Genomic DNA, 288,358 nt, shown 5'->3' with positions numbered 1-288,358 from the left:
AGCGGCAGGGGTGGGGAGTGCTCGGACACAGAGCGTGAAAGTGCAGACCTATGCAGTGGGCAACAGGCTCTCTAGCTAGGAAGATGGACTTGTCTCCCGAAATTATGCAACTAGATTGTTAAGCAGCATTCAATCAAGTGATAAGAAACTTGGACTCATTTACCTGCAGCGTTGTGTTTATGATACTCAATTAGCTCAGGAATGGAGTCAAATAAATGTTTTTCAGCTAGGTAGTACTGCTTTTGTGATGTCATCGTTTCTTTAATATGGTAGTGTCTTATTCCAGATAACCCTTCTCTAAAAATAACAATAAGAATAATTTGGTTTTTCATTTACTCTAGACATAATTATGTTACGTATTTTGCTAATAAAGTATTTTACTAAAACATTTACAAGTGTTTTTCAATCAGTAGAGTAACTGAGGCACAAACTTTGCCCTGAAACTGTTAACTGAAGTGAGCTGCTAAAGAACAATTACAGTCTTTGCCTCTTTTGTTCACAACGATTGTGAAAATGCAGCTACAGTAGAAGTAGGCAGGTAGCTTTAAGCACAAGCACTCACACGTGTGAGACCAACCCTACAAGCTAGTAAAGTTATTTAGTCTACCCCAGGCTTGTAATACCAGCATTTTAAAAATTCAAATTGAGAGAGAAGGAAGAATAAAAAGCAACATTAAAGAAAACAAACAAATACATTTCTGGTGAACTTTACAGCTATATATATATATTCCTGATGATAGTTAATAATAATAATAATAATAATAATAATAATAATAATAATAATAATTTATTATTTATACCCCGCCCATCTGGCTGAGCTTCCCCAGCCACTCTGGGCGGCTCCCAATCAAGTGTTAAAAACAGTACAGCGTTACATATTAAAAACTTCCCTGAACAGGGCTGCCTTAAGATGTCTTCTGAATGTCAGGTAGTTATTTATCTCTTTGACATCTGATGGGAGGGCGTTCCACAGCAACTTACATAAAGTGTATCCTTGGTATGTGCAAAGGCAATGCACAGGATCCATTCTGAGGCTTAAGTGAACAAGGAGAGTTCCTCATGAAAATGGAGGCGAGGGGCTGAGGGGCTGCCTCACAGTTTCATGGGAATTTGAGGTCAGCAAACGCCAGCCTTTACAGATGTGGATGAGACTTTGGACTGAAGTCGAGAGAAGCTCTGACTTTAATGTGGGTGGTCATATAGCCCATCAGAAATTAATTTAGAGACTGTTTCCACCTTCTTAATTATTCTAAACTTCCTTTACCAAAGAAGAGGCCAGTTCCAACTAGCTAGGATAATAAAACCAATCCTAGGACATCATTTGATCTAATTTAGTTGACGCAATGACCTGTTTAGATAATTGAGTGGAGGCACACGTTTCAGCTTGCTTCTACAGAAAAGGTTTGATGATAAAATATGTGTGATTTGTCTTAAATGAGGAAGCCAGATGTTTACATACATACAAGCAAGAAATTGTCAAGGGGGGGTATAATCTGTGGATTGAGCAACTTACCCTCCAAATTTTGCATAAAGGGATACTGTATATAAACCTGGTTGGCTAGAGTCCCTCACCATGAAACCACCTTCTTTATCCTAAAATCCAATAAAAAAATGAAAACTTCATTCATCAAGCTTTTCCTATTTGAATGATTTATGATTCACCCAAGCATATGAAATTATGTTGGTTTAAGTTTTTAATGTTGTACTTAGAAACATTATAAAGCAAATGCTCACTTCGTTTCTTAGGAGTTGTTCAGCTTTGCTTCTGTTTAGATTTCGACAGTACCATCTAAAGAGAAAGGGGAGAAAATCAAAAGCTGTAATATGTTAGGCTGCTGACTTTGGATGTGACATCTGTAGTATGGCCATGTTTATACTAAAGCATAACAGGGAATAGATCCACTTCAGACATCCTGCTGATCCCTTAACCATGCTTAAGAATTTGGGAATAGGTTATAAGCTCCTTCGCCCATGCCATTATTCTCTCTTCTGTGTTTATTCCCTATAAATGCATACAGAAACACACACAACACATTTCAACACTGCTTTTAATATCTTAATCATGGTAAATAAAATAGCGGCGTTATGTCTGTAACAAGTCACAAGGAGTTCTGAATTAGTTTTATTTCCTTGTGATGTGTACTCATATATGCATATATCAATTTTTGTTAATGTAAAATGTGAAGTGGCCCTTAGCTACTCTACAATGTTGATTTTCTGTGAATAAAGAGGGTAGGTATCAGTAGGTGTTTTACAGAACAACAGCTTTTATGAAGTTTTGGAACCGGTCAGGAGTGCTTTTTTAAATGTTAGCTTACTCTCAAACTGGTGAAAGAAGAATACTGTAGATGTGGGTGCCAGAGCTCACTTGATTCAGCTAATTATTTTTATGCAGTTGCCAAAATACATACAGAAGAATTTGCTCCCGGGTACTACATTTAAGTATTTACTTACTCATATTGATCTAGACTGTTGGACTTCTTTCCTGTTACATAGTTGCTTGGAATATATCCTTTGCTTCTAGAAGTGACCAAAAGAAACCCATGCTTAGAAAACACATATTATAACAATGTCAGGGTAATAAACTTGCATTTATTTATAAATTCCACAGTCATCTATCTAGCCCACACAGGGTTCTCAAAGCAATGCACAGGATAATAAAGAATGAATATATATATATGTGTGTGTATGTGTGTGTGTGTGTGTGTGTGCTTGCTTTCAATTTACGTATTAGTGCTACTAACATTTTTCTTAACCAGTGCTCAATCTCATTATAAATCAAGAAATTAATGCAAACTCTTATTCCCAGCATCTTTTAAAATATATTCTTTATAGAATGTTGAAGGTGCATCAATCAAATTCTGGATCCATCTATTTAATCTTCATGATAAACACAGAAGGCAGCATGCTGAGTGGAGTACTTATTGCACATATTGCACTTTTGCTGAAGGAACTGGTACATGCTCAAGGTCTGGTTGCTAACACAAAAAGCCCTAAATAACTCGGGACCAAGTCATCTGAAAGACCACCTGTCCCTTTATAGATACTTAAATCATCTGGGGAAATTCTACTTGTGGTACCACACCCTGCTGAATGTGATAGGATAGTGACCTGAAAGCAGGTATTTTCTGCTGTTACCCCTATACTATGGAATGCCCTTCCCTCTGCCTGTTAAGTTGCTTCAGATGTATTGGAAATACATCTCTTTTTCTCCAGGATTTCCCTGACCCATACGATCAGACTCGACTCTGTTTTATATGTCTGAATTCCTGCTTTTCTACTACTGTTCACTGTTTTATGCTGTATTTTTATTTTAGCGGTATTATTTCTATGTTTTATATCACTTAGGAGATTTTTAAATATTAAGCAGTAGATAAATGGAAACTATGGACACATACGCCCTTCCCTCAGGAGACATTTTTAGTCATATCTGGAGACGCCGTCCCCTGACATTTGTGCCATAAAGGTAAAGGGACCCCTGACCATTAGGTCCAGTCGTGATCGACTCTGGGGTTGTGGCACTCATCTCGCTTTACTGGCTGAGGGAAGGGAGCTGGCGTACAGCTTCCGGGTCATGTGGCCAGGATGACCAATGCGCTTCTGGCGAACCAGAGCAGCGCACGGAAACACTGTTTACCTTCCCGCTGGAGCGGTACCTATTTATCTACTTGCACTTTGACGTGCCTTCGAACTGCTAGGTTGGCAGGAGCAGGGACCGTGCAATGGGAGCTCACCCCGTTGCGGGGATTCGAACCGCCAACCTTCTGATCGGCAAGTCCTAGGCTCTGTGGTTTAACCCACAGCGCCACCCGCGTCCCTATTTGTGCCATAGTTGTTTATTAAAAAATTATAGTTTGTTTGTTTGTTTTAAAAAGTTTCTGTGCTTCCAGAAGCTTCAGGCCAATGCCTTACTAAGATATACAATCTCTAAGTATCATTCTAGAGAGAAGGCAAAGTGGTGAGAACAGCAGTTATAGATCATTATCACTTTATCAGGCATTGAAGGGAAACTACAGGAAGAAGAGCAGAAGATCTTCCCTCTCTCTTGCATGTGTATTGCAAGCAAGGAGTGGGGTGAAGGAAGCTGTTTTCTGCATCATGTGATAGAAATCTTCTTTGTGCCAGCGCATCAGCAAACATGAATCCATTCTTAGGTGGTGGCTGCCTTCAGGCAAGTTCCTGAAATGCATGCATGCAAATGTGTACACAGACATGCTGGCACACAACCTTTGGAGGGGTGCTGGCTCTTGAGCGAAAAAAAGGTTGGACACCCATTCACCAACAATTAAAATGTTAGTAATGGCAATCTTAATGCAGTTACATCTATTGGAATCATTGTACCATCCATTTCTGGCAGTATTAAAAAGCTGAAATAATGGTCACATTCCTTTGTTGTTGTTTAGTCATGTCCGACTCTTCATGGCCCCATGGACCAGAGCATGTCAGGCACTCCTGTCTTCCACTGCCTCCAGCAGTTTGGTCAAACTCATGCTGGTAGCTTCGAGAACACTGTCCAACCATCTCGTCCTCTGTCATCCCCTTCTCCTTGTGCCCTCCATCTTTCCCAACATCAGGGTCTTTTCCAGGGAGTCTTCTCTTCTCATGAGGTGGCCAAAGTATTGGAGCCTCTGCTTCAGGATCTGTCCTTCCAGTGAGCACCCAGGGCTGATTTTCTTAAGAATGGATAGGTTTGATCTTCTTGCAGTCCATGGGACTCTCAAGAGTCTCCTCCAGCACCATAATTCAAAAGCATCAATTCTTCGGTGATCAGCCTTTTTTATGGTCCAGCTCTCACTTCCATACATCACTACTGGGAAAACCATAGCTTTAACTATACGGACCTTTGTTGGCAAGGTGATGTCTCTGCTTTTTAAGATTCCTTACCCATATTTATCTCTTGCTTTCCACCAGTGAATGTCATTTTTTTCAAGAATGGTATATTCTTGACCTCTTTCCAGTCTCAAGTCATGAGGTTCCGTGGGCTGAAAGTCATACATGGCTACTACTATTTCTTCCTCTTCCTCCTCTTCTTCCTGGGGAACAGGGGGTGGGGGCCTTCTCTGAAAATGAAACAAGGTATTAGAACTATTTTCACTTAAAGATTCTAATCGTTATATTTAATTAAGGTTATTGTTATAGGTTGGGGGTGGGGGAGACTAAATTCCTGGGTTTAATAAATGTCAGACTTTAATTGGAACTGGTATGCTAAAACAAGATGTCAGACCCTTCTGTCTTAAGACAGATCAGTGGGTCTTGTGTGAGACCAACTTCAAAGCCCTTGGAATTAGCATAAATAAAAACTAATTAAGTCAGGCGGACATCTTAAATGGAGACACCTCTTGATCCTAGAAAATTAACATGAGTTAAGTGTTAATTAAGTCACAACCAATTTACTTGGGAGGAAACCTCATGGGGGGAGCGAGCCATTAAGAAAACAGAAGGTTAGCACAACTGTGTTACAAAAGACCTGGGCTTAAGGTTAGCAAGTTTAGAACAGGTAGGATGTGGGGGGGAGGGGGGGAGGCAAGCTGCAGGGTGTGGGTCTTTGGTTGCTAAGAATTGGCTTGGGAGTTTTGGCAGAAGAGACAGAAACCTGTTTGCACAGATCTAGCATAAGCATATGCCTTTGAATACTAGAATTTCTATGGAAATACAGCATACTCATCTCAGTAGAATATTTAAGCATAGCATATGGTACAGCACATGACAGTCGGGGTATAATGATATGTTGCCTCAGCAGTTACATGTTTCCAAACATGTGTTTGCTGAGTCCATTGGGAGTTGGAGCTTTTACTCATACCCCCCGTTGGATTTGGATTACCAATTATAGGATTACCTATATTACAACCTGAAATATATAGTTCCAATTATAATAGTACAGAACTGAATGTACGTTAAAAGCATAAGACAACCCCTGCTGAATCAGACCAAAGACCCATAAAATCAGTGAACAGCCAGGTGCCAATAGGAAGCTCAAGCAGTACCTGAGCACAACGACACTTTTTTACTTGTGATCCACAGCAACTCAGAGATAAACCACCTCTGATACTACTGGTAATACAGCCATCAGACTAGCAACCATTAACTCTTATCAGCTATAGCTGCTTAGTGCTCTGAATTCTCTCCTTACCTTACTTTTATCCGGCATTGATGGAGGCAAAGTCTTCATACCTAAAACAAACCATAGAAATCACAGAGTCTGAATTTAGAGGTATCTGTTAAAGGCTTAAGTATGTAAGATCAAGATTTTTGAAAGTTCAGAATGGTTGCACTTCCCCTAATCATATCATGTTGTAGATTGATTAACCATTAGAAATGGTTATGGATTAACCAACACAGATGGACGCGAGCCACAGGATTTCACACACACTCCCCCCCCCCTTTCTGATGTGCAAATTTTCCACACTGGGTCTAACCCATTAAGTTAATTTGGCATCAATATTAACCATCACTGTGGTTCAAAGCAGAATCTGAAAATGTGTATGGTGACACTGTATGGTGTGGTGTGCTGACCATGCTGTCAGAAGAATTGTAGAATCATAGAGTTGGAAGGGACCCCAAGGTCCCTGAGACCCCTGGGTATAGGATGGTATATAAATTCAAACAACAACAACCACCACAGGCAGAAGCATTTAAACAGGAATAGGAACCTTCATGGAGGTGGCAGCAATCACCCTGGTTATAGTATGAGTCTAAGTAGGTCCATAAATAGTACACAACAGGGATGACCTTAAGGTAGATTGGGATCTGCTGACATATCTCTGGGTGATTTGCACAAGACTGGCAAGACTGGCAATTATTAAACACAAGGGTTGCCAAAGCTGCATCCTTATGCATGGCCACGAAGTCTACGAACCTTCCTGCTCACAACTGCTTTCATCAGAGGTACTGTGTACAACGCCATGGACCCGGCCCAAGTAGCATGCATGTGACATTATGCGCACGCACTCCGCACGCATCATCGGGAGGAGGCTGAGTGCAGAGCCCAGTGAAGCGCAGTTTCAGTGGTGGCGGGGGCTCCTCCTCTCTCGTGTTCAGGAGAAGCCAGCCACTGAAGCCATTCTGCTCTTGGCTCTGCGCTCAGCCTCTTCTGTCCCTTCAACAGATATGAGGGAAGTAGTAGTAGTAGTAGTAGTAGTAGTAGTAGTAGTAGAAGAGGAGGCGGAGGAGGAGTTTGGATTTGATATCCCGCTTTATCACTACCCTAAGGAGTCTCAAAGCGGCTAACAATCTCCTTTTCCCTTCCTCCCCCACAACAAACACTCTGTGAGGTGAGTGAGGCTGAGACTTCAGAGAAGTGTGACTGGCCCAAGGTCACCCAGCAGCTGCATGTAGAGCAGCAGGAAATCGAACCCGGTTCACCAGATTACGAGCCCACCACTCTTAACCACTACACCACATGCTATGGGGCGAATACACCTCAGCCTCATAGAGTTGGTCTTTTGGCTTTCATTATAAGCTGGCAAGGATCATTACCATCTACCTGCCTCCAAAAGTACATCGAGGGGCACACTTCCCATTTCCTCTTTCATTTTTTGAAAGTTCATATTGGAACCAGAGCAGCTGAACATAAAGAGAAATAACTGAGAGGAGAGGAAGGGGAGCAATCTGGGAGGCTGTGAGGAGGGAAACCGAAGAGATGGGATAAATTAAAAAAATTAAAAAATTGTCCAGTAGCACCTTAGAGACCAACTAAGTTTGTTCTGGGTATAAGCTTTCGTGTGCATGCACACTTCTTCAGATACACACAGGTGGGGTTCGATTCCAACACAACAGCAGCAACTAAAAAGCTTCCCCACTACCACATTAAATTGCTGAAGAAGAATGCTTGGCCTGGTGAGCTTGGTTCTGATATGGATCAAAAAGTCTTGGGCTGAAAATGTGCTCAGAGCTTTTGACTCTTAATTCTTAGTGTATGTCTACCTACCTGAGCCACTAGTTTGCAACCTAGCTCCAGTTGGTGTACTTTAGGGTTCCGGGATATGAGGGTGTGGATTGTGCAAGCCTGAAGTCTGGCTACCCTGGTACAATGAATACAAGCACTTACCATTTTCAAAGAGGTTATATTTTTCACATCCAGGCGCTAATTTTTCTGTTTGTCTGCAGCACTGGTAGATTCCATCTGTCCAGAATTTAGGGTGGTACTTAACCATTATATTATTGTTGTTTTTTATTTCTACAAAAAAGTAAAATGCCAACATTTCAGGCCAAAATGCCAATTTTTGTTAGAAATTTAATCTTCTAGCTTCAGCACTGTTAATATTTTAGCCTAAGGGAACCATCCTTATTGACACATCTCCACTCTTCAGAGATTAAGTACCCCTGAACGTGAAAAACGCCACCGAAATATAAAACATCTATGCAAACAGGCATTATTCAGACATTGTTAAAAGTCAAATGATCTACCATATCATTAACGACCAAATCATCTATGGTAAAATAAAGTTTTGGGCTTTGCTCAGAGTACTTCCTTATTTTGGGATACATTTGTGTGGGATACAGTTCTATTTATTTTTTTGGCTTTGTTGATCTCATAATCCAAAACATAGTAGATAAAGTGGGGATTCTGCACAGTCAAAGACCTTAAATTATCCCTCAACCTCTACTTGAAATTTATACTGAATTTACATCAATTTAACTATCACGGCTTCTCCCAATGGATTCTGGGAATTACAATTTAGTGAGGCACTGAGAGTCCTCCATTAGAGATTCCTACTTCCTTACAGGCCCACATACAGGCCCTTCCAGGCCTATTCTTAGGATGGAATTAGATGTTACTCAGCACCATAGCACTGGGAGTCCTATTTTGGCCCCATAAATAAACATGGGGCAAGGACTGCTAGGGGAACTACAAGTGAAAAAAATCAATGGGTAGAGGTGCTTAATCCCTTGTCCACTGATTCTCTCCTGCAAATACCTTTCAGCTTTAAAAAGAATTCACTGGGACAGTTTTCAAGATCATAAGAAGACCATAAGACGCCTGCAGGGAAAATGTTTGCCCTTGAAGAAGGCACTTGCTGGTAGACGCAGGAAGGATTAAGCAGCTTGTTATCTCCTGCATGTACCATGCTCCAACATTAGCATTAACCAGAAGGGAAGTGTTTAAGGAAGATGCATTTGATGGTATCTAGATCTATTCTTAGGGTTCCCAAGAAGAGGGAAATAAAAGTTGAAGATGTTGAAATATTATTTCTTATGAAGACATGACTTGTACAAGTAGTTATGATCCCCTTCTCACTGTTCTACCCCACATAGTTTTCAACTGACTTCTCCTCCCTCTCACCAAGAAATATATCACTAGACGCAAATTGCTATTTTCTGTTTTTAAATAATGGTGGCTGGGGATGCATCAGTATGCACATGTGAGAAAGTTCTTTGTTAGCCTTTTCGATCAGGGTTCTTTCCTTCTCTCCACTCATATGCAAATGTTATAAACAGCTGCAGTTACCTTCTTTCAAGTTCCTTACCCACTGATCTCTACTGTATGCAGTGGGAGCAAAAATATAAAGTGTGCTGTTTTCATACACAACCTGGAAAGGACGAAGAAGAGAAAAGTTAAGATAAGAGTGGCAATATTGGCTGTGCTATATTGACTACTATACAGCTCATATCTCCTCAATAAGTGCAAAATTGGTGCTTGGGATCCGTAACAGACTGGACCAGTAAACTAACGCTCAATTCTGTCAAGATGAAGGTACTGTTTCTGATTGTCTCGTTCATCTGCCAAGATAGGTGGTGTTCATCCAAGTTGATGGCCATCACTACATCTTCTGGGAGACAATTCCATAGTTAAACAAAGTGTTGTGTGAAGTACTTCTTTGTGTCTGTCCTGAATCTTCCAATACACAGCTTCAATGAGTGACCCAAACTTCTCTCAACCTTCTCCTTGCTCACTTTCCCCCTTGAACTAAAAAAAACAGGAAATGTTGTGTTTTCCCCCATAGGGGAGTAGTCCCATTTCCTTGATCATTTGGTTTTCCTTTTCTGAACCTTTCCCAGCTCTGCATATCCTTACTGAGGCAAGGTGTACACAGTATTCAAATTTGTGGTTGGACCATAGATATGTATGATGCTATTGTGACACTGATATACCGTATTTTTCGCTCCATAAGACACACTTTTCCCCTCCTAAAAAGTAAGGGGAAATGTGTGTGCGTCTTATGGAGCGAATGCAGGCTGCGCAGCTATCGCTGAAGCCAGGAGAGCAAGAGGGATCAGTGCGCACCCTCTTGCTCTCCTGGAGCTGTAGTCCAAACATCTGGACTAGACTCAATAAGTTTGTTTTGTAGTTATTTATGAAGTTGACTGTGTTTTCAACCCTAGAAACTTACCTGAAATGGGTATTTATTTTGACAGGGAATAACTAAAGCATCATTCTTCACGATTTCCACACACTTGATTTTGGAAATGTCAACTGATCCTTTTCGGTACTTTTTCTGCAACATGTCAAACAAATATGTAATGAGGTCACATTTTTTAAATGCATGAGATTACAGTACAAATTTCAGAGATATTGCAAAATTCAATTTTATGGACTATGCCAGAAGAGGGCACAGCACAATTCTTGTTCAAGTGAAACTTAACAACACATTGCTCAATGGCTTTGACATTCCTGAAGGTGGAGCACAAATGCATCATAATTACTGATAGCTGTCAACGACTGCAGAAGACAGAAGACACAGTAAAAACCCCTCATAGGGTTAAATTTCTTACTCAGCTTATTGAAGTCATTTCTTTGTGCAATTTTCATTACTAGGAATGTTCTTGCAAGTGACTCCCATAAATGAATTTATAATGATTCATTCTTCAGAGACTGACACAAGTATGTCAAGAAGATTTCTGCATGCCAATGTCTGATCCACAACTAGCCATGTGTCTTAAACTTTCATAAGTCAATATTTTAAGCAACAATATTATTTGCTGTCTAATCATATTAACTAAGTTTAAGTTAAGATTGTTGCTATTGTGCAAGCAGGATTCAATCACATGCCAGAAAATTAAGGTTGCATAACTTAAGTGGGCATGGCAAATTTGCCCAACAAATATTTTCCCAAAAAAATATAATTGTTTGCAGTAAGGAAAGTGAGGGGGAAATATAGCCCAAAGTGTGGAATAACAATAGTTTGGTTCAGTGTCATAGAACTTCCTCACAAATTATTTAGTTTGAACGGTTTGACTGTTTTTGTTTCTTTCTGAAAAATTCAATTAAGAAACCATTAATAAAAAACTAGACCGAATCTTCAGTAAATAGCGGACATAGTATAACTATGGAACAAATTTTGTACAAGTACAGGATGACTGTTCCTTTTGCAGGTCTTCTGGAAGTGGTCCAGTTATGAAGATGGAAAGCATCCCTCAAAACATGTGTAAATTTATATGGTCATAAAGGACCAAAACCAAAGGAAAGGGAAAATAAAAGCTGTTGGTGCACATGTTAACACCCAATTCACAACGAGGAATGGAGCAGTACACAAAATCTTTCCACACAATAGTTGGTGGCAATAAATATGCACCTTTTTTTCCATTTACTATATACACTTTACATGGCTTTAATGCGTTGCTCCCAGATATTTCATTTCACCCTTTTAAAAATCCAATGCACATCTAGCAAGAATTTTAAAGAGATAAACGGCTGTAAATAAAGTCCTCCTGCAAGCAATGCTCTGAAATCTTGTGAACCATTTAAAGTCTGTTGTACAACTCCTACTCTATGTGGGAATAGCTGTTTATCTGTCGGCTGGTGGAGAGTGAGGGTTGTAGCCTGGTGCAGCTGTGGTTGGGGGAAAATTCTGGCTTCAGCATGGCCAGAGAAGGGCAGAACCTCCTCCTCTGCCAGCTGTGCTGGCTGCTGGGGTTCCTCCGTGGTTGCGGCCAATTACAGGCAAGCTTTGGGGCACGATTTAGACAATGGACCAGAAGGGAAACTTCTTCCCTCTGGTTGACTTCCTGGCTATAACAGCCAGCCACACCCAGCCCTCAGCCTCAGTCAATGACGCATTGCATTACTTTGCAATACAATTCCTGTGTGGGAATGTACACCCAGCAAACATTTGTTTGAAGCGACAAAACTTTATCCCTGCAGAAAGGCTGTTCTCTTCCCACTCTGCTACACTACAGCATTGTCATTGAAAAGTCTCTTTGAAAATATTGGTAAACTGCGTTTGTCGCATGCTCAATCAAGAAAATCCAAATAAAACTGTTTAGGAGCAACGCAGGCCGAGAAGCAAAAAGTGTGAACTCAGTGTTCTCGCTTCACTGCTCAGAATCAGGAAGTATGTCAGGATGCATGAATCTAGATAAAGCTAAAAATATGCATGAGGAACACAGCCTACAGTTCTTAAAAATAAATGAATAAAGCACCTCAAGTTGCGCACATATCAGCATCAGCAAACTTTATGGAAAATGTCAAGGAGCAACTCTGCATGTTAGGATTATTTTATATTGTTTTACTACAGGTTTTTCCCCCCTGACAAGTAGTTTTGGGTCCAGTCAATCTCACTCCAATGAAAATAATGTGCTTTCTTCCCTTACATGAGTACATATATGGCTATGCCATATCTTTCAACACTAGGAGAGGGGACCTGTGACCCTTTTGAGATATCGCTGGGCTCCAACAGCCATTAGCCAATTAGCCATTAGCCAACCAGCATGGCCAGCTGTCAGGGAAGATGGGAACTGTAGCCCAGCAAATTCTGGTGCGCTATAGATTTCCCAATCTCTGCTTTAAAACACACACGTGGCGGTGGAGTGGGGAAGAGAAAGCTTGCTATTGTTAATGGATGCTTTTATATGGGACAGCAGTATCTTGGGTAAACTTTATGTTGATTTGTCTGCTGAGAAGCCTGTATAGTCTGCTGATGACTCTGGGATGCGATCCAAGGCACATTCAAGAAGCACACCCTAGGAGAAGCCTAACGCATACCTGGACAGCTACATATTGAAGAGTGGTGGATGAAAAAATATTTCAGGCAAGCTGATCTCACGAAGAATCAACGATTTTATCCTGCTGATGAACTCCAAAGGAGTCCCAAGATATTTTACTGGGATGATTATATTAACAAACAGAAACAGAGTAAAATATGTACAGCGTATGTGCTGCCACTCATGTCAAGCCACACACAATGTTCTCAAGAAAGCAAAGAAGATTAATTCCTCACCATGTAGTATTTCCAATATGGCATCCGATATACAATAAGTTACATGAAATTATTTGAGATGGAGGAGGAATACACCCTATTCAATTTCCAAAGCAGATTCACCTGATTCAGTTCAGGTGAATTATAACCCACACAAGATCAATGGACCACTTCAGAATCAGCAAACAGACTGGCAGAAACTTTTCTTAGTTTTATTACAGATGCTGGGTGACCAACCATTGTTAAACTGACAGCTTGTTAATAATCACAGTGGGTTGGTTGATGCTTCCTTTGTGGGGGTTACCAAATGAAGGTTTTAAATGACTGGCAATGCACCTTCAACGTGTGTATGCAGGGGCTGAAGGTGGAGAAAATCATTTTATTTTAATTTGAGTAGATACAGAAGGCTCAGTTCAGACAAGGCTCCCTGCTATCTGAAAGAGTTGTGAGCTCTCTGTTCACACGATCTACACTCACCAATCCTTATTAGCACACAAGAGGAAGGGATTGAAAGAATATGTTTCTGATTTTGAACTAACTACAGATTCTGTGCCACTAAACTGTGGCTTATTTAAATAGCAGTTTATTTCAATACTGGTTTGAGAACCACGAAGGCTAAAGCTTAGTTTCACTAGGAACTGTGGTGAGTTTAAAACCAGAAACTTCTAGTTTCTTTCTCTAGTGCATTAAAACGGAGGATTGGGAAGGAAAAGAGCATGAACTCAAGCTTCACCACAGTGGCCAGAAGGCAAGCGTGAAGGCAAGCCAAAGGAAACCCAATTCAGAATGCCTATTTTAAAATGGCTTTTAGCTCAGGTTTCAGAGTACTCACTGGGGAGGAAAGTCCTATTAATTAGTTCCTTCTTGCCACCCTGTGGCAAAAATTAACTCAGGTGTCTCGGTGGTGAACGAGCACATACACCCTCTAGCATTAGAAATTATTCTTAGGCACTGATGGGCTAAGCAACAACTGCCTCTTGTATCCAGACCTTTTCTTATAAAAATGGTTCTGATCTTCTATCAGGTGTCCCATTTGGTATGGATATTGTGGATTGCAACACCTATATGTTGTTGGTATAAGAATTTTGGTTGCTGTGGTTTAGAGAACCCAACCCACTACCCGTGTTTCCTACTTATAATCATTTCCGCATGCGCTGTTCCTGGCGATCCTGGGATCTCTTAACTGATTGTTTAAGGCCGGCCTGATTGAGCTTTGCTTCCTCTTGTTAACCCCGCTGGACCTCCAGTTATTTCCAGGCCCTGGGATCGCTGGAGGACTGGTGGCTCCTCCTGGCAAACTGCCTGGCGTGCGCAGGATCACCAGTCCTTCCTCGCTCCCAGAATCCGGGCAACCAAATGTCCCTTCATGCGTCGCCATCTGTTGTAAACAAAATCTGCCCTTCTTCCCTTATGGGGTATCCAAAAGCCCATATAGAGTCCTTACGTGGGTTCCCTATTGGTAGGAGAAAATAACAGAGGCCAACCAGAGAATATTGAGAAGCAAAGCAGCTAGTAAGCCTGATCTTTATTGATCTGTTGCAACAGGGTGCTCCCCTCACATGCAGGAAAGGAGGAGGACCTAGAACAACGGTGTGCCTCCCTTATATAGACATTTTAAATTCCCCGCCCTGGAGTTCAAGACCACCCCTCCATACATCATACATATATCACAGAAGGGGTGTAACCCAAGACCACCCCCCGCAAACATCATACCTACATCATGGAAAAGGCGGTCTACAACAGAAATTTTAGTGTTGTTGTTTTTCCTGTCTAGCAGGTTTTCTGATAATGCCTTATCTGATTGCCTCTCCTGGTAGTCCCCCCATTCCTCTGAAATGGTGATCACCCACTTCCTGAGATAATGGGAAAGTTCCCTCACCCCCTCCCTCCTTGCAGAGAAAACATTTGGTCAGTTTGGGAGTCAAAATGGTTTCAGGGAGTCAAAATAGTTTCAGGAAGATGTTCCTGTGCTGCTCCAGACATTGGTACATTTATGAACATTTATTTTTTTTATATATATATATATATATATATATATATATATATATATATATATATGACCTTAAAATTCTTGTAACAATGTGCCTGGGTGCTGCTTCCTGGTTAAGTGACTCTAACAGTTAGTGCTAGGGTGAGGTTGCTAGCTTTGTTGTTTTCCATTCTATACAATATAGTGGTACCTTGTTTCTTGAACTTAATCCATTCCAGGAGTCCGTTCGACTCCCAAAACCATTCAAAAACCAAGGCGTGGCTTCCAATTGGCTGCAAGAGCTTCCTGCACTCAAGCAGAAGCCGTGTCGGATGTTCGGCTTCCAAAAAACATTTGCAAACTGCAACACTTCCAGGTTTGTGGCATTTGGGAGACGATTTGTTTGACAACTAAGCCGTTTGAGAACCAAGGTACGGCTGTACTTAAATTCTCAACTGTATTTTTACACTATTAGCCTTATTCTTAATCGCCTTCTTATTGGTACTATGTGGGTGTACTATATATCTACTGTTATTATAAAGACACAATTAAGTACTAGTGATCTGTCACCTGAATGAAAACTAAAGCCCTGGACCAGGCATAGGCTACAACTCCCATCATCCCTGACCACTGGTCCTGTTAGCTAGGGATGATGGGAGTTGTAGTCCCCAAACACCTGGGGGACCGAGTTTGCCTATGTCTGCCCTAGACCTCACTGTCTGGGAACAGGAATGTCTAACGATATTATTAGCCTCTCAGCTTTACTGAAGCATTACTGAACTTGGAGGAAAGTGGACAGATACAATGCACAGTACGGTTATTTCAAGGCTTTGCACTGTTTTGAAAACACAAGAAGATGACAGTGAGAACAGAGCAGCCACTTTTGCCAGCACTAGAGATACAAACCCATTATATATCTGCCTTACTTAATTATGTTGCTGTGTTTACAACGGATTTGTGTCACCAGTACTATGAAAACATCAGCTTGGCTAAGCCACTGAATCCTACCTTTGACCCAATTTCATCATTCTTTGATGCAACATGAATCATATATATATTTATATATAACATTTCCCTAATTTCCCCCCCTCCATAACTCAAAAACTATAAGGCATAGGAATTTTTAAAATCACATTAGTGACTTTGAGATGTGAGATAATCCAGCACAGCAAATTTAATCAAAATCTGAGATCTAGTAGTTAATCGTAAAAAAATAATAATGTGGTGATCTGTCATGGAACAACCCCACTGAAGAAGATAATGGTGGTTACCCAGACCTCGCTGCTGGTTGTGAAGGAGCCCCCATAACAGCTCAAGATTCAGGGCCCCCATAATGCGGGTCCCAACACTGACTGCTAGGCCAAAATTTACAAAAGCAGCTTTCTATTCATCTCTGGGAAGCCTGTGGTTTTGGTTACTAAGAAACATGGGAGCTCCCTGAAAAAGATCCACCATGATTTTGTTGCTAATTTAAAACAGAAAAGGAGAATCTGTGACCCTCCAAAAGCTGCGACTCTCCAGCTCTCATTGTGGGAGTTAAAGAGTCCAGCAACATCTGCATTCTTTTCCAAGCTATGCACTGGATTTCTAGTTTTGCATCAGCATTTGTTTTCAATGAATGAAGAATCTGAGAAAACAAAGGGTGTCTGAGCATTGTGCAAAGTGCCTTTCCTCGTTACTGGGTAACTAGAACCAACCCACACACCCAGTGCAATGGAGACCTTTCAAAGCCTTCTCCCCATCTGCTTTTGTTGTTGTTGTTGTTTACCAAGGTAATTATCATAGAATCTTCACTGTTCCTTTCCTAGACCAAGCAGTTCCCTTTCTAGACCAAAGGAGGACCATGAGAAAGATAAGTGCACAGATTACTATTTGCAAAACAAAAGCAGGTTTGTGGCAGTAAAATATCGGACAGCTGGCTCAACCTGCACTGAACATGCTGACATTTTTTAAGTGACTACGTATACACACTCTGCATTCAGACATTGAGATAAGCCAGATTTTCTGGCTGATTGTGGCTTAACAGGAATGAGCAACATGCTGCCACAGGCTGCCCTGTTCCAGCTTCAATTCTCCCCTGGTGGAAACAGGCTAAACAAACCAGGAAGCCTTGGCTTACCATGACATCTAAAGCAGAGATTGTGGTTCATTGCTCCCTAACAAGCCAAAATCAGAAAGCCAGCAACAAACCACAGCTGGCTTCGTGTTGGCCAGTGACCATGGATTGTTAGGAAGTCACGAACCACAATCACTGGTTCAGATCAAGGTTTGTTTGTCCCACTTACACCAGCGGAGTGTGAAAAGGGAGTGTTTGGGCAGCATGTCCTAGCATGCTGCTTGTTCTTGGTACACCATGATAGGCCAGGAAGTCTGGCTTACTGTTGCCTACAAATGCAGAACTGCATGAGGGCCTGTTTCAAATCAGAAGCTCTACATCTGCTGTGCTGATTGCCGGGGAGTTATTTCTACCGGAGAAGGTGTGATAGGAATTTTATGGTCTTAGATATATGGCAACGTTCATAACCACACGTACATAGATCAGCACAGGAAAGCCAACCTGGAACCATTTTGATTCCTAAACTGAGTAAATGTTTCTCTGCATGGTCAAAATGGAAAAGCCTCCCCATTGTCTCTTCCTTCACAAATCCTGTCTTAATCTGTGTTTGAATAAGGGTGTGAGCCTTATCATTACAAAAGACTGCCCAGGCTCCCCAAGAAATCCAATCAAGTAACCTGCCAGACAGGAAATAAACAAAGCGACAGGAGAAAACAACATGCAAATGTTCTGTTTTAGACCGCCTTATCTGAGGGGTGGTCTTAGGTTACACCCCTTCTGTGATGAATGCATAATGTTTCTGGGGGTGGTCTTGATCTAGAGGAGGGGAATTTCAAAAGTCTTTATAAGCCCTTGCACAGCATTTTTGGGGGGTCCTCTTCCTCTCCTGCGTGTGAGGGGAGTACCCTGTTGCAACAGATCAATAAAGATCAAGCTTACTAGCTGCTTTGCTTCTCAAATATTCTCTGGTTGGCCTCTGTTATTTTCTCCTACCAATAGGGAACCTATGTAAGGACTCTATATGGGCTCTTGGATACCCCATAAGGGAAAAGGGCATATTTTTATTTACTACAGATGGCAACCACGCACGAAGGGACTTTTGGTTACCCGGATTCTGGAGGCGAGGAAGGACTGGTTATCCAGCGCGCACCAGGCAGTTTGCCAGGAGGAATAACCAGTCCTCCATCGATCCCAGGGTCTGGAAATAACTGGAGGTTCAGCGGGGTTAACCAGGGGAAGCAACGCTTGATCAGGCCGGCCTTAAACAACCAGTCAAGAGATCGTGGGATCACCAGGAACAGCGCATGCGGAAGTGAGTATTAAGTAGGAAACACGGGTAGTGGGTTGGGTTCTCTAAACCACAGCAACCAAAATTCTTTAATTCTTCCTTTTCCCTTCAAATCTAAAATTTCTACTTTTTTCCTCATCTAAAAATTGCCTTCTCTTCCTTTCTGTCCCCTCGATCTCAACACCAGCCCTAGCCCTTCGGAGTATGCCCAGGCAAAAGTTTTGTGTGACTTCTTTCATTTCCCTTCTACAGTCTATATGCCGACCTATTCCTTCGGAGTTTTGCCCAGAAAAAGGTCGTGCTTTTTCTTCTGTACTGAAACTATAACTCCCAGGTGCAGCCGCACCTCTGCCATGGCGATCTTTGTTAGAGATGACCTGTGAGCAGAGAAAGCAAGGGCACCTGATTCCTTTCCTTCTTTGTCATTTCTGAGTCCCAATCTGGCACTGCGCTACGCAAGCGTCCAGTAGGGAACTCTCAGGTTAGATTGTAAGAGGCAGGAGGTTGCTGTGGGCTCCCCGGCTGAGTAATGACCATAGGGGGGGTTTGAGATCGCTGACCGCACTGTTAGCTTAGTAGCCAGGAAAGGCCAACAGCTGTACCAGCCTAGTAAGTCAGGCCAGACGAACGGCGGTGTGTCACAGTACTAATTCTCGGAGTTGTCCAAATTGAGTCTACTGTGGGGTTATTTATTGTGTTTCCTGAAAAGTGGGGATAAAACCCCGACTGCAGTATAAAAGTAAAAGCTAGCGCTATTAAAATTCTTAAAATGGGTGCACCTCAATCAAAGAAATGAACCCGCAGACTCCTGATGGGAAAGAAGCCCAGTTGGCGCTTATTTCCAGCCTGGACTCTGACAGTCCCCTTCAATTTGTGTTTAAGAAATGTTTTTCCTGTGTTTAAATTGTACTTAGGTAACATCCAGCAGCTGCTTATCTTAAATGTGCCATCTAAAATAAAAATGCAAGCTTGCTCCAAAATTTTAAATCTAAGAAAGCCATGTTGGGCCTTATCAATCTTAAACAAGACAAAAATGAGAATGAAGTGTGCAAATGTTTGTTATTTGAGAGAGGCTCAAAAGAGTCTTCCTCCTTGTATGTACTTCATTAAGCATATGCCTATGAAAGTATGGTCTTCCTTCTAAGAAAAATATCTGAGTCCAGTTTTAACTTTGATTTGGTTGGACAGAAGAGATTGTAAGGCTCCTGATATCAGTCTCTATAAGACTTCCTGGCCTCTTTTCTTAGAAAATGCCCCCCCTTGTTTCATTCTGTCTCTTTCAGGGTTTTTTCCTTCTTACTTCTGTGCCAGGTAAATTTACTCCCGAGTAAGCTTCCTTTAAAGGAAACTGCAAAGGGGGGGGGCATAGATTAGGCTTATTATTCCTCTGCAAGTTCAGGAAAAATTGTTCACTTTTGTATTCCTTTTAAATCAAATCTATGGCTGTTTTAACTATGCTTAATAAAAGATCCTCTCCCTATCTTAGAAAAAAAAAACTGTTCACTTAATCTTCCTTTAAAGATAATTTCTCTAGTTACTTGCATTCTTTAATCTAAGGAAGCAAACTCAAACTATCTCAAGATCTGCTAAAAGGGTTCTGTGTAAAGTTGGGTACTTTTATTTTCCTCTTCCTTAGTACATGATAGGAGCATGGCTTGTGGTCTCCTCCCCAGTTGTGTCTGTGTACATAAGTATGTGTGTGTGTCTCGGGTAGTACAAATCTTGCTATGAACACTGTATTTTAGGGTTGGACTAGATGACCCCAGGGTCCCTTTCAGCTCTCTCAATTTGTGGCTGTGTGGAGGGCCATGTGTCTGCAAGCATGTGATGAGTTGAAATTCAGCCCAACTTTGCTCTTTGTTTTTGTTTTTTTAAAAGGTGAGAGGTAAAAGCCCTGATGTTTTGAAGCAGAACTGGTGATATCAGGCATTTGAGTGATTACAGTGTTTATCATTTTGTCTATTATTTACAAAAATCAAACTTGAAAGTCTATTCAAAGTTTAAGCACATAAAAATTCATATAGTCAAGTAGAATGAGCCTTGACCATCTATCCTGTAAATAAAGGGCAGAAAAATTTGTCTGCAAATGGTAAGGCTGAAATGACTGAGAATGTTAAAAATCCTATAAATTCTGACTCTCTGGCCATTTTTTCCCATATATAAGGGCGTGGCATTGTTCCGCGAATGACCAGATAAAATGACCGATAATATGACCAATAATGATAGCCCTTTCCTGTAAATAAAGGAAGCACTCCCTTGCTTGGGCTGCAGGAAACATGATCCCTTAGAAAACTTCTAGCTTTGGTAAATGCTTGAATTGCGGAGTTTCTTGTTTTGTTTTAAATCTAACCCTATTTTTTTTTAATCTACTCCTTACCCTTCATTTCCTTTATTCAAATGGTAATTTAGCCAAAAGATTCAACATTTTCAATAGTATAAAAGGTTTGCTGAGACATGGACTCTGCACATGCACAGAGGCTAGATCAGCTTACAAAGAGAGAGAGAGAAAGGAGGGGGGAGAGAGGAGGTTTGGAGAGCTTGGGCTGCAGGGAGAAACCTATCCAAATTTCCTTATGTAAAACTTGGAACCATTGAGGGAAATCACCCTTAATGTGTCTTTTGCTCCAAAGGCTACTGAACCATCAAAAGTCAAGAGGTTGCCAAGTTTCAAGTCTTAACATGCCAAATTCTTTTCACAGGTAAATATCAAAGCACTCCCACTGACTTTTCACATGAAATAATTTTCCCTTTTAACAGGATATGTGAACCCCACTAACAAAGTGTTTGTCCCTTCTTTTCTCCCACAGCAACTTTCTTTCTGTTCTGTGAAACAAGTCTGAAACCTTGCTGTATTAGTGACTTCCATCTCTTTGTGGCTTTGACACTTTAAGTTACAAATAATCTGTTTTCATTTATTAAATCAGTTTTTCCATGATGTCTATGAAATTAATCGAAGCACAACCAAACATTGTTTGTGGAATGGTATTTGTTTACCTTTTTGCCTGAGTATTATTATTTTTGGTTCCTCATAGGTCATTGTGTGTGTGTGTGTGTGTGTGTTTTACTTTGGGGACATGTCCATCACATATTGAAAGTCATTTTAAGCCCTTTTCCATTGTTTTCCCATTTTTTCAGTCCAGTAGTAATCTGTGTGGTTTTGATAATATCTTTGTATTATTTAATAATAATTCTTTTCTAAATCTGATGTCTTTGTGTCAAGTCTGTTTTCATCTGACTGGTAATCTAATTTTTTGCTTTCTTTTTTATTTTTTAACCTTTGTTGTATTTTTTACAGTTCTCTTTCTATACATGTGGAGTAATTTTTTATTTAATAATATGAAAAAAACAACAAAAACTAAGTGAAGGAAAGCAAACAAACTTAGCAGATAATAACAGTAATTATATGAAAATGTGATAATAATATTAAAATGAGTAAAATGCTTAACTTGCTAAGATAACTCAAGGAGATTGGGGGGGGGGCTTTTGCCCCTTCCTTTTCTAACTCTGTCTTTTAAGTCCCTAAAAAACCCTGCCCCCTTACAGGATGTCACTTCTACAGATGTGTTACTACAGACCTATGATGAAAAAGCTTCGCCACCACCTGCAGCAACAACAGACACCAAAGTTTTCAAAGTGCCCACAGCTATCTCTTTCAAAGGATATAGACTGACAGAGGAGTGGGGCTGACAAAGGGGGGAGGAGTTGAATTGCAAGGACATTTTATCACTTTTGAACCTTAAGACTGTGCTCCAGGATTGAGAAGATCACAACTGTCTCAAGATATGCAACTGATATTTAATTAGGTTTTTTTTTGTATTATGTGTTATTACGTAGGAATGTTGAAATGTGTCTGACAGTGTGTTATTTCCACAAAGGGGGGGGGGCTATTTTTGTGTGTAATTGTTTTTAAGTTTAATGTCTTATTCCTTACACCCCAGTGGAGGATTCTCATACATTTTATGCGTTCTAATAGACCAGGCTATTGTGTAGTCCAATGTTTAGATTGTCCCACCTGGCACTATGCCAACCTTCCCTACCCATTTTAAAAATGTGCTAAAACTCGCTTTACCAAGGAGAAGCTTCTAAGATACATGAAGGTGGATATGCTTTGGTTTAGCAGGAATGATCCCTTATAGAGTTAAATTGACTTATTTGGACAAGTGCCCTTTTTAAGAATGGTTTTCTTTTAACAGTTTGTTTTGATAAGTTGAGAACCATGAGCACATATAAATTATAATTGGACTCAGTTTGAATTGGGCAAGTGTATCCAGGCTGCAATTAGCTTTTTGGTCCTTTAAGTGCAAGTGAGCAACTTCCCATGAGTGCAAGACCACAGCCTATAATAAAATCCCACAGAAAGGCCAAGGCAAAGACATCTCTCTCATGAGATGTCCAAACCTGTGCCAGCTATGGTGAATGCCAGGCGACATGGTTAAATGAAAGCCCCGAGGGGATTCAACAGGATGTGTTGCTGTAGCACTATGCCGGTGTGAGACCACAGAAGAGCTAGCTTGACACCTGAGAAACACACAAAAATGGCGAAGGACAAAACACCAACTGCATTTTTCAGTCAGTAGTGGACCTTCCTGCTAAATGTAAAGCATAGCCACTATTGAGAAAATGTTTCTCCCAAGAGCTAGAATGCCACAAGTAATTTAGTAACAAAATGCAACATATGTTATTTTTAGATGATATATTTATACAAAGGCATCCATTTACAACATACGATGTTATTATTTGTGGGGCAAAAATTTTTAAGAAAAATTCTAGCCCCAAAGGGGGGATAATGTGATAGGAATTTTATGGTCTTAGATATATGGCAACGTTCATAACCACACGTACATAGATCAGCACAGGAAAGCCAACCTGGAACCATTTTGATTCCTAAACTGAGTAAATGTTTCTCTGCATGGTCAAAATGGAAAAGCCTCCCCATTGTCTCTTCCTTCACAAATCCTGTCTTAATCTGTGTTTGAATAAGGGTGTGAGCCTTATCATTACAAAAGACTGCCCAGGCTCCCCAAGAAATCCAATCAAGTAACCTGCCAGACAGGAAATAAACAAAGCGACAGGAGAAAACAACATGCAAATGTTCTGTTTTAGACCGCCTTATCTGAGGGGTGGTCTTAGGTTACACCCCTTCTGTGATGAATGCATAATGTTTCTGGGGGTGGTCTTGATCTAGAGGAGGGGAATTTCAAAAGTCTTTATAAGCCCTTGCACAGCATTTTTGGGGGGTCCTCTTCCTCTCCTGCGTGTGAGGGGAGTACCCTGTTGCAACAGATCAATAAAGATCAAGCTTACTAGCTGCTTTGCTTCTCAAATATTCTCTGGTTGGCCTCTGTTATTTTCTCCTACCAATAGGGAACCTATGTAAGGACTCTATATGGGCTCTTGGATACCCCATAAGGGAAAAGGGCATATTTTTATTTACTACAAAGGGAGAAAGTGCTTGATTTCATGCTGGAACTGCTTTTAAAGAAAACTACAATGACTGCCACTTTGGATAGAAAAGAAGGATCCAAATATTTTGATTAAAACGCATATGGCTTTGAGACTACTGCACTGGGACAGCATCTGTCAAATACCAGCATTTCCATGAGCTACACTAAAGGTAAAGGGACCCCTGACCATTAGGTCCAGTCGTGGCCGACTCTGGGGTTGCGGCACTCATCTCGCTTTATTGGCCGAGGGAGCCAGCGTACAGCTTCCGGGTCATGTGGCCAGCATGACTAAGCCACTTCTGATGAACCAGAGCAGCACACAGAAACACCATTTACCTTCCCGCTGGTACCTATTTATCTACTTGCACTTTGACGTGCTTTCGAATTGTTAGGTTGGCAGGAGCAGGGACCGAGCAACAGGAGCTCACCCAGTCGCGGGGATTTGAACCGCCAACCTTCTGATCAGCAAGTCCTAGGCTCTGTGGTTTAACCCACAGCGCCACCTGCGTCCCTAAATCCTCTGAAAAGCAGGACCTATGAAATGCTTTAGCCAACAGAATCCTATACATGTTTCATCCTTACATACAGGAAAGCAGGCATAGGAGTGAACCCTCAATACCTCAAATCAGCATTTCCTTTTCAAAATCTGCAAAATCATTTTCGAGCCTCTGGTTTAAATGGCTCTCACATTGTAACAATACCCAGAGTCCATCTGCACCAGCACAGCTCTGCTTGGTTGACATAACAATTCTTTTTCTTCACAATTTAAAAATGGATTTGTTGTCTTACTTCTCCAGAAAACATGTCTCCTTGCTCCTCAGCCTCCCAATACAGAACTACTGACATCTGGAAGATACCGTTCACATTTAACTTAAGATGCTCTCCCCACCCCATGAAAAATTAAATCCCTTGTGAATTTTTAGCTTTAGTTTCTTGGTCTTGGGTTGCATCCATCCAACCAGGCACTGCTCAGCACAAGCTCTTACATCAATGCCCTTGTGAAGTTTCAGTACTAAGTAATAATTTTCCATTTTGAAACACATTCTGCATACAATAATGTAACTGCACAAATGAAGAATATATTGTGTAGGTATTCCAGTTGTCCCTGCTTTTTCTGTCGTACTTTATAGTCTCAGTAGTTCCCCAGTTTCTTCCTTAGTTTGTACTTGAAAATACTGCCAGTGCCAACCAATCAGGGATTACCAGTGCCAATGTCCACATACCATACACAACTGGAGAGGGGTCAATGAGCTCACAGTGTCAGGGATGCTCACAGTATACCCCCTGCACTCACATGGTGACATCAAAACACTCCCAGTTCATCAGCCCCACTAGTATAGCCACCAATAGGTTCTGGGGTACTTCGGTATTCACACTGAGGATGTCTTGACTGGGCTGGCTTAGGGCTTCATGGCCTCCATGACAGCCATGGGGCTGTCTCAAGTGGTCATTGGGCCAATGGGAAAAAAGCATCCCCTCAATTTATTCCATGCCTCATGTGAAGGGCAGCAGTCCTGGATATTAGGTGGAAGGGTTCAAATTACCCCGCTGTCATGGTCAGACCACTATCTGGTGAAGTTCAGGCTTGCGATTCCAGTCCCCCTGCCCTTGCTAGGGTGGGGAACCCGTTAAGGTGATCTGCCCCAGAAATTTATGGGATCCAAAGGACTCTTGAATGCTGTGGAATAATAATAAGCTTTCAAAAAGCACAGCTAAGCACAAGTGATCTCACTTCTTGACTGCTCTCATGTGCTCTCTATGGGGCTGGCTACTGCCAGGCCCCAGGCATCCCTACTGGAAGTGTTATGAATCCCTTTACACCCATCACAACCACTGTTTTTGGAGCATAGCACAAGAGGGGGAGAAAGGAGAAAGGTACCCAGCAGCTCCATGGGCAGGATTCGCATGCCTGTAAAGAGCATAAAAAACCTCCTGGGACAAGGGTTCAAGCAGGGAGGGGAAGAACGGGGAATGGCCCATTTGCCACTATTCTTTCCATAGCAACGCAGACCACGCAACCCACAATTTAAACGTTAATAAGGGTTTGTAAGGCTCTGTGGGTTTTGAGTCAGGACATGCTTTTCTCCAGTACCTTACCACGTCTGCTGAAGGAGTTGCGGGCTGTACTGTACTACCCAGTGATGCGTTTAAAGTCCCACAATCTGCGAGTGCTGTTGAAGTTGGCTATAAAAAGCCTCCCCTTAACCTTCTGTGTGGGACGCAGGTGGTGCTGTGGGTTAAACCACAGAGCCTAGGACTTGCCGATCAGAAGGTCGGCGGTTCGAATCCCCATGACGGGGTGAGCTCCTGTTGCTCAGTCCCTGCTCCTGCCAACCTAGCAGTTCAAAAGCACGTCAAAAGTGCAAGTAGATAAATAGGTATCACTCCTGCGGGAAGGTAAATGGCATTTCCGTGCGCTGCTCTGGTTCGCCAGAAGCAGCTTAGTCATGCTGGCCACATGACCTGGAAGCTGTACGCCAGCTCCCTCGGCCAATAAAGCAAGTTGAGCGCCAGAACCCCAGAGTCGGCCACAACTGGACCTAATGGTCAGGGGTCCCTTTACCTTTACCTAACCTTCTGTGCCCTGATGGAAGGCAGAAGTGAATAAGCCCAGACCAGGGAGCCCATGCCATCAGTTCCTAAAAGGACCACCAGTCCTCCTGAAGGAACGATCCTATAATTTGTAACATTTGCTTCTTTGTTTTTATTATTTAAACTACCTTGGCTGCTTACTGCTCTTTCTTCATACTCTGCCTCTTGGGCCTTAGACTACACTGCTTTTTTTTACCCTCGTCTAGCTTGCTTCTTCCTGACCTTAGGATTCCAACCGTGTTACCCATTTGGGATGTTGACTCACAACGAACCCTGGCAGGATTTACAGTAAGTGCGTCACCAACTGACCTGTACCACTTCACTTTGGCGCAGTCCTGTAATGCGGTCATGTGAGATACGTTCTACGTCACATACAAAATGATTTCACAACACATAAATGTTACAGCCCCCTTTTTAAAAAAATGATTATAAGAAAATGATATTCAACTCCAGCTAGTTCTTTCCCCCCATAAAACAATGCCGTGAATCAACATGCCTCTTCCCTATTCTACCCCTCTGCCCGCTACAATTTTGATGCTCAGTCCTTTGTTCAGGTCAGCTGATTTTGCAACAAGCAAAGCATTTTCCAGCTTTGTCAGTGCAATCTAACTCATCTCACACAGAGACATACCTCAGCTTCCTTGTACTTTGGCAAGGAGCTGATTGGCACCTCCAAAACCAAGAGAGACTATGGACCAGAAACTTTAAACATTTGCTTTTTGTCACCTTTTGTGCCAGTAACTTCCTCCATGGTCATTGGGGTCAGATCTAGTCTGCTCCTCCTCCCCTTCTCCTCCATCAGTCCATCTGCCTGCCTTCCTGCTTTCCTCCCTCCACTCGCTGCTTTTCCTTCTGCCTCCTCCCTTCCTTTTTCCTCCTGCAACTCTCCATCTTTTTTCCCTCAATGGACTGCTACTCTGCTGTGCAGCCTCCCTGGGTGCTCCACTCACATTTCGACCAAATGGAGAGGGGGCCCTGCAGGGTTGCTGTGACAGCCCACACCAATGACTGGATTCCTCCACAAAGGTGCCCAGAGGAGCCTGTGCACCTTGCCTGGCCACCCAGAGCCATGGAGTAGCAGCCCAGGGAGTGGGCGGAAGTGTGGGCAGTAGGAGTTCTAGCCACTCCAAGCCAGAGTGTAGAGGTGCGCTTTTTTTGTGCCCGCACTGGGCATGCATCCTTGGCAAGCGGCAACCTGGCTAACCCCTAGGTATGCCCGTGCACACAGAAGGTAAACTACTAAGATAAAGGTTATGATCCTTTCATCCGGTACCAACTGGATGAACTCCGTATGACAAGTAGCAAAGTTCAGCATCATAAATATTAAATCAGCAGAGCAAACATGCAATCACCACCTCCAATACACAAATTGGCAAAAAATGAGCAATTTAAACCCGGTTTCCTACCTCTGCACGACCTTCATAATACGCTAACATGGATTTTGTGAGCACAAATAGCCTTTCTTTGTAATTTAAAGGCGATGTCCTTTTCTTTTGTTGTGATCTTTTAATCAGAATCTCTTCCAGGATAGTGTTCATATTCATTTCAGCCACTTGATCAATCTTTCCCCAGCCATTGAAGATGCAATCCTGTTAAAAAGAATTTGAAAGCAAAGAATTATGTTGGTGTCATATTTTTCTGTAACATAGTTTGCCTTATATTTACTGCCATGCATCTATCAGTTCATTATGCAAAATGCAGTGAAATTGCTCTTCTGACACAGTAACCCAGAAATCTAGAAAAGTTAAACATTAGGCAGAAAGGTCAACTTTTACCTTAGCAGAGGTCTGCAATGGCATGTTACCTCTTACTGGAGGCCTATACTCAGTGGGTATGAAGAACAGCACATTTCAGCTGCTTTAGTGTTGAAGATGAGGTTAATATTGTAGAAAATATAACATGAGAGCACAGACTTAATGTGCTCTACAGTCATACCTCGGGTTACAGACGCTTCAGGTTGCACGTTTTCGGGTTACGGACGCACCGAAACCCGGAAGTACCGGAACGGGTTACTTCCAGGTTTCGGCAATCATGCTTTGCGCATGTGCAGAAGCGCCGAATTGCAACCCGCGGGTGCGCAGACGCGGCACTGCGGGTTGCGAACCTGCCTCCCGCACGGATCACATTCGCAACCCGAGTGTCCACTGTATATTAAATGTGTTTTCAGGCAGAATGGAATATTGTTTCCCTGCCCCCTACCTCTGCCCCCAAATGAATAACTGCTAGCTTCCTGCTGGAGGTCACGACAGGAAAGGGATCGCACAAAACTGTCTTATTTGTTGGGATTCATTTGTGTGTGTGTGTGTGTGTGTGTGTGTGTGAGAGAGAGAGAGAGAGAGAGAGAGAGAGAGAGAGAGGAGAATTTGAAAGTCATATTGTTCATCTCTAATCTGGATACAGTCCACTCTATTACCTCAGCATTCCAGCATCTCATTCTGCAGCATATGTAGAGCCAGCCAGCATTAGCTTCCTTTAAAAGAGAAACTGACAGAAGATAGATGGTGGTGTATGTCTGAGTGTCTCGCCCTTGTATGCAGCCCACACACAAGTCTGCTTGATGATTTCAGGGTTTTTTTAATGTTTTCAGAAACTACTTTCTTTAAAATAAGACATGCTGTTACACAGTTCCCTAGTTTTATGGTTTAAATAAATTTTATATATTTATATAGTTATATATATTTATATAGTTACACAGTTCCCTAGTTTTATGGTTTAAATAAATTTTATATATTTATATAGTTTTAATTCTATCAACTTTTGGGTGCGAGATATGTGCTACAGGCTAGAAGTGCCTATACTATATTCCATTACATCTATGATACATTTATAATATTTTGCTAAACAATATGGTCTGCAATATTTGCCTCCTCAGGTAGAATTGCCTAGAGCTGTAGAACATAGGGAAAAATAGTTAAACAAGGCGAGGAACTGATCATCATCTTCCTTAAAAGAACAGCTTAAATGAAAGTGTCATCCCCCCCCCCACATGCACACAGTTAAAACAAAAATCTCAGGTTCATCTACATGTAATAAAAGGTGTAGGATTCACCTAAGTTTTAATCAGAGTATACACATTGGGGGTAAATGGACCTAACTTAAGTCATGTTTGTTAATTTCAATGGATCTACTCTGAGGAAAATTTAGTTGGAACACCACCCAAACGAAACAAAAAATTCTTTTCCAAATATAGCATTTGCCTATGGAACTTATTTCCACATGACTGTAAGATGGCTGATTATTCATAACCTTAAAAGGTTATGATTATACTTGGATGGCTTTATCAGCAATGGTTTGCCATGACGATCAAACCCACAATATATCCAGAAGCAGTACTCTTCTAACCACCATACTTCACACTTTGATGATAGGAAATGGACATCAATCTCATGACCTATGTATGAAACCACCTGAGCATCCTGTCTGGCAACTGTTAAAGTGCAAAATACTGAGGTAATGGGTAAGTAATTCATCTTTGCATTCAAATTCTTATATCAAATCAGTGCCACAACTTCCATTGCAACTTTTGATGTCAAAAGAGCTGAACATTTACAACATTTTTACTTCTTAGATTGTCCAGTGCAGCCAAACTTACCTGCATAGACAGAGTCCAGTCTTAATATTTCTGCTTTTAGTGTAGCTCCCTGCTGAAAAGCTCTCCTCACACAGCAGCAGTACATTTTAATAACATCCTATAGAAACTGAGATGTGAATGGCTCATCTCATTTGCAATAGCTGTGGGAGTTTCAGAGTGTGACCCGCCCCGAATTTCCTTAATTCCCAGCTCCACCAGCCCTTGCTTGGCCAGTCTGACTAGATGAGATACTAAGGACTTACAACCACAACTAAAGACGTCAGAGAGAGTTTCAGATCTTCAGCTTCTCTGGCTGTTGGAATATTTATGCCTCTTAACTTTCATTTTGTTTGTAAAAGCAACATAGTATGAACACATATCTGGTGCAAGTTCCATAGGTGAAAATGTAATAGTGAAGCATCAGTTATACACATAAATACATTTGGGTGTGCCAATGTGTGTATCAAAATACAACAGAAAGAAAACTGAAAGGTGGTATGCATGCAGCCCAAGATATTCTGAATACAGTCATACCTTGGTTTTCAAAGAGCCTAGTTCTCGAACGTTTTGGCTCCCAAACGATCAAACCCCGGAAGTGGGTTTTCGAAAGTTATTTTGGAAGCTGAACATCCATCCGGGCTTCCGCGGCTTCCAATTGGCTGTAGGAGCTTCCTGCAGCCAATCAGAAGCCGTGCTTTGGTTTTCGAACGTTTTGGAAGTTGAACAGACTTCTGGAACAGATTCCGTTCGACTTCCAAGGTACGACCGTATTGAATATCCTCATAATGGTTCATCTGGGCTTAGTGAGGTGTGCACTTCATACTTAAAAGTAATCATCAGGCTACTTGAACACTTGGAAAAACAACAGCAGTCACCTTGCATCGAGAAAGGGCCAGCAAGTAACACAGATCTTGCCAAATGTAAATAAGTTGGATTTACTAGTGATTTATATAGGGTTGTGTCTTTGAACTTTTTGGACAGCTTTCTTAATAAATTCACTATAAATCAGCTGTACGTCGGATTTGCACCAGACCACTTTTATTTTACTTCATATGACAAGGACTATCAAAGGGGGGTGCCTTGATACTGGTCAGCCATAATCCCTTGAGCGAGAGGGCACGTACTCTGCAGCCCTTCCCAGTTGGCATGGCAACCTAGATAGTCATCTTGATGGGCTCAGACAGAAGACTATCAAGAACACAACGAGTGGATTCAACACGGACTATGACAAAAGAACAGTGATCGGATTCCCCCTCAGGGGGCAGGAAACTGCGCCTACCCTTTTGTCTTCTGAAAATGACTCATGGGGAGGGGGAGAAGGGGCACCGGCCAGGTGTCATGATACTCAGGTTACCTGTGCAACCCCTCCCCTGACCCCTCCTGCTTTTAATGTAGTCATGATGTAGTTATGATGTATTTCTAGGGGTGTAACTTAGGGGATTAGAAGCTAATAAAAGTTGGGGTCTTCTTTTGTTCGGGGCTTCCATTTTGCTTCACCTTGTGGGCGGTGGGAGTCCTGTCGCGACAGTATTCAATAAAGACCAAGCCTACAGGCTGCTGATTTGCTCCAAGTTGCTCTGGTTGATGTCTTTACTTTTATCTACTATTTTAGTTTTACTTTTATCCAAGGGAGCCCTTGGATTTTCCGGTAACAGTTTAGGTAAGCAGTTTAGGGCAGCGTGACTGGTTTCACCACACTGGGTGCTGAGCTTAGAGGGCGCTGCAGGGTGCTGCGACTATGTCATAATGAACTGAGCAGAACGGAAAGCGAGAGGTGGGGAGAACTGAATTTTGGCCTCTCACGGGGCGCCGCTAAAATTTCAAAGACCAAAGTCCACCCCTACTGTATCCAATGAAATCATTCCTTCTGTGCAAGGGCTTCTTTCTTTCTTTCTTTCTTTCTTTCTTTCTTTCTTTCTTGTCTTTCTTTTTCTTTCCCTCCCCAAAAAATCTGCTCTGGAAGGTAGAGGAAAACCCCAGAACAGATCTGGAGGCATGTGGAAGAGGGGTGAGAGGGAGGGGAAGTTCTGTCGCAGAAGTCCATGTGCGAACAGAGTGACTTCAATGGATACAACCCACAGTCTCTCAAAATGAGATAATACTACTGCGCTCCCTCCTACCCCTTCCTTTCATTAACCTTATAGTAATATAAAAGTAAGTTATGCGTACATGAACCTAAACATTCTCATCTGTACATCTAAAAGCCTCAAAAATAATCTTAGGACACTCATTTTCCACACAGGAAATTTTAACACTGGGCTGCTGAATAATCTGAGCTGCACAGGATGAGTCAATGGCAAAATCAGTTCAGGTCCTTAAAACACGGTCTTTTTGCCTCTTACTTTCAGCAATCTATGAACTGCGGCGAAAGAAATGATAGAAAAATCAAACAGACTTGCTTGTGAACACGGAAGAAGAACTTTACAATTCATGTACCAATTAATACACAGAAATCAGCCCAGCTCAGCATCAAATTCAGTGTCTTTCCGCAGCTACAACCACTATCAAACAAACAGGCAAAGGCACCTTTGCTCACTTGCAATCAGGTTTAATCTTGAAGTCGCAAACAGAGGACTCCGGACCAGATCTGACCCATGGAAAGACATTAGATAGCAAAATCTCAGTCACCAATATAAAGTAGCAGAACTCCACCACCTTTGCGCCCTTTTCAAAGCGGGACTTCAGGAAAAAATTGCTGCTGATCACAGGTTTAATTAGACTGACTTGAAGGATGCAGCCATCACAAGTTAGAAATGATTAGGCTTATTGTAAAGTTGAGGAAGGGATGTTGATAGCTGGAATAGCTCAGTCGGTAGAGCATGAGACACTTAATCTCAGCGTTGTGGATTCAAGTGCAACTTGGGCAAAAAGTTCCAGCATTGTAGGAGGTTAGATTGGATGACCCCGTGGTTTCTTCCCAACTCTACAATTCTGTGATTCTATGAAGATGTCTGTAATCACGGTTCAAGCATATATTTAATTCTTAACGTAAATCTCGTATATCTGTAGGGATAAGAACACAGACAACTATAGAAATATATTCAGTGGTACCTACGCTTCAGGTTACATACTCCGCTAACCCAGAAATAGTGCTTCAGGTTAAGAACTTTGCTTCAGGATAAGAACAGAAATCGGGCTCCAGCGGCACGGCGGCAGCAGGAGGCCCCATTAGCTAAAGTGGTGCTTCAGGTTAAGAACAGTTTCAGGTTAAGAACGGACCTCCGGAACGAATTAAGTACTTAACCCGAGGTACCACTGTAAACGGTACACTGTTATAAGATTAGTCCTACAGAAAACAATGTTTCTCTTTCTCCTTAAGAAGATGTTAAATACAAAATGACTCTTTGTGGTGTCCGAAACGGGGGGGGGGGGGATGCCTAAAATCAATACATCCCCTTCCAAGAGGTTCGTTTATACTGCAAACAAACCAGCTGAAGGAAGCCAAAACAGATGAAGTAGCTAGTACAAAGCAGTGGGTCTGCCATTTCGAAATCTTGCTTGCTCTTCGGCAAGAATAGCTTCCTCAGTTATCCAATCAAGTAGGTCACTGTAAAGATACTTTGCATATAATTTGCTAATTACAGGTAGAAAGCTAATTGGTCTATATAACTAGCCCTTTTTGACTACCGCTGTGGCCCAAACATCAGGAAATAACTCGGATGAATAAATAAATGAGAGTATTACTGCCAGCAGGGAGGCCCACCAGTCGATGTTAGATTTCAACCATTCTGGGGGCAAATAGTCTAAGCCTGGCGCTTTATTATTTTTAAACTGTGAAATAAGGTTATTGACCTCAGTTAGAAGAAGAAGAAGAAGAAGAGTTTGGATTTGATATCCCGCCTTTCACTCCCTTTAAGGAGTCTCAAAGCGGCTAACATTCTCCTTTCCCTTCCTCCCCCACAACAAACACTCTGTGAGGTGAGTGGGGCTGAGAGACTTCAGAGAAGTGTGACTGGCCCAAGGTCACCCAGCAGCTGCATGTGGAGGAGCGGAGACGCGAACCCGGTTCCCCAGATTACGAGACTACCGCTCTTAACCACTACACCACACTGGCTCTCAGTTAGAGATACTGGAGGCCAGTCTGGTAAGTTTTCCAAAGATTCTGCTATTTGGTTGACCTCATTATCCTGCCCAATGATAGAGTGACATTTTGACACTTTGGCACCCTATCTGCAAAATTTAACAATTCCAAAATGCAGACGCACTTTCACTTTCGCAAGATTGAATGTACTGCCTTCGGCTGTACTTGAGGGCCGATTTAAAAAAATTCCACTGGAAAAACGGCTATGTTCATGTGGAGGTGGCAGTATTGAGTCAGTGCCACATGTGTTTCTGGCTTGCACTCTTTACAAAGATTTGAGGAGTGAGGTTATTACCCCTCTATTATTGTCCATGCCGGGCGCTCAGCCATTGCTACTGTGTTCTTTCTTTTAGCAGATCATGATGACCAGGTGACAGCAAAAACTGCAAGGTTTTTAGTGGGGGCGATTAGAATAAGATCCATTATTTGATTATTGATGTACACCTCCAAAATGCATTTTGTATAGTTAAGTTTTCACCTCTGTCTTCAGTACATTTCATTTTATTGCTACGGCTAGTGGCTGATGCAAAACAAAGTTTCTTCTGAATGAAGTAGCTTAAAATTACCGTATTTTTTGCTTCATAAGACGCACCTGACCATAAGACGCACATAGTTTTTAGAAGAGGAAAACAAGAAAAAAAAATCTGAACGAAACAGTGGATGTATGATTTTTGTGGTTCATGCTGTGGCCACAGCCATGATATGTGATTTGACAGTGAGTTTGGGGTAGCCCAATGCAAAAATCCTGAGGATCCATGTGCGTTTACCTCCCCCCTCCCAGGCAGCCTCCTTTATCTCTAGAGTCCCTTATCCCTCCCTATCGCTTGCCGATCAGCTGCTCAGCAGTTTTGTTTCAACACCCCCTTCCCTCTTTCTAAAAAAAAAAGGCATGATCTGCTTTTCGCCCCTGGGCAATTCGGCTCCAGGGACCACACATTTGATCCATAAGACGCACAGACATTTCCCCTTACTTTTTAGGAGGAAAAAGGTGCGTCTTATGGAGCAAAAAATACGGTAGTTTAATATTACTGCTGTGTTCTCTGCATAGAAGCAAAACTCTGCACTAGTGTGTCAAATTTAGCAACAAAAGCTGGATGTTGCCATAGCTCAGTGGTAGAGCATCTGCTTTGCATGCAGAAGGTCCTCAATCTTCAGCATCTCTAGGTGGAACTTAGAATATTTCCTGCCTGAAATCTGTGTAGTCGGTGTGTTCAGTACTGAGCAAGATGGTCCATTGGTTTACTCTGTTATAAGGAAGCTTCCCATGTTCCTATAGCCAGCATGAATCATGCAAATCTGGCACCGAGGAATGACTTCCCTTGTTTTGCATAATGCCTTCTACAATTTATTTACTGATCTTCATAATTTTTGCTGCTTCTGCTAACTGATGAGAAAGAAAGACAAGAATCTATGCATGGCACTAATCCCCACCACCCCCATGCCTTAGGGACGGAAACACTGCCAAGCTGAGCAAATTCCTGAACTATACTGAGAATGGGTAAGGAAAAAATGGTGGGTTTTGGTTACAGAAATGGCCATCGGCATAGAATCTGCTATGTTCAGTGGTCTTTGGACAAACCAAGGTGTTCAAATATTGTGCAACGTGTACAGAAATCAACTTTTCACTGCATATAAAAGGTAAGTATAAATCATAGTTATGACTGCTGATTTCTGGGGCATTGGAAAACAACTTTTGATGGAAGTTACACAGATACTAACGTTGGTATATGCTAAATATATATGGGCTCAATATCTATTTCCCTCCAATTCCTGATATACTTCTAATGTGACCTTTAGTGCTGAATACATTTCCACCAGTGTTTTGTACTCTCCTCCTGCTGCCGAAAAAGGTCATTTAAATATATTTCTAGCAAAGACTGTCATATGAAGTGGAAACAGGGGAAAAAATGTACTAAAAGGAAAAATGTGAACGCATTACGGGACACTAAAAAGAAGAAGTCAGATCAGAACACATTCATCTGCTTTTAACAAAAGGAAATAAGACTTTGAAGCTCTCCTTTGTCTTGCAGATGCTATTCTGTTTTAAAGAATGACGAAATGATAAATAAGCATCTTCAAGTATGTTTCTAATTTCTTAACTTCAAGCTCCATCCTAAAATGGATTATTTTGCCTACAAGATGAATAATGGGCTTGATGAGTCTATGTCTTTACACAGGAATATGCAATACCTGTATGCATGGATGTTCACATTTAAACACGAAATATTTATGGTTGAATTATGCTGGTTTACTGTAACTGAGCTGGGAGTCAGTAACTCAGTTCACACATTATGCAAAGCCAAGCCACGGCTTAGCACACAAACATGCAAGTGTGCTGATTCCCAGAGAGGTGAGCTCCTCCCTGGCCTTACTGCTGCTTTCTACCTGGGGCTTAGTAGCATGTCATCTGAACATGAGGTCATTGTTCCTCTCGCTACAGACAAACCACAAGCTGTAAACCAAGGACAAACTCAAGTTCAGGTGACTCCTACTAAGCAAAATCATAGCTTAGACGTCAGTAGCATGGCATCAGCAGGACCAGAGAAAGACAGCAAATGTGATCTGCCTTCCAGGAGCCTGCATGCTTGCATGTTCACACAATAAATGTAAGACATAACAGTCTATAATATAACATTTACTGTTGTCTTGCAAAGCCCCATGCCTAGCACTTTGCAAGATCCATTAATCAGCTTATTGCCTATGCTTTGCAGGCTGTGCCTTTGTGTGCACCGTTTGATTCCATACTGTGTAGAAGGAAATGGATTACCTGACACCATTGTGATGTCAAGTGACTGCCCCTGCCAGTCTATAAAACTTGCCAAAAGGCAGCTTGGCTTGGGGGGGGGGTGTTTAACAAACTGGCCAGCTGTCTGGATCTAGTTCCCCACCCCTGATTTTAACCCTCTGTTTTCCTTCACCTTTAGCAAATCCCCCCTCAATTACATTTCTCTGTTTCCACAATGTTCCCAAATGACTAGCTCAAAGTCTCAGGCAAATGTAGTTGAGCCAGACAAAACGCTACACACAATAGAAAGGCTGAACTTGAGTCTTATTTCACAACAGTTACACAGAAGGCTATAACCAGGCTCTGGTATTTATACTGGGCCTAGCAAATAGAGGTCTTTAACTGCTTGCCTATGTTAATTTTTCTTGAACTTTATGAAATAAATAAATATATATCAGAAGCTGATGTTGGCCATCCCTATTTTAAGGCTGCCTGCATGTTAACAATTCTGCAGAAGCAACAACAGCATATGAATATTGTGGAATTGGTTGCAAAATCTGACTTCCTAAGGATCTTGCATCTCTTTTTTAGAAAGAGCAAATGTTGCAAAACAGATGTTTGAAAGCATGTCTAAAGACTAAAGGTGTGGTTACAGTTTTCCTCATGGCTCTTTGTCCTTTACCATCAAAACTGATTATGCAAAAGGTAAGTAATTACACACAGCTTGTTTAATTTGCATAACTTATATATGTTAACTTATATATGCTGAGGCTCCAATACTTTGGCCAGCTCCTGAGAAGAGAAGACTCCCTGGAAAAGACCCTGATGTTGGGAAAGATGGAGGGCACAAGGAGAAGGGGACGACAGAGGACGAGATGGTTGGATAGTGTTCTCGAAGCTACCAGCATGAGTTTGACTAAACTGCGGGAGGCAGTGGAAGACAGAAGTGCCTGGCGTGTTCTGGTCCATGGGGTCACAAAGAGTCGGACACGACTAAACAACAAACAATTATTACCAATTATTACCAATTATTCCTGAACACACACAGTCCCATACTCTCCAACTTTTCTCAGATGAAAATAGGAATGTTCTATTCTACATCAGGAAGCTTCTCCTGCGTTTGATCTCCCACACACACATGTCATATACACATATACATCTGTTACCCTGAGCCAATTACAACCTCTCAGCCTAACCGACATCGCAGGAATGTTGTAAAGAAAAAAATATGTGAGGGAAGGCATCGGGTACAACACCTTCAACAGATAAATGGGATGAAATAAAATTTTAGCTGTAATCAGCCTTGAGTCGGGGAAAAGGCAGGAAATACTGCTGCTGCTGCTACTACTACTACTAATAATAATACAGTCAAACCTCGGTTTTCAAACGTCTTGGCTGCCAAACGTTTCGGAAGCCAGGTGCCAAAAACCCGGAAATGAATGCTTCTGTTTCTGAACGCGCCTTGGAAGTTGAACAGCTTCCGAGGCGCGTTTCTCAATTTTCCCCATTGAACTTGCTGACAGCCCTTTGATCCTCGGTTTCTGAACGTTTTGGAAGTCGAACAGACTTCCGGAACAGATTATGTTCAAAAACCAAGGTTCCACTGTAATAGAAACTGAGAATGATAAGGAACATACCAGAGAGTAAATCCAATTGAACTCAGTGGAACGCACCTCTGAGTAAAAAATGCTTAGTGTAAAACTGCAGTCTTTACCCAGTTACCTGGGAGTAAACACTATTGAATACAATGGGATTTACATCTGAGTAGACATGTAAAGGCTTGCAGTGTAAGGCTCAATTTACAATATAAACACTCCACATATTTCCTTTTAAAAAATGCTGGCTGCTGAAGCATTGCAATTAAAGGATTTAAAGTGGATTTGTTATATTTTCCTTTAAAAATAAAAAAGGCTTTGTATGCCAGCTTCATTTAGTGCAGGTATTTTATTTTCAGGATAAACAGGACTACCGTTTTTGCACCTACACACAGCAAAGGCTTCTGTTTCCAAAAAGGGCTGGTGTGTGTGTGTGTGTGTGTGTGTGTGTGTGTGTGTGATCTCTCCACCACTTTTAATTGTATTCCTGAGATTTGGGGGAAAGGAAATGAAAACCAGGACATTCCAGGATCAGATCAGAAACCAGGATGGCTTCTGTAATTCCAGAACTGTCCCTGGAAAATGGGGACACTTGGCGGGTATGCAGCCCTGGATAGCTCTCCTCAGACGCTGAGGTTCTGGGTCCCAGTTTTCCATTCCGTCAGGATATGATATAGGAAAATACAAAAAGAACTCTCTCACATTCCATGCATGTTGACATGGAAATAAGTCCCTCTATGTTCATTGAAGCTGTTCCTTAAGTTCCATGGGCTTCAAGCAAGTATCTGCTTACCTTTCCAAATTGGGGCTTAGGGCAGATTTGGAACTTGACTGAGTAACTGCAACACAAATTTCTTGTGTTGTTAAAAGAAGTTACATTCTAGTCTCACTGCGACTCAGAAGGTGGCATTTGACATTTCACACACTGATTAGAATCCTATTGCAGGGTGAGGCAATGCCATATCATAAAATCTGCTTAACATTTCCCCCATATATGGCATTTGCAAGCACCAGGTTCCTCCATGCCAACCTCTAATCGTATCAAAATCTGAGATAAATTCCTGACAGCAGCTCACGCTACCTACCAATAAACAGTTATTTATGCTAAATCTTCCACAACCAGCTGAGACCAGAAGAAGAAGGGGAAAGGAAAAGACTAGAGTCTTCTGTGAAAACTGCATCATCAATTCCTCTGGTTGAAATTAATCAGGAGATCTTAATCTGAGTTCTTCTTCAGAGAATGCTGTCTACCACAGTATGTAGGTGCTGGATAAGATTAAGGCAGCCATTTTACAAGATCTTTTGACTTGTTTTCATAATTGTCTCCCCAAACGAGCTTCTGTAGAGTGGTACATTATTCCTAGGTGACTGAAATTGTGGTATTTTTTGCTTGCTGGAGGCAGCTGTGCCAAGCACGTGCAACTATATATTGCTTGAAAATAAACTTAATGGAGCAACCACCCACGCAAAGTCTTGTCACACTTTATGGAACACTAAATTTGTCTGCAAATAGAGGAAGTGTCCAGAGCAAATGCAGAATATAGTATATGGGCATGCAGTTTCAAGAGATATTGGGTATTTCTAGAATAAAGAAAAGGGGGGAAATTCATAAAGTTTGCATGTAGGTCCCGTAACCCAAATCTGGCCAACTTACTTTGGATCTAACCATTAGCTATAAAATTTACTAATGCAATATATTCAAAACAAAACAAATAATAATGATAGTAAATGTGCATGCACACCAAAGCTCATACCAATAACTAACTTCGTTGGTCTCTAAGGTGCTACTGGAAGAATTTATTTATTTATTTATTATTTTGTTTTGTTTCAAGTACGGCAGACCAACACGGCTACCTACCTGTAACTAGAAATATATTCAAAACACTGTCAGAAAGTAAAACAGTTTCCATTGTTACATGCTTCAGCCATTATATGTCCCTGATTTCAGTGACATTATGTTGGAAAATATAGGAATTCATTTTACCAAAAGTCAGATACATGTAGGATCAAAGCAGACATGACAGTGACAAACCCCTTGTTCTTTTCATCCGTGTATCTCTCCTACTCGCAAATAAAGCAGTGCCTATGTTTTATTTTTAACAGTAAAAGTAGCCTGTAGGAGAAAGTCATTAAACCTTCCCCCGCTCCTGCATTTTACATCTCCTCAGTTAGTCCATTGCTCCAGCCACAGTTCTGAATTCTTAGCTCACTTGTATCAGAGCCAAGGAAGAGAGAAACATGATTGGCGAAATGGACTGAGAGGCGTATTAAGTAATTTGCGCACACATGAGAGCTCAGTGTCCCTGCCCTCGTTTAACTGTTTTAAGTATGTCATTAGGTTACATACAGACCATACACACGCTGTAAGAATCCTGAGAACTGTTGTTTAAGGGTGCTGGGAACTGTAGCTCTGGGGGATAAATTACAGTTTCAGGATTATTTGGGGGGGACAGATTTACTTTAAACTTACGGTGTGTATCCAGACTTGAGCCCTCGCCCCACTTTATAAATAGACACACAAATGATGGCCCCAGCATGTCTAGTTTGGCCATGATGATCTGGCCAAGCTTTTGTTATTGAAAGAGAGAAAAGAACATAAAATGCTATTAGGAATGCACAGTAATTGTACGGGCCAGATTTAAAAAATCGCTATTGTAATACCACTGCTGCCTCACCCACCTTTTTGCCTGCCCTTTTTCTCTTCCATTGGTCTCTGATCCAGCACGTCATGGCAGCTGCACAAATGGAGGGGCGATTCTGTGCCCACTGCAGAAAACTATATGGAATAGGATGGCTCTCTCTCTAGCAGGAAATCAGTCTCATGAAATTATTCTTCTTCAGCTCACTCCATAAAGTGACCAAGAGACGAAGCACACGGACAAAGAGGATCAAGCCTCAAGGGAACCGAGACTGAGATGAAAGACAACCAGGAAAAAACAGGGAGTAAGAAAAAAATAACCCACAGAGGAGGAGGGGGGAAACCACCAGCATACCCTGTGACTATGAGAAAGAGGAAGTAACAAGCAGTAGAGGGAGGAAGCCCTTCTCAAGACGGACACCGGTGGTTTAGCTATCTGAGCGCCCATATGAAAACTGCCTGTGATGGCTCAGCATCTAACTATTTGCTAATCTCTTAAATAGGAACATCTAAAATGTTGTATTTAGATTGTTACAAACTGCAGCATTTTAACCTCCATATGCTGAAGTGAAATTTCGGAAGTCTAAATCCGCAACATGCAAAATATACGCCAATTTAAAATTATTGTGCGGCGTTCCCCTCCCCACCCCCCAATTCATATGTCTTTATTTTGTTCATGATTAACACACACAAAACCTATCTGCGGAGAAACTGGCCAAGAACAAAAGGTTTATAGCATGCCATCTCCACTATAATATGCTAAGGGGTTTCTCTGAGATGGTTGTAAGAAGTGATTGGCTGAGATGTTCTAATGCTACAGGAGAGTAGCGTAAGCAGTCAGATCTCCAGTTGCCATTGACTGTTCAGATCCTATAGAAGGTGATGCAAATCAAAGGGCCTAGAGAGAAAAAAGCTGGAATAGCTCATGGTCTAAGAGATCATAGAAAGGAATGCGGGGTTCTTCTGGACTTAGCATTGTCCCTAAATGCCCAGGCGTCAGCTGTGACCAAGGGAGCCTTTGCTTAACTGCAATGTATCAAGTATGCTTATTTCTGAGGACTGCAAATCTGGCTAGGTGGCTAACACACCCTTGTAATAGCACATCTGGACTGCTGTTGTGTACTCTCCATAGAGTTGCCTCTGAAGAGTGTCCAGATAGTGATATTGGTTCCAAATGCAGAGTCTGGGTTGTTAATCAGGAACACACCTATTAATGTTATTGGTTTTTAAAATAAGATTAAGGAGTGTGTGACTTCCTTACTGAAACAACTGCTCAAGTTCCAATTTGTTTCCAGGTTCATATCAGAAATGGTGATGATCTTTAAAGTCCTTCATGGCTTGGAATCGGGATATTTGAATGGGATATTTCTTAAGGAAATCAGCTCTGAGTGCTCCCTGGAAGGACAGATCGTGAAGCTGAGGCTCCAATACTTTGGCCACCTCCTGAGAAGAGAAGACTCCCTGGAAAAGACCCTGATGTTGGGAAAGATGGAGAGCACAAGGAGAAGGGGACGACAGAGGACGAGATGGTTGGACAGTGTTCTCGAAGCTACCAGCATGAGTTTGACCAAACTGCGGGAGGCAGTGGAAGACAGGAGTGCCTGGAGTGCTCTGGTCCATGGGGTCATGAAGAGTCGAACATGACTAAACGACTAAACAAGAAGAATTTCTCCCATTTGAGCCTGCTAAGTTCTTCTCCACAGACCCATGTGTGTATTCTTAGTTGAGACCAACAGCGCCAATTTAGGGAGGTGCAGGTGATTCCCATACACAGGGCACTGAGCTGAGGGGGCACAAAACAACAACAACAACATATATTTCTACGGATACATATTGAAAAGATCTGTTTAAAAATGCAAAATAGAAATATTGTGAAAGTAAGAAATATTGGGGGGCAAATTTTTTCTTTGAAAATTCCCTCTCACATCTTGCCAGGCTAGCTTCATTAGCTGCAAACACCGAAAGTTAGGATCCCTTCCATTAGTGAAGCTCATCTTGCTCCCTCTTTAACGGTTGCTAAAAGCTACCTGTTTAGGATGCCCATGAATGGTTCTCATTTCCTGTACTGCATCGCTGTTGTTTTAAACTTGCTCCATAATGAAAACAGTGAGAATTGTTTCTATTGCCTAATTCTTTCAGTGGCTGAATTGTATCTTTGTGTATTATGCTGTTCTAGTGCATTGATTTTAGCTTACTGTTACGTTAGCTTACCTCGAACTTTTTAAAGGAAGGGAAGCATATAATTTTAATGAATCAGTAGATAGGTGCCAGGGTGGTGGTGGTGGAAACAGGAACAAAGAGATGGAAGAAGGGATGGTCCAGAGAGATGCAAATAATAGAAAATCAAAGAGATGAGTTGAAGGAGAAAGAATGAGAAAGACAGTAGTCAGAAAGGGAAGGAACGTAGAAACAAACCAGTCAACAAACTACATATGGATTGTAAATTAATAACTAGCCAAATCTTTCATTCCAAGCTTAGAGTATAGTTGGGTATGTTGTTTACGTTTTGTGCTAATATTCAACATAGCCAGCTTGGATTCCTTTTTCTTTTTGATAGGCAAGACAATAATACATGAACAAATGATAGCAGCATATTAATCATGCACAAGTCCAAGCATGGTGCTCCTTTGAAAGCTCAAAAACTAAGAAAAACACAAAATTAAAACCCCAGAATAAGGTGCCTGCTTAAAACATTTTTGTTTAGCCAAACCATATACGTAAATGATGATGCATTTTAATTTCTTTTACTGTTTGTTTTAATTATTTTTTAAAAAATTAGTTGTTTTTATTGGCAATTTTAATATTTCTTGTAAATGCTTAGTTAGGGGTGTTACTACAATCAAGCAGTACAGTCGTACCTCGGAAGTAAATGGAATCCATTTCAGAAGTCCGTTCGACTTCCAAAACATTCGGAAACCAAGACATGGCTTCCAATTGGCTGCAGGAAGCTCCTGGAGCCAATCAGAAGCAACGGAAGCCCCGTCAGACATTCGGGTTCCAAAGAACGTTCGCAAACCAGAACACTCACTTCTGGGTTTGCGGCGTTTGGGAGCCAAAATGTTCGCCTCGCAAGGCGTTTGACTTCTGAAGTATGACTGTATATGAATTTTGTTAACTAAATATTAGCATTTCAACCTTTCTGGTTACGGCATATGCTTCAGACACTACAGAATCATAAGAATATCCACAAAATACCTACATACCTATGTGCCTTTCCAGATGTGTGTGCGTGTGTACACACACACACACACACACAAACACACACACACCTGTTTAAGGCCACTGTGCAGCATTTGGGCTAAATTTGATCTGCACCACCAGCAAGAGCCTTACCCTCACACAGTTAGCAGTATTATGCAGAAAAATCACTCACTACCCAATCTGTGTGGCAGGTTACTAAATGATGGAAGAATGAATACACAAAACAGGAAAAAGGTAAGGAAAGGGTTGTAGAGCCCTGCAGGGAAAGGGGATTATCTTGCTGGCATTTTTGGAAGAGGATCAGGAATAAAACTGCCAGTATTTTAATATCTTTATATGAATCTTTGGTATGGCCACATTTGGAATACTGCATACATTTCTAGTAGTGGAACCACAAAAGGTACAGAAAAGGGCAACCAAAATGAGGAAGAACTAGTCACCCTTGGAACTTTTAGCAGGGGAGGTAAAAAAAGTAGTTATATGCTAAGAAGTTTATAATATCATGCACAGCTTGAAGAAACTGACTAGAGAGAAATATTTAATACCAAAAACTCTGGATATTTAATTAAATTCATTGCGCAGGTGATTCAAGACAGACTGGTGGAAGCATTTCTTCACACAGGGTATGGAACTGGCTGCCACAAGTTTAGCAGTCATTAAAGATGGAGTTGAGAAACCCATGGAGGATAAATTATCAATCACTCTTAGACATGATGGCTATATCCAACCTCCAGTTGCTGGGATGGGAGAAAAACAGGGGGAGGCTTGGCCTTCGTGTTCCGTTTGCAGGCTTCCCAGAGGCCACTGGGGGAAACAAGATGTTGGACTAGACAGATCATTGGTCTGACCCAGCAGACTCTTCTTACACTCATGTGTTTTGGAGGTATTAAAGGACTACAACAACACTCTCCGACACTCCAGAAGTGTGGCAGGGCAGCAACAGGCTTTAAAAGTTTCCCTCCCCTCCTTTCGTAGAATACAAAATGACATTTTGAAAATATTTAAAGTGTCTGGGCTTGGCAACATGGGGATGAGTTGCAGCATGGCTCACTAATGATGTTCCTGCTCAGCTTTGGACCACCACCTGCAGTAGCTGCCTACCCACCCTCCATATGCAATACTCAAGTGAAAGGTTGGCTTCTTATTTTGAAACGACCATGATGACAATGGGACTATAAATCTGCTTTTGTGGTGGAGGGAGGGTGCAAGCAGTGGGCAGTGCTGGATTGAGACTCAGGAACAGTGGCCTCTAGTGGGATATGTCTTGGGCAGGCCCTGCTGGCCCACATTTTAGCACCTGAAGCCAAGGATAAGATATCACCCACCCACCCCTTCACATACAGAAGCAAACTACAGTGGCAGCCAAATCCTACTTCGACACTGGTCACTACATACTTGGCTGGTAGAATGCAGATTTTCTTCTATGGCATTAGATTCAACAATGATAGTCGTACCTTGGATCCCGAATGCCTTGCGAGTTGAATGTTTTGGCTTTCGAACATCACAAAGCTGGGAGTGTTCTGGTTTGCAAATGTTATTTGGAACCCGAATGTCCGACGGGGCTACCGCAGATTCTGATTGGCTGCAGGAGCTTCCTGCAGCCAATTGGAAGCCACGCCTTGGTTTCTGAACATTTTGGAAGTTTTTGGAAGTCAAACAGATTTCTGGAACGGATTTCATTTGACTTCCAAGGTACCACTGTAGCAGCATACACTATGCCTTTAATTTTGAAATTGTTTTGTTTGGAAGCTAGATTTACATGATTTACCACCAAAAAATGGACAAGGGGCCTTTTTGCGCATGAGGCTTAAATCAGCACTTTCTTAATTCCATCTGTAGTCATGTGAAACTAAAACCTAAATTTGGCTCAGCAAATAGAGGCCTCTGGGCCAAAGATGATCCTGCAGATGTACTTTTTGGTCCTGAAACTAACAATCCAGAGGCCAAAGAGATGTGAAAGCAGTAGTATCTGTGCTATTAAAACTTGCTGGCAGGCCAGTTTGGAAAGAAAGGTGCTGCTCAGAACAGCAGCTTATACAAATTAAATCACTTTAAAACCATACAATATGTAAACAACATAATCACAGTTACAGAAGCAGCAGTTAAAACATTTCAGATCAATATATCACAGCCAGCTAGGTCTACTGAGTCTACTGCTTATAAAACTATCTCATTAAAATAAAGCCTAAAAATACATGTGTGGTCTAAACCACTGAGCCTTGGCCTTGCCGATCAGAAGGTAGGCGGTTCGAATCCCTGCAACGGGGTGAGCTCCCGTTGTTTGGTCCCCGCTCCTGCCAACCTAGCAGTTCGAAAGCACGTCAAGTGCAAGTAGATAAATAGGTACTGCTCCGGCGGGAAGGTAAACGCCGTTTCCGTGTGCTGCTCTGGCTCGCCAGAAGCGGCTTAGTCATGCTGGCCACATGACCCGGAAACTGTCTGCGGACAAACGCCGGCTCCCTCGGCCAGTAAAGCGAGATGAGTGCGTAACCCCAGAGTCGTCTGCGACTGGACCTAATGGTCAGGGGTAACTTTACCTTTACATTTAAACACTACCAAAGAGGAAGCTCAGCGCTTTTTCCTGGGGGGTGGGGGACGCAGCAGTATGCATACCCCTAAACATTTTGTGAATCTTTGTACTTTTGTCCATTTACTGTCTTTATTTTTCCCAATTTGAACTATAAAATGGTAATTTTCTTGAGTTAAAATGAGAGTACCCTTAAACATTTTTTAGAAAAGAAGCACTGAGAAAATGATTATATATCTCAGGGGAGAGAGCTCTATAGTGGTGAGGCCAGCACAGAAAAAGTACTGTCACTTAATCTGCCCCTGCCTGAGTTTCCTTCCCAGAGTAAAAGTCTCTGAAGAGTAAGGACTCAGACGCGGGTGGTGCTGTTGGTTAAACTACAGAGCCTAAGACTTGCTGATCAGAAGGTCGGCGGTTCGAATCCCCCCAACGGGGTGAGCTCCTGTTGCTCCGTCCCAGCTCCTGCCCACCTAGCAGTTCGAAAACGCGTCAAAGTGCAAGTAGATAAATAGGTACCGCTCCGGCGGGAAGGTAAACGGCGTTTCTGTGTGCTGCTCTGGTTCGCCAGAAGCGGCTTAGTCATGCTGGCCACATGACCCAGAAGCTGTACGCCTGCTCCCACTGCCAATAAAGTGAGATGAGCGCCACAACCCCAGAGTCGGTCACGACTGGACCTAATGGTCAGGGGTCCCTTTACCTTTACCTTTAAGGACTCAGAGAAGAGTCTGAGAACAATCATAGATTTTGAAGGTACAATCAAAGGCAACAGCATTGCTAACGGGTGGACTGAAGTTGCAGTAGGGGACAAGTGGAACCATCCATTGGATGCCAACCATGAAAGGTTTTATAGCTAAGCAGCAGCAACTTGAACTGAATCATAGCGCCAGTTAGTGCTGATAAAGCAAGAGTGACTGTATACGACTGTGCTGTTCCCTATATGTAAGGAGCTGTGTGGCAACATTTTGCACTAGCTAAAACCTCTGAGTTGTTTTCAAGAATGGCCCCATACAGAGTGCATTGCTTGGAAGTTAAGAAAGCATAGATTAGTATTGCAAGTTCCTCTCTACTCAAGAAAGGTCAAGGCATTGCAACAAACAGAGCAGAAAGAAAGCATTTTAGCTACTCTGGCAACCAACTTACCAAAGAGCAGGGTTGGAACAAAAGCAAAAACAACTCCCAGACTTTCAACCTTTTCTGTTAGGGAGATTTAGAATCCCATCAATCACAGGGAGACCTATTTCCTGTACAACTCCCTCTATTTCTTCAAGAAAAACAAACATGGGCAATTTTATGGTTTATTTTTTCACTCCAAGATGAATTCCAGTGTTGAAGAATGCCCCAAATAAGCCTGCATATATCATGTATAAGCACTTTTTTTATCCCAATATGGTAATTCTTAAAAAGAAATTTAAAAACGGATGTGGGGAGCTTTATGGAACATTTTTCTACCTCAACCCAAATTCAATTTAATCATAGAATTTTAGAATTGTAGAGTTGGGAGGGACTCTGAGGGTTATCCAGTCCAACCCCCTGTAATGCAGGAATCTCAACTGCATCATACGTGACAATGTGTCTGAGAAGCCATAAATGATGTGTCATAAGAAAGGTATTTTATATGTTTCTCTGGGTCAACTTTTGCTTGGGACCTCTTTTATGCCAACAAGTTAACAACTGCTAGGGCAACAAAGGATCCCATGTGAAAGATTCATTTGATTTTCCTGAGTTCTTCCTGCCACCCACAGTGCTGTAAATGGTAAGTGGCAGAAATTGGATAAATTTGGGGACATTGTTTACCACTGTGCAGGTGACACTATTATAAAAGAACTACAGAGTAGTAATAATAATAATAATAATAATTGTTGTTATTATTATTATTAATTTATACCCCGCCCATCTGGCTGGACTTCCCCAGCCACTCTGGGAGGCTTCCAACAAAGTATTAAAATACAGTAATGCATCAAACATTTAAAGCTTCCCTAAACAGGGCTGCCTTCAGATGTCTTCTAAAAGTCTGGTAGTTGTTGTTCTCTTTGACATCTGGTGGGAGGGCGTTCCATAGGGAAGGTGCCACTACCGAGAAGGCCCTCTGCCTGGTTCCCTGTAACTTGGGCTTCTTGCAGTGAGGGAACTGCCACAAGGCCCTCGGAGCTGGACCTCAGTGTCCGGGTAGAACGATGGGGGTGGAGATGCTCCTTCAGGTATACTGGACCGAGGCCGTTTAGGGCTTTAAAGGTCAGCACCGACACTTTGAATTGTGCTCGGAAACGTACTGGGAACCAATGTAGGTCTTTTCAAGACCGGTGTTATGTGGTCTCGGCGGCCGCTCCCAGTCACCAGTCTAGTTGCCGCATTCTGGATTCATTGTAGTTTCCGGGTCACCTTCAAAGGTAGCCCCACATAGAGCGCATTGCAGTAGTCCAAGCGAGAGATAACTAGAGCATGCACCACTCTGGCGAGGCAGTCCGCAGGCAGATAGGGTCGCGGCCTGCATACCAGATGGAGCTGGTAAACAGCTGCCCTGGACACAGAATTGACCTGCACCTCCATGGACAGCTGCAAGTCCAAAATGACTCCCAGGCTGCACACCTAGTCCTTCAGGGGCATAGTTACCCCATTTAGGACCAGTGAGTCCTCTACACCCACCCGCCTCCTGTCACCACAAAACAGTACTTCTGTCTTGTCAGGATTCAACCTCAATATGTTAGCCGCCAGTAGAGTGATCTACTGTGTAAATTCTAAAACAAAAAGTATACATGAGATTGTTTTTAACACCGTTTTCAGTGGTTAGGGCTAGCTTTAAAAAAGTTTGTTATTTTCCTTTTCCTTGTAGATCATAAATGATTGACAAAGAAATGTGTGGGCTGGTATGGCAAGAAAGATTAAGCCAGTTTCTTAGATGAAACTGGTCAAAGACTGCTTTAGCAACTTATTAGTGACATATAAACCCATTAGTAGCTAAATTGTCAGAGCATTTTTACAGCAACCAATAGAGGCAATTTGCACACGAGAAGGGAGTACTGTGAAGATAACTGAAACTGTGTTTGACACTGTCAGGTCAGCACTTACTACTACTAAAAGCCAAACTGCCTTTTAAAGCTAACTTGTCTCATCAGCAGTGGAAACTGCTGTGGTAAAAGTTGTAGTTGTATTTGCAGTTTTCCTGTGCATGCATATTGCTTCTTTAAATTGCAGCCTTTAATATTTTATTGGAACACATCGTCACAACTTTTCCGGAGAAGTCAAAATGGCCTTTTCAGCACCTCCTCCTGCAGCAGCTGCTGCCACTTTAATATGGCAGAAAGTGAAAGGATGGGCCACAATATGCCATGTGGCAAAAAACCAGTTTGGGATGGAAGGATAACACTGGCACTGTATTCTCCCAACTTGTGATTCCTATAAACTGGCATGCAGAAGTATAATGCCTCCAACAGTGCAAAGAAAGCTGCCTAATACTGAATCAGGTCATTTAGACATCTCATGGAAACATAATACAGTGGTACCTCGGGTTAAGAACTTAATTCGTTGTGGAGGTCTGTTCTTAACCTGAAACTGTTCTTAACCTGAAGCTCCCCTTTAGCTAATGGGGCCTCCTGCTGCCGCGCCGCCGGAGCACGATTTCTGTTCTTATCCTGAAGCAAAGTTCTTAACCTGAGGTAATATTTCTGGGTTAGCAGAGTCTGTAACCTGAAGCATATGTAACCCGAGGTACCACTGTATAGCTGTTGTGGCTAGTCACCACTGATAGGCTTATCCTCCACGAAGTTGTATAATCCTTTTCTAAAGCTAATCAAGTTGGTGGGAGTGAATTTTACAGTTTTAACTTCGCGCTGTACTTTCATTTGCTTGTTTTGAATCTTCTAACATTCAGCTTGATTGAGTAGTCCTGTGTTCCAGCATTATGAAAGAAGGGGGAAATCTCTCTCTTCACTTTCTCCCAGCATTCGAAACTCCCATTGTTCTAGGCCCGTTTTGTGACAGGGAATTTCATTAATGCGAGCAGTTTCTGAGCTCTGGGAGCAGTACTGCACCTAAGATTTCAGATTAAAACTGCCACTGCTAGAAAAAAAGGAGCTTTTTCTGCCTCCCCACTTTCAGCCACTGTCTGAGGACTGAAGAAGGGACCCTCATAAGAATATTAGGGGGTGGGCAGGGGAAGTATGGCTTTGTTTTTGCAGTTTTCAGATGAGGACTAAACCACGTGAAAAATGAATATAAGATTTTAGATGCAGTTCATTCATTTTCAGCTTTGTACTGTATTCTGGTTATTAAAAAAGCGTGCCTAGACATTCCGTTGCGACGCCCATAACCTGGGTTTTAGGTGCCATTTAGCTCCTAGTTTTCATATCTCAGTTTCTAACACTGCTTTCTCCGTACCATGTATAATGTTAGTCTTGAACTCTCATATGAAAACCCCTCCCAGAATATTGTGGCAGCAAAGTATTAGCTTCCCTAGTCGAGCTGGAAAGCCAAGGACAGACATGTCAGGAAGCTATAGAAGACCTAAACACACACACACAAAGTCCCAAAATGTGGTTGCATCAGGTTTGTAAAGAGCCACTTGCAGTGCTTTCTTTTTTTAAAAGGTATTGGTACTCACCATTAAGTTGTTATAGTTAAGTGCCACTCTTTTAACAATGGGGGGGGGGAAAGGTGCTGGTACTGCAAACCCTTGAGTACTCCCAGAAAAACACAACGCACTAGCCCAAAAAAAATTCAATGGTTGCCTTGCTTAAAACTCCAAAAATGCCAGGAAAGAATTTGCAACCCGGGGCTGAAACGGCAATGCTAACTCACATCACCCCTGACCATTCACCATACTGGATGGGAATGGTGGGACTTGGGAGTCCAGCGAACATTTGGAGGTCCCATTCCTGACATTGTCTCCCCACCCCCTTTTATCTTCACAACAATTCTGTGAGACAGGTTTGGGCCAAGAGCTTGCGAATGACCCATTGAGCTTCCTAGCCAGCTAGGGAACAGAACCTTGGTCTCCCCAGCCCTTTCTCAAACATCCTTGCCACTCCTGCACCCTGCTGCCCTTCCACACAGCCCAGCCTTCGAACGAACCCCAGGCCGGATATTAAATGCCACCGAGTTTTTGCATCGCAGCCACGGGGATAATAAACGCGAACGGAGGAGCAGAACGTCCTACTATCCCCAAGGTTGCGCCCGCAGTTACTTCACCATCCAGCTGTCGATTCGCAAGCCGAGTCAGGCACGTAACTTGTGAATTCAATCTCTCTCAGGCGAAGAGGGAGGATCTTGAGCGACACAGATAGTGAGGATGAAAATAGGGGATATGACTGATCTCCTTAGAATTTTCCTTCCTCTGATCAGCAGAGCTTCCCTCTAGCCCAGGGTTTCCCCGAACTTTGGTCTCCCGCTGCTTTTTTTGGACTACAACTCCCATCATCCCTAGCTAGCATGACCAAGGGTTAGGGATCATGGGAATTGTAGTCGTGTTCCCTTCTCTCTCCCCCCCCCCCAAAAAAATCTGGAGACCCAAATTTAGGAAACACTGTTCTGCTGGTACTTATTTAACACACAAACACACACTTTAAAAAAAGGAGGACCTGAGGTAACAGGTGAAGACTCCCGACTTACAGAGCCGCTGCCCGACGCCGGTCCGAGGCGACAACCCGAAGCCGAACGGTCTCCTCGCCGACTTGCAGCGCTAAGAAGTAGGTAGTTGTGAAAGGGGAGGAGCCGAGCGCCGTCGAGCTGCTCTTACCCGAAGATGGCTCCGGCCGGCGCCCGCGACGGGGAGCCGAAAGTGCGGCTCCTGAGAGAGGTGGAAGGCGGGCGTGGGCGAGGGAGCTCCGCCGTGTCCGTCCCCCTCAGCTCACCGAAGCGGGCAGCCGCTTCCCTCCCTTCCCCTCGCCCTCTCCCTTGCACACGCCGTCCGAGCAGTTGGAGGAGGAGGAGGAGGAGGAGTAAGAAGAGGAGGTTTCTTGAAGCGTAGGAAAAAGGAAGCGGCGGCGGCGGCGGCGGCGGCTACGAGGTCTTCGCTCGCCGCGCTTGCAGGTTGCCGAAAGCGAGCGCTTGGGTTTCCCGCCGGCGCAGTCATGGCGCCTCCTGGAGGTGCTCCGCGCAAAGAGCGTTTCGCGCGCGCAGATGGTGCGGGTCATAGGAGCCGACCCCTAGGGGCCCGAGGTCCTTTCGTGCTCCCCCAATAAAATATTTGAGGGGACTAGAACCCCCCCAAAGTTGATGGGCATTGCCATTTAAATTTTGTGTGTGTGTAGCGTGTCATGTGATCGATTATGTGGGGCAGGGATTGCCTACCCCCCCCACCCCATGTTTTTCAAGTTGGCACCTCTGGTGTGGGTGTAGGGTAAGATGTGGAGGAAAGCTGCTTCAAATTGTGTGGTCTTGGGCCTGAAAAGATGGAAGAGGAAGAGGATGCAACTCACACAAGCTGGCCTATCCGAACCATCAGTTGGCCCACTCTCTGGAACAGTCCAAACTCATAACCCTTTCCATTAGATTTTCACCTCCTCAAGCAACGGCCGCCTATTTATAGTTCATCCTTGATCCTAGGATTGTGATTCAATAGTCCCCAAATGTGCTAGTCGGTACCACTTAAGCTATGACGTAATTTTGCTCACATCAGAGCAGACTTTTGTGCTTTCATGGTTGTGGCGGCATGTTCCTTTGAGGATAAGCATTAATATATGGCATTTCTCACCCTATACTGTATAGATCGCTCACTATAATTGAAAAGTGGGCACAATTAACATGGACCATTGAGGTGTCAAAATAGGCCCTAGGAGAGGGCAGGGTGGAAGCTCATACAGCTTTGGGAACCCTTTCCTGGGTAACCTGAATACTGACAAAGTGGGCAAACGGCCAATTTAGGAGGTCCAAGAATGCAGATTGTAAAAGCACTGGGCTGGACCCCAAAACCAAAACAAGGAACCCACTGAGTCTTCTTGACACCTTTGAACTGAACCCACCAAACCAGGGACTGCAGCTGGTGAGTCAGATTCAGTTGAGGGGCTGGTTTTCCCATGCTTCAGAGAAACCCATCACCAGCCTGAAGCTGATTAGACTACACATATAAGTACTTTGTCTGCATAGATTTCCTGCTGCCATGGTTGTGAACCAATGCATGAATATACGGTAAGTACAAAGATTATACATTTTTTAACTTACTTCCCAAGTTGTTGCCTGTTTCTTAAGAAAGCAGAGCCAGCTTACTTCATAGCTGGACTTGCTCAAAACAAGGCTTTAATGCCTAATTTCTATGCTTCCCAGCATAACCGCTGCTCAGGAATGATGGGAGCTGCAGTCTAGCAACATATGCAGAGCCATAGAGATGCGGTCTGTAGGTTTTTTGTTGCATTCTATCAAGTAAATATGCTCCTGCCTTTCAGTGTTCTGAGCAATGAATTGAAAGGCATTGGAATTTTGGTATTCACTCTTACATAAGTGGAAATTATGAGTATAATTTAACCCTGCTGCTAGCACACGCACACAAAACTTGCAGGGAAGGAGAGAGAGAGCTTTTAAATGGGAAAATATTTCTATACTTGGCACCCCATAAAAGCTTTAATAAGCTAACATGAACTTTATTGAGAAATGTATGGATGGCTCTTGCGTCTTCATGCTACAATGTTATGAGAAATAAAGAAGTCTGTAAAGAACAGTCCTGTCCTTGTGTTTTTAAACACAGGCATGTGTTTGGTAGCAGATATCTGTAGCATGACAAGAAATGGATCATTCCATTAACAGTTCACTCATTAACAATAGTAGGAACCTAACCCAGAGGAAACACCTAATTCCTGCCAGCCAACCCACATTGTTTCTGCTGGGAAATCTTGTAAGGAAAATATGGCAACATTCTTCACTAAAAATAAAAGCAAGCTCTGCCTTTGATTCTTCCACCAAGGGTTTGGCTTTCTTGATCATTTTGGCACAGCATTTTAAGATGTGTACAATCACAGGAATACAATGCTTTTGTTTCCATCATGTTGTACAACAACAGAACATGTTCATAAATCCTAGTAAACAGAATGTTATATTCTCTTTCCCACATCAGCTGTATTCCATCATTTCAGAGCCAAGAAGTAAATTTAGGTGTGTTGAGGTCAGTATTTAGCCACATTCTTTATAATTTCACAAAAGATTCAGTCTGTGCTGCATTCTGTGATCCTTTCTGTGCTATTCTTCTAGATGGGGAACTGCGTATGAAGGCTTGGATTTCATTAAAGAGGTGCAAGCTGCCAGGCGCTCAGAATGAGGGACCACAAAGACAGTGGTAGTCTTATGATATATCGCTTTTTTACGCATATATACAGCCTGAGTCTGTGGAGGGGCTCACAGCATTAACAGCCCAGAAGGTCTTGCTTCTCCCATAGCTACAGCCTTGGATTCAAGCATGTCTTTCCTTCTTAGGCTTCTCCCTGCAGCCTGCTTCTAGCCCAGTGCGCACGCTCTCTCTCTCTCTCTCTCTCTCTCACACACACACACGTGCGCACACACATACACGCAGAGGTTCTGACTTTTATTCTTCTAACTATGGATGGGAGTCCCATCCATTTGCCCTCTGGAACAGAGCAGCTTTATTTCTTATACTAAGAACCCATACTTAGGACCATCATGGTACTTGTGTGGCTACTTGAACAATTTAATATTTTTTATTATTAATAATAATAATAATAATTAGATCTTCCCCTCTCCAAACTATATTAAAAAATTAACCTAACATTTTCTTCTTCTCAGACACTCTTCAACGCTTTCATTATCAGTGATTTCATTTAAAATATTTATACCTTGCTATTCAACAAAGCCAATCAAGGCTGCTTTTAATATAATTAAAATGATTATATGACTTAATAAAACCATCAAATAAGAACCAAAGAAACATAACAGTAGTTAAAATCATTAAGACTAAAAAGAGTAATCCAATTAAAGAGACTGGCTAATCCAGTTAAACAGCCATTAAATATCTAGCCTACTAAAAATGAGTTCATCCAGAGCCTAAAAGGTACTACTAACTTCAGCTTTGTTCCTCCAGATGTTGAAGTACAACTGCTGTCAGCTCCAGCCAGTATGGCCAATGGGCCAGGGATGACGGGAGGGCTAAAAGTTCCCTACACCTGCCTTAGAACAAGGGCCAAGCATGAGATGGGGGTCTGGAGAAGCAAGAATTATGGTCCAGGCTGCAACTCCTTTACTATCAGTGGTGGGAAATTGAGGATTGCTTATAGCTCAGAACCAACATTTTACTGGAAACAAAGTGGAAGCCAATGACATTACTAAAGAATTGGTGAGATACAATCATTTCTTCCTTCTTCAGATTCTCAGCCTAGAACCAGATGAACTTTCCTAACACTCTTTTAAAGGCATGCCCACATAAAGCACTTTACAGTACCCAAATCTGTATGGAATCACATGTGCATATCACATCTATTAGGGTGAAAGTACACATTCAGCAAGGTGTCTATAATAATTTCATAAGCTTAAAAAAAAACTTAGCAGAAGCTAGCCCACATTATTTGAACTCAGCCATCAGAAGGACACAACCATCTCCAGTGGCCTTCATTCTACAGCAACCAAACCTGCTGTCACTCTCGGAAATCTCTCACCACTCAAAGATTGGGGGAATTTAACAATAATCTAGACATGGTTCAACAGTATGTCACAAGACTGCCAAAGGAAAACTGGAAGTGATGCTACTATGCCACTATATCCTTGTCAAATACTTCTCTCCATCCTGGGAGCTTAAATTCATGAATAAATTTAGGAAACTTTGTGATACTTTCAGAGTTAGTTAACACACACAAATGGTTTCATATTGAGGATTATTTTTTTCTGTGTAGAGTTTCAAGTATGCATAACTATGTATAATCTGACCTCTAGTGACAGAAGTGTAGTACTTGCCAGGACAACAGGCTCGATAGTCATTTACAGTGGTAACTTGGTTGTTGAACGGCTTAGCTCCCGAACAAATCGGCTCCCGAACGCAGCAAACCCGGAAGTGACTGTTCCGATTTCCTAATATTTTTGGGAAGGTGAACATCTGACGCAGCTTCTGTAGCTACCGATTGAGTGCAGGAAGCTCCTGCAGGCAATTGGAAGCTGCGCCTTGGTTTTTGAACAGTTCTGGAAGTCAAACGGACTCCCTGAACGGATTAAGTTTGACAACCAAGGTACCACTGTATATTGATATGTGCATCCCAATCTCAGAACAGTGAGAGACTCCAGGGGTTCCTGCGTTTACCCCATGTTTGGTTTCCTTGGAATGAAGTTCAGTGGAGACTGTGCTACCTTTAGGATATATGTCTTTCTTTATACATATATATGACCTGAGCATAGGATGAAGGGATTCACAGCAATCACACTCCAGCTGATCTTGCTTCCCCCTTAAGTTTCCAGGGAAGCCCAAACTCAGCTTTGGGTACAGCACAGAGCAGACACACCTCTCTGTCTCCAGCTTCCAGCTGCAGCCCAACCTCACACACATAACACTGGCTAATATTCTTCTACCTTTCAAGTTGAGGTAGTTTCCTACTAGTTGAGCAGGGGTTACTCCCATTTGACTCTATGGCAACAGGACAGCCTCTTTCTAATGTTAATGGAAATACTTAACTGGCTGGCTAAGGTTATTCTATTGCCTTAACAAAGGAAACTGGTTTGACTGGTGTCCTCTTATAGAGCTTACCATCCCCTCTACAGGATCATATATCTGGAAGGAACCCTTGAGTGTCATCCAGACTGACCCCCCAAACCTATAAAACGATTGTGTCACATTTAAGAGCTACAGGTAACATAAAGGGTTAAAGGAAGCAGTTGACAAACTCAAAAACATTGCATGCACATCACAGATCCTTTGTCTCTGTAAGCAAAGAGGTTCCTGTTTAGGACTGTGTTACAAAATTATAATTAAAATTATGCTGGATCCTGTTTATATATGACATTTTTCTATAAATACATAGATTTCATCCCGTAATACATGAGATAAAATTCCACTTTCAGACATTGGTCTAGATTTTAGAAGGTTGCAGGAAAGCATCAGAAACATATAATACATCACCAACTGACAACTAAACCGGTTCATGATCTTTTGCCTCATATAAAGCTCACATTAACTTTAGCTCTCATTAGCTTTTCAGAGAACAAAATAAAAACACTTGCATGATAAATAGGGGAAACCTCCTTAGAAAAACTTTTTGCCATCTGTAATGTCAAACAGACCTGCTTAACATTACCATTCATCTTATCTGACATGAAATACTATAATTGAGGAAAAAGTGATCTGTATATAATTATGTGTCTCCAATAATTGAATTTCTACTTTTTATCCCCAGATGTCTCAAAAGGTCTTGTAATGTAAGTTTTGTCTGGTCAAATGTTCAATGCCAGATGGTTGTGAATATCCCTCTCATTCTCCTTGGGTAATTATTTAAAAATCATGATCTATCTTGATCTTCATTAGTCATGAAGCAAGACACTAATGGGGCCAGTGAGGTAAGAGGAAAGAGGAAGCCCTAAAGTGTACTCTCTTAAAAATAAACCATTAATTCTTCTATCATTTAGAGATAAAGAAAACATCTAGTTTATGTTGAAGAGATGCCTGCTTGCCTGCATTGATAACATTTCATTTAAGGTTTAGGGTTGTCATCTGTTTACAAGGCAAAGCAATGATAATTCTGCTATATATCATGTCAATGGGGTAAAGAAAGTAGAAAACCAAGGGACTTCTTGGGATTGCTGTATAATCACAGGGATATTGTCACATTTTAATTATTTTAAATGGACATTTGAAGTTCAAAAACAGGTCCGTGGTCTTTATAGCCCCTCTTTACAGACCGATTCCCCCTTTAAAATTGATAGTATAACTATCGGTAACTTATACTATATACACACATATATAGGTTACTGAGATTGATATTTAAAACTCCAAAATCCAGGGCTCCCCGCTCCCCAACATAGACACACTCTCACACAGAGTATTGTGTTTATTTTTTAAGCTTAGAACAAAAGTGTGTAACAATTTTGATGTCTTCTATAGCAACAATATTTTCAAAGTCTATAATACATTCATTCCAACTCACCCTTTTAATCTGAAAAATAAATGGCTCTGCTGTAATGGTGGTATGTGACAGCAAGAGAATGGGAGCAGGTCCTAGTGTGGCAATTAAGCCCCTGAAGATCATTTCATATGCTGCTACAGCTAAATTAATATTACCAAACTATACAATTTTTGTAATCAAACTAGAAAATGGCTTGTGTTCGAGTAACATAAGGATTTACTGTACCGTATTACTAATTCCGAGTAAATGACATTATGAACACTTGCCACTAGATGGTGCTTGATTACTATGGTTGTCACATTTTCTACACAAAAATATGAGTACAAATGCAAATGTATAATTTAGCATCCTCAGGTATTTCTAGAGGTTGTAAGGAAAAGCTGCACAACAATATAGGTTGTTTAGTACTGTATACAGTGGTACCTTGGGTTACAGACGCTTCAGGTTATAGACGCTTCAGATTACCCAGAAATAGTACCTTGGGTTAAGAACTTTGCTTCAGGATGAGAACAGAAATTGTGCACCATCGGCGCGGCGGCAGCAGGAGGCCCCATTAGCTAAAGTGGTACTTCAGGTTAAGAACAGTTTCAGGTTAAGAACGGACCTCCGGAACGAATTAAGTTCTTAACCCGAGGTACCACTGTACATTCTATGAAGTTATATATTAAAAATGCAACACCTTTATAAATTAGAATCCATGTGTGCTTATGACGTGTTAGGTAAAAAGGTAAAGGACCCCTGGATGGTTAAGCCCAGTCAAAGGTGACTATGGGGTTGCAGCGCTCATCTCGCTTCAGGCCAAGCGAGCAGGCATTTGTCCACAGACAGCTTTCCGGGTCATGTGGCCAGCATGACTAAACCACTTCTGGCGCAACGGAACACCGTGATGGAAACCAGAGCACATGGAAACGCTGTTTACCTTCCCGCCACAGTGGTACCTATTTATCTACTTGCACTGGTGTGCTTTCGAACTGCTAGGTTGGCAGGAGCTGGGACAGAGCAACGGAAGCTCACCCTGTCGTGGGGATTTGAACTGTCGACCTTCTGATTGGCAAGCCCAAGAGGCTCAATGGTTTAGACCACAGCACCACCCGCGTCCAAATGATACCTTATGATGTATTAGCAATGTATCTGCACAGAAATGTCTCAATCTTCCCTCAAAGCCTAGACTGTAATGCTGTAGCTGGATCACCTGGCTGCTGCAAGACGGTAAGAAGGGGGAGGAGGAGGAAAGACATGGCACACTGCTGTAAAGAGGGCAGATTACTACATCATATGCAAGGATGTACTTTTGGAATCTGAGTGGAAATGGCTGGATCCTGGGGGCTACAGTGCTGTAAGGTAGGTGGTACCATTGTCGTTTACAGCAAGGGAAGATATTTTCATGGCCAAATTTGCAACAAGGTTCAAGGGTCCTGCCTTGCATATATTCAACATTAATTTATTTGTTTTAAAAAACCCATCAGCCCATACATAGTAATGGAATTTGTTGTATTTAGTTGGCAAACGGTGTAATAAATATAGCAAAGTAATCCACCCAGGGCAATAACCTGTGCTGTTGTTTCTATTGAAGGGTAGAAAAAAAATATCTTAAATAAGTTAAACATAAATTCAAGCAAAGGGCCTTGGGCATGCACATTTAAGATTGCATCTGATGTTAGTCATACTTAGGGTTGACCCACTTAAATTACTAGTCACTTGTATTAATTTCAATGGGTCTACCGCTCTATGAACAACTTTGAATACAACTCTTACATTCGGCCCATATAACTGTTTTATTAATAGTCATCTAGTATATAGAACCAGTGAAGTGGCCACAAAAATGAATGCTCCTGATAATCATATGGGATCTGAAACACTGTGTGTTTCCCTGTACTAGAGATGGCCCTGTGAAAAGACTGCACAACCTTGAGTTGAAAGAGGAGCCTAATGAAAGGCTAACAGAATTAACCACAATTCTTAAGAAGCACACCAGAGATATATTGAATTTGAATTATTTTTAGCCATTTATTATTACATAGAAAGTATTCACACAATTTTCAATGTGGATAATTTTTTGTTAATGCAGGAATTTATGGATAAATGCCTTTTTTACAGTGTGATCCTGAAATGAGTTCATTTCCAGGTATATGCACGTGCGTTTATTTAGATATACAGTATTTTAATTACAGAAAAATGCAGTAAAACTGGTCTTTTCTTAATGAAGTTGCCAACATCCACAAAGGTGGAGCAAAATATTCTCACAGCACTGGAGGCCTGGGAAGGGTGGAATCTTAGATCATAAAGTTGCCTCATAAGGGTGGGGTTCTAGTGCTTAGCAAATGAAATTATATAAACGAAGCTATAAATCTTTTTTAACAGCTCAGCTGTGGATTTAGTGCCAACAATTCTGATCACTTGTATTCAATGTCTGGATAAGATACAAAGATTTACTGGAAAATAAAACCCCAAGGTGGTTGTCACCAATGGAAGCGAAGGCTCAGAAAAAGCTCAATATGGAGGTCAAATGGCCGAAATATTGGGAAATATTGGAACAAGAAGGAGACAAACTGAAATTACAGAGTTTTGAGAAATTAAAAGGTAAAGTGTGAGACTGGCTTCATTATTGTCAAATAAGAGAGGCCTATAATTTGGACAAAAAAATTGGCTTCCAGGTGGAAAAATCAAAATTGGAAACAGAACTGTTAGATCCCAAAACTAAGATACTTTCAAGAATGTATAACTTGCTGTTAAAATGGAATACGCAGGATGAAACGGTTAAATCTGCTATGATCAAATGGGCACAAGATATTGGTTATAACATTATGTTTGCTGACTGGGAACAGTTGTGGACCACAGGTATGAAATTTACGGCATGTAATGCCTTAGAGAATATTATGAAAATGATGTACAGGTGGTACATGACACCAGTCAAGCTTGCAAAAATTTATCATTTGCCCGATAATAAATGTTGGAAATGTAAAGAAAATGAAGGTACATTCTTTCACCTTTGGTGGACGTGCCCAAAGATTAAGGCTTTCTGGGAGATGATCTATAATGAAATGAAAAAGGTATTTAAATATACCTTCCTGAAGAAACCAGAGGCCTTTCTCCTGGGCATAGTCGGCCAACTGGTGCCAAAGAAGGATAGAACTTTCTTTACGTATGCAACAACAGCAGCAAGAATACTTATTGCAAAGTATTGGAAGACACAAGAGCTACCCACCCTGGAAGAGTGGCAGATGAAGGTGACGGATTATATGGAATTGGTGGAAATGACTGGCAGAATCCGAGACCTGGGAGAAGAGTTGGTGGAAGAAGACTGGAAGAAATTTAAAGACTATCTTCAGAAATACTGTAAAATTAATGAATGTTAAAATGATGTTGGATTGAAAATAAGTGGCATTAGCAACAAAGTTAATAAGAATATGCAAAAATGAATTGATAATGGATGAAAATATAGAGTTATAATATGTTAAGATATAGAGTTAAGATAAACGAAAGAGGGTAAGAATTTGCTGATTTGATTATTTAAATGGGAATACAAAAAGGGGAGGTGTGAGGAGGCCAAGGAAATAAGCTAATGAGTTCAAAGTTACAAAAAACGGATTTGTTTTTAATTCTTTTTTAGCTATTTGTTTTTTGTATTTTGTATTTTTATTCCTTTTTTTCTTTTTCATGTATTTTTTTATGTTCTCTTTTTTGTATCTTTTTCTTTTTATATGACCTTTTTTCATTTTGTAAACTTATGTTTTTGTAAAGCTTCAATAAATATCTTTTAAAAAAACAACAATTCTGATCACTTGTAATTCGACTATACAACCAAGTTAATACTGCTATCGTAAGAACATATTTTAAAATTCTCTTCCTTTCTTTTTAAATTTTGCTGTCTTCAATGTATTTTTTTTTAAATAAAGAAAGCCACAATAATTACCCATGATGCTGCTGAACAATTAATTTTGGAAAGAAATACAAATCAATCCTTTCTATTCACAATACAGGTCTATAAAGCACTTTTATTGTTAGCCGTTTAAAGACCATCAGCTAAGATGCAAATTAAGTCCAATTAATCACCATGTCCTGAAAATTTAGCCATATTGAGATTCATCACCACATCCCAACTTAACATTTTCTCTCTCTCCAAAATTCCATACTGCCTTCAATGTAAATATTATCAGGGTGACTTAGATGGTACAAACAATAAATATAATACATAAACAAAGCAGCACAATTAAGAAGACCCTATCACCAGTCAACACCCATATTATACCTGGTGCTAGGAGACACTGCAGGAGAGCATCAGATTATGATCGCAGTGCCCAACAGGCCTATGTAGAAAAAGGTTTTCCTTCAAGCATCCTGGTTAACAACCCATACAGGCTTTGAATTGTGCAAGGAAATGAAGCCATGGTCAGTTGATAATCAATTATATTTAAGACAACTATATCAATGTTCCCACCTACTGATCCTGTTCAAAAACCTTGCAGCTGTATTTTAAACTAGCTGAAATATTTGAAGAGTTTTCAAAAGCAGTTCCATGTACAAAACATTGCAGCAATATAACCAGGAGGTTATCAGAACATGTATAACTGTTGTTGGGTTATCTCTATGGAGGAAAGGCCACGCTGGTGTGTCAGTCTTTACTGAAGGAAGAAATTCAACTATTGACACCATTTGCACTTCTAAAAATTAAGCAGGACCAAGGAGAACCTCCAGACTGTAAATCTGATCCAGAACATGTTGAACTCCACTTCCCTGGTCAGACTAACCACCTAACAACAGTACCTCAGTCTTGTTGGGATTGAGCTTCTGTTCATTGGTCCTCCATCCTAACTATTACCATTTACAGGGACCTGTTCAGCACTTCCACTGAACAATGATACAAAAGCTAATCAGTCAGTTTTGACAACACTTCAGTCCAAATGCCTGGGTAACCTTCCCCATCAGCTTCATGCAGTGACTGTCAATTTAATTGCTCTTGTTTTCTTCAAGTGGGGAGGGGGATTTGAAATGGCAGGCACTTCCTTCACCAGTGAAGGGGCTTTTCAGTGAAGGGGCTTTTCACTGTCTACCTGAAAGTAAAGAGGGATGGACTGTGGTAGCACCCTCCACAGTCAAAGAACTACAACACAAAAGACCCTGTCCTGCATTCTTATCAGTCTGGCATCTTAGAACCTCAGACAAAGATAATATAGGCAGGTTAACATAGGAGGCGGCAGTCTTTCAGATATCCTGGCCCCAAGCCTTTTAGTGATTTATATATATATGAGCAACACTCGTGAGTTGAGCCTAGCCCAGAAACACATTTGAAGCTAGTACAATTGAATAAGCTCAGTGTTATACTGTCTGTAAATTGCACACCAAACAGCAATTTGGCTGCAGCATTTTGCACAAGTTGCACTTTCCTAATATGTACACATCAAAGACAACCCTATGTAGAACATGCTGCAGCAATCTAAATGAGGAATGACTAGTGTGGGCTGTGGATCCTCCCTGGATTCAAATGTAAAATGTGGTGTCCAAGATAAGGCAGATAGAGGTGATTTTATCCTTCAAATGCTTAGCAGACCTATTTGTATGCCCCCATCTCCCCTCGTGGACAAAGCTCTAAAACTCCTGAAACATTTGGAAGTGGCCCACTGTGCAATGGATACACTATGTCCAACACAGTGTTGCTGCCACTGTGTCCCCACTGTGGAAGGATGTGTGGATCCAGAATAGGCCTCCACAGTCACTTACGGACTCACTGTTAAAACCGTATTTATGGAAGACAATCTTAGCTACGAGTGATCACCAAAGAAGAAAGAAGTTGCTGCCACTCACCAACACAGAATAAGCTCAATAATGAACTCTTACTTATGTATGACTGTACTTGTATCAAGGTTTCTGACACTTGTGCTTCCAGCATCCCTTCCTTCTTCATAGCTCCAAGCTCATTGGTAATCCAAGCAGCCAACTGAGCTTTGGACAGCAAAAGATGATTTGGAATGCTTCAACAGCCTGAGTCAGCTCTGTAGAATAGATTACAACTATTGATTAAGGAATGTCCAGCTACCAGGAACTAAGAGCTTCTGAACAAGAACATACATATTTAGACTGAGATCAGTGTATCAGTCATGCTCCATCACCAGCGCATGAGAAAAAAGAGTCAGCAAGAACAGAAACGGTTTAGAACCTGAATTATACTGCATATTTACAAAAGGTTTGTACACTCATGGTTAAACATTCAAGCTGAACAACCCTGCAAAGTTTACATAACTTTTAAAAACATGGGAATAGAACAAGCACCACATCCAGTGAGCACCCAAGCATTTCCTTCTTAAAAACAGAGTTGTGTTTTTTGAAAGGATACTTATTGAAATTCCAGAGGAGACTATTTATCCTCCCCTCCCCCGCTTCCTTGTCTGCAGTGTATGTATTACAAAATAATAATAAAAAAAAGTATATTGAAATAGCACTAATTTTTAAAGGTCTGAATGTCAATTTATCAGTTAATTCACCACTGAAGGTACTTACCGGTATGTACCAAATTCTGTAACTCATAAAAGACTTTAAGGGTTTAGCTAAACACTTGAATGCATAAAAGAGCATGTTTAGACATGTTGATAACTTGTGTCTGGAGAGTTGGGAGGCAACAGTTTCCTATTTGGGAAGCTAAACAAACTTTTGATATAGTCCTCTTACATGGCTGTATGACCTCAAGATATATGTAGGTGCAGTTTGTTTGAAAGTGCACTCATGTAAAAATGGTAGCATTGTGTCATCAGAGAAAGATTAAGAGAATTTGTAGCCTAGCTTTCATCCCGATAGCCAACTTTTTCATGCAGGATATATGTTGTGATATGGGAGTAATTTCAAACAACTGGTCCAGCTCACACACATGAATCCTGAGGTGGTCCAATAAGGTGTGATAGCTGTGTCAAATCAGCAGAGGTAGAACTGGGGCTTTTAAACTACTGTTAATTTCCTATTTTAAAAAATTACTCTGCAGCTATACTATTGTAGCCAAAATCTATGCTAATATGTGGCTGTTATTTTTGTTTATTTAAAAAGCTAGTTATACACACCCCATTGCTATCTGTCTGAAGGGAGGTTAAAATGATGAAACAATAAATTGTGGTCAATTATAGCCACATTATATTGACAATTTTGGAAATTATACGGGGGTTAGGAACATGACCAAAGTTAGAAAAATCAATTTCTTTCTATTCAAGTCAGATGGATAATGTGCACAGTCAACCAAATGATACAGCTAGTGTGCACATTGTCCTGTTCTTCTTGGCTATTTTGAAATATGGAAACATGATCCAAGAGAAGTAATTCAATTTAGCTGGATAAAGATGGACAGTTCTAACTTAACATGTCTGTCATTCACTAATTATTTGTATCATGTGCACAGTCTCCACACTATACTTTGCCAGGGGTGTATACAACTGAGGAACTCTTTCTCTATAACATTTCATCCATTTCCTTTCTTCTAGGACATATCACAGAAAAGTAGACTGTACGTATATAATTGAATAAAATTACCGCCAATGATCATTCACAGCATTTACAATCTTTTTCACATTTATTCACACTAGAGCTCAATGCAGTAGACTATATGTCATGTTAAAGAGTATGGAGAGAGATCCATATCTGCCTTGGACATCCAGTCCTAAACAAAGTAGGATTTCCCAAATACAAACCCATCAATTTATGCCCTGTATCAGCCTGATCTAGAACATTTGCAGAAGAGGAACATTCTTCTTGTAGACTCCAGCCAGCCAGAATAGGAACCTTACAGCACTGTTCAGGACTCTGGGGAGCGGGGTTTCAGAAGGGGAGAGAGAGGAAGAAAGGACATCCATTTCTCCCCAATGTGCTATTCTGGAGTAGGAAATAGCTCGTTTCTTTATTCTCCCTACTGGACCATTATTCTAATCTATAGTGTAGGAAGAGGTTTTTTTAACTCAGGGAAATCATTCCTCCCCCATTCCCCCTCCTGAAATACTTACTAGAACTTGTAAGGGGCTTCAGCAGACCAATTCTTCTTCCTTACTTCCCACTTCAACTGACACTCTTAGTCTTAACAGTTCAAGTCTCAACTGCTCTCATCCATAAACTTAAGCTGATTGGAGTCTATCTGCCTTACTTACTTTGTGAAACTTCCCTGTGGAAAATAATGGAGAAATCCAGAATTTTTGCATGACTGTGATTTGGCAGAGGGATGTCTACCTTACTCCAACAAAAGGTAGCAGCAAACACAGAATTCCATTATTTGGCATTTGGTGTGATACTGGTAATTCTATCTCCAAACAATGGTCTGAGTTACTCAAGAAAGTTTTATATCTCCAGGCTCAACTGTCAGCAGTGTATCATAAATTCAGGAAGTTCACAGTCCTTTTTGGCTTATTTCTTTTAATTTACTTGAATACTTGTGTGCCTAGGAGTTCCCTAATGATACAGAAATCACTACCTTGGTTTGGGATAATCCTGTTTTGCATCTGAATTGATAAGGCATTGAGGCTGCTATCCTGTATCGGTTTACCTATGGAAAAGGACCCATTACCTTCGAGGGTGCACACTTCTGAGTAGACAAGTACAGGAATGCATCATCAATCACACAATTTCACTACAGTCAAACCTCAGTTGTCGAACGTAATCCGTTCCAGAAGACCATTCAACTTCCGAAACATTCGACAACCAAAAACTGAAAGCGGAAACTCAAAACAGAAGCTGCGTGACATGTTCGGCTTCTGAACATCATTCAAAAACCGGAGCAGTTACTTCCGGGTTTTTGGCGTTGGGGGAAAACGTTTGAAAATGGGGCTGTTCCAGAAGTGAGGTTTGACTGTATTAGGAGAAAGCAGTACTGTTGAAAACAGAAGGCTGGATTATCTTCATATTAAGAGTTCCATCCTTTGTCAGTGCTCAAAAAGAACAAAACCCTGTACAGTATTGTCAAGAGGACTTGCTTCTAATGTGCTTGTAGGACTGATTGCAGCCTTAATTGGTGGGGCTTTCTCAGGGGTTAGTCTGTAAAAAGAGAAGTAAAAAACAAGGAAAAGCCCATTTCCTACACGCCTGCCCTGTGGAATGCCCTCCCATAAGATGTCAAGGAAATAAACAACTATCTGACTTTTAGAAGACATCTGAAGGCAGCCCTGTTTCGGGAAGCTTTTAATATTCGATGAATTATTGTATTTTAATATTTTGCTGGAAGCCACCCAGTGGCTGGGGAAACCCAGCCAGATAGGCAGGGTATAAATAATAAAATTATTATTATTATTATTATTATTATTATTATTATTATTACTACTACTACTACTACTACCACACCCTACGAGCTCTAAACCTTTAATTCCGCATTTTCTAGAGCAGCGTCGGGTTATGGGTGGTGCAAGCGATTCCCCTACCCAGGGTGCCAAGCCAAGAGGGTGCAAACAAACAAACATTTTTTAAAAACAAACACCCCAATATTTATATTGGTACCTACTCCAAGTTGGGGACGGCACCCCATTTTGTCCCCTGTGTGTGTGCCATATTACCAAAATCCGCCCCTGACTAGAGCTGGAATGGGCTGGCCTTGTGGTAAGAGGGAAGAAACTCGGCACATGCTCTGAGACAACCTTATCGCCAAAAATAGGACGAGGTGCCGAGAACGCCTAGGAGTTATTTCTAAGTAAATGTGGGAAGGCGCGGGAAGGCACCTTCATGACATTTAAAGTCCGAGGGCGCTTTCCCAGCCGGTAGGGGGAAGGCTACGGCTGCCATTAACGGCTCCTGAAGCGGCATCAGCAGCTGGCGGTGTGACTCGAGGACTTTGTACGAGTATGAAATCATCGCCCGCCACTATTGTCCAAGCGCCGCCCTGCGCGCCTCCCTCACGGCTCAGCCCCTCACGGCTCGGCCCGGTCTTCGCGCCTCAAGCCCAGCCAGGCCGCCCGCCGGCCCGAAGCTCGGGGCTGTGGAAGGGAAAGCTCCTCTCCCCCCCCCCCGCCAACACACGGAGAGAACGGAGAAGGAAGGGCGGACATGGCGACGGCCGCCGTCCTCAGGGAGGCCGCGGCCGGATATGCGTGTACGCCTCCCTCCGCTGTGGGCCGCCACCGGCGCAGCTGACTCGGCCCGGCCCAGCCCAGCCTGCCGAGCAGGAGCCGAGAGAGGCGAGGCTGCGCTTCCCCGCCCGGCCATGTAGAGGGGGCCCGCCTCGCTTAGGCTAGCTCAGGAGACAGCCGGCCGCCTCAGCGTGAGGGGAAAGAAGGAAGGGGGGGGGGAAGCTTCGCCTGACAGAGGGAGGGACGAGAAGGCGGCGGCGGCGGCAGTAGGAGCCGCGCTGCCTTGTGAGGCGAGAGGGTCGCGGGGGTTGGGTGGAGCCGCGGGGCGCCATGGAGGACATTAACTCCAACGTGAACGCCGACGCCGAAGTGCGGAAGCTGCAGGAGCTGGTGAAGAAGCTGGAGAAGCAGAACGAGCAGCTCCGCATTCGCAGCGCCGCCGGGGCTCCGGGAGGCAGCCCCAAACGGCTGCTGGGCAACAACCGCGGCGGCGGAGGGTCGGGAGCCTGCACGCCGCCTCTGGCCTCCGCGGCTACCGGCGCCCCGCAGTCGCCTTCGCCGCCCTCGCCCGCCGCCAACGCCAGGAGCAGCCCTCTGCTGCTGGGGCTCGAGAGCCGCTGCCTCGGCCCCAACAAGGCCGGGCCCAGGCGGCCTCCGCCGAGCGAGGAAGGAGCCGCAGGAAGCGGCTCGGAGGTGTCGGGGGGAGCCGGGGAGAACGCCAGCCTCCTGGACGAAGTGGAGCCGCTGAAGCCCGACGAGCTGGAGCGGCTGGCCGGCTGCGGGGAAGACGAGACCGGCTGGTGAGGAGGAGTGGGACGCGGGGCTGGGTTCAAATGCGGTGCCTCCTCCAGCTTGCACGCAGTTGGGCCGCGAAGGCTCCCTGTTTGGCGCTTGGGAGGGTTAGGATCGCACGCTGCCTCTCAGATCGGCGACCCCCAAGATCGAAGGCCTTGCCTTGCGGGGTCTCCCGGAGGAGAGCCAGGCTTCCCGGTGCTGGCGCAGCCCAAGGGGCCCGAGAGAAGCGGCTTCCCTACGGGGCTCTTGCCGTGGTTTCTTGCACCTGGGAGGCTCCGCACAAATCTGGGAGTTGCAGACCTTAACCTTCTCTTGGAGGAGAGCCTTGTTTTGGTTCCTTTCTAGGGAAGGGAAGGGAAATCTACCCAATACTCCCGAGGGGTGGAGAATCCCTTTGTCCTTTCTCCAGCAAGCGGCGGCTTCAGGGTACTTTTGTTATAGCAACCCAGAACCACAGCGGCAAGGGACACCCATTCAGATTTTTTTGTTGGGCGGTGCACTGGGGATCTTCAGATTTCTAAATGATGAGATCCCCACTTGAGCGTTTAGCTTCTGCTTCTGTAGTCACAATTCACAAATTCACAAGTCCATAAATTCTCACTCTTATTTCTACACGTTCCAGGGAAAGGTGGTTAAATCCTTTATTCATGGGCATGCTGGAATTACCCTACGTGTTCTAGGTAACTAGGGATGTGTTACGTATTCCAGGATCGTAGTAAGGTTTAGTGCTTTGGGCCCCTAAGCTATCTCACTTTAAAAGTTACAGGCATTTGTGCCCTTTCTGAATTGGCGTTCTCATTCTTCTTGAGCGAAGATGCTCGACATTTCATTTTAGTGAAAAGAATGCTTGAAGCGAACTCAGAATATGCCTGCAAAGGATACGGAAGATAGACCAAGAAGACAGATCAATATTCTTTAAGACTTTTTGAATCCTTTACACACACACACACACACGTACACATGTGTATATATTTTAGTGATTCCCAAAATGGTGGCTTAGAACTGATAGGTATATGAATGAAATCTCATGGGCAGGCTACCAAAGCAAACTTGTTGTTGTTGTTTAGTCGTTTAGTCGTGTCCGACTCTTTGTGACCCCATGGACCAGAGCACGCCAGGCACTTCTGTCTTCCACTGCCTCCCGCAGTTTGATCAAACTCATGCTGGTAGCTTCAAGAACACCATCCAACCATCTCATCCTCTGTCGTCCCCTTCTCCTTGTGCCCTCCATCTTTCCCAACATCAGGGTCTTTTCCAGGGAGTCTTCTCTTCTCATGAGGTGGCCAAAGTATTGGAGCCTCTGCTTCAGGATCTGTCCTTCCAGTGAGCACCCAGGGCTGATTTCCTTAAGAATGGATACGTTTGATCTTCTTGCAGTCCATGGGACTCTCAAGAGTCTCCTCCAGCACCATAATTCAAAAGCATCAATTCTTCAGCGATCAGCCTTCTTTATGGTCCAGCTCTCACTTCCATACATTACCAAAGCAAACTACCTGACTACAAACTACTATGTGACTATCAGAGATCTATGTGCACATAAAATCATGCCTTTTCCCTTTAAAGGAGATGTATGGGATAACTTCCTCCTTTCTTGCCCACTGCTTGTGTATATATCAAGCTAAGTTTGTACAGGTCCCCCTCATAATGTGTGGATATACATGCATTTTGCAGTTGTGTACAAAGTTCTTTTATAAGCACCGATCCTTATGTGTGATGCAGTGCAAGAGGGAGTTGCTTCTTCTTAAACAGAGAAGTATTTTTTAAAACAAAGCTTCAACTTCTGGGGCATCACTTCTATGAAAAGTTTTTTGGAGCTAGGCTGCATTATAAAGGAGAACCTTCAGGATTGTGTAGTATATTACAAAAACAGTTGGTTTATGTTACGTTTATAAATTACCTTGAAACACATGTAAAATGTGATTCATAAATTGTGTTGTTTTAATTACTTATCAATTTAGTCATAGCTAAGAGTGGCTTAAAATAGAAATCCAACTAGTTCATTGATTCTTGGGTTCTTTCCAAGCCCCTCCTATTGCAACCTGGCTCATGTAATACTAAGCTTAACCATGGCTTAGCATGAACAAGCAAATGTGTAGATTCCTGGAGACAAGGCCGTGGGCTCTTTGCTCCTCTGCTTGTCCTGCTACTGCCACACTGCTGCAAGCAAAGTTGTGGTTTGACTTATTATTTTGGTCCAAACCCAGACTTGTTTATCTTGATGCAGTCAAACTATGACATGCAGTGAAAGTTTGTTCTTTGCTTTTCCACTAGTATTTTATCTGAGTGAGACAAACCATGAGCCTAAGTTCAGACATAATACTTACTGCCAAACCATGGCTTAGCTCACAGCAGCAGCAAGACCTGTGAAGAAGTGAAGTGACCATGATCTTCTCTCTCAGAACGTACATGTTTGTGCTAAGTGATGGTTTGAATTAGCATGGCATGTGAATTGTTCTTGTGTGTCTTTATCCAGCCAGGAGACAGTGTAAATCTCCTTCTCCCCTTCCCTCAGCCACTGACGGACAATGAGGTTGCTTGTTTTTGAGGTACACTGAAATAACCAGACCTCCTTCTGCTCCTGCTGTATCTTCCTCTTGACCCACATGGCTGTTTCCCTGCCCCTTTTTCCCTTGAACTACCTTACCTGATCAAGAGGGAGACTAACCAGGTGTTATTTATGTCCATTTTATGATCTTCAATACACTTGAAGTTCTTATTCTCATTTTCTTGAAAATTTCTAGATAATGGTGAATATAGTGACAAAGTAGGAAGTACAGGCAATGTCCATTTTGCGCGTGTTCAAATAATGCGCAGGCGCATCGCCACAAACCCAGAAGTGGCAGGAAAAGTGGGTGGGGTGGGGCGGGGGTCTACATACTCCACAGTCACATGTGTTGACCCAGAATGCAACTCCAGTACAAATCGGAGATTGCCTGTAATTCAGATATCTCTCATCTCAGCAGTTTGGTACTGCTGCTGCCGGTGCTTCCATGATTGCTATGCAGAGTTGTAGGTGTCAATTACTCTGATAAGCGTGCCTGACAGTGGTGAGTTTCCGAACACAAAGATGAGTCCGTAGTCCAGTGGGAGAAAAGGTCCTTGATTCCTGACCTCTCCAGGTAGAGCTGGGAGTGTCCCCAGCCTGAAACCTTCATGAACTGCTGCCATTCAGTGTAGAGTACTGGGCTAGATTGACTGATGGTCTGATTTGGTATAAGGCAACCTTCTTTATTTTTCAACACCAGGAAGTCTTCCTCAGTCATAATAGGCAACAAGTATCCTTGGAAGTATATATTGTACCTGAAATTAGTTCCACCTTTCTTTCTGTGTTGCTTAGACCAAAGCACAATTTTGGTAAGCAGCATTTATCAGTTTTAATTAATTTAGTCATGTGGACTGCCTGAATGCAAATTGCATTTTTTTGGGTATCTTTACCTCATTTCAAACTAATTAAACCACATCACACGTGTGTGTGTGTGTGTGTGTGTGTGTGTGTGTATAAGTAGCTTTTCAGGCATACAACTCTGCTGTCCTCTTAAAATATTGCATTCATTTTAAATGGGTACAACCTTCTAATTAGACTGACATGCTTATAGTTGAGGTATCAGAGCAACTGTGCTGGCTCAGTTAACAGCAAAGATGAATCACTAGACTAATTTAGTGATTGTGAAGCAGTTTGTGGGTGAGCTTGTTCTAACTTTATTTTCTAACAAACTCACTATGTGTTTTGAATGCTCATTGTGAAATGAGCCACTCCAGTGCAAGGCAGATATTTCTCTGACATTTTGACATCTAAGATTGTCTTGTTCCAATGTGCCTTTGACAAGCTTAACTGAAAAGTGTTGGCTCCTCATTTTATGATGTGGCTCTGTTCCATCATTCCTTGTTTTATTTAGGTTATTTAACTTGTTTTATTCTTACATATTAAACTATGTTTGTTAACTGTTTTGGGGTCCCACATTGGCAGAAAAGGTAGCACTGTATATAAATGTAATAAATAAATAAGGCCTGGGAGAGTACAAATGTTTTCACCTGGCATTGAAAAGGTAACATAGGCCAAAGTTAAGTCTCTCTGGTAAGAGAATTCCAAAAGTGGGATGCTACAACCGAAAAAGCCCTAGCACTGATATTTCTCATACAGAACCGCAAATCCTTGTGGTTGCAGCTGGGGGTGCTTTCACATAGCAGTTTTCTATGGACTGTGTACTCATTGAACATGCATGTTTCTTGCAGTGCCACAGAATAGTGTCTTCATCAAAGTATCATCCCGTGCTTTCCAATTTAATTCGGATTTATTGTTTCAGGAGGTTTATTTCACTTATTGCCTTTTCCGGGTAAACAGTAAAGTCAGGTTAAATAGGAAAATATGGGATGGCATTTGGTTGAGGTCTATCATCTGTGACACTGCACAAAACCACATGCATTAGCAGCACCAAGTCCATAACCAATTGCCATGTGGGATTTTAACCTAGGTTGGTCTTAGATAAAATTTCTATCCCATGAATGCAATAGTGACTCAGTCTAACACTGTCATGCAGATTTCTCTCAAAGCATGACCTAAGCCTTGATATCATCACACTAGTAGAAACACCCAAGTAATTGTATTCAAAAGCAAATACTGTCCTTAACTTCTTTGTTTTGATTTTAGTCATCATAAAAAGCAAAACTGAAATATTGGCCTTGCTGTACCACAATGAGCTCGAGGTGATGTAAATGGTTCTCCGCCTCCCCATTTCATCCTCACATTAGCCTGTGTTTTCGTTGGTGTTGTCTTTTGGGAACTGTTCTGGAAACTTTCTGCTGAAGGAGCAGTAGAGAAATCCCTTAAATATGCCACATAAACATGGGCTCATCCAGGTTTACTTCCTAGTGACTTAAGTTCCGCATAAGCCAGAAATATTATCCATGTTTCAAAATGGCTGTAACATTCCAGATATTAATACAGCATAATGTTACTAAGGAATGCATGGAAACTTATTACATAAAGAGCAAATGACAGGCAATGTCAACACTGATCCTTCATTGGCAGTGAGGGGTAGTTTGGAAATTTAATTGGTCCATACCATTCGGTAACTTGCAAGTTTTATTTATTTTTACAAGCTGCTATTTAGTTGTATGGCCATGCTGATTCAAAAATACCTTGCAGCAGCACTAGTGTCTGTATCTTTAAAGACATTTTATAAAGTATGCATCTTTCTGCCATTAATGTAGTCCTCCTTCCCCTTTTGCCTGACATAAATGCTCTGGAAATGTTGTTTACCCTTTCTTTAACTCCAGGGTGTTTTCACTCATGATGCAACTAGAAGACATTTGCACCAGCTTGTCAGGTATCACCATCAAACTATATTATCATCATGGTAAAAGTATATTGAAAGAAATATTAGCTAGCCAAGAAACTGGAGCATTAAAACCCTGTTTAAAGTCTTGAATGTTAATTTTGGGAGGACCCAGGTAGAGATTGTAATATATGTACCTTTAAAAAGAAAAAAGCAGATGACATTTTTATCGACTAACTACAGTTTAGTGGAAGTGAGTGACTTCCCATTCTGTTGTGGTCTTTAAATAGCTATAGAAACCCTCAGAGGTTATTTGTAGCCGGAAAAAGTTGTGGACAAGGACAGCTTGCTCATCTATTTCCCCACTACAGTGGTGCCTCGCAAGACAAAAAGAATCCGTTCTGCGAGTCTCTTCGTCTAGCGGTTTTTTCGTCTTGCGAAGCAAGCCCATTGACGGATTAGCGCTATTAGCGGCTTTTAGCGCTTAGCGGATAAGCGGCTTAGCGGCTTAGAAAAGGGGGGGGAGGGGGAAAAACCCGCAGGAACTCGCAAGACATTTTCGTCTTGCAAAGCAAGCCCATAGGAAATTCGTTTTGCGAAGCACCTCCAAAACGGAAAACTCTTTCGTCTAGCGAGTTTTCCGTCTTGCGAGGCATTCGTCTTGCGGGGCACCACTGTAACTGCTTTTCCACAGAGGTTTGCTACTCCCAAGATGTTTCCCGGTTGTTGGTTTCAGCCCAATGTTTATTTTACAAACATGGGGCTGGAACTTAGGTAGTAAATTTCAGGATGAAAGTTACTGGCAAGTGAAAGGTTAAGCACTTATTTGTCTCCCACAGCTTCTTCAAGGACGAAATATCCATCAGGCTAATGTTACACACCTGTGACGTAACACTTAGACCTGGTTCATAGATCACATTAAACCATGGCTTACCATTACATCTGAACACAGCTCAGTGCTTTAACTATGGTTTGTTAGTGAAAATAAGCCAAGGTTTGTTGGCTTACTGACCTTAACTGTGGTTTGGTGTTGCATGTGAGCATGGGGACCATCTTAAGAGTGGTTAATTTCATTACCCTGCCCAAATTTCTCACCAAGCAACAGAGATGCTTGGTAAGAATGCTGGAAAACAAAGAAGTCCTCCTCTCTTCTTGCTGCTGCCTTTCCTAAATCTGATGTAGTGAGGCAGCAGCCAAAATAGATTTTTTGGGGTCAGGCATATTATTGCATGCCACCCAAATCTCTGAGCAGTGCGAGATTTCAAGGTTTCCAGGCACTTACCTAGGGTTCATGTTTCCTTTGGAATGAGGCACAGCGGAGACTGTGGAGTCTTTATGATAAATGGTTTACTTGCACATCTATACAATCTGACCCTATGATGGAAGGGTTCATAGTATTAACACCCTAAAAGGCTCTTGCTTATCTCATAGCCACAGCCTTAGATTTCAACAAAAATCAAGCATCTCCCAGCTGCCCAGCTTGTAGCCTCCCGGCTTCTAGCTCACATAACAACATTCAGCTCTGGCCTTTTTCTTTCTAACTACCAGCCAGTTGAGGGAGGGGTGGGCACATATTTTGTATCTGGCACAGAGCCTTTTCCTTTGTTACCTTAGTGGCCCATACTTGGAGGGCCATTACTTCAGCAGGAAGTTAGCATGGCTATTCCAGGAATTGAATCCATGCTGAATTAGAAGGTTGCTCAAGCATACAGCCTACCCCCCCTCCCCAAATTCATAACATTCTTAACATTTGAATTTTTTCATTTATGCTGCAAAGGATGTAATTAGATTAAACAAAGCCTCATTCTATGGTTTATCTTTCTGTGCCAGTATTTGGAGCCCACAGTATATTGAGAAGGTCTATTTAATGTTGGAATTTAGCTCCTAATATGAACCTGTCACTTTTATAATTGGTATTAATCACCAGTATATTCTTCGAAGTTAGCTCAGATATGTGTGTGTCTGACCCTCTGCCTAACTTGTTAAATGTTTGAGGGTTCATTGCTGGGAAGTTCCGGCTTTTACTTAATGAGATTTTATGTGGCTTTTTCTGTTTAAGCTGCTTTCATATAAATGTTCCAGATTAAAAGTTTGAAGCTGTAAGAGGCCCAAATATAGTTTCTGCGCTCCATTTTTAGCATGTTATGAATACTTGATGCATGCAGTGCTTAGTGTTGTAGCTATTGCTTGGTTTATTGGGGTTTTTTTGACTAGTTAAAATCATATATTTCACAGATGTAAATATTTGGGTTTACAACATGTTGGCCTGTTTCTAGACTTGCACATGTGGAAATCCTATCTGTGCAGTATAGCTTTTCTCACCACCTTCTCCCTCTTCCACCCCTTAAATCCCTCTCCTGAGCAGGGAGGTGGGGACATTTGGGAATTGCATGTGATGTGGCATAAGGGGAGCTCCATTAACACATTCCGCCTCCACTCATTTTAGCCATTTCCTCCCTTCCTGCTGTACCATCTCAAACCACCTCCCATGCCATTCCTGATAATTTCCTAACCCTCAGGAGAGACTGGGGGGGGGGGGCGTGATAGAGGCAGAAGCAGGAGGCAGGGAAGCCCTGTGATGTGAACAGATTCCTTCTTGTGTTTGGAATCCACATTTTCTTCATTCAGATTTGACCTCATTCATACACACACACACACACACACACACACACACGAACTTGAAGCTGAAGATCAAATCTGCTTGTTCTCATCCATACCAATGGGTGTTCCCTTCTGCCTTTATCCCTGCATTCCAGATTGTTGCTTCAAATACGTAAATCTGACAAAAAACGGCTGTGTGTTCATGAATTAGCAGAGCAGTTTACACACCTTTTTTTAAAAAAAAAATTGTGCCCACCTAGGAATTGCACAGTAGCACACACATGGGAATTTCCAATTCCATACAAATTTGATTATGTCATCAGTTTACCTTTTGTTCAGTTCTAAAACAGCAAGTATTTCCCTTTCCAAAACAGTAAAATGGTTGTGGGAGAAATCCATACAGTGAAATCAAGGGGAGAGGGAATGAAGCAGGGAGATCTGGAGAAATAATGATTTTCCTGTATTGCACAGATCTGATTGTTGTTGGTTTTAAAAAACCAAAATCACAACAAAGATGGTGCTCCCAGGAAATAGCCCGCCCCACTGGTGGGACAGAACTGACATTAAGGAGATAAGGTATATAAAAAAAGAAAAGGTAAAGGACCCCTGGATGGTTAAGTGCAGTAAAGGTGACTATGGAGTGCGGCACTTATCTTGCTTTTCAGGCCAAGGGAGCTGGTGTTTGTCCACAGACAGCTTTCCGGGTCATGTGGCCAGCAGGACTAAACCGCTACTGGCCCACAGAACACAGTGACAGAAGCCAGAGCACACGGAAACACCATTTACCTTCCTGCCACTACGGTACCTATTATCTACTTGCACTGGTCTGCTTTTGAACTGCTAGGTTGGCAGAAGCAACAGGAGCTCACCTTGTCACACGGATTCGAACCACCAACCTTCCAGTCAGCAAGCCTAAGAGACTCAGTGGTTTAGACCACAGTGCCACCTGCTTTTTTTTAAGGCAGCTAGAGGTGCCGAAATATACAGAAAGTACTCCTTAAATGCAGATTCTTCTGATCGATTTGAATCTTTTTAGAAGCAAAAGCCATAGGCTTTTCCTTGTTATGTATCTATTGAAAGTCACCTACAATCAGAAATGCATAAGTACTTCATTGGCCATCCATATCTGGACATTGTGTTGGAATGGGAATTTTCCTTATTTTATATTGTCATTTGAGGCCATGGTTTCAAGAGAGCAGGGATAACCTACCACAATCTGATACACATTTTCTTGCTTACATTCCTATTGTCATTCAGTAGTGTATCTGCTGTTGGTTATTCACCTGTTGACTTGTTTTGAGGAAAGCACAGTACTTGACCTGTGTTCCCTTCTTAAAGGAAGAAAAATCATGCAAGTTCCAAGATTTTAATTTACGTATTTTCATTTAATATTGTGGTGTTTCTGTCTTCATTAGGTTGTATGCTTCGCCAAAGAAGAAAGTGACTCCATTGCATAAATGTATTAGCCCACTGGTTTGGTGCAGACAGATATTGGATTATCCAACTCCAGATATTGAATGTGCTAAAAAATCATTGATCCATAGGCTTGAACAGACAATGTCAGGTGAGTTTGTGAATAAGCGTTATACTAATAAAATATACAAAATAATATCAGAACTTGATTTTTTAAAATAGTTATGTTCCTGTGAGAGTTAGTTTTAAATTCAGTTGACTTCAGGGGGAATATATACTTGAAGTACTTGTAGTAATGTAAAATTTCTGGAAATTTTTCCAGGTTAAAAAAACAAAAACAGTTATAGTTTATTTAGAAAAAAATTACAAATGGAGTCTTTTTTTAAAGTTTTTGTTACAAATGGAGCTGTAGCGTGCTGAAGCATAAGGAACCTAGCATCTCTGTGGTTTTGCCAGTTTATGAGGAGCAGGTAAAAAACAATAAAACCAAAACGACCAACATTATAGTTAAAAATATAATATTTGCTCTGAAAAATCTCTAAGCTGTCACTATTGGTTTGTTACTTCATATTTGCCAACATATTTACCATGGACTTCTAAAACCAAAGGTTTGCCCAGATTAAAAGGAGCTTCTATACTTTCATATGTCAGTTTATTTCTTTATCTGGTGTTTCCAAACATAGACCAGTTTATTTCACATGCTGCAGAAGATGAATCTGGAGTACGTAAAAAAGCAAGAGGGGTTGGGGCTGTGTTGTGCAAAACCCTTGCCACCACGTTGCAGGAGGGAGATGCTTGCCAGAATCCCAGATTGCATTCATTTGCCAAATATGTGAAGATGTTCTATACTCTGCAGCACGCATTTTTCGCTCTATAAGACGCACCTGAACATAAGACGCACCTAGTTTTTAGAGGGGGAATGCAAGGGGGAAAATATTCTTTAAAGGGAGCGCTGAGCAGAGCCTGTATGCATCCCAGGCTCTGCTCAGCGCTCCCTTTCACGAGCCGCTTGGAGCGTGTGTGTGGCGCTTGCAGGCTTTTCCCCGAGGAGGGAGAAGGGCAGCCCGTCATTCATGGGCTGCCCTTCTCCCTCCTTGGGGAAAAGCCCCCAAGAGCCACACACACGCTCCACTCAGCTCTTTAAAGGGAGCGCAGCTCTTGGGGGCTTTTGCAGGAGGTGGGGGAAGGGACAGAGCCGCACGCTCTGTTCCTTCCCCCATCTCCCGTAAGAGCCGCGTGCTAAACCAGAACCCAGGACAGCAAGTGGGATCGCTGCGCAGTAATCCCTCTTGCTGTCCTGGCTTATGGGATAGCCGTGCGCAGCCTCTCCCGGGCAGCAGGATGAAGGCTCCCCCAAGAGTCACGCTCCCTTTAAAGGGTGCGCGGAACGTGTGCGCAGCTCTTGGGGGCTTTTCCCCGAGGAGGGAGAAGGGCTGCCCTTCTCCCTCCTTGGGGAAAAGCTCCCAAGAGCTGCACACACGCTCCACGCGGCTCTTTAATGGGAGCGCTGAGCAGTGCCTCCCGTCTGCATTCTCTCCATAAGACGCACACACATTTCCCCTTACTTTTTAGGACGGGAAAAGTGCGTCTTATAGAGCGAAATTATGGTACATTTCTAATATCAAGCTTCTTGATTTTCATTATGAAAATGGTTGAAACCTCATTGGCCCAGGACCCTTAATTCTTTCCCCTCCCTTACTGTCACAACTGTTCAAACTGAAGTAGCTCAGTACTTGTTACTTTTTATTTATTCCTTTTTCCTTTGATCTTCCTCCACTGAGCTCAAAATGGTTTGTGGTTCTCTTAATACTACATGAGATTAAGGCTTACAGCCTTATGACATTTAAAGTAAACAATTAGCACTGGAACACTGTTTTCCGCCCTCTCTTTTATACAGCTCTCAAGAGACACAGCCTTTATAGTAATCCGTTCAGCACTGTCAATTATGCAAACTCCTATAGTCCAAATGCTGGCAGTCCCTACAGCAGTAGCTTCAACTCTCCTTCCTCCACACCAGTGAAACCTCCTTTAGTAAAACAGCTCATACTTCCTGGCAACTCAGGTAAGGGTCTCAAAAATAATGATCAGATTGTAAAACAACTGTGTAATTCCTGTTTTGCTTTATTCTTGCAATAGTCCTGTGAAATATATAAGGCTACCTTAGACCACAACAAGTGGTCCCTTCCATATGGCCAGAAAGACAGCTTGGGCAACATTTATTTAAAGTTTCCTTTAAAGTCATATTTTTGTGTTCCGTGCCATTGCTATTTCTGAACAGCTATGGTCAGTTTCAAAACATGCCACCTTCAACCCATGAGCTATGAAGATCACTTGTTTAAACTAAACTGTAGTTGGTGATAAACCATGGTCCTGAGTTTGGATGCACTAATAAGGCAACTTTACAGAAAAGTGAAAGTAATTTTTGTATAAGCTGCTGTCTGGCCACATGAGAGGAGAGGGAAGGAGGGAATGCTTGAATTCAATGTTCTCTCTGGCTTGTTCCACTTCATGCAAATTGTGTGCGAGATATGTGGATGTGAGTACTATGATTCTAAGGTGAGCCATGAACTTCCTACAAACCTGAGCATGTCCACACCCAACATTCCAGAGACAGTACAAATGTGTTCTAGATGGGTCACACTATTTCTTTTATTTGGGCAAGGGGTGGGGTATTTGATTCTTACAAATTCATTCTTCTTTAAACCCCTGGAAGCATAATTTTGAATGATCATTTTTGTGACTGGATGCCCAGATCCAAGTTAGGGGCAAGTACTCTTTGGTAAAAGAACTTTGGCAGAGATTTAAAATCACAAAATATGCAGCATAGTAAAGCTGTATATCATTCTCTTAAAAGTTCCTTCCAAAGTTGCCGCTTCTTTAGCACAGGAAAAGACCACACGTTTGGTAAGTTTAAAACTGCTTAATTACAATCTCTCCAGAGGTCAGATTATGTGCTTTTCCATACAGCTTTCAGAAACACAGGCAGCAAAACTTGGCTTCGTTAAAGTGGTGAAAGTTTCTAAGTTATTGGTTCAGGAATACAAGAAAGGCTTGTTAGAGCCATGTGGTCTTGAGTTTGGAGCAACCAGCTCACACCTCTTTAAAGGCTGTACTTCTCAGGTAGACTGAAGGTGAACAATAGGTTTGGTTACCTTCCCCCCAACCTAGTTAAGGCTGGCAGGACAGCTTACTTTGTGGTTATCCCATGGTTTACTTAATATCAAGGAATGGAGTGTAAATTAATGGAACCTGAATACACTTTCAGAATGGTGAATTGAGTTGAATTGAAGCCTGAATTGATTACATAAATTAATGACACTGTAAAAACATTTCAGTGTTTCATCCAACTTAATTCTGTTTCTTCAGTGACAGCTCAGTGAAGTCTTCTTCATCTGCACTAAGCAAGGTTAATGCCATTTGACTCATTGTAAATTGATCTGCACCTAAACAAAGGAAAAGCGAATTTGTGGGTCAGCTAGCTTAAGTTGCTTTTTCTAGCACAATCCCCACCACCAATTAAATTACTGAGACAAGTAATATAGTACAAAACAGTTTTAGATTTTTTTCTATTTTTTCCTTTTCTTATAGGTCATTACAAAAATTCAGCAGATAGAAATCCTCCGTTGAGCCCACAATCCTCTATAGATAGTGAATTAAGTGCTTCAGAAATGGATGAAGATTCAATTGGTTCAAATTACAAACTAAATGACTTAACAGATGTGCAAATTTTAGCACGGATGCAAGAGGAAAGTAAGTATATTTGTGGGTCATTTCAGTCACCAATCTTGACTTAGATTTTTGGAGAACTAATTCTTGCTCTTCATTTCATATGAAATGTATATGTATCATAATCCATAAAGTTATTATCTGAGCTGTCCTAATGTCTACCTATTTCAGAGACTGAGCAGAGGAAAGTGAGGGATCTTGGAAACAAATAGGCCAAGAAAATATTTTTTGGGGTGTGTGGAAACAACATCATCCAGTGTGAATGGCCACTTAGACCAAGAGCTCCAACCCTGACTGCCACATACATAGGTTTCAATCCCAAAAATCTGGATCCCTGCTTTCTTTGATTTATCACTGTCAGACCTGTGATGGGCTTTCCACTGATGCAAGAATGGTTCCTAACTGCATTTTTTAAAGCAAGGAATCTCTGAAGGTGGGGCAGATCCTTTGAAAGAGACATCTATCATGGCAGGAAAGGTAGAATACCCAAAGGGGCAGGTGGAGTTGAATCTGCCAGTGTATAACCGGGAGCCTTAAAGTGCACTCCTGATTGTGCATTTGTATTGACAGCAAATCTCCTTTGCTAATAAGCTGATAGGTGCTGATTTCAAACACACTGAGATTTGCTGTATTCCCTGAGAACTCTGTAGCACACCTGATCCCAGCAGAAAGCAGAGCTTGAAGTCAGCACTTTTCCACAGATATGCACGGACTTCAAGTTCCACTTTTTTGCTGAGATCAGCTGGCTTTGGAGTCCACAGCCAGCCAATCACAGCAGAAAAGCAGAGCTTGAAGTAAGAGCTAATTGTCGGAAACATCTTGGTTTTAATTTTTCTTTCTGGCACAGCTTGTCATGCTACAAAGGAAAGATGGGTCACTCGATGGTATAGTAACAGTGTTAAAATGGCCTACCAAGGGTGGAAGAATGCAGGATTGGCCCACTGGCCAGATCCAATTTCCTACTCCTCCCTTCAGCAGTCTGAATTATTCTTGACTGATCCACCTGTCTTCCAGCCACTGACATGCATGCCCTGGTCACATCCAAATTGGACTATTGTAACACATATTACATAGGGCTTCTTGTGCAAATATTTAGGAAATATTAGGTCATGCAAAATATGGTGGCCAGATTAATTTCTGAATCTGATTTATCTTATCATATCACTCCAATTTTGTTTCAACTGCACTGGTTTCCAGTTCATTTTTGGACAAAATCCAGTTTCAGTTGTCCCTCTCTTTTAAATCATGTGAGCTAAGAAGGCCTTTTTATTTTACTGAGTTTTTAATTTGGGTTAAACTACTTACTCCTGGTTTTATCCTGAATTGTTTTACATTACTCTTAGTGTCAGTAATGAAAACTGATGTTAGTTATTTGAAAAGTTTTGTTTTGTTGTTTGACCTGTCCTTGTGGTATTTTTAATTTTTTTTTGTAAGCAGCTTTTGGTTTCTTTTATGGAGAAAAGCAGGAAATAAAATTTTAAAATAAATAATTTCCAAGTTAGATGCCCACCTTCCTTTGAGGAAGAGAAGCTCTTTGTTTATACAGTGGTACTTCGGGTTAAGAACTTAATTCGTTCCGGAGGTCTGTTCTTAACCTGAAACTATTCCTAACCTGAAGCACCACTTTAGCTAATGGGGCCTCCCGCTGCTGCCGCGCCACCGGAGCACGATTTCTGTTCTCATCCTGAAGCAAAGTTCTTAACCTGAAGCACTATTTCTGGGTTAGCGGAGTGTGTAACCTGAAGTGTATGTAACCTGAAGCGTATGTAACCCGAGGTACCACTGTACTAACTTAGAGTGACTTTAGAATCAAATGGGATCGGACAAGCAAATAGAACTTGAGTTCAGACAATGTCCTTACTGTTGTTAGGTCTCCGGCAAGAATATGCAGCTACTGCTTCTCGGCGTAGTTCCGGCTCGTCGTGCAGTTCTATGAGGCGAGGTACATTTAGCGACCAGGAACTTGATGCGCAGAGCTTAGAAGATGAAGAAGACAGCTGCCATCATGCGGTGCACCCAGCTGTTAACCGGTTCTCTCCATCACCACGCAATTCACCGCGGCCTTCACCAAAGCAGTCTCCACGGAATTCTCCTCGCTCTCGATCACCTGCCAGAGGGATGGAGTACAGCAGAGTGTCACCTCAGCCTATGATTACTCGTTTGCAGCAGCCTCGTCTTTCACTTCAAGGCCATCCCACAGATTTACAGACTAGCAATGTCAAAAACGAAGGTAAAGGGCTTGGTCTCAAATTTTGTGTGTTGAGCGCCCTAGGAAGTTGCGCGGTAGGTAGTATTTAAAACCAACTAAATGGTGTGGCGTTTCTGCTGAATCTGCTGAGAATCATGCAAGAACATGTAGAATAAGCATCTTGACCATTCTTTTCATTAGGGCGACTAGAAATCAATAAGCTTAGAAAGTAATTGAGCTAATTGAGTTTCGGGTAGATATAGATTATTGTCATTCTGTGGCTGCTTAGTTTTCAAATTTCTCTAGTGCTGAGCAGTTTATCAGAAAGGCAGAATATCTAGAAGAAGAGTGACACAAAACCAATGCAAATATAAAATATTTACTACACATAAAACAGCAAAATAAGCATGGTTTATGTGATAAAAGACAAAACCAAGCAACAGAATGACAGATAAATAGAAAGTTTGGGTTGGAATGCTTTAGCAAAAAAACACACACACAAATGCTTCCCTAAAATGCTGTTTTCAAACTAGATGACAAAATGAGACCTAGCTGGGCTTACCTGTGGAAGGAATACTACAGGATTGATGTCAGATCTGAAAAGGGCCTGCCCCTTGCATTCAGTCATTAGCCTGGTCCACACTCGACATGAAACTACCTTTTAAAATAAACCTTGGTTTAATGCACCAGAAGTACTTGCTTCTCTCCTGCTTTTGACAGTGCCATGCATGGAAGGAAACAAGCTTGAAACAAGACATTTTGGCTTGTTGTGACATGCAAAGCTGGACTCGTATTTTTTCTTCTGTAAACAAAACCACAAAAGGAAGCTAAGGTTTGTTCTTGGCTTACTGTTTATGGTTTATGTGGACAAAACAAATCACAAGCCCAGGTTCATGTCAAGACAATCCAAATCCGGGCTTGTTTTCTCCCCTTCCGCTGCACAGTGAGGAGTAGGAGAGGAGCAAGGTGCTTAAGTACATTAAAGGTAAAGGGACCCCTGACCATTAGATCCAGTTGTGGCCGACTCTGGGGTTGCGGCGCTCATCTCGCTTTATTGGCCAAGAGAGCCGGCGTACAGCTTCCGGGTCATGTGGCCAGCATGACTAAGCCGCTTCTGGCGAACCAGAGCAGCGCACGGAAACACCGTTTACCTTCCCGCTGGAGCGGTACCTATTTATCTACTTGCACTTTGACGTGCTTTCGAACTGCTAGGTTGGCAGGAGCAGGGACCGAGCAACGGGAGCTCACACCGTCGTGGGGATTCGAACCGCCGACCTTCTGATCGGCAAGTCCTAGGCTCTGGTTTAACCCACAGCGCCACCCACGTCCCTTTTAAGTACATTAAACCGTAGTTAATACTAAACTACAGTTTAGTATTAGAACATACGAAAGAAAAGTATACATTTTCAAGCAGGTATGGTGAACCATTGTCTGCCTAGAGGCTGTAATCTCTTCTAGGCCACATGACTGTGGGTGGGGATAGAAGCCAAAGTGGGTAGAGTAATAAATACTATTTTTACCTTTATACAATAGGCTTGTTTACACATACTTCCCTCTCTGGACTCCATCCAGATAAGCAGAATTCATTATTAGAGTTCAAGGATAGCTTCTAGCAAGGCACAAACATTCAAGGAGGATGCAAAACAGGGCCAGTGAAGGGTTTGGCTCTCCTGAGAGTGTCCTGGCCCTGAGGTTCCCCATCCGTGAATTAAAGCAACAAGTTCAACGTACACTTGGCTTTTGGCTGATCTAACGTGTGGGAAACATTGCATGAGGATTTAAATAAGGCAGCTTAATTTGATTCTTAAAAATCTGTTTCTAACATCTGGGAATGTAGAAGTTAAACTTGTGGGAGGAACATGAGCATTCTAGTATGGTCGGTTTTACAAAATACAATAATAAGATTCTTTTAAAAAAAACACATTCCTGACATTTTTCTAGTAACAAAGTTTCTCAAGTCATTTTCTCCAAAGGACACAATAGAATAAATATTGGTTAGATAGAGCTGTCTGTGTATGTTCCCCAAACCATAAGTTCATTACAGAAGAAAAAGGTCACCAAGATGTTTGTTGTGTCAGCATTTCCATTTTAAAGGATGTTACCATTTTGAATGGAGTTTGACGAGGTATGTAGAACGGCACTTGCTTGATGATCACTCAGCTTGGCTTCTCACTTATTATGGAGAGCTCTACCCTGAGCCTGTGCTAGGAGATCCCACAAACAATATTTGGCAGTGTTATTTTTCTGTTGTTGTTGGATGTTCCTGTTCCTCAGCTTTTCAATTGCTTTCGATATCTCGAGGCATGCCTTCAGATATCGTGCATTGCAAACTCTGCTTTGTGGAAGGGGAGGGGTAAGACCAGTTCACTATATAGCAAGTTTGCCTGTAAATGGATCCATTAACTCAGCTCTTTAAAGCTTCCATGTTCCTGTTCACTCCCTTCAGTTCCTTGTTTTTAAAGCTTTGAGTTCTGTACATCCTCTGCATCACAATTCTTGCTAATGCTGCCGTAGCTGAATTGCATGTTCTTTAGGACCTATGTTCAGGGCACAGCTTTAGAAATTGAGGCCTGGTGAAGAAATGTGGGGTATTTTGTCTTGTCCTCCCAGTCCCTTTACCCATGCCCATTAGTTATCGGTCATTTGTTTTTTCTTTAAATAATCAAAATAATCCTGTGGCTATGTACAGATGGTACCTTTCCCCCAAAGCTTGAAGGTTATAAAATATAGAAACGTTATTGCTCACAATACACACGTTCTCTCCCTGTGGTATCTGTCTAAACAGGTTTTGCCACTATCTCCTGCACATGCTCTAAGCCCAGAATGGGACAGCTTTATAAAATGTAACAGAAGTCCTCTTGCAGAAGTCCAGTAGAAAAGAATTTACAATTCTCAGAGGGGAGGGATGTGCTTTGACACGGGCACCTTGCTAACCTTTTCCTTGCACATGCTTTTAAAAATCGAACCTGGAAAAGCTATCCATTTAGGAGAAAATACTGGTTAAAGTCTCCAGCTTCTGGAGAAGGTTTCTTTTCCACTTTCTGCACTGAGATTCTGCTTCATCCTTTTGCAATCCGCTCTTTGCAATCATTATCAAATGTGCTGCCTGCTATTGACTGTTCAGGGTGGGTAGAATAGGGAGCCAGAAAGAAAACTGAGATGGACTCTAGAAAGGTGAGTAGCAGCACTGGTGCTGAGGCCCAAGATCAGGTTGTGATGTGTTGAACGGGGAGGGGAGGCAGATAATTGTATTCCTGTTCTGCAGAGTTCATCAAAGCATGTGGTCAGTGCCATGTTTGCTTGTTGCACCTTGTGACTCTTGACACTCCTGATATAGCAAAAGTAATAGTGTGGCTGGAAAAACAAAGCTTTCCCTCATTTCTTTTCACGTTCTCCTAGCATATCCCATGCTTTCTTGCATGCGCATATACCCATGCACCATGCTGCTGGTTGAAAGAATCAGACAATTCTGAAATCTGGTTCAGACAATCGTCTGTTGCCTTCTCCCAAGTCTGACTAGACAGTGCGTTTCCTCGGTACAAATGAAAATGCATGTTGCTGCTACATTTTTTACTTTGGTTCAAGAAATGCCTAATGTCCTCAATGCTGAGTTAAGGGCCCTCGTCTGCTTTCTACAGTAGTGGACTTGGGAGCTAGGGAAAAGCTGACTGCTGCTACAGTTGTCTGTCCATAGAGATGTCAGAGTGTCCATGGTGATGCTGCCCCACATTTCTCTGATAGTGCGCTGCTGCTGTAAAAGGCCATAGCTTGTGTGGCAAGGGATCCTGTCCAGTTCTTTCCTACACTGTAACAGTACAACTGCATGTGGTGGGAGTCCATCTGCAGGGGTGGAATTTATTTTTATATATGTTAGGCAAATAAATGCAGCTTCTGAAATCTATTTCTGGTATAATTTTTGGACAGGATGAACCAAGCTTCTTTGAACAGTCCTGCTAAACTTTTCTTTCCCGCTTACTTGCATTATTTTTCTTGCTTTTGAACTTTTCCATTTGTTTCTCCTATATTGCCCTCAAAAGCAGGGACACACCAACAACCAACAAGAAATTTTGCTATCTGTCTTAAAGAGATCCCACAAAGTAGATGGGAAATGGGTGTGCCACACATGAAAACTTGTGGAATCAAATGTATTTGAATGATGTAAATCGTAAGGAGACAGACATGCCTCCAAAGCAGCCAAGGGTGCTTGACTTCTTTATTCCCAAGTCTGTTAAATTTAAGAGGTCATTCAAGGAAGTTGTTGAATGTTATGTCTGCCCACAGTCTTACGTCTAATTCCATGGCTTTATTTTACTCAGTTGGCCAGTAACGGTTGACTTTTTCAATGTTCTAATGACCAATTCAGCACATGGCCAGAGACTATTCTACATATTCAAGTTTGCACTTCAATTTACTTTCCAAGAATTTTCAGACATAGGGATATAGTTGTGCACTGTTCACTTTAATGTAAAACAACCACAACAACAATTAGAAGAATCTGCCTTTTGGAGAAAGCAAAAGTTAACATAAACCAATATTTTAAAAATCCTTCCAGTAGCACTGTAGAGACCAACTAAGTTAGTTATTGGTATGCGCTTTCGTGTGCATGCACACTTCTTTCCAATAACTAACTTAGTTGGTCTCTAAGGTACTACTGGAAGGAATTTTTTTTTTTGTTTCGACTACGGCAGACCAACACGGCTACCTACCTGTAACTATAAACCAATATGCGCTGTTGTTTTGAAAGCATGTTTCCTTTTAGGAAAAAGTCAGAAAAGAATATAACTATGCTTGTTGAAACTGGTCCTTTCAAATGTGAATCTTACCTAAATGTTAACAGTAAATATCTTGAAGGATCAAAATGCAGGTTGATTAGATACCAACCATAAAGTTGATTAGCACGAGCAAAGACTTATGTCTATGTTAACTTGAAACTAAAATAATGTTAATTTATTGAATTCTTCATGTCTAAACTCTGATTTCATTTGAGGACAGTAGAACCCCTCTCATAATTTTAATTTGGTGCTTAAATAATAGTTTTATGCCATCGTGAAGGTGAATATTAGTGATATCTCTGCATGGTGGGACTTGTAAAACCTGAAATTTTCCAGTGAAGTCCCATTTAGCTGATAAAGCAAGAAGCATTGTATTTTTAAATATTGTAAGCCACTTTGTGGAAGATTTCTTAAAAAAACAGAGTATAAATCAAATAGATAGATAGATAGATAGATAGATAGATAGATAGATAAAATGTTTGTTTACTTTCCCAAAACAACAGTGACATATGTAAAAAGATATTCTTTGTCAGACATATTTATTTCCCTGTCTCTCCTTTCATAGGTCATATTCTCATGACATAACTGTCATGAGCAAATGATGGTAGAGAGAAGATGAAAGGGCAGGCCCTGACCTATCTACAGGGAGTCTGTATGCATACTACTGTATGTGTTTTGGGCTTTCTTGGTACACATTTGCTCACCATGGTTATGTTGAGATATTAGAATGGAGTAGACCAGCAGTTTTCTTACTTCTATACCTTAAATCCTAACCCCTCCTACCAGACAGCAAAAGTTAAGTAAGTTTTGCTCTGGATGAAAAAAATAGACAAATTGTACTTGCTTTCTCCATCTCTTTCTCTTTCTACATTTTTAAAATCTAGTAATTTTATATCTTACTAGATTTAAAATTTCTTAGATATAATTTTGATAATGTAACATTAGGCAGATACCATTTCTTTTATGCAGATTTGTAGCAAACTTTGCCCCCTCTTGTCCTTCGGGTTTCAGGTTGCCATGATATTTCAGTCTCCTGCATCAGATGGTATGTTGTGGTGTTCTTGTTATCTTTCCTTAATACAGAGAAACTAAGGCGTAGTCTTCCAAACCTGTCCAGGACATCTAACATCCAAGTTGAGTCTGTGAAAAACAGTAGAAGTGACTCAAACTTTCAAGTGCCAAATGGAGGAATATCTCGTATTCAACCTCAACCCTCAGCCAGTAAGTATCTTTACAGTGACGCTGTAAACACAGCTTCTGAGAGTCGACTGAAAACAATTAGCAGCGTGTTTACAGTTTCATGGTAAAGGGATTAGACATTTCATGCAGATAATGCAAGCTTGGTCAGATCTGATGTATGTTGGGCAAACGAACATTTCAGAGTACAGTACTTAAGTATGTGTACATTGCCATCCCACGTTACTTCTCAATATTGATGGTTTCCTTAATATCTGCTGTCCTGAATAGGAAGCCTTTTCTGCAACGGTCTATCTTGAACATCCCATAAGCTTGGTCTCTCTGGTGCAGTGGGTCAGTGGGTCTGGCTGTTACCAGAAAATTGGTGGTTCAAGCCCACCCAGGGGCGGCTGTGTTCAGAATTCCTGCATTGCTGGGAGTTGAAAACTAGATGACCCTCAGGACGCCTTCTAACTCTTATGATTCTATGATTTGCTAATCAAGTGTAACTTGCATTTTTTATATTTAGCTTGCATTCATTATCATGTAACATCCCTAAGCAAGGAATTATAAAGTCTTCTGAATTGCCCCTAGCTGTGTTGAAATTTGCAGCTACACGCTTTTGATTCCCGTAGGGTGATAGTAAAAAGTGTACTAATGGTCCCCATTCCCATCTTTTGCCATTCTGCCTTGGTACAAATTTCAGCGAGTATCAAGCAGTTGAAGTGAATATGAAATGAGAGTCAGGATTTCTGTTACCTCCAACAGATGAATGACTGAAAATTAAGACATCAAACTCGAAAGTGCCTGCCAGCCTGAAAGATGGATTATAAATTTTAAAAGAAAGAAGTTGCATTTTCATATTGTTATTTTCACTTTTCAGTATTCATAACGGAATTACTTGGATCAGCTGCATACATAAACATTTTCAGAGGCATACACTTTTATAGCCATAAGCTTGTCTCCTGAATTGTTTTGAAACAATAATTTTATGTAGAAAATATAAAAATATTCACCAGAGGAAAATGTCCTTTTGAACAAAGTTGGCACTCCTTTCTGCAAATGATAAATTGTAATAGAACTACGGGATCAAAGAGTAATAAGGTCTTGTATGAACAGGTTCTTTTATTAATAGAAGTTGAGGAGTAAGTGTTTACACATCCACGTTGCCAAAGAATCAGCCTCTCCCTTAATGGAACTTGTCTGAAAGGTGTGCCTGTATAAATGGAGAGCTGATTTTTCAATTCCTGATCATAATTTCCTTGTTTGTAAGGAAGGATATGAATCTGGTCCCTATCGTGCAAAAATAATGTAGGCAGTGCTTTCCTCTTTTGGGACTGAAATTTGCATTCTCCTTCCCTTTTGAAAAACTAACAAATGCTTTCTTGGAAGCCTATAGCCAAATTACACACAAATACATGGTTTAACATTATGTGTACCTTTGTTTAACTGCAGTCAGCAACCACTCAGTTGGCCTAGTCAGTATTTGGCCTATGGTTGGTAGAGAGAGGGAGCTTAATCACCCTCCCTAGTCCTCATGAAAAATCCCCCTAAAAACTTTTATTTTAATCACAAGGGAAATTTCTCTAAGTGTTAATGGGAGCTTCTCTGTTTTTTTTAAAAAAACAGCATGTCGCTTATTGTTTTTGTGTTGATAAGGGATGGGGTACCTGTTAGTTGACCTTGTGGCTGTTATTTATAGGAGTTGGAGTCCAACATCTGTAGGGACACAGGTTCAAATCCCTGTGTGTATATAATTTTGCATATGGAGATTCAACTCTTTGGGGTTTTCCTGTATTTACTGGTTTTTATTTGTTTATTTTTGCAAAATACTACTGTACACTTGCAGTGGTCTTCTCACTCTTTCCTCAGGTTGTTGCACTGCATGAGATTAACTTGGGAGGGTTGCTTTGATTTCTGCCTTTTCTTGCTTCTAGTTCACTCCCTAATTTATACTTTCACAAGCTGCAATACCTAACATATGGGTGGTGGTAATGAAAAGTATGTCGGCAGTGTATCAGTGTAGTTTAACCTTGTATAAACATAAATATATTTCATTAACATACCTGTAGAAGTCTTGATGAAAATGATTTCAAACCTTTGCAAATGTAAGTTGGAATTTTGGATTTGTTTGGCTTCATTTTCCGTCCTGTTCAAGGCTTGTTCTAGCTCATGAAAAAATGATCACCTTAACAATCTATAGCTCTCGTACAAGTTAGTAACCTCCTTATGGTTCCATTTTCTTAAGTGTGGTTTATTCTGAAACCTTGTTTTAAACTATTAAGCAGCACAGAAGGCAAATTTTGCAGTCTTCCACCAAACTGAAATTGTAGAATGAAAAAGGTGGTAATTTAGCTATTGACTGATATAGTGGAATCAATGTGAGCAACTTTCTCAACAAATGTATTACTGAAGACATAAGTCATGCACAAGAAATGCTACCATAGCAGCATCACATTCATCTGTAAGTTCTTAGACTCAAAACGTTAAATTTCTGATTTATTAATTACAATGCACAACTCGCTACTAAAATCACCCTGCTTTCCAAAGGATTGGAAAGTTGCCGGTGTAAAACAAAATGTTTATATTGGGGTCAGTAGTATTTAACTTGTTCCAAACTTATTTGGACATTTTGCATATTACGCCAAGCTATTTCAAATGGTAAACGCTTAAGCAGATTCTGTGGAACTCTACAACTGAATTAGTTAGCAGTACAGTGGCAGGTGTTTGATCGTGCGCAAAGTGGCTTTTAATTATAACTTGACGTATACATCGAATTGATTCCAACTACCTGGGAAACAGATTGTGAAGTTAAAACAGAAAGCTCAAGGAGGTGTGGCAAATTCAAGGTTAGGAATCTCTAAAGGGTTGGAAATAAAATAGCTGTACAAGTTGGTAGTGCACCAGTATTTGAAACACTGTGTCTTATTCTGGTCACTGGTCATTCAGTCTCCAGAAGGATATCTTTATTCTAGAAATGCCACAGAAAACGTATGGCAAAGATGATTGGGGGCTGGAACAAGTATGGAGCAGCATGTGTGTGAAAAGAGAAATTATATCGAACACTAGAACTGGGATCATCCAATTAAACTCCCAGTAGGTTTAGAATATACAGAGGAAGCATATATTAATGCAGTCTGTGGAATGAATGGTCACAAGATGTCTCTTTCTAAACCAAGACATACCTTTTTTGTGAGATTCCTAAATGCTTCTCTCTCCATCACTGAAGGCAGATACTAGGTGGCCTTTTTCTGGCATTGTTTAACAAGGCAGTTCTTGCCATGAGTAAATACTTGATTTGAAACTGTATTTTGATGTTACTTGTCAGAGAAAGTGTTGGTTGGGTAACATACCCGTGGCTTTTTATACAGCATTAAAGCAAACAGTATATCCTACATGTCTTATCTATCCGCTATAGAAGGTTGTGGGCTGGACTATATTTGAAGGACTAATATTTATATTTAAATAGTTTTTTCGGTCCATAAGATTATTATTTTTTTAAGTAAGCCACACTTTTTAATGGCATTATTGTTGTTATTTATTAGATTTATATATGTGACTTAATTGTGGAATCATAAATACAACCCCCCTTGGCTCTGTAAGGGGAGTTCAGGAGAAAACAGTGGGGGGGGGGGAGGAGAGGAGAGATTGTTCCATTGGGGGAGCAGAAATGCTTACGCTGGTGGAACATTTGCAACAGTGCAACATTCAATTCCTCCCCACAGAATTGACTTCTGAAGAGCCATGCTTAAGTTTGTACCGTCAGATAAAGTGGGCACATCCATTTATCCAAAGCAAAAAGAACGCATTTCTCCTTGCTGAAGGGAAGGGAGATGGGGAATCAAGGATAAATAAGTGCTGCTTGGTGTGTATTAACAATTCAATGTAGCAGTAGTAGAACACCATTTCCTTGGTTACACTTTTATCTAGGTACGGTAATTCTCATTCTAGGTCTCAATGCCATGTTGCTCAGCATAGAGAAGTGCGGAGCAGGTTCTTGTGAAGCCTGCTTTTGACTTGATCTGCGTTTAAGGAGAAGGCTACAGGATCTAAATTATTCTGCAGTACCTCAATTCTTGCATGATTTCCCCCCTTTGTCTTCATCTATCTGAGTTCCGTTATTTCCCAAGTTGAGTTAAAACAAAACTCAATGCACAAGTAAACTGCTGAGAACCTGGCTTTAGTGAGGATCCTTAAAATCCAATTGATTTTAAGGGCATATCTCATTTTGTTTTAACCTGGATTAGCAATTGCCAAGTGCAACACTGATCCTATGAGATATTTCACACACGAGAAAGATGGCGAAGGCTTGGCTGAGCTCCATGTTTCTTTCCTTCAAGTCACTTAAGTTTCTTTAATGTATATGTGACTCAGAAATATATATCTTTATTTTGACTTAAGTTAGAACTGTGTCTGAGGATGACAGTTGCAGAGGACCACCATATTGTGTTGAATTCTCAGCCATACTTGAATGCTTTTCAAGCACTGATTTGCCTGTATGGTCCTCTCTATCTATGGCAGGCATTAGCTTACAAGAGACCTCTTAGATACAGCAGCTGGCTTTAGATGACATTTTGTTGTTTGAGCTTGTTCCTGACTCTTCTTTATAGGTCAGAATTACAGTTTTTGAAGCAGAAATACTAGCTTCAATAAGCGATCAGTCTTGTGCGAATTCCTGTGTATAAATATGCATATATATGTACATACGTGTTATGACACATTTTCTTCAACTTCAGAAGAAAGAAGCTATGTTCCTGAATTGACTATTTGGAGCTGAAATTTTGTGTCTTTTGTTGAGTTAAATGTGACCGTTGTGTTCTGAATTTAACCTTGCACTGATTTGGCTGTGGCATGTCTGGCTGGTGGTTTGTTTTCACTTCTGGGCGTGTGGATTATTTTTGCCTCTTTGGGCTTTGGCCTGCAAGAAACTCTTTGCCTGCTAAAACGCTTAACACAGTTTGTACCATGAAGCATCTGACATTTACCTTTGCAATCCTTAATGTGGTGAGCATCACTTCTGTAAAGCAAAGCAAAGCACTCCTCCTCCACTACTACTACTACTGGAGCCGTAACAGCTTTTGAAAACTGTTATGCTTTTTTTGCTTCCTGATTTTTCCTAGGTAGATAAGGTCCTAAAATCTTAAGTGAACTTTGAATTCATTATCTTCTCTCTTTAGACAGATATGACATGTCTTTGTTTCAACAGCTCTGCAAAGGCAGAAAAAAATGCCCCGTGTTGCCTTCAAAACCAAACAGCTACTTCCTACTCCAGCTACCAAAGGAGGTAAATTAGCTTACAGCCATTTAATGAAATCCAGTTAAATTCAGAAAATTGTTCCCTTGTGCTTAGACTTATGCAGTTGAAATAATGCAACTGGAGTCTAACAGCAAGTGCTTTTATTGGTGAATGTAATGGCATAAATGCTCCTTTATAGAACATTTCAGCATTGACTATTGGCTACCTGTTGACTGTTGTGATCTTCCTTCATATGCTTCTTATGAAAATAAATGCTAAGTTTTAGCAAGCTTTGATCTTAAAACTTATTATCAGCACTGCTTTAGGATTGCTTAAATACCTTAACTGATAAAATAATCAGTTGTGTTAGAATTTATCCTATGTTCTGCTTTAGAAGCATAAGAGTAGGTTATATTAAGTTGGGGCAAACTCATGTTTTCTAGGTTTAGAGATGGTGCCTATACCTTTGTTTTGGGCAATAGCACTGCCCGCTGTCTTGGAGTTCTCAAAAGACTGGGTATGATTTTAAAGAACTCATTGATTACTCTTACCTCTTAATGGTTTTACAATTCAAGAAAAGTTAGTGCTAAGCTAAATTCTAAAGAGAACAGCTATTTAATTCAACTTGCCTTCTTCTTTATTTTAAAGTAGCAGGCATATTTAGAACAGTTCTAAGGTTGCCTAACACTCTCCAGATAGACCTTTAATTATTGGGTCCTTAGTTGTCATTTTTATTCAGTCTTCTTTGTAGCCTGTTTGGGATAGCTGAACCAAATTCTTCAAGCCTGGAAAACTTGGATACTTTTCAGAAATTAACAACTGCTCCTGGTTGAAGGTGGAGCTGTTGGTTTAGACTTAGGCAGATTATCTATCCCATTGTGTTGCCCTTAACTTCAATATTCTCTGTATAAAATCAGCACATCATTTAAAACATCTGCTTAATACTTTGGTTCATAATACATAATTTCAAAATATAGCTTGCATTTGTCATTGCTAAATGAGATATTTTAAAGAACATTTTTTCTAAGTATTTTGAAGCAGAAACATTTGCCAAGTGCAGTGCATTTGCAGAACACACATGTAGCATTTTCAAAGAATTCTGCCTTACGTCTATTATTCATGTCATTTTGGTTTGGCTCCCTATTAAAAGTTTATAATCTTAGCCAAATTATCTTTGGAGAGGCTTCTTCATGTTCATATTGCTATGACTAGGTGTGTAGAAAGTTTTTGTGGGTACAGTGTAAAGCTAGTCAGTTCAGAATTTATGTGATTTGGTACAATAGTTTTTTGAAAGAATGATTTCTTTAGACGCAAGGTCTTGAAGCCCATTATCTCAGTTCTTTTTGTTCTTGGACCATAGCATTGTTCTAATTATTTATTGATATTTTGTGATACACTCAATAGCAGTCCAGACTATTTGATCATTCACAAAGCACATTTTGTCTCAGAATTTTATTTTGGACTTTAGGGTTTTCTGTGTCCTTACTCCTGAAACACCAGTCCTTTTTCTGCTTAGAATGGTTAATGGATGGATAACCTAAATGTCTTCTTCCACCTAAGTTCAACAATATGCTACTTCTCTGGCCCTATAAAATACCTCTAACAATCTCTTGCATTTGTTTTAGAATACTGTAAATTCCTTTTTAAAGCAGGAAATGACAAGTTTAGGTTGTGTGGCATACTTCACTGCAGTTATTTACAAGAAGCTATAATTCTCCTTTCCTTCTTATATCAGGATGTTGCTTGCTGATCAATACTCTGGGTGGGTCGGTCGGTAGACACAGATAGATTATACCTATAGGGCTAAGATTACGCAAGGTATTTATTCTCAACACACGTGTTGTTGTTTGTTACCACATATTCCTCCATTATTATTATTTTTGCAATGCTTGCCTTAAGTGAAGGGCCATTATTATGTCATATACGGGAGACCATTCAGTTTTGCCTTGAGATCATTAATATTGAAAAGTATCAGTGTGGATAGTCTCTCTAGAAGTGTGGATGTTCATAGATGTTTTGTAAGCAAAAGGCTTCTGTGTAATGGAATTAACTAGGCAGTCTATTAATAATTACATAAAGCTGGTCATAGTTTGGAGCTCAAACAAAGAAATTCTTTTTCAGCCACATGCTCCCTCTTGTAAAGGACCTTTTGTTACAGCAAAATTCACAGCTGTGTGCAGTAAGTGGGCAGAGTGGGGTGTTGGAAACTGAAATTTTGTATAAAGTGAGCTTGGATGGTCTTTCTTATAATTTGAATAGAAAGGACTAGGGAATCTAGTTTTTGTTTTATTTTAAAGGGTATGTGAGACTATAAGAATCTCCAAAAAAATTCATCTTCAGTTTTATTCATAAAGCTCATGTTATAAACATTGTTCAGTTGTTCCAAAAACCTTTTTCTGTAGCACACTGAAACTGCATCCATTATTTCATTACAGGTTCAATGCCTTTTAAATCCTGCAATTACATTTGAGGTTTCTTGTACTTTTTTACTTTTCTTATTTAGGAGTTTTTGTAGTTACTGGTCTCTTCTGAAACAGCTCACTTGCTTTTGGCTTTTTGCTGCCTGGGGTGTTTGTTCATTGTCTGATCATTGGCATGTCTTGTTCCATAATGCCACTGTGGAATGTTCCCCCAGAAACACGCCAATAAGGATTCTCTATACACCTTTATCTTTTCTCAAGATGCTGTATGTGTAATTTGAGGGTCATGGGAGTTTTCAGAGCTTTAAGAGCAATTCAGACTTGGTTCTGATGTGCACAGTTATGTGAATTTAGATTCCAATAACTTCTAGTGTGAGTTTGTATTTTTATTTATTTATAAACCCTGCCTTCATCATATTGATTCCAGCATGTAATTCACCTCCGTGAAACAAAAGGTCTAGCCACACTGTCTATGAACTATAGTTATATTTCCTAGATTTCTTAAAGGAATAGCATCTTATATTGTCTGTGATTAAAACCTTCTCCATTGGGGTGCTTTTAACACTCAGACATTGCCTCATATTTATGGTATACTCCCTAATAAATGTATTTTCACAGTGTACAGAACAAATTCAGTAGTAATGGGCATTTCTCATACTAAATGCATGTTTTTTAAAAAATCTGCAGTGCATTACAAACTTGGCTAGGTTTGCTACATCATCTTATGAATAATTTGAATGAGAATGACTGTATGCATAATACATATCTACCCCCAAAGAAAGTGTTGAAAATGGTCAGACCAAAATAGGTACAAAACTACTTCTCTGTCTGTTAGCACAACTGATGATAGGTGTCCATTTTTATACTGCCACACATCAAATGTCAATCTCCTTCAGTAGAACATTGTGAGTGTGTATACACAAACTCTGACCTTATAAAAAGATGTCTAAAACATCAATACCTCTGTGTTGTGTTGTGTGAATCTGTAGTACATTGCAGGTGCTGAAACAGTTTCTGCCTATTTTTTAAGCTGCATTTTGTTGTTTCTTTGTCATGGAAAATGACATTCTTGTTTTGCTGATTTTCCAGTTCCTTCTCCCAGTAAATTCCGGTCCCCAGCAGCACCATCTCCTCTGGCTCTGAGACAGCCGGTAAAAGCGTTTAGTAACCATGGACCTAGCTCTGCTGTTCCAGAAGCTGTCCAGCTTTCACATAGCAGCTCTTCACCAGGGCCTTTAGCAGCTCCCAATTCAGTCTCTCCAAGCCCAGCCAGCAGCATCAACAGTGCTACGCTTACAAGACCCGCAGGGACAACAGGGATGAGGAGTGGTTTGCCAAGACCTAGTGCCCCCTCCGCTGGGGGCATACCAGTGCCTCGTAGCAAACTTGCACAGCCTGTTCGCAGGTGAGTCTTGCTTTCATTTTAAGGTTTCATACTGCAGAAGCAGTCTTCCATACAAGTGCTTGCATGTCTCGAACTCCAATAGTGTATCATTTGTGCTGTGCGCTAATAGCAATCCCAGTTCTCATAGTGCTGTTTTTATGTAGTCAGAAAGGCACCACTGACCCACAGGATAGAGGTATTTGCAGAGTATTGGGGGGTGGGAGGACAGGACCTAAAGATTGAGCATGAACGTTCTCAGTGGTCACAGAATGCTGACTGAAGTGGGGTGGACTGTGGAAAACCAGGGAAAGGCATCTTTCAGGTAAGCTGGTTGCAAGCCATTTAGAGCTTTAAAGGTCAAAACCGTCACTTTGAATTGCACTCACAATCTAAGAGAATTGGCAGCCAATATGGGTGATACAAAAGGGGAAGAATATGAGCATTAGATTTCACTCCCATAAGAAGCCCAGTTGCAGCCTTCTGAACTTGTTGAACTTTCCAAACTGTTTTCAAAGGCAGCCCTACCTCAAGATAAGAGATGACTTAAGGAAGGGATCACTGTAGCAACATCAGGTGGTTTCAGAAAGGCACGCAGCTCAGCTGGTGCACCCATCTTAATTGTATAAAAGAAGGCTAAGGCCCTAAAATCCAGATATAAAACTGGGTTGAAGACCACCCCACCTGCAAACTGAATCCTGCCTTTTCCATGGCAGTTCAGCCACTTTAAATGCTGGATGAACATCCAAACGGAAGCCTTTTGCTTTTGATCAGAAAACCCTCTGTTTTGCGTAGTAGTAGTAGTAGTTGTTTATTAATTGAATTTATATACTGCCCTATACCCGGAGTCACATAAAAAGATCACAGTATATAAATTAAAATAAAAGCAATAACCCACTAAAACCTCCCCCCAAAAGGGCTACATTTTTAAAAGGTATGGGATGTTGATCAGGTCAACCAAAGCCCTGGTTAAAAAGGAACATTTTTGCTTGGTGCTTTAAGGTGTATAAATGGAGGCGCCAGGCAAACTTCCCTAGAGAGAGCATTCCACAGACAGAGAGCTATTGCAGTTCCCATTTGCTAGCCCTCACTGAGTTCAGTATTAACACCAAGCATTTACTTTTTCTCTCTCAGTTGAATATAAGTGGCTTTTGAGCTAAAGAGGTTGCTGTTGCCACAATTAACTTCAACACAGAGGTACAGCCAAGCTTATGCTTTGTTATTTTCACTGGGCACAGCTCACCAGAAGCCACTCCATTGGAACTCTCGTGTTTTAATGCAGTTCTTGTTCATTTCAAGATAGCTTGCACAGCACAAAAGCCCCAGTAGAATGTGCTGTTTGTGGGCGAGTCAGTTTGGATTGATTTTGGTACTAGGTTAAATTTAAGAGAAAACAATTGGAGCAGTCTTTTCTGAAACCTGACCTACCTGAACAAAGTGAAATGAAAAAAAGATCAGGCAGTATTTATGATAATTGCCTTCCTGGATCAGGCTAAGGTCTTATCTAGTCCAGCATCTGTTCCCAATAGCAGCCAGCCAGATGTATCTGAAATGCTAAAACTAGTTTAAATGTTAATGTTGTCTGTTAGTTACTCTAAGCGTATATTGTTAAAAGTTGGGGATAACTTCTTAAAATGAACAATAGTTGGTGCTAATACCTTCAGTGAACTGTAATTTTAAAGAAGCAGTTGCACTTGTATATTATGGTCTAAGACTTTCTTGGGAATGTATTTTTGTGTTTCAGAACATTGCCAGCTCCCAAAACCTATAGCAATGTGAAAGATGAGAGCTGGAAGGACGGCTGCTACTGAAGTGCAAAGCAACGTTGTTCAGTAGGTACTCCTTCCCCAGGCTAAATGACAGATCAATATGCAGACTGATCAGATAAGACTTTGGGGGTTTGCAAATCCCCAGACCTCTGTCCTTAATTAGCACAAGCTGGCAGAGATTATAAAACAGCACTTTAATGACATTAACATCAGATACTTGGTGATCACTCAAATCACTTTTACATGAATCACTTTTCACCTCCGGAGCTTTCTCTCCTCTGCTACCTAAAAATTGTTATAAATGCTCTCATGGATACAGTGGTCAACATCTGGGCAAACACCTAACACAATGCCAAAGAAACATCTATCCTGAAAAACAGCATGTAAAATCGTAAAAATAAAATTAAAAATAAAATCTAAAACATCCATATGTGACTTGATTTGATTTAAGGAAAATAATTTTCTGGAGCTGTAGTATGTAAACATTAACATATTAATCAAAGGGGGGGAAATGGCTTGCCAAGTGCTACTGTGGTAGTGAAATCCTTTTAAACAATTGTGGAAGATTTGAATGGAGAAATTGCTGAGTCACAGCAGAACCATTTTATCTGGAGTCTCATTTGGGAGTGGTAGGGAAGCCATGTCATTGTTTTTATCTTTTTGAACAATCCGGATGCAGCAGACCTCATATATCTGGGTTGGATAGGTTGCATCTTTTTATGTTGATTTCTTGACCCAAACTGGTTTTGTGTTGTCTCATTTGGATTGCCAAAAGGGCTTAGTATCAACTGTACAATCTTTCTAAACTTCGCAGTTCCTGGCTCAGGAAGATGGCCTTTGCTATCGCAAACGACATTTTGAAAAACACAGCTCACACTATTTTGAGAAGTCCTTTTTCAGATGAAATTTCCTTGAAAAGGGAGAAATTGTCCATTAAAATCACACCTCAGTGCTTACAGCCTGGAACTCAACTGAACATGCGTAGAGTTAACATAAAGAAAAGATGACTATGCACTTATGCCCTAGAGATACTAAGGAAATGAGTTGTACTGTTGATACCAAATGATTATATTCATGTGGGTAATGTTTCATGGTATGAGGGAGTTTTCTTTATCTTTTTTTAAAGAAAAAAAATGATTAGCTTCCTAAACTGATTCGTGTTTAATTGTAAATACTTCTTCCGAAGTTATTGCCCATGTTAGTATTTTAACTATGTACTTTGCCTTACACCTGTATTTTACATTGTTGGTAAGAGTTTAAAAAACGAAAAAGAAAAAAAACAACCCAGCCATATATGTTTACAAGATATTTAGTTCCTCTAGTGGCTGTCAGACTAACCAATACTTATCACTATTTTTACTTGTTTGCAGGGTTCCCTGCTCAGTTAAAATACAAAACAAAACCCTGCTGCTATTGACACCCTATTTCCCTCCCTTCACACACATACATACCTTTAAAAAAACGTTTTTGTTTTCTGCTGCATTGAATGACTGAAGATGTGAAAACAGCAAGTTGGGAGCATGTCCGTTGTAAATGTCTCTATGGATGGGGCAGTCTCTCAGTATGACATCCACTATGAGTCTGCAGCACTCATGAAGTTCTTGTTAAAACAAGGCAGCCAGGATACTTTTTATGTAATGACTGAAGAATCCAACAGGCTCTGTTGGAATGTGTGGTAGGTTGCCTTTTAACCTCATTAATGCCTGCCTCATAATATGTGTGTTTTGAATCTTGCAGCAAATGGTAATTCATCCTAGAATTTCACAGTCCTCGGATTTTTAGTTTTCTTAGTTTAGTGGATTAAAAGCCATGCAACTTTTACTTGAATTGGATAAGTGAACAAGACAGACTAGGACCAGATCTCTGATCCAGCAGTTTCATAATCCGCGGCCAGTCTTTATTGGTTAAACAAGAGGCCCTTCATTTTGCCATGTTTAAGTCACGGGATTCTTACTGCAGGAATTTTTAGGATGCGGATTTCTAAAGACACATTATGGGAAGAAACAGGTCCAAGTACCCAAAAAGACTGGGCATTCTTTCTGATTCTCGGTTTAAACAGGTCTTCTAAGTAGATTTCTTCACAATTCTTTCCAATGCTACTTTTTGTATACGGTGGAATGATACGCACTGCAAATCATAAGCACAGTCTGGGAAGTGGAATTCATTTTAATTAAAAAATACTTCCCCTGATCTTGACATCCAGATAAAAGTCTGCCTGGACGAAATCTACTGATCTGGTGTGTCTTCCGAAATCAAAGTAGCCAATAACCTGTGGGAAACCTGAGGCAGGATTAACAGTGTTGGACTGTTAATCCAACACATGTGGTGTTGAGCAAAAAAAAAGGCGAGGTACCAAAATATTTTAGGTAAAACTTATCGGGCTTCATTTTTCAAACTTGGCTCTAATGAAGTAGATGTTGCAATCTTCAGAAGTGAGGAAATTCTAATTTGTGCTTTTATTGGGAAAATGTTTATTTTATGTTGTTCAGAAATTCAGATGTTACCTTTTTAACCAAGGTGCATCGCCTTATTTTATAAACCACTTTTTAAAAATCAAACTCAGCTGTTCAACCATTTTGAAGGTGTATTAAGTTCTGGAAACATCCTGCTGCTACATCATAATAAAAATCCAGCAAATACAAATTCCTGAAAGAAGAAAACTGCCAGTTTACTAGGGGAGATTTTGTGCATTACCAGTTTATTTGATTACCAGGACATCCTAGGGCTTTATGTGTTTAGAGGTTTGGGTATATTGAAGAAGTGTGGAAACATGAATTTGATAAACTAGTGCCTATGATTTTCTTAATTTATGTTTGATAATAGTAGTAAGGGTTTTATGAATGTGGATTATTTTTAGTGCCAACAGCTCAGAATTGTTGTATGTATGTAGGCAGAAAAGAAAGGAATTCTGCTTCCAAAGTTATTTAATTTTTTTCTCAGTGTTTGAATGTTTTTGTAAGTGTTAATAAAAAAGTAAAAAAAAAAATGGAAAAAATATAAATATTCTTACCACAGCATTCTTTGACTCTTTTTAAAAAATAAAATAAAATCTGTATATACAATTCAGCATTTGAAGTTAATTTAATTACTCTGGTCATCTTCATTCTTTAGAGATGTACTTACTATTGGACATCTGTGATTTAGGGCTAAGCAGCAAAACAGGAGTAAAAACTTACAGGCACACAGGGTTGTGCTTGTTCATTTTGCTGGTTGGACCAAATAGCTTTGTAGGAGGGATTTCCAATGGGTAGGTTAAACTCCCCCTCCCTACTTGCCACTTTGGTCTTCCCCTAACTGTGTTTTATAAAAGAAAAGCATTGCAAATTCACATCAAAGAACTTTTATATGTTGTATCTGATTTAATTGGGGGGAAAGTTGCTGCTTTGCCTTTTGTGTATGTATGTGTATATATATATATATATATATATATATATATATATATATGCATGTGTGTGTGTGTGTGTGTGTGTTTCTGTATAGGTGTGTGGGTAGGAGAAGCAATTCTACATGGCAATGGTTCTTTTAACAAGAGAACACACATAGCTTTAGAACGACATCTACTGGCAATGTTTATCTTCCTTTCTGTGTAAAGAAAAAAAGGCCCACACATGGTTGCATGTCAGAATTAAGCAGGCAGATTCACATCTGCTTCTCTTATTCACCTAAACAGCTGCATTTGCCTTTGCCTATACAGAGCTTCTTTCAATTCAAATATTTTTCCTCAACTGGTTAATTAGTTGATTGTCACTTAGAAGTGTCTGTGTGAAATAGCCACTATGTGTCTGTGAAAATGAGATTGTGTCCAACTGAAACAGATGATAATATTTGTAATGGTGCATTTTAAGTGATGTTAATTAGAACTCAAAGGCATTTCTGGTTAAATTACCAGCATTCAGTTGATTTGTTAACAGTCAAACATTTCAGTGTTTCCACATAGCTGGCCCAGAGGATTGCTTAGAAAAGGCAGCTCCTCATTATTTGGAAAACTTGAGTGAAGGGAAATGTACAATCAGTAGTAACACTGCCGGCACTATACTTAGTTTCAGAAGATGGAAGAAGCAACAATGAAAAATTCACATTTTCTTTTTTTTTTATAAGATATTTATTAGAGTTTTACAAAAACAAAGGTTCACAGAATAAAAGAAAAACCAAGAAAAATAAAAAATTCAAAAATACATAAAGAAGAAAACAGAGAAAAATACAAAAAACAAATCCATTTTTTGATATTTTTAAGCTCATTTGCTTGTTTCCTTGACCTCCTCACACCTCCCCTTTTTGCATTCCCATTTACATAATCAATTCAGCAAATCCTTACCCTCTTTCATTTATCTTAACTCTATATCATAACATATTATAACTCTATATTTTCATCCATTTATCAATTCATTTTTGCATATTCTTATTAACTTTTGTTGCTGAATACCACTTATTGCCAATCCGAACATAATTTTAACATTCATTAATTTTACAATATTTCTGAAGATAGTCTTTAAATTTCTTCCAGTCTTCCTCCACCACCTCTTCTCCCAAGTCTCGGATTCTGCCAGTCATTTCCGCCAATTCCATATAGTCCATCATCTTCATCTGCCACTCTTCCAGGGTGGGTAGATCTTGTGTCTTCCAATACTTCGCAATAAGTATTCTTGCTGCTGTTGTTGCATACATAAAGAGAGTTCTGTCCTTCTTTAGCACCAATTGGCCGACAATGCCCAGAAGGAAGGCCTCTGGTTTCTTCAGGAAGGTATATTTAAATACCTTTTTCATTTCATTATAGATCATTTCCCAGAAAGCCTTAATTCTTGGGCACGTCCACCAAAGGTGAAAGAATGTACCTTCAGTTTCTTTACATTTCCAACATTTATTATCGGGCAAATGATATATTTTTGCAAGCTTGACTGGGGTCATGTACCACCTGTATATCATTTTCATAATATTCTCTCTTAAGGCATTACATGCCGTAAATTTCATACCTGTGGTCCACAACTGTTCCCAGTCAGCAAACATGATGTTATGACCGATATCCTGTGCCCATTTAATCATTGCAGATTTAACTGTGGCAGAGAGATATTTCTAGATTTGTCTGGCAGGGCAAGAAGCCCAGAATAAAGTTTAAAATATTAACTGACGCAAAGGAAAGAGGTGGATTTGCCCTGCCAGACCTCAAACTGTACTATGAATCAGCAGCTTTCTGCTGGTTGAAAGACTGGCTACTTCTTGAGAACACAGACATTTTGGATTTAGAAGGTTTCAATAATGTTTTTGGGTGGCATGCATATTTGTGGTATGACAAGGTTAAAGCACATAAGGCATTCAAAAACCATATTGTCAGGAAAGCATTGTTCAATGTCTGGATAAGATACAAAGACTTATTGGAAAACAAAACCCCAAGGTGGTTGTCACCAATGGAAGCGAAGGCTCAGAAAAAGCTCAATATGGAGGCCAAATGGCCGAAATATTGGGAAATATTGGAACAAGAAGGAGACAAATTGAAATTGCAGAGTTTTGAGAAATTAAAAGATAAAGTGCGAGATTGGCTTCATTATTACCAAATAAGAGAGGCCTATAATTTGGACAAAAAAATTGGCTTTCAGGTGGAAAAATCAAAATTGGAAACAGAACTGTTAGATCCCAAAACTAAGATACTTTCAAGAATGTATAACTTGCTGTTAAAATGGAATACGCAGGAAAAATTCACATTTTCTGCCAACAGTATGTTTGCAGCCAGAATATAAATATTGTGTTCCTTTTGTAGGCCTCATATTAAGCAATACATTTACAGGAGAAGGAACCTTCAGTGAGAATGAACAATTTCAGCCGATAACAATTGTTTGTATTTTATCTGAGTTCCATACCTCACAACCAGGCTAAAATCTTAATAGTGGGAAAAGAACCTTTATCAAATAGATTTAACGAATGTACTCTGCACTGAGTGCTGGAGAAAGAACCATGCTGTTTTGGGAATATACTACCATATGTGGTGGGGTTGCCCAAAGGTTCAGGTTTTTTTGGGATAACTTGTGGATGAAATGTAGCAAATTGGTTAACAAACAAAACTATACTATACAAAAATGTTAATCTTTTTATTGGTAGCAGCAAGACAAGTAATAGTAAAGCACTGGATTTAAGAAAAAAAGAATTGTAGAACTATGTCTGGAATAATTCACCAGTGAAGAAACTAACCAAATGTTAAGATGTCTCGAATAAGAAGATGATTTTGTGGACCTGTCTGTTTTCAGTGGGTGAAAAGATCGAAATTCTTCCCTCCATATATAGCACAATCTATTGGGGTGAAGGTAAGAACATTGTAGCCATCTCTCTCAAATCCTAATGTGCAATGTACCACATGGTACTGATTTAAGGGTTATAGGGAATTGTTTAAAATGTGAGCCTTTCACAGCCGCTGTTATACAGCACCATGTAAGCTATTGCCTGAAATGGGGCCTCGTAGCCCTTCCCTGCTTCAGAAGATGAAACTGCAGATGAAACTGCTGTGCTTCAGGTACAAGAAGTTCCAGGGTAAGTTAACCACCCTTTGCCATCTCTTCGGTAGTGCCTTTTCCTCCCCTGTACCTGTCCACAAATGTATATGCAGCTAAACCTAGCCACTCTATAATAGCCTTGCCTTTAACTCTGAGATATGGTTTCCAACAACAGCTGTATTTCCCAGTTCACAAAATACAGATCCCTTGGGAATCTCGTCTGATGTTGGTCAATAAGTGACCATACTGCCTTCTAAAAATGCCATTATCTTATTTTCTCAGCACTTTTGTCTGGTATTTAGTCACCAGAAGCATGTGTGTGTTCTGTGCCCCTTTGGAGCTACTGTAAGCTCATGCTTGTCAATAAAGAATAAAACTACCAGCCATTTGTACTCCTTGGGCTGAGTGTGCTCAAGACAACAGGGAATTTAACATCCCATTTGTTTTCATTGGGGGAAGACACCTTATAATTCTGGCCTGCGTGGAGCTGTGTGCATCCAGGGATGCTTGCAAGTTCTTCAGTCAACAAAATAAGAAAAACGATGAACGTCAGCCGGCCAAAGTCATCTTGGGCTGACTTTAGATAAAATGAGAGGCCTAGAGAGCAAAAATGTAAAACAAGTGTTGCACACATACCCAGAGTTTGTCTAGAAGCTCAAGGGCTTGGGCAATATGAGCTCAAATTGATGCTTAGATGTAAAGGCACTAGAAGTAGTTGTGTCACTGCGCCTCAGTTTGCTGTTGCTTAAAAGGTGGTTGGGATGATAAGCAAGCTGGAACATAGGCCACTTTGGGGCATTAAAGTGCTATAGAAATGGTGAATCGAAACGCCACGGAGAAAAGTTACGCATCTGTATAATACGGTATTAGTGGCCATGTGTTCCATTGGCAGTGACACATTGGCTATGATACATAGAAATGCAAACAAGTGGCATGGATTTTGAAAAAAATAAAAACCTGAAACTAACTAAGGTAGCCTTGGACAGTTAATGAAAGAATGGAATGGGGAAGGGGGTTGAGATTACACTCGCACATTAATCTGTCTTTTTTTAAAGGAGTTGTGTAGTTTCTGTACCCAGCAAAGATGTATGGGTCAGTTCACATTCAAACCATCAACTTGTGACCTATTTCTAGAGTTGCTGAGCAGACAACTCTGACCCCTTCTAAACATTTTCCCTGATACAATATCTTTTCGGGGCTTATATTAATTGCAGCTGAACAATTAAGGCAAGATGTCATGCATATTTACCAGGCAGTGAGACCCACTGAACACAAAGTAAATGCGTACAACAGCAGATGGTATGCTTGCTATATAAACCAATAATTGGCTTTGATTTTAGCACATGCTGTGAAATATTGCGCCGTATGCTTCAAGATTCACAACATTTTAGAAGTATTGTAGCATGGGGATATAATGCAGCTTTTTGTTTTGCCATCGTAACCAGTTCTGTAGTAATAGTTCAACAGTTTGGTGCAGAACCAAAGGAGTTAATAGTAATTCCGGTGCATCTGAATGCACTGGAAAGCTCTTAGTGACATCAGCACTGTTACACATCCCAGCAAGCCTAACGTCCCTTGAGACTATTGTTATAATTTATTACTAGAAAGACAGGAGCAATTAAGGACAGAGTGCTGTATTTCTAAAGGAACAAAGGAATGGGAAAGGTTAGTCATAGCTCTCAGCAGTGAGGTCAAGAGGGAGCAGTCTGCAATGCACTGATGCACTGAGTCAACATGTCAGGTAGTACATTGAATCCAGTGGCCATATGGCGGCTTTCCTTTTCAGGTGGAAAGGAGGACAGGCTCTTCCTTTCCCTTTGGCATTTGTGCAGAAATCTCTCATCTGAATGTCCTTTGTGTGCAGTACTGTTTTACCTTCATGCACAGAGTATTGAGATGTTTTTGCCACGCTGGTGCAGGAGACAAGAAACCCAGAAGAATGTAAAGGGAAATCTTTTGTGGGACCTTCTCTGTTTGGTGGCGCTGTGGGTTAAACCACAGAGCCTAGGACTTGCCGATCAGAAGGTCGGCGGTTCGAATACCCATGACGGGGTGAGCTCCCATTGCTCGGTCCCAGCTCCTGCCAACCTAGCAATTCGAAAGCACGAAGTGCAAGTAGATAAATAGGTACCACTCCAGCGGGAAGGTAAACGGCATTTCCGTGTGCTGCTGTGGCTCGCCAGAAGCAGCTTAGTCAAGCTGTACACCGGCTCCCTCGGCCAATAAAGCAAGATGAGTGCCACAACCCCAGAGTCGGCCACGACTGGACCTAATGGTCAGGGGTCCCTTTACCTTTAAGTGGCCCAGACCAACTAGGCTCAGTGATTGTAGCTGATGACATAATCCAGGGGTGGGAAAACCTGCATCCCTCCAGATGTTGTTGGATTCCAACTCCCTTCATCCCTGATCATTTGCTAGAGCAGCTGATGAGAGATTCCAGCAACATCTGGGTGGCCATAGGTTCCTTACCTCACCCCTAGATTTTAATCTGTTAGAACTATTTGGCATGGTGGCTCCTGTTAGAAGATGGATCGATGTGTCATCTTGAGCCAATAATGAGGCTATAGGTTTTGATGGCACCTGAGTGACATTTTATCATAATTAAGAGTGCAGTGATGGATTAAAGGTTTTCTCCAGAGCTCCATAACGTTTTGATCACAACTTCCCATTCCGTTCATTCTTAACACAGATTTGAATTAGAACAAGGGTCATCAAGCTGTCTTCATAAATTCAAAGGGGGTGAGGGACAGCATTCTCTGGAGCTAACCTTTTATTTTTATATAGCAGTATCACAGGTTGCTTGCTGGCTCCTAGTCAAATCCAGATTTTTCACCTATTCTCCAAAATGCCTAGGCCTCCTTAGAGAAGTGGAGTTTTTTTTTGGGGGGGGGAGAAAGAAGCCACCCTTATCTGCAAATAAATCTCATATAACATCTGCTCTCACAAACTCAGGTTTCAGTAGAGTTTAAGAGCATCTCACGCTCCTCACTAGCTCCTGGCTTTTAATCTAATTCATACAGACATTAGTATAGAACCCTGCTTCACAACAACATTTTTGTACACGAAGATATCTTTGCAGAGGAGAATAAAAGTTGAATGTAATGTTGAACTGTGCAATTATTTTTGCAACATAAATATATCAATTAGTATGGTTGACTCCTAATTTTCCTGGGTACAGATTATTTTCCTTTGGAAAAACTAATCTCTGAAGTCATTTTTAATATAGAAGCAAATAAATATTTATCCCCAAATGCAAGCTTTACAGTAAGGAATAAGCAAGCAATTAAAAATAACTCAGATGAAATATTACTCGTCCCTCCCAGGCCTACAGCCATATAATTCTATTCTGAACATATGAGCACAGAGATTCTGATGTTCATTTTATGGTATATTTGGCTTGTATACTCTCATTCCGTCTGTTTCCCCATTAGGTACGTGTGCTTTGGGAAAGGCCACAACAGAGGGAGCTATTGCTTTCCTTTTGTAATCTCTAGATTTCTGGTTGAGTTACAGAGACTTCTTTGTTTCAGTTTTTCAGATGTTGGGCACTGTCTTGTGCATCAAGTGTTCATGTTGTATCTCCCCTCCCCATGTTTTAAACTTTGCCACTTACTTTTACTTCAACAGCAGTGTCAGAATTATTTCCGTCCTAGAGGTGCATTATTAATCTCACATGAGGCAGGAACACACTACGAAACCTGTTAAAGCACCACGTTATCTTTACATCCTCTTTAGTTATACCTAAACTGGTGTTGTTTTTAGGTGAACTGAACGGATACCACCCCATTTACATATCCCATTGTCTTCCCCTTGCTGCTCCTAAGGCGCCTGCTGATGATCTCTTGACCAAATGTCTCAAGATTCCTGAAGCTGAATGTTCTGCCATGGACTAACAGCAATGTTAGTGATAATCACGTTTTCACCCAGGCATCAGCTTAAAAGAATCATACCATCTTTAAATTTGGGATTTGGCAAAGAAATAGGACGGTCTTCTTAGGGTTTTATTAATAATATTATTAACATGCACCTCTGAGAACAGAGGCTGCCAGTTTTTATCACTGGGCTCTGTTGCATGTTCTTAACAGATGGTAATTAACCTGAACATGCAGACTAAACACAGGCTAGTTTTACTTTTCCCAGCAGAATTGTAAAAAGTAGCCTGACAGATTAGAACAGGCAGGAAACTGACTGTTCTCTAAAATGGCATTAAATTTAAATGTCCCTTAAATGCCCCCTTGAAAGCAGCAGTGCCTGTTAGTTCCTTCTCTTACAACTGCATTGGGGTGTGTATATATATATTTAATAATATTCTACACAAATTAATGATTGCCCACATGTTTATAAGCATGCTGCACGCAGCCAGCATCACCTTAACATTTAGAACAGTGCTTTGTGCACAAATTCCATGTTGCCCAGCCAGTAATATCATGCATGCAATGCTTTGAGAGCAGCAATGCGAGTTTATTTTAAAGGTGAACCAACGTATATCCTGGACCTTTGGCAAGTTGAGAGAAGGCTGTATTGAACCTTACAGGAGAGGAAGTGAGAAGTAATAGAGGGCTGAGCAGTGAGAATCCATCAAGGGGAATTCTGCAAAAATTCACAGGAAGGAAAAATGGCAAGTGCCAAGAAAGGGTTACTTGGGGACAAAGAAGCTTGCCTTGATAAAGTGGTCCGATACTGATCTGTGCGTCAGTATGACTTGTCCCTCTACAGTCTTTCTGTTTTTGACGTTTTGTTCCTAGCATTTCAATGTCCCCAGTCTCAACAGGACTTTTGGATGGCAAAACAACAATGGGCAAGGAACATGTGCTTTGAACTAAACACATCTCCTTAATTAAAAAGACACGCTGCGCGCTGTTCTTCGGTGCTACATCCTGTGCATCCTCGCTATTCATCAAATCATGCCCCTCTTCCTTGACTTGATAAGCCTCTCCTTCAGACCTCCTGATTCATCAGTGGCTTTGCTGGCTCAAGGCTTTCCTTTGAGCCAAGAGTCATCAAAGCTCAGCTCCAGAGCCTGTTTCCAGTGCCAGACTTCTTCCACGAAGGACATACTCGGTAGTAATAAAAAGAGTTACTTGGAGCATGTACAGAGCATATTTCATGCCCAGTGGCTAGAAGGAATTAGCACACATGTAGTATCTTAAGGAAAAGGATATTATGCTTTGTCCTTGAGCCATTTATTATACTGTGTGCATGGGGATGTGTGTGTATATAAATATTAAAATTTCCCTCTCAAAAAGAAAGGATATAATCCTAAAGTACAGATATTTCTGCAAATATCAAGTTACATTACAATACCTAATAACTTGAACCATGATTATATTATAAATTAAGCATATTCTTCACATTTTCTGCATGGTCTTCTCCCAGCTTACCCAGACAGCAGTGTCATTGCTACAGGGGGGCTAGCCAAGTTTTTTGCACCAGGGGGAGCCTCCAGAGGGGTGCCACTGAGGCTCCCAGCCTCTGTGTGTATGTACACAAATGTGCGTGAGGGAGTGCCAAAATGGGTCTTTGACCCAGGTGAAATAAAGCCTAGTTTTGCCCCTGCATACACATATAAGACCCAGTCTAGTTGCCATTGTTATTTGTTTCAAAATATATTAATCCTGTATTTTACATTGCTGGGACCTTCTGGTGAAGGGCAGGTAATAAGACTATTCCTTATCCATGGATGGCTGAAAGGCTCTGTGCTCATCAGACTGTACACAGCCTTTTTGCTTTAAAACACAAGTCCTACCCACTCTCCATAACTGTGAGCATTACACCACATCTCGTTTGGAAATGACTTTTCCTTTATCATTGTGGACCCTTTACAAGGTAAAAGGTGACATATATTGCCCTTTCGTGGGCCTGACAAAAGTCCTGTGCCCAAGAACAGTATCGGGCAGGTGGCCATGGATGTAAATGGGAAGAAATGACAAACAGTTTTTAGAACACTGAGTCCTCCTGAGTCACTGTGTTCTCATTTGCTGATTAATAGTAGGATTTAAATATATATATATATATATATATATATATATATATATATATATATATCAGGAAACCCTTAAATACGTGACAGCCATTCTTAGTGGCTGCATATGGGTGACGAGCCAACGGCACATTAGGGACTGCGAGTGATGAATGAGAATAGGGTCCTTCCTCTGCTCTTAAAAAGGGAGGCAGGAGAGGATATTGGGCATTGTGCTCTAAGTGTCAAGCTACCACACTGCTGTTGGTTAGCTGTGCGTATGGACATCTTCTGAATGTTTGTCCACAATCGGAGGCAGTTTCAAGGTGGCACGACCAGCCTGTTGGCACTGCGTCCCATGCTGCCGGGGGTGCCAAAACAATGCTGCAGAATGGAGCGTGAGAGGCGGGCGACGGATTTTAGCGTTGCACAGTGCACCACTGAAATTTGAGATCCCATAAAAGATGTTGGAGGAAATGATTAATAAAAGGACCCACAGAGGGGAGGATGGAAGTCCAGGAGATTCCTTGGGATCTTGTTTTTATTATTTATGTTTGAGTGAGAGCTGGACCATAAAGAAGGCTGACCGCTGAAGAATTGATGCTTTTGAATTATGGTGCTGGAGGAGACACTTGAGAGTCCCATGGACTGCAACAAGATCAAACCTATCCATTCTTAAGGAAATCAGCCCTGAGTGCTCACTGGAAGGACAGATCGTGAAGCTGAGGCTCCAATACTTTGGCCACCTCATGAGAAGAGAAGACTCCCTGGAAAAGACCCTGATGTTGGGAAAGATGGAGGGCACAAGGAGAAGGGGACAACAGAGGACGAGATGGTTGGATGGTGTTCTCAAAGCTACAAACATGAGTTTGACCAAACTGCGGGAGGCAGTGGAAGACAGGAGTGCCTGGCGTGCTCTGGTCCATGGGGTCACGAAGAGTCAGACGCGACTAAACAACTAAACAACAACACATCTCTGTAAAACTTTAAGTTGAAAAAGCAAATATTTTTTTTTAAAAGAAATTTGAGAGTAGAACGTCTGTCACTGCTGCAATCTCCCTTTCCACCATTTTTAGTTAAGGCCCAATATAGATGTTGCACACCAGACATGGTCAACACCCTCCCTGTTAAAAAGGAAGAGGGATTTAAGAGGTTGCAGCCCTCAGAAAATTGGTGCTGGAGAAAGAGTCAAATGCCCCAATAAGCTTCTTGAAGCTGTGAGGGCAACAGCTTGAGGGGATGTGTGTGCTCTGAACCCAGTTCCCTCTCCAACTTTAGGGCTTTCCTATTCAACTCAGCAACTAAATAAATTTCAAGGGCAGGGCTTGAGTGTCCAAAGCTCAGGGTATGAAGGGACCTTACGCTAGTCTATCCCCTGAGCTCTCAACTCAGAACAAGTGTCTGTGATTGTTTTGGGCAAAAGGGTGAGGTAGAATCAATTTCCCACATAGGTTTCAGCCCCTGAAGCCATCATGTGTGGTGAAGTGCAAGCTGGACAGCCAACCTGCAACCTCTCTTCATCCCAAGCCAGTTAGCACTTCCTTACTGGCGTTAAGGACAGCTACCACTGCAGCCTTCAGTTCGGCTTGTCACCAGAACTGGCTGCCTTTGTTTGTTTGGTTTATTTGTAGACTGCCCTTCATCTGAAAATCACAGGTTGGTTCACAGCATAAAAATACGAAATGAGAACACAAAATGCATAACCAATAACAAACCAATAACACCCCCCCCAAAAAACCCCCATCTTTAAAACACCATAGCTTGTTCAATCAGCCAAAGGCCTGGTTATACAGAAACATTTTGGTGCCTAAAGACATGTAATGAAGGGGCCAGGCAAGACTCCCGGGGGAGAGCATGGATCAAAGTTTTCACAGAGACTGGCACAGCCCCTCTACTTGATTCTGGATACTTCTTAGCTGAAGCAGAATGCCTGCAGTGGCTGTTCCCACAGCCGGTTTCATGGAACCAGGAAATAGGAGCAGAGGAAGGAAGGAGGGTGCTGGGGGGGGGGGAGTGGCAGGGCTAAATAACCAATCTAGCCAATGTATTGCTTATAGTGGATGGAGAATTAAACTTAGGTATGGGAGACCTTGGATATGGGAGTCCTACCTTCCTCCTGAACTCTCTTGTTTTGAAAAGTCACCATCTCTCAGCTTCAGGTCCCCTAACTATAGAAGGTAAATTGTTGTAGCCAACCTCAGCAGGTGCAATGAAGATCGGACAGCTCTTTGCACATTGCAAAAGGCTGTTCCATACTCTGTTGACTTTCCTTGACCAATGTAGTTGCTTTCAATCCCAGCTTCAGCCCCCGACATCTATCTCATCATCAGCCTAATTTAGTTTACATCCATTGCCATATCTTTGCCTTGCTTGGTCTTCTAAATTGTCAACCTGCAGCTAATAAATCAGTCATTTTACATTACTTCTTTCCCTGAGAGACTTTTTATTTCTTTTCCCTTGCAGAAACCTCGTTTTTTCCCAGTTAATACCACAACTCCAGCTGGCTCATTAAACTTTTCCTACTTCACTCTGTGGCACAGTTCTAGCCTCAACCTGTCTCTTTTAAAACCTGCAGTTCCACTCAGCTTATATTCCCTAGAGCTGGACAGACTACATAGCATCCACCAAATCTTACACAAACTGAGGAAAGTTTGCTGTCTAACCCTCTGACAGTACCATATCTCCTTGCCAGTGACACCCTGGTCACTTTCTCTCCAGGCCCTCAAAAAGTATTATGCCCACTTTCTAGGCTATATGTAACTCCTGCAATTGGCTGCTCAGAGCCAGTGTTTTTTCCTCCTGGCTATGCATATTTACTGTCTCTCCCTCTTACCCCTTTTTCATACTCCTTTTAAATTATTCTCTTTGGGAAGAGAGAGAGAGAAAGAAAGAGGGATGAGATCTCATTCACAAGGTGGACCCTCAAATTTCAACACAAGGCAGAGTTTGGTAGCAGTGATAGTAGTAAAGACCTCCTAACTGTCACCACCATATCTGCTCAAAGTCATCCAGCATACCATTATTTTAATAGTTAGAGAGCTAATTCAACCCAGGGTGTTGCCAGAGAACCCTTGCAAGCTTATTGTGCTGTGTTTGCTGACAACGATTGCTCACTTCCAATCTGACGTATATTGCTTTTTGTCACATAGTCTAGGGTAGAGTGTTAAAGCTATGGTTGAATTATGGTGCTGGAGGAGACTCTTGAGAGTCCCATGGACTGCAAGAAGATCAAACCTATCCATTCTTAAGGAAATCAGCCCTGAGTGCTCACTGGAAGGAAAGATCCTAAAGCTGAGGCTCCAATACTTTGGCCACCTCATGAGAAGAGAAGGCTCCCTGGAAGAGACCCTGATGTTGGGAAAGATGGAGGGCACAAGGAGAAGGGGACGACAGAGGACGAGATGGTTGGACAATGTTCTCGAAGCTACCAGCATGAGTTTGACCAAACTGCGGGAGGCAGTGGAAGACAGGAGTGCCTGGCGTGCTCTGGTCCATGGGGTCACGAAGAGTCGGACATGACTAAACGACTAAACAGCAACAACAACTGGGGTAGAGTGGTCCAGGACATTGTCTTACCAACTGATCAGCTTCAGTTATATTGTTACCTGTCAATGTACAGAGTGCTTTCCTTAGGGAGATGTTCCCTATCCCCTGATGGCTCAACCCTTAGCCTGCTTGGCTTATAAGATCTAACAGGGCAAGATTGCCTTGTTCTTTTCATTTCGATTTGCTTCTTTCAGTGGGGGCCATGTTTAATCTATACTGAAAGAACCAGTGCTGCAGTGACTTGGAGAGAGATTGCACAGACAGCAGCACAACCAATTTGTTTCAGCCAGTTCTGCTTTCTAAGAACAGCTGATTTACCAGAACTGAAGAGATTAACCAGAACTAAAAATGCCAATAAAACAGCATTGCAGAATAGTGGCTGGCTTTGGACCAGATTTGGCTCACAGGCTGCCTGCTGCACAACACTGCCTGTTTGATTAGCATACCCTTTTTGTGATAGTTTACTACACTGGTTAAGAACTGAATACTCAGGGTGGTATAGTGATGATTGAATCACTATGTCTCTTTGTCCTTTAGGGTGTATCAATTTCCCAAACGTTCTCTTATTATACTTGCAAATGTGCTCTCACAGATGAGTTGCTTCCGCCTGCCTTCAACATAACATTTACCCTACAAAACCCAACTGCAAATAATAAAAGGTAGGTTAGAAACTGGAGTGAAAGGAGCAATTTTATTTACTCTGTGCAAAGCTGTCCTCGCTAAAATTGAGCGTAAAAGTTCCTCTATAGCTAATTCTGCAGAATATGGCTGTGCAAATATCTCTAACACCAGCCCACATTTCAGAAGTTACATTCGTAGATAAAAAAGACTGTACACTTATCTTGCCCTCAGGGAAAACTGAAGGAACTGAACATGTTTAGCCTGAAGAAACAAAGATTAAGTGGAGGGAGGAGGGCAGGAGATGGGTCAATATCTAAAAGATTATCAGAAAGAAATAGTAGAGGAGAGGGCTAATAACAGTAGGTTTAAATTACGGGAGGGAGGCTTAGAAAAGACAGGTTCAATTGGTGTCTATAAAACAAGGATAGCTATGTGCATCACCAAATAGAAATATTTTTTGTCTGCTAATGTTTCTTCCACACTAGATATATTGTGTGGAACACTTGCAACTTTCATTCCTGTAGTGATTCGGTTTTGGAAATATCATCCAGTTTCCCCAGCAAATCTCACAGCAATACAGTGGTACCTCAGGTTACATACGCTTCAGGTTACATATTCTTCAGGTTACAGACTCTGCTAACCCAGAAAAAGTACCTCGGGTTAAGAACTTTGCTTCAGGATAAGAACAGAAATCATGCTTCGGCAGCGCGGCAGCAGCATGAGGCCCCATTAGCTAAAGTGGTGCTTCAGGTTAAGAACAGTTTCAGGTTAAGAACGGACCTCCAGAACGAATTACTTAACCTGAGGTACCACTGTACATTGCTGGCTTGAAAAAGCAATCTTCTCCTTTCTCATCCAGCAGCCCAGCAAACATGATAATTATTTATTGCCGTTGACATAACAGAAGATCACTGCTTGACAGGCACCGATTGGATCATGCCTGTATCACAAAGAGCAACATCCGCCCACATCATTTTGTGCTTAATTTGCTCCCCCCCCCCCCGCTTCTTTCCTGGGCATGCTGTCATATTCCTTATATTCTCAGGCCCATTGATTCGTCTAGTCCCAGTATGTCTACACACCAGGGGTCAGCAAACCTTTTCAGCAGGGGGGTGGTCCACTGTCCCTCAGACCTTGTGGGGGGTAGGACTATATTTTGGAAAAAGAAAAAAATGAATGAATTCCTATGCCCCACAAATAACCCAGAGATGCATTTTAAATAAAAGCACACATTCTACTCATGTAAAAACACCAGGCAGGCCCCACAAATAACCCAGAGATGCATTTAAATGAAAGGACACATTCTACTCATGTAAAAACACGCTGATTCCCAGACCGACCGCGGGCTAGATTTAGAAGGCGATTGGGCTGGATTCGGCTCCCAGGCCTTAGTTTGCCTACCTATGGTCTACACTAACTGCAGTAGCTGTCCAGGATTTCAGGAAGAAGGCTTTCCCAGCTTTACTCAGTCAGGCCAGGAGTTGGGACTGTTTGTTTGCAACAGCACACAAGGATGACTGAAGGATGACTGATGCAAACATAGGAAATTGCCTTATGCCAGTCATTGTCCGTGTCGCCCCATCTTGCCTACTTTAACCACCAGCAGATCTCCAGGATCTCAAGCAGCAATGGGTCTCTCCCAAGACTTACTGCCTAACCCTGTTGGCTGAAGACAACAGTGTCTGACTCCAAGACTGTCTGCATGCCAAGCATATGCTATTATACCACCAAGCTATTGCCACCCGCTCCTTTTTCCAGCCCACGTGCAGGAGGAAGCCTTCATCCATGTCTGTGTTGTGAGCTCTTAATATGCTTTACGCTTAAGGCTGTGGTGCCATGCATTTCTTTAAAGAGACAATAGAACTATTTCTTGTAATGGATGGGGGCAGGGAGAGCATGGATTTGGAAGAAAATATACATATATATATATAGAGAGAGAGAGAGAGAGAGAGAGAGAGAGAGAGAGAGACTCCCTGGAAAAGACCCTGATGTTGGGAAAGATGGAGGGCACAAGGAGAAGGGGACGACAGAGGACGAGATGGTTGGACAGTGTTCTCGAAGCTGCCAGCATGAGTTTGACCAAACTGCGGGAGGCAGTGGAAGACAGGAGTGCCTGGCATGCTCTGGTCCATGGGGTCACAAAGAGTCGGACACGACTAAACAACTATATATATATATATAGATAGATAGATAGATAAAGATATATATAGATATATATATATATATATATGTCTGTGTGTGTGTGTGTGTGTGTGTGTATATATATATATATATATATATATATATATATATATATATATATAAAAATAGCATGTAGGTAGCATCACTGGCATTCATGCATTTTATTCCTGTGCTCAGGTGGCATTCAGCCTTAAAGGATAATTTTAAGAAAGGCTCAGAAAATGGCAGCGCGTGAGTGTGTACAATTGGTCCCTGTTTTTATGCGCCCAATCTGCCAGGCGCTAAGTGCTCTTGCAGAGCCACTAATGGGGCTTGCACACTCGCGGAGCCTCATTTCTCACGGCCGTCGTGACACTGTCGGATGGAATTATTGATTCCCCCACCCCTTGTATAAAAATACTATAGCTGAAGGATGGAGAACAGGCACTCTCCCTGTCACAGAGAGGAGGACCCTTGAATCGATTAGGCTGCAATACTAGCTGTTCACCTGCGAGTAAGCCCTAACAAATTTGACAGGACTTCTGAGTAGCCAGGGTTAGGACTTGTGCTGTTAATAGTTGGAATCGCTGTCAAAATTTGCCAAAAAAAGGTGAAATATCCCAAGCAAATTTGGATGGTCCTGCTTGGCCAAGATGCCAAAAAAAGTGAAACACCCAAAGAAAATTTGGATAGTCCTGCTCTGCCAAGATGCCTGAATAATTTTTTTTTGGGGGGGGGAGGCAGAAAGAGTCTCACTCTGCTCACTTTCCAGGGGAGAGGGATGAAATATCTTCTGAATTTCGCCTGCATTTGTAACCAGGAGGTGCAAAGAATTTGAAGGTTTTTCAGGGTAGTGGCACTAAGTTTTCTTCTCAAGCGGGAATTTTTCACGAGGGCTTCGGCCACCCTTGGCCATCAGCCATGGATTTCTGTGTGTGTGTGTGTTTTAATTTTGAAAACGAAATAGAACAAAAACAAAAACCGCAGTTTGGGAACGAGATTGGGAAGAAGGCGCCTGTCCTTTGTAGAGAAGGAGCGCAAGGTACTCACTGACACGTGATGCGATGCAAGAAATCCATCCGCCGCCGCCGGCGGGAAAGAGCCAATAAAGCGGTGAGTTTGGCGCGCGAGAGCTTCCCAAGGATGCGGCCGCCGGCGAGGCAAGGTCCCGAAGGAGCAGTGGAGGGCGCCTGTTGCAGTGACTGACAGACGCACAGACAGCCTCCTCAGCTGCTTCCCCCTCTCATTCGTCCACCCGTCTGTCTGTCTGTCCCCAACTGACCGGGGCTCCTCAGGCGCGCCTCACTTCTCGCCTCACTTGAAGCTCAGCGTCCGAGGGAGACGCACGCCTGGAGAGCGCGCCTGGGGCCATGGACAGCTCCTGGGAAGAGCGCGGGAACCTCACGGTCCCCTCAGGGAGCGAGAGCCCCGTCCCCAGCCCGGCGGCGTCGTGGGCGCCCACGGCCGGCTTGGCGCCCCGGGAAGACAGCGGCTCTGCGTCTTTCTGGAACACCCCTTTGAACCAGGCTCTGAGCGTCTTCGTGGCGCTGGCTCTCTTCGTGGCCATGCTGGGCTTGGGCTGCACGGTGGAGCTGAGCCAGCTGGGCGCGCAGCTGAGGCGGCCCCTGGGCTTGCTGCTGGCGCTGCTGTGCCAGTTCGGGCTCATGCCCTTCGTGGCTTTCCTGATGGCGCTCGTCTTCGCCCTCGACGAGGTGGCAGCCGTCACCGTCCTGCTGTGCGGGTGCTGCCCCGGGGGGAACCTCTCCAACATCATGTCGCTCCTGGTCAACGGGGACATGAACCTCAGGTACCCGAAGGGGAAGGGGAGGGAGGGCGAAGCTGGAGGCTGGGTGGGGGTCCGCTGGGCAAGAAGAACCAAACAGGCTAGTAACAATACTACTGCTAATACTACTACTACTACTAATAATAATAAATTTTTATTTATACCCCGCCCTCCGCAAGACCGGGCTCAGGGCGGCTAACAACCAATAATAAAACCAAGTTGATTAAAATACAATAATAATAATAATAATAATAATAATAATAATAATAATGCTACTAATAAGAATGCTGCTGCTGCTACTACAAATACATACATACATAAATCTTATTTATACCCCACCCATCTCTGGGGCAGCGAACGCCCCCTCTAGGGAAAAGGGTGGCAGCGAGACTGCGTGCATTTCTCCTGCAGGAGGAAGCGGGGAGGAGAGAGATTGTGGGTGCTTCTGTCTGAAATCGGTTATTTTCGCTTTAACGCACTGTCTAAAGTTGCATTGTTTCCTGGCAGAGCTCCAACTCCATTCACATTGGGACGGCAAGCAGACATTCAACAGGTGTAGCGCCCTCCTATCTCTCCCCCCCCCCCCCCACGATGAAAGCCAAATCCACCCGTAGAATATCTTATCCGTCACAGCACCTGCTCAAGGCACGGAGGTCCTGCAAGGAAAAGGAACAGAGAGATGAAATGTAAAACTCCCGAGCAAACGTCAGATGAGTTGTTATGTATGCCCTGTTCCCAGAGGGTGGGGCAAAGAGGCAAGTGCCACTGAGCAAGGGCAGAGCGCCTGGAGATATCTGCCTTTCCTAATGGAAGTTTCGCCCGTCGCTGCATCTCCAGCCTGAGAAAGGATGCACCTGTTGAATGTCTGCCTGTTACACACCAGTGAAAGGTGCAGGGGCTCTGCTAGGAATCACCCACAAACCTGTGCATTTGGGCTTGGGGAAGAACTTTCCCTGCAGTCTTTAATCCCCACCAGATGTTTCTATTAATTAAGAATTAATTGGGGGGGAGAGGCAAGACAGGGCTATGGGGTACAGCCAGACAATGTGGGCAGCCTTCTCCTTTTGCACAGTACATCTTTTTGTAAGCCGCTAAGCTCTTGCTTCTCTCCCTGCTTTCCGAGACCCTCTAGTTTCACTTGCAAGCCAGCACAAAGAGGAGAGAGAGCTGTGCTGCCAGTGTGCGCTGTGAACCTTGATAGCCAGACACGCCCTGCAGGCAGCAGTGCTGGAAAACAGTGTTTGGGGGGTGTGTGGGGAGGAAGTTTTTAACGATGGGGAGGGAGGGGAGAAAAGTGTGGACTGTGGGGAAGAGAGATAATGTGTTTAAGTAAAGCCTGCACTGGACAGATGAGAGACAGCAGCACATCATGTCATGGCGAGAACAGTGCATTGTAACGAATTGGGAAGGGTGCCTTTCTCTTTCAAAACTACCGGCTTCTGCTTCTACAACACAGAGTGTAAAAGGCAGAAATCACCCGTATAAAATTAGCAGCCGAGCAGGAGGTTCCCACTGACAGTGTGAGGTTGGAAAGACTAAAGGGAAGAGGCTTCTGCAATAAAATGTGCCGTCTGAGCAGCCCGTGGAAAGTGAATGGGGCGGTGGAAGGAACTTCAGTACATCACGTATTTTTCCCTCTGGGAACTCTGTTTTCTCTCGTCTCTGGCAGTATAATCATGACCACATCATCTACGTTGCTTGCTCTGGTCTTGATGCCTCTTTGCCTGTGGATCTACAGCCGAGCCTGGATCAACACCCCGTTAGTGCGCCTGTTGCCCCTGGGCGCCGTCACCATGACCTTATGCAGCACTCTGCTCCCCATCGGCATTGGGGTCTTCATCCGATACAGATTCACCAGGGTGGCGGACATCCTGCTGAAGGTAAGCCAGGCCCCAGATACCCATCTATACAGGGGATACAGGGAGTAGCCTTAATACAGGCAAGGACTAAATCTAGCTAGAACCAAGAGCAGTGGTGTAATTAGAGTGTCAAACTATAGGGTCATGGAGACCTGGGTTCAAATCCCCAATTAGCCACAAAGCTCACTGGGTGATTGCCTCTCAGCCTACTCTTTCTCACAAGGATGTTGTGATAAAAAAAAATTAGGAATATACCACTTTCAGCTCCTTGGAGCTAAAGTGGTATACAGTGGTATCTCGGGTTAAGAACTTAATTCATTCCGGAGGTCCGTTCTTAACCTGAAACTGTTCTTAACCTGAGACACCACTTTAGCTAGTGGGGCCTCCTGCTGCCGCCGCACCACCAGAGCATGATTTCTGTTCTCATCCTGAAGCAAAGTTCTTAACCTGAGGTACTATTTCTGGGTTAGCAGAGTCTGTAACCCGGGGTACCACTGTATATGAATGTAAGAATGAAATTTTAACAAAGAAATTAAAGTGTTACTCCAGTGAGACAGTGGGAGAGCATATATGTCCTGAAGGCAGAGGATGCCTTTGCATTATTTGCCGAGTGCCATGTTTGCTTTCCAAGTGAAGAACTGCTCTAGCAGGGCTGCTGGTATCTGAAGTCCTGCAAAGTCATCAAAGAAGGCAACCCTAAGCTAGAGGGACCAACAGTGTAAACTGCAACCAATGATCCTCCGTCCAGTATTGCAAGATGAAATCCTGCCTTGAGAGCAATTTTTTGTTTTGTTTTGTTACAGAATTTACACAGAAGGAATTCACACACAGTAGTCCTCCTACGACATTGCCATATGCATAGTAGTAAACAATATTTCTAAATTTCAGCCGCTTGCAGTTTTATTTCTGGGGGCGGAAAAGTGGCTTGTGACACAAAATGTGTGTTGTTGTTGTTTTGCCATTGTGGTGCTCCCCCCCCCCAGTATAAAAAGGGTGGGGTAAAATAAATGCCCCATAGGATTTTCCAACAACACACATGGTTTTATCAGGGGGCATTTTACCACACCAAGATACACTAGAATTTGATTTGGAGTAGCAAAAGGTACCGCTTCAGTAAAAATAAATAAATAAATTGGTAGCAGATGAGGGCCACACTAGTAATTTGCAATTTATCCTGAATATTTTATTTATTTTTAATTATTTAAGAATCACATACAACCATTGCTCTCTAGGCAATTTAACAACAGATTAAAATATAGAATAACATACATCATAAAAACAGTAGAGTATTAAACGTGACTAGATAAAATTGGCCTTCTAGAAATGTTTGCTTAAATAAAAATGTTCTTATGGCACATAGGAGTCACACAATGCCATCATCTGCCTCGCCTTCACTGAATGTTCCATATTGCAGGGGTTACTGAGCTGGGTACAAAGATATTTGATTTCTGAGGCACAAGGTACCTCTGAAAGCTCAGCTCCTTATGATATCAGTGATCTAGTTGGCCAACTGAGAGTAAAGAACTCTGATCCCAAGTTGTTTAGGCCTTTGTACACTAGTACCAAAACCTTGAACATGGCCTGGTAGCATACAGGCAGGGAGTGCAGTTCCTGGAGCACGGGTGTTATATACTGTCAGAAAGCTACCAGGCCTGAACCAAGACTGAGATGTGCTCAGATGATCAGTTTTCTCCAGCAATTCCTGCAACTGATCCACCATGACCATCCATTTTTGTTTTAAAAATGCTTTTGCGTTAATTACATAGATTGCTTGTGCACCTCTGCATAATTAGAATGGGGAGGTGGTGAGAGCACCCTTAATTCTTCTATACTGGGGTAAGTTTTTTTTAGTATTTCTCGCCCTAAAGCATGTGGTATATGAGGTTGTTAAGAGTGCCCATTAATTCTCTAGCTAGAGAAGGCTTTCATTTGGCCCACTTATGTTGCAATCTTGCTGTTGTTTATTGTTATGGCATTTCACTGAACTCTACTGTATATTTTGTTTTAGTATATCATTCATTGCTTCGGGGGGCCAAAAAACCCCAAAACCAGTATATAAATAAATTGGAATAAATAAGAAATTGAAACAGAACAAGCAGTTCTACTGTTAATCCTGCTAGTTCTGTCTGTGATCACCAAATATACACCATTTATTTATATAACAGCACCAATACACATTCATATGCTTTGGCAAATGAAGCAGTCTTATGTGTCTGTTTTAACAGATTCCGTGCTTTCCTTGATGCTTGAAATATATTTTAAATAACCTGTATGCTTACTGATATAGTAATATGTAATTAAGAGCAGCGGTCCTCCAAAATCCTACTCTATCTAATCCAATGCTTTCTTTGCTAGGTTTCATTGTGGTCCCTCCTGGTATCCCTGGTGATCCTTTTCATTCTAACCGGTACCATGTTGGGACCTGATCTGCTGGCTACTATCCCTGCTACTGTCTACGTAGTAGCTGTGCTGATGCCCTTGGCTGGCTATGGCTGTGGTTATGGCATAGCAACCTTATTTCACTTGCCACCTCACTGCAAGAGGACAGTGTCACTGGAGACCGGCTGCCAAAACGTACAGCTCTGCACCGCTATACTCAAACTGACCTTCCCTCCAGAGCTTATTGGGAGTATGTACATGTTCCCCTTGCTCTACGCTCTCTTCCAGGCTGCAGAAGCTGGTCTGTTTGTATTGGTCTATAAGGTGTACGGCAAGGATTCCTACAAACAAGAGCCTCTAGTAGGGGAAGAAGAAGAAGATACAAACATTTCCTACAAAAAACTGAAGGAAGAGGAAATGCCAGATACTTCCTATGGCACTGTGACTGCCGAGGGCCATGCCTCAGTGCTCATGGAACCGATGCAGACTGCCCTCTAGAGGAAGGGAGGACCTGAACTGGAAATCCTGTTGTGGGATAATGGAGCAAACTGTTCAGTCAAAGGAGGAGGCAGGGAGATGATGGCACAAAACAGTTGCTGTAATCTTGATTCCCTCAGCATATATGGTTTGTAAAAATGCCAATATTTTTGTCCATGAATAGCAAGTCACCTGTGACCACCTCCTCAGCTACCACAAAGAATCAATATGAGCCATCACAATAAAGTATACTGAAATGCAAGCAAGCAGGAAGGCTGCATGCTGAAGAGAGGGGTTTTATAAGGTAATTTTAAAGACTAGTATGAGAGGGAGGGAAGAGAAGAACAGGGGAATTAATGCTGATAGTATTTGTTCTTGTGTAACTGAATGTCACCAACATTTGCTGTTTAAAAGCTTTGTATCTGTTTTACATTATTCAGCTTCTGTGTATGTGGAAAGGTTGAACTCATGTTGTATATTTACCACTGATTAAATTTCTTCTGAAGATACCAAGCCATTAAGAGGACTTATGAGACACTGTCTGCTTCATCTTGTTGATATCAAAGCTGTCACTCTTTTCACAGACATAAGAGCAACAAGATCTCCCTCCCACTAAGCGGTAGTCAAGAGAAACTCTCTTCCGAATGAGTGGGGGCCTTTTTAAAAACCGAATGCTCCTTGGCATTATTAACTCTTCAGGGTAGATACCTGGGAGCAAAAATCTGCAATCTGTTTTAACAAAGGAGCTGGACCTGTGATGCAGATCTATTGTAACCATTATCTAAGATGCCAAGTAAGGGTATTTCTTAACCCTTTAACCAGAGAAGCCAGGAACTGAATTCTGTTCTGTTTGCATGCAAAGCATACATCACTGAATACAATATGTGCCCTCCTATTTCTGTAGGTCATGTGGACTTGCTTGGGAATCAAAGCTAAGATTTCATTGGTTCACCAAGGTTGTAATCCCAAACATATTTACCGGAAAGTAAGTTCTACTGAATTTAGTGGGATTTACTCAATTAACTATGTTTAGTATTAGACTAAATGGGAACGTACTATGTGTATATTGTAAAATATTACTAAAGTCTGAAATGCCATAGCATTAAAGTTTGTGGGACCACTTCAGAGGTAACCAAGGTAAAATAAATCGCGTGTGGAATGTGGCCTAGCGGTGAGATTAATAAATAATATACAGTACTTGGTATACATATAGCACAATCCAGTACATGCCCATTCAGAAATAAACCCATTGAGTTTCAGTCAGTTTACTCCCAGATAAGTGAGTGCAGGATTGCAGTCCTGAATGGTTTGAACAGCACTGATTTCGAAGTAACTTTTCCTCGTTTACAGGCGGACCTTTAGTACATTTACTGAGAAGTAAATTCTGCTGAGTTCAGTGGTTCTTACTTCCATGTAAACCGGCCTAAGATTACAGCCTAATTAAGTTTACTGTCCCCTTTCAATGCATATTTGTCGACCATATGGGAATTTTAACGCAGGGCGCTTAACCATTTCTGCTACTTTCTATTACTATTTGTATATGACATCAGAAAACCGGTTAACAGCCGAGTCCTCTGCATGCTTACTCGGGAGAAAACCCTACAGCGTTCGGCGGTGTTCATTCCGCAGTGAGGCTGCACTCCTGGCAAGAACGCGCCGCTAAATCTAGGGGCCTTTTGTTGCAGAGTAAACCACCTGCTGCTGCAACAACAGAGCGGGCCGCGCGCGTGCATGCATGCATGCTTCCTCCAAGGAAAGCCCCCGACGTTAATTGGCGCTTGCTCCGAAGTAAGCGCTCATAGGCTTGCAAAGCTCGCTCCACGGGACCCGCACAGCTGTGCCTAGTGACTCTCATTTGGGTCTCCCGGGAGAGGAGGCTCGCTTTGAGGCGGCCCGCCCAGCGGGCTATTTAAGCCTCGTCCGCGATGAGCGCAGCCCGGGGCAATGGCCGCTTTGGTGGACGACGCCATGGAGAGCTACTCGTCGTACCCTTCCTACAACCCTTACTCCTACCGCTACCCGAGAGGCAAAGGCGGGCAGGGTCCGTGGAGGCAGCGGGGCGGCTACTTCTCCGGTTATGGCGAGACGGCGGCGGTGGCGGCCGCGGCGGCCGAGTACTTCGACAACTACCAGCGGGCGCAGCTGAAAGCCATCCTGTCCCAGGTGAACCCCAACCTGACTCCCCGCCTGCGCAAGGCCAACACCAAGGAGGTGGGCGTGCAAGTCAACCCGCGCCAGGACGCCTCGGTGCAGTGCTCGCTCGGGCCGCGGCCGCTCTTCTTGCGCCGCCGCGCCGTCGAGCAGGAGCAAGGCAGCCCCGTCAGCGGCGGCTGCCGCTCCGTGCGCTTCCCCAGGACCATCGCCGTCTACTCGCCCGTGGCTCCGCGGCGCCTCACCACCTTCCTGGAGGAAGCCGAGCCGCCCGACGGCCCCGCCGCCGCCTCGACGCCGCCGCCGCCGCAGAAAGCCGACGAGGCGCGCGCGGGCGGGGAGAAGGCTGAGGGCCCTGCCGACCTGCAGGAGGAGCAGCGGCCGCCGCGCCCCAAGGCCGAGAGGAAGGAGGGCTCGGGCCCAGCACCCGAGGGCGGCCTGGAACAGCCGGAGAAGCCTCGGGAGGACGGCGAGGGGGCGCCGCCCCAGCCAGAGGAGAAGCGGGGAGACGAGGCTGCGGAGAAGCCTTCGGAGGGGCCTCGAGAGGAAAGCAAGGCCCGCGTGCGCTTCCAGGTGGGTCTCCCTCAGCTTCCCGCCTATTTCTTGCTTCTTCAGGAGACTCGCTCTTCCTTATCTCCCTTGTGCGCAAGCGGAGGGTTGGGTTTTCTTTTTAATAATAATAATACTAAGGATGCTAATGTTTAAGTTAAATTTTATAAGAACTGTGATTTGGAAAACCGTTAAAAAGACATGCAATTAAATTCAACTAAGGGGAAGCGAGGAAGTCACTTAACAATGTTAATAAGTGTAATTTTTAATAAGTCTATGAGTTATGTTTGTTTGTCTTATGCGTTTGTTTATAATGATGTGAAAACAATTTTTTTGAATAATAATAATATAAAATAAAATTAAAATATTTTTTTTAGGAATTATACCCGCCCATCTGGTTGGGTTTCCCCAGCCACTCTGGGCGGCTCCCAGCAGAACACTAAAAACACCATAAAACATCAAACATAGTAACTTCCCTGAACAGGGTTTCCTGATTTTCTTTTTTTGCTGCGCTTCAGTGAAAGTCTCAGGGTGGCAGTCAAGAATATGGTGAAAACACGTTTATTATTTGTTTTATTTATTGAATTTTTATACCGCCCTATAACCGCAGGCCTATATGCAGAACAATGAAACAAAGCAGGAAGGCAAACATAACTGGACATAAAAATTCAGCTGAGTGGATGAAACTTAACCAGCCCCTTCTGCCCTATGCTGTCTGGGGCTCCTGTGGGAGTCCTTATTTGTAGGGTGGTAGTTAGTCTGCTTAGGCCAGGCTTGGCCAAATTGTGTAGTGGGAACAAGCCTTACTTGCCTGAATGAAGAGTAGAGCTATCCTTCCACTCTTGTAAGTGAAAACTTGAGTTTTAGAGAGCCTAAGGGCCCAACAGGTAGTGCATTTTTGTACCTAACTCTTCTTGGACATGTTTGCTTAAAACCAGAAGCAGCCTCTTGAGGACTTTAAAGTTTGGGCAAAAGTTTGCATTGTAGAAGCCAACGCCAAGGGGCCTTTCTCCTCCCCCCCCCAATAAAATAAAATATTTGAGGGTGTCAGTCCCTCCCCAAGTCCCTCCCCCAGGTTGATGGGCATTGCCATTCAAATGGTGTCATGTGATTGATTATATGGGTTGGGGTTTATCTGCCCTCTCAATATTTTATTCAAGTTGCCCCCCCCCCCCGTGTGGCAGGATGGCTTAACCATTTCCCTCTTCCATGCTGGGAGTTGTTGTGAGAGGCGGAGAGTTACCTGCAGGTGCCTTCAGGTTAAAAAAAAATGCACAAGGCTGTGTGCTATGCATCAATTTTAGTCTTGTAAGACTTGTGCAAGTTTGGCACCTGCACTGTCCATTTTGGCATGAGGCTGAATGATTGTGATGTGCTTCGTTGGGCAAAGGCAAGCTGTCCTAGGCTCTTCATGCAGGCATAACGAGAATCCTTGGATAATTCAAGTATCTGATTCAGAAGAGCAGAGGAATTACCTGCCTATGGCAAAGGGAGCAAAGTTGAATATTGGCGTAGAGTAGACCCAGTGGTGTTGGTTTTGTACTTTGTGGGTTGTTGGCTTGGGCCAGTGGTGGGGAACCTGTGACTCTCCAGATGTTGCTGAGCACAGGTAATACTGGCTGCGACTGGTGGGAGTTGGAGATCAAAACATCTGGGGGGGCCACATGGTACCCACCCCTGACTTTTCACAGTTGCTCATGTGCAAGAAGGAGCACAGAAATGCAGTTAATTGAAAGAATCCCTTCATAGTTCTTTGTGGCTGGGCTCTGAGCCTCATGCATTATTGTGTATGGAGAAACTAGACTAGCCGGGAGACACAGGCTTGTGGGGTTGGTGGGGAGACCCAAAAGTTCCATTTAATACACTCTCCCTGCTTCTGCATACCAAGCTGCATCCCCACTAGTCCTCTGGTGTGGATTGGCCCACCACATCCTGAGAACATATGGATGGAATGGAGAACAGAAATGACTGGTTTGTTTTCCCCTTTGCAGAAACTTGTTTCAAGCTGTGACACCCTGTCTTCCTGTGGTGAGCAATCAAAGTGCCTCGCAGTAGTTTATCAAGACAATACCAAAAAGCCTAAAATGCAGCCTGTGCAATCAAAATGGCAGAAGACACCTGTACCCAAAAGCAGTGTCCAAGAAGCTCACTGAACGCAAGTCTTTGCTTGTGTTCCAGTGGGTGGAAATGGAGCCAAATATCTCTGGAAGGCTATGCCAGTTTCTGGGCGCTGTAGGAATAAAAATGGGGGTGGGAGGGCCTGCCTGCTTGCTAGCTATTTCTTAGGGTGGGGAAGTTGGAGCAGGCCTTAGGCAGTTTTATGTGAAAGAAGCTGGTCTTTAAGATACTCTATAAACAAATGAAGCAACAAATAAATTGGTTTCCAACTTAAATTGTATAAAATTGGAGTAATGTGACTTGATCTACTGCCTCTAGTCAGAATCCTGGTAGCTGTAGTTTGAACAACCTGAAGATGATTTCAGAAGCTCCAGACAGGCCCATTAGAAGTGTATTACAGTAATTAACCTAGAGGTGATTAGGGTATGGAAGACAGAGGCCAGGTCTGGCTCAATTAATGAGTAGGAAGTTCAGTTCATGGAACTACCTACATTGCCTATGGGGCACTGACACTCTCCACCTCCTAGTGAAATAATAGTGTTGCTTTTTTCAAGAGAAGAAAACCTTGCAGGGAGAAGATTGGCCAGTTCTTACCCTCAATATAGAAGGTATTGAAGAGAGACGAAACTCTCTGGACTTAGATTGAAAGTGTTGCTTAAGTTGGAGGTTAGTTGGTTACTGTTCTTCAAGGCAGTGTTAAGAAACTCATAAGGTAGGTGCCAAATGGCTCCTTAAACCAGGGTTAGTCACCAAACCGAAATGTCTAGTTGCCATTTTTGGGCCAGAAAGCTGAAAAATTGTATTTTTCAATACAACTTTTTGGTTCCTGAAATTCATTCCGATTGTGCAGATAAAATACAATGCAGTGGATAGAATTCTAGAGGATGGGTTATGAAAAGTCATGATCCAGTGATCCCCAGGCATGCACCTACGGATGGTGGAGACATGATACGCCCTCCTGGCACCTGGGCATCTTCACTTGGTCACAAGTGGCCGATAGCTGGGTTCAAAATGCACCTGGTGAGTTTTGAATGCTGCCTCAAGCAATTAGAATAAGATCCATTATTTGATTATTGATGTAAACCTCCAGAATGTATTTTGTATAGCTAAGTTTCAGCCTCTGTCTTCAACACATTGTGTTTTGTTTTATTGCTGTGGCTAGTGGTTGGTGCAAATAAAGATTATTCTGATTCTTCAAGCTTGTGAGGGAAGCTGCTGCCAGTTGCTCTTAAGGCGCACAAGGTCAGGGCTTGCAACAGGCTGCTCAGCTTGAGATGTCAGTTCCCTTACTGTTTGGTTTATGCTCTCTAGTTCCTAGAGCAGAAGTATGGCTATTACCACTGCAAGGACTGCAACATCCGCTGGGAGAGTGCCTATGTATGGTGTGTGCAGGGCACAAACAAGGTGAGTATTGTCACTAGAGCAGTAGAGGGTGGTGGTCTTGTCTTTTGGTAAGGAGTTACCTTCATGCTTTTCTCCTTCTCCCCATCCACCCTCAGGTTTATTTTAGGCAGTTCTGCCGAACTTGCCAGAAATCCTACAATCCCTACCGTGTGGAGGATATCATCTGCCAAGTAAGCAACTCTTAGGAGGCCATTGAAGGCAAAATACTTTCCAAACATACTGTTTTCAGGCATTGGATATCTCTCTGTCTCTGTCTCTTCTGTCTGCTTGTATTTGGATAGCCATACTGCAGTATAGAATGCTTGTGCCCCTGTGGAAAACAGGTGTGCTTATATAGAATCAAGATGCAGCATCCTGCTCAGTTGGCCCTTGCCTATCCCCTATCAGATTTTGAGATGTGCACTTAGTCATGAAGAGCATGAAAACCCTCTAAACCCACTAGAACAGCATTTATAGTTTGATGTGTACATTCTGCACACCACATGCACATTCTGTACTTGAGTATGTAGATTTAATTGCAGTTACAGATAGGTAGCCGTGTTGGTCTGCCATAGTCAAAACAAAAAATTTTTTTTCCTTCCAGTAGCACCTTAAAGACCAACTAAGTTAGTTCTTGGTATGAGCTTTCGTGTGCATGCACACTTCTTCAGAAAGCTCATACCAAGAACTAACTTAGTTGGTCTTTAAGGTGCTACTGGAAGGAGAAAAAAAAATTTGTTTAGATTTAATTGGTTCTCTTTCCTGTGCAAGATCAGTTCTCACTAGTGGTGATACCTGAATTTAATGATAATTTAATTACCTTTTAACTTTGATTGCACCAGGATGGCTAATAGGAAGGATAAGTAGATTGGAAGGATGGGGGAAATTAATTGTTCATTGAAAATGCTCTTAATCTGTTGTACAGTGTTGGTGATCTTATAGTGGTTTTGAGTGAACTCAAATCAGTTTCTTGGTTCGGAGGTCATGTGAAACACTGGCTTAAGAAACCAGGATATTTTAATTGAAGCTGGGTGGGTGATTGAGATGGAGGTGCTTGTTCCAGAACTACTATTAAACCATGGTATATTTGGCTGATGATGTAAAGTCCAAACTAGGCCATGGCATATATATTTAGTTAATACGGCCCCATGATTGGTTCATCTTTGGATACTTTGTGGAGTAGTTTAGGTTTAATGGAGGCATGTTCTACATGTGGTGGTAGAATGAACTGTTGCTTCAGATAAATGAAGGACTTTGGAATGCTCCCCGTGTAATTGTTACAAATATAGTCCAGCCCTTTGCTTGCTCTCAATTTGCTTGCAATCGGAAATGGAGTTTTAATTATTATTATTTTTATGTGAGAAATTTAAATATCTGATCCCCAGCTGTGCATTCTGCTACATATGTAGACATATGTAGGGTTAAAGTTCAAGATGCATCATTTCCCCAATGGGCAGTCTTAAGAGCCTACTGGATCAGGCCCACCTAGTCTAGCATCATGTTCTTCCAGAGGCCAGCCCAGTTGCCTTGTGCAAAGCCTGAACTCTTCCCACTTGTAGTTCCTGACAGCAGCTGATATCCAGAGATGTACAGCCTCCAACAGTGGAGGTAGAGGTAAGACATATAACCATGGTGGTTACTATCAGCTGACAGCCTTACCTCCATGAATTTGTCTCATCTTCTTAATGGCATTCACCACTTCTTAGGGAGTCTTATACAGTACTTGGAATTGATCTTCCTTGTTCTACCTAGAGGGAAACTGTGCTTCTGTAGTCGGGGTGTGTGTGATGGAGATGCAACAATAATAGTAGCGTTAATAGTTTGCTTTAGTCAGTTGTTGTTGCTGCATCCTATTATGCATGAGTCTTCCAGTCACTGAAGAGGCCCCCAAACAGAAAGCAGTGCTTAGGTTGGAGTTTAAAAAAGTCATGGAACCTCTGAACCTTATACCTATGCAGGCTCCTAAAGCATATTTTATCTGCGGAACTTGTACATGGATGCTTGTAGTAGTTTCAGATACTGTGCCTCTTTCTGTCCCATTTCAGAGTTGCAAGCAGACACGGTGCGTCTGTCCTGTGAAATTGCGCCATGTAGATCCCAAGAGACCCCATCGTCAGGATCTCTGTGGAAGGTGCAAAGGCAAACGTCTCTCTTGTGATAGCACATTTAGTTTTAAATATATTATTTGAGCAGGATAGTAGCAAAAGAATCCTTAATATAGATTTGCAATGACGCAGATATTTTGTTTGGAAATAGCAGGCTGCAGCAGTGGAAAGCCTGCCAATGAAGCTGTAGTAAAGCAATTGTGAATCCTAATGCAACCTAATGCCCACTTCGTTTTTTGTAATTGTATTAAGGGGGAGGGACTCTGCCTGGCATACTGTGACTCAGCTAGATTTTTTTTGGAGAGAAGAAGACTTGAAAAGCAAGTTCAGCAAAAAAAGAGGGGGGTGTTGCTGGTGATGGGAGAGCCTTATTTAAACCCTCCTTCCCATCTGTGTGGAGGAATGTGTACCAGTCTTCTTCCTTGTTACCCTCTTGCTATGAAATGCTTCTGTGTAGAACCTAATGCACACTTAAGTGGCCCCAAACTGGGAAATGTAATTGTACGTATGAGTTTCACATTGACAATTGCTCTATACAGGGCAGGTAAAGTTATGGGAAATAGTTAAAATTTATGGAGAATCAAATATATAACTGATATGAAAAGGGGTGGAATAGCAGTGAATTGTTTAATGCTAGAAGTAGGAGGCAGTGATGTATAGTCCTTTAGATTTCTTCAACTGAGATGTACTTGAATGGTGCTGGGTAAAAACTAGACAATTGTTCTGGATCTAAGTTGTATGCATAACTGAATATTGATAGGTACAGTGGGTACAGTATTTGGTACAACGGGAGAACTATTTCTGACCAATGCCAGTTTAAGTTTGTAGGTGAGTGGCAGGATATGTCTAATGGCTGGCCATCATCCAAAATTGAGAGATTAAGATTCACTGTCTTGAGCCAAATATTACCTACAACTTTCATGATGATGAGGCGCTATCTGAGTGAATGTATAAATAAAGGGATTGTGATGCTTCATCACGGCTTGTAACTATTTCATTTCTCTCTGTGGGTGTTTTCATTCAAAGCGTTATTATTGTGAGTGACGTTTTCCTTTGACCCTTGCCTTTAACGCCCCCCCCCGCCCCCGAAATGGAACTAAAAACAGGGCTTTTCTCCTTCCTAAAGCCCAACAACTTTGACTTGAACCCCCCCCCCAAAAAAAAAACAGGGGTAGATCATTTGCAGATTTTAATTCTGAAAGCAGATCAGTCTCTCGGGAGTTGGCATTAGATGAATGGACCTGCAGTGATCCCTGGGCTTCCATGCACCACTCCTGTTAGGAAGTGAAGCTTAAAGCTTCAATTTCCCATTGTTTCCCATTACATCTGAATACAGGAGGATGTTGGTGGTTGCAAAGGGAAGCTTTAAACTTTCTCTTCTAGTACAATGGTACCTCGGGTTACATATGCTTCAGGTTACAGACTCCGCTAACCCAGAAATAGTACCTCGGGTTAAGAACTTTGCTTCAGGATGAGAACAGAAATGGTGCTCCAGCGGTGCAGCGGCAGCAGGAGGCCCCATTAGCCAAAGGGTGCTTCAGGTTAAGAACAGTTTCAGGTTAAGAACGGACCTCCGGAACGAATTAAGTACGTAACCCGAGGTACCACTGTACTTGGACAGCATATGAGCCTAAGGCTCACTGTTGCACATTCTCAAATGGGAACCATGCTTTGCTGTTATAACTGTTACATACTATACTATGTCAGTATAGTTGATATAGTATAACTATTTTTTATGGAGGGATAGGGATTTATTGTTTGGTTAAAGCAATTTAAGCTTATCAGAGGCAGCTGAAACTATCACTGGCCACATTACTAGAACTACATGATCTGTGCTGCAGTCATTTTAAATACTAATATGTAGTGTTGTTTATACTTCCAAATTGCTGTGTATTGCTAAATACCTGCTTTCTAGTATCAACTTTAAGTGCTAAGGTTCTGAAGTTTCAAATGGCTTGTTTGATACACTTTACCCAGGGCTTGCTTCTGGATAGAAGCTAGTATGATTGCAAGAAAATAGGTTGTAGTGTTAACTGGGCACACTCCACCTCCTCTTTAATACCTCCCATCAAGCCTGGTCAGCAACGGGAGTGGGGATGTGGGATATTGAATTCACAAAGGGATGGGAGATTTCTCAATAGTCAAGGCCTTGTCCTACTGCTAATGATCCCTTCAGCCACTCAAGCACCTTTCCCTATTCTGTGTAGTAGCATCGCCTTAGGCCCAATCCAATGAAAAGCATCTCTGAAGTCCCAGTGATTTCAGTGGGAGAAACTTATAAATGAAAATAATAAGTTTATTGTTATCTCACTGATTGTTCCAAGTACTTGCATGCAGATCCACCTTATACATCTTACTCACCTTGCCTGCGTTTGAACTAGCACTCCAGGCTCCCAAGGTTATGGAGATCCTTTAACTGGAGGTGCCAGAGATTGAATTTGGACTGCAATGGATTTATCTAATATATTCTACCAATGAGCTATGGATCTCCCACCCCCAAATTAGTTCAGAATTGAGCTAAACTCATTTTTGTGCTATCAGTAACATATACAAATAACTCAGGAGAACCACCACATCATGCAGAGTTTTGCAGCAGCTCCCCCTCTACTTTTATTTATTATCTACACTTACACCTAGCAAGTCATGCAGTGCAATTACAGCACTGCATACAACATGTATGTTTGGTCAGAGGATGTGTATTGTATCTTTGTCACTTATAGCTTGTCTATTTTTAAGCATGCTAAGGTTGTCTTAGAATAAAGCATAAAAGTGATATTCCTATTTAAATGTTTGCACACATACCCCACAATCCTTTTCAGAAAATACACAAGGTAGCAGATATGAGATTTTATTTTACCAACCCTCCCCAAAGCAAAAAGAAACACAAAAAGGCCAATAGAAGATGTAAAAAGTATAATACACCACTAAAAACTACACACACCCCTTTTAAAAGTGTATTAAATGATTAGGAACATAATCTACAGTACCACAGAGCCTTCAAAATAATTAAATTATATCAGGGTAAAAAAATAATAGTGATTATGAATGTGCGGATTTTGAAAAGTAACAGAACTTGTGTCAGCAGTCCAATGGTATGCACAGTGCCTTAATTTAATGTATTTCAGCATAATTACATGTCTACTCCATTTCCCCAGTGGAAAAAAGGCCATGCTAAGATTTCATGTCTACATTCTACACCCTGACATTTCAGAGCCCAATTTTTTTGCTTTAACATCAATCACAGTGGGTAGGAGAGATGCATAAATACAGGGCATTTGTTCCTTCAGGAATCATGAGACATTCATACTTTTTTGCTTCTAAAAAAGTTTTGGTTCCAAGAGAATCCAGTTTATTTTGTGCTACAAGATTTTAACAAGGAATTCTAAAGTATATTGTAGGTTTTGGTAGTCAGTGGTCTCTCCCTTCTACAGTCCCAAATTCCTAAGCGTTATCATGAAAATACAAGCAAGTTTACACCTTTTCTTGAACTCTAGAATACACAGATGTGGATCATGTATTCCATTAACAGCCACTATTCTCCCCCCCCTCCCCCCAGCTTTATACACTATTCTCATGTAACAGTGCATTGCACAATTGTACAAGAAAAATACTGGATTTTACACTATACAATTTCTAGAGTATGTACAGAATAAAATAAGTTAACTTTTCTAATGAGTTGCTGAGGAGCAACATATATCTTTTAATATACAGTTTAAAGTCTCTGCAGGCAGCTACTTTTTGGTTAGTCGTTATCAATATTTGTAATAAGCGCTGATCAGAGAACTGAGCAGCATTCCAAACGAGTTAGATATATTATTTCTTTTTGAAAACTGGATAATTCCAGTTTAAAATATTATTAAATGCCATAACATTTACAGACTAAGGAGTTAAATCTAATAAAATATTTTTTTCTTCCAAAAATAATCTTGCAGTGCTTTTTTAGGCATGCTCAGACCATATCAAACATCCATACCTTCAAAATGCAATTGTCAGATATCCATTCATTCCTACTTTCACACATAATTCACCATTATAGACGAAGGTAGAGTAAATACAACATTGATAAATCAATGGAGTCTGCAGTCTTTCCAGCTCCAGTATGACAGCACATTCCTCATGACATTGCCAAGTGTATTAATTTGGCATCACCTGATGATTTATTTGCTGCTTGAAAGCGAAGAAGCCTCGCAGGTCTTCAGCCAAAATAACCAGCCTTGATTTTTAGCCTCATTTACCTGCTTTTAATTGTCTCAGTATCAAGAGGCCATTATTGCAACAAGTCTTACATTTCTGTTTTTGAAGATAATAATGCATTTGTAGGCATTGTTTTTAGCCCTTTTCTTCTAATGCAGTTTGTATATAGTTATTTTCAAAAAGTGTTCATACTGTCCATACACAGCTACTGTTTAAGAAAAAGTTAAGGTGATGGCTATGAGGTTTCAAAAACCTTCATTTCTGAATAACATAGCTTGCTCCCAGTACTTCACTGGTCATCACAGGTATGGTTTCTGTCACAAACAGCAAGTTTCAACAGATATGAAAAGGTGCTTGATAATATTGAGAGCATTTCAGTTCTTCTCTGTGGGACAGTAGTTTTTAAAATCCAGTGCTCAAACTTCCCATTGCTGTATGTTTTGCCAGAAGCTGATAAGACTGCACCATGCGCAGTGACTCCCGGATCTCTAAATTTAGTTCCATTAGTTTTGAGCTGGCTTCTGACATATCTTGTTTTGAGCCAACTACTGCAAAACTGCCAGTCTGGCCCAGGGTCTGATGACGGAAATATATCTGCAACAATGTTTGTACTGGATCATCTTCAGAACTGCCAAATATGTCATTGGGCCAAATACATCTGGAAAAACAGAAAAGATGCATTTAATGTCTTTGTCTTATAAAGAAGTTTATCATATTTCCATTTTTTAATAATGTAGGCTTGCTTCAAAATTCTAGGTTAAAAACTATTATACCTTACAGTTATGAGAGAACTTAACTCCATGTTTGGAGTTACCTTACAATTGTATTGATAAAATAAGAAATATACTGATGTAAGTAGGCCATTGCATAAAGGTCCCTCTCAATTTTATCCTTTTCAAATGAGAGTATTAGCAAATTGTACCTGAAAGCTTTGACCTGTACTATAGCAGACATAAACTCTTTATTCCTCAAAGTTTCAATGAGAGAATGAATGGCAGTCTCAGTGTTGGCTTGGGAAGCTTCTGGAATTTCCATTTCTTCAATACCACTGTCAGAAGCAGACTCTGCTTCTTTCAGAAAGGCTTCTAGCTGTGCAAGCTCCTCTGACATGTTTATTACCTAAAACAAAAGAAGATAAACTTAGGTTTTTGTACTAAAAGCAATTTAAGCAATGGGGACAGAGGGTTATTTTTTAAAAATATGTAATCAGGGCATATTTCAGGTTAAATGCTTGCTCACAGAAGTACCTCAAGCACTTTATTCTGCCTTGATCAGACCACACCTGGAGTACTGTGTCCATTTCTGGGCACCAAAATTTAAGAAGGATATTGACAAGCTGTAACGTATATAGAGGATAGTGACCAAGATGGTCAAGGGTCTGGAAACCAAGCCTTAAGAGGAATGGTTGAGCATGTTTGGCCTGGATAAGAGGAGACTGGCAGCCATCTATCTAAAAGGCTGTCGCACGGAGGATGGAGCAAGCCTGTTTTCTCCTGCTCTGGAGCGTAGGACCCAAACCACTGGCTTCAAGTTACAAGAAAGAAGATTCTGACTAAGTGTCAGTAGGAGCTATTTGACAGTGGAATGGAGTTTTTAAAACAGAGGTTGGATGGCCATCTGTAATGGATGCTTTCATTGAGATTCCTGCATTGCATGGGGCTGGACTGGATGACCCTCGGGATCCCTTCCAACTCTTAGAATATAATCTTGGCGATTTTGGTATATGTGTATCAGAAACTTTGACATCAATCCAACTGCAACTGGGTGATGGTTGAAATTATAAAGTGAAAATTGGTTATGTACCATTAAATATGCATTAGAAGACAGAGTACAGAATGCTCATAATGGATACTGATGTCCTTTACAAATGTGAGTAACCTTGTAAGTCAGATTGTTTTATCCTCTTAAAACAAAATTGACAATCTCAAGCAGTTCACTTTTAACAAACACTATTAAAAACGTTGTGGTATTTTCTTTACCTCTGCCTCTTTTTTAACTACATCCACTTGGCTGATAAGTTTACAATATGCTTGGAAGAGAAGCAACAACTGGAAATGCAACTTATATAGCCTCCGGCACAACTCCAACTCCTGTAAATGAAAAAAACCAAGGTTATTATCTTAAATTCAGTATATTAATCAACTATATAATAATCAGACAATAAACACACTGCTTGTCTAGTGAATAATTTGCAATATAAAAAATAGTTATTTGCACAAGCTAATGCAGTAAGAAGCTGATGAAAGCTGTAGATGTATAATTAAAAAGTGGTATTGCCCTTATAACTTTAGCTTTTAAGAAGGGCAATTGTATTTACAACAAAGAAAACAGAAAGGGATTCTCATGACATTTCAGAAATGCCATGCTCTAGCAGGGAAGAAATTGCTTCTATTTCTACTGGTGATGTCAGTTTTAATTCTGGGCCACATATCAAAATATGGTATTTATGTTCAAGCACATTGTTTCTTCCCACAGTTAATACATTTATTAAAATATACACTCTTTCCAGTTCTACAGTAGCATGACAACTGTAAAAGCAATAAATTCCTGAACAAAATTGCAATATTACTTCTCTGCATATTTTCACATGTATGTATCACAGGGGAGATGGGTGTTAAGATTGTTTTACACCAAAGCAGCAAAGCAAATGGTAATGGAATCACTTGCTACTAATCTACCATCTAAAAGGGGCTGGCATTTTAAGAGTTAGAACTATATAGGTAAGTGAAGCAAACACTATTTCTGTAATCTAAATGAGACACAGCTATATCACAAATGGACAAGAGACAAAAATGAAACCAGTTTCTTTACTGGCATGGTTAAATATTTGATAAATCAAGAGCCATCACTTACTGCTAGAATTTCCAAATGCTAAGCAAGAACGTGAGCAGGTCACAAAAATACAAAAAGGAAAAAAGATCATGAATTAGTATAGAAGATCATTTTAAATAGGGTCTCAGATGTCCCATATAAACTAAAAGAAGAATAACGTTCAAAGAAAGCTTCACTGTGTGTAAAAAGTCTAGGCAGAATTCAAAGATAACTGAATTTGTAGATGTACTACTTGTCTTGCTTTCATGCAATATGACAAAATTATATAGCGTAAAGTAGAGGGTATTTGTAAAATTCTCACATTTACCGTATTTTTTGCTCTACAGGACGCACCCGACCATAGGACGCACCTTGTTTTAGAGGGGGAGAACAAGGGGGAAAAAACTCCCCCTCTCTGCGCAGCGCCCCTTCAGCGAAGCAGCAGGAGAAACAGAGCCCCTTCCATTTCTCCTCCCGCTTAGCTGAAGGGGCACCTACCCTTCAATGAAAGGAACCCGAAGCCTCTGGATCTCGGAGGGAGCGCTCCCACTGCGCTTCGGAGGCTTCGCATTGCTATCGCTGAAGCCAAGGAGCCTACATTCGCTCCATAAAACGCACACACATTTCCTCTTAATTTTTGGAGGGGAAAATGCGCGTCTTATAGAGCGAAAATACGGTAATTGGAAAGGAAAGAGCTGCATGCATATATTCATTAAAAAGATAAAAAAAAAGAAACCTCATGCATTTTAAGGCATATCAACACAGCCAAATGATTTCCTATATTAGCAGACTACAGAGTTTATGTGCAGATAGACTGGGACCCAAAATGGAGGGAGAGGGAAAGGCAGGATAGGTTTTCTACGAGATAGCAAGTATTCATCCTTGCAGAAAGAAATACTGGGGAGGGATCCCCCCCTTTCCCCTGAAACACACACATACAAAAAACAACAACTGGGGCTAAGGGCAATGTATATATCCTGCTCTCAAGTGGCCAGGGCTGAGAGGAAGCAAGAAAACCTGCTTGGAGCTCTAACAGGAAGGAGGGGGGGAAGGTTTGGCTTGGAGGATGTGCACCATAGAGCAAGCGTTCTCTTGGCCAAAAAGTTTCACTTCCAAAGGATCTTTTAATACAGAATAATGGAATCCCATGGTGTATGTGGAGAATTGACCTTAGAGGATGAACGGTCCCTAGAGACCAATTGTCCCCCTTCATCCACGAAATATTTTCTTGTAGATAAATATAGTTAAAGGTAAAGGGACCCCTGACCATTAGGTCCAGTCGTGGCCGACTCTGGGGTTGCGGTGCTCATCTCGCTTTATTGGCCGAGGGAGCTGGCGTACAGCTTCCGGGTCATGTGGCCTGCATGACTAAGCCAGTTCTGGCGAACCAGAGCAGCGCACGGAAACGCCGTTTACCTTCCCGCCGGGGCGGTACCTATTTATCTAATTGCACTTTGACGTGTTTTCGAACTGCTAGGTTGGCAGGAGCAGGGACCAAGCAACGGGAGCTCACCCCATCACGGGGATTCAAACCACCGACCTTCTGATTCGCAAGTCCTAGGCTCTGTGGTTTAACCCACAGCGCCACCCGCATTCCCGTAGATAAATATAGCTTGCTTCTATTAAAACTCAAGTACTGGGCCCTACTTTTGTTGTAGGTTTGTCCCACAGCCAGCTCTACTCCTTAAGCCTCTCCAAACAACTGTATTCAACATTACGATCTTTGGCACTGCAACTGTGTTTCAGTGTTAGCACAGCTGTGGAAAGAGCCCCATTTACCTAGCAACACCTCACCCATTTCCCCACTCTTTCTCCAACTGGTGGTCTTGCATTGCAAGGAACCGTGACCTCACACCAACAGAGCAGGCAAACCCTGCTAACCCAGCAAAGGAGGCGATAACAGGGCCAGAGGAATGGGCAAGGTGTTCCCCCCCCTTGCAAAAGATGCAGAGGATCAGACTCTGTTTCCCAATACATTTTTTTTGCAACAAGTGTTTTTCAATAAAAGTTGGGGAGGGTGATGAAGCAAAACCTTCCAGAGTACAGGCTCTTTAGAAACTTCCGTACATTAACCTTTGGTCCGACCCCACAAATGTTAGAGGATAAGCACAGAAGACAATACTGTCACAAGCAGTTTCATCACCCTGATGCAATTATGTTCTATGCACCACCGGTATTCCACTTTCATCGTCAGCTTAAGTTATATTTATTTATCCTGGCTTTGGGGGCTTTCTAATGCCAGGTGCTGGGCCATTTGTTTCTCATTTTGCTACTGCTCTGTGATTATGTATTATTTGGGTTTTAATGTATGTAGCTATTTTTATATTGTATTGATTTATCTCAGGTTTTATTTGCAGTGGAAACCACTTTGTGATTTTCTTCTTTTTAGCAAATAGTCAACAAATACAATTAAATAATAAATACATTCATTAATAAGGGGAGAAGAAGGGGAAAAAACCAGAAGGTATGAAGTTAAAGTAAAAAATTGAGAAGTCTGCTGAAAACAGAGCTCCGAGTAGCTCTACAAAAACCCTGCTTCTAGCTACATTTTTTTGGCCCAAGCACAAGGGAAGCCCCATATAGAGTGCCTTACAATAATTAAATCTTGCCTAGTGCCTGAACTATGGTGGTAATGCTCTCCCAGTCCAGGAACGGCTGATGCTATCATGCCAACTGCAGCTGGTAAAAGGCGCTTCTAGGCACTTGGGCCTCCAGTGATAAGGCTGGATCCAGAAGTACCTCCAGGCTGTGTAGCTGCTCCTTCAGAAGGAGAGCAGCCCTGTCCATGGCAGGCAGTCAACCAATTTCTTAAGACGTGGAAACAGCTCACTCACAGTGCAACCATCTTGCCAGGATTCAACCTCAGCTTATTTCCCCTCATTCATCCCACCATTGCATCCAAGCACTGCATATCCTTTCTCGAGTCAAATATTAGAGAAATATCACCAAGTGTCATCTACCTACTGATGGCATCTCGCCCCCAAACTACTCCCAGCTGATTCATATTGATATTAAATACCACTGGCAGCACCCCACAGTGTAACCATCAGGGTTCTAAAGAGCACTATCCACGTAATACCATGACAGTTGCAGGCCTTTACTTGAAATATTGTACTTATTGTTGCATACTTGGTAATATTGTGCTGTGTGGTATTAAGTATTAAAAAGCCTTAGCAAAGATGTTCCTGTAGTGCCTTCTTTCATGCACCTATTAGTTCCAAGTACTACAGCTGTATTGTTCTGGAAAGCCCTTTGCAAATACAACAGGCAAGATTTTCATCACTCCAGTAATTGTTTTAAATGTACCCTTCTAGACGGGTCATAGGTATGTGCCCAGGACTAATTAGATTAGATCCAGCACGGCTTCTGGTCCAGACAGTAATTTATCTGATGAGCAGAGATGCAGCATACCAATTCTCTCGCTTGCACCAGCAGCTGCATAAAAGGCAGACGTGTTTTGGTACGCAGATGCTATCTGTCCTGCTTATCTGCTCAGTGTTATTAAGCCCAGACCCAGAGCCTGGCTCCTCACTTCAATAAGATGGAGAATCCATTATTCTCAGGCCAATGCTTCATAAAATTCCTCAGATAGTTGTGATAACTGAAATGAAAACCTTTACAAGTAATCTTTAATCAGTCTGCGAATATGACTGCTACTGTGGCATACACAAGGTGTTCATATTAATGAATGGCATAAAATGGACCCAGTGACCAGGGCCCGACACCTACCTGAGCATCTGTAGTGGTTCCATGAATACCATCATCTGTACCAAATGTCCTCTTGCAATCTTTCAGCCACTACAAAATAAAACACAAGCATGATTACAAAAAAACAACCACCCAGTGATGCTTGTAAGAGCCTGAAGAACAGAGAGATTGTATTTTGTGTGGACCACAAAATTATCATAAATACAGCCTGCTGATATAATGGACATTGGACATCTTGTCAGATAACATCCTTATTCTTTCATATTTGAGATATTTATCAATGGGGGTGAAGGAAAGGTTCATTTTTAGCCGAGTAGCAGACAGGACTTTGCAGAAACCAACTTTTGCCAACCCACTCTTGCAAACACCTTTTGACTCTCATCTCCCTGTCTCTCCCCCCATCAGGTACATCTCTGGGTACAGGGGGGCTGCGTAGGGGAAAGGAATTTGCAAAAGAATGCCCACCCCTTCTTCCTCCAGTGGGAGTGTTGACAATGAGCCAATGTAATATTGGTTTCTTACTGATCTCTGAAGTATAAAGTGAAAGCTATAAAAGAGAAGAAAGTATCTGCCATACACAATCCAAAAGAGCCTAATGGCAAGTAAGTGAGCTTGAAGCTGACCTCAAGAGGCAGACAGGATTCTCTGACATAGCTGACTCCTAGAGGCATATTAGATTTAGATACCTCCTGCTCCACACCTGAACATTAGGTTGAGTTGGAGAGCTTGCACAGGGCGTCTTGGCTGAATCTCAGCCTGCCCAAGTAAAAGTGATAGAAATACGAGGGGACAAGCAGTAGTGCCAGCTGCAGTTAAACTACTTCCTCCACTTTAATATACCAGAACGCAATACTGCCTTTTCACACCAGTGGGTATCTCATGGTTGCAATCCAAGACACTCTGTTTGCCCAAGCTGAAATGCCCATGGAGCTGCTCAGTGAAGAGGCTTTGCCATGGTCTTTAATGCTGGAAGCAGCTGTGTGTGTCCTCTCACAGATCCGCCCAACACAATGGAAGTGCTCCCATACATGGCAGTTCCATGTATACATCTATTTTCCTACCTGTTTAAGGAGCCTCTGTACTGGGTTAACAGTTCAGCTGTAGTGAAGACAGTATTTCAGGTAACTAACACTTTCCTAGCAATACTTTCATTCTAGCACAACTAGATTTGGGACATTGTTATTTTCTGTGCATTGCTATTAACTGACAGTATCCAAGTCATCTGTGTATTGTTTATGCACAAAGAGTCCGGTGGCTGGTAACTTCAGAATGACCTCTGTCATCCTGGTGTACCAGAAGCTCTCAACATGAGGTTCCTGTAGTGATGGTGTCAAAAGATTGCCCGCGGATCTATTCCTGTATTCTGCCTGCTTTTCAGTGAAGAAATGGTGAGTGATTAGGGCAGGGCAAAGGTTTGAGTGGGTCGCAGGAGTATTTTTGAAGCAACAGAAAGCCTTCAGGTTTGAATTAATTTCAATGTTTCACCCAGAAAAACAACCTCCGTTCTTAATGCAAAGCCTATGTCCTCCCAACACTATCATTTACAAGAATTCTCCATTGTATCAGAATCATCTAACATTCTGAAAATATTTCAAAGCTCAAGGTTGTTTGCCTTTAACACTTTTACTTTTTAAAAGTCTAATGATACTATTGGTACTTGCCATGAAGGGTTCTCTTGCATGTATGTAACATGTCATCAGGTAGGAGTAATGCTCCACCTAGTGGTTTAAGGTGGAAATTGCTGCTCCAGTTGCAAAAACCTGAGACCTTACCATGATGACCTCTGCCAGTTTTTATTGTGATAAGCCAAGACAGTAAGTGCCAAAAACAGAACAGTGGCACGACAAAAAAAACCCCAACATGTGGCACTCCCTTTCCAGGAAACACGAAGTAACACAGAAAATGGGCCACCAATCACATGGAGAAAGGCAGCCTAGAAAAATGGTGAGGCCCTTATGTCATGCTACATGCATGTAGAGGAACCATTCAAGGGTAAGTACCAGTAGTATCTTTTCCACGTATGTCATGACATCAGGTGGGACATACCCAATTTGACCTGTATAGGGTGGCAAACAATTGAGAGAATGAGGTGCTCCCTATTGGTCCAGGAGGACATGGCTCCCAAAGGCTGCCTCTGCAAAAGCAGACATTTTGCCTTATAGGGTTTAGTAAAGGTATTGAGACTAACCCAGGGAGCATTCAAAGAAAACGCTGTCCAAACAGATGCTGCTCTAGTCAAATGGGTCATAATTTTGGTTGGAGGAGTCAAATGCAAACAATTATATACCAAAGTAATACATGCTTTCAACCATTGTTAAAATGGCTGTCCGGGAACTGCCATCGGCTCAGGAGCGAGAGGGGAAAAGGCGGATGGATTACAGAGAGCCCCCAAAGATCGTGGGAAGCAGCACTTCCTCAGCGGAGGAAGGAAGCCACGCCTCTAGTGGGGAGGAGATGCAGGGCTCAGAGGATGCAAAGCAGTGCCAGGACACCTTGCCTGAGCAAAACGGGGAGGAGGGAGGTCCCCCGTTACCCAAGCCTTCCTTGCGCAGTAAGCTTTCATGCAGAGAGGGGAGGCGCAGACTGGGGGTCAAGAAACTGCTCTGCTGGGGAAGATTTAAGGACCGCCCACTCTCAGATTCTGCCAGTGAATGAGCAAGACATGGAATAGAGGCGCTCTGCATTCTAAACGTTTTTACCACCAATAAGAAAGCTTTAGAACAGACTATTGAGGCGTATTGCCTGATTGCTCTCGAGCAACCACCCGATACCTCTAACAATGGCAGAGGATACCTCCTTGCCCAGAAAGACAGGGGGAAATGAAATGAAAAAGGACTGAGACTGACGGAAAGGCTTGGTACAAGCAATGAAGACCTTCAGAGACAACTCAAGGAAGAGGAGCAGAGGTAGGCTGGGCAGAAGGAGATGAAGGCTTAGCTAGATCTGCCAGAAAAGCTTCCTTCGACAGGTGAAGAACCCGGAGATCAACCTGTAAGGCATTCACAGGAGCAGTTGCGTGGTAGAAACAGCCAGAGACTGCTGATACCCTGCAGTGTGGCTACACAGGAAGAGTCCTGAAACCCGGAGAACTCCTATGGGGAAGCATCCCTAGTAAAAAGCTGACCAAGGTTTGCCTGGCTTCACAAAGATTATCAGCCACTTTATGCTGCCTGTGCACCAAACACTGAGTGGGCTCAGAGCCCTTACCACTGCTGGAGCCGCCAATCTCCAGTTCAACCAAGGGCTCTGTCCAGGCATGAAATGACAAGGAGCCAGCAGTTAGCACAAAAGAGGTGGATGTAACGGAGGAAGCAGCCATTCCTCTCTGGGGATCTGACACAGGGCCATAGCAGAGGCCTGCGTCTTGGCAGGTAGACAGCAAAGGGTAATACAGTAACGGCAGATCTCTGTTTGTATTTGCCCATAGGTGTGCGGTATCTTGCCCGGAGCAAATGGGAGCACCTGAAGATGAGACTTTTTTTTTTACAGTTTTAAATAATCAAGGAAGGGAACAAAGAGAAAAGGTGAGAGAGAAAACATGGTGGCTGGTGGCAGGAGAGGCTCCGAGGGAACAGTGCAGCAAAAAACAAAGGGCAAAAAACCACAGAGCCAGATAGAGGAGGCGGATAAAGGTTTCCAACATTCACAGGCACGAAAGGCACAAAATTAACAGGCCTGAGCTGATGACAAGGGGAGGGAGCTGAAGCCAACAACAGAGCAAGGTGAGGCAGAAATTGGAAGTGGATGGGGTTGTCATGGTAACACTTCAGTTTTTTGCAATTAGAGCAACGATTTCTGCCTTCAACACCTAGGGAGAGCAGTACTCCCACCTGATATCAGGATGTAAAATGTAATATTCAATATTAAAAAAATGTATGGATTGACAATAATAGAAAAGACAAGATATAGATATACATCTCTTTGTATGGATAGAGTCATTCCTGGTTTACAGTGATAACCTACAGTATTTTAAAATGTCCCCAAGGATGTATGTGAGAGCTCCAGAGACATTAACGGTGAAATCAAATATTTTAATGTTGTATGTTGGGCACACCCTACTAACCCCCCCTTAACATGGAGCATCCCCTCCCCCAAAAGTAAGAACTGAGCATGCTCAGTGGGTGTGGAAAGCTTACTGAGTGTTGGAAGGAGGAAAAGAAAAAGCAGAGGGAACGAGAATGTAATGGAGTGGCTCAAACCCTGAAAAAAAGCACTTCACCCTGCAATTTTTTGTTGTTGCGCTCCATCTATTAGAGCAGAGGTGGGTAACCTTTTTGGCCTAGTGGGGAAGGGAGATAGCGATAGCTAATATGAATCTAGTGTGGGGCAGCTGGGTGTGGCTTGAGAAAACTGCAGTTTTCAGCTTTTTCCTCTTTCAACACAACGCAACAAGCCAGGCACCACAATACATTTACCTGCTCTGCTGCCTCTCTTTTAGCATTGTACGTATCCAGGTGTTCTTGAAGCTCGAGCACACTGAATTTCAAGGTTTCCAATAAGCCATAGGACATCAGCTGTGATATAAAAATAGCCTTAATTATTAATACGTATTCCACTTACGAATCACTTCCCATAAAGTATCCCAAAGCAATTTCAATAGTAAAAACCATTGTTTTTACATATGAAGTTGTTTTTAATTTCAGATCCAATACAGTTTCAGACTGGGATAAATATCTTCACTTAAAAAGCAGGTTGGAAAAAAGAATGGTATTCAATATGCACTGAAAACACAACAGATACGGCATCTGCCTGAAGCGTAATGGGACGCAGTTCCAAAGGACAGGTGCTGCTACAGATGTTACAGGAATAGAACACATACACACTTATAATTTTGGTACTAAATATCTTCATAATCAGAGATCCACTGAATTTGAGACTTGACTTTCAACCTTTTAACTCTCAAACATTATTCAGATAGATGACAAAGTTCTGGATATTTGAAAGGAAAAATGTACTTGAAGCAACCACAGAGAATTTAGGAAGCCAAGTCACCTTCAGCCAGTTTATGCACTGAAGCTAACATTATAATATTTTTAAGGGGAGTGATTCTTTGCACATCTCAAAACACAGAACATTCTGTACCTTAGTAGCAAAGCTCACTAGACATAGGCTCAGCATGTGTTAATAAACGTAAGATATTACCGTCTCTGCATCCACAAAAACTGTTGGGCATTCAGAACACATCATCATAACGTCCAGTGAACTTTTGAATTTTGTTCCAATTCGCTGTAGATTCTCCCCAAGAAAACTGATGGATTCATGTGTTATAGCCCCAAACTTCCTTTGAATGTTCTAGACATGGGAATATTAGAAAGACAGAGAAATATTTTCACTTCCTTTTCTTCAGCGTGGCAGGCAACATTGCTAAATGGGAGTTCACATGTAAGCCTAAATTTCCCTTTTTCCTGTGCTTGGGGGTGGGATTGTGCAGTCTTAACAGATGGGACAGGGCAAATCAGTTTATCCTAGGGTAGAGCTATCACCATATTACACTGAGAATATCTTCTGAAGCACTCTTCTAATGCTGCATTAAAAGGGGAATGGTTGTTTGAGTGTACAGTGCACCCTTGGGTTACGTAACTTTCGGGTTGTGAACGGGGCAAAACCAGGAGTGGGTTTGCCGCTTCACGCATGTGCAGAAGCGCTCTGTAGTGCCGTATGTGTGCGCAGAAACGGCCCTCCGGTTACGGATTTTTCGGGATACGGCCGGGCCTCCGGAATGGATCCTGTTTGTAACTGGAGGTACCCCTGTAGTGCCAATAATGCCAAGGTTGCAGGTTCGATCCCCGTATGGGACACCTGCATATTCCTAAATTGCAGGGGGATGGACTGGATGATCCTCAGGTTCCCTTCCAGCTCTACAGTTCTATGATTCTATGGTCAACATGGTAATAGTTCTAGGACTAGGTAGTGATAGCCAACTCTTATACATGGAGATGTGCAGGAACAATACCACAGTCACCTGATAATACATGATGTGGAAAGTCTCACCCCTAGAGACGGCTATCCCTCTGATGGTGGCTAAGGGAAACAAGTAGCTTTCTAACAGAGAAATCGTAAATGGTGACAATTTAACATCCCTGCCCCTCTTCCCCAAAATCAGATACACACCAACACAAATGTTTTAGTACTAGATGTTTCAAAATAAAAATTGAAAACAAAGAGTGATTGCGGATAGTTACCTGAAACAACCTAGAGAACACATGAAATGTATAGACAGCAGAAGATCCATCAGTGTCCGAGAGCATCTGATTAACGTGGCAGCGCCAAGCTTCCTCTTCATCATCGTATGCCTGTGGCTGAAAAGCTGCCAATATGGCAGAAAGAAATGGGGAAGGTGGTGGAGATGTCTGGACTTCTGGAAAACCATCCTGTTCTTCATCTTGACTGTAAATAAAGCAAAAGCAAGCGTGCTAAGTAAATGCTGTTTCAGATCTTTTGACTTCTTGCCCTTAGCATTGTGCAAGGCATTCTAAAACGGGCCTGTAGATCAGTTTGAAATGATGTCAGAAGCAGGGCCAAAAACAAAGAGCAAGTTGCTGTTTTGCTAACTTAACTATCTAAAGTTTCAAACATACAACAGATTCTACAAAGCAGAATTTTAGAATAATGTTTTTCAACTTAACAAGGATTCACGGAAACTGAATAAATTCTTCCAAGCCGTAGGCTAGTCTCCCCCCACCTAGTGACATCTGGGGAGGAAGCACTTTATTACTTATTTTAGGACTTTATCTAAAAGCAGTTTAGGAAAGAATTACGATGCCATTGTCATGTCATGAGCCCAGTTCTCATGTCATGTACAACCCTAGTTAAAAACAAACAATGGGTAATGTGAATGCCCAGTGTGCTGGCGCATGTTATTAAAAAGTCTCCCACTCCAGCTGCTGCCACGAAACAAGCCACAGTTTGCTTGCCATGAGATCCAAACCTGGGCTTGTGGTTGGTTTCTCTAAACAGCCACAAGAAGTTTGGCTTACCACTTGTGATTTGTTTGGGGAAGCAAACCATGAACCCAGGGTTTGTGCATCATGAGAAGCCATATTCTGGCTTTTTTCCTGGTGGTGGTGCAGCAGCAGTAGGAGTGGGGAAGGTGTGGATAATGTGTGAACTTTTCAGCAGCACGGACCAGCAGTAAAACAACCCCAAAGCATCACAGAAATTAGAGGCTTGGAATGCCACTGGCAGCATAAAGGTAAAGGGACCCCTGACTGTCTCCAGTCATGGATGACTCTGGGGTTGCGGCGCTCATATCGCTTTATTGGCCGAGGGAGCCGGTGTACAGCTTCCAGGTCATGTGGCCAGCATGACTAAGCCACTTCTGGTGAACCAGAGCAGCGCATGGAAACGCCGTTTACCTTCCCGCTGGAACGGTACCTATTTATCTACTTGCACTACTGCAAATAAACTGGCCTCTAAGGCAATAGTGAATGAGTCAATAGTGATATTACTTCAAATCAGTTTTACCTAGACAAACCAGAGAAGTCAGCTTCTTCTTCTTCACATCTTTCATCTAACTCTTTCAAGGCCAGGGTAACATCATCTTCACAGATCGATTCAGTATAACTATCAGCAGTGGGGTGCTCTGGAATTTCAGGAGTTTCTTCTAGTTCCAGGGGTTCTTGACAGATCAAGGACTCTTGCTGCTCTTGCAATGCAAATGACCCAGTATCTTCACTAGCTGTACTAACTTGTTCATCCTTTATTGGTGAACTGCCATCCTGCAAAGCAAGCAGCAGAGTCTTATAACTCACACAGAAGTAAAATGGGTTCATCAAATACTGCTAAGGAGCAGTGTCTCAAAATCCCAAAATGTTAAATTGCATTATTTTTTGACATAGAAAGAATATTCTAAAACTCAGCAAAGTGTATCAGTCAACAAAATTAACAAAAGTAGGCAATGCAAACCTTCCCCACCGTATTCTAAGGTAACTAATTATATTTAATGTATCAAAACACTGCTCACAAAAAACATATTCACAATATCTTTGTTGCTTAGTAAGCAGAGGAAAACCATCTTCTGCTGTCAACAGCAAGCTTCTCTTGTTAGAAGACTTCAACTTTCCGTATATAAACTGAATTGTGAAACTAGACAGCTACATGCAAAAAAGAGTAAAATCCGGAGGATAGGACTTTGTTCCTTTTAGCATCATTCAACAGAAATTACATCCGCAGCTTCTAACAGATGTGCCTTACTGATTGTACCGAGGCTACAAAGAAGAAACTGGCAGGATAAGGGGTGCATGAATGCTTCTCTCACAGTATGCACAATGGAATGCAACCATGCTTTAGTCCAAGCAACAAGATACAAGCTCACTTAACCAAAGACACCAAATATTTTGACAACAACTGTCATTATTTTCTGTTCTCCAAGAATAATGACATCTACTGTCTTCAAACAGCCTATATTTTTAAAAGGTAAGTGCAATTTCCTCAAACAAACCATTATGTTTACCCTGTATCAAAACAGGATTCTTCACACTCATGACAATGGAAATGGCTCCAGTGAAGCAGGATCCTAAAGTGAGATTGTTCCTTGCAAGTGGAGCTATCTGGAGAGATCCATTAGGATCAGCTGCGCTCGACAATTTGGCCCTGGGAACTCCCCAGTGCAGTCAAGGCAGCTCTTCTGAAGTAGGATGCATGGAAACTGTTTGCTAAAACACAGCTTTCTTCCTCTGCAAAGCAGCTTGTTGCTGCGAGTGTGCCGTCAAAGAGGCATTGCTCCACTAGTGCAAAGCGGTTTGCATTGAAATGGCTTGCTAAAATGGGAGGGAGCTCTTGTTTGCACAAGCCGTTTCAATGCAAACCACTCTGTGCTAATGGGGGAACCCCCTTTGAAACTGCACACCTTCAAAGAAGGCCACTGCAACTGCCCATCAGCCGAACTTTGACAGGTGTCATCATCTGATGCCATTATGACGCCAGGTGATTGACTGGTGGGTGGCCACATCCATCTGTCAAAACTGGCCTGTGGAAGGTGGGGAACTTAGGCCTCAATACAGTGGCTGGATCCAGTTCCCCACCTCTACCTTAAGAGGCCATGAGCAGCAGTTGATTGCTTAGTTTTCTCTCCAGAGCTGTTCCCCCCACCCTCAGTTTGACTCCCTGGCACCATATTTGTATAAATTAACCATCCCAAAATACAGATGTTCCTTCACACTGGCCAGATTGGATGTGATGCCCTCTGCCGTACTTGAGGGCAGATACCGAAGGATTCCAACTGAGAAGCGACTCTGCCCCTGTGGAGATGGTAAGCTGGAAACAGTGGCTCATGTTCTCCTGTCTTGCCCCCTTTATAAAGACCTGAGGAATGAGATCATCACCCCACTCCTACTTACCATCCCAGGCCACCCATCTGAGGTCACATTGTTCTTCCTGTTGTCAGATCAGAATGATCAGACAACAGCAAAGGTTGCTAGGTTTATCGAGGGTGCAATGAGATTAAGGGCCACTATTTGAACGATGGTCTTGGTCATTTGATGTTCCTTTTTATCCATTGTTATTGTTTTTTAATTGTATATATTGCTTGTTTTATGTTGCTACGGCCGTTGGCTAATGCAAATAAAGTTTATCTATCTATCTATCATCTATCTATCTATCCAGAGCTGTCTTATGATGGCTCTGAGTGGCTCAGGAAAAGAGGAAAAACAATATGGCATTAACTATTCTTGTACACATTAGTTTAACTATTAACTATTAGTTTTTCCAGTAAGAACTACAGATCAGAGATGGACTGCTTCATCTTTGAAGTTATTGCATATTTAAAAAAAATGTTTGCAATGGCAAACACAAACTTAAAATACTCACTGATTTCTTATCAGCTACCAGCTGGGAATCTGGCTTACTCCATATAGCATTTCCATTAAGAGAAAAAAATGCCACTAACATATAGATCTCCTGTTCAAATGGACTAGCTGAATCAACTAGTTGCTAACACAGCTGGCCTGAGGTTCAAATTTCAATTAAAGCACCCAATCACAAAGACAAAGCAAAAATGGGGGGAGGAGGAAGGGGGGGAGGGAAGACCACAGGAAGATAATTGCTGCATCCAGAAAACCATCTTGCTTATTCAATTATTGTTCTGCACCACAAAATATCCATTATTAGCCCCCAAACCTATTTTTAATCTTTGGTGAGCATCTTTAGTTCATGAAGGAAATGATTGGTTTCCAGAAAACATTCTCGTTCCCTTATGCCACCACAACCGGTTCAATTAAACAATCAATTACAGAAGAAAATGCTTTCGGAAAGGAAGCAAAGAGATACTATACAGTGCTAGAAAGAGCCCAAATCAGCCATGCACCAGCAGCCCACATTATTCCCCACCTCAGGCAGCTGGTTGCTAGCATTATCTAGAGGGGAAACCTCCAAACTTGGGGTCTCAGATCTGATCTGAAGCACTTCTTCCGTTCCAACACTGCTAGTGGAATCTTGAGACTGTAGCAGCGACCCAGAATTATCTAGTGCTGTGTCATCAGCAGCTGAGTCACTGTTTACCTAAGGAGACAAAAATAAAACAAGGATCAGCAGAAAAAAACAAGTAAACACAAACACCTCCAGCTAATTACAAAGCAAAATACAGGCAAAATTTTGCACTACTTACGAATTCAGTTACCACCTTGTGTATATCTACCACGTTGGAAACACGTATTGAGGATTGGAAACTTTAGTCTTAAAGCAAAAGGCACATTTCCATTGATAAAGCACAATGGAAATGCGCTTTCCATTTTTATTTATTTTTTAAAAATCTTATATCCAAAAAGGAACTCAAGATGGCTGAAAAGCAGAAACATCATACAATATTTAAAACATTTCTCTCAGAAATCAGGAGGACCAAAATTTTAATAAGGAGTAGGGGAAATTTATGATTTATCTTAAAAATCATTGCAAACAATTAAAATCATTAGTAGGACTGGAATAACACTTGTAGTTTAAGGTTGAATTTTGGATATAATGGAGATGGAAAAGATTTGGATTATTATAAAAGATGCAGGAGGAAATTGATTAACAATAGGACCCACAAAGGGAAGGAAGGAGGTCCAGGGGATTCTCTGGAATCTTGTTTTTATGTTGTATCTTGGATACGGATTATAAAATATTAATCTGAAAAACCAACTAAATAATTATTTTTTAAAATTTCTCTCTCATACACCCCATTACAGTAGAACCTCGGCTTACGTTACCCTCAGGTAACGTAAATGTTGGGTTATGAAAGCGGCAAACCTGGAAGTATATTTCCGGGTTTCGCTGCTCGCACATGCGCAGAAGTGCTCTACATGCTGAGCACATGTGCAGAAGCGGCACCCCCAGTTGCGGAAACCTCAGGATCCAACCGGAACTCCAGAATGGATCCCGTCCACAACCGGAGATACCACTGTACTAAAAAACAGAGTAATAAAACTTCAATATTACCATTGCAACTGAACAACAATTAGTGGGACCACTAGTGAGAATTGGGCAGGTATTAAAATGAGCAGGAACCACAGAATATTTAACCAAAAGTCTTTTACAAGAGCCATGTTGTTGTAGCCTGAAATATCTCAGTTGGCAAGGGGTGAGCAAGTTATGCCAGAGCAGCATTCGGTGGATCATTCCCGTTAGCGGTCAGGCAACTAGGAGGAGGAGAGCCAGAGGCTGCATACCAACTTATCCAGTCACTGGGGTCAGCTGATCAAGCCGTCCTGGACGTGCCACAGCCTGCATCTGGTGGAAACCAGGGTCTTTTTGGTGCCCTCTTTATGGAATCGTCTCTCTGAATTGAGGCAGGTGCCAAAGCCAGAAGCCGCTTGATCCAAGCGGCAGCGCTTGCTTCCCAATAGCAAACTACATCTAGCTTTTAATATAGACTGGTTTCAATTTGCCTTGGGTTGGTTGCTCCTGTTTTGTACATCTGTGTTAATTGTTGTGCGTTCTTGTTAACTCTGTATAGCAGTACCTTGGTTGTCAAACGGCTTGGCTCCCAAACAAATCGGCTCCCAAACAACGCAAACCCGGAAGTGAGTGTTCCAGCTCACAAAGGTTTTTTGGAAGCCGAAAGTTCGACGTGGCTTCCAATTTGAGTGCAGGAAGCTCCTGCAGCCAATCGGAAGCCACAGCCAAGTTAGCCACTGTAATGCTAACTTGAGATTTTTATAGAAGGCAGTACAGAAATGTTTTAAATAAATATATACTGCTGTACTTAAAACACCACACTTCTCCACGCCTTCTGCAGAAGAGAGACCAAGTCAAAACTCTGAATAATTTACACACTTGATAGTACCATTCGAAGGTTAAAACAAGGAGAAACCCGATTATTATCTGAGGATAAATGTTTTACCATCTGTGATCGTGACAATATCTGACTTGCTGTCAGGGCTTCTTCCTCTGAAGATTCATCAGTATCTTCCTGATTGGTCAAGTTCAAGCTCGGGGTACTACCAGAATACTGATATTCTTGGAGTGATGGTGTGTCTCCCTTGTCAATACTATCCAGGGAACGCCTGCGGACTCCCCAATTGAAGTTGTCCATACTTTCACCCTGTAATAAAGGTAATGTTTATTCTAAAGCTCTCAGAATACACATAATACTGAAATGAACACAGCAAAACAAAGCCACACAAATACTGAATTAATTGGGAGCAGAGTTTCAATCAGCCCTTCAAGTTAATTGGATATATAAATTCAATTAATGTTGTTTGTATTCAAAGTGTTTTAATACATGGCAAAAACAATTTCCTTAATGTTCCCTTGCAGATACCTTGTGTCTGGATGGCAATAGCTCAGTGTATTATTTTCTGTAGCCATATATCCTTAGCAATACAAGGTATCTGACTACCAAGCACAGACAGACAAATACATCACAGATGACAAGAGATGAAACAAGCCACTGCACCAGGCTGCAACTTACCTGCAGCTCCTGGTTCGCAAAAAGAAAAACACACATAATTAGAACGAGGACAAACACTTAAAGATACTTTATAATGGGGGCATTTTCTATACTGTATGCTTGCCAACAGTAGAAGACTGATTCAAGCTCTGGAAAAGCTTTTGCCAAAAACCCCTAACATTTCATTTTCTCCACATTGCAGTAAAATCAGCTAAAAAAAAGACAAAACACTTAAAACAAGATGGCTATGGTACATTTTCTCGGTGTAACATATATTAAAACAAATTTAGCGAATTGTTTGAGGGTAACACAGATGAGATTTTAAATTGACTTTATCTACATTTACAGGACAAACTGTAGAATGCATAAATTTTACTCACAGTGCAGGAAAGCATAAATGTTTTTAGACAGTGTTATGATTATTCATGTCCTCAAAACATGAATGTTTTCTTCAATCCTGAAGTAAAGAACTTTTTAATTCCTTGCTAGGAATGGGAATGTGTTTTAATAGCAGCTTGCTTATGGGCCTCTTTGAATGCTACCCCTATGTCAAAGGTGGCTAACCTTTGACTCTTCAAAGGTTGCTGGATTACAAACCATCACCCCTGGCCCCTGGGTCATGCTGACTGAGGCTGCTGGGAGATGGGAGTCCAACAACATCTGGAGGGACACAAGTTCCCCTAGCCCAGCTAAGAAATGTACCGAATTTTTCCGTGTATAAGATGCCCCCATGTATAAGACGACCCCTATTTTTTGAGCCCAAAATTAAGAAATAAATATTTTAAACACCAAACAGAACAACTTTGATATTTTATTAAATATTGAAAACACCGGTATATTTAGCACCGTATAGTTAAACATCAAACTGTGAGGCAAGCTGTGTAATGGCGGCAGTGGAGTTCAGTGTAACTCCACTGTAGCTGCAGCTCCAGCTCTCCCGCCTGTGTGTTGCACTTTTGTCTCAGTATTTACGGTATGTACCGTATTTACTCCACGAGCGCCGGCAGATGCGAACGCTGATCGAGGAGCTGCGACTGCCAGAGCTGGCTGAGTGAGTGTGCTTGGGGAATGGGGGGCGGGTCTGGGTAGCCAGGGGACGGCTGAGGGAACCAGGTGGAAGGAACAGTGTCCGGAGTGGGGGCTGATGGGGGGGAGTACCAGACCAGGGTTTGTCATGAGGCTGGGGGGAAAGAATATAGATGGCGGCATGTATTTATTTATATATTAAATTGCAACATTCCGTGTATAAGACGGCCCCCAATTTTAAAAATATCTGTCTTATACACAGAAAAATACGGTATTTCATAAAAGCTGTGGTCCACCAGCAATACACTGTCCTGTCCTGTAGCATTATTATTATAAATATTTATGTATTAAGGTGTCTGAGCCCCCACCCTTTCCATTACTGTGAGGCTCCTGATGTTTGGAGGTCCTAGAAATGAGACTAGTCAACCTATTGTTAAATTCACTGTTAACAAACAAAACAGGTCAACTGCTCAATCGCGGATGGTCCAGCTGGAAAGCCTTCATGTTTGCTCCTCAATGTTTCTGACGCACAAGTTGTACCCTTCCCCCAGTTTGAGAACCCCTAGCTCTATTAATGAGATAAGTCCTCTTACACTCAACTGCCATGACGTGTCTAAGCCAACTGAACTTGGAGGTACTTATATAACAGATAATGCAAATATATTCCATAGCAAAAGAGTGTAAAAATAAATATATCCAATTTTTCTTTCTCCCTCTCCTACCCTTTATGTGTGCGTGTGTATATATCTGCAACACCTTCCACTTGCATGTGGCTTGTTTAAAAGTGAGAAAAATAAGCGAAATTTTCCTTTAAGAGTCAATATTAACAATGCTAGTGAGAATTTCATCTCATATTAAGGCTTTGGGACACTTATGTGAAGGCGATTTCCCATGTTCTCTCTGATCTTGGGACCCTTCAAATTCACTAGAATTTTGATGAATGCATGAGTGTGAGCTCCTTCACTGCCTTCAGTATCGCTATGGCTTTATGCCTGCAACATCTTCACAGATGTGGAACTACCTGTAAGCAGGTAAACCTATTTCCATGAGAATTCTAAATAAAAACTGGAGTGTTTATGAAGTTCTGAATTGTGAAGGGACTCCATAACTTCTTTGGCTAAAAATGTAATTGAAGAGGGTTCATACACATCTACTTGAAGCAAAGCTCTGGGTCCTGCAGCATCCTTATGTTACAATTTTAGAATAAAAATTGCTTACAGGCTATACCTGTAATTTAAACCTTCATTGTGAGGATCAGCCATTTACCAGGGCTGTATGTATTCCATGATCATACTATAAAATGCAGAAATAGCTAATGAACACCAGATAATAGCAACCTCATCTCTATTAGGAGCAGAATTATACAAATAAAGAAATATATACACTTTTGCTTTTTTTTAAATATAGAGACATGATTCTGCCTTCCTTGAAAAAAAGAACTACTGGTTATTCTAATTGCTGAATATACACAACTCTGCCCTTAATCTTCCATAATGTGCATTATTATTTGAAACTAGCTCATGTCAAAAATATTATGTATAGCAAGTCCAATTATAGAAAAAGATATTCTGCTGTCTCTTTTTTTCTGCCTGTACTTTTGAAACCTTTAGAAAAAAATGTGGCTTACAGTATAGCATTGCATTGGTCCCTAAATATGATTTCCATGCACTGCAATGTTATCTTGCATACTGGAACAGTTAGGTTTTACTACTTCAAAACAGAAAAAATGCAGATAAAGATGACAAATGCACCATGAAACCAGATACAGTGTGAATGGCTAAAGGTCAAAGCAATTCCAACATAAACCTTTTGCCAAGATAGTATTACAGCATACCATGAGAATAGCATTTCATTTAAAATGTTCAATGGGATAATATTTGCTCAGGTGTTGATGGTACTAAAGGCTATACTTCATGCTCTGTGTAGTTACACTGGGCAATGTGGTCTGTAGTTTTAGGACTGTCACTAACTACCAAATATTGACATTATGTTTCCCAATGCAATATCCGCTATGGAATCGACAACCCCTCAAAATATTCCTACAATAAAGCCTATTGATAGTCCCATACCAGCAGAACTGATCCAAGATAAATACCAGTTCATTTTCCTTCCAGACAAATTTAAAGTGTGCAGATACTGCGAAAATAACTTTTCTTGGTATGTCAAAGAGCACGGAATCTTGGACAACCTGCTCTTCCAAGAAAGATATCTCAATTTTGCTAAACTATGGCATTTGCTAGATTTATCAAAGGCTTTGATTAAATACAGTACATCAAAATGGAACGAATAAGGTCCCCAAACCTTTCTTTGCTTGAAGGATAGCCTTGTGGAAAAGTCTCAAAGTGGAACTACTGCTGTATGAACTTACCTCTGCATCTTCCAGTTCAACATCTAGAAAGTCAAAGTCTTTAAAAACTCCAAACTGCTGTTCACTGGTATTATCTTCTACAGCCACTTCCTCTTCCTGAATTACTTCTTCGGTTGCTGAAATAAGACTAGTTTGTTGGTCCCCAACTTCCAAGTCTTCATTAGAAGAAAAGACAACCTAGAAGGACATCCATAATATAATGTAACAGAATACAGACAAGGAGTTTTCTTTCTTAATGATGCACCGCTGAAAAATTAGGAGTGAGTCAAGGCAACTTGAAATCACATTAGCCGCTATAATATGTCAAACCTCAGCATCTGGAATCTACAGTTACTTACAGATGGATTTTTGGGAAGACCCGATTCTGGACCACACAGAGAAAGTACATTCATTAGCTTCTCCCTGGTTCTCCGCTGAAAAAAATGAAAACCATGTCACTTATCAGAGACAAAAGGGTTTTGATTATGCAGGCGTGTCCCCAACCCACTTGTGTGGGGGTTACGTTCTGGACCCCCACATGCATAAGTGAATTTTGTGTGAGGAGTACATTCTAAAAAGCCTCTAAATGCCTGTTTTTTCCTTTCTCTCCTGCTCTCTCTCTCCCTACAACTCTCTCTTTGGCTAGACTTGAAGCTCTGGGGCTGGGCTGGAGACTGGAGGCCGCACAGAAAAACTGCTACTGCTGCGCTTTTGTGTGCATCAACTGCTAGGCAAGGAGGCTGAGCAGCCTAAACAAAGCCCCGCTGTGCCTCTGAACTCTTTAGGGCTTCCTCTGCCCTCACTGCAGTCCTCTTTGGGCTCCAGGGAGGGTCTCCTTGCAAGCCATGAGGACTCTCCTGCTCTCTCCCGCCATTTCCTGGTTTGAATGTATTTATTTATTTCCCAGTGCCACATGTCTACATGGTCATGCACAAAGTGATGGGGGGGGCACCTGTGCTATCATATTCAATTAGCTGATATAAGTTGTATTTGTTGTTAATAGTGCGTATTACCATTGCGAAAGAAATTCTACAAAAAAAACCCCTTCCTGCAGTATTTTGAAGACCTAGGGAACGTGATGTTACTTCCAGGTAACTCACCTGGGACAACTGTGGCCTCTTCCAGCTGACAGGTACCAAGCCATTAGAATTTGATCCTGAGGAAGTTGAGGAAGTGCTCCTTGTAACAGCAATGACTTTAGGCTTTCCATTTCTGCCAGCTGCACTGTGCTGATCGCCATACTTGTTCCCAATAATTGGTGTCTATAAAGTGAAGAAATATATAAATGTGTACCTTAAATTCTTCATCTGAGCACATCTGCCTTACAATTCTCGCTTTCAATGTGTATTGCAAGGCAGGGCAAGGGGCATCTTGTGGGGAGATGAGGACTGTTGGCATTATCACTTCAGAGGTTCCTCTGATGTTGCAGGGGGGTCCACACTGCACCATGGTTTACTGAGGAATGGTGGGCAATGAAGCAAGCTGGGAGATGACTGCAGTGTGGATAAGAGAAAACTCACTCCAAAAATAAGCATTAAGTAATGGCTTGCCTAAGCATTGCTGTGAACCAGTTCCCAGTATTTGTTTAGTTTTTACAAAATACAGCCCAAGACAAAATTCTAAGCACAGAGATGTTATATTCAATATGCCCTTACCTCTGAAATGTCAAAATGAAAATCTAACGTTTTCCCTGGTAGTTCTTTGGAGACATTGTTAAATATTTTTGTAAATGATATTTCAGGAGAGCTTATGTCGCCACCGTAAGACTTTGGAATATCATTAGGTACCACAAGACTTGCCGATCGAGATACCACCAGTTTCAAAATATTAAGGGCTTCCTTCCAGTATGGACTCTAACAGGGGAAGAAAAAGAGCATACATACTGCAGTTAATGTCAGTAAAAACAGAATTATAAGAAATTGACTAACCTCACCTTTAAATGTGAACATGATCTGCATTAGTCATTAAAAAGACTGAGGAAAAATATATTAATATACTTCTAGAGAAATGAAGTTAAAATACTCAATTTATGAAACAGGTCAGTAGACCTTACCTCATATTAAATATATGACTGGGAACCTTAAGATACGGTAGTTTGCCATCTACTACTGGAAATGTTGGAGAATATGTATGCTATAATGTCTAGCACTTTGTATGCTATGTTAGAATCCAAGAAGCTTCTATAGTCATTTTTAAATCATCCGATTTGTTAATGTAACAGTATGCTCACAACATGACAGATGGAATAAGTGGCTTTTATTTTGCTAGAACGGCTGCTTCAGTTGTCTTGGTGTGATTTAGAAATGAGTATACTAGTTCACATGGGGTCAGACTTCTACTTTTCTAGGAGCAATCAAGACAAGAGAACACAACGGGAAGACTCTAGGCTAAGTGCATTCTCCTTAATTTCATTGTGACAAGCCTCCAAACAGTGGATTCATCTGATTGAGAGGTCAGTAAAAGGAAAGGAAAAAGCAGAAATCATGTAGTGAGAGAAAGAGAAAAGAAAAGAAAAACAACAGGGCTTGCTTTTAATTTTATTGCAATATTTTTGAATCCTACAATTGTAAAGACTTCAACTTGAGGCTGACAAAAAGTATTAAAAACTAGAACCTTTTATCACAGCATGCCTTATCACAACCAACAAGCACACACACACACAAATGCCCATCACATACTGTGCAGATTCTGATTATCATGTATGGGCTTAATAAACTGATATCAACAAGCCTTCTGCTAATAGGTAGAACCCCTTTGATTAAGCCATGATTAAACCAGGAAGTGTCTAATTAACCATAGTTTTTCAGGTCAGAAAAAACGGAGAAATACTGTTACTAACTTTGACACAAGCCAGGATACTAAAACAATGACCCTTCTGGTTTAATTGCAGCTTACACAAATTGGGCAGTGAACAGGCTGTACAAATGGACAAAAGATTCATTCATAGTTTGTTTTATTAAGCTCAGATATGATTGACTGAAATAGGACACTCTCCTTCAGAGCTGTAAATTCAGAACTGAGTAGCTTGATATTCATATATCAAAACATTATTCAGTATTCTTTAAATCACTGCCATAAATTTATATATTTATATTTTTCTTCTTACCAAGAACAGCTGGCACCCGCATTTTTCTTACTCCACTTAATCAACTTAGACTTTAATATCAACAATATGCAGATTACCAGCCTTTTATCTAGCTGAAATATTGATTAAAAATATAGCCAATGGAGCAAAAGGTCCCTTAATCTTCCATAAGGAAGGTTAGAGGTGAAAGGAACAGATGGCAGGCTATAAGATCTCCAACTACATTGATCATCTACTTTGCTTAATGTTTCCTGACAAGAATACAATAACTTAAGTGCTTATCTATCAATGGCCAGAAATGCACAGAGATGGACACTAACCATTTTTCCTGGTTAATTAGGATTAAGGCATTTTGTTGTGCTGTAGTTCAAAGGTAAAGGATAAAATTGGTAAAATGTATTCTGAAATAATTGTATGCTCCAGGCATTCTTAACAAGAACAGCAACAACAACAACCCTTCTATAAAAAGCCTAAATATCTCCCAGGGATATTTTCAATGAAATCTTGAAAGCTATGCTTCTAAATGTAAAACAATGAACAAGTTACTGGGGCACAAGTTGTGTGTGCTATCTAATAAAGCAATGCATTCGGATTTCATCACAACAACTTCAGTAGCTATATCTATATGAAAAATGGCAACACAGGAAATAATTCAAGCATGCTTTTAACTTCAGTGTCTCTTCAATGACCTAGTGAGCTTGAAAAAATATTATGCAGAATGTGGATTTATGCATACAGTATTCCTTTTCCAGAGTTGTGTTTGGGAAGCCAATTTGTACATCTCTCACAGCTGAAAAAATGTACATATTATATCTGTGCACATGTTATCTGTAGTGTCCCAAATATTATCAGATAATTTAGAATATACATAGAATATTACTACAGAGATGCTTTATGGGAATAAATAAAATGAATAAAAAATATGCATTGCTAAAATAGAACTGGGGCCCCCCATTGTTCACTAGAAAATTCTATCTAGCATCTTTGGTCTGAGTAAGCGCAAAATATCAGTGAAAATATATAGCTAAACACATTTTCAAATTAGGTACATGAAAATACTCACCTGAACATATTTACCAATGATTTTTATAATTTCCAAATTGAACTGCTTCACTGGTGCTGCAGACAGGTCAATGTGACTCAAAAGGCTGTAAATGATTTGCAGTAAAGATTGCTGCATGCTGGATAGACCTTTCTCTAGCAGCTAAAAACAAATGTATAAAAATTGATTTAATCTGTTGTCTTCAAAATAGCAGAAATTTGCTTTAAATTTGTAGTTTTGCTTATGTGACTTTTTTTCAATGTAAAATAATTCTGATACTGGAAACAGAAAACTATTGAACTAAACTGTATTTTCCAAGTCCAATATTTTTTTAAGCAGTTCCAACCTACCACCTTAAAAGGGAAACCCACAGAATTTACCCACTGGGAAACCTGTCTGCTTGAGATCTGAAGCATACGTGTTTCTGTAGGGGAGACCCATGCAAATCCAGTGGCAGGAGCAGTGGACTAGCATTTGTATCACCCTAAATTTGCTACCACTGCATCTCTTCTACTCTCCATCTCAGTATGCTGGCTGCAGACTCAGCCAGATGATGGTCAGGTGGAGAGCACAGCAACACCAACCCATCCACAGTTACAACTAGCTAAGAGTATTGGACTGTGACCAGGGAGATTAGGGTTCAAATTCCCAATCAGCCATGAAGCTCACTGAGTAACCTTGGGCTAGACACTCATTCTCAGCCTAAACTACCTCACAAGGTTATTGTGAGGAGCTCTATCTTGAGCTCCTTGGAGGAAAAGGTGGCATATAAATGTTACAAATATAAAATAAATAAAGTGAAACAGGGTTCCAGGTAAGGGGAGGGGGAAGAAGATGAAGGAACAGTCATTCTGGACTTTCTGTGGATTGCAGGGTCCCTGTCTCTTTCCAAATCATGAAACCAGAAGGGAGATAAGCTGTTTCATTGCATTGCCAAGTCAATAATATGAACCACATTGGACTAGACCAATCTCTTACACAAGAAGAAAATCCCTTACCCCAAACCTATTTGACATTTATCTATGAAAGAACAAAATGCTCAGCTTTATTTAAGTGGGAAATAGTATAGCACAGGGATGCGGGTGGCGCTGTGGGTTAAACCACAGAGCCTAGGACTTGCCGATCAGAAGGTCTGCAGTTCGAATCCCCGCAATGGGGTGAGCTCCCATTGCTCGGTCCCTGCTCCTGCCAACCTAGCAGTTCGAAAGCACGCCAAGTGCAAGTAAATAAATAGGTACCGCTCCAGCGGGAAGGTAAACGGCATGTCCGTGCGCTGCTCTGGTCCGCCAGAAGTGGCTTAGTCATGCTGGCCACATGACCCGGAAGCTGTACGCTGGCTCCCTCGGCCAATAAAGCGAGATGAGCGCTGCAACCCCAGAGTCGGCCACAATTGGACCTAATGGTCAGGGGTCCCTTTACCTTTTTAGTATAGCACAGGCATGTCCAACAGGTAGATCACTGGACGTGTCCGGTAGATCATTGGCTCCCCCCAAAGAAGCTGAACAACTGTGGCTCCCCTCAAAAAAGTTCAACATTTTACTTCCTCCATGAAAAAACTCAACAACTTTGACCCAAACCCCCCCCCCCAAAAAAATGGGCCTTTCTCCTTCCTAAAAAAAGCTCAACAGCTTTGACCTGAACTCAAAAAAGGGGGGTAGATCACTGCCAGTTTTAAACTCTGTGAATAGATCACAGTCTCTTGGGAGTTGGCCACCCCTGGTATAGCACAATTGAGAGAGACACTTTAAATAATGTAAAATGATCTATTATTTCATTACCTCCGCAAGGTATGTTATAAGATTAAAAGTAGTTTCTGAGAAGGAGTCATGCAAGTATCTGCACACAACATTAATCCAGTTAGAACAGTCTCTGGAATAACTGTGTGTACTGTATAAACTCATCATATGAGCCAAATTAGCAAGCGTTGGGGACTTCTCCTCTGCACAAACCTATGAAAGACAAAAAGCCAAAATATTTTGTTAAGTGAACACCTTTTAAATATAGTTTTTGAATTTTAAAACGGTGAGGCCTTATAATAAGCTTATGGTCAATAAAACTGAGGACGTTACTATGAAAATCTGTAAGACTGCTGCTATGCAGCAATACTGTTGGAAAACTAAATCATAAAGGCTACTTCTAGGTTTATATCCAATGAAGTGGATTGTACCAGAAATACCGTATATTGGTCATCAAACAAGAGTTTGCACTGTAGCATCAACCATCAAATCATTCAGTTATTTATATAGTGCATCCTCTACAATGTTTGTCTTGCACATTATTTCCAATATCTGATGGTGTGATTTCTATCCCACCCAGCCCGCCACACCCTCAATAAAAAAGTGCTCCACCACATGGCCACATTAACATAACAATCAGGCCTACTTTTATTATACAAAGTAGTCTGAACTACTATTGTTGAATTGTTGCATAACATATTATTACCATTATGCGTCTCTAAAATTTTAAGATTAAACTGCAATAGTCAGTTTGAAGTAACTCAGCTTCCCTAGATAAACTTCGGAATTGTTCTTGGTTTTGTGATATTTGCCTAAAGTTTGACTAACAAACATTAAGGAAACACTTCTCCCCTCTTTGACTATTTTAAGAATAAATATGCCCTTTGGGAAGAAATTTAATTATACTTTGGCACCTCATTTAATGTGGTTTCCCAAGTGTTCTATCATTCATTCATTCAGACTATTACTGCCTCACCCCTCCCTGCCTTGCCAACATATTGGAGAACAAATAGCTCATTAGTAAAAGCAGATGTTTAATCACATTTCCATCTCTGCCTTCACTATGGAAGCCAAAAGTAATTTTCTGAATGGTGTCAGTCTGCTACATACCTTGGCTATTCTGTCGGCTGTTTCTTTACAGAACTGAGTTGGGTTATCAAAATGTTGGATTAGATGAGGCAATAAACACAAGATGTTAAGAGGAAATCCTGCACGGAAAAATATGAAACATAATTTATCTGTACAAAAACATCCCCAGTGTTTCCTGACCACTTTCTCCAAGAATTCTGACCCGGAAAAGCTATCTAAAACCACTAAATACGAAACTTAATTCTCTGAGAAATTTACTATATCATGCCATTATTACAATGTCTCTCTGTCTAATATTTGTCTTTTACAAAGAACTAAGACGAGCCTGCTGGATCATGCCAGTGGCCCATTTAGTCCAGCATCCTGTTCTTACTGTGGCTGAGCAGATGCTTATAGGAAGTGGGCAAGCAGGACCTGAGGGCAACAGCACTCTCTTCTCCTGCCGGGTCTGGCAACTGGTCTTCAGAAGCATACAGTGGTACCTCGGGTTAAGTACTTAATTCGTTCCGGAGGTCTGTTCTTAACCTGAAACTGTTCTTAACCTGAAGCACCACTTTAGCTAATGGGGCCTCCCGCTGCCGCCGCGCTGCCGGAGCCCGATTTCTGTTCTTATCCTGAAGCAAAGTTCTTAACCTGAAGCACTATTTCTGGGTTAGCGGAGTGTGTAACCTGAAGCGTATGTAACCCGAGGTACCACTGTACTGCCTTTAAAGCTAGAGGTGGACAGTGGACTGTTGTCCTGATGATTGTCTGAGCTGCTAAGGGAAGTAAGAAGTACACAGACTGACCCTTGCAGGAATCGACCTCAGCGCTCAAATGGGTCACCTCAGGAGGAGCAGGATGGAAGAAGGAGAAAGAGAGAGGAAAGAAACTGGGGAGCGGAGGAGAGATATTGCTGCCTTAAGAAACTGTGGGTGGGAGAGAGCGTATTCTGGGAGGTGAGAGGAGATAGTCTGCCCCTCGTGGGGAGAGATACTGTGATCTGAAGAAGAAAGGAAACATTGCAGTCTCAGGGAAGGAAACAGAGTCAAGGAGATGGAGGTCAGTGAGTGGAGTGACAAGGGAAGATAGTCTTAATCTAGTTCGAGTATCTTTTTCCTCTGCACTGTTATGAACTCTTCTTTTATGGTGCATCTTTCGTTTTTTCAAGTCAGTTTTACACAGTTCCTCAATTATAACTCACAATTAATTAGCTTCAAAGTTCAGTACAGCGTGGCTCCATATATTTACATTTTAAAAGTATACCTGCTAACTGGGAGGGATCCACCAACGTATGTTTGGAGACTGTGATAAGTTTGCTGAGCAAGTGAACAGTCATTTCCTGCGTAGAAACGGAGGTAAAACCTTTCAGGAACAGCTGCTGAAGGCCTGGGAAGTTATTCCATTTTAATTTACTCTGCATCTTCTCGATCTTTTCTCTACTCTCAGATTTATCCAGAGGCAAGTGAACAAGAAGTTTGTTGAGCAGCCTGAGAGCCAGGAGGTATTCATATTCATAATCTGATTCTAGCAAAGACGCGGCAATCCAAAATATGGTAGCCATCAGGTTCATCGGATCAGTAGTGGGCTGCACATCGTGCATTCCTCCCTCTCTCAGGGAGGAAAGGCTTCTAGTCCTTGCCAAGCTGTTGGGATGATTTATCCTTCCATCCATTATATCCAGTGTGTTGCTCCTGCGACGATCGCTCTTCCGATCAACTATTAAACTCAGTCTCAAAGAGTTGCTTCTCATGTTACTATAATAGCCTAAAAAGTTGCCACTGCTAATGGGACTTGTGCTTAGGTTTATCTGACCAGTGCTTTTCCTGTTTGCTGCGTATTTGTTTCCCAATAGTGGATCGTAATATGAAGCACTGAAAAGAAAAGAGAATATGGCACGTTAAGAGTCACAATCCACACTCACATAGCACTAAAAAAAAAGGGACGTTAACATCCTTTAATTTAAGATACTGAATGAGCAACCTTGTACAATCCGGTTCTTTTGCTTGCTTGATGATAATAGAATAAACTGCATGTTTCTTGTCCTGAACAGATGAACAAAATTTTACTCCCAACATTTTAAACACTAGTAGGTCTAACGAGAGCTTCAGCACAGGAAAGAAAAATGCTGATTTCTTCAGATCACTGTGAAACAGTGGTAATCTAGACACTTCTCTATTCAGAGAGTTAGCTCCAAAATCCTCATGCACAAACAGAAAGAACATACACCCACCTCCCATTCTAGCTCACTGTATTTTATCACATCCTCATCTGGAGTGTCTTTGACCTTCTAGAACTGTTTTTCAGGTGGCTTGGCAGAATTCCATTTTTCTTTAAAATATTTATATCCCATTATTTTCAAACAAAATCCTCCTGAGGTGCCTTGTAGAATCATAGAATTGCAGAGATGGAAGAGACCCTCAGGGTCATCTGGTCCAACCCCTTGCAATGCAGGAATCTCAACTAAAGCATCCGAATGGATATTTTAAAAAACACTAAACTGATTACAGTATATAATCCAAACCAAATTATGCAATATACAGCACAAGCCGATTAAGAAAAGGCTTGACAAAATTAAAACAAGTCTTCAGGGCCTCTCTAAAAACAACTGAAGGAAAGCTTTACAAAGCTCTTGGGGAAAGGAGTTCCAAAAATGTGGGGCCACTGCAGAAAAGACCATGGGGGGTGAGAAATCAGTTTTTGTTGTATATATGTGTTTGGATGCACTCTGAATGATAAAAGCGTCAAACTTATGCATAAGTACCTACATCCTTTGAAAAACAATGGGCCTTACTTGTGAATATATATGCATAGGATTTCACTGTAAATCCTACATTCTGAATTTACTAGCTTAGGGTTTATATGTATCAATCATGCCAGCTTCAGTCAGTTTTTGCACACTTCAGAATACTTTAGTCAGTGGAAAGGAAAGGGAATTGTGTGTGGCAAGCTGTGTTAAACAGTCACCCAGCCAGCAGTTTTAGTCAACAATTCCATTCATGTTTGGGTCTGCAAGGAGATACGTTTGGTTTTTTTCCAATTTCTCTCTGCAACTACAACAGTCAGCTTTAGAGCCCATACATCCCTTCCCTATCCATTACAAAGCAATTTCATAGCCAAGATGTTGCAAGAAACATTTCGGAAACAAACGAAAGTAAACTACCAGCAATTCTTACTGGGAAAGCGCAGCGAGAAGATCATAATGCTTCATGGTGTCTGCTAGTGTATCAACAGCTGACTCCAAGGTGAGAAGTAGTTCTATGACAAAACCCTGTGGGGGGGGGGGAGAAAATTAGTGCTAGAGACAGATGACAGAAAGTAAAGCCCCTTGCATATGATATATTCTATCAACAATGTATATTTCTTCCTTTGCTAGAAACTGAGATTGCACAGCTTCTCTGACTTTATTTTTTGATACCGAGAACCCAGAGGGGAGAGTGCTCTTGTGTTTAAATCTGGCTTGCAGCTTTCCCACAGGTATCTGGTTTCCCACAGGATGCTGGACTAGATGGGCCATTGGCCTGATCCAGCAAGTTCTTCTTATGTTCTTAAGCTAGATGTGAATCCATCTGCCATTCTCTCATCCATTTAGGATGTGCAGAACATTGGGTCACATGACACACCAAACCATGATTTAGTGAGATAAAGGAGTCCCTGTAGGTCTCAGGGTTGGGCATTCTCCTTCTAGGTAGCTGGTGGTGTTTGGTAGCCCCTTCTCCCACCTTTGGACCTGAACAATATACAGTGGTACCTTGGTTCTCAAACACCTTGGGGCTCAAACAACTTTGAACCCAAACACTGCAAACCCGGAAGTGTGTGTTCCGGTTTGCGAACTTTTTTCAGAAGCCGAACATGCTCTGTTTTGAGTGTTATGCTTCCAATTTGAATGCCACACTTCCGTTTTGAGTGTTATGCTAAGGTCTGTCCGTTTTTGCTATTTATTTTGTGTTTTTGTTTTTGCGACTTTTTTGTTTTGTTTTTTGTGACTGTGTGGAACCCAGTTCAGCTACTGATTGATTGACTGTGTGACTGCAGTACATTGTTTATTGCTTTCATTTTATGGATCAGTGGTCTCATTAGATAGTAAAATTCATGTTAAATTGCTGTTTTAGGGCGTGTTTTTAAAAGTCTGGAACGGATTAATCCATTTTGCATTACTTTCCATGGGAAAGTGCACCTTGGTTTTGGAATGCTTTGGTTTTGGAACAGACTTCCGCAGCGGATTAGGTTTGAGAACCAAGGTACTACTGTAGTATCATCAGTAAACATGGCCATCTCACTGCTCGCCCCTAACTAGATCAGGGGTCAGCAACCTTTTTCAGCCGTGGGCCGGTCCACTGTCCCTCAGACCATGTGGTGGGCCAGACTATATTTTGGGGAAAAAATGTGAACAAATTCCTATGCCTCACAAATAACCCAGAGATGCATTTTAAATAAAAGGACACATTCTACTCATGTAAAAACACACTGATTCCCAGACCATCCGCAAGCCAGATTGAGAAGACGACTGGGCCGCATAGGAATTCGTTCATATTTTTTTCCAAAATATAGTCCAGCCCACCACATGGTCTGAGGGACAGTGGACCGGCCCACAGCTGAAAAAGGTTGCTGACTCCTGTTCTAGAACGTCAACTCTTTTCACTACTATCTGCCTCAGTTCCTCAGACTTCCTTCCTGCAAAAGTTAGTTCAGTTGCTGGGATCTGCCTTCTATCTTCCACTGTGAAGACAGAAACAAAGAATTCATTTATCTTCTGTGCAATCTCTTTATCCTCCTTTAGCACACGTTAGACTCTCTCGCTCTGGAGAACTAAAAGCTGCTGAAGTTCTCCCCTCAATCTGTTAGGAGGAGAAGAGGGGAGCAAAGGAGCGTGAGCACTAAGTCTCATTTCTGCTTATGCGCAGCGTCCTATACCACAGTTTACTGTGATGCGCAAACTGGGCCTTTACCTTACAGAGTCGTATTTCTGCCTGAAGGAAACTTAGGCCTGTTTCAAACATCTGGTAAATAGCATATTTACACCATCAAGTAATGAGTTAACAAGGAAAAAAGATACTCTTTAAAACTGATCCAAAAGAAACAATAAATGCAAATACCTGAGCTTCTTCGCCTGCATCTCCAACAGTTTCTACAAGCCTAGATAGAATGTCAGAAAGTGTGGCTGCAGAAAGAGGTTGCTTCAGTGCTCTGAAAATCTGAAAGGATCTTCCAGCATAATGCCGAGAGGAGCAAGAAAGTGCAGTTTGCAGAGCAACTTCGCTGAGATGGTGCTCTAACTGAAATCCAACTGTAAGATAAAGTTAGTAGTAAGAATGTGGGGTGAGGACCGAGGTTCAGGAAGGATTCTGAGTTCACAAGCAGGGTTTATGGGCAGCCATAGGCTGTGTAGGCATTTGCAAACAGGGAGCGATACCTTACTCTCAAAGCTTGAAGCCAGGGGTCAGAGTAGCACAGGAGGGAGATGGCAAGAAACACAGATTACGCATCCTCAGTAGCAACAAGATGGTTGTACTTACTAGATATATATTCTTAAATAAACCCAATATATACCTTCTGTCTTCATTCCCCTGAGTACTAGGGAAAATTAAACATATACAGTAATACCTCCGTGAACGTCCGCAGCAAACCCAGAAGTACCGGAATGGGTTACTTCCGGGTTTGCCACTCACGCATGCACAGACACGACGCTTTGCCCTGCGTCCTTTTTGGCTAGTAGCCGGGGCTTCAGAACGGATCCCAGTCGCAAAACAAGGTACGACTGTATATCTGAATATATATCATGAACATTTTCTTATATAGGAGCTGTACAGTATTTATTTTTAAGGAATGTTCTTTTACTGAATTTACTGAATACTGCACCATACTTCAACTTTTTCAACCATACCTGAACTTGACTGTTTAAATGCAGAAACAACATGCTTTAGGAATACAGTTAACTGCTCAGCGCTCTTTATGCTTGGATTCTTTGCTGAAACATCTTCATGGTTCCAAAGTGGTCCTCGTTTCCTAGGAGTAACAAAATAACCAAGCCCAAATCTCATTTCTCAGAAATATTAGGAACATTCAGCATAAAGATGGAAGGCTTCCCGTTTTACCCACAAGCATTTTCCAATACAAAATGCAGGGGCTGTTAACAAGTATACAGCAATTCTGAAGATGTGTAAAGCCTTATTGTCAGAAATGATACTGCAACATTTCTAAACACCGCCTGGCATATTTTTGGTACTAGAAAGTGTTTATCAACACTTCAGGGAAGAACTGAATTCTAAGATTGTATGAGAAATTCAAGGTGGGGAAACATACCAGTAAGGCTGCCCACCCCCCAAAAGCACTATGAAGGGCTTTACTTATGAAATATAAATATAATATACTTAGTAGCTTTCTAATAGCATAAGTGTCCTACAAAGCAAGATATGGCTAGCCAAACTGATCACTACTCAATGCAGGAGCTTTAAACCATAATGTACCTCCTGAAAGCTCTGATGTTAAAGCACAAGCCTATTTGCCTTCTTCTCTTTACATTCACAGTGAAAACATCGCATGCTTGTATTTTCATACAGATAAGTAACAGCAGCTGACTTTTAAATGTTACCTTGAAGTAATAAACTCCATAAGTGATTTCATTTTCTCCTCTTGCTCTCCTGAAATGTCAACTTCACTGAGGATGGTGCTATGCATATGAGAAATGGCAGCACTGGTATTTCCTAAACTGATGCTAGAAGAGGTAGAACTTGAACTGAGCCCTGAGTCTGTCATTGGAGAGGGCTGGTGATCCGGTATAAAATCATTAACACCTAATTATAGAAAGAAAAAATGAGTTCCCATACAGTAAAATGGCAGTCAAGATCTACTTTATTTATTCATTCAACTGAAAGCATTTTTAGCAGCTTGATTTTTTAAAATCTCTAAAAGAGATACAAAAATGCAACAGAAAACAATAAATCAGTGTCATATAAACAGAAGGAAACACAAAAACAGCAAAACAGTATTTAAAAAAGCAGGAATTCAGCAGTAGCAGGATTTAATCTAATGGGTCAGGGAATTTTTGAGCAAAACAATGCGTCTTCACAAGTTGTTACTAACAGATGTTAGAAGTGCAATTTAATAAAAATAGAAACAACAAAACCAAATATTTTCGTGAGATCAACTACTCTTTGTGATTATATTGTATGATAAAGTGCTGCCATCTGCTGGAAAGTAATAGAGTGCCCAACTGGTGGGGATATTACGAAGCCTTGGAGAGGTCTGGAGAGAGATCTTCTCCCCCGATTTGGTACCAGCCTATACATGCTTTGCACATTGCTCTCACCCTGATCCATTCTTCAGGAACAGAATTAATCCGTTTTGGAGGCGAATGCTTCCAAGCCTCTCTCCACTGTGCAGGAGGAAAAGAGGAGACAGATGGGCAGACGGCCCCAAGGCTTCCCTAGGCTGATTTCCTTCTCTTAGATGGGCTACCTTCCTCGGTTGACGAGACCCATCTGCTCCTCACTTCCGTCTACAGCATGTGCAGAAACCACCTTCTTGACCGTTGGATCCACTGTTGGTCTCATCTGCTCAATGTGCCAGAGCCTGTCTTCTGATGAAGAGGAAGTCCCTATCTCACGGAAGGTTTGAGACCCATCGGCTATTTTCACCTGGTTTAGCTGGCCAGTCGAAGCCGTTTCCCGGGGTGTGGCCGCTGTCGCATGCTAACAGGTTCTAGGAGCCACAGGTGAGAGCTGGGTGCAGGGAGCGGACTAAAGGTGGACAAACCTTAGAAGGAGCACCATGTGTCCCCTACCAGAGATACTATCCCTTCTTAACGGATAATGCACCTTCATCAACCAGCTATGCACCAGCTGCGAAGTAGCTTTTATTTTCAATGGCTAAAGTGTATGTTGCTATTGGCAGTATAACACTTTAACCTCATTACAATATAATGTTGCATTATTTCTTCAGAAATATTTAATTCATTTAATGTACCTGTGAATATGTAATCCAAATGTGCTGTTTGTTTGACAGTGAGCACCCGGGGTTCATTAAACTCCCTGTTCCTGAGAAGGACAGAAGCCACAGACTGGACATTACTGTTAGAGCCCATCGCTATCAATAAATGCAACAGGAGGCGTTTACAGTGTTCGTATACTTCAGGATGGTGGTGATCAAGTCCTGTAAGCAATAAAGTTAATGTTAGATGTACCACAGCAACAATGACATCACCCTTATGATCTTTTGTACTATTGTAATTTAAATGCAAGTTTGCTACACTAAACGTATCAGAGGTCTACCATGGGGGGGGGGGGGAGTCAGTGACGTATATAATCTCTCACTCATTATTATAATGTATACAATGCGCAGGAGTTATAAATATGTGTTTTCAAACTACAAATATGTTTATGCAATATAAAAACAAGAGTTCTCCCCTTGTGATCCTTGGCTACTCCGTTTCAAAATTTGTGCTTTACCTCCGAATGCCAGAGTTGTCTTACTTTAACATACATAAGCCACCTCTTTTGTAGTGATTAAAAGGCAAGAGCACAAAACGACGAGCTAACATTGTCTCTCAGTTTTAATAAAGATGTCATTACCTATAAAAACTGCATGAAGCAAGAGGTGCAGGTAGGTTCCCCAGTCAACCTTCACACTGTGGTCAATTATCAAGTCAGTCAACAAAATCACTGCTATGTTACACCTACAAGCAAAAACAATTAGTAAGGTTAAAATAACAGAATGCAGAAGCAGTTTCTTTTAAAGATGCAATACTTTTAAATGAAACTAGATAGTAGTCTAGTTACATTATTATTATTTCATATAAAGCTACCACCAGTCAAAACAAATCTGATTCTTTCAGGAAAATTGACTTTAAAAGCATTAGTTATGATGATACAGACAAAATTTGAATATAAAGTATGCCTTAACATGACCGTGCCACAGCTTAACTGCTTCTATTTAGGAAGCAAATCTGAATTCATTTTTCTGATCATGTTCAGTGCTGAGGCAATACAGAATCAAAAACTTGTAAAGGAAGGTTTAGTACACAACTATTACCACTCTTTCAGAGTGGAAAGACAGGAGGGATACTCAGAATGTTGGTGGTCACTAACATCTTAACACTAAGAGCAGCCCTGCAAAAATGGACCAAAAATCCACCCAGAATCAGAATAAGGGAATTGCTTCCAATAGTGGTTAGGCAGATGCATTTGGGAAGTCCTCTCAGATGAATAATTCAAGGGTTCTCTCATGCTGTACAGACCTAGGAATGAGTATACAGAAGTACCAATAACTCTGAACATGAAGGCTCTATCATGATTAATAGTTGTTGATTGACAAGAATTCAGACCTAGCTTTGTCAAAGGACAGGTCAACCCGAATTTTTACTTCCACCATACTTTTGGGAAAACAAAAGTTAGAGCAAAAGGCCGCACTGCAGAAAGCCATTTGGAGCTGAGGAACCACCTACAACCTGAGAGTCTTCCTGGGTGAGATTTCCCCAAGATAGGAACAAGACAACAGGCCCTCTGCTTTGGAAAATGGAACTTCTCGGTCATTGCACGTGCCCTGTGGAACGCCCTCCCATCAGATGTCAAGGAAATAAACATCTATCTGGCTTTTAGAAGACATCTGAAGGCAGCCCTGTTTAGGGAAGTTTTTAATGTTTGATGTTTTATTGTATCTTTAATATTTTGTTGGAAACCACCCAGAGTGGCTGGGGAAACCCAGCCAGATGGGCAAGGTATAAATAATAAATTACTACTACTACTACTACTACTACTACTACTACTACTACTACTACTACTACTGTGGCAATGTGACCCCAAAGGCAGAGAGACTCAAGAAGCATGGGTTGAAACTTTCCCCCTACAAAGGCCATAATTTAAAATATTGGATACTAACCATTCCTCCTGTGTAAGGCACAAACAGCTGATTTTCCCATCTCTTGGGGAAGAGGCGATTGTGACATACACGCTGAATATCAAAAGGAACTTGCATTGTTTCCATTTACTTTTATTGCTTACCTATGAAGAGACATGCCTGGGGAGGTTGTTTCAGGCAAATAATCTACCAGCGGTGACCAACAGCCCCCTGAAGGTGGAAATGGTAAAGGCTCCCCTTCATTGTGCTCCATCACTTTCAGCCGCCAGTTTGAGTACAGTGGCATTGAATCGCCTATCAAAAGTATTCATTTTATAGTTGAATATTAGAGTTCAGTTTAATGCATTCATGTTAGCAGAAACATGTTCTTTTCAAATAGTACCACTGCATTCCATACAATTCCCAATACTGTTCTGCATTCCAAAAGTTGCTTCATACATGACAGTCTCTCTCTCCGCACCACACACAAACCTATTATATGTTCTGAGCTGATCGCATGGAAGGATGTTCTCACGTGTTTCTGGAAGCTATTACCATGAAAGCCTGACACTGATGAAAAAAGAACCCGCTCACAAGCAAACAAGAGAAATATAAAAATGGCACAGGAAGAAAATCTGTACATTCAACAACAGGAGAATTTTAAAAAAATGATTCCAATGGCTTTCCACAAAAGAGAGTAAAAAAAGGTAAAGGTAAAGGAGCCATAAATGGTTAAGTCGGGTCAAAGGTGATCATGGGGTGCAACACTCATCTCACTTTTCAGGCCAAGGGAGCTGCCGTTTGTCCACAGACAGTTTTCCGGGTCATGTGGCTAGCATGACTAAACCACTTCTGGCGCAACGGAACACCGTGATGGAAACCAGAGCCCATGGAAACTCCGTTTACCTTCCCACCACAGCGATACCTATTTATCTACTTGCACTGGCATGCTTTTGAACTGCTAGGTTGGCAGGAGCTGGGACAGAGCAACGGGAGTGCACCCTGTCACAGAGATTTGAACTGCCAGCCTTCTGATCAGCAAGCCCAAGAGGCTCAGTGGTTTAGACCACAGCGCCACCCGTGTCCCTTTTACAAAAGAGAGTAAGTTGTACTCAACCTGCTCCAACCATAGATAGGATTGGTTTGGTGAGGGGAGAGGCTCCCCGCCCCAGATAAGTGGCAGAAGGCTGTTTAGGACCCTGTCTGTCACCCCCAAAGGGAGGCGTCATCCCATATCAGAGGAATCCGGTGTCTGGATCCAGCAAAAACAACCATTTTTGCCATAAACTCTTTCCTCTGACACTGTTCATGTACATAATTAAAACATGAATTACTAAGGAGACTGTAAAATTATTATTTTTACTTTTCTCTTCTTCATATGATCCTCCAGAACTGCTGCTATAACGAGATTCTAGCCTGTGGTGTTGGCGGTTCAGATTGCTGTTTAGTCCACTGTAGATATCTAGATGTACATAGCTAAGGGGAAAAAAATAATGGTGTCAACTAGAGATATACATCTGTTTCTTAAAATGTAGCACTGTCATCTTTTGTTCAAGGCTGGTGTGTAATATACATAATTATTCAACATTATGTCTCATAATTTATAACCATCCCCCTTCAGCCTCCACGTTCTACTAAGGGACCCGCATCAAGCCATTTAAAAAAATTGTGCCTTGACTGGCTACATTTTTGGTAATAAAAAAGGCTTATTTTTATTCCAATTCCCACTACTGTTATTTTTTGAGGTACTACTTACTTTTCATCGATGGTATCTTTTGCATGCTTAATGTCAGGATTACCATCAGTGGGCGCCACCATTGTATTGCTACTGGAAGTGGTTCCTGAAATTTGAAGTAACAGCGTATTTAGGATGAAAAACTTGTGAGATGTACATGAATTATGGAAGTTACTTAAACATCCTGACCTATTACTTTGTTTTGATCTGCATATGAACTCTACTTATCAAGCCAGTGCAAATGAAAGATGCAAGGAGCCATGCAGCTGGATGTGCATCCCTAGATGTGCTTTGGATTTGTTTTTCTTGAAATCCCCACCCCATTCCACCCCCGGGCACAATATAACATGGCAAACCTTTGAAACTGAAATAAGTTTCACCAAACAGTTTGTGACTGGGCTTGCAAATAAATGCAATACATACTTTCAGTGGTCCTGTTCCTGAATTTTTTAATACACATTCTTAGGGACGAAGAGAAGAGCTAATGCTTAACTGCTCTTTTGTCGTTGATCTTTCAAAGCTTCCAGACATTATTTTGAAATAGCGCTGCATCTAGAGCTCATCTTCTCCCTTCCCCATTTCTTTGAAATGGTGAGGGAGGCAGCAAGAAGTAAACTATTCATGTCACCCAAACTCCTCCCACATAAGTATTTCCCCTCCATTGTTCATCACACAGGTATTTAACAATTCAGATTTAAAAAAAATAAGGTTAAAATAAAGCTTCATACTTAAATAATGTAAAAATTTATACCATGCTTTTTACCTAACAGTGAGACCTGCGCATATAGGGTGGTATAAAAATTCAATCAATCAATCGATCAATCCCAAATATATCCACTTAAGTACAGCAAAATATTAGTTAAATTCATACCCTTACCTGAGGTGACAGAAGGGATTTTGTAACTGGAAGTGATGCGATAATATGGTGGATTATCCATATGAGTGACTCCAGAACTGACTGGATCAGTAAGCTGCAACTCAGTCACCAGCTCTTCCAAAAGCTGCATGGTTTTATCTCTACCCAGGTAAACAATGACTTTCTTCACCTGCCATTCAAACAAATCACTAAACATGATATCTGACATTGCTTGTGTTTAAATATTAATTTAGGATAACATTTATTTTTTATATTGGCAGTCAAATTGCATAAACACAAAAACACTCCCCCACCAACACACATAGCTCTTAAACCAGGGGTGGGAGATATATCTTGCCCCTGAAAAGGTTTTGTGCCCCACGGAAGCCCTCTAAGATGTCATTGTAATTATTCTAGGGTGTGTTTTTTTAAAGTTACTGATTTCACCAGTAGGTTCCCTCCTATGATGCCTAATTTTTTGTCGTCTCCAAATTCCATTTTTCAAAATAAAAAACATCCAATTAACTTTATTTTTTACAGACCGCACCTGTGATGCCCCAAAAAGTTTTTATGAACACCCAAGCATCCCTTAAATATGCTTGTTGCATTTCTTTTTTTCCATGTTTTACTGACTGCTCCTCTAGGTCCTTCACTGTGATGCCAAAAAGTTTTTTGGGGGACTCCAGTCCTCCCATTTTTATTTTTTTACTGACTACACCTTCAGATCCCTTGCTGCGAATCTGTGAAGCCAAAAGGCTCTTGTGACTGCACCTAAGACCTTCCTGAAAATTCTGCTTTAAACCTTAAAGAAGAAAAAGTTTAAAAACTGAAATTAAGATTGAAAGACAATAGTTTTACATAGTGTAGAAGACTTGACATGTCTGCTTTTATATGTGACAAGGGTTGTCCATGGGTCAATGTGGCCATTATCCCCCAAAACGTTAATCTTCCTTGTCTTAAAACATCTTATAGCAACCGAATATTTTTCATTCTCTTTAATATTAAAGGATGCATTCAATATAAAGAGTACAAAATAAGAACAATAACCTAAATAAAACTCCAGACGTATAATCAATATCAAAGGTTCCTTCTATACATCAAAGTGATTGAATATTATTAGTACACTTAGTTTTAAAATGTTATATGCAAACATTATTTCAGCCTTTGATGTTGTACTGCAATATTTCATGGAAGGGTCAATCAATGGCAATTTTGTAGTTGACTTCAAAGGGTTATGGATTACATTCTCACAAAAGAAATACATTCTGGAAGTATTTTGCTCCTCCTCCAAAGGGCTCAATGTGGTCTACACAGAGTTATCCCATTTTATTTTTACAACCACTATACGAGGGAGATTGGACGATGTGTGAGAGAGAAACTACCTGAAGGTGAGCTTTGGTCAAGCACAGATTTGAACCCAGTTGCTCTCTGTCAAAAATTATCCCTTAAAAGTTATTCTTAAGTGAAACAGGGACATAACAAAGAGCTTCCATGTCACTTACGTAAGGCAAGAGGCTGGGTTCACTGTTCACTCCACAAATGCTGATCAAAAAATGCAGAATTATTTTCAAATTCTTTGGCCAACTGTCTGCTAGAGTAATCCAGACGTTCTCGATTTCTGACCATGCCACTTCATCACCATACTAGAAAACAATGTTGAGACATTCATTTCCAACAAGTTCAACAATCTCATTCATGTGTGTGTGTGTGTGTGTGTGTGTGTGTGTGTGTGTATCTACCTGAAGAAAATAATTTACTATGAGATATGTTTCAAAGTCAACAGTAAAAGAAACGATAAGCTTTATTTAAGCAACTTAAACCCACAAACATTTCTAGGACTCTGAAGCTTGTTTCACAAACAGCCATCTGTATTAAGTGTGCTAATTTTCACAATGTCATTGTTTGCCCTGTCCTGGCTTCCAAACGTGAGCCTTTCCTGTGCACACAACTTCTTCTGCCCTTCCTTCTCAGTGCACCACAATTAAACCCAGAAATCTTCAGATAACCATAGTTTCCTGTAGCATTCAAACCATAATTATAGTTTCCGGCATGTTCCAAAGCTGGTAACCAGTTTTTCCAGTGAGAATGAAACTGGAAATGATGGTTCAACTGAAAAAGTTCAGGCATGTTTTGGCTGAGAAGACAGCAGCAAAAAGGTAGCACAAGAATGGGGTGTGCATGCAAAAGCATATCTGTGCTTATCTCCCCACCCTTTCTATCTAAATCCACGTTCTGAATCTAGATGAAGGCAAACAGATTGAAGCTTAGCCCAGACAAGCTAGATGTGCTCCTGAGCAGTCAACCTGTCTTGGATGGAGGAAGAAATCATATATGGTGGTTTAGGTGGGGGAAGGATGGGCCCCTAAGCTTGAACCACTGGGAGATAGCTCACCATGCAAATTAGCAGCACTCTGATATACTAATGAACTTTCTCAAAGTAAGTTTTAGCCTATTGTGACTCCTCTATAACTTTTAGAACAATTTTGCAATTGAAAGTGTGAAACATCAGTGATTTGAGTTACACAGTGAAGTTGAGTATCCAATACTAGCATTCCTACTAGTAACTGTATCACCTCAAAATGGAAAATCCACTTAAGACCCAAGCCTTTAGCTTACCTTTGCTGTCATATACATGAGGTTGTTTAAAACCAAAGCAGAAGCCTGTGGTGATCCCCAACCTTCTCCTCTTAGCCAGCGCCTGCTGTTCACCATCAGCTCTCTATCTTTCAAGGAATCCTCTTCATCTTCATCTTGTCGCCGAATTGTGGGCAAAGGTTTCAGATCCACCAATTCAATGTTATTCATCCACGGTAGCAGATAGTGTAGCATCACCTGTCTTCCAGAGGGGTGTGCCATTTGAATTCTCTGGCTTACCTCTATATTCAGTAATTAAAAGATAAACAAATCTGTGTGTTATGAGAAAAGATGCATTTTTGTTCATTTTCTTAACTGCAGAAACCCGTGTTGAAAAATGTGAACTACTAGACTGAACAGAAGCAGTAAGGAGAATTATGTGCTTTACTCATACTGGTAGGAGGCTTAGATCAACTGTCATGGTCACATGAAAAAAGATGCGGTCCCTCTCATTTGTATGAATTCCTGCCTCTAGAGAGAAAAGGCAGCTGTGCAAAACTAGTGGGAAAGTACAAGGGGTTGTGCTTTAAACAATCAAACATTGACTTAACAGGCTGAGAGATATAAATAAGCATTTGACCATACACACAGCTCCTTTGTGTGACCCACAATTAAACCAGAAGTCTATAAGTAATAAGCTAGTAATAAGTTTCTCAAATTGAATGAAACAGGATGATCAAAGGGACTGTGCACATGGGCAAAAGGAATAATTTGTGTTACCATTAAAAGCCCTTCCTTCTTAAGTGTCAGGATTTGATACTCCTTACAGATCGAAGGCAGGAAACACTGAAATAAGGGAAATTGGTGGTGCTAACTCACTCCTTCGAATCTTCATTTCCTGCCTTTGCTCAAAGCCAAATACCAATTAGAGACCAAAGGGAGAATCCTCAAATCTTATCTTGCTTGTTAAGTTGAGGCATGTGTTTCACTTCAAAGCAGGCCAATGACTTGCTACACTAAAATAATGCACAATTAGGACTGTGCTATGCTAACAGAAATCAATAAGACTACTGTTAACAATAAAGAAAGTCAAAGAGAGCTTGAAAGCACAGTAAAATGTATTCAGATAAGTTTAACGTTTCCTAAAAACAAACATCCTAGCATCAGCAAATGTTCTAATATACCTGAAAATATTGCAAGTGTTAATTCTGGGTATGTCCTTGCTAATTCTTCAGAAAGTTGATAATAGGACACAGAGTACAAATGTGGCAAAGGCGAAGGCTGGCTCAGTATCCCATCTGTTCTTTGAACCTCAAGTTTATGAGCATAGCGAAACATCTTCGGCTCTAAAATCTAGAAAAATAAGATGTACAAAAAACTGTCTTGGGATAGTAATTCAAGTACGAAGAATATTATTTTAAACAATAAACATGTAAGTCATTGTTCATTCATAGAAAACCAATCGGACATCATCAACTTGTATTAGGTTGGGGTCAGAATACTGATATTTGTTACCATGTTAACATTATGCAACAATATTATAAATAATCAAACACTTATAGATCTTAATTTTCTAAAAGCCTTTCATACAAACCTGTAGGAGCTGCATAGCAACTTCGTAGATAGCCCTAGAAGAGTCAGCCGCTTTAAATAATATAAGATTGAGAAGAGTAACTGTGTCACATTGGTAATCCCTGTAAAGAAAATGAAGCACAAACCACTTTGAGATGCTTAAAATAAACAAGCAAATAACATTTAAAAAATAGTAACATCCATCTTAACTGATTCTGCCTCCCTCCAAAGTAACTTTATTGAATACCTGTTTTGGAATACACTGGCTATGGCTTTAAAGCATCCAGCTGCTACCCGCTTAGAGCCTGTATAACAGCGATCTACAGCCCAGTACATGAGGTTACTCTGGTCGGGGTTGAGTTCCAACAGCAACATAACTGCCTCACAGCCAAGCTGATGAACCTAAAAACAATACAATAAAAAACTCAAGAGTTGCAACCAACAGTTTTAAGTCATTAACTGAACAAGAACTATAGAAATTTTACCTACCCATTTCCAGCAGTAAAGCTTTTAAAAAGTAGTAGACTGATAATAAAGGTTTCTGGAATTAATTTACAAAAGCGTTTTGCCTTTTCCAGTGTCAAGTCAGAGGTTAGATGAATTGATATTGTAAAGATGTTAGCTTTTACATTAATATATTATAGCTGACACCCCCCTCCATTGTTTTTTAAAACTTCTTAGCAGATCTGAGATGGTAAGAGACCTCAACTCATCTTTAAATTTGCCGGACTAATTTTAGTGTGGCAAGAGAAGGAACTATACATTTTCCAGGTTCCTGAAATCTCAGCCACAGATTATTTGACTACAAACCACTCTTTTTAAGGGCACTGGTGCTTATACATTACCTTCTTATCCTGCGAATCCAAAATATTGTCCAGCCATTTATACAAATAGCCATCTGATGAGAGACCTACATTATCTGCAACAGGGCCACAACAAAGTACAGCAGACATAGCCTTTAAAGAAATGGGATAAAAGAGGTTGTTATTGTTTTACTTAAAAAAAAACATTCTAGGGTTGTAGTAGGGTTGCCATGTGTCTGGGAATTCCTGCACATGTTCTCTTTTGAGGGTCCTACATGCCCATCCAGGGGGAATTTTACATTTTAAAGCAAATGTCATGGATTTGGGGTAAAATAAAAATTATGTGCAGGCAGCTCTGGCTCTGGCATGGTCAGGTTGGGCTTGGCAGTGGGGCTATTGGGCGATTGTCCTAAAAAAGCTCATCAACTTTCTGTGCCCAGATTTTTACCTCTTGAAATATGGCAACCCTAGATGTAGCTAATGTTAGTCCTACTCAGAGTAGACCTACTGAAATTACTAACTTGAGTCCAGTAATTTCAACGAGTCTATTCTGAGTAGACAACCCTCCGGATTTTATTCCAAGGACTAATAAAAGTGAAACATTCTTTTTCTGTGTAAGTTGAGAACATTAAACTATTTACACAGAAAGCTGATTCTCTAGAACAATGATGGATCCTTGTCATTTAGTGTAATTGCTGCCTGAGGACAAGTTGCAGCAACTACAAACATATGGCAACATTAATGTTTTAGGTGCAAGTGCAGGTTATCACAATCTTGAAATCAAAGTTAACGATATGGCAGCTGATGGAATATCACTATTAGTAAATATATGTCGGTAAAATATGTCCTTAAGAGTGTTACCTTTAATGCACAGTACTGATGTCTGTTTATTTGCATGTTTCTATCACTATATCTGTCCAGAGGAGTAAACATGATGCTGAAAGGTCCTGCCCAGTGACTGAACAACATAAAGAGGCTGTGTCGGAGGCTCTGCTGTGGAAAGACACTTCTTCTCTGGTGAACTACAAAAGCAACGCAGATGAACAAAACATAAACCAAATATACCAATGATAGACAACAAAAACTTAGCTTGTCTTTTAAGAAATGAACAAACATAAAGGTGAACTCTCTTAACCAGGGTTGCCTTCTATTCTCTACTGTCATCAAATCAAAGCTGTGCCTTAGACTGTTCTATGCAGAAATGTAACATTCCTTACCCAAGATATCTTTACAATGTGTAACCTCAGGAGAGAATGGAGAAGTTAAATATATAGATAAAGACAAGGAACAAAATGCCTTTGAGTTGACTTGAAAAATGAGTGCCTACTGCCCTTACACTTTAATTGAATGCAAACACTGTGGCAGCAATTGTAGCTAGGCCTTTTCTAGGGCCTTGTTTGCATCTAAACAGTAATCAGCAGCAAGCCTTGGTCTTGAATGCTAACTCCCATTGTCCAACACAGCTGTGATAGATAGCTGAGCTAGATCAGAGCCTGGTCGTCAGAACCTCAGAACTCTGCCAGAGTGATGAATCGTCCTCCTAATTTGTGTGAAGCAATAAGAGAAGTGACTGGGCTTCATGCATCAGCGCAAACCATGGTTTATTAAACCAAGGTTCTTAACTTACCACTACATGTGAATGCAACCAATGGAAAGCTGAACTGCAATGGATAATTTTAAAATATAGTAAACTTGGAAGAGCAAGGTTTTTATGATAAATTTGATCATTAGCACGCTCCTCAAATGTAGAAATAAAAACACAATTACTTATGAGCATGACCTTTATTTGGGCTTGATGTACTAAAATGGAATCAATATGAAACCTTTTCTGAATACCTGGAACATTCTGAATGATATTTGCCACTAAGGCACTAAAATGGCATCGGATATCTTTCAGTGTGTCAGAGTCCTTTTCATTTTCTGCTTCTAGGAGTTGCCTTGTTAGATCCACATACTCCAATAAAGTGTTGTTGAGGGAATGTGTTTCATTATCAAGGCCACCACTTGCACTATAAAGAAAACATGAAAATCACAAGATATACATATGAAAACACAGTCTTCTGGCATTAACATTCCCAAAGTTTCAGAAAATGTTTTCGGAGAGACAGAGAGCACTTAGTAGGAAATCTTTGAGCTACCAAGCACTTGAATCCTATAGCTGCTGCACTGCTGATGGTATATAGCACCTCTGCAACTAAAACTATTCTGCAACTAAAACCATTTTGCCAAGCATATTCCTTAGTATTATGCAAAGCAACTATGACCACAGTACGTTGAGCTGTTCTGCATGCCTTAGTACAAGACATATCGAAAGCTCATCTCCTTTTGGTGAAGGTAATCACCAAAGGTGGACTTCCCACTCTGCCCTGTTTCTGAATAGCTTGGCCTGGGGGAAAATGGGGTGAGCATCTGGCCAGAGTAGTGAGCCGACCAGATCAGGGGGAATGTATAGGCTTCAAAAACAAAACAAAACATAAAAGAGCTAGAAAAAATGTCGGGGAAATGAGAAGGGTTGAGGCACACACAGGAGATGATAGATCAATAATAACACAGTCACTATACAACCACCCAGGTGAAGGCAGAAATAAAAATTGATCTTAAAGGGCAATGAAACACAGAAAAGCTTCTTTAACTTTAACAGTGATTTCTGCCTTCAACCACTTGGGGGAGCTCAACTCTCACTTGATTTCGTCTTACCTGCATGCGTCCGTACTTAACCTGAAACTGTTCTTAACCTGAAGCACCACTTTAGCTAATGGGGCCTCCTGCTGCCGCTTCGCTGCCGGAGAACAATTTCTGTTCTCATCTTGAAGCAAAGTTCTTAACCTGAAGCACTATTTTTGGGTTAGCGGAGTCTGTAACCTGAAGCGTATGTAACCTGAGGTGCCACTGTATTTAACTTTTACACTTGCACATCCCACACCTATAGCTATCCTCTGAGCTCGCTGTCTGTCTGTCTGTCTGTCTGTCTGTCTGTCTGTCTCTCTCTCTCTCTCTCTCTCTCACACACACACACACACACACGGAAAGAGAGGAAGGTATCCTCCTTTCCCTGCACCCAGATGCCCCAGGTAGGTTTGGGCTTCCCTTTGCAGCATGTTAGTACTGCAGCTAAACCTAGTCGCATTTGGCAGAATCTTATTCAGAAACTTTGTCCTTACCTGTGACTAATGACACCAGCATCTGCCAACAGTTCAAATATCCGTACAAGCTGTACACGTAAAATATCTCGACGCCTGCGCCGTTTCATGTTCTGTCAGGAAAGACAAATAGAGCAGCACAGTTAAATTACAACTGAATATGACAGAAGGCTTCAAAACACCTGTTTTAGATAATATGCCATTTGGGGCATTTATTTCCTAGCTGGACAAACTAAATGAAGCACTATGTTGACAATTTCAATCTTTCCTTGATATTGCTATTTCCTGGCATTAGAATTTCAAAGCGATGCGCTATTTCGCAACGTGTTTTTTATACTACCAGAACGACTAGATATGTCTGCTTATATTTGCTACTAGGTTTCCAAGATATGTTCAGATAATACTTTTTAACATTTAGCATGAAACTTTATCAGGATAGGCTCTTACTGCCTATTCACTATTGACAAAGAGGGTGGTACAATAATTACAAATCTAACAAAACTCAAACATGTCCAAGGAAGTATTTATCTTAAGCTCATCCAACAAATGGCACATGGGAAATAGATACTGTGCACAGCTCCTCTCTTGGAAAGTGTTAAAGAGAGATTTTCAATCAAAGTTCCTGATGCAGAACTCTCAGAGCTCAAAAGTCACTTGTACAGCCTAGCAGTAATATAATAAAAGAGAAACTTGTCACAGTAACCTCCAACATAGTTGACTATAGAAGCTCCACTTAATAAGTCTATTTGATCTATGCTAGCGCCTAAGCACAGCTATGGAACAAGATTACAATAATTTAAATGCCATATAGCAGAAATGCACCCAAATTATGTATTACTACAGTCATCACAACAGTCTCAATTGTGACAGGTAGTAAAAAGAAGAACAGCAATGTCTGTCACTCAAGTGAACAGGATATTTGAGTTTTCCCTAAGCATACAATTTGTCCCTGCAGTGCAAATGAAGAAAACTCAAGCCACACTCAAACATCTGCTTTGTGTATGGATGCATAACTCCATGTAAAATCTCATAGGCAAGCTTGTTTTCTCCTGCTCTGGAGGGTAAGACTTTAACCAATGGCTTCAAGTTAAAAGAGAAGAGATTCTGAGTAAACATACGAAAAAACTTTCTGACAGTAAGAGCTGTTCCACAGTGGAACAGTCCTCCCCCGGAGGTTGTGGACTCTCCTTCCTTAGAGATTTTTAATCAGAGGTTGGATAGCCATCTCTCATGGATGCTTTAGCTGAGATTCCTGCATTGCAGGGAGCTGGACGAAATGACCCTTGGGGTCCCTTCCAATTCTACAATTCTATGATTTTATGATTACCTCTGGCCTTCTTTCAAGTGCTTCTTTAATTATAGGATGCAACTCTTCTATTAATTCCCTGGAAGAAAATTACAAATCATCATGAGAATACTGTAAAATCAGTAATTATGTCTCCAAATATTACAACCAAGCACATTCAGATATCAGTTTATGCTTTGATACATGTATTTAAATTCGCTTATGGTAACCTTAGGAACATATCTATCTATCTATATATATCTATTGTGAATTTTCATTAAGGTGTTTTTTAAAAAATTAAATACTTATCTGCCTTGCTAGCCAAAGCAGACCCAGAAACCTGACCCTGTTCTCAGAGGAGGCAGAAGAAAGACTGGATCGCTGCAGGAAATGGAAGATGTTGCCTATTGTAGGCCCCCAGTCTTTTGTTCTAGGAAAGAGCCTGCCTACTAGCAGACAGTGAAGATAATAGCCCAGTGATCTAGAATTCTAGTGGTGACAAGTAGTGAGATGTACAGCTTATATGAGAATTGCATGACTAACACAAGCAAGGGGGGAATTGAATGTAGTTTAGATATTCAACTATGTTTGACAAAATATAGCAGGTTTCTAAATCCAGGCATTCCGTTGCTTTTCCCAATGGTGAGGAGTTTCTAAAAACATGCACATACAGACTTAACACCCAACAGTACTGGAATCCTCTTATGCGGATGGTATTATCATCTACTATCTACTTCACAGACTTTGTGAACCTTACAGAAGTCAATCTAAGCATGCAAATAGTGGCTCTCCAAAATAGTCAACCAATCATCATCTTAAAGCTCAGAAATCCTACACTGTCTTAACTCTTTGTACAAGAAGAGTCATGAATCAATAGGGTATATGGGAGACAAATTGCATGCTAACCAATACAATATTTCAGCCATCACAAAGTGCTGGCAGTGTCTCCCATTTTATAGTACTATTTTTAAATGCAAGCAGGGGGAAACCCTGCTCGATTTGCTCACCAACCCCACCCACTTCCATATTAACTCCTTCCCATCTCACTTTTCACTTCCCCAAGTCTATTCTTGAAGCTATTTATATTGTCTATTCCACAGCCCTGCTTTGCACATACATTCAGTGATGATGTATGTTTCTATTCATCTTAAAATATCTTAATATCAAGCTGGTCAGTCAGCTTTTTCATTTAGAGAAGGTTCAATTCAGTTGATGTACATGAGTGTTTGCGTGTAATAAAATACCCGTTCTAAATTATTACACTCAGTTGAGGGATTCATGTTAAAGACAATGCATAATACACGGAGTGAAATACATCATGTGAAGTTATTATTGACTATTTGAGGACTCTGCATCTGTTATCTCCCTCCCACGAGGCAGCTAAGAAATGGAATAGGTAGAAGTTTGAGTAAAGTAGAGGTGGAAAGAGACAGAGGAGAAAAGGGGCTGTTTTAAACAAGTTTTGAGTACAACGAGAGTTGGGAAATGCTCTGTGTATTTTTCCTTGTTAAGACTGTTTTTTAATATAAAAACCCTCAGTGCCTCTCCAACGCAGCTTTATTCAAGCTTCTGCTATTGTTTAAAACCACAATTTTCACTGTAGTGTATCGCTATTTCTGCTTTACTCAAAAATTCTGCTGTTGTTTAAAACCACTTTTTTCCTCTCAGTGTTTCTTCAACCCTGCTGCTCTTTTGAACTACCACTTTCCTCTGCTTAGTGGAGAAACTGTGATACACAGAGACCCTTCTTGCCCCGCCACCAAGGCCTTGCTTTAACCGGCCCATGTCATTTACTACAGACGTGAGTTCTCTCCTTTTCTGCCCCGCCTCCTCCTTCCCCTTTCTCGGCCTTTAGAGCCTTGGGAAACAACCAAGGAAAACAGTGTGATGGTGTGATATATTGTGTGGTGCTACTTTAGGTAGTATTATGAGCTTTATAAACGGCCTACTACATATACAACAAAATGAAAAGAATGTAAAATGATTACCTAAAAGCACCTGGGCTGGTCCTGCCAAGGCCCAGCACAAGGGACTCTGTAATTTCCATGCTTTCAGAGCGCATCATTGGAACAATGTGCTTAAACAAGGATGAAGGGGATGGAGCGCCAATTATCTAGAAACAGAAAGAGGATATCAGTACCTACTTATCATAATTCAGTTTGTAATTATGTTTATATCATTATAATAAACAAGAGCTGATGTTCAAGACAAGGCAATCCATGATGGAAAGAGGTTAAGAGAATCTCACAATTCCCATCTAAATGGATACTGCTAATACAGGGCTTGCCAGCTGCTGTTTACCTACTTTTTCTTCAGTGTTGGGTATCATCTTTGGAATACTTTCACAAGTAATTATGGTTTTATGATATCTCTAGTATTTCCAATGTATGCTATTTCCATGCTTCTCACAACGGTATGTTATGAAACCTTCCAACAAGCAGACTACAAAGAGGTCCAGAAGAAGTCGTCAGCTTCAAACATTTTTGCTAACAGCTTTTGACAGGCCTCAAATTTCTATAATCATTTTTCAACCCAACTAGACCATTAGCCTTCACAATTTTCTACATTAATGAGTCAACAATGACTTTATATCTAATGCAGACATCCTTTCATTTGACTCCAAAAGACTGCTGCTTATTATTTTCATCAACTCTTCTAGCTTTTATATTTACTATTTTATTTACTTATAGGAAAATTTATATCCTGCCCTTCTGCTGCTTATGTTCTATACAGGGCAGCTTACAATTAAAATCAACACAAAATACAACAAAATCTTGGGGGGAAAGAGTGCCATTTATGATTGAGGATGACTTCAGAGCTATCAATAAACCAACCTTGCACTTTGCCATTTCTTTTGTTATCATATGAAAATAAGGGAATCACAGATTACATTGCCTCTGCATTTCTGATACTTCAAAAATTTTCAAGTTGCTTAGAAGCACTGAGTGAACATACTTTTGAATCAATGCTGTAGCCACTATCTGGAGTAGACGCCAGCGTCTCAGGAGGGGAGCATCTAACAGAACCTGCAGATGCAGAAGAGGATGCAGAAGTTGCTGCACTGCAGCAAAGGATCAGGTAATTTCTCCAGAGCCCAATATAGGAGTCGCTGCTTATAGCAGTATTTACTTTCTTGGCATTGATAGGGCTGCTGTTTAAAAAAAGAAGAGAAAAGGAAAGAAAATGGATTGTTGTTATTATTTTTTAAAGAGCTCTTGTAATGTACTGAATGTCTCTGGTTAATATGATCTCATTATTCAACAAAGATACCACAAAACTAGGCATGTGCATAGTTTGCCTGCATACATAGTATGAAGTCTGGCATAAGATAAGCCTTCGAAGAAAATCTTTACACACTGTTCTCATAACTGCAGTGGGGAAATCCTCTACCATAGTTTTTCCCAATTCTATATAAACTCCAATAACGAATCAACCTTTTAAAAAGTGCATGTATATTTTGTTCGAGCTTTCCACATACTTTCAAGAATGTCCTCTGTTTTTATATTGCTTTATCAAAATAAATTAATATTAGCTAGGGTTGCCATATCCCACCAAAACAGGACACGTCCGGGAGATCCCAGACATAAGGCAACCCTACGGTAGCAAGCTAATGTCAATGCAAGACTTCCATGTTCATGAAAGAAACTGGGGGTATTGTTTTTGTTTATTATGGTTTGTATTTTTCTCTTTTTATATTGTAAACCACCCTGTGCTCTTTGGATGAAGGGTGGTATAGCTGTTGTAAGAAGAAGAGAAAGAAAAAGTTATATTAAGAAAGGCACTTACTTTATGTCAACCTGTGGAGACAACAGTTGGAGTCTGGTATAAGCAAACATCCAGGCATAGCTCACGGCTGTAGGGCAGTGCTTTGGAAGATATTCCTGTTTCATAAAACTGGAGAGGCTAATAATCCAAGGGTCTTGACCCTGAGTTACATGTGCAAATATCCATATATGTGATGGACTGACAACATCAAACTGATGGCTGATAGGAGAGGAGCTCCAGTCAGCTAATGTTTGTAAATCTATTGAACTGGGACAGTACAGTAACGTAGTCTGTGTATATAAACAAAAATAAATAAGTTTAGTACACATGAATTTGTTTTAATGTGCGCCTTATGTTCTAAGAAAGAACATAATGCTGCCTCTCTCCTAACCATAAGTTAGCAAGTGGGCTACAGGATTTCCCTTCCCTGCTCCCTCTCCAGCATGGATTCTGCCCACTTCCCCTCTGTCAGCATTAACTACGGTATAATCTTATGTTTACAACAACACTAGCCATGAGTAACAGTTTCTTTTTTTGAAAAAAACCCCCACCTTACCTGATCAGCACCAGTGAGATGTATGAAACTTTCAAGAATAGATGAACTCAGTCTGTCCATTACATCTATTGCCAACTCTTCATCACCCTAAAAATTACAAATACATGTTGCATGACAAAATCAATGAATATTAAGATAAGACATTTTAGTACATATGGCAATTAGCTTACCTTAGAAATGTCTAGGACTGTGAACAAGGCCCTTATCTCTTTAAGACAACTGACAGCTAATCGTCTAGTGGCAGATCTTGGGCTACAGAGAATGACCAATGCAAATCCTTCTACCACGTGGAATACACTTGAATAAGGACTCTTTTCCAAGGGAAGGGTAGGAGCTGTTCCATTGGCTACACCACGCTAAAAGGAAAAACAGGAGTTACTGAACTCAATGGGACTTATTTATCTGTATTAATTATTATTAGCACATATGCTCACTCTTTCCATTTTTATTTTCTGTGTATACTGGGACTACAGAAAGCCAGGCAAAATATTGCCGCTAATTACACTATTGTTATGATCCTCCTACTCAGAAGCAGCAAGATCAAAGAAACAAGCAGTACCAAAGCAGTTAAGGAATAAAGGAAAAGGATGGAGAATGCAATCTCTGTACCCCATACAGCAAACTTTTCTAACATGGTGCCCCTCCAGATGTGCAACTCCCATCAGCCAGCATGGTAAAGTTAAGTAACATTTGGCATGCACCATATTGTGGAAGACTGCTTTTAAGCCTTTCTATAAGCAAGATATTGTTTCCTAAACAACTCAAATTCATCCTAAACTTCGTAACATGTTTCTTCTTCTACTTCACTATTCCTGTGTCTACAACCTGTGCCATTCTTTTTCTTACTTTTACCAGTATTTCCATTCTGACTAGTCTCTAGTAATTTTTCTATCTGAAGAAAATATAACTTTGTGACACTGGTGGGTGTCACCCCCCCCCAATATAATTTTTATGGAATTTTCTGTTTTACAATTTAAAGTACTCATTTACATCCTTAAGAAATCTATCACTTCCATCCTTCTCTTTCTATGGTTCGTTTTACATATCATAAATCCCTGCATATTTTACAAAAAACTATACCATTCAGTATTCCATTATTGCATCCATGAAAACTTATTTACACTGTTGAATTTATCTGCCAGCGTTTTCAGCTGTACACAATTATTTCCCATATATTGAATAAAAACTTTTCAATCTTCTTTAAATTTTAAATGCTTTTCTTGTTCTCTTATTGTATATGTTAAGTCTGCAAGCTGCACATATTCTGTCAACTTAAGTTGCCATTCTTCTTTGGTTGGGACCTCGTTCGTTTTCCATTTTTGGGCTAACAAAACATGGGCCGCAGTAGTGGCATACATAAATAACCTTTTTTGACACCTGGGAATTTCAGTCTGAATTATCCTAAACAGAAACGACTCTGGGAAAGTACTTTTAAACATTTTTTTTCCAATTCATTATGTATTATTTCCCAATACTCTTTTACCCTTTTACAAGTCCATGTGACACTGGTGTTTTGATAAATGGTGAAATATAATGCAACTTAGTCCCAGATAACTGTGAGGCATTTATGGCTGTATTAAGGCATACACACTGACAATAGCTTCGTGCAGCACAGTTGTACCTGAGCTTCTTGGCTCTTATTTTGCACTTGGACTGCTTGTTTCCACTGATTGATTAGCTGCACTAGCATCTTGACTGCATTGTCCAGAAGTGTTGGATGAACATCAGTGACCTCACGAACAATAAAATATACAAATCCTGACAGAACATCTTCCCTCCAATCTGGAAAATCCAGCATTAATGCTTGCAACGTATTGAAAGCCAGGGCACGCAGTTCCTCATCCATGTGAATTGTCAACCTGTGGGGAACCAAAATTGCTGTTTAGAACTAAAGGGAAGAGTTAACACATTATGGAAACATGGTTCAGGATGGGAAAGATGGACGGCAACAGTAGTAGGGAGCATGGTGGGGCTCTGCCTGGCCTCCCTCTAAGTCACTATTGCATACCGTGACAGGAGGCAGGGGAAGCGGTAACAATCTTATATTAAGACTGTAAGCCACCTTGCAGACATTGAGTGGACAGGATTGTATTCAACTAAGTCCTACTCAGACTAAACCCACTAAAATCAATGAACCTGTTTGCATTTCTTAGTGCAGAAAGTATTGATCTGATGTGTAGAGATCTTTCCTATTCTAATTAATTCAAGAGGGGTCTGGAAGCTTCTCTGTGTGAAAGAAACAAGCAGAAGGTTCATGATGTTTGGGTTATACCTTCAGAGAAGTTGAATACAGCTAGCTTAAACTGGTTCTCTTATCTCTTCTGTCAAGGTCATGCTGACTATCACTATAAAAGTAAGGCCAGAAGGAGCCTGGGTTTCACTTTCCATTTCTATATCTTTTCCTTCTGGTGTGGTGTTCTGTACATAGTATGCTTAGTGTTAAGGTTTAGACTTCTTATAAGTTATTTTAAGTTTAAGTTAGATCTGCTGTAACTGGATTTCTTATGGACAGTGCCAATTCTGAATGTATTGGATTTGTGACCATTATGCTCATTTGCCTTCAGTAGCAGTAAAGCTCTACTGGATGAAATACAATTGCCTCTGGTCTATTTTTGGGGAATCCTGCAACGTGTTTACGTTTTTATCCTGCTAACTATACATTAGAATCTACTCTGGATCAATATTGAGTAAATTTCAATAACAGTCAGGTCCATTCACTTCAATGGGCCTTCTCTGCGTAGGACTAGCTTTGAAGACCACCCAAAAGGTTAAATAATCAATCTATTCTGCCCTATTGCAAAAATATTAATCATTCAGATAATATATTGATAATTTTAACCACAGTTTCTGAAATTCATCTTTAATACTGTAAATGGGTTTTCTCATTAAAGGTTCAGTCTCTACCTTGCAAGCAGTTCAATAAGGTCAGTTCTGCTCATGCCATCTGGAATTAGCCTTGGGATAGCAGCAATACAAGTTCTAAATAAATCAATTTTCGGTTTTCTCTCACCGCTGTGAAAATAAAGCAGGTTTAAAACCATCAAAGGAGAGTTGACATAGAGCTCATTAGCGCATTAGATACATGCATTAGGAATTCAATTGTGGATTTTAAACATTTTTGATGATAAACTGATACACATTTTATTGTAACCTGATTTCTATAGGCACAGTTCTAGAACTGCTAAGCCCTGTTGACTACAGTGGAGCCTAACAATGCTTAACAATGCAGGATCATGCATCAACTCTCTTTCAGATATAAGGAGTACTGCAATGAATCAGATATAAGCATGATTAATTTGTTACGTACGTGATCATGTCTTCCGGTTCCTTGTTAGACATCTGAATACTAGTCATGCACATTGGCCTTCCAACTTCTTTGTCTAGATGTCTAAGGATACTGTCCAGTGCTTTTCTTACTTGAGGATAGTATATTGACATTCCTGAAGAGGGAACACAGTTCAACAGCGCTTGATCCTCAACCATGTACTTTAGTTTAACTTTCACCTTTTTTGAGTCATACTAGATACTCATTTTTGCATTGATCCTGAAGCCACCGTTTGATGGTGAATTCCACTGAGGCTTAGCTCAAGTAAGGTGTTTTTTAAAGATAAAGGACATTCCAACGAGAAATAAATTAGCCTTGGGACAGGCTAATCTTTTAGAACAGAGATATCTTGGTAGTCAAACAAAAACTTGTGGATGCCACACAGGACCCTCCAACTAGGTGGGGTGTGTTCCTGATATAATTTTGTGCCCTGAAGGTCAACTTGAAGCCATAAAACTCTCTATTCTCAGGGATCTCAGATTTTTCTTGCACTTGTAGTGTACTTTTTAAGAACTACATGTGCACAAAAAAATGCAGTGCATATACACACACACACACACACACACACACACACACACTTATTGGAAAATCCTTGGGCTCACTTGGATTGACAAAGACACCAGCCAGGAATATAGGAGCAAAGCAGCAGGCTGTAGGCCTGATCTTTATTCCAAAGACTCTTGCAACAGGACTTCCACCCATCCACCCACCACATGGAAGAAGCAGCAAGAAGCCTCGAACAAAGGATAGCTCCAACTTTTATAAGTTTTCCCTTATACCCATAACACACTTAGTGAAGCATCATGCAGACATCACAAATACATCAGGGTTATGTCACATTATGGGAGGGGGTTTCTGGCAGAAACCTGATCATCAGGTTTGCCCCCATCTCTCCCTTGCCCTATATTTACAAGTTCCTGGGTTTCCCAGTCAGGTAATCACACTTCTTTGTCCTGACTGAGAACCTAATCTGGTTAGGGGTTCTGGCTTTGGCTACGTTAAGGACTGACAGTCAGAGAATGAATGGGTATGGATGTGTATGATAAGTTTCTAGCTCTTAAACTGGAAAGCTCTGAGCAAGAGAAAGGAATGCATGGTTCATATTTCCACTTTTTATTATCCATTAATTATACTTGTACACTGCTCTTCAATGACGCTTTATGGATTGAATATGGGGGTATATTGTATTTAATTATGGGGTATCAGAGTTTTTAGGGGGTTAACCAGGCTGGGATAGCAGGCTTGTTGGTTTTTGAATGTCTGATGTAGATTTTTTCAATTTCATTGTTCTGTATGGGACAATGACAATAAATATTATCGTATTGTATCGTGCAAGATATGCACTTCTACTGGCCCTTGCAGTAATAAAAAATATGATCCACAGGCTGATTTAATTTTAAAATGCACTATTAGATTTGTTAAGAAATAAAACCCCGCTTTTTTGTACCATTATGATTCTTATACATTCCATTCTTCCCCTTCAATACCATCACCGACTAACCTATAACTTTTGCTTCTTCATCTGTCAGAGTTTTATTGAGAAAAATTTTCTTGACCCGGAGGGTGTTTCCTGAGGGAAGTACAACACCTGTAGTTGGCATAGGTGGTTCGCCGTCCTTCTGTTGTAAACTGTCTGCTATCACAAGGAAGACTCTGAGCCCTATATTCATTCTCTGCAGAAGGGAACATTTATTAGCAACCTAGGCATGCTGTTGCAACTCATGTTAAGTTACATTTTACAATATGAATATTCTTCTCTCCTTCTGCAGAGGAAGTGCTCAACAGGCCAAACATTCAAAATCAACATCTCCACAAAACATCTTACTAAATAACCATTAAAAGTTTGCTAACCTTTGCAAAATAATGTATTCTAAAGAAGATATCAAAACTCAAGGGTTCTATTGAGTAAACCAGGAGTGGCCTATGTGATGTCCTCCAGATGCCGATAAGACTACAACTCCCATGAGCCTCAGCCAGCATGGCCAATGGTTGGGGATAATGAAGGTTGCAATCCAATAACATCTCAAGGACACCAGGTTGGCTAACCCATTAAAGGTAAAGGCAAAGGTACCCCTGCCCGTACGGGCCAGTCGTGTCCGACTCTAGGGTTGTGCGCCCATCTCACTTAAGAGGCCGGGGGCCAGCGCTGTCCGGAGACACTTCCGGGTCACGTGGCCAGCGTGACGAAGCTGCTCTGGCGAGCCGGCACCAGCGCAGCACACGGAAACGCCGTTTACCTTCCCGCTATAAAGCGGTACCTATTTATCTACTTGCACTTAGGGGTGCTTTCGAACTGTTAGGTGGGCAGGAGCTGGGACCGAAAGACGGGAGCTCACCCCGCCGCGGGGATTCGAACCGCCGACCATACGATCGGCAAGCCCTAGGCACTGTGGTTTTACCCACAGCGCCACCCGCGTCCCGGCTAACCCATTGGTTAGCCTCAAATCAGGTTCCTGTGCAAGTCAATCCCAAAAGGACAGATTGCATGCTTGTACCAACCCAGCACCTGGCAGACAAATATGCAGTCAAACTAGTCCTGCCTACATGGATTAGGAGCATATATGCTCAAGAATATAAAGACTGTAGACAGATTCTAGATCTGAATTGTCTGAAAACATTGGCAAAGTTCTAGAATTTCTAAGGAAATGCACTGCTGTGAACCTGCTTCAGAACTGCATATGAAATTGACTGCCTTACAAACAAACTTAAAAACACAACAATTATTTTTAGCTCCAATTTTGTTTTACCTCTGGATTAATAGTGAAGGTTTTAGGTGATTTCCCAACACTGAGAAGATCAAAAATGATTTCTTTCATTGCGAAATCCAAGCGTTCCTAAGAAGAAAATCATGTCTTCGTAAGACTTTTCGTAAACTGTAGCACATAATCAAAGCCAATAAAGTGAATATTAGAGCTTTGTGTTTTAGGATAACTGGCTCAAAACTAGTTACTATTCTTAAGTGAATTCTCTATAATGCAGTGTACCAGTATTGTTTTTATTTTAATGCAAATTATTTGAAAGCAGTAAGCTTTTCAAATGTAGATTGTTTTTAAATGCTCTACTACAGGAAAAAAGCGTTTCTAGTGATGTATTCAAAACAGTGATGTGTGTGTGTGTGTATCTTGCAAGCCTGCCAACTCTTTTGGCAAATAAGAGTTATGCAAAGGAAGGATTTTGCTCTTGTTCTTGTCAAAAAGCAACAGCAGACTGCCGTGGCTAGAGCAGTGGTTTTCAAATTGTACTCTGTGGAACCATGGGGTTTCTCAGAGGCTTATTATGGGTTCCTCAGTGAAGATAGCAGCGACGGCAGACAGGCTTCACTCAAAGACAGCTTGCCTATCACCACTGACTATCCCTGCTACATGAAATCAAAGGGGAGCACCTAGTGTGTTCTAGGCTTCCTTTTCAGCTCAATAATGCCTAACAGACCAACATAAAGCAAATGTGCATCCTATAACATGTTTGTAAGTGCTCTGAAACTGCAGCAGGTTCTTTGGTAGGCAATATGGAAAGGTGGCAGATTTGAAAACAGGAGTGTTACTGTGCATTGAAACAAACTGCAGAAGGGCTCACCTGAGCAATGAATTGAATAATTTTTACAAATATGTTCAGAGGTGTGTCTCGAGGGACCACACTGCGAGAGCCTTTTGGGAAAAGTGCCGATACAATGCTCATGAGGCGGCTGCAGAGGAAACAATTGAGAGATCCGCATTGAGAAAACCCAGCAAGAGTATTATCATAAAATAGTCACGGTACTTTTCAATATGAAGGAAAAAGTTACAAAGGTTTCAAATATACTGAACCAAACCGCTTACCTTTGTGTCACAGTGTTGCTTTCACATTTTATTCTAATAACATAAACCCATAATAATCTATACAGCGATTCCAGTGCAACTCGAGACATTTTGGGATCTTTGTTCTGTTAAAAATAATTTTAAAAAGAGAAATATTATGTTATGTATAGGACTCCACTTTGAATGGATATTTTAAAAACACTATTAAAACACTAATTTAAATAGATTACATTTCATTATTGGAAATCTATGCTGTAATACATTTGTGACCAAGAGCCCTTACCACAAACAGCATATGTATGATGCACCGGCTGCCACACAGGGCTTCTAGGAAATGACGATGTGACATAAGCACTGATGCAAAGCAGAAGGATAATCACAGGCCTGCCCTTCTACAACACTCAGCGAGCAAGAGCAAGAGCCAGAGCACTTTCTCCCCCCCATCCCATGAAAACTGTACTAGTAGAATCTGAGTGCAGGTTCTAGGAAGGCAGGAGTGGTATTCTGAGCTGGCTGAAGCACCCACTCCCCATTTCCCTCCACTAAGACTGTCTTGGTCTCTTCTACTTTCAGGTGCATGGGGGCTATGTTGTAGCCAGAGTGGAAGTGCCACGTGCACTAGAAGCAGGAGCATTCCTCTTCCCCTCTCTTTTGCCAAGAATAAAAGCTGTCTGTTCCTTCCACAACACAACTGCTTTCAGTCCCGGTCCTGGTTAATAGGTTCTATGAAAATTACTCCCAAGTATGTGTGCACAGAATTGTAGCCTTAGGGTGCAAGCGCACTTGAGATTAAGTCCCAAAACTGCATGGGACTTACATCTAAGGAAACAATCACAGGAACAGCTTATTAGTTGTTCTGAGCCAGTGAAGGAGTGTCTTACAATTCTTACCTCCCTTGCTCCCTGTACTCTTAACTCCACAGGGCTCCCTTTCACTGGCTCACCAATAAGCTACTTCTTATTGGAAATGATACTATAGAGTTCTGACACACAAACGACATTTCAGAAGGTGGAAGGCTTTTGGCTAGGAAGCCTGATATGGAGAGCTATAGGGGACCAGGTTTCACATAGCAGTTGTAATTTAGCAACCATATTTTTGGTGGAAGTCCTTTGGTTAGAATTATTATACATACGTATCACATTCACACTGAGACAACCTCGCTAGTTCTCAATGCTGACTTTGTTGTGCAAAGCCCTGGTATGTTTAAATCACACATTCCTTGTTCACCATTTCTTGTCGTTATTTGCTTGCTCTGATCACCCACCTGCACATACCAGAGTTAGGAACCATTAGATGGACCCAAACTATGTTAGCTGAACTTAGGTATCACTGAAATCAACCAGAGGAGTTAACTCCAACTTCAGCTGCACAGAAATTTTAAGTATAGCTACCTTAGTTTGAATTCAACCCTACACTATTATAGTTACATACATACTAATGCATTGGGGGGACTGTGGGGTAAATTAATTAGAGGTTACTTTTCTCCATTTTCAGCTCACTTCAGTCTGATGAACCCCTCTCTGACAAAAGACACCCACCAAAATAAGGCATTTATCACCAAAGAGTAAATAGTGAAAATTTAGGTAACTATTTTAGCAAATATTTGGGGGGGTGAAGAAATAGCTCTTTGTTTGCAAAATTAAATGAAAACAGCTAAGGTCCCCCAGTGTTCTGCCAACACAGAATAGTTGACAGTTCTCCCTTTTTCATGTTTTTCCTTAGGAGGGACAAGCTCCTGCAACAAAATGAAGCCAGTGCTAACACATTTTCATTCTGGTTAGGCTTCTCTCAAAAACATACGCTATTATCCCTCTTCTAGAAGAATCATTCAGAATAGCAATCCATCAGGTACATCACTTAACATGTTCAAGAAGAAGAGTATTAATTTTTCTTACTTCTTAAAAATTCATGGGCAGTCATTCACTGCAGAGCAGAAAAGACCTTATCGGTTTAGGGGGCAAAGGGGGGGATCTGAATGCTCAATAGCTTAGCAAGCTGCTAGCTTTCTAATGTTGTCTGCAAGGCTTCAGGTGGAGAGTGGGAGCTATTAAGAGGCCTCAGCACCTGATGTGGGCAACAACAAGCAAGCTCCAAGCTCCTGCTGCTCTCTAGCAATGTATTTAACTCCTGAGCAGATTAAGAAATCTGCCTACTTAGCATTATTTCTCTTTGGGAGACACCAGCCAACAAGGCACGTGTAAAGCAACTGACTCCATGATTCACTTAATCCCAGCAGGTTCTGCTCCACTATGTACTACAGGGAAGAATTGTACAATATCTAGTCCTAAGTTGTATCTACTTAGTTTCCACATTAGTTCACTCTTTAACATTAAAACTTGAAATGAGATAACAAATACATTATTGATGAATGGAGTGTGTGTTCATGCCTGTGAGAATGGGTGAAGGGCGTGTGAGAGAGAATGAATGGATTACTGTGAGACATATGTGTCTTGTTTTTTATGTGCACGTACATGTACAATGGAAGAGAATCAGAATGGATGGGGTGTACGTAAGAGACAGAACAGATGATGGATGAATGGGGTGTGTGCTTGTGTATGTGAATGGATAAACTGATGTGTGGCAGGAAGAAAATGAATGAAGAATAAATGAATTGTGTGTGTGTGTGTGTGTGTGTGTGTGAGAGAGAGAGAGAGAGAGAGAGAGAGAGAGAGAGAGAGAGAGAGAGAGAGAAGGCAGTGATGATATGGGGGCATCAGGTGACTCTGGCCCCACCTACTGCTGGCATGCAGCAAATAGATTATCCCTGAGAGAATGTGGCCCTTGACAAAGGGCAACCACTCTTCCTTTAGAAACTAAACTCAGTCACTGCAATCAACAGCATTCCAAGAAATAGAGATTAAAAGGAAGCCAATATTGGTTCAGTCCTCAATACCATTCTCCCACTGGTGTCTTTCAAACATTTTCAATAAGCTCAGAGCAGATCCACAAATAAAGTTACGTAGTTTTCATTCTTGATTAACGTAAACATGCTTTGCTTCACTCCCCTGCAATTGATCCAAGTCAACTACGTATAATGAATGGTGGTGGTTTCTCGTTATACTTACAAGCCACACACTGAATCGGGGACCTCGGCATCATAAAATGCTCAGTTCAATCCAAAGCACAGGGATGAATAGAGCAGAGATTGGGAACCTGTGGATCTCCAAAGGTTGATGGACCTCAACTCCCATCAGTACTAGCCAGCATGGCCAGTGGTCAAATATAACGGCAGGTGTAATCCAAGAGCATCTGGAGAGCCACAGGGTGCCATATCTGGAACAGAGGATGCAGATATGAAAAATCATGCACATACCTCCTCATTCTTACAAGACCCCTAGCACGGTCTACATGTTCTCATATTGACAAGGAGAGGAGAAAGGGAGAATGTGGTATGAAAGCCATAGCTCCCCCCCCCCCCCGAGAAAACTTATTTCTTTGTGCACTCACATACATGAAGCATTTTTAACAAGTGCAACAGGAATGTAATTAGCATTAAACTATACCACGTGTGCAGCTGTTTCTTCTATCCACTGAAACTAAATTACTCCTGATTTTCCTTTCAAAGATTAGCTACTATTTCTGCAGTTGCTTCTTCACACTGTGATTGCAGTTTGCATACAACCAAAGAGGACATACAATGCAACAATCAACCCCCCCAAATAAGTCAGACAAAGCTATTTCTTACTTTGCTAATACAACATATTAACTTACCTGGAGAGTTTCTATTTGTTTTCTGATACTGTTGTTAGATGGCATCTAAATAAAGCAATGCAAGACAGCAAAACATAACAAACATGAGAACGGGAAGCACATGCATGTTAGATGAAAAAATAAAATAATAAAAAGCACAAACAGAAAGCTGCTTACGGGGGCTCTATTCAGCAGAAACACACTTCTTTTTGCAGATAAGACACCACTGCCAGCTACCTGCAGTAGTGGTGTGGGATGGAGAACATCATCTTCCTCCTCCTCCTAGTGGTAATGGTGTTGCTCACCAGAACAGAGACAGGGTGGAGTAGGAGGGTAGTGAGGTTGCCACCTCCAACCCAAAGGTACCTGCTCTCATCCTGTAAGTGGCAGCACCACTGCCACCAGGAAGACACTGATGCCACTCTGTCCCAGCCTTATGCTCATTAGCTCGGACTGCAGAATTGAAGGCAAGCGTACTCTGGTCTCTGCCACTAGTCAGGTGGCCATGGCAATTTGAAGGCACCACTCCTGCCTTCCAGGAAGAACATCATGCCAAAGGGATGACCAACCTAGCTTCATTCATGATCCAAAGGAGCTACAGACCATTTGTTTCACTCCTCCTTCTAGGAAGAACACTCTGCACCAGCTGCCAGTTACCCTAGGGCTTCAGAACCAAAGGAAGATATACTCTAGTCTCTGCCATTAGCCAGGGTGCCAAGGACCACTATATGTTTTTTAAAAACATAAATAAAAACCCGCCTTATATTTTCAAATTATTTCTGAAAGTGGAAGAAATTCAAATCAATTGTTATAGGCATTTGCCAATTTAAAAAAGAGAGAGAGATCAAAATCTCAATATACAGCAGGAATATTGTTGTAAATTCTAGTCTGAAAGTTTGACATCTGAGATGAAATCCTCATATACAGTTAGTACTGTAAATGTTATGTGCCATTTCTGTTGAACAGAGCCCCATAATAAAATGTTGTGTTGTTAATGGTCAACAAAACTATGTTAAAGTATCAAACACATGCTTTATGAGTTCTAATTAAAGTCCCTAACAACAGAAATTTTATGCATCCATTGCCAGCAATAAGGGTTTTTCTAAATAAAAGAAGTGAGAGATACCAGCATCCCTCCTCTATATGCTACACAGAGAAAGCTTCAATAGCAAGTAGACAGAGACAAACAAAAAGTAGACATTGCAAAATAGCTGCAAATGTGTAAAGGAAATAGACAAAACCTTGACACAATATAAAATTATATGTGGAGATGATCCTACAGTAAAACACCTAGCTGCTAGATTTTGCATGTTTCACTATTATTTACGTAGTTTAAAACAGGTACAGTTCTGAAGTTTTCGCAAAGGCAGATGCAAGAAACACTTATAACAAGATGAAATGCAAGACTCCAGTTGTTAATATCAACCTATCACCAGCAGAAATTCATTAAATATTTGGCCTGTATACAACATAAAATTCTTGTTAAATCCATTTTATCAAAGGAATGAAAATATATATACCCTGTGAAGTCCTTTGAATTCAGTAACAGGGAAAACATGTTTTCAGCTTTTCCATTGAAATAAGCATGACTCAAAAGTGGTCAACTGTGGCCAATTTCACCGTAAGCAAGTCTTTGGACCATACCCTAACAGTATGGAAATGGCATGTTTACTATGCCCATATGACTGAACCCACACCATTCTCTATAACAAAGTGATATAGAAACCATGTAGGAAGGCAAGATTATGCTGGAGAACCATCTTATACATAACCATTCTAGTCTCTGATGCTAGTGTGTTTCTTCATGTAGAATGCTCTCCCTTGTTGTCTTAGATGGGTGAACATAAAGTGCACTTTGATGCATGCACAGAGCGATATCCCCCTCTAGTGACAGATATTCATGCCTCATGGAGCACTCAAGAAGGCCCCAAGATCATGAGCATAATAAATTGGTCACAAATGGTTTGTTGCCTGAGCAATTTAAGTTGGGCTGGGCCTTGGTGTACCTTTAATAGTTAACTTGCAAATAGCTAGGATCTCAATGCGTACGTTATTTAGACTAATCAAATTAAGCAGATGGAAAAATTCACAACATTGGAACAAATATAGTTTCTTGGTTTGGTAGAATTTCAGAAATGAAAGTCCTTCCAAAATTTATTTTCATCTTCCTGGCTTTAATAACTCCCATTCCACAGAACTTACTCAGTAAGAGTCAAACATTTTTAATCACCTCTTAATCACCAAAGAATTGGCCTTAATAAAATGCAGAAACTGAGGTTAGAGGGATTGCAGGCACCAACATAAGAATTGTGCATTGGTGGAAGAAAGAATGGAAGGAAAGACATGTTGTAGAGCAAGAAGGAATGTGATTTTTCTTGAAAATATTGTATTTTAAAAACAACAAGAAGATAAGCAAAACAGTATCAAGTATTGTTAAAATTTGGTCTAAATATCAGGATCTTTATCCCAGAAATTTCACCTGAATCTCTTCAAGTTTACTCTGATTTTATGGAATAAGTAATTTTACTGGGTGGAAAGTAACGTATCTCAAAATTAATGCATGTAGCTTTTTGACATTTGATCAGAGTAAATAAAAATTTCTGGAATTTATATCTAACATCGATATTTACAAAGCTAAGAATATGTTGTTGTATCCAACTCAGTGATACTCAAAGCAGACCCAGTGAAATCAATGGGCTTAGGTTAGTGGGTTTCAACAGTTACAAGCCATGATTATGATTCAAAGGCATGAGATTAGGAGGAATCTGACAGATTTTAAATCTCTATTATATAATGAACTTGCAGGTAAAGATATTATATCAAGGAAATATGCAGTATTGATAAAGCGGGAAATAAAATCACAGAGAATCAGGACTGAAATTATGCAGATTTCATTTATTTTGCTAAACATGACAATAAAAGGGAAGTGTCATAAAGTTATTTACCAATGGTATTTTATTGCTGCAAAAGGTTGTGCTGCATGGGTGGAGGTCTGCAGCACTCACACACAGACATTCATAAATATTAAGAGAATTGTCCTTACCTTTAAATGGGACAAACAGTTCTGCAGGAAGATATGCCAATTATTTAAAAAAAACTGCTTCTGACTGACACACAACAAGCAGGTGATCAGTGGATACAAAGCCTGTTTTGAGGAGGAAAATAACTTGTCAAATTTATCTTTCAGAATTACAGTACGCAAGAGAATAATTGAAAGATTTCCATACAGAGTTATGGAGTTCTGCGGTTTAAAAAGCTGTTTCACTAAACTTGGGGAGGGGGAATAAATCAAACAATCCTCAAATCAAATAGACTACAGCTTACTGCTCTACTTCTCAGTCATTCAACTTCTGAGTCCTATGTCGCTGGCCATTCCTGATATCTGTGTGACTACTAACCTCCTAGTGGTGCTGCATTAAAACGGCTAGCACATTTGCAAAGCTAAGTGGGGCTCAGTAGGGTTTCAAATTGAATGGGGGGCTGCATGTTGAGATTCCTGCATTGCAGGAAGTTGGTCTACAACACCCTCAGAGTCCCATCCAAGGCTACAATTCTATGATTCTATGCTACTTTGCTAAATTGCATGCATGAGTTCTGTACAAATACTCAAAACATAAACATTTTCAAATACCAATGAATGCTTCTTTCTTGAGCTCAGGTCAAAGGTAGTCTGGTAAAGCATTTCCACAAAGTTTTTCAGACATGGCACATTCACTTCATTTTTAACAGCCTAATGTCGAATAAAGAAATAGACCAAAAAGAACTCTTTAGAAAAGGAAACAGAGACACTGAAATTCACAGCATGATAAAAGGCTCTGAGAAATAAGCATTTAAAATCACCTTACAGATTTCATTTAAGTCTTGCGGCTCATATGAAATGAATGTGCAATAAATCATGCAGCAATAAAGTTAGTCAAGCAATGAACATTTACATGTAATTAGGTTTAAAAATAATACAACCCTATCAATGGAGAAAAGTGATTCTGAATCACAGGTTCTTGTACGCTTCATTCCAATCCGCTAATCAGGACCGGGAAGAGGAAGGGATCTTATCAAAGTTGTACTGCATTTTTAAAGTGCTGGATCTCCCTGACACACCTGGCTGATACCTAGAAATAATGATATATGCTACAGCTTGGATCAGATCCTACTTTATCCCCATGGTATGGCTCCACATATGGCCAAGACTCTCACTAGGTTGAAGTTAGTCTTAGTATGCAATCTCTAAAGAGGCAGCTGCATTTATAATTAGGTTATCAAGATCTTTTAGTTGGCTTTAATCAAGACATCGGCTGAAATTTGCATGCATCCACATACATAAACAAACAATACTTTTTTTGAAGATCCCGAATCAAGAGAGTTCTATTTTACATAATAATGATAAAAAACAAAGTTGAAAACAAATATTTAAAAAATATGTACAATTTTGTAAAAATGATTTTGCTTTCATTTAGATTCAACAAAAAAGGAAAAATTTTTATTTATTTCACCAAAGTTGTAATGCTTTGGTCTTCTTTTGTTTACAGGTTTAATGGAAGGTTTGAGACAACTGAAACAACTACCGTATTTTTCGCCCTATAGGACGCACTTTTTCCCCTCCAAAAATGAAGGGGAAATCTGTGTGCGTCCTATTGGGCGAATACAGGCTTTCGCTGAAGCTTGGAGAGCGAGAGGGGTCGGTGTGCACCGACCCATCTCGCTCTCCAGGCTTCAGGAAGCTATCAGCAAGCCTGGGGAGCCCACGGGAGTTCCCGCGGGGCTCCCGACGCTGCGGATAGCAGCCTGCCGCCCGGCGCGCGGGATGCCCTGAAGCAGAGCGTCCCGCGCGCCGGGCAGACATCCGCAGCGTGGGGAGCCCTGCGGGAGTTCCTGAAGCAGAGCGCCACACGCGCAGGGCAGACATCGGCCAGCCCCACAAGCTCGGCGGACAGCGGGGAGGTGCAGCGCCACCATCCCGCTGTTCCCCGACCTGGTTTTGGGGGGGAAATAAAGGGGAAAATGTTTTCCTTTATTTCCCCCCCCAAAAAAATAAAATTAGGTGCGTCCTATGGGACGGAGCGTCCTATGGGACGAAAAATACGGTAACTTTGGATTAATTCCCACCATACTTTAAAGTATACACCTGCAGGCCTGAACAGACCCACAATAATCACTGGTATGTCACGGGGAACAGAGCTGGTTCACATGTAACACCAAGTTAAACTATGGGTTAGTGTGAATCTGTGAGCGGGAAGCCTCCTGGAGAGAATATTGTGGCCATTTTGCTTCTCCTTCTGCTGCGCTATGTCATGATTTGGCTTACAGATAGGTAGCCGTGTTGGTCTGCCATAGTCAAAACAAAAAAAAAAATTCCTTCCAGTAGCACCTTAAAGACCAACTAAGTTAGTTCTTGGTATGAGCTTTCGTGTGCATACACACTTCTTCAGATACACTGAAACAGAAGTTGCCAGATCCTTCTATATAGTGAGAAGGTGGGGAGGGGTATTACTCAGAAGGGTGGTGGGAATGGGTGATTGGCAGATAGCTGTGATGAGCCTGTTGACGACTCTTAACGACTGCAATAGGTCTTACAGGAAAAAGCAAGGGGTGAGAAGGTGAAAAATGGCTTTGTCATGTATAATGAGATAAGAATCCTGTAAGACCTATTGCAGTCGTTAAGAGTCGTCAACAGGCTCATCACAGCTATCTGCCAATCACCCATTCCCACCACCCTTCTGAGTAATACCCCTCCCCACCTTCTCACTATATAGAAGGATCTGGCAACTTCTGTTTCAGTGTATCTGAAGAAGTGTGCATGCACACGAAAGCTCATACCAAGAACTAGCTTAGTTGGTCTTTAAGGTGCTACTGGAAGGAAAAAAATTTTTTTGTTATGATTTGGCTTAGTGAGTTGTGTGAACCTATGCTTGTGGCTTATCTTGCTTTAGATACACCATGAGCTGTAAACAAAACTTGCAAACCAAGGTTTACAGTTTGTAGTTTGCCTACAGAAGACAAACCCTGAGCCTAGGTTCAGATGACATGCTAAGTCAAACGAAACCATGGCTTAGTTCACAGCAGTGCAGCGCAAGGGGTGGCAGAGGTAGAAGCACATTAGCTGCAATCTCCTTTCCAGAAACTCTCATGATTACGCATTCATGCTAAGCCATATTTTGGCTTACTGTTATTACACACAAACCAGATCTTTGTCTAAGCAACACAGTCAAATGGGGGAAGAAAACATGTGCGCACGTGCTTACACACACACACACTCTTCTGTGGAAGAATGAAATCTACTCACAGCAGCAACAGGAATGAGTATTTCTACAAACAAACCAGCCAGTGAGTGCTTTATGTCTTTGTCTTTTACTTCCAAGAAGTACTGTGCACATTCCTGTAAGAAAACAAGTAGACAGATTATGAAGAGCTTCCCATGTTCCCATGTTCATATATGAGAAATCTAATATAAAAACAAATGTGGCTATGCAGTGCCAATATTTAGTATGCATTAGCTGCAAATCAATGGAGCCCAATAAAGCTCTGACACGGAACCATTAGGAGCAGCAGCTTCTCCATGCTATTTTATGGGAAGGTGCGTGGCTCAGCAATACAGGACATGCTTTAAATGTAAAATGTCCAAGGATCAATCCCTAATGTTTTAGAAGACTACAAAAGAATCCTATCCATGACCTTCAGTCCTCAAATTTCACCACCCCCAGCATCCAAAGGTCTCTTCCCCCTCAAAAACTCTACCCTTTCTCCTTTGAGGGCCTATATGCTTGGAATTGCCTCCCTGTTTAAAGGATTCTTTTTCTGCCTCTCTTTCTTCAAATCCCTCCTCAAAACCTGCTTTTTGTGAAGTCATTAGCTCAGCAACCTAGATACAAAGCCTGTAGCTAAGCACATGCTATGCAAACAATCACATAAAATCATAGAAATGTAGAGCATGGGTAGGCAAACTAAGGCTCGGGGGCCAGATCCGGTCCAATCGCCTTCTCAATCCGGCCCATGAACGGTCCGGGAATCAGTGTGGTTTTACATGAGTAGAATGTGCCCTTTTATTTAAAATGCATCTCTGGGTTATTTGTGGGGCATAGGAATTCATTCATTTTTTCTTCTTCAAAATATAGTCCAGCCCTCCACAAGGTCTGAAGGACAGTGGAGTGCCCCCCTGCTGAAAAAGTTTGCTGACCCCTGCTGTAGAGGATCATCCAGTCCAACCCCCTGCAATGCAGGAATATGCCGCTGTCCCATATGAGGACTGAACCTAAAACCCTGACATTATCAGCACCACGCACTAATCAACTGAGCCAGGTTAAATATTCTTCCACTTCTCTCTCCCACTTCAGTATCTCCTGTGTCTAATTTCAGATAGTAAGTTCCTCAGGGGCAGGGACCTGTGCCCTTGTAGCTCTGTTAAGCACTGTTCACACTGAGGGCGCGAAAGAAGTAAAATAAAATAAAATAATTTACCTGCATGAACTGAAACGATGCTTCAAAATCTTCTACAGGATACATTTTTACTCTGAAAAACTTCATCCCCATAATTAAGCTGATGATACTTTGTACCACATGAGGACTCTGTTCCTTTTGTCGCAGTTCCTTTAATTCTGTGACAAACTTCTTTCTGACAGCTTGAAACCTAGATCGTGGAAAGGCAGACACAAAGGCTGTTCAATATTCTTTAGATTATTTATATTAAAAACAGATTTTCTGGTCCATATGTATTATGCTCTGCCATTAAAAAGCTGGGTAGCCATGGGCCATTTGGACAATCTGGGAAAGAGTTTGGGACTGCTCCTCAACAGGTGTCCTTTCCCTACCATTCTACTTTGGTCCAGTTCTCAGATCACATTAAACCATACATTGAATGAAACCATGGTTCGCTGTGAAGAATCTGAGTGCTACTCTATGCTGCTCCAAAAAATGTGCTTAGTGCCACCCCACTCCTCCTTTTCAGTGTGTCATGGAGGAAACAAGCTGGAGGATGGGCTGCCTTCATGGGCAAACCAGAACTTGTGGTTCGTTTCTCTCCTAACAAACCACAGTGGTAAACAAAGAACAAATCTTGATTTACCAATGTGGTTTGTTCGGAGAGAAACAAAGCACAAGCACTGATTCATCTGTAATGGCAAGTTGGCCTTTGCCCTATTTCCTCTCAGCATGTTGAAGCGGGAAGTGGAGAGGCAGGAGCACCACAGCTGAGCGGTGCGCACTTTTGAATGATAGTTTCAAGTGATACGTGAACCAGGGTTACTTTTCAAGTGTTCTAAGAACTCGTTTGCACCTTTAATACTGCCATCTGTTTAAAAAAACATGTTTTCTATTCAAAATAGGAAGCACTTCAACAGAGAAGCTGCTATGGGAATATATCTAACAATCTGGCAATGAACTGCTGTCACAAGATGTCACATATTTAGATGCTATTGTTAAGATAAGGATGCACACAACCTTCAATCACCACTCATGAAAATTTCCATATGAACATGAGTCACAAAGGAGAATGTTCCAAATCTTGGAAACCTCGTGTAAAAAGAGCAACTTACTTTGATTGCGCAAGAACCCCTATTACTTCTGCGTATAAATCTGCAATAATATGCACATTCCCAGTGTTGGTTCCTGAATACCTGTGAATAGAAGGAAGTACACAAATAAAAACTACAAACTTCTTACTACTCAGTAATGGCTACAACTGATACAATGCTGTGCACAATGATAAGAGATACACCATCTACTAGAAGGAAGGTTATATATATATATATATATATATATGGATAGATAGAGGCAGGAGAGAACAAAATTATATTTGCACTGCCACACTGATGACAATATTCAAGCTCAAACTTGTAACTGAGGTTTATAGTTATAGATCAGGGAGGGCAATCTGCAGCCCTTGAGCTAGTTTCAAAAGTCGTATGCGAGCATAGTTTGGATTTCTAGCAAAAGAAATTTTCTCTGGCATTCCGCAGAGTGGAAATGGAAGGAGGGGTGGGAGGGAGAAGGTCCACCCACCCATAACTGTATTCAGTTCCACCCATTACTGGCCTGCTACAGGAAATCCAACCCTGACAGAAAAAAGTTGCCCATCCCTACTAAAGATTAAAAGAATTGTGGTGAATTTCTACACAGGATGCACTTCCATGTAGTAGTAAATAAGGCTGGCAACCTATGTACTGACAATTACATTTGATAACAAGTACTGCATAGTTGGCTCCATAAAATAATGGTGTACACAATGCACCAAAAAACTAATATTCACACACATTTTATCTGTCATTCTCTACAAAGAAGTAGGGATTTTATCATATGTAAAATGGTTCAAAGCCACACTGATTTCAAAGGAATTTCCTTTTAGGCTTCAGATTAATATCTAAATAAATGGAACGTAATAAGGATAGAAACAGAACTTATTTGAAATTGGGCTAAACTTCTGCAAGTTGCTTTTGGCATCATTAAAAATAAGCAATATAATCTTTCTTGTATATCCCTTTATGTTACATCTACGCCTTATTAGATTTTGGAAATACTACTTAACAAAAATGTAATTAAAAATTAGCAAACCAGTAACAATTTAAAAAATATATTCACATCGTAAACCTGAAGATTTGCAATAGTGTATCTTTATCTGTGATACCACTGTGACCAATGTCCACTGGGTAATCAAATCAAAGTTCAGAATTTCTGAAAGAAATGTACATTTTTTTGCCAAATGTGCTTACCCTTCCTTGTGTTTAAAGTGCTTAAAAGCCAAATTTAGAACTTCATGAACTAAAGGGTCAGGCACTGGATGAACAGGTATCTGTAACACAGAAGGCACATGTTGCTAAACATTACTTCTTAAAGTTGTGTCAGGAAATAACTTGCATGTTAATTAGATAAATACATATCGACTCAGAGAAGAGTGCTTTATATCACTTATACACCAAAATGGCTTCCAAACAGTTTACAACTATATAATCCAGGAATGTCCAAAGTCCGTTTTGGGGGCCTAATCCAGTCCGCCGGTTGGTTTAATCTGGCCCCTGTGGCGGTTTATTTCCTGGGGTAAAATCCTAAAAAAACCTTAACAACCTGGCCATCATTGAAAAAAGTTTGGTGTCAGGGAACTGCCATCGGGAGAACAGGAGGTGAAGGGACTCCCAGAGGTTGAGAGAGACTTATCAGCTGAGGAGGGAACCAGCAGGGGGAGGGAAGGAGCTCCAAGGGAAAGTGAGTCGGCGGGATGGCTCAGAGACACTTCCAGCGAAAACAGTGGGGAGGTTTCAGGACCTCCTATAGGGACACCCACTCCTCGCCGGAAACTGTCACGCCGAGAGTCCAGAAGGCGGGTTTCCGTTAAGGAGCTTTTATGCTGGAAGAAATTCCGTAAACGCCCACTGTCGGATTCTACCAGCGACTGACGGAGCCATGCTTAAGAGCTCCGTTGCAGACAGAGGTTTGCGTACATAGCCAAACTCTGAGGGACTAGGGATTTTACGCACAAGCAGCTCATCATCCCATCACATTTGGGCACCACTGATATAATCAATCCATAATTAAAATAGGCAATAACAAATCCATTGGGACATGAAACATCCTTAAGCAAAATAGACAATAAAACAAACAATTAAAAAGCACCATTAAAACAGTTAAAATAACAACATCAGATGTTCAATTTAGGGAAATGTTTGCCCAAATAGGTGTGTTTTCAGGAGATGGTGGGATGACAGCACTGATGGGGCCTCTCGAATTTCAGCAGGGAGAGCATTCATCAGTCGTGCCACCGGTGGAAAAACCCACCTCCATGTTACCACAGGCCAATAATCATCAGGCTGTGGGAAGTGGGAGAGGAAGACAAGTTTTTGAGACAACCTGGCCCAGTGTTACCTAGGGCTTTGTATGTAAGCAGTAAAACCTTAAAACTGGCTTGGTGGCTAATAGGCAGTCATTGCAGAGCCCCTCAGCATCGGCTTGAGATGCACCCGATAAGGAGTGCCGCTCCCCCCGCCCTGTGCAATGACATTCTGTACCAGCTGCAAGGGAAGCCCCACATAGAGTGTGTCACAGTACTGTAGTCCAGATCTGCAGTTGCCAACTCATGTGCCACAATGGAAAGCAGGGATCTAAATAAATGAAGCTATATCCTACTACTTGCATCTCTTTATTCACTGACATAGGAGATTTGATTTAATGGATCTAGATTCTAAATTGTACAGTATAAGAGAAAACAGCTTAGGAAGCAAAGAATGTTTTGGACAGCTAAAAGGATTACTGTAATATCACGTGTCCTCTGCTTACATAGGCCTCATTTTTGCACATAAGCATTTAGGCAGACTACACAAATACTCAGTTCATCAAACAATTAAAATAAAAATATATTACTAAAGACAGCGCATAGATTGCAAAACTTAAAGCACTTACCTGTTTTAGAACTTCAACTAAAACTAAACAAAAAATAAAATCTACAGCTAAGTCTCTCCTTTCAAGTAGATAATCCCTCTCACGCTGCTGCTCATCCCTGAAACAAAAACAAACATAACATAAGACTCTTTTCCTCTTAAAAAAGACATTTATACGATGCATATTATGGTTTATATTTTTCATTTGCTGGCACAACCAGTCAAGTGAGTCTTTTCCACTCTGTTGCGCCCCTCCCCATCCTGCTATTCCACACTATCTGGAATTTCATAGTAACAGAAAAGAAAAATGTTATGAAGGAAAAACCTATGAGGAAACTCTTGTGAATCTACCAACTTTATTTTTAGAAGCAAAGTTGGAAATTATACAATAATAAATCATTCATGATGAAATGCTTAATTATTGAGGCAGCAAGTTTAACATAAGAAATCATTAGATCCTAAATGTAATGATCACAGACATCCACTCACCCCTTGGATTTTGTGCTGGATCGAGGTCTGTACTCATAAGATTCATCTTCAGTTCCATTTTGGCGTTTGTACCAATCAAACAAGGTACGTAGTAAGGAGGGGAGACAGTGCTCTGCTACTGAGCTCATAGAGCTTATCAACTGTAAAGAGGAAAAGTTTGGGTGCATAAAGTGCTTTTATTTATGCAGCATCTTTTCACAGCATTCCCCCTTCTTACTTTTTTGGGATATGACACACGTACTGTAACACATCAACACTACATATTGCAACAGCCTTGCTTTGTCATTTTTCAACCCTGAATAAAAATAAACGTGTACATAATGGGAGTTGGGAGTCCATGAACATACAGAGAGACACAGGTTCCCCATCCCTAATGTAAGTAATCAGTCTTCACAAATGTTGACAGAACTAATGTTGTAGCGTTGCTTTCCTGTTATTTTAAAGATACAGGATTGCATCCAACAATGTCACTCAGCTGGTGGCAAGTCTTCCATCAGCAGAATGGGAAGGAATTTTCATCTCTTCCCTAACCCTTTGGAGCAGATTTGAGCAGGTATAATCAGGACCAAGGAGCTGAAAAGTGAGGGCAAAAATCACCTAAAATTGCTTCCCTCCTTGTCTGGCTAACAGCTGTGCATGCACCTCAGTGGCTTATTAATGGGATTAAAAAAGCAAGGTGTTTTTTAAAAAAATAATAATTCAAAACTCATGCTTTAATGCAACTTTAATGGATTAATTGATCAACTAAGCCTCATATGTTTTAGGATGCTCCTAACTGAATGACAGTCCTACCTCTAAAATAATTTCAAGACAAGAAATAATCCAAAACTAGATTTGACCAACAAGTGCAGCCACACTTGTATTGGCCAACATCAACAGGAATTAAAATATCCTTAACTAAGTCACATCCATTAGATATTAGTCTTTGAAAGTCTTCTATGATTTCTTCTGCCATGCCCTCCCCCAAACTTCAGAAAATGAAACATTTGAAAATGGAACACAAATGTAAATTTTAAAAAGTGAATTAAACATTTGTTTAATTTGGTTTTTTTTTAATTTTCATTTATGTTTTGGACAAATTTTAGCCCAATTTATGGAGACGAAAACTATTTTCAAGGAAAGCAACAAATTGTAACAGAAAGCTTCTCTAACCTGGTCAAACTGAAGATCTTCACCTCTCTGAAGAGATCTGGACAAGAGCTTTTCCTAGAATTAGAATAAGAAGTTAAAGCACCAAGTTGTACCCAACAGATCAAGCACCCCAAATGCCAAATAATTCAGGCTTATCCTTGCCTTCTTCTCAGATTGGTTGGGCACTTGTAAAGTAGAATGGTAACTTCAATCGTTGCATACACTCCATGTGTCTATTCCACACGGACAAATCTGGGACTTTGGTCCACCACACTGCCATTGACAGCCATCCAGCTCCAATGCAGTGAAGCAGCTGAAATTAACCATGGAATAGGGTACCATACTATATCAATATTGCCTAAATGAAATGTCTGCAAAGGGTGTGAACCTAAACAGCTGTAATTTCCAGGCATTTTAGAGATTGAGTGAACATAGAAAGCCCTTAAAACAAAATGTTAAAATGGAAGGGATTATTTTTTTGTTGAATTAGATGAAGTTTTTGAGAAGGCTGTAACTATAACTCTCTCATCACGCAAACTTGAAAGTGCTAAACTCACTGCAAAAAGGAAGGAAGGAAGAATAACCTAATTAAATAAGAAATCACACACTATTCATAAGGGCAAGAATTCACGTGCACCAGCATGCGCCCCAGCTAATGTCACCCAGTGAACTGGTTGTTACAGAGAAAGAAGCAGCAACAGCCAGCAAAAGTTGGCAACCCATTAAAAATGCAGGATCCTGTTATGGGAAAAAAGTTAGCAACCCTTCTATTTCACTTCTTAGAAATTTCACTTAATAGCCACATTGAAGGCATATTAGAGGAGTCACAAATGGACATCCCTTCGTCCTCCATCCAGTTGCCCAAGAGGCATTATTGCCATTAAAGGACACATTTCAGACTGGATAGAGAGGGCGGGGGCTGTGCTATGGTTCCCTACCCCTGCTTTGAGGACTATATTAGGTTTTCCAAGGAACTACACGAACAGCTACAAAAGCCCACAAACAGTGAGCATAGTATGACAATAAAATTAACAAGTACACTGGGGGCATTACATTGAAAACACCAAGTACAAAATTCTATACAAATGCCCCCCCCCCCCAAAAAGCCAGTTTGTACCAACTCCACTTGAAGGGTCATAATTAGCTGGTTTTAGCTTACACTAAGCTTCATTTCAATTCTATGAGGAGCAGAGAAAACCATTAGCACTTATCCTTGTCAGAAGACAGTATGACCTTTGCAATGCTGACTGAATGAGGAAGAACATAGTGTTTGCCATTCTGAGAATTACATTCCTGTTACCTTTCCTCCTTGTGTTTTTTTCCCACATGATAAGCCACTCATAGCATTCCTTTGAATTCTGAAAACAAGTCTTTACATTGTTTGTTTGTTTAATAATACACAAATACAAAATGGGGAAGGGGAGGGAGAATTCAGTATGAATTATTGCCTATCCCGCCCCTGCTGTTTCATAAAGCAGTTTTCCAGTTGCTTTTCATTATTGGTTTTGTTGTTGATATTCTGTTCATGCATTTGCCAAGGTACGATCTCCCTTTAGGATGCAACTTTATTGACAATTCCTACAGCGAGAGCAGACACTCCCTGCTGCTATCACTGTAGTCAGCACATGCCAAAGCAGCCAGCTGTGAAAGAGCAGCACAACTTGTTCTAGCAGTTCGGCCAATATGCACCAGGTCCCCCCTTCCCATGTTTTTTGCCTCTTGAGGAACATACTAGATTCTCCACGAACATTTTTCAACTCATTGAAATATTGATTCCATTATTATTTCCAGGGTCACAGTTAATAGTATGTATGAAAAAATAAAAGAAATAAAGCAGTCAGGAGTTGTTTTCTAGTTAATGTAGCCACAGTTCTTTGCTTCTTCTATCTCTCTCTTTATATTAGAAGAATAAAGCTGGATCAGGGAGCAGTGGATCAGTGGTTTTAGATAGTGGCTGCATTTGAACATCATGATAAAAATGATGGCTAATCATAACGTGAAAAAGCTGCAGCAAATCTTGTGCTCACATGCTCTTCCTCTGTTTTCCACCTCCAGTATGGCAGCAAAGAGGGGTTAAGTGTTCTGTTCCATTTTTGATCCATCACAGCTTGATGCTTTGTTTAAATCTGACAGACTGGATGGCTTGTTTGAAACGATCTAATTTCAAACCTTGTGTTGTGGAGCTACTTGGTTCCTCCAAAAAATATAGCTAAGATTAACCACACTTTACTATTTGGATACTATTACTATTTGGATACAACACTAAATTACAGTTAATAAAAATTGGAAGCAAAAGATTCTGATCAACTCATAGTCATGTCAGAAAAGGTGGTGTAATATATGGGTTGTATTTAACTAACGTTTAGACAAAGTAAAGGTAAAGAGACCCCTGACTGTTAGGTCCAGTCGCAGACAACTCTGGGGTTGCGGCGCTCATCTCGCTTTACTGGAGCCGGTGTACAGCTTCCAGGTCATGTGGCCAGCATGACTAAGCCGCTTCTGGTGAAGCAGAGCAGCGCACGGAAACACCGTTTACCTTCCCGCCAGAGAGGTACCTATTTATCTACTTGCACTTCATGCTTTCGAACTGCTAGGTTGGCAGGAGCAGGGACTGAACAATGGGAGCTCACCCCGTCACAGGGATTCGAACCGCCGACCTTCTGATTGACAAGCCCTAGGCTCTATGGTTTAACCCACAGTGCCACCCGCGTTTTAGACAAAGTAGACCATGAATAATATCAGTAGGTAAAAGTTAGTTGAATACATCCCTATGAGAGTGGGGTCATGGCTCATCATAACATCTGAACATATTTACATTAAACTGGAATAGGAAGCACTCATGGTTCCTCAACTGAGACACACAGTAGTTCTAATATGATGTGGCATTTACAGATTGTGCAGTTAAAGATGTTCAATTGCTGGAAATTTTGAAACATGATAAAAAATAAAGCTTGAAAACTACTTAGGATAGAAACAGGTGGCACATGAAGACGTTACAATGCCTATAATAAATCTATAATATTTTATTACTTTACTACTAAAATAGTAGACTTTTCTTTTAAATGTGAACTAAGACCATAATCAGCCCGATTATGGCCTTAGTTCACACGTAAAAGGAGTTACAACAGGTGAGCAAACAGTGGTTTATTGTACCTATTCTGTTTTTCAAAGAAAATGAATTATATTTCCTCTGATCACTTATCAGTGAAGAAGGCTGCCGAAAGTCAACCGTTTTCCACAAGTAAACAATACAATAAGGTTTTTGAAAAGCTGCAGCTTATAATATACATGCAAGATCATCAGTGCATATCATAAAATAAACCTTTGCTGCTCTGCATTCTTGAATTTATTTTGCCTTTAGTGTTAACAGTTTTTTCTTGTAGTAACAGAAATGTACCATGTGCAGCGGCTAATTTTCTCATACAAAGAATTAATTTTATCATGCAGGGGTTAAATAAATTGTCTAGATGGAACTATTATATTACCAAAGGCTGATACATTTAATCAATATGCTATATTGAAGGCTGAAATTTAGTTGCTTAAGACACATAAGTTGAAAAGTGTAATGCAATAATTAAAATAAAAAGCCGGTGAGTTACTAAAATTGAGTGACGAAAGAACGTGAAACTTGCAAACCACTGGTTGGGTCAATCATAACATGTAAGAAACTCTCTAGTGCTTGATTTACCTTACATGATATCTTACTTCTTGTAGCTGCCATATTTACATTTTGAAATTGATATGCTCACACTATGATCCAAATATTCACATTGTGGAGGGTCCTTCTACCCAAGTCAAAGCTGCATACCTCAGAGTCATACAGCTCTAACCCAAAAAACACTATAAAACCTGTTCCAGAAAAGACAAGTTTACAAAATTATATGCAACAGCTCTTTCTACATTTTTAACGGCTGCTCTTGTTGCACCTTTATCTGGAGGCTTGCTGAAGTACTGAGTTGTGGTGGCTACTGTTGGTAGTGGGAGGCAGAGGTAGCACACTATGCCTTGTCTATAGTAATTCAATTCAATTTAATTGGATTCGTTAAAATACTTTCTAATATTATCCATCAAGGCTGGACAGGCTTGAGAGCTCCATCTCTCTACTACTGGACATCCTCCTAGTACCATTCTTATTTCCCCGGCTCAGGTTGGCAGTGGCCACAGTGTGCAGACCGCCCTTGCACCTCTTTCTGAGCTCAGGCTGGCAGCAGCCACAGACTGCAGAGCTGCCCAAGCCACCCCATGCCCGCGCCGCCCATACCCGAGCCAATAAAAAATAGAAATAGAAATAAATACACCCCTCCCCCGAAATCCCAGATTTTGGTCTTTAAAATGTGAAAATCCCCCCCAAAAGAGGACATGTCTGGGATTTCCCTGACGTATGGCAACCCTATTCTATTCAGCCAATTTCAAAGTCATCTTGTTATCAAAATAAGGTTAAACCATTTCAGAAGAACATGAACAATTGAGTGAAGGCTATATAAATGAACTCACCAAAGGTTCAGCCATTACAACTTCAATTTTCTTTTCAGCTTGAATAGCGAACTCAGCAAAGAGGCTCTTGATGACATATTCACCAGGTTTGACATCTGGATCAATGGTTATATTAGACATGATGACGCTTCTCTTTTCCCAGGTAGAATTGATGCTGGGAGAAATTCTGCGTTTAGTAACGCTTCTGGCTGGTGCTGATGCTAGATGGAAAAGAAATATTGATCATTAATAATAAAATAAAATCAGAAACATCAACACAGCATTTCTCAGAAGTAGCAAAACCTTTTACTAAGTTAACAGATTAATAAATGCCTCTAATAGAGGAGGAAAGAAGCTCTAATTTTGTGACCACTCCCTTACGTTTTAATTAGCAACAAACAAGGAACCAAATACAGCCAGCAAAGAAAATTTACTTGTAAGGTACTTCAAAAGTATGATACAATCATATTTTCATATGTGTAGTTCTTGTTGTTGATTATGTTTCTTAAATTCAAGGATATGAATCATTGACAAGTTTACATAATGAGGAAGCATAAAAAGGATTCTAGAGACAATACTGGTACTGACATATTTGAATTTGTTTCTTTCCTTTGAAAATCCTCCATCCCCTCTTATCTTTTTCATATCATAAATTTTGAGGCCAGTTAACACATTTTAAAAGCCAAGTAAATACAATTATTCTACGTGTCCTGTTCTCTGACTCCAAAGCCACTAGGGGCAAACAGATTTCTGAAATATAGTTGACTTCTCAATGTAAATTTTTCCTGAAATAATTTTCCTGTGAAAATCTTAGCTTTAGGCAACTCTACCAATATCACTTTGAAAATAGCTGCAACAGAGCTATTTTGAGTTGTCTTTATCAGAAAAACAAAGAAAAGTAAACAGATACCAAATAAAAGCCATTTCCCATGACAATTTTAACACAGACACACTCCTGAAAATATTCCTTTCTGGGGGGAAAATCCAGTTCAAATCAATACAAAAGAGATATACTTTCTTTTAATACCATTTAAATACCATTTAATACCATTTTAACACCACTTTTAATACCAATCAAAGATACTACTCTACAACTCCAACACCTATCTAAGCTACTCAATTAGTCAAAAGGTTGTTTTCAGATGTGCAGGTGCTGTAACATCTTAAATTGAAATATGAGAGTTATCAAAGATTCAAGGTCAGGCAGACAGAATGTAATACAGCAGGGGTCAGCAACCTTTTTCAGCCGTGGGCCAGTCTACCATCCCTCAGACCACGTGGTGGGCCGGACTATATTTTGGAGAGAAAAAAAATGAACGAATTCTTATGCCCCACAAATAACCCAGAGATGCATTTTAAATAAAAGGACACATTCTACTCATGTAAAAACACCAGGCAGGCCCCACAAATAACTCAGAGATGCATTTTAAATAAAAGGACACATTCTATTCATGTCAAAACACGCTGATTCCCAGACCGTCCGTGGGCCATATTGAGAAGGTGATTGGGCCGCATCCGGCCCACGGGCCTTAGGTTGCCTACCCCTGATGTAATAGAATAATTACTCAAGCTACTAGAGGCATCCATTTATCAGAGACAGTAGACTAGCCCACTTTCAATGCTTTAAGGAAGCAGGAATGCCTGACAAGGCAGACCTCTCACAGTCCCAGAAGCACCTGCGATATAACCAAATATATGTTAAGAGGAAAAACCCTGGAGCACAGCAGCACAAGTGGGGCATGGGCCCCCTGGTTGACAACACCATGCCAAGTCTTGTATGACAGTATTCCAGAAAAGCTGTGAACTGCCCTGAGATCTATGGGTGTAGGGCGGTATATAAATTTAAGGAATATGAATAAAATAATAATGCAGGCAGTCTGGTGAATAAAGAGCTCCAAATGGAGCTCAAGGAGAGCTCAAGTCATGATATGGGCAGGCCACACTCACTCAGACAGAGTTTCCTACTTTTTTAAAAAAAATGTAACTATTTATTGTTTTCAATAATGTTAAGTTACAAAAGACAGGCCAACTACACATGTGTATCACTTCTTTGCAGTTGAGGCAGTACCGTAACAAACATATAAATACTGCAGGATGTCTCGCTAGTCATTGTGCTGAATTAGCCTTGGGGAAAGATTCCTCCAAAATGCTTCGTGGGTCAGCACTTATATAAACAAGGGAACAAAAGTCTACAAAACTATCTTTTGGGGCTTTCCCCACAAAACACTGTGCTAGCAAGTTAGCACTAGCTCAAAAGTCACACACTTTATCAAGACCAACTTTTCTCTGAAAAGGGTGATTAAGGCCTCCAACAATGCGCTATTTCCAAGCAGGCTGCTGCTAAGAGGAATACAATTCAAACATTTCAGCATAACAAGTTCAAAGTGGTTGGAAATATCAATAACAGGGCCAGCACTGGGTCTGGGTTTACCAGTTGAGCTACCATTCCTAGAGACGTTTTGTATATCATGTCAAAACAAGTTGCACAAAGAACACTCCCACCACGGTTGACTTTTCCAGAAAAGTCAGAAACACTGGATCATTTAAGCTTATAAAAACAGATTAACAGCAGCTGCAAATCAGTATTTCAGATCACCTCTTCCTCTGAGCCTGGGTGATAAGCAATAATTACCATTAAAATGGTACCTAATCTTGCAAATGAGCCTAACAGGAAAAAGATATACAATCCATAATACATATGAAATGCTGGCATTTCCTCTAATATTGAAAAGAAACAAAGGAACAGAAGTTGGTTTGTTTTGCGTTTTGCATCTTAGAAGAACTAGAAAGAGAACCTACAGAAGTGATGCTGACATAAAATCCCAACATATGTGCTTCATATTACCATCCCCACCTCCTTCTTCCCCAACCTTATTCTGTATACAACACTGATGTCTCACTTCAAATCTAAAAAAAGACTCTACAATCTGAGACAATGCTTGTACTTTTGTAAACCAAGAAAATCTTCTAATAAAAAAGAACAACAACTAGCAATCCTGGCATCAATCTTGTATCCCCTCCAAAAATAGGCAGCTTTCCAATAGGTATTTTTTTTGGCATCTTTGTCTAGTTATGCAACTAGGTTGTTCTTTTGCCTATCTATTTTTTTTAAACAATGACTTCCCAACTATTTCATCTGTCCTGGGAACTGAATACAAAGATAGAATGCTCATCCTTATCATTTGAAGTAACTCAGAAAGGAAAGGTACTCCACAAGAACCTATTCATTGTTGCTTAGAAATCTGTGTGTATATTTTGGAAACAATTCTCAAAATACATCCAAGCAATGAATAGTGGCAAAAGGAAAACTTTGTTCTCAAAATGTATCAAACTAGTAGTGACTTCATGAAATGTATCAAACTAGAATAGTAGTGACTTCATGAAGACATTAAAACTAATATAATGATATGGTTAAGCAGTCTCACAGATGTATATGAGAGAGAGAGAGAGAGAGAGAGAGAGAGAGAGGGAATACACTAGTTATTGGAAGACAGTGGAAAACACTGGCTCAGACATGATAGTCACACTTCTGCTCCATAAGGGTTGCTAGCATAGTCTATAAACTACTCTAGGACCACTTCTAAGTGCTCCAAGAATTGGAGCAACCTTTCATCACAATTGGCAAGCCTATGGATCATGAGACAAAACTGAATGGTCTAAATACTCTTCTAGCCTTGGCTCCTATTGAGGAAATCTATTAAAACATCCTCGAAACAGAGGCAAATAACTACCTTTGTATGAGGTGTGCCACCAAGGCAACTAGCCCCTTTTAGACACCCCACGCTTAGCAGTGCTAACATGAAGCCAAGAGGCAGTCCTGGCAGTTGTGAAAACATAACCATGCATGAGTGCTGGTTAGTGCACAAAGGGGTTAAGATCACAAAGTTAGATTCCTAGACTCAGCTAGGTCACGCCCCTTTTCCTCCAATGAGGGAGGAAAATGAAGCCTTCTCTTCCTGTTCCCTTTCTCTCCACGCAATGTAACTGACCAAGGAAGATGTGCCAAAACGCCCTTCTCAAAGACCAGCAAGGACCAGAAAATTATCTTTATGAGTGCCATATTAGACAGAGTGCACATCTGTCTGTGTGCTTCTTTTTAAAGAACTGTGTTCAGCTACTGCAGATCTGATAAAGGCCATGATGTGTTACCAAGATTACACACCCAGGAATCAAGACTTGCTTGGCATAAAGTAGCAAACTGATTCTTTGTTCCCTTCAAGGAGAAGAAAGAATCCGAGGCAGGTAAATATCTTTGAACAGTGTCATTTGGGCTTGGAGGAACAGAAAGATTGACATGACTCAGATGTGTTTTTCTTTTCTATTAGGCAATACCTTTGTATTATACCTGGGCCCAATAATTAATGCCTCTAGCAATTCTTTGAAGAATTTAGAGCCTTAGGCTGGCTGGGTCCATATTCCAGTTTCAAAACTAGACACCCCTTCTGGCATCCACATTAGCCATTGGAGCTATGGATTGGAAGTGAACAACAGAGAAAATGTTTTCTCAGATCATTCATCATTTCCTTAGAGGTAGAGAGTAGAATAGCAAACTATTCTGCCTAAAAGTAGACCACCCAAGCAAAAGCAGGGTTAATAATATGAAATAAAGAAGATAAAATGTGAAAGTCTCAGAAGTGCAAACACCATGCGATACAGCAGGCATGTCCAACCGGCCGATCGCAATCGACCAGTCTATTGCTGGGCGTCCCTGGTTGATCGCGTGATCCTGGTCTATTGGGGGGGGGATGGGGGACGATGACTTTGTGTCTTCCTCCCCCAAAGAAGCTCAACAACTTTGGCCAATCCAATGGGTACATCACTGCCAGTTTTTTTTATAGTGGGAGTAGATTGCAGTCTCTTGGGAGTTGGACATGCCTGCAATACAGTAATAATTTTTTAAAGTGTGAAAGCCTAGGGAACATGGATAACAGCCTCTCAGATGCTAAAGAGCATCTTCTTTTGGTGCAGGCAAGATAGTATCTGTATATAGCATCAGATTAATAGGCACCCAAGTTGTCACCATCCTAGAAACTGCTCCAAGCCTGGTAGATGCAAACAGGACAGTGTTCCCTGGCTGCCTTACAAGAATGCAAGAGAGTAGAGAGCAAGCAAGTAATTAGGAAAGGTTGAAGGAGTGGGTATGCTTAGTTTGTAGAAAAAAAGAACATGCTGACAGTTTCTTTCTTTTTTTTAAGTTTTCACCTTACCTACTAGGACATGCAAAATATAGAACAGGAAATACTGGATTTAGTTACAGGAAAGTGGGGCAGAGGGAGAGAAAGAGGCAGTTTTAACACTACAGAAAGCATCCTAACTATAAGAACAGCTACCGGTTTATCATGGAAATCCATGACTTCCATGCAAATCTAAAGAATACGCAGTCCTTTTTGAGATGTTTATTCTTTTTACTGTATATTTATCTGACTTTTCCTCAAAGTAGCTCAAAGTGGTGCACAGGGTTCTTCCCCTCCCCATTTTATTCTCAAAACAACACTGCTAGATAGTTTTGGTTGAAAAACAATGGCTGGCTAAAGGTCAGTCAATGAACTTCATGGCTCAGTAGGGATTTGAACCCCGGTTTCCCAGATTGTAGCCAAAAAAACCACACAATTCCAACTCATTTTTTTATTCTGAAATCCCCAACATGGAACCCATGGCCTGCGCACCATTCACAAACCTCAGGCACTTTCCTAACCAAATCTCTTTTCAATTTTGTTATACGCAATCATAATATTTGTCACATGGAGTAATATGCCCTACTTTACAGAGGACAGTCTATTATTCGAAAAAAATCCTTTTAGCAGGTACACTGGACAGATTCTTCCCCACCATGGTGAGATATATTGTATTTCTTTTTAAAATTATAGTAACTATTTCTAAATGTGTGCCTATATATAATGTAGCATAAGCATTTTTTTTGCAAATCTGTCCTCTTTTCGAGTGATGCGCAAGTAGCCATCCTATTGCCACTATTATTAAAAATCATAACCTTAAGGCTTTAGGCATGTTAGTATATTAATATGAAGGCATACAACACACACACACACACACATATATATAATATAATATATAATATATATAATATAAGGCTGTGGAACAAACTTTATTAAACCTGGTTTCATTTGCTTCTTCTGCCTTCCAATTCAAACTCTAATATATCATATGAAAATGTTCCATATGCAATAGGAAAACTTCAATAAATATATATCCTAGCTCCTATGCTTTCATAAATACTTTAATGAACAGGCTAGTGTCCCTAGTAGCCAAATTAATGCTGTTGCAGATGCTTAAATCATTTCAACATAGCTATGAACAATGTGAGAAGATGAAAACACAACAGCGCTTTCTTAAAATCATTCAGTGTGTGTTAAAAGAACTATGCATTTGCTATTTCATTGTTTTATGGGCTGGAAGCTACTTTCCAGAGCAAGTTCAATGAGGGTACAGTCATATTATCAGAAAATTCTGAATTTTTCATCAAGTATATCTGCTAAATAAATAGGGCAAGTGTTCTCTTGCTGAGGGTTGTGAGTTAGTGGCGCTTCAATATGCAAGATGTAGTTTTTTGCTAAATAGTCCTTCCCACTGCAGTGCCCAAAATCCACTCCAGAGAGTTGGAGACACTCCAGAATAGTGTGAGAGATGGTGCAGGTGGTTGCAGAGGGAATGTTGAAATGGGGAGAAATGCCTTCCCTGGTTTCCTCTAGCAGGAGTCCCAGCTAGATCCCAGTCCCTTCCTCAAACAGTAGAGCCTCTTTTGTTTGCAGAAACAGCTCTCTGGATTCAGCCCAATAAAAATTCAACATAGATGTAACAGAACTAAAAATAGCAGTTAAAACTGTTCAGCCCAGGGTTAAAAATACTTTGAAGAACCCAGAAAAATAAAGCATGTATCTACCCAGTATCAAAAAGAGAGCATTGAGGGAGTGAAGTGAGCACATGCAGCCCACCTCAGGGTAAGTATTCAACAGACAGCCCTCTTATGGGTTACCATGTGTCATACTTTAGTCAGCAAGAGCACCCAGAGAGAAGCCTCTGACAATTATCTCAGTGGCCTTGTCTGCACGTCATGATAAGCAGCGGTTTATCTTAAACTACGTTCTAATCCTGAATTTGCCTCTCCCTAGGGGCCATTCTTTCTGATTTATTTCTGGCTTGCTGCTCATTGTTTGCAGACCAGGTTCAGATGACACAATAAGCCATAGTATTGTTTGTCTGAGCCATGTGGAGCCCTGCACATTAAAGGAAAGACAGGATCACCATTAAACCATGGTTTAAGATAGACTGTGGTTTATCATGCTGTGTGGCCAGTGAACGGGCAGGCTGATATGGAAGTAGGAAGTCAATCAAAACTTAAGTACCTGCGCATCTTATGAAAGGCCATTTGTGAAATTTCTAGTAGTAGACTTCAGAGTTGGTTCAGACTTACTTTGAGTACACTTTTTTTTAGTCATGGAAAAATCTACTTAAGTCCTGATTCCAATCGTTTTTAGCTGTGGAAACATTGACAATTTCAGCTGAAATCTGTGGGGGAGGGGGTCTCTGTACACACTGTAAGGGGGGGGATCAGTTTTAGCTTTACCTCTATGTAAGCATAGCAGGGACTATGTCCAATTAAACTCAGTGAGAATTGCACTCTTTCCAAAACATATTAAGACCACTAAGCTCTCAGGTTGCAACCATGAATCTAGCACTGGAATGTACTGTGGCACGTAAGTTAATAAAGTATAAGAAGTAACTTGTTCACATACTAGCAGAAATTCTGAACCTTTCTTGATAAATGTTCAGATTTACCTGTTTCATATAAAAAGCAAAAGAAGCACCTGGGATAGCTCAGCTGGAGCATGGTGCTGATAATGCCAAGATCACAGGTTTGATCCCCTAAAGGGCAGCTGCATATTCCTGCATTGGACTTGATGATGCTCAGGGTCCCTTCCAGCTGTATGATTCCATGAAGCATGTTGGTCCATGAGGAAAATGCGGTTTGCCCCTAATAATTGCCTCTCTGTAGATTTTCGCTTCACTGAGTTCACATACAGTGGTACCTTGGGTTACAGACTCTGCTAACCCAGAAATAGTACCTTGGGTTAAGAACTTTGCTTCAGGATGAGAACAGAAATCGTGCAGCAGCAGCGTGGCAGCAGCAGGAGGCCCCATTAGCTAAAGTGGTGCTTCAGGTTAAGAACAGTTTCAGGTTAAGAGCAGACCTCAAGAACGAATTAAGTTCTTAACCCGAGGTACCACTGTATACTACACAGGTAATCCTGTAACTTTAGCTATTACTGTCAACAGTAAAGGTCATAACTGCATTACGTAGCATTTGCTTATCAAAGATCAAATCTTTATAGTACACAAGAACCAAGGAGGGAGGGACAGAGTTTGTTATTCATTAAACTGTCATGGGTTATGTACAATCTTTGCTCTAGAGAACTTGATATTGCCTCGTTTTGGTTACATTTCCCTACTTGTTCCACTGCCCATCTCCTCTTTGCCTGAACTGGCCTATAAGCCAGGGTATCCCCACAAATGCATAACGACAGGAAAACTACACAAGAGCAGCAGCACACCTCATGCAGCAATTGTTTGGTGCAGGTATGCATGCAAATTACAGCTTTGTGTCCTTAAAAACACCAATGCACACAGAAGTGGAAGCCTTGATCTAGTACACAACACATACCAATCTGTTCAAACTCTATTCCCTTATGCTCTCTCTTGGCTTTTTCTCTGCTGCCCCATGAACAGAATTCTGTTCCTCTCAATGTGCATTAAGTTTTGTTTCCAGTTAATATAAATTTTATTTCCTTTTCGCATCTCCTCTTGCCTTCTATTATGTTTGGGATGTGTATGTTACTTTCTACGGTATTTCCTATTACTTTTCCTATGACAGTCTCTCCCCCAAATAAACAGCTTTGTAAAAATATGTAATCATGAGGATTTTCATTGCGATTTCTTCTTGCTAAACATTGTTCTAAATGAGGGCTAGCCAACATAGTGCCCTCTGCATGCTGCTAAACTATAAGATTCCCATCATTCCTTACTTATCACAACCTTGCTGGCCTGAGTTGCTGGAAGCAAGTTGTGCAACGACACTTAGATATCAGCACCTTGGCTTCTCACGCTCTATAGTGATAGTGTCCCCTCCTCTTGTAGATGTATCTGTCATTTATTATATATATTCAAACATGCAGTCATTTCCAAGAATGTATTCTGTTCATAAAATTTAACAACTTTATTCTTCCTTAATATGATGAGGTGGTGCTCATGAAGAAGGAAGCTTTTCCAGCATGCTACCAGGAGAAAACAGTCTCACCCTCCGAGTAAAATCTGCTTAGCAGCAATGTACAGCACAGGTGGGCTATTTATTCTAATACAATTGCTTTATTCAGAAATTGAATTTCAATATTTAAACAGCCGAGGGGAAAAACCTGAAGTCCCAAAGAGTTGTCTGAGGTCACATGATGCAGGTACCTGTTGAAGCGACGTAGGCTTGAGTCTAGTTAGTGCCTAGAGAACTACCTAGGAATTCTGTATACAACTTCTTAAGTTTCATGATGGACACAGGATTTAATTAACTCAACTAAAATAAAATAAAATCAGTACCTTAGAGCTGGCTAAAGCATTTTTAACTACAAAAATGAATTTATTAGGTTAACTTCATATATTATAACAAAGCCAACATGTTTGCTGCTAGAAAATGCTTCCATGTGGCGAGGCTAAAACATGGTCCATGGTCTCTATATACCGTAATTTCAAACTATCATGTGTAACATCTCCATGCCAGCTGTGAGTGCTATCAGCATGGGACTTTTCAACAAAATAGTGTCATTCCAGATGGTATTAACTCATGGCTCTTATTTACTTTGCATTTACAGATTAGTAATACAGGAGTGTTCCTTCAAGCAGTAGGGCAGGACCAATCAGTGGGTCATGCAAATCTTATCAGAGGATTACACAGAAGCTGGCAAAGTACCTACATTTTTAATTTGAGCCATTTCACAACTGAATTATATTAATCATTAAAATCTAGCAGACATAAAGTAAAACCTATCTCCTCTCATTATGGTACTTCAGTTACTCAACCCTGAACAGTCAGGAAGTATTCTGATCTAGCATTTTACTCTCCAGTGAAAAGCATTGGTTAGTCTTAAAACTTTTCAACATAGTTCACCAGACCATGGTACTACATGCCAAAATCTTACTATTTCTAAAACCTTCCTATATATTCTCAGAGGTATATGTACTTCTGAATTTTTAATTGGTTGATTTAAAAAAAATCATATTCAATTTAAGATTGTTATTTGCAGTAACAGTAGTGGAGGATTAACCACATTGTGTATGAAAGCATAACTATTTGGCCAGTTTAATTTTAGGACAGTTTAAATTTAGGAAATTGTCATTGGTCAGTTTAACAAAAAATGAATAGGGGAGGTGGGGAAGGAGCTCCACTGAGCAAACCAGAAGCCCCTGCAAAGGGTTTCCGCTGATTGGGCTCTTTAGGAGAATCATTGGGCTCTTTAGGAGAATCGTGCCTTTTGCTGTATTTTCCACCAACTGGCCATTTCATTCTTTGTAACCATTTTGGGGCTTTGTAAATAAAGTAAAACCTCATGATCTAATGCTATTTCCTCATTGTAATTATATTCCGTCTTTGTAATTAAAACTATATCAGATATCTCAAGGCCCAACATAAGAAGAATGTTTCCAGCCACTTCAGTGCAAAACTGAAACAAGAGGTTTCTTCCACATTCAAAAGTACTGTAGAGACTATAGTTTAGCCCTGTATAAACTGGTGCACTCTATAACATGCCTTTTGTGATAGGAATTTTGAGGTCTTAGATATATGGTAATGTTCATAACCACACGTACATAGATCAGCACAGGAAGACCAACCTGGAACCATTTTGATTCCTAAACTGACCAAATGTTTTCTCTGCGAGGTCAAAGTGGGAAACCTCCTCATTGTCTCTTTCCTCACAAATCCTGTCTTAAGGACACATTTAAGATATGAATAGGGTGTGAGCCTGTGACCTGGCCCAGGAACTAAGTATTTATCACTACAAAAGAATGGCCGGGCTCCCCAGGCAATCCGACCAAGTAACCTGCCAGACAGGAGATAAACAACAACAGGAGAAAAACAATATTCAAATTTCTGTTTTAGACCGCCTTTTCTGTGATGTAGGTGTGATGTATCTGAGGGGTGGTCTTAGATTACACCACTTCTGTGATGTATGTATGATGTTTCTGGGGCTGGTCTTGATCTACAGGATGGGAATTTCAAAAGTCTTTATAAGGCCTTGCATGCCATTTTTCTGGGTCCCTTCTCTCTCCTGCGGGTGAGGGGAGCACCCTGTTGCAACAGATCAATAAAGATCAAGCTTACTAGCTGCTTTGCTTCTCAATATTTTCTGGTTGGCCTCTGTTATTCTCTCCTACCAAAAGGGAACCTATGTAAGGACTCTATATGGGCTCTTGGATACCCCATGAGGGAAAAGGGCAATTTTTGTTTACAACACTTTCAATTCAATCAATCTGATCAGCAACCCTGGAAAAAACAACCACCTATACAAAGGGCTGGTTTGCACATAATACTAAACCATGCTTTGTAGATGAGCCTCAGTATGCCAAGTGTACTGTCAGGCTCATGCACTTCCCTTTTCCTTATACAGCCAAAGAGGAGGGCTCTGACAAGTTTCCTTTCAGTTTCAAAGAATGCTGGCTTAGTGTTATGTGTGATCCAAAATTTCCAACATATAAGAAACAAGAGTTAGTTGTTAAACAAGCTAACTTCATATTTTATAATTTTTTATTTGATTTTCAAAAATATGAACATACAACAAAACCAATTCCAAATCTAAATGTCAAGATTGCTCTGAATCTCCTGACCTCCCCCCATCCCTTCCATGGGCCCTATTAATCCTATTTTCAACTTCATATCACTACTCCAATTTTTTTTTATCTTTCTAAGTTATCCTTATGTACTGTTACATTACAAGTGTGTTTAAAATCCTGTCAATGTTTTAATATGCTTACAATAATCTTGTATATACATTATAAACCTTTCCCATTCTTTTTTAAAAATCTTGTCTTGATTCCTGAGCTTCCCAGTTAATTTTGTCATTTCGGCATCATCCATCAACTTGATTTGCAATTCTTCTCTGGTCAAAACACGCTAACTTCAAACCATGCATAATTTCTACATGTTTACCTGTGCAGTATCCAATATATGGTACATTACAGGATCAAAATCCAAGACATTTAAAGAACATTACTCTAATTCCAGATATACACATTGATAGATTGTGCCTGTTCAGTGTTAAGAAAGCAGGTTGCAGAATAAGGTAAAGGTAAAGGTAAATGACCCCTGGACAGTTAAGTCTAGTCAGAGGCAATTATGCGGTGCGGCACTCATTTCACTTCAGGCCGAGGGAGCCAGCGATTGTCCATACACAGCTTTCTGGGTCATGTGGCCAGCATGACTAAACCGCTTCTGGTGAAACAGAAGGCAGAGCACATGGAAACACCATTTACCTTCCCACTGCAGCGGTACCTATTTATCTACCTGCACTAGTGTGCTTTTGAACTGCTAGGTTGGCAGCAGCTGCGGCAGAGCAACGGGAGTTCATCGTATTGTGCGGATTTGAACCGCCAACCTTCCAATCAGCAATCCCAAGAGGCTCAGTGGTTTAGACCACAGCGCCACCCGCATCCCTCTGGACTGTAGAATATTCACTGTTTATCCAGACCCTTAAAAAAAAGTTTATCAGCTTCAACACTTCAAAGAAAGAGGAAAAACTAAGAAAATGTCTGATTCTTTCTGTAATATCTATTCAACATAACAATATCCAACATCTTTCCCCTTGGAAGTAAATTATCTTTAGCACTGACAGTAATCATCTGTCTTTCAGATACTGAAACTATCCCATAATCTGCTCCACTGACTGCCGATGCGCTTCAAAGGAGTCAACAGTAGCTTGCAGAGCTGATCTAAGGGGCAGGGACTGGGAGATAGCCAATGACACAAACTGACAGAACTTAGAGAAAATGAGATTTGCTACCAAGGTCAGCTACCAGCAAATGGTACAGAACTAGATAAATGCCTTAGAATCCATGCCATAGGTTACAGCTCATTTCAGGCAAGAAAGAACACGTGGTCAAATTTAATAATCAAATATCAGTATACTAAAAGAAACAAAAAATGAAAACATTATCTTCCTTTAATGTACAGAGAAATTTGTACCAAGGCCACACCTAAGGAGTATGTGCATATATTTTATATAGCGATGTGCACAGCTACATTTGGCTTCGAAGTGCAGCATGAAATTGTAAAGTCTGCTTAGAAAGAGGCAGATTAAATCAGACATTTGCATGGAATAGGACCTTTGGTGATGCACAACACACATTTAAAAATAAACCAGCTTTAAAAGTAGCGTAGAGCTGTTTCTTCTACTTACAGAGCAAATCAATAGGTATACTGTTGTGGAAAGCTAAGACAGAGGCTGGATCTAGACACATCAAAAAAGTGTTTCAGTTAAACACGTTGTAAACTTTATAAAGGGAAATCACGACGTCATCTGGTGTCACAGTATTATAACACATATAAAGCTCTTTTTCTCTACAAACGTAGATGAGTCCAGAGAGAATGACAGGCAAATGACAGGGACCTACAGGCCATTGCACTTTTGGCAGTGTAACCTCTGACACAACTCAGTTGAGTTGGAATGATAAGCAGAGAGTGACCATGAACATTCCAACTGTTGGACAGCCTCAACTGGTAGTTTTGCATCTTTGCATTCCATGTTACTCACATAGTATAATAAAGCCACGTTATACACAGAAAAGCAGAGTACCTTTTTATTCATGGTTATTCATTGTTTGTCTGGAAGCATTAAAGACTAATGTCTCAAAAACACATTAAAGCTGCAAGTCCCAAAACCTTGGGTAGGATCAAACATTAGCCATATTCAGAGTAGACCCATACACCAAGTACGACAAATGTTAGATATCACTCACTGTGATGTTCTTTATATCAATATTTATATCAACAGATTTACTAGCAGCAGTACCCGTTGCACCAACTCTCCAATATAATTGACTTATTTGTCTTATGAGTAAAAATGCTCAAAATAATTGAGTTATCAAGTTCACATCAAGCGCAAGTTACAAGAACAGTGCCCAAGGTGGGGAAGCATATTGAGTAGCAGATAGGTATACATAATACTACTGAACACAACTTAGGAAGAACTATAGTCAAGTAATTTGCATCTATAACTGGCATTTTATCATAATTATATTATTGTGAATGACTAACGCTAAGGCCAACTACACTTGGGGTGAGCCCCCTTTCAGACAGTACCACCTGATAAAAAACTTCCTCCTCTGGAATTATATAAATAATTCCACAACAGATATAGCCTCTTTTTTCTTTTACCATATGATGTTTTTCCTCCCACACCGTCTTTTGAACTAGAACGGGTAATCCTTCAGATACCTGGTCCTAAGCTGTGAAGTGTTTTAAAGGTCAAAAGCAGCACTTTGAATTTGGCCTGGAAAGCATGGGAGCTAATGAAGATGGCAGAAAGTACTGGTATGAAATATCATACTTCATACTTTCCATCATGCTTATCCACACATCCCTGCTAACTAGTGTTGGTGCTGACCTTTAAAGCCCTAAATGGCCTCGGCACAGTATACCTGAAGGAGCATCTTCACCCCCATCATTCAGCCCGAACACTGAGGTCCTCCTCTGAGGGTCTCCTGGCAGTTCCTTCACTACGAGAAGTGAAGTTACAGGGAACCAGGCAGAGGGCCTTCTTGGCAGTGGCACCCTCCCTGTGGAATTACCTCGCATCAGATGTCAAGGAGATGAACTACATAACTTTTAGAAAACATTTGATGGCAGCCCTGTATTGGGTAGTTTTTAATGTCTGATGTTTTTATATGAACTGGAAGCCATCCAGAGTGACTGGGAAAACTCAGCCAGATGGGTGGGGTATAAATAATAAAATTATTATTATTATTATTATTATTATTATTATTATTATTATTAAGCACATTTAAACTACGGTACTTGCTCAGTTATAAAACTGAGTAAATACCCTTGGAGAGGTCACACTCCCCCAGTCTAAGTTACTTCACAGATTTGCTGTGAAGAGTTTTGAAGCACTTCACGTTTTAGAAGTGCTACTGAATATAAGGGGGAAGGAGAGAAAAATAATAAACTACATTAAAGATTGAAATATACATAGCAAAAGCTAAGTAGAATCTATCAAAGTTGCCCATTTGTAAAAGTTAAATGTGACATTTGCTAGTACACTAGTGAAAAAAAACTAGTAAAATACCATCCTTTGCTAAGGTTATGAATGAAATAAGGGGATAGCTTATCTGCTAAATATTCTCACTACACAGCTGGTTTAACAGAATGTTCCTGACTCAATGTAAAAAGAATGCTTCAAACTGTTGGCAGAGACACAGCATCCTGAATCTAGGCCGTATGAATGTCACTTCATTGTTGTTAGTGAAAGAAAAAAAGTGCAGCTACAATCAAACCCTAGCCAGCATTGCAACACCATTCTGCCAGCTAAGCAAGCCTTTAAAAAAAACAACAGTGAGATGAAGCAGTGTTTTGAGTGTATACATTCAAGCATACATACTCATAGAAGGGATATCATAAAAAACCAAAAGTACATTGGGATTTCCTTTTGTAACAAGAAATCTCATTGACTGAAGTAGCTGGAGACAGTCTCTCAAAATGTAGCTATAGCACTAATTATATCCTATTGTCATTCTGTGTAAATTATACAATAGAAAATGCCACACTGTACCCCATTTAAAAGGAACATTTGTATTTAAAAAAGCACTCACTACTGAGCAACCATTAGGAATTTCAGGGAGCTACATTACCACCAACAGGATTACATTACATATAGTTTTCAAATAAGTAAAATAAGTACTTTGCAATTATAGTGTAATGTACAGAATAGAGCAAATGAATAACCTGGTTTAGAAAATTATAGCCTAAATAAGCACAATAATGCAAAGTATTCAGGATGAGCCAATCCCAGTCTTGAAGAAATCTTCCTGAACTTAATGAAACCAAATTGTTGATATTTTGAATCTCAGATAAACCAAAGTAAAAAAGACTGAACAAATGGAACCACACAGACCCATAATATATTTCAAGGTCACTGGAAGGAGAGATTTCAAGGAAAGTAGAATAAAGCAAAACCAGAAAAAGTGGAATAGTCTTCCTTAATTCTGATAACCAACAGGAAGGATAATGCACAGAATCTTCCAATATTATAGTAGATTGCAAAGGTTAGCACTTTGTTCCAAACCTCATCAAGGCATACTGAGAGGAAGTTGTAGGAAATAAATTGCATCCATTCCAGAAATTATCCACATCTCCCTAAGGTGACCTATCTCACAGCAAGAACCACTACTATGTAATATTTCTTTCTCCACTGCTCATAGAGGAAAGAAACTATTAAGACCTGAAATCCCAGTGATACAGAATACTGTTTTATATCTTAAGAACAGTTCTATTGGACCAGAATAAAGATCCATCCAGGATAACCCATAAGTGATGACAAGAGACCTAAATTTATAGGCAGCAGTACAATCAGTAAATAACTTGCCTTTGGTATATACTTATGAGGGGACATATATCATATGGACTATTTAAAGAACCGCAAGCAGCCTCAGCATACATATCAATTTGCAACCCAAAGCGTACCTTAAAGAAAATAGCAAAACTTTCAAATATATGTTTAACACACCTCAAGACAGAATATATATAAATCAGGAACATCTTTCAATTGTTTCAAATCTCCTTTAGGTTGTTAAAATGAATACATTTGAGCTTTGTTTGTTCATATACAAACTGAAAGCAGATATTTAAAATGTTACTAACTTCTACTATAACCATGAATCACTTTTTTACTGTTTTCAACTTGCTCTGTATCCATGATCTGCAATTCTAACATAGCCTGGCACATGTGAATGGTTAAAACTAATCTACTAAGCAACCTGTTGAATGTTTAATGCTATATAACCTACAAGGCTCAATGAGCAATACAAAAATCGGTATTTGAATATATTCAAACTGAATATCATTCTACGCAATGTACTGCTGGAGTAAGTTAAATAAAAGGAAAATTATATAAAATAAATAAAAGGAAAATTATTTGAAACAAATTATAATTGATTCTAGAAAAGGAAAGCTTACCTCCAAGTTTTGAAAAAGCTCTTCTTTCTAAGGTTATTTCATGTTGCCATGCAATGGTTATTTGAAAATTGCCAATATATACATCACAGATAACAATACAGAAGTGTCAGACCCATGTTCTGTGAACTAAACTATCATCCAAAAGAGATAAACTGAGTCAGAGATTCTAAAACTTTCTGAACTCTGTCCTGACTTCCCACGTTGCTGATTTCTACTCCCACCTACTCATACTTAAAAGGGCCAACCACCTCTTTCAAACATGAGAGATCCTTGCATGCAGTCATGTACAAACAGTATGTTGTTGTACAAGAGGATCTGTGAATGAGGGACTAATTTCCAACCTTGTCACCAGAAGAGGATTTCTCTGACAGACTCCTAAAACCATTTACAAAAAAATCTGCAGCAAAAACAGCAAAGCAGCAGTTTTTTTCTTGATCCCTCTTCCTCTCCAAAATTATGTTTGGACAATTTGTTTCGTGACAGCATTTATGCTGTCAGAGGGCATTCAATTCCTGCTAAAGGGAATGGTAGGCTCCATCTGCTTCAGGATGACAGACATCCCAGGAACCTTTGAGTGACCATACACCCAAGTAGGGGCCCATCCTATAATTTGGGAATCACCAAGTTAAGGATTAGAGTTTCAGGCTTTTTAGCTAGAAACCTACTTTTGCTCACTTGAATTAGTTTGTCTAAATGCACAGCAAAAAGCTGGGATTCATCTATAGAATGTTTAACAATGAAATTTTCTTTGCTTATTATGGATAAATTACATTGACTAAACAGTTCACTTGTAAGTATGTTAATGTGGAACTTATTTATGGTCTGCAGGCCTCTGATTTTGCTTCAAAAGCATTTTGTGCTGAAGGGAACTATGGAATAGTACTGAGCAGTTCTGCTGCAGAGCCTAAGATCTAGAAACTGTCACCTCTATTTTTGCAAAGAACCATTCCAAATGAAAGCAAAAAGCCTACCCACCCCCATCTCCCATGCACACACAGAGTTAGAAATTAAAGATAACGTTTTGGAGGGTTTTGCATGGGAACTAGGAAGCAGATATTCTAGTTGCCTGTACTTATCTATCTCTCCCATTTGTCTTACACAAAATACTCTGTCTTTCAGCAGCTTAACATTCAAGAATTAGCATGCAAGGAGGAACACCCATGATGTAGCTGTCTCAGTCAAGATAATATACTTACAGCTGCTGCTCCATGACTTCAGCAGGGATTTAATGTTAATTTCAAAAAGCACAGAATCCTGGAGGCTCAACATCATGTCTCAGAGAGCTGCTGCAGCAGCACCGGCAGCTACAGTTTTGGTGGTATGGCTTTCCTAACAGTCATCCTTTTTTGCTTGCAGGCAACAGAGTTTTGGCCCACAGCATCAGCGCTTCATTACCATGCAGTCTCCGAGTGACGCACAACTATAGTAGAAATGCTGCTGAATGCAGATGAACTCTCCAGTATGGGGGGGGGGGGGAGAAAAAGCTTACACTCTTGTCAAGACAGGATGCCCTTCAGGATCCTCATATTTCTCAGTGCTGACACAAATCAATCCCACACACCAGAAACAAAAATAGAAGAAAGCTATTCAGATATTAGCTGTTAGTTAGTCACCTTGTTGTTAGTAAACACAGGCCAGTGAGAGTTTGGAACTTTAGGTACAATTTATTGCAGGAACTCTAATAATACAAAGGATAGTGGGAAAAAGAACTTTGCCTACTTGCAAATTGAAAATGAAGTATTATGCTCTATTAGATTGTACTCTATTAGACACCAACATCAGGACTGCTTCCCCCCACATAAAAGTATATTAATGCATTCTTTCTATTCCAAACAGTCTGAACACAAGCACAGACTTCTCAACATGCCCCTGAAAATGCAGAGTACAACTTCCTGCTTAGTCTATTGGAGATTATGACAGCTAATGGAATGGGAGGGGCATTGTAACCATGCTATGAGCTTTCTAAAAGTACTTAATGCAATATTTCATATCTCATTTCCTAAACAGTGCCCACTTAGGAGAGAAAGAAGTCACAGAAGAGGCAGATACTGTATTTAGTTCACCTCCATACCGTATCAACATTTATTGTTACTTTGTCCCCACAAAAACAGACAAAAGCAATTCTGAACAAAGGTTAAAATGTAATCATAGATTTCATTTGGCTCCTTGTTTGAGAACTCGGAATACAATATATATATATTTTTCCAAAGTAACTTAAAATACAGCCATGAGGCACTCGATATTACATTGAACAAAAATAATTATAGGCTTCAAAATAAAATCCTTATAACCAAAGCACAGATATTTGAAAATTCACAACCACATAAGGTAGGCAATGCCTAGATGACAAGTTATTTGTTTAATAAATTATCAATTAATCCCTACCTTGTTTCTTCCTCCAGAGAATGGAGCAGAAGTAGGTTCAATTATATGGTTAAGAAGAGGCAACAACTTTCCATACAATACCAAAGTTGTGGAACACACTGTCACAGAAAAGGTGACCGCCAACATCTTAAAGCAGTGATGGCAATCCTTCGGTCCATGAACCTAATTTGGCCTGCAAGTTTTCCCCAAGCCATATCCACCAGCCCCACATATGATCTCATATATGTGACATCAAGAGCAGAGTAGGTAAAGACACAGCTCCCTGCAAGGTTTGCAGGCATCAATGGCCAGCAGCACCTGCAAATCCCAGAGGCTTTGCCCACACTGTCTGATCTCAAACCACACGGCCAAAGGAAACTGCTTCAACTGATAGCATGGTGATATTAGATGACTGACAAGTGGGTAGGCCTGGGCGATGTATCACCCAGGACCAGTATAAAGAGCAGACCGCAATGCTGGTGAAACCACCACTGCTCCTGAGTTCCTCTGTTAGCAGCGCCTGCTGGAAGGTGTCAAAAGTTCCTTCCTCCAGCGGGCACTGCAAGCAGAGGGACTCAGGAGCAGCAGCACTTTCAGCAGCGATATACTGCTGAGTGAAGCTGACATCGCGGTCTGCCCTCATACGGCACAGAGAGAGAAACAAGCTGTATTGGCAAGGCATGATACAGCTTGTTCTTTAAACTGCTCAGCTAAGGAAGTGTGCCAGCCTTGCATCAGCCGAGCAGTTAACTGTTTAACTATTACCTGCTGATATTTAGTTTGAGTGTTTACTATTGGATTCTAATGCATTACTGCATATTGCTTTATTTGGTATAACTTGTTTATTTAAAAGTTATTGTATTTTTATATAGGATCTGATTGTTAATATTAATGTTTGATGTTTTATTATTATTATTGTGTGTGTTGGAAGCCGCCCAGAGTGGCTGGGGCAACCCAGCCAGACGGGTGGGGTATAAAATATAAAATAAAAAATAAAATAAGAGCCTTCAGCCCGGCATTGGCTCCTGCAAGCATGCAGCAGTATGGGGGCTCCGGGGCTGGCTCAGTTGGGGAGGGAGAACTTTTCCGATCCCCAGCTGAGCTGAGTAAATAAGCTGCATTGTCCCAGCCCACAAGCGCCTGGGTAAAGCACCTCAGCTTCCACGGTTAGAGCTGGGGCAGTTTCATCCGGCACCTTACGGGCAGAGGCCAATGCAGCTGTTTTTTCAATATCGCTGTATACCGCCAAACTGCGATGTTTAGCTGGCGATACACCGTGATGTTGAAAAGCTGATATCGCCCAGCCCTACAAGTAAGTGGCCGTGGCCATCTGCCAAAAGTAGGGGAGATCAGGATCTGACCCACCAGCTATAACCAGTTCCTCACCTATTTTCAAGAGAGAAGACACATTTAATGAGATGCATTCAGACTTGAGTGTATCTCTTTACAGCTTTCAGGAACAGTCCCTGAATAGAATCTCACTGTTTAGAGGCAATATACTTCTGATCAGATACCTCAGGAAGATAACCATTACCTCTGCCCTGCTTGTGAGCTTCCAGAAGGAACACCCTAGCTTTTGTAATTTAGTTTAGCCTAAATGAAGATTTCTTTATGGCTCTCTGCAAACAGTAATATACGCAACCATGTGAGCGGAGTCCTTCCTCTCAAGTTCCAGGTTATTATTTTGTTCACTTACATAAAGATTAACACTTTGAATGGCCACTATATACCGTCATTTCAGACTCAACAGCGTTCTTCTCAAGCCTACTAAGGTCTTTTCCTAAATTAAGATGGCCATTTTTATATTTAGTGCTACAACACCTATTTCTCAATATTATAATGGATGTGAGAAATGGATCTGTTACAGGGGAATAGTCCTACTGCTTAAGCAGGGGATATATGACTAATTGTGGGGGTGGGGCAGAGGAATGCATTATCTCCAAAGGAGCAAAATCAGTTTGTTAATTGGTTCTTGGCTTAGAGTGACCAATTGATAAGACACTCTAGGAACTAGAACAACATGCTGAATTATAGCCTCGCCTATAGGTGTGGGTTGTTTCTGGCTCTTTTTGTGATATGTTTGTAAACTGCCTTGACACACGTGTAAAAGATAAATAATAAATTATGAAATAAAAATAAATACAGAATCTCTGGAGAAATCAGTTAATATTTCTACACCTCTACATCGCTTTAGTGTGCCTGCCAAAAACATAAATTCAGATAGCTATCAGTTTGGCTACATCAGTCTTAGACTTAGCTACAACTACCATTTACCTATACAGTATGTGCACTAGATGGTTCATTTTAAAAGGGCATAACTCTTCCAGTCATCCTACAACTTGTATGGGATTGCTTGTAGTTATCTGGAGGTTATTTGCTAGCACATACAGTTTTTATGGTTAAACTTATTGCCTGGTTGATGCCCACTGCTGAGGCCCCACAACTCCACCACATACTAGCTTTAAAATTTGTCCAGCTCCATTTAAAACACCCTGTTTGTTTGCCTCATAGCTCAGAGGCTGGGCTTCCTTCAGTAAAATTCAGAGTGCTCAAGTATTTCCATATATGTGCAAGCTGCATAAGCCATGAAAAAGTCCATGGCAAGGTAACAGGAGCTGCTACTATCGGATTATAATTAATAGAGATCTGAGCACAACAAAGTTTGAACCACAGTGGACATAAGATTTAAGATATACTTTTTTAGCATTTCCTAGTAGGTATAGAAACAATTCTGAGTATATTACTGACGGCAGTGGTGCCACTTTATGAAGGTGGACTGTTCTCAGGAAATATACTTTCAAAAGCTTATACATCCCATTTCAGGTATCATGGATGGCAGATAGAGTGGGTTGTCAATAAAATGCACATTGCCACAGTACAATTGAGGGAATTGCACAATATACTTTACATTACTGTTTGCAGTGTTCCTCAAAAGAGACTTACTGTGAGACACCAACAAAAAGCAATCAGGACTTCCAGACTCAGGTTGCTAGCCACACCCTTGCCAATCTGACTAAATTTGTTACCTTTCGAGCAGCACTGCCCATAACGGTAGCTGGAAAGATTAGGAATAAGTTTATGTACCTTTGCAACAGGCAGAGGTGGGAGACTACACTGTTAACTGTCCTGAAGTTAATTTGTACTTTGTTTATAATGCTACAGTTGTAACAACTTATGACCAAAACTAATATATTGACTGATATTTTCAAAGAGTACAAGGAGATCAAGAACAGAGACCCAATATTTGTAGATACTGTTTGTAACTAAAAATGAATCTTAAAAAAATAGGTAACGCATCATGCTTAGTTCTTCCCACGGCACCTTCCCTTCATTATTATTTTTACAGATGGCCTTAAGGTTTTTTGCACAAGTAGTCTGAATTTTGAAGACAGTTACCAATGACATCAATCTAAAAGGTGAACAAATCCTTTTAGCATATGTTTTCAGTCCAATATTCCTTTATCTATTTTAAGAAGACCACATCACTATTATCAATTCCGTATAATCCTTAGGTACAAAATATTCTTTTTTTCATTTACACAACAGAACAATAATTGGTTGAAGTTGCACAGGTATCTCCCTTTATGAAACAAATAGGAATACAATTCTGTTTTCTTATTATTGTTACAAGTTTTTGCAAAAGATCAGGTTTTCACCAATACCTATGTCAGTAAGTGCAGGTTATAACCTAAATTCAGCTTTCATAAGACCATCAGCAGCAACTTCCCATTGCATATCAGTAAGCTACTTGTACACAGAACAAGCAGTCTAATACTGTACTTATTCAAGTTTACATAACTTTACTACAAATATTGTAACAGGTACAGCTATCTCCTATTAACAAGCCTTTTAAGTTGGGTTATATTTCACATTTAATCATTACCTGTGTCAGACCCCCATCTTCTATTAACATCCCACTGGTAATTCAGCAGTTCTCTGCGTGTGCTAGAAGAGCACTTCATTCCATTATCAGGATACAAAAATAGAAATAAGCAGATAATTTAAAGAGGATTCAGCTGCTGTCTACTATTGTAAAAAGCATGATTGTAGGATACTATAATCTGCATTTCATAAATGCCTACCTCACACAGTTCTGCAATAGTAGTAATGGAAACGATTTGGAGAAATTTCTAATGACATAGCCAGTTGGCGGCATTTAAACAGACCAAATAGAGAATTAATCTTCAACTGTAGGATTAGAGTACTTTATGCCTGTTATCTCAATTGCTCAACCAAGCTACAGTACATCCAACATAAATGTTAAAAGACCTCTTTCATTTCAGCTGCTGCAGATTGCCACCTGCAGTCTCACTGTGTTACAGTAGCATCACTTCAATCTAACTGAATATCAGTACTTTCAATTTTAACTATGTTTAACAAGAAAACTAAGCTGCCAGTGAACCTCACACTAAATTATTTTTATGCGGAGTGCTGGCTGTGACTCTAAAACTTACACACCCACCCCAGTTCCTTAAATTGAATTAGAGGCAGTTGGTTGCTTGAATTTCAGCAAGTAGAAGATGGTAAATTGAATCAAAGCACAAATATGTCTGTATTTAGCAATAACAATTTTTTAAAAATCACAATGGCTAGACAACACCATGTTCACAAGCATAGCATAAGCTTTTTGAATTCGAGAAGATAGTATGATAAAATTAATGATGCATTAGAGTTACCTGTCCACACCAAAATAAACTTCCCTCCAAATACAGCATTTACTCAAGAACTGATACACACCTCTTTTTCACAGTTAAAGTGATGCATAATTTCTGTCTAGGCCGTTCTACTTAAAATACAAAACATGTTGGCTTCACAAAGCTGCGAAAGTGTAGCAACTGAGCTACAAAATCAAAAATCCCTAGTTCTAATCTTACCTTTTCTTTCTTGGACCATGCTCTCTGCTTCCTTGAGGAAGGACTTCTGGCAAGAGACAGGTCGCACATCGCAGTGGTTGGCAAGAATGTGTTTGCTAAGAGTCTCATGAACCTGATTAGGAGAGCTTTAAACTAAATCCTGAGGGGGAAGGGGAGGCAATATTACAGATGACAGGGGACCACCTGGTACTTGGGATAATAGCTTCATTGATGCTCAGGAAACTGAAGTGGAGCTACAGAAACTTGCTAATGGGCAAAAAACCTACAATACGACTTGTGTCTGGAATGTAGAAATTAAGAGGTATACAGTGGTACCTCGGGTTAAGTACTTAATTTGTTCCGGAGGTCCGTTCTTAACCTGAAACTGTTCTTAACCTGAAGCACCACTTTAGCTAATGGGGCCTCCCGCTGTTGCTGCGCCACTGGAACACAATTTCTGTTCTCATCCTGAAGCAAAGTTCTTAACCTGAAGCACTATTTCTGGGTTAGTGGAGCCTGTAACCTGAAGCATATGTAACCTGAAGCATATGTAACCCGAGGTACCACTGTAATCTGTTCAAAAGGAATAGACCAAACAGTAATGGTCTAGCAGCATTATATGTAAAGGGTGTGTGCACTTGTTAAAAGATCCATGACCTGCACTGCAGTGGTTGGACTAGATGATCCTTGGGGTCCCTTCCAATTATACAATGCAGTTATTCTATGGCCTGGAGCATGGAAGGCAAGCTGAGAGTATATAGGAAAATATTGTAGGAGAGAAAACAACAGTGACCTTACTGTGGGTGTCTGTTACAGACTTCCAAGCCAGACTGAGGACTTGAATGATGCCTTCCTAGGGTAGATTGCCAAACACTCAAAAAGGAGAGATACTGTAGCCATGAGAGATCTCAACTACCCCAATATCTGTTGGAACTCAAACTTTGCTAAGAATGTAAGGTCCAACAAATTCCTCCATTGCCTCCCCGGCAATTTCATTTCTCCAAAGATGGAAGAAGCAACAAGGAGGTCATCTATCTTGGACCTGGTCCTCACAAACAGGGAGGAACTGATTGACAAAGTGGAAGTACTGGGAACCTTGGGAGGAAGTGATAATGTCCTTGGGTTTCATGATACAGAGGCAAGTATTAGATTACATGAGAGCTCAACAACAGAAGATTAAGTATTGGAAAGTGTCAGTTACCGTATGTTTATTTCAACTGCCTAGAAAGATCATGGTTAATGTGGAAGACTGGGATTTATCATGAGGTTCCTAACATAAACCTGTGCTGCAGTAAGTACTAGATACCTCCCTTCCATATTGTTAAGAATGTTTGCCATTTCAATAGTATATTAAATTCATTTAGACAATAAATGCATTCTTGAGACATTTTCACAGAAAAGAGAAGAGAAAGCATAGGGGTTTGGTCACCCGTATTTTTATAATAGGATGGATTATTTTGGCAAAAGAATGGAGAAAATCTTGGCACCAAATATTAGAAGTATGGAAACCATAAATGTGGAATATTACACTGATGAACAAAATTACTTGCTATAAATTTATCTGGAGAGAAAACCAAAACTACAAACTGGATCACCCGAATCAGTTGAGACTAAAATAAGTAATTATTCAAGCCATATTAGCTATAATATAAAAAGGAAACAAGGGATGGACTTAAAAATGTGTAAGTGGGATTTTACTGGTCCTTATGTTGGACACTATTTATATTTTTTTATTGTTTGCATTTTTCAAGCCATACCAAATGAGCTCAAATACAGAAAAAGAAACACTCACTGGATTTTACACAGAAATATCATGCTATGAGGAACAATGTAACCAAACCATCAACTAATTCCACATTTAAGGGTCAAAGTCATCACAAGCTGTCATCCTCAAATGAGGCTTCATACCAAGAAAAAGGGCAGGGAGGAAAAAGACAAAATAGAATAGAAGATTTCAAGCTGAACACTATTACCATGATCAGGCAAGACATGAAGGGGGAACTCAAGCACAAAAATACCCAATAAAGCAATAGGATCATGAGTTGCATCAAACATGGCAAGATTACATCTTTCGCATTAGTCATGCAACATTTCTTTTTACTAGATTTACAACAGTCCAGCAAAATGTGCAGATATACATTTTAATGGCTCTTAATTCTACCCACGAATTGGACAAAAGGAGCTTTCTACAGTAAACAATACAGAAACCTTACAATGTCAGAAAACTCTTTGCAGTATTTTAAAATATCATAGCCCAACCTGAAAATCTAAGCTGACCAATGAAAACACTTTTTTATAAATTACACTTGCCTTAAACTTCCCCCCCAAAAAACCTTACAGAGATACATACTGTAATTAGGATGCAAAAGATGAATGTCACCTTCTATAGTCTGCCCTAAGGAGAGCAGGTTGGTACGTGTCATTTTCAGCAGCTTTGGAGAACTTTCACAAATAGTACTTCCAACATCCAAAACAACATCTCCTGACATGACGGAAGGCACCATTTTTTTAAAGAAATCCATGTTTGAGTTTTACCATTCCCAGAACATTGATTAAAGTTTCCAGTTTAGCTGCACAAAGTGCAAGTCCAGGTGCTTGTGCAAACTTCCTTGAAGAGACGCTAAAGGCAGCCTGTGTACTACTTTGCATAATGATGTCATCCCACAACTGGGTAGTGCTCAAACACCAGCAAACCAGCTCCTAACTGGAAAGTTTTTAAAGCCATACGTTTCACTGACTGAAACAACTCAGTCATTAGATATACCCTTAAACTGGTAATTAATAAACTAATAAATTTAGCAAAATTATTGCTTTAATGATTCATAAACATGCCATGTGCATACACACACAAGCTTATTTCTATCCAATTAGCTGGAAGTTTTCATTTTATCTTGTAAAGGGAGGAGTATGCATCTGCACTCACCGATAGCAGTTATCACTGTGAAAAGTCTGCCAGTTACCAGTATCCAACACCACATAGTCTGGATCAGTTCAGTTTGTGACATGACTGAGTAGAAACAGCTTTTTAAAAAAGCTTAGATTATTTGCCTCAAGTGGAATAATGCTAGTGAAGAATTTAAGTCACAAAGCTTTATATAAAAAGGAAGCAGAAATTTGTTTTCTGCAACAGTTCTTTATTCAAAGATGTCATTTATGTGGAAGTAAAGGAAACACGTGCGCAGCTTTTATTTCTATACCATCTTGATTTTCAAAGGTATTGGCAAAACAGTGTACAACACTACATTATAACAAATAATTTCAACAAAACAGCAACACTGAAGGAGATTTCTTTGAATAATTTTTCCTAAACATTTCCAGCTCCTTAAGAGATAAGCAGAACTGCAGCAAGATCTATGGCAGTCTGACCAGTATATGAAAATGAGCTTATTAAGCACCATTTTTACACAAATAGCCTTTTTATATGTTTTCATGTAAAACCTCTTTACAAAACTAGCCTTGCTCCCCTCATTTGCTACTATGAATTCTCTCCAATATCCACAACTGGTCTATTCAAGGTAGTTTACTCATAGACGATTAAGGAAATACATGACTTCAGGACTACTATTCTACTCCCCCCTGCCCAACACACACAGAGAGGTTTTTTTTACCTTACTTAAAGTTTAGACTATCTGTACTGAGGTTAGATTCAGGCATGCTGGCATCACACTTGAATCATCTTTTTAAAGTGTATGGTAAGTCAGAAAGCAGAAGGAATGAACTGTTTGCTCATACTTCGAGTTTGTCAACAAATGATGAATTCTTGTATTAGCCAGTGAGGGCAAATTTATAGCAATTTCCTTCCTGCAAGTACACTTCGTTGGTAAATATTGCTAAGAGGAAACCATAAAAAAATCAAAATGAAACTATTGCATTAAGCAACAATATACAAGCAACAAATCTGCAAAATGTTCCTTGTTCCATGTAATTGCATTTTTTATTAAATTCATGCTACAGACATATACACATTCAGATACATAGGGGATGGCATCTGACTAAGTTACGTTCAGAGTAGACCAACAGAAATCAATGTACTTGGGCATAAATTATTTCATATATACACATTTACCACCGTTTCAGTCAGAAAGCATCTAACTGGAGTTACAATTGTTGGGATGGCTAGTTGAGCTGAACTTTGTGATACACACCATCACAGAGGAACACAAGAATTTTAGCTAAGGAGAAATAAAATAAAACTAAATTACTACCTGCACTGAAGTAAGAACATTGCATTTATTCATTTTATTTTATTTTTAAGGTAACTGCCATCAAATGCACAAAGTTAGGTGAAGTTCAGTACAAAAATGTGTTCAAGCCAGGGCTCCATCTCTTAAACTATTAATCACCCTTCATTTTATAGCTACTGAAATTCACACATTCAGAATACAGGATAGGTACTTGAAAGAAGAGGTGTTACTAGTTGAATGTCTTTTATACATTTGGATCCACATATGTTGCAAAGTTATCATCTTTTTTCTGATTGATTTTTTTTATTTATAGTCTTTAGTTTGTATCAGTCTTCCCAACCTAGTGGCCTTCAGAAACTTTGAACTGCAATTCCCATCAACCCCAGCCAGCATGAGAAATGTTCAAAAAGGTTTCACCCTAAACATCTAGAGGGCATCAGACTGGTTTGGAAGATCACCTGGATTAGACCATGTCAAAAATGAAACAAATTTCAAGCAGAAGCCAACATCCATCATCATGCAAGTAGACTTCTGCTTCCTCTCTTAATGCTGTAGTCAACTACACCCTTTGCAAATCTGTTAGTGTCTGGAGCAGATATTGAGCGGAGAGAGGCATTCATTCTGCCAACAATGTTCATTTCGCAGTTGACACTGATGCATTCCACTAGAAAGTTTACATTATTTTCCTGCTAGATAATTTTAAAATATTTTATTCATATAAAATGTTAGTAGCATTCAAACTGAGAAACCACTCAAGTTGATGGTCCCAAGAATAATATACCCTGAGCACACGCTATCCCATGCAAACTTCGAGGAAGGACGTTTGTCTTCCACTCTGAGACCCTTCTACAAAAGCTAGAAGTTACCAACACCAAGAATGGATATGAGTTAGTAACAATTCCTCTACTTCAGCCTGCCCTTGAAGGGACTCTACAATTGCTTGAGTTAACCTGCTTATGGCAAGCCCCAGATTAACTAACACTACTGAGTTCACAACCAGGCAGTGCAACTATTGAAGTCCAAGGGCAGGGATTCTGCTTCCATGTATGCAGATATAAGGTGATCCTGACTGTCTTGCAAAAGAGGCTTTGGGGGAAGGTCGCCCCAGCTGTTCCTGCCACCTGCTATGCTGCTGAACCCCAGGACAGTCCATTCTTTCACCAAAAAACAAAACAAAACAACAAGTCTGTCAAGAGCAAGGCCAAAAGGCTATGAAATGTACAAGGTAAGCTGTAGTACTGTCAGATTTCTATGCAGAGTCCAAACAGAGTTGACCTCATGCACTTCAGCAATCAAATATAATACTATGTTTCCTGCTCTGCAAATTTAACACCTATAGAGGGACAGTAGTGACAGATGTATCACCAGCTTAACGTGGGGGAATGGAATTTGCTAATAAATTCTATGCCGGCAATTTCATGCTACCTCTATTGTCTTTATTGGAATATGGTGAATGAATCCAGCAGCAGAGTATTGAGAGACTGAAACGTTACCCAATTTCTGAATGTTCCCATTTTAGTTAAGTCCATGTTCACTGCATAAAGGCTGACCTGTATGCCCTATCAAAACAGTAGGAGGGCATTTTTGGGCAGGTAAGGTGATATGTAGTTGAATGAGCCAATGATTAAATTTATCAAGTCCAGTGTTCCCTGACCAAATATTTGGGGTGGGGAAATATTAGGATCTCCGTCTTCTGACTCAGCGTTCAACTGCCAGATTGTTGCCCAGCCCTCTAAATCTCTAGTTCTGGATTATATTAATTGCCTTAATTCAACAGTGTCTATCAGAACTTTTATCTCCAGACACAACCATCACATTTCAAAACAAGCGTAAGGAAAGGACAGAAACATATTAAAGTTTTTAAACACTGTTTAAAAGATGGGGAAAGCTTCCAAAATATGGCTACATTCTGTTTTTGTAAAGTCATCCAACTGTTTCCAGTTTTCTCAGGTTTAGTTGCTAAAACTTCACAACAAAACACACTATAACAGATTATTTGTTTACCTCAGAGATCAAAGCAAATTACTTATACTGGCTCCAGGAAAACAGCCATCGGATTCCAAAGAACTCTTAATTTACAATAATAAAATCAAATAAAATGTTGTTTTGGAAGGATTATTTTCTATTTGTATCAGTTGTCTTAAAAAAAAAAATCCAGTGTGTCTTAACTTGGGATTTTAGCTCTGGACATTACTTCACCATGCTGATTGATTTATTGCGTTTTATAAGATATTCCATGTTAATTATATTCATTTTTTTATTTCCCATGTCATAAGACTTGAATTTCACTTTGACAGAACGTGAGTAATCCTCTTTGTAATTCTAACCTTATCCCCCAATTTCAGATGCAGAAAGCTGGGAGATGTATTATGCTGATGATTGTAATTACAGATTACAGTATGCCATCTGCTATAAAGGGCTTTATAAACAGTACTGAAATATAAGTATCTCAGCCAAGCTTCACCTGATAAAAATCTGGATCTTTGTGCTGATAAAGCGGTGCTCCTTATCTGTAGTCAGATTGGCCAGCATTGTGCTGATTATACATTTTTAACAAGAACTGCAACTCCATTTAGTGCTCCAAGGATACTGCAAATTTTCCATTCACAAATTAAGAAGAAAATGTAATGTCATGTGGCCTAGTAAACAGAGAATAGCAGCACAGTGGTGGTGAAAATTTAAATGCATGTTAAGACTTAAGAAGGGGAAATAAGGCACTCTTGGTGGTCCATATCAGAACCTAAAATATAATGAAATATAAATTATTGCAGATTTCTTCCCACTTTCCTTGTCCAAGGAGAGTAATGCTTGTCCATGCCCATAGCATTACGAATTTTCTATCCTTAGCATTCTGTAATTTTTTATCAACCCCATCTGCAGTCTTTATAGTAATACTTTGTATGCTAATACTAATTTTGTTTCCAAAATAAAGCCTCCTATTTTTTTTAAGTATGCAAATCCTTGAGCTATACTCTCCAAACTGTACCATAACCAGCAGAGGAGCACGTGGGCTCGCTGGCATCCTTGGCAAGGAGTTGTGACAGCACTGCACCCCCTAATTCCTTGTGCTCTTGCCAAAGGAGCCTGTGAGCCTCGCTCGGCCACCCAGAGCAGCAGACGAGCAGTGCAGCGAGTGCTCAGGATGGGCAACTGAGCTCCTAGCCGCTCTGAGCCAGAGTAGAAAGGCACGAATTTGCAGGCCTGACCACCAAACGTACAAGCTTTTTGTATGGAAAACTGATGGATGGGAAAGTTTTAGTGTACCTATTAAACCAAACTCTCACCGGTGTCCACTTTTGATTTGTAACTGAACAAACCGTAAAAACAAAGAACTACCAGTCCTCTAAGCTGGGCTGATGAGGATAGGTGATGGATGACTGGTGAAGGACCCTGCATAAGAGGCAGGGAAGAGAATAACTCCCAGGTGGGAGGCTAGGAGAAGAAATGGAAGCTGGAAACGTCCACCCCAAATTTATAAAGTGATGTGGATTTACTAGGTTTGACTATAATCACTACATTTTTCACATTTTTACAATTACTCTTTAATATCATGACCGTCTTCTTTAAAAGGGAGAAAAACAATAAATTTACATCTATTTTTATTTGGCCACCAGATGGCAGTGCAAAATACTCCATGAATGAAAGGTAGATCTGTCAACGTACTTCAAGTGTTACCTTATGTTTAATAATTATTTACTTGGAGCCCCTAAAAGCCTAGACTAAAATACACTCTCTGAAATTAGGTTTATGATTTGAGGACAAAGTACTAAAACAAGAGCCTTCAATGGTAGTGCACATGTTTTGCATGCAGAAGGTTGAATCTCGAGCTCGGCCTGACACCCTGGAGAGCTGCTGCCTTAGTTCATAGACCAGAGGTCAGCAAACTTTTTCAGCAGGGGGCCGGTCCACTGTCCCTCAGAACATGTGGGGGGCCAGACTATATTTTGAAAAAAGAAAAAAAAATGAATGAATTCCTATGCCCCACAAATAACCCAGAGATGCATTTTAAATAAAAGGACACATTCTACTCATGTAAAAACACGCTGATTCCCGGACCATCTGGGGGCCAGATTTAGAAGACGATTGGGCCGGATTCGGGCCCCGGGCCTTAGTTTGCCTACCCATGTAATATACAATACCGAACTACAACAGCTACAATTGCAAATCTACCACTTTTTATTTCCTGTTTTAACTACAAAATGTTTTCAGTATTTGCCCACATGCTTCTGAAATATCTAGGTTATTTTTCCACCCCTAACTAAAGCCTACAATCTCCATGGAATTGCCCTACTCAAGAAGGATAGGTTCTGCTGCAGAATGTTTTTGGTACCACAATAAATGTTTTTATATAATACCGTCTTGAGTTTCATAAGAGTTTCCTCTTATTGCTTGTGCTGCACCTGCTATGAGCAAGCAATTCCACAGAATGTGCTTGCTCAAGAAGTGAGACAGCGTCACCTATCGTTTGATCCTTGTTTCATGAAATGTGAAATGCTTAAGAGGACTCTTGTGGGATAAACCATGACTAACAGGCATAATTACCACCAATTACCAATTTTCAGGAACACAAAAATAAGCCCAAAAGCAACAGCAACTAAATTCAAAAGGGAGAGAACAAAAATAGAATTAGAGTAATTTTTTTTATGAGAGATCAATTTTAAAGAGACCAAGACTTTTATTTTTAAGTACTTCAGTTTCACTCAAGTAAATCATAGAATCATAAATAATGTTTGGATGTGTCCTTAGATCAAGGTCTCAGAGATACTTCTAATTTTCTTCCCTCATCCATCCCTTCCTATTAAGGAAAGTTCTCTTCTCTGTTATGCATTCTGATGTTTTTGCCAGGCAACAGAGAAGCCAAATGTTCTCTCTTTTTCCAAGGAGAAGGGAATACAAAAAACTAAGCATCCTGAAAACAAGTGTATAAGAGTACGATTTTGATCACAGCAAACTTTGCTACTGCTAAAATCTATATCAGAGCTGCAACATTTAGTCAGTTTGATATCCACGTTTTAAAAAGTCTTACAATCTTTGATTAGACAAGGATATATACAAAAATATTTACAAGAGATGTAGACAGCTGGTGGCAACTTACAGAAAGTCTTTCTGTTTCTCACACACAGAAAACAGTGCGTATAAGACTATGTATACAGATGCCATAATAGGAATTAAGCATTCCTTTTTTCCTTCAGAACTATTACTTTTATTTATTTGCATTACATTACATGTTTATATAAACTGAAACTTGTAGGATGAGTCAAAAGCTAATTTAATCCACTATCAGCCCTACGTTTTAGTATTTGTACATACCCCCCTAAAACCCAGATTTTTATTCCAAATCCCTAAATTTTACTAGTTATGCAACAAAAATGAAAAATGGAGAAGACATGGGGATACAATCACTTCATTTCAGATAAAGAAGCAGACTTGGAATATGGATATAGCAAAAAGCTTCACAAATATAGCATTTTCCTCAAATTCAGCTGCATTCCAAGTACTAACAAAGAACTCGTGGTGCAGTATATAAAGCCACAAAAACAAAAATCCCATTTGGCCTGCTCAGTTGGTGACCTCTCTGAGGCAAATCTGCACATCCTCCTATGAGCTGGAAAGCTCTGTGTGCTGCAATGAGCTCCTTCAAGAAAGGGCAGAATACATCTGTATTATATACCCAAAGACAGAAATTCTAGTTAGCTCCTAAAACCATCTACATTATGTCTGCAATTTTACATCTTGCTTTTCCAACAGGACAAGTTCTTAGCTGCCATACAGTAAAGAAATTTGTTTCTACCCTGGGTTGGCGTAGAGGGAAAAAAGAGAAAAGGGAGGAAGGTAAGTTTGCCTAACTGCTTGGCCGCATGCTTGCTGTCACCTGGATGCAGTCACACTGTTTGGACAGGCAGCCAAACACAGCAGATGTCTTGCAACCAAATCAGCCCTATGAAGATTGGTGCATTTACAGCGAGACGAAAAAACAAGAACGCAAACATCTGCTTGCAGCTATGGAACCTGAAGATAGTACAACAATAAAATTGTTACCCACTGTGAACACACTCACCCTACCACCAGCTCTGTTCACAAGTCTTCATAAACCTGCAATCAGATATGACTGTAGAGCAAAAGAAAGCAAGTGTGCTCATCACAAGAAGTGATGCCTCCATCCTATTCAACTCTGACTCCACCCATGGCTGTCCCATCTTTCCCCCCTAGTTATTGGTCTCCTCTTTTCAATTCTGCAGTCCCAATATTCATTCTTCCCCTTCATGGATCACTGCCTTGTCGTGGCGAAGGGGCTTGAATAACTCAGAGAAGCTATGAGCTATGCTGTGCAGGGCCACCCAAGACGGACAGGTCATAGCCAAGAGTTTAGACTAAATGTGATCCACCTGGAGAAGGAACTAGCAAACCACCCCAGTATTTTGCCAAGAAAACTCCATGGACATAAAAAAGGAGAAGCTTTGAGAAGAAAGTGAGTGTTTCCAAGGCATGCTCTGGTTCATGGGATCACGGAAAGTCGAATACGACTAAGACGACTAAACAATAACAACAATATTCATTCTGAATCTTGTTCATACAAGAGACATTCCATATGACATCTAAATAGGGCTAGGTGAAAACAGCTCTTTTGCTGGTTAGACACAACACAAGTAAGAGCTGTTTGTAGAGATCTAACTACAGCTACCAATAAAAAACAGAAACCTAAAGCAACTGGGTTTTTTTATTAAAGAAGTTTAAATACACAAAATATTTTGTTTCTATAATTGTAGTATCTTGGACATTCTGGTTTAACAAAAAATTATAGTAACCAAAAGCTAAAGAAAGGATAGTTCTAAAATATGACTAGAATAAATAAAATTCACATGGCATTAAATACAGCATTCCTATGAAACCAAGAACAATACAGTTATTGAATTGGGCTACTCCCACTAAACAAAGTGTAGCATACATGCCGATTCCCTCCCTACCCCAGTATGAAGGCCCCCTACGTGTGCTGCTGTTTGTTGCCCAAAGCAAAAACCAAGTTTTTTCGATCACTAAATCTTCCCCTTTCAAACGTTGCCCCTGTTTTGGAGCCAGTGCTTCCCTGAATACTAAAGTAATTCACAAAAACAGAGTAAGAGAAATGCATTGTTACACAATACTGGACTAGAATCATCCAAGGAAGCTGAATGCTGTAACCTTCAGGACAGGCAAAATACTTCTTCACATAGCACATAGTGGGGGAAAATAGAATTCACTACCGGAAGTAGCAATGACCACCAACTTGGACAGCTTTAGAAGCAGATTAGATAAAATTTATGAAAGTTAAGGCTATCAATGTCTATTTGCAACATGCTACTTATAGAATGGGAGACATTATGTCTCTGAATGCAAGTTGCTGGGGAACACAAGTTGGGAAGAATGCTGTTGTGCTCGTATACTGCTTTGCAGACCTTCCATAGGGATCTGGTTGGCCTCTGTGAAAAGGGAATGCTGGACAGATAGGCCTTTGCTCTGACACAGCACAGCTCTTGTGACAACTTTATTTTTAAAAATCAAGATTACAATTAGCAGATAGAAGTGTCCAACAAAAGGCCTTTGTTTTGATCTACTGAGCTGTAATCCTTGTTAATGACAAACGTTAGTTAATGGAGCCAAGCCTCTGAGATCATTATACATGCACCAGAAAGAGATGCCAAGAAGACTGTATACGGTATGTCAGACTGTAAATAAGGGGTGACTTTCTTCAAAGTTTCCTCATGTAGAAACTTCCTACACATAGGAAAAACACATTGCGAAGAAAGGCTGTAACCCTGCTGTATTAGTTGTGTTTTCAGGGTTTAACAGGGGGGTGCGTTTTTTGAAAAGTGGCCCTCTGTCCACAGCCCATCATCTCACTTGAATCATTCCAGTCCATTCCTACCTAATGAGTTGAGCCTAAGGATGCACACGTAAGGGCATTATTGAAGGATGCCTTGCACATGTGAAACCACAATCACAGACCAATGTTTTAACATATCACTTCAAAAGCAACATGAGTACAACTGACATGTTCCAAAACATTTTAACACATCTTACTGTTCTTAGATTCCAGAAACAGACATTTCCACCCCCAAAATTAAAAAAACCTCAAGAAATGTCTTCTAAATACACTCAATAAAGTATCTGCAAAAGCAGAGTTGAGACAAGCAAGCTTGTTACTCTGCATTCTGCCCTTCTTACAAGGAGGACTGAGAAAAGTTCACAGCAAGCTTGTTAGCTCAAGATATTGTGATTTGCTCAGGGCTATCTAATGAGCTTCACAGTCATTTTCAGCATGTGTTTCCTACACACACACACACACACACACACACACACATATATAGGCACCACTCCAAAGGCCTGTAAAGAAACAGCTGTTCAGAAGAACCTCAATAGCAGAGGCACTTTTGCACATCTATGGTGGAACTGTGGATGAATGAAAGGCATTTGAGGGGAAATAAGCAAAAAATTACAGTGGTACCTCAGGTTAAGTACTTAATTCATTCCGGAGGTCCGTTCTTAACCTGAAACTGTTCTTAACCTGAAGCACCACTTTAGCTAATGGGGCCTCCCGCTGGAGCACGATTTCTGTTCTCATCCTGAAGCAAAGTTCTTAACCCAAGGTAATATTTCTGGGTTAGCGGAGTCTGTAACCTGAAGCGTATGTAACCTGAAGCGTATGTAACCCGAGGTATCACTGTACAGAAATAGCAGGTTCTGAGAAGGTTTATTGGGCAATGAAGAATACCACATTGGCCAAGGAACTTTTGTCCTGGTTGCTCATATGGTGATAGATGCTCAGTTTTAATAGCAAACGTGGGAAATAGATACTGTACCACCAACAGACCTCTGGAAGGAGAAGATTTGGAATGTAATGATTATGAATAGAATAATGATATAAGCAGCTATAGGAGGGAACTATGCTATCAGTGGAGACTCTAAAGAGGAAAAAAATGCTTACCATTTTGTGACACTGGAATCAAAACAAACAGTAATTATAGATATAGTAAGTACAGCTGTATATATACTTATGATTATTGTGTATTATGAAATGGGAAAAATTAATGAAACATGCCACAAAATGATTGCATAATCTCTGAGCTCTGTAATCCCTCAAACAGGCAGTCAATGTTGAGTGTATCTCAATGACTTTACTTCCAGAGAACATTTTCAGAGGCAGAGAGAGTGATTTAACCATTTTCACTTGATTGAAAGAGAAGGCCTAGTAGCCTACAAATTATTGCATGTGAAAAATATGGTGACTACATCTAAAAAACACCATACACTAAATTGATGGACAATGACTCCAGCTTACATGAGGAAGTTTCAGGCTCCGAAGCCAGCTGGGAAAATATTCCACAACCGGTCGGCAACTGTGTCTCAGGAGAAAATGGAACTACAGTATATTCTATTGCCTTTCATGGTCACTATTTGTGATGTACCGCAATGGTTTCTCTGGAATGCATTGTGTCCCATCTGACAGCACAGATAAGAAAACTATGACAGGATTTCCTATATGAATACTTATATTCATATACAGTGGTACCTCTAGTTGCAGACATGATCCGTTCCGGGGTGCCATTCGCACCCCGAAAAGTCTGCAACTAGAGCGGCACTTCTGCGCAAGCGCAGAGCGCAATAGAGCGCTTCTGCGCACGCATGCTTGGCAAAACCCAGAAGTATACACTTCCAGGTTTGCCGCGTTCGCAAGCCGAAAAGACGCAACATGAACCTAATACGACACAAGGTATGACTGTACTTATATATCAGGGGTAGGGGTTTTTTCCCCTGACCAGTAGGCCAGATCTTTATCCCCACACATGTGAAGGACAAAATTTAACATATAATCACCTGGCATTACTATGACAAAGGGACTTTGGAGGATGGGCTGTTGGAAAACCTTGCTGCAATAAGTCCCATGCTGCTCTTCGAACCTCGGATTTTCAAAGGTTCAAGAAGCAGCACTGGGAGGGAGAAGTGGATAATAATTATTTATTATTAGCATCCATTTCATTTCTATACCGCTTTACATTTTAAAGGAAAAAAATCTCAAAGTGGTTTAACACACATTAAAACATCAAGCGTAAATACTTGTTAGTCACCTTTTTCCTTTTTGTTACTCACCCCCTTCTGGAGCAGAGGAACAACTGGGAGCTCACTTTAAGCTCCCAATTGCCCCTTTGAAGACCTGCCCATAACTGCCCCACCGCACACCATGTATGACATCTGCTCTAGGGTTAGCATGGCTTGCCCAAACTGGCCAAACTGGGAGGCGTGCTGGGCTGTGTTTTGCTTTGGCCCAGAGGTTCTCTAACCCAGTCAATAAGGTAACAAATACCCATATAAGCAAATCATACTCAGCCTGACAATAAATACTAGGATAAGCATGGGTTATGACAGATTCTCATCACCTCTCCCTCTAGTGTTATTTCCTCTGCTTCAGAGATGGGCCATTTCTGCTTCAGTCAAGGTTAAAATGAATTATTTAAGAGTCTGAAAACCAATGACCCTCTCACTCCCACCCCATTTCAGTTTTCAAGAGCAGGACTGTAGATCAAAGAGAACATTCCAATTCATTGCTTAGAGGAAAACAGTGTGTACAGTTAATCCTTTGGTAGCCTTTAATGATAGCTGAAGAACAGTTGCTGAAGTTCCAGTTTAGAAGTTTTAAGATCACATGTAAAACTATACAGTAGTAGCTATAACTGGAAAAGACATTTATTAATTTAGGGGTGGTGGTTGTTGTTTACAATCAAGTGGTATATGAATTTTATGAAATAAATGCATAAATAAAATGAAAGCTTTTAGGACACAAGTAGCTAACCTGTGGCTTTTCTGATCTCAACTCTACCTACCACAGCCAATGTTCATCAATGATGGGAGTTGTAGTTCAGCAACATCTAGTGGGCCACACCAATATAAGGGGAAAGCAGAGATTAATACAAAGTAGCTATAGTTATAGAAGATTTTTCAGGGGGATATAGTCTTACCAATGTAAAACCATTTGTGATCAACAACAAATGATGCAAGCCACCTGGAATGGACCTATCATGATATTTTTCTAGGAGCCAAGCTTGTACTTTCACTATGTAAGAGCAGGCAAAAAGATGAAATATTCTTGGTCCCTTGCTGGACAAATACAGGTTACAAGAAACTGATACTGTATATTAAAGGCTAGAAAGAAAGAGGGGAAATATATATTTTTTAAAAATAGTAAAAAGTTCCTCTGAATTTCTTTATATCCTGTCTCCTTGTCCTAATACAACTACTCTCAAGGTAGTTTCAGCTTAACTTGATTGGTCAGCTGGTTTGACATAGACAGATACGTTTTATTCCACTTGCCGTTTTCCCAAGCAGCAAACAGTCTGTCTAGTTATATTCTACCTAGCAATGACCTCATCTGTTTTCTTTCCATTTACTCAATTCACAGAGGACCACAAAACCACAGTAGACTGTATAAATCCCTCTATGGAGATAGTCCTTAAAATAGGCTGTAGAGAATGTATATCTATTTCATTCAAGACGTTATACATTGTGGAATGTATAGCTCACGACTGGCTTCAAAATTACTAAGAAAGCATGTTATTTTAATAATAGAGGTAACTTGGAAAATATTTTTTCCTGCAGCCTCTTAGAAAAGGCATTTAATTTTATATCTTTTAAGGTTAAATGCTATACATAAAGCATTCAAAAAAACCAATCAATGGTAAAAGTTAAAGGATCCCTGGATGGTTAAGTCCAGTCAAAGGCAACTATGGATTGTGGCGCTCACCTTGCTTCAGGCCTAGGGAGCTGGTGCTTATGACACTACAAGTAACACCTACATTTTTAAAACCATGCCTCACTAGTGAATCACTGGAAAGGTTCAAGAGAGCATATTTCAGACTCCATGTCAGTTACAAACTTGTTTTAACTTGCTTACGCTTCAGGGCTTCCCCCTGTTCCTCTTCCCTACTAAGAGCCACAGCAAGTGTTTTAAATGTTTAAGACTTATTAATTTCACACTGGAGGCGACTCGAATGCATTTTAACTGCTCACAAAAATTCAAGTCTCAGCATGCAGTAACAGGGTATTTCTAAAAAACAAAATATTGTCAGTTATCATAGTCTGAAAGTCTACAGATGTAAACAAAGCTGTATTCAGAACAAGTTTTATCAGTGTTCTGATGCAAGAATTTACTGGTTTCCTTTTAGAAGTAAACAATGGGAAACCAGTCAAACATGGGAAGCCCACTCCCTCTTAATCATCCTCCACATTTTATGCACAATTGATTCTACTTCCTGATTAGAGTTGTCCAGAAGAACAAGATAAAAATCTGTTTTCAGAACACACAAGATAGGCAATAGCAAGAGCAGAAACAGAGTTCACAAAACTTTAGTAATATGCTTTTTGTAGCACTGAATGGGGCTATTCTAAACTAGTTATTGCAAATGGTGATACACTTTCAAAGTGACAAAGTGCTTTCCACTGAAAATACCACAATAGGGTGAGCATTTTTGCCATCTTTTGTTTGGATTAATTCAGACAAAATCCTATGAAAGTTATGCAGCTTATTTAAAGTTGCAAGGAATAATCAAATTTCCCCTGCAAATGTTGCTACAGTGTTTCCCCTCCAATATCTCTCAAGCAGTAATGACAGAACTCATAGAAATTAAGAAAGAACTCTAGGTACCAACTTGAGTCCTCTAGAGCAGTGTTTCCAGTGTTCAAAACTCCCATTGTTCTAGGCACATTTTGCAACTGGGAATGTCATTTGTGCAAGCAGTATCTGAGCTCTGGAGTGCAGAGTGGAAGGAAAGGAGGACCTTTTTCTGCCTTCCCACTTCCAGCTACTCTCTGAAGACTGGAGAAGAGACCCTCTTAAGAATATTAACGGGGACGGCAGGGGAAGGACTAGACCAGGGGTCAGCAAACTTTTTCAGCAGTGGGCCGCTCCACTGTCCCTCAGACCTTGTGGGGGGGAGACTATATTTTTTGTGGGAGGAAATGAAAGAATTCCTATGACCCACAAATAACCTAGAGATGCATTTTAAATAAAAGTACACATTCTACTCATGTAAAAACATGCTGATTCCTGGACCATCCACGGGCCGGATTTAGAAGGCGATTGGGCCAGATCCGGCCCCCGGGCCTTAGTTTGCCTACCAGCAGTTCTCAACCTGTGGATCCCCAGATGTTGGGCTACAACTCCCATCATCCCTGAGCTCTGGCCTTGCTAGCTAGGGGTTATGGGAGTTGTAGTTCAACAACATCTGGGGACCCACAGGTTGAGATAAACTGAACTAGACCATGTGAAAAATGGACATAATATTTTAACTGCAGTTCATTCATTTTCTGTTTTATATTCTTGTTATTAAAAAGGGTGCGTAGAGATTCTGTTTTTGCACCCATAATCTAGATTTAAGGTGCCATTTAGCTCCTAGCTTTCATATCTCAATATCTAACATTGAATGTTTCCCAACATTTTTCCAACTGTGGCCTCCTTACAACTTTATTTCCTTCCTGTGCCCCCCCATGGGTGTAGCCAAGGGGGGCAGGGGGCAGCTGCCTCCCAAATAAGTAAAAATCAATACAAATCAAAACAAATCAGAGGTTCTGCCCCCCTAACAAAAGCCTGCCCCCTAACAAAATCCTGGCTACACCCATGCCTCCACCCATCCCACCGGTAGAAAGGTAGCTATTTAAATGTTTTGTTTGTAAATAGAACATGGGTTTTTTTTATAATTTATAAAAAATGCAATTACATAAAATGATAGGAACATAATGAAATATTGTTTAAACAGAATCATGGAACTGGAAGGGACCCCAAGGGTCATCTTTCTAATGCAACCCCCTGCAATGTAGGAAACTCAGCTAAAACATCCATGATGGGCCCCAAGTTGTGAAACACTGCAGAGCAGACCTTCTCAACCTTAGGCCCCCATATGGTGTTGAACTTCAACATACATCATCCCCAGCCATCAGGGCAGTGGCCAAGGATGATGCGAGTTGTAGTACAGTATAACCAACCCTACAGACCCAAGGTTGGAAAGGCTACTCTATAACTTAACTGATGTGTGCACTTTCCTAAACTTGAGAGGATACTACCCCAGCCTAAAAGATATATGCTTTATACATATATGTAGCTATTGGCCAGCTATTGGCACACACTGTTTCATGAAAAGAGAAATAAATGCAATGCTTGGATTAAATAGAGGATTAAAAATCGTGCTCGCTCTCTTCATAGAATCTCACTACCACCCCAATTTCCAAATTCTTTAAATAAGAGTGCTATTAAAAACAACAACACCCTATGCATCATTTACCCCCCCCCCCATTTACCCCTGCCATCTGTATACACCCATCAACTGAAGATAGCATGCCATGCATCTAATGACATTGACTCTAGTTTGTAACAATGCCCCAGTAAATGTGGTGGTCTTAAAAAGCACTTTTAAGACTCTGTTCTTGTTGCTGCTAGACTAACATAGTGATCCTTCTGGAATCTGTGGGTGTTATCCAAATACTCAAATACTGGCTATCATTCATTATCATTTACATATGTCATAACTTTTATTGGCTAATACACATGACTGCTGAATTAGTCTATCATGTGCCCAAGTGCTTTCGTTACCCTGAAGGCCCAAAAGTGCTCCTTAAACCTGCCCTCCCAAGTATGCCATTGCCTCTGCTAGCATTAGGACCTGCTAGATCAGTGCTGGGCCCAGTGGCAGCCTGGGCCTGATTCTGCAAGGTTCAGAATACAATCCACCCCAGCGCCTAGTGGATCAGGGCCTTTGGATGTCGCTGAGGGGCACAGGGCCCATTGGCAGCGTCGGCCCAGCCCTGCAAGGCACAGGGTGAAATCCACCCCAGTGCCTAGCCGAATGGGGTCATCTAGTGCTGCTGTCGTGTCTACTCAAAAGTATTAAAACCAAAGGGGGGGGGCAGTTGTGATACCTTGAAAATTCGAAATCCCCATAACAGCCTCAAACTAAGGCCAGGACAATGAGCCTGACTATTCCCTAAAACACAACAAAACTTCAAAAATTCATATGAAATCAATGGTTTGTCCGATTCTCTCAATTCTAATGGTGTATTACTCCTAAAGGGAAGGCGGATCCAAGCTACTGCCTTCCTCCATAATCCCCTGAGCATATGGTCAAGTGCTCCTCACTCCTCCACAAGGTGTGAAATCAAACCCCACAATGGGGGGCAGGAGGTGTTCATGAGCAACAATGTTCCAGATAGAAATCTATTGGTAGAGCGGATTGAGACTAGATCCTTTGAAAGCTCACAAACAGGAAAGCCTGGAGGCCAGAGAAATATGTAAATAATTTTATTATTCTTGGGAAAGCAGATACTTTAAAGGTATTAGGAACTAGGGTGGGTGACAGTTTCATGTTTCTCCATGCCAACCATGCCTCTACTGTGACATATCTGTGATGTATTGAGGTTGCTACTGGAAATGTATTATGGGAAAAGGGGGAAAGTCTTAAAAGTTCATGCAACCCCATGCTCAGGGTTCTTCCTCTTTGGTGTTTAAACCTTTGCTGCAACAAATAAAGATCAGGTCTACTGTCTGCCAATTTGCTTCTGTAACTTGGCTGGAGACTCCTTTTGCTGACCAGAGGGACCCACAGGAAGTGGCAGCCTGACAAGCTGGGCAGTGGATTTTTTTTCTTATCAGAAGAAAGCTGTACTGAGTTCAGTGGGTCTTACTACTAAGTAAGGGTGTGTGGGGCTATAGTGTTTTATCTTGGCCAGGCATGTCCAAAGTCTGTTTCGGGGGCCTAATCCAGCCTGCCGGTCAGTTTAATCCAGCCCCAGTGGCAGTTTATTTCCTGGGGTAAAATCATAAAAAAGCTCAACAGCTTTGGGGGGAAATCATAAAAAAAGCTCAACACAACTTCAATCTTTAAAAAAGGTTAACAACTTGGTTGGCCCTTTGGTCAGCCCTCTACTTCATCAACTCTGGCCCTCTTTGAAAAAAGTCTGGACACCACTGATCTAGGCAGTCAGGCCTCCTCCAGATGACAAGATCTTTTTGCACCAGGTCAGTGAGGACCACTTGCTTCTTAAAATTCTCCCATATATACACAATTCCCTGTGCTCCTTTTGGACTGTATCTGTGTCAGATAACTGGGGTCAAATAAGAGTTGTTTATATTTTATAAAACATGGAAGATGGATCTCCCTTGGAAGGTTCTGTACTCTCCTTCCTTGGAGGTTTCTAAGCAGAGATTGGGTGGCCATCTGTCATGGATGTTTTAGCTGAGTTTCCTACATTGCAGGGGGTTGCACTAGAAAGATGACCCTTCCAGCTCTTTGATTCTATGATTATATGTTTTTCTGCTTCAACAATATTTCATTATGTTCCTGTCACTATGTAACTATATTTTGTATAAATTATAAAAATTATAAATAAAACATGTTCTAGGTAAAAAGGTACAGAACTCCTGGACGGTTAAGTCCAGACAAATAATAATATTATTTTTTACTAATAATTTATTATTTATATGCCACCCATCTGGCCAGGCCTCCCCAGCCACTCTGGGTGGATTCCAACAGAATATTAAAAACATGATAAAACATCAAACACTAAAAACTTCCCTAAACAGGGCTGCCTTCAGATGTCTTCTAAAAGTCAGATAGTTGTTTATTTCCTTGACATCTGATGGGAGGGCGTTCCATAGGGCATGTGCCACTACCAAGAAGGCCCTCTGCCTGGTTCCCTGTAACCTCACTTCTCACATGGAGGGAACTGTCGTAAGGCCCTCAGAGCTGGACTTCAGTGTCTAGGCTGAATGGTGGGGGTGGAGACGCTTCTTCATGTATACTGGGCCAGGGCTGCTTAGGGTTTTAAAGGTCAGCACCAACACTTTGAATTGTGCTCTGAAATGTACTGGGAGCCAATGTAGGTCTTCTAGAACCGGCGTTATATGGTCTCAGCAGCCATTCCCAGTCACCAGTCTAGCTGTTGCATTTTGGATTAATTATAGGTTCTGGGTCACCTTCAAAGGTAGCCCCATGTAGAACTCATTGCAGTAGTCCAAGCAGGAGATAACCAGAGCATGCGCCACTCTGGCAAGACAGTCCACGGGCAGGTAGGGTCTCAGCCTGTGTACCAGATGGAGCTGGTAGACAGCTGCCCTGGACACAGAATTGATCTGCACCTCCATGGACAGCTGTGAGTCCAAATGACTCCAGGCTATGCACCTGCTCCTTCAGGGGCACAGTTACCCCATTCAGGACCAGGGAGTCCTCCACACCCGCCCGCTCCCTGTCCCCCAAGAACAGTACTTCTGTCTTGTCAGGATTCAACCTCAATCTGTTAGCTGACATCATCCTCCAACGACCTGCAGACACTCACCCAGGACCTTCACCACCTTCACTGGTTCTGATTTAAAAGATAGGTAGAGCTGGGTATCATCCGCATACTGATGAGCACGCAGCCCAAACCCCCTGATGATCTCTCCCAGTGGCTTATGGATGTTAAAAAGCATGGGGGAGAGGACGGAACCCTGAGGCACCCCACAAATGAGAGCCCAGGGGTCCGAACACTCATCTCCCCACACCACTTTCTGGACACAGCCCAGGAGGAAGGAGCAGAACCACTGCATAACAGTGCCCCCAGCTCCTCTAGACGGTCCATAAGGATGTCATGATTGATTGTATCAAAGGCTGCTGAGAAATCCAGCAGAACTAGGAAACAGCTTTCGCCTTTGTCCCTAGCCCGCCGGAGATCATCGACTAGCGTGATCAAGGAGTTTCAGTTCAATGATGATGCCTGAATCCCAACTGGAAAGGATCCAAATGTGACTATGGGGTGCAGCGCTCATCTTGCTTTTCAGGCCGAGGAAGGCGGCGTTTGTCCACAGACAGCTTCCCAGGACACATGGTCAGCATGACTAAACCACTTCTGGCACATGGAGGATGGTGACAGAAGCCAGGCACACGGGTATGCCATTTACCTTCCCGCCACAGCGGTACCTATTTATCTACTTGCACTGGTGTGCTTTTGAACTGCTTGGTTCTATTTACAGTATAAGCATGTTCTGTTTACAAACAAAACATTTTAAAAGCTACCTTTCTACTGGTAGGACAGGGTGTGGGGCCACAGGAAGGAAACAAAGAAAAACACTGTACTGTTGAGACTGTGACACAGAATTGGGAGCATTTAAAGTGTTGTGAGTAGAAAAACCACCATCCCCACCCTGACATTTTCCCTTCCGAGAACATTCTCACAGGTTAAGCATATGACAAGCTGACTGTAAGGACTGCTCGCTCAAGATAGTCACTACCAACTATGCCAAAAGGCAGAGAACAATGTGGGCAGAAGGAAATCACAAATAAACCATGAAAATCACATGGCAGACTACATATAGGGCTTACACTGTAGGGGTTCATATATAACAACTACGGTAACCAGTTGTAACATACCCATCAATAGCCTAACATTTTCACTACTATATCCAGCCAGTTTATGAAGTTTATACTGAAACCTTTGGGGAACTCATTGGGCCCCAATGCAATTCTATACACTCCTGGAACAAACAAACAAAAATCTCGAAACTGTTTCAACTTCATCACTAGTCCAGCTTTAGTCATACTAGTGGGCAAGCTCCTTTATGGGAAAGAGGAAACGAAAGTGTTAACTTGTCCTAGACCTCTCATCACCTCTTCTGCCATACTCTAGTGGTTCTGATCCTATCTGACAAAAAAATTCTAGATGGTTGGGAGAACTACAGTGGCACCTCAGGGTATTTTTGCTGCAAGCGTCAGAGGGATCCACTTAGGTCCTTCATGATATTTATTATTTGCCCTCTAATTGTTACATGAAACTGTGTAATAACTCATTTGCAGGTTTTGAATGAATGTGAAGTTTCATCACAATGCAGCAGCTCAAATTCCAACTTTCCATCAACTTCAGATGTGACAATAGCTCTGTCTACAAGCCGTATTAAATCATAGTTAATATTAACTATGGTTTAAACTTAAACAAGCAGCATGTGCATGCTGCTGTAACACCTCCGTTTCACTCCTCTCCCACTCATGGCCACGCTGTGCCGATACTTTTGAGCAGCATCTGACATGTAAACCAGGTCTGTAGATGTTCAGTAAAATGACTGGATCAAGAGAAACCACCTGGAACTTAGGCCATACAAGACTGCTTTTGGCAGGTGATAGAATGGACTATGAAGATTATGTATTCTGGGTGGATTTGCACTGTCCCAGGCCCAATTCCCTTACCCGTCATGGCTTTTAGATTTTAAGTCTATTTAAGTTTATTTCTAAAGTTTACAATTACAGTGGTACATCGGAAGTTGAACGGAATCCATTCCAGAATTCTGTTTGACTTCCAAAACTTTCGGAAACCAAGGAATGGCTCCTGCAGCCAATCGGAAGCCGCGGAAGTCACGTCAGATGTTCAGATTCCAAAGAATGTTTGCAAACCAGAACACTCCTTTCCAGGTTTGCGGCATTCAGGAGTCAAAACGTTCAACTCGCAAGGCGTTTAGGATCCAAGGTAGAAATGTAGACTACTGGCTTGAAATCAGAAGACCATGGAAAAGGGTTGTTATATGCATTGGATGTGTTTTTATACGTATTCTTTCGTTTAAACCTTATTAACAATGTACTATCATCTTTTAATAATAATAATACTAAATAACAACAACAACAACAACAACAACAATAATTTTATTATTTATACCCCGCCCACCTGGCTGAGTTTCCCCAGCCATTCTGGGTAGCTTACAACATATATTAAAAAATGTAAAACATCAGACATAAAAAAATCCCTGATACAGGGCTACCTTCAGATGTCTTCTAAAAGTTGGATAGTTGTTTATTTCCTTGGCATTGGATGGGAGTGCATTCCACAGGGTGGGTGCCACTACTGAGAAGGCCCTGTACCTGGTTCCCTGTAACCTCACAATGAGGGAAGCGCCAGAAGCTGAACCTCAGTATCTGGGCTAAACAACTCCTTCAGGCCGAAGCCATTTAGGGCTTTAATGACTCAAAAATTCTTTAAAATAATTGGTCTAAACAAGGCTTCTTTTCTCCCTCTCCTCAATGGCCTTAATTTAACAGAAGAGGAAGAAAATTATATTAAGGCAACTACATATCTATATCAGACGACATTAGAGCAGAGCAATTTGTAGTTTTTATCTCCAGTAGTCTCTTCCCCCTCTCAACATACCCTGCATCCAAAAACAACAACAGCAGGACAATATAAGTATCTCTGCAGTTTTGCAACACTTGGTGCTCTCTAACAATCTATGGAGATTCTGAAGTTTTTCTACATAAACCTATGTAAGTTACAATAGTAGTGAAGTACTGCAATATAGTAGCATACTTGGGGAAAGGGAAGTCCACCAGAGTGCAAACCAGGTTGTGCTTACTGTAGCGCTTATTGTCTGGATACTTTGTTTCAGATGTGTTTGTTTACAAGTACAGAAGTAACAAATAACATGGATTATTCCTATGTCATTTGCCACTGCTTGTATTACAAAATGCTCAGCGTTAAATAGTCTATTATTGGGTAATAACTCTTCCTGTTTCAATAGTTCATCTCACAGACAAATTAACTTTCTTCAACCTCTGAGGCCATGTGTCACTTCCTTCTGAACTTTTGATCAGAGCCCTGGCAGTCCCAGCAAACTGAGCAAAGCAAAGGGGGCAGGAGAAGGGCTTAAGCTCTCCAACACAAACATGTGAAGCTTGCAAAATACAAGGGGAGGAAAAGAAAATGTGCTACTTATGTGACCTGAAGACAATGGGCATCAGTACAAAAAGTTTGCATCTGGAATGTGTAATTTGTATTCCCAAGATGCGGGAGCTTTACAATAGATCCTAGAAAAAACAAAAATCAGCAGTCTCAAGAAAACACTTGGTTTTCTAGCCAAACTTCAACTCCTTTGATCTATGTTTATCTAACTATGTAACATGTATTATTTGAAGATCACATAAGAACGCCCAAAAGAACTTCTGACACAAATATCAACATATTGCTTGCTATTCCTATTTGTGTACAAGTTGTATTAAGATCAAGAAACTAGCCCCCACTGTCCACTACACAGCCAAGTCACAGCCATGAGATCAGGGATTAGTTAATTCCAATTCAAAACAAGCTTCTCAAGCCCATATTTGGAAATCTTCAAACATCCCTAAAGGTGCCTTACATTTCATTTAACTGTCATGAGACTTGCTAGCACAACAGAATGCTTCTTTCCAGGAACCCACCGAGAAAGCAGCATGGCAGACCCTGGAACCAGTTTTCATTTTATATGGGCAAAGGGTAGCTTGGGTTTCAGAGGGAAAATTCTCCCTGCACTACCTGGGGGCACCGGGGACTGACCCAAAGGCATCTTGTGCTGGCAAAGGCAGATGCTCACACTCTGCACCCTTCCTTTCAGCAACAGTGACCTGCCTGCCACCTGTCACCCCCTTGGGCTTCACACCCACTAGCAAGCCCAAGTCTAACTCCCACAGCTATCGTGTAGTGGGGCTGTCATATAAGATGTAACGGAGGTGCTGTTTGTAAGGTGGAAAAAGCGGCCAGCTGGAAGAATGGTTTAAGAGCAAGTGAAGGATGTCAACTGGACTCAGTCTAAATAAGAAACGATGCGGCTATGCAAGGAAATGATAATGATCATATGCTTGGAATCAGAGCAGGAAACCTGATTTTAAGAAATTGCATTAAATTAATTCAATTGGTTTGATTTATAATAATTTGGAAAATGAATTTTAAAAATTTGGAAAAAAGTAGTTACAGTTGTTGTAAGTCTGGATTTTCCCGGATTCCTTCAGAATACTGTAGTTGGCAGAAGTCTGGGCAGAAATCCGTGAAAAATCTGACTGCATGTCAGCCCATGTCAGCAGTGCCGCTTCCCCACAAAAATAGCTCAAAAACAGCATTTATTTATTTTTAGCGATTTTTCAAAAAAACAAACCAAAAACACCCCACCTCAACAGCTTTGGGCAAAATGAAAGAAAGCTCAACAACTTTGCCCCGCCCCCCCAGCTTTTCTGTCCAGATTGTCGCTGTGTGAACTATGGCAACCCTATTACATAGCCTCCTTCGAGGCACTAAAGGGGAGCAGCTAGGCTCAGGTCTTGAACTCCGCCGGGGCAAACGGAGAGCCGAAGAGTGGTTACACCCACATCCTTAGGCACAAACCTCTGCAGCGCCACAAACCCAACCCAGTGGTGTAACGTTGGAAAGTGTCTATCACTTCTTCTACCTGGGCAGTTATCTTTCCACAAGGGCCGACACTGATGCTGAAATCTAGCATCGCCTGAGCTCTACAAGTGCAGCTTTCTCCCAACTGAAGCACAGAGTGTTTGATGACCGGGATATTCGCAGGGAAACCAAAATGCTTTTTCACAATGCTATTGTACTACCAACCTTACTGTACGCTTGTGAAACATGGACCACATATAAACACGATCTCCAACTCCTCAAAAGATTCCATCAACAGTGTCTCCAAAAAATTCTACACGTCACTTGGGAAGACAGGCGAACTAATGCCAGCGTACTGGAAGAAGCAAAGATCCCCAGTGTTGAAGCGATGATTCTTCTACATCAACTGCGTTGGACTGGTCGTCATGTGCAGATGCCTGATGATCATCTTCCAAAACAACTACTGTACTCTATTCCGAACTTAAAAATGGAAACGTGCTAAGAGGAAGGCACGCTTGGCAAATCCTCACCTTGATCAACTCCTGCCTAGAAACCTATGTGGCCACTGTGGAAGGAGGTGTGGATCCAGAACTGGCCTCCACGGTCACTTACGGACTCGCTGTTAAGACCGTGTTCGTGGAAGACAATCGGCTACGAGCGATCGCCAAAGAAGACACCCACATCCTTAGGTTTACAGGGTTTTTTTTTTTTGCCTGCGAGTGCAACTCTCTCTCTTTCTCTCTCTGCGTCTTGAAGGAAGCCGGGCTAGAAGCGCCCCGCCGAGCGACAGTTACGAGAAAGTTGGCTGCGTGGGTGCCTCCCTCGCGGGAGGGGAAGGGAGGAAGAAAGAAAAAGAAAGAAAGGCGCTCCCTACCGGGCAGGCAGGCGACTCCCGAAGCCTCGCTGCGGTCGACCCCCCTTCCCCCGGCCCGGCCTCCCCGCTCTCCTCCGAGCAGCTGCGCTTTCCCCTCCGCGAAACGCCCGGCGAACCCGCTACCTGCGCTGCGAAAGAAAGGGCGGGAGATCGAGAATCCGCGGTTCCCCTTCTTCCTCGGTTTCCCGCGGGTGGGAGGAGGAGAACCGCAGCTCAGAACGCGCGCGCGCGCACACACACACACGCCCCTCGGCTATAAACAAAAGCGCCTCACAGCAGCAGCAGCCTGAGGGAAAGAAGCCGTTGCTCGCGCGCGCGCCCGGCCTCGTTTCCAGAGAGGGTCTCGCGCCGGCGGCTCCGTTTCCGTTGGGACCGGGAAACCGCCGCCGCCGCCACAGAACCCCTCGCGAATGGCGCTCAAACCACAATCTCTCTCTCTCTCTCGGCTCCTCAGGTTTCCATACCTGCTTAGTGGTGGCGACGCTCCTGAGGCGCTTTCTCCTCGCCCCGGTTGGCGGAGGTTTCAGAAGCAGCCCGGACGTTTTCGCCGCCGCCGCCCCGAAGAAGCTCTACTTCATCCCGTCGGCGACCATCCCCGCCCTCCCGTCACGGCGACGCCTGGCCCGCCCGCTCCGCCCTCCGCGCGGCCGCTTTGAAAAGGATTCCGCCCGACAGTGGCCGCTCAGAACGGCTCCAATCGCCGCCGCCTCCCGCCGCCTTTATTATCCCGACTCTTTTCTCTCTCTCTCTCTCTCGATAACTCGCAAAGCCCAGCTCCTTCTTCTCCCCGCCCTCACGCCACCCTCATTGGCACGTTCCTCTCAAACAGGAACAGGCATCCCGGCGGCTCGTTGGCCGGGCGAAGCGTCGCTCTCCCGTGCCCGCCTCCCGCCTTCATCCTCAGTGGCTACCTCGGCGGTAAGGCCCCGGCTCCGAGCCTATGCGCCAAGGCGGGCGACCTGTCCGGCCAATCGGCACGCCGAGGTGGTCAAAGCTCCGCCCTCCCCACACGCTTATTGGTGCGAAGAAGTCGCTTCCTCTCTCTGGGAGTGGTCAAGGTGGACATCAATCTTGGTTCTGTCCTCGGGAGCCCCGAGAGGGCTGAGAAAGACCGCCCAGCTGTTCAACGTTGATGCGGAGAATTCAGGTTTTTTGGGGGCCCTTTAAATTCCCCTCGTGGGGTTTTTCCTCGTGGGCCAAATCTCTGTTCCATTTTAAATGAGAAAGGTGCTGCTGTTCCTTCTGGGGGTTTAAAATGCTTTAAATTTTACATAATTTAGATTTAGGGATTTATATCCCACTTGTTGATTGTGCCTTGGACCCGTCTGTACACACACTCTGCTTTTCTCTTGCAGCTGAGCAACATTGGTTTTTTGCGTGTACCGCTTGATGCAAGTTGCTTGCAGACAGGAGCTTAATATTTAAAACTATTCATTTAAATATTGCTACGCTGCACTTTCATTAAAACACACACACACAAGACCATGTATTATTATTTTAAAAAATAATAATACAATAGCATCAGTAAATATTGTTTGGTATAAATAAATATCAGTCTGTCACTTTTAGGACTATGATCCCATGTGCAGAAAATGTCCATGCATGAGGAACACCAATCCTATAATCCATCTAGAAGCACCCACAAAGGCTAATCTGTACCCCACCTATTATTTCTGCCTGTTAGTTTCATGCTTTTTCAGAGCTGAGTTTATTCTGCTGTCCGTGTACCGGCGATTGTGGTGTGCTGTAGCATTGCATCATCATCATAGGAATTGCTAGGAGTGACTTAAGCCTGGGGGGGGGAGTTTTTCTACTTTCCCATTTCAACTTTTCCTTAATAATTGTTGGTGGATGTGCTTGCTGACCTGCAAGTTATCCACCATTTTCATTACTGGTCTTCCATTTCTCTGCCTTTGGCAAGTGGGAAGACAAACCATTTAAAATACTTTTGGGTGTGTCATTGGGCAGCTGTGAAGTTCTGCAGAGTATCAAAAAATGCTGCCTGAATTACATTGGGGAAGGCAGCGGAAGTTCCCATTGCTGAAGGGAAAGTAGATTTAAGTCCACCATACAGCTTCAGGCTGTAATTCTGCTAGAGAAGGCCTCAATTGGAGTGGCGACAGTTAAGTGTAGACCCAATATCAGTGGTTCACATTCTGGAATTCACTGGAAAATGTGGAATGGTAGCGCATTGTGTGGGTGGGGAATTTTCTTACATGTATGGTGATGTTTTGCTAGATGCTGCTGATTGTCACACCCCTTCTTCCATCTGGGATGCTGCTCACCTAGTATTGTATGTAAGACTGCACACACAAAACATTAGCAACAGTTGTAACATACCTTTTCATGTAGGGTGATTTGTGTCTGCCTGCCATAGAATTGACTGATGTACTTGCCAGCAATTCAACACAGATTTCAGTCATCAATCTTACTTTCTCTTCCCAAGTTTCAGGCATTCAGTTCCAAGATGGTGGCGCGTTCATACGCTGCGGCTCTGAACTCCCAATACCTCACCTACTCACGCACAAAACTGGTAAACATCGGGCTCACAAGAAAAATAGAGATAACTAGAGAGTTTCAAAGGTCCCACTGTATACCAAACTGCATAGTAAGACCTCCAGGATCTCTATGGATTGTCGACAGGAGGGGGAAGTGCTGAAAGAAGCGAAAGAGAAAAGAGCGAAAGCAAAAACGTGGTTGCAGAGCTGGTCTGTTAACCCGGCTTCGAAAAAGACCCACCAGACCAGCACTGCCAAGCGTCTTCCTGGCCAACATCAGATCTCTCGTCCACAAAATTGACGAATTACAGTTGCTGATGGCAGCAAACAAGCTTCTTTGTGAGAGCTGTGTGGTAATTATTACAGAAACTTGGCTACATTCAGCAGTACTGGATGCGGTAGTTGAGCTGATAAATCGAATAATTTATCACTCTGATAGAAACAGTGATTCTGGTAAAGCTAGGGGTGGAGGAGTTTGTATTTACATACACAATGGTTGGTGTGTTAACAACAAAGTAGCTTACACATATTGCTCCCCAGATCTAGAATTGATGGCAGTCACATGTCGGCCATTTTATTTGCCTAGAGAAGTAACTGTCATAATTATTATAGCTGTTTATATCCCATCCGATGCTAATGTCAGTGCTGCAGGGTGTCACCTTCATTATTATTTTTTAGTAGCCATCAGATGTGCAGACATTAGCTCAAATGTTTGTACAATTTGATTGCAATTTTTTCCCCAAAGTTGTTAATGCTTCAGGGATCAGGTGGGAGATGACTGCATGGTGTCTCAACACATCAACACGGTGCAGAGAGATTGTGCAGCAAACTTGCAGAACCAGTTTTCTCTGAGCTCATTTTTGGATAGGAATTGTTCCTTTGCGCAGACGACAGTGAGCAGGTTTCAAAAGTGGCTCCATTACTGTACTCAAATAATTGTTTGTTTGTAGCCCAAATAACTAGAGAGTAATCATTACAGTGTAGTGCAATTATACATGTCTTTTCAGAAGCAAGCCCAGTTGACTTTAGTGGGACTTAGAGTAAATAATGTTGAGCTTGATTTGAATGTATGGTGTTCAAATCAAATAACAAAGTACAGTGGTACCTCGGGTTAAGAACATAATTCGTTCTGGAGGTCAGTTCTTAACCTGAAACTGTTCTTAACCTGAGGTACCACTTTAGCTAATGGGGCCTCCCACTGCCGCTGCAAGATTTCTGTTCTCATCCTGAAGCAAAGTTCTTAACCCGAGGTACTATTTCTGGGTTAGCAGAGTCTGTAACCTGAAGCGTCTGTAACCTGAAGCGCCTGTAACCCGAGGTACCACTATAGTAAGTAATAATTCAAATGACTGGTTTTGCTCTGAGAACTTATGCATCAAACCTTAAGAGTACCCAACATTCATTATTTGGTGTTAACATTTTTAGAAATCAGGATCTACGTGGATCTCCTATTGGTGTTCGGAGTTAACATGCTCACAGAAGCTAAACAGAACATTGGATCCCTGTTGGAGGAGTATACCTGGAGGTTGGTATAAGTGAGGTTAGGAAAATAAGAAAGCTGTATTTATTGATGGAAATACATGCTCAAAAGGAAATATCCTTGTTCTAACTAACTAAGGTGCAGATGCAAAAAACAAAACAAAAAAAACATGCTTGCTCAAGAGACTCAAGGTGGTTTATTGTAGGGCCATTTCTAAGAATGGTGCTCACATTTTGGGAGAACGGGTGGTGCTGAGGGTGAGATGTATCTCCTGTGCGTGTGGTCCTATGGTATAGTGGTTAGCACTCTGTGGTTAGCACTCTGGACTCAGATCCAGCGATCTGAGTTCAAATCAAGGTAGAACCTAACATTTGTATTTTGAGAGCCAGTGTGGTGTAGTGGTTAGAGTGTTGGACTAGGACCTGGGAGGCCATGGTTCAAATCCCTGCTCAGCTATTAAACTCACTGGGTGACCTTGAGCCAGTCACTGTCTCTGAGCCTAACTGTCAGGTTCCCAGCTTGATAACACAGTAAGCGTAGATAATGAAAAAGGAGGATTTATTTCAGAAACAAACAGATAGCTCTGGACGGCTCTAATGAAGCCTCCGGCGCCATTACTCAAGATGACCCTTCTGAAGAGTTCTTCCGGCATCTCCAACAGATATTGAACTTACAACCCTGATGTTTCTTGTTTTGCTTCTGATCTAACACCCACCCCCATTCACCGACTCTACGGACTTATTGGATCAGCTCCAACCTCTTCCGGGTCTGAGAGGGGTTTGTTCATGCCTGATTGTGCTTCCGTTGAGCTTTGGCTGTGTTCCAGCCTGCTCTCAGCTACTGCCTTACCATCCGGCTCATCAAGGTCAGGAAAAGCCAAAGTCTGCAACTGCTGGCTATCTCCTGCCTGACTAACATCAAAGCCTCCCTGTTGTTGGCTTCTTTGTGCATTTGGCTGCAAACCCTCACTTTGAGCTGGCTCATTCCTGACACTAATCTACCCCACAGGCTTCTTGTGAGGGTGCAGTGGGGAGGAAGAGAACCATGTATGCCAAATTCATCTCTTTGGGAGAAAGGTGGGATAAAAATGCAATTAAATAAACAAATGTTGAGAAAGTTTGTCAGCAACATGCCTGTGCTCCAGATTGGCCAGTTCCTTCCATTTCTGGGCAAGGAGGGGGTGCTGGCACTGCATGGTGGGGTCATCAAGAATGCTAAGGTGCAGCTTGCATTCCTGTGATTATGTTTAAATTGTTTCTGTTCACTTTGTTCCCCCTCTGGTCTTGAGCTAAGCACATATTGGTTGTTCTCCAAGCATCTCTCTGCCCCGCTACAATTACAATAAAGACTGCCATATACTTCAAAGTATGGAAACATTTCCTTTCCTTAAATAAAAGCAGGGGGGTTGCTTCTTTTTCTGCGTGTTTTCCCAAGATAATGTCAAATATGCAGATATTGTCCTTTGCCAGAAATTATTCACATTGTTTCACTGAGATAAACTACTTAATTTCCCAGGCTTCAGCTGTAGGTTTGCAGGAACTTCAGGGTTTTGAGAAAATGCTTTTGAAATATTTTTCTTATACAATTTCTCACAAGGGAACCTCACAAGTTTTGTACTTTTTCATCATGATTTGCTACCATGTGGGTGCTTTTCATGCTCTTATCAAAACTATTTATAGTATCTAGTATTATTGGAATGTACAGGGGACTGATCTTTCCAACAAATCAGTTTTCTGATTCCAAAATATCCAGATGTTCCTGGGGCTACAAAGTCCAGACCCTTAAAGTTCTTTTGATAACTGCATAGAAGAAATAATTTCACCATGCTGCTTTAACCCTTATAGTGCTACAGTCATCACATACAATGGAATCAGTATGGACAGTAACACCATTTACTTAAACAGATCCACTCTTGACTTAGTGCTTTCAGACTTGCAGCAGAAGACTTCCACTTAATAAAACATAACAGAAGGATCTTAGCAATGGATGCTTGTTTCACAATTAGCATGTTAATACTATTCTGGAAATTCTTGAGTCATGTTCATATCAACCACATCTGCCTGCAGTTTTCTTTCTCATACTATTTATAGGTGCTCTGTAAAATCTGACATTGGATATTATAACTAGTTCCTTATTGCATTAGATCCAAAACTGTTTTACTATGAGAAGGAGTAGATTTGCTTGCTTTGAAAGGGACATTTATAATTTGCTGGACCTAGCCAGTCAATCCTCCCCTTCTTGATATTATTATTTTTTAAATATTTTTTTATTCCTCCCCTTCTTGATAATAATACCCAGGAGAGCAAATAAGTAGTTGGCTACACTTTTCTAAGTACCTGATACATGCCATCAAGCCTCAACAAATTAAAGCCATCCCACAATATAGGACTAGGTGCTCTGAGCATGTTAACTACATGCAATGGAGTCCAGGTTCCTACAGATGTGAGCAACTGTATTGATGTAAATTTCCAGTATCCACAAAATAGTTGATGAACAAGTCACACTGGTCCCTTTTATCATCTTGTTGGTCAGACTAGAGAAGGCCAGGGACTTCCTGTAAAAGAAATGCTCTCCTGGGCAGCATTGATGACAATGCAATATTGGCAGAGAAATACTGCTTCTACATTGCCTTTACCACCATAGAATAAGCTATAACATGAGTTATATGGCTTCCTTTGACTTTATATCTTCCATATATGTTCCAGTTTCCATGCTAGGAGAAAACATTCCAATGATATTTAAGAATCCAGCTGGACTGATATGCCTTTATATCAATGAATCCATTAATTTATTGTTTGGAAAGTTTATTGTGTTCTGCACCATAATGTAGAATTATTTTCCTACCAGCAAACAAAATGGCATTCATGCCAGAGGAAACTTTCAAAGTCTTCACAAAATTCTGAAAGGAGAGCTTTTCAATTGCTGTGGAGGAAAACTTGGCGCTTGTAAATCAGGAAAATCTGGCAGTCATAACCAGTGTACTAATTTGGTTGCCTTGTGAGTGATCTGAATCCTACTATGTGGTGTTTTGGTCTTAGAACAGCATGCCTATTGTATTCACCACAAAGGCCACAGGAGGCTGCTGCCCCCACAGTGACCAGATCAACATTTTAAAATAAAATATCTTATGGAGCAGTTAAGTGTCCCCCTTGCATTACATTACCCAGAGGCAGCAGCCAAAATTCAGGATGCCAAGAGGGCTATATAACATAATAACATAATATTGGGTCTTTCTTTTTCACATTTTTTCATGGGTGGGGTGCATTGTGGAACTCAGAATCAACACAGCTCGCTCAAAAGTGGAATGGGCTGTTGTTTTGCCAATAGTGTGACTTGGACAATGGACTAAGCTGAGCACAGAATGTACTGCTGCTGTCCTCATCGTGAATATGCCACACCAAGGGTGGAATCCCAAGCTAGTTGTCAGTCACTTGTAGGGATAAATCCACTTACGCATTCAAGTCTTTTGCCCACAAATCAGAGTTCTACAACCTGCAGGATTAGTGGACCCGTATGACTTCCGCGCACGGGACGCGGGTGGCGCTGTGGGTAAAACCTCAGCGCCTAGGGCTTGCTGATCGCATGGTCGGCGGTTCGAATCCCCACGGCGGGGTGAGCTCCCGTCGTTCGGTCCCAGCTCCTGCCCACCTAGCAGTTTGAAAGCACCCCTAAGTGCAAGTAGATAAATAGGTACCGCTTTATAGCGGGAAGGTAAACGGCGTTTCCATGTGCTGCGCTGGTGCCGGCTCACCAGAGCAGCTTCGTCACGCTGGCCACGTGACCCGGAAGTGTCTCCGGACAGCGCTGGCCCCCGGCCTCTTAAGTGAGATGGGCGCACAACCCTAGAGTCGGACACGACTGGCCCGTACGGGCAGGGGTACCTTTACCTTTACCTTTATGACTTTCGCAATCATGCACTTTTACCAAAGCCTTGTCGCTTTCAGCTTTTGTAACTGCATGCCTTCTGCTGTTTCTATATCTTAGTTTTGTCTTGGGGAATTTGGGGACGCGGATGGCGCTGTGGGTTAAACCACAGAGCCTAGGACTTGCTGATCAGAAGGTTGGCGGTTTGAATCCCCACGACGGGGTGAGCTCCTGTTGCTCGGTCCCAGATCCTGCCAACCTAGCAGTTCGAAAGCACGTCAAAGTGCAAGTAGATAAATAGGTACCGCTACGGCGGGAAGGTAAACGGCATTTCTGTGCGCTGCTCTGGTTCGCCAGAAGCAGCTTAGTCATGCTGGCCACATGACCCGGAAGCTGTACGCCGGCTCCCTCAGCCAATAAAGCGAGATGAGTGCCACAACCCCAGTTGGTCACGACTGGACCTAATGGTCAGGGGTCCCTTTACCTTTACCTTTATGGGCTGGCTGCCAGACTGGGGTGGGGGTGAGGGTGGGATGGGTAGGACCGTAAGTTGCAAGATGGGAGCAGAGAGGAGAGTGAGCAGTCCTCTAGGCCACTTGGCTCAAATTGGGAGGGTAGCGGTGGAGGCGAGCAGGAAAAGCAGCCAGGTTGGCAGCAGTTCTTGCTCCAGGCACTTTCATCAATGGCTAGGGCAACTGTAGAAGGAGCTGGGTAATCTTCAGGGCTGTTTCCATGTCCTGTGCCATCTAGCCTCCCCTTGGCTGGTGGCCTAGCAGCAGCACAGCGGGTACCAGCTTCAGCCAGTGATGCTGAGTTCTTGTGCATTTCTCTGTGCTATCTGCTGTCTACTTTTTTCTTCATCTGCTATAAGCTGTCTTTCCCCTGACCCACACTAATTGTAAAGTTGTGGGTGAACATATCAGACAACACAGCGATTCTTCAAACAGCTCTTGTTTATTCACAGGCCAGAATAGAACTGAACTGAAGGGTTCAGCCAGCCTGCTTATATAGAGCTCTACTACAACGCAACTGTAACAACTTCCTGTAACTATCCAATCACTGAACGTCACTTTCAATCCCTTATTTGCATATGTGGACCTGAGTGAAAACTATCTACAGTATCCCCCTGCTGGCTCAGGGTGAGAACTACAGTACATAACACTAATGTTCATGGCGCTTGTGGGCTCTGCCATTGTCAGGGACTAGCTGGATACTGCAGAGGGAGCACAGGGAGTTTGGCTTGGAAGAAGGGATCAGTGATCCGGGGAAACCTGAGACAGCTGGGAGATGAGAGCCAGTGGCAGGAGAAGCTGCAGGATTGGAGAGTGAAGAACAGGTGCAGGAGGTGGGAGAGAGAGGTCAGGCAGTTGTAGAGTCAAGGGCTTTCACACCTCCTCCTCCTGCCTCCACCTCTCCTGCTCCACTGTCTCCCAGGACCAGGAGAGGATTGAAGTGGGAGGAGCAGAAACCAGTTACATGCAGGTGTAGTCTTTGCCTGCTTGCACGCAGGTCGGATGGGGAAGCTGAGATTTGGGGTGGAGCCTCCCCGCTGAGGCAACTGCCTCATCGGGTGCACACCTAGACATAGCCAAGAGACATAGGGCTGACAGACATGCCTTCTTCAAATTTGTAGGTGTATTCTTGACAATAAATAATTCCTCACTGGACCTTCTTGCCTGACCGAGCTGCAACAGCCATGTATGTACCTGTTGGCTTGCGTAAGTAATCTGATGGTATTCTTCATCTATACAATGAGTAAATATATTCTAGGGTGTATGTGACTCTGATCCACATAGTGGCGTGATCTGTAGTCAGTAGATTGTCTCATTTCCTTGACCTACCTCATCTGCATGCTATCTGAAATGTACTCGGAGTCCTGTAGTGATTTCTTGCTCTTTATTGCAGCTTGTAAAACAGTGATTGAATTGCCCCCCAAACCTCAAGCTTTTATGTACATTATTTACACAATGAGTCCTGCCTGATTGGCTGATTCTGCTTCCCTCCTGGAGCCTGATTGGTCTTTTTCTGCAGGTCAATCAGTTGTTGCATTCTACAATCCTACCAGCCTAATAGGCTGATTAACTTATTCCTGGAGCCTGATTGGTCTTCTCCTGCAAGCGAATCAGTTGTTGCATTCTACGATCCTGCTTGCCTATTGTTCTAGGATCCAAGGTTAGTACATAACAATATCAAACCTGTGGAAGTTCGTGTCCGGCCTTCACAAGTCTCAGCCACAAGATGGTTAGGTTATTGGACTAGGGAGAACTGGCTTCTAGTCTCAAGTGGGCAAGAAGCGTGTGCACAGGCAAAACCAGTGTTTCAGGAATCCGTGATAAAAGAGCCTCAGTGAAAAATCAGAGGGGTCAACAACTGGTGTGTAGTCAGGTTGTTTCCTATAAAGTTGACCCCATCTAGATTGCAAATTTGCCAGTCCTAGCCCTCTGAAACTCTGCCTGACCCTGTTCTGACTCCATTAATGTGTCCTATGTTGAACGAGCTAGTGTGCTGCAGTTTCTAGCTGCTTTCAGTTGGAATAATAATAATAATTGCTTCATGGTACTTGAGCTCCACCTAACCATGCTATGATTTTCCAGATGACTCTGCACTTACAGTATTAGAAAAGATCTGAATGTTAGGCCCCACTTATTACCTGTGTGAAACATGTTTATTTTGAAGTAAGCTCAGCTAAAACCACCAGAGTGTAAGAGAACCCACTGCCCAAACATTATTGCATAAAAAATAAAGTAAGTAAATGCGTTTCTCTTTTGCTATGCCTTCTAACAAGATTCCGGCAGGTAGCTGTGTTGGTCTGATGCAGTTGAAATAAATATAAAAAATAAAAAATTGTCCAGTAGCACCTTAGAGACCAACTAAGTTTGTTCTTAGTACTGTATAAGCTTTCGTGTGCATGCACACTTCTTCAGATCTGCCGAGGTATCTGAAGAAGTGTACATGCACATGAAAGCTTATATCAAGAACAAACTTAGTTGGTCTCTAAGGTACTACTGGACAATTTTTTTTATTTTGTATATATTTTGCCCAATTATAACTTCTCTTTCCTGTTTCTCTAGCAAATCATTTAATCTGAATATAGAAAATGAAATATACTCAGAGTCGCAAAGTGATTTCATGCTCTTTATTCAGCTCATAGTGGTGAGGAGGAATGAATGAAAGTCCCCTCAAGGTATCTGCTTTATATACATTATTTACACAATGGGCTGCACATGATTGGCTAATTCCGGAAATCTACTGTAAGCCAATCAGGTTGTGGATTCACTTCATGATAAGGGGGGGGGGCAGAACCTCAGTATTTTTATTGATTTATTTGATTGGTTGGCAGCTCCCCCCCCCCCCAGCTATGCTCATGGACATGTTGTGGTTTATTTCTTAGTAAGAGGTAAAAATCATACTTATGCCTTCATACTTTGCTTGTCCACAGATGGACACTTATGCACTTTGCTTGTCCACAGATGTGCAGAGGAATTATTGAGTTGGTTTTTTTTTGAGAGACTAGGCACTCTGCACATGTGCAAGGGCACCCTTCCCTTTAAAAAGTGCTGCGGGACTCCTAATTCTGCAAAAACAGTAAGTTGTTAAAAACTGCAGCTCTACCAAGTCAAAATGTTACTCAAGTCAGCCCTGACTGGAGCACTCTCCGAGATAACTGTGTGTAGGACTGCAACCTCAAAACTCTCTTAAATCATTTTTTTCTCTTTTGCTTCAAGCTCAAACTAAACACGTATGAGAAATATTCGGTGGTTCCCCCCCCCCCCCTCTGGGCCATACTTTCAGAATAAAAAATTGCTCGCAATGCCCTGATTTTTTTTACTCGTTTTTATTGGGTTTTGTGTCTGTCACAATGCAAACGGGTACATCCATTGCTCCACTTTCATTTCGTAGCATTTCTCACAGTTCGTTGACGGACCGATTTCCAAATACATTGGAAAGCAAACGGACAACACAGCTACTTTATAACACGATTGCGGGGCATCCGGCAAATGTAGAACCGTGCAGCTTATACAAAAATAGTAGGAATGATTCCCACAACATCCATATTCTTCACAGAAACAAGTATTTCAATACTATACTACACTACACTCAAATGTCTCGTTTGTTCTTGGATCCTCTCCTGCTGCCGCACCCTTTGGGAGCCACGGTGTTTTGTTTTGTTTTTAATTGGGTTTTATAAACAAGAATAACGTTATACAAACAAGCATGCCAAGTTTTCTCATGTCATTTGTATATCACAAAAATAGCATAATAAATGTGGGAAAATATCTACAACATATTAAAGTATCCGCTGCCTGTGTTTCGGAGCCACGGTGTTTGGTTTTGTTAATTGGGTTTTATAAACAAGAATAACGTTATACATAAGACAAACAAACATAAATCATAGCCTTATTGAAAATTACACTTATTAACATTGTTAGGTGACTTCCTCGCTTCCCCTTGGTTGAATTTCACTGCATATCCTTTTAACGGTTTTCCAAATCACAATTCTTAAACTGAAACAATGACATTCTTAGATCTTCTCATTATGAAATTAAACATATTAATTCACCCCTTAACATAAATAAAATCCTAAGCCAATGTTTGTTTGTTATAATGTTGTAAAACCAATATTATTTTTTTTAGAAAAAAAGAAAAGAATAACGTTATACAAATAAGCATGCCAGGTTTTCTCATGTCATTTGTATATCACAAAAACAGCATAATAAATGTGGGAAAATATCTACAACGTATTCACGTATCCGCTGCCTGTCTTCTCCCCCATTTCCCTCAGGGTTCCGTTCCCACGGCCAGCGCCGCCTCCCTACCGGCGGAGGGGGCAGGAAAGGTTTCGCGGTTCCGGGAGGGAAGCGAGACCTCTATTCCCTAGGGCCGCCCTCGGAGGCTGCGTCTTCTCCCGCCTCCTCCGACCCCCGTTCCGCCGGCTTCCGGGTTTCCCTTCTAGGCGTCATGTCGTCTATGGGAACGGGCGCCCTCGATGCCCTTCCGGTGGGTGGAAACCGCGCTTCCGGTTTCTGCGCGCTCCCCTCACGCTCCCTTGTTTCTCGGTCAATAGGAAGTCGCCGTTTCGTTTGCCGCCGCCGCCGCGCTCCTGACAGGCCCCTTCCCACCCCACATGGAGCCCCCCGGGCAAGTGCGCGGTGGGGCCCACAGACCCGACCCCGGAGGCCCTCGCCAGGTACGCTCTGCCGCTTCGTGCCCTTCTGGCCTAGAGTCGCCATCTTTCAAAAAACGTCACTTTCTGGACGCCCGCAAAGGGGTCTTGCTTTGCATACCAGCCCTAGCAATGAAATAAAATGCAGTGTAAGAAAACCACCGCAATTGTTGAGGTTTGTATTTTTTTTTAGAAACCTAGCCCCAAGGTTGCCATATTCTTG

At 41.2% G+C, this 288,358-nt stretch overlaps 6 protein-coding genes and 3 long non-coding RNA genes across 30 annotated transcripts in view; 7 read left to right on the top strand and 2 right to left on the bottom strand.

The window, feature by feature from the left end:
- TEC (tec protein tyrosine kinase) overlaps nt 1–68,616 on the bottom strand; it is an 80,309-nt gene extending 11,693 nt beyond the window's left edge. Inside the window, exons 1-12 of one of the 6 annotated variants that reach the window (XM_083630411.1) lie at nt 68,319–68,616; nt 66,838–66,992; nt 27,892–28,074; nt 10,332–10,436; nt 9,449–9,530; nt 8,048–8,176; nt 6,131–6,171; nt 4,885–5,060; nt 2,455–2,520; nt 1,735–1,789; nt 1,514–1,593; nt 164–297 (exon numbers count right to left, since the gene is read on the bottom strand). In XM_083630411.1, the coding sequence (XP_083486537.1) occupies nt 164–297; nt 1,514–1,593; nt 1,735–1,789; nt 2,455–2,520; nt 4,885–5,060; nt 6,131–6,171; nt 8,048–8,176; nt 9,449–9,530; nt 10,332–10,436; nt 27,892–28,029 (1,006 nt within the window). In that variant the 5' untranslated portion in view covers nt 28,030–28,074; nt 66,838–66,992; nt 68,319–68,616. Of the gene's footprint in view, nt 1–163; nt 298–1,513; nt 1,594–1,734; nt 1,790–2,454; nt 2,521–4,884; nt 5,061–6,130; nt 6,172–8,047; nt 8,177–9,448; nt 9,531–10,331; nt 10,437–27,891; nt 28,075–30,077; nt 30,099–41,136; nt 41,203–52,396; nt 52,837–66,837; nt 66,993–68,318 lie in introns of those variants that run through there. The other 5 variants (XM_083630413.1, XM_083630410.1, XM_083630412.1 and 2 more) reach the window with 5 other exon arrangements.
- LOC310770321 lies at nt 27,949–31,932 on the top strand. The gene is made up of 3 exons (XR_014552066.1): nt 27,949–28,076; nt 30,086–31,016; nt 31,712–31,932. It is a non-coding gene; the product is annotated as an uncharacterized lncRNA (long non-coding RNA).
- Nucleotides 68,617–68,645: 29 nt separating the features above from the next.
- Nucleotides 68,646–102,061, top strand: SLAIN2 (SLAIN motif family member 2). Of its 4 annotated transcripts, XM_083630432.1 has the most exons (9): nt 68,729–69,680; nt 78,968–79,116; nt 80,863–81,027; nt 82,554–82,715; nt 84,562–84,921; nt 90,735–90,872; nt 96,034–96,111; nt 99,573–99,888; nt 101,609–102,061. In XM_083630432.1, the coding sequence occupies exons 1-9, from the start codon at nt 69,211–69,213 to the stop codon at nt 101,673–101,675; spliced, it is 1,905 nt and encodes a 634-aa protein (XP_083486558.1). In that variant the 5' UTR covers nt 68,729–69,210; the 3' UTR covers nt 101,676–102,061. The 4 variants fall into 4 exon arrangements, with proteins under 4 accessions (XP_083486559.1, XP_083486561.1, XP_083486560.1 ...); XM_083630433.1 differs by lacking the exon at nt 96,034–96,111 and having other exon boundaries at nt 68,646–69,680; XM_083630434.1 differs by lacking the exon at nt 90,735–90,872 and having other exon boundaries at nt 68,689–69,680.
- Nucleotides 102,062–121,133: 19,072 nt separating this feature from the next.
- On the top strand, nt 121,134–127,414 carry SLC10A4 (solute carrier family 10 member 4). The gene is made up of 3 exons (XM_083630680.1): nt 121,134–122,205; nt 123,851–124,061; nt 126,396–127,414. Exons 1-3 carry the CDS (start codon nt 121,769–121,771, stop codon nt 126,915–126,917), a joined length of 1,170 nt encoding a protein of 389 aa, XP_083486806.1. The 5' UTR covers nt 121,134–121,768; the 3' UTR covers nt 126,918–127,414.
- A 1,230-nt stretch (nt 127,415–128,644) lies between these two features.
- Nucleotides 128,645–151,005, top strand: ZAR1 (zygote arrest 1). Of its 2 annotated transcripts, none has more exons than XM_083630725.1 (4): nt 128,645–129,620; nt 133,026–133,118; nt 133,214–133,288; nt 150,559–151,005. In XM_083630725.1, exons 1-4 carry the CDS (start codon nt 128,841–128,843, stop codon nt 150,583–150,585), a joined length of 975 nt encoding a protein of 324 aa, XP_083486851.1. In that variant the 5' UTR covers nt 128,645–128,840; the 3' UTR covers nt 150,586–151,005. The 2 variants fall into 2 exon arrangements, with proteins under 2 accessions (XP_083486851.1, XP_083486850.1); XM_083630724.1 differs by lacking the exon at nt 150,559–151,005 and adding an exon at nt 135,143–136,178 and having other exon boundaries at nt 128,669–129,620.
- LOC310770302 lies at nt 136,433–141,374 on the top strand. The gene is made up of 2 exons (XR_014552040.1): nt 136,433–139,680; nt 139,737–141,374. It is a non-coding gene; the product is annotated as an uncharacterized lncRNA (long non-coding RNA).
- Nucleotides 138,037–275,928, bottom strand: FRYL (FRY like transcription coactivator). 13 transcript variants are annotated; one of them, XM_083629855.1, is made up of 64 exons: nt 275,594–275,894; nt 251,971–252,076; nt 223,485–223,684; nt 219,012–219,065; nt 217,860–217,999; nt 217,393–217,489; nt 215,712–215,791; nt 214,539–214,619; nt 213,466–213,634; nt 212,294–212,386; nt 209,645–209,743; nt 209,057–209,158; nt 206,035–206,079; nt 202,345–202,448; nt 202,103–202,211; nt 201,277–201,363; nt 200,031–200,202; nt 198,512–198,644; nt 198,109–198,216; nt 196,826–197,063; nt 195,375–195,560; nt 195,205–195,291; nt 194,670–194,938; nt 193,839–194,034; nt 192,872–192,996; nt 190,926–190,983; nt 189,620–189,711; nt 188,295–188,467; nt 187,320–187,480; nt 186,501–186,611; nt 185,903–186,057; nt 185,678–185,777; nt 185,268–185,436; nt 184,126–184,385; nt 183,012–183,152; nt 181,531–181,699; nt 180,675–180,759; nt 180,282–180,394; nt 179,083–179,233; nt 177,655–177,758; nt 177,050–177,235; nt 175,677–175,878; nt 174,969–175,090; nt 174,181–174,371; nt 172,261–172,355; nt 170,351–170,958; nt 169,127–169,224; nt 168,059–168,229; nt 166,302–166,442; nt 163,809–164,006; nt 163,254–163,415; nt 162,513–162,587; nt 162,175–162,351; nt 158,232–158,432; nt 156,242–156,412; nt 153,380–153,633; nt 152,098–152,302; nt 151,058–151,207; nt 150,331–150,429; nt 145,937–146,005; nt 142,250–142,267; nt 141,376–141,486; nt 140,319–140,515; nt 138,037–140,054 (listed from the first exon to the last, which is right to left on the bottom strand). In XM_083629855.1, exons 3-64 carry the CDS (start codon nt 223,602–223,604, stop codon nt 139,799–139,801), a joined length of 9,093 nt encoding a protein of 3,030 aa, XP_083485981.1. In that variant the 5' UTR covers nt 223,605–223,684; nt 251,971–252,076; nt 275,594–275,894; the 3' UTR covers nt 138,037–139,798. The 13 variants fall into 13 exon arrangements, with proteins under 13 accessions (XP_083485981.1, XP_083485983.1, XP_083485982.1 ...); XM_083629857.1 differs by lacking the exon at nt 206,035–206,079 and having other exon boundaries at nt 275,594–275,928; XM_083629856.1 differs by lacking the exon at nt 251,971–252,076.
- A 2,832-nt stretch (nt 275,929–278,760) lies between these two features.
- On the top strand, nt 278,761–280,472 carry LOC310770305. The gene is made up of 2 exons (XR_014552043.1): nt 278,761–279,152; nt 279,858–280,472. It is a non-coding gene; the product is annotated as an uncharacterized lncRNA (long non-coding RNA).
- Nucleotides 280,473–287,915: 7,443 nt separating this feature from the next.
- The window catches only part of LOC310770230 (OCIA domain-containing protein 1-like), an 11,834-nt gene continuing 11,391 nt past the window's right edge, over nt 287,916–288,358 (top strand). The window contains exon 1 of the mRNA XM_083630764.1: nt 287,916–288,240. Within this exon, the coding sequence (XP_083486890.1) occupies nt 287,931–288,240 (310 nt within the window). The 5' untranslated portion in view covers nt 287,916–287,930. The remainder of the gene's footprint in view (nt 288,241–288,358) is intronic.

Source organism: Podarcis filfolensis (genome assembly GCF_964270895.1).
Source record: "Podarcis filfolensis genome assembly, chromosome: 9".
Taxonomy (NCBI): Eukaryota; Metazoa; Chordata; class Lepidosauria; order Squamata; family Lacertidae; genus Podarcis; species Podarcis filfolensis.
The sequence above is the reverse complement of the archived record's forward strand: the minus strand, read 5'-3'. Positions and strand labels throughout refer to the sequence as shown.

Coding starts and splice junctions, on each gene's coding strand:
- SLAIN2 (XM_083630432.1), top strand. CDS start 69,211: ATGGAGGACATTAACTCCAACGTGAACGCCGACGCCGAAGTGCGGAAG. Junction 79,117..80,862: donor GCTTGAACAGACAATGTCAG/GTGAGTTTGTGA, acceptor TCTTTTATACAG/CTCTCAAGAGACACAGCCTT. Junction 90,873..96,033: donor TCAACCTCAACCCTCAGCCA/GTAAGTATCTTT, acceptor TTGTTTCAACAG/CTCTGCAAAGGCAGAAAAAA.
- SLC10A4 (XM_083630680.1), top strand. CDS start 121,769: ATGGACAGCTCCTGGGAAGAGCGCGGGAACCTCACGGTCCCCTCAGGG. Junction 122,206..123,850: donor AACGGGGACATGAACCTCAG/GTACCCGAAGGG, acceptor CGTCTCTGGCAG/TATAATCATGACCACATCAT. Junction 124,062..126,395: donor TGGCGGACATCCTGCTGAAG/GTAAGCCAGGCC, acceptor TTTCTTTGCTAG/GTTTCATTGTGGTCCCTCCT.
- ZAR1 (XM_083630724.1), top strand. CDS start 128,841: ATGGCCGCTTTGGTGGACGACGCCATGGAGAGCTACTCGTCGTACCCT. Junction 133,119..133,213: donor GTGTGCAGGGCACAAACAAG/GTGAGTATTGTC, acceptor ATCCACCCTCAG/GTTTATTTTAGGCAGTTCTG. Junction 133,289..135,142: donor TGGAGGATATCATCTGCCAA/GTAAGCAACTCT, acceptor GTCCCATTTCAG/AGTTGCAAGCAGACACGGTG.
- FRYL (XM_083629854.1), bottom strand. CDS start 250,426: ATGGATTTCTTTAAAAAAATGGTGCCTTCCGTCATGTCAGGAGATGTT. Junction 194,939..195,204: donor ATCTCACTGGTGCTGATCAG/GTAAGGTGGGGG, acceptor TTATATACACAG/ACTACGTTACTGTACTGTCC. Junction 162,352..162,512: donor GTCTTCCCAAAAATCCATCT/GTAAGTAACTGT, acceptor ATGTCCTTCTAG/GTTGTCTTTTCTTCTAATGA.